Raw genomic sequence first — 287,704 nt, forward strand, 5'->3', positions numbered from 1 at the left:
TACACAAGTAGAGTTTAAGAGACTGAGGGAAATGTTTTTCACGGCACAAGAGCAACATTTTCTGCACACTAAAGCAAGAAAATGTGCTTTATTGACGATGCATCTTCTGCAGTAGTACGTAACTGTGAGCATATCAGCTTCAGTATCAGCACATGCCTTTGGATAGCAAGTAAATTAGTGCAATTTGACATGAAAACACAGTACTTTCTACTGCCTTAGTTAACCGAACAAGCTGGATGAGTTGATCAAAGTGTCATTATTAGATCTTGTGGGATGAAACTGGAAGTTTCAGACGTTCAATTAATGCTTAATCAGCCTGACCACATATGAATCATCTCAGTTTAATGGACTTTGAAGGATCGATGCTTGATTTGCTGCACAGTCGGCACAGCTGTACAGAGTGTCAATATCTAAACCGCTGTTATCTCCACGTGAGCGTCAGGGTTGATCAAGAATGCTGGCTAAGGTTTTTAAAGAGGTTAGTTCAAATAAACGATGCACAAAAGGACTCTCAGGATGCATCTTTTCTCCTCAATGCTGACCCAGAAAACTGACATTTATACACATGATCACAAGGTAAAACAAGGGCATAAATGCAAAAGTAATGTACAGGTATGGAACAGTTTGCGTGTAAATGTTTAGGTGTGGAAGAAAACAACAAAGGAGTGATGCAATTAAGAAGCCAGAACACTTAATTAAAGGTTCTGTGTTATGTAAAAAAAAAACAAAAAACAGCACAACCAGATCATCAGAATGCATTAGTTAGTTGTATAGTTTATGTCTCTGCATCATATCAAATCATAAAAACATCTAATCAGACAAACTAAAAGGTATAAATGATGAAAACGATTTAAAATTGTAAAAGAATTATTATTGCGTTTTACTTGAAATTGATCCTCTGTCCCATTTGCATTGAGTTAAATCAGGATTTTGATATTTATATTGAGTAAAATGAGTCTTAACTATCCCTTTTTTGCCTGAAGATGAAAGAATAAAGAGAGGTTTGCCACCTGTTTCATGCAAAGCTTCACAAGGAGCGGTTGTTTCTGTGCTGCACTACTACCTTAAGTCTTGTTGAAAAGCAGCCAGCAGAGACTCTAGGAAGCCGCTACACTGTGAATTTATGTTTGGTCAGATGTTCTTCTACCCCAAGAATTCACGAATAAAAATAAATATTCCCTGATTCCATTAAAAAAAAAAAATCCTCCCGGTGACTGTTGGACTCGGAGGTGATGCTGCAGGGATCTGCAGGGATCTGAAGGCATCCTCAGCGCCTCGGCCTTTGAAACTTGGGCATCGGCCAGAGATTATTTCTCTTTTTTTTCTTAGGACAAGGTAATATCAGGGGTCACTGAGGTCTGTGGGTTGTGAAACTCTTGTGAGCACAGTTCAGGGAAGCATGTGGTGTCACAACCTGCACACGGCGGCCGCTGTCTTTGATTATGTCATCTGCTTTTCCACACATTTCTCAGCTTGTGTGAATGTTTGGTCGTGTTACAGAATCACCAGCGTTACACTGATACTGTATATTACAGTGGATTCAGAGCATAATCACAGATAGCAGCAGTATAAACAGGTAAACAGGCTTCTTGTACATGGTACCAGTCAGGCATTTTGTGATCAGCATAACTGATGTTAAAAAGAAAGGATTTAAAACTGCACTTTTTAATTAATCTTGATTCTAAAACTTTGATTCAATACATATAATCATTAAAAGGTTCAATTATCCTCACTGTGCACAAGCAAATTCAATTGAATCCATTTAGCTTCTGGTACAGCAGTTTTTGTTGTTGTGATCAGCATAAGATAGTTTAATAAGACAGGATTGAAAATGCCTTTTTTAAACTTAATCCTGACTCTTAGCTGAATAAATACATGGAATCAATCAACAGTATCTCAGTTTTCCTGATTATGCTCAAGCAAATTCAGTTAAATTTGTCCCAAATACTATTGGTACCAATAGTAAGTTGTAAGAGCATTTTTTTCTTCTTGTGGTCAGCACAATAAATATTGATAAAACCGGATTAAAATTGCCACTAAATGGCTCATTTTCCATTTTGCACACAAGCAAATTCAGTTAAATTAATTCAACTTACTACTGGTACTAATGTTTTTTTTTTTTTGATGTGTCATCAGCACAATAATTATTATTAAGACAGGATTAAAAATTGCTGTTTTAAAAAAACTTAATCTTGATTCTAAATAGATGAATAAACAAATCAAAACACTAAATGGCCCAGTTTCCCTGATTGTGCACAAGCCAGTACTGTTAGATTCAGTTCAAACACATCTGCAATAAGGTCCTAAAACAATCATGAATATGTTTTCATGATTGTGCACAAGCAAGTTCAGTAAAATTCCTTTCAATTACTATGGTGCCAGTATTTTTACTTTTTTGTGATCAACGCGATAATTATTTACATAGGATTTTTTTAAAATGCCGTTTTTAATTTTTTGTATTTACTTTTTTGTGATCAGGAGAAAAAATTGCCTGAAATAATCGTGGTTCTAAATTGCTAGTTAAACTATTTAAAACACTAAATGACTCCGTTTTCCATACTATGCACAAGCAAGTTCAGGTTATTTAACGTACTAATAGTACCAGTATTTTCTACTTATTATTTTTTTGTGTGTGTGTGTGATCAACACGATAATAATTGTTAAGACAGGATTTTTTTAAAAAACGCCTTTTTAAAAAAAAAAAATCTGTCTTTTTTATTTAAAACTTAATCTTGACTCTAAATAGCTGATTAAATACATGGGAGATAAGTTAAATTCATCTAACTATTTGTAGCAGTAGGGGTTTTCTGTGTGATCAATATAATAACTATTAAGACATGATTAAAAATTGCTTTTTAAAAACTTAATCTTGATTCTAAACAGCTGACTAAACAAATCAAAACACGACCTGGCCCAGCTTCCCTGACTGTGCACAAGCCAGTGCCGTTATATTCCGTTATTCTGCAGAGTAAACACATCTGCAATACGGTTCCAAACTAAAATCTGTTCGCAAAAGTGAAAGTTGCTGTTTTGAAAGAAGACAAATCGTCATTTCAAACTGTGAATTTTCGAGTCTTCTCCTTGGAAACTTGTAACGCTACTAGCCCAGTTGATAAGAATTTGCTGGCGTCAGGGATTGTGTTTCAGAAACGCTTTTTCCTCAAGTCACGTTGCCCCACAACATGAAGGCGACCAATAGTCTCGGAGACACGTAGTCCGTCCGCTATAAAGTTGGCTCCGAGCTGAGGCGTCTTCATTCATGAGCACACTGAGTCTGTGGATCCTGCGAGGAGGCTTGATTCTCACTGACACTCACTATTAGAGCGGACAATGCTGCGGGTCAGATGTCTGAGAGGAGGTAGCAGAGGGGCCGAGGCTGCCCATCTGATCGGAGCCATGGTTGGTAATCTGGTGGTTTCATGTCTTATGCTTCTTCTTTCGCTCTCAAAAATTACAGGAAAAACAGTCTAATTTGTGTGTTTAAAAAAAAAAAGCACATGTCAGTCAATAAAGAATTTGTGTATCTTCACTATAGGCTACATCTGCTGAATCACTTTGCTTGGGATTGATTTTGCATGTTGGTTTGAGGAAAATCAACAAAAAACAAAAGCAAAAAAAAAAAAAAATCTTAATCAAAGAAAACTGGGTCCAAGAATGGATTTGATTTTTCTAGCTGCAGAGAGAGCGGTTTTTTTTTGTTTTTTGTTTTCGTTTGGTGCCTGAGTGACAGTGAACAGCTGTTTGGCACAGATGCTCTCTCACACTCAGTGACACCGGATCTGGTGCTGGGCCTGCAGAGGCCACGCTGCAGCGCTATCTGAGCAGATAAGGCTTCTTAATAACACGTGTACTTTGGCACCAAACCAACCTACCTCTGCTGAAGGCATTTCTCACTCAAATCTAACGTCTTATCACTTTACACTGCCTTTGCCAACTCATTTATTGGATTGTATCACCTCTAAATCACTCAAAATTAAACATACAGCTACTATGGTTTGGTTTTCTTCTCCTTACGTGTCTATTAAAGCTAAAGATTAGATATATTTTACACAAAAGCTGCAAGTTTAGGGCATTTTTCTGTTCCTCTAAAACTCACGCTGTGCTTTCTCCCCCCACCAGCTCGGCCGGTCTCTCACCGGGTGGGTGCAGAGGGCCTTCCAGAGCACTTCGAGTGCAGCAGCTGCACAGCCACAACATGCATTCGTGGAGGAACACGTTACTGAACCTGTTCACCAGGAATGCCCCGTCTGCAGCTACAATGAATGGGACCCCCTGGAGGAGGTGATCGTGGGTCGGGCCGAAAACGCCCATGTGCCTCCCTTCACCGTGGAAGTGAAAGTAAGTTTCATTATCTGGGTGATTTGTGTGAAACATGCAGATTAGGAAATGTAACCATGGGACAATGTGGACTCTCTCAACAGGCTAACACATACGAGAAGTACTGGCCCTTCTACCAGAAGCATGGGGGCCGGTCTTTTCCCGCGGACCACTTGAAAAAAGCAGTTGCTGAGATTGAAGAAATGTGCAATATTCTGAGCCACGAGGGCGTCACTGTGAGGAGGCCGGAGCCCATCGACTGGTCCCTGGAATACAAAACTCCAGACTTCACATCATCAGGTGAGAACACAAACAGAGCATGATTGACGCCTGTTTTCACATTTACACTGCAAACTAATCTGGTTCCCTTAAACCTGCTGCAGGAATGTACGCCGCCATGCCCAGAGACATCCTCATGGTTGTGGGAAATGAGATTATCGAGGCTCCTATGGCCTGGAGGGCTCGCTTCTTCGAGTACAGAGCCTACAGACCTTTGATCAAGGAGTACTTCAAAAAAGGTGCAAAATGGACCACTGCTCCCAAACCCACCATGGCCGATGAGCTGTACGATCAGGTGAGGCCTTATCTAGTGAGATTAGGTTGAGATATCACACAGCCAGCTGGAAAAACACTCAAGGCAGCACATGTAGAGGATTCACACCGTGGACTGTTTCTGAAGAGTTGGGATTGTGTGTTTAAGGTCTCCATTCAAAAACCTTGTTCTTCATATCACTGCCTGTGCTTTTTTTGCACCGCTGAATTGCTGTAAATCATTACTTTTCCGTGTCCTTCAGGACTACCCCATCCGAACCGTGGAGGACAGACACAAGCTGGCTGCAGAGGGGAAGTTTGTGACCACGGAGCACGAGCCCTGCTTTGATGCTGCTGATTTCATCCGAGCTGGAAGGGACCTTTTTGTCCAGAGGAGTCAGGTACGAAGCATGTCTGCTGCAGAATTACACATCAGACAAGGCTGTAGATAACACACATGATGAAGTTTATGTGCTACTGGATATTCAACATAGCCACTAACAAACAACTGCATTTGAATGCATTCTTTGCCTTTTTTTTTAGGTTACAAATTATATGGGAATTGAGTGGATGCGGCGCCATCTGGCCCCAGACTACAAGATCCACATAATCTCATTCAAGGACCCCAACCCCATGCACATCGATGCCACTTTCAACATCATCGGGCCGGGACTGGTGCTGTCAAACCCTGATCGTCCGTGTCGCCAGGTATCGTGAGACAGAACAGACAGTTTTTCATTCCTCAGAGCGTCCCCCGTTAACCTCCTGTATATTGATAAACCTTAAGCAGTACAACATTCTCACTTGTTTCCTTTTCCTCGCCCCAGATCGAAATGTTCAAGAAGGCTGGATGGACTATTGTGAAACCTCCGACACCTCTGATTCCTGATGGTGCGTCCTTAACACAATCCTTCTCTTATATTAAAAAGTGAAAAAAGTGACTGTTTTACTGAAAAAGGACACTCGCTCTTTCTGTGCAGACCACCCACTGTGGATGTCCTCCAAATGGCTGTCCATGAACGTCCTCATGTTGGATGAGAAGCGTGTCATGGTCGATGCCAACGAAGCCTCCATTCAGAAAATGTTTGAGAACCTCGGTGAGGAGTTACTCTTGGCTTTTACACCATTTAAATCTCATGTCTATTCATCTATGAGAAAAAATCCCTGAATTTCAAACACATTTTGCCGTTTGCTGATGCGTAAATGTCCTTTTTTTATGCAGGTATCAAGACCATAAAGGTGAACATTCGCCATGCCAACTCCCTGGGTGGTGGCTTCCACTGCTGGACAACTGATGTCCGCCGCCGTGGTACCCTGCAGTCCTACTTCCACTAGCTTTGCCAGAAACAGGCAGTTTTTATTGAGCTTTAAAAGTTAAAGCCTCAATCCGGAATCTTAATTCACCTATAATGACCCTTTTTTTGTTGTTATCCGTCAGTCTAGGAACAAAAAATAAAGGGTAGAGGTTTGTTTTACAAAAATTTACTGTTTGCAAATGTCAAACCGTGTCTTAAAACAAGTATAAACATTTTTAAAATGTGTATTTGGGCGTCACCTGCAGATTATTCTTAAAACGTGTGCATAAAGAGGAAGTCTTAACATGACTAGTGGCACCAAAGTTGTTTTCCGGATTGTGTCTTTATGTCCTGAATGAACATTTGTGAATTGTTTTGATTTGACATTGCTGTACATCACAGTGCCTTTGCAAACAGCTTTGTTCAGAGATAAATAGTACATACAGTATATGCTCAAAAGCAACAAATGAATATCACTTTACTTCAATCACTGATCTCAATATTAACTGCATTTCTGGCCTGGCTATTGTGAAGCATTTATGGCTCGTACATCTGGAAGCCGTAGCTCTGAGGACAAGGTACAATTTGGTATGTGAATGTCACCGAACTATAGGGCACAGGAGGAGAGAAACTTCCTCCTCACCAAAACTCAGAAACCACATATTTTTCCAAAATATTCTCTTTTTTTATTTAAACACATGATGTATAAAAGTATATGTAGGTCATTAAACAATTTTAACTTCTTATCAGTAGTTTAATTTTTTGTAAAGATTTCAACTGATCAAACAGAAAAAAATAAAATCTCTGTTTATATTTTTCATACTCGTTATTGGATTTCCCGACAATTTGTGTTGTTATGTATTTACTTAAAAAGTATGCGGTCCATATCAGATATTGTACACCTTTTGCCTCTGCTGTTTTCTCCTATTGCAAATCTGGGCCAGTTATATGCTACTAGACGTTCTCACTGAACTGCTTGGCTGCTTTTGTGCACAAAAAGAAAATGTCTTGAGTGGCTCATCAGAGGAATGCAAAGTGAAAAGTTTTGTATTATGCAGTGTTATGAAATGTAATAAAAGGTGTGTGTGTGTCATTGTTGTGATTGTCTCTCTTTTTATCATGTATTATATTTACCATATTACTCACTATTAATTGGCCATTATCGGGGAAAGATATTGCAATGTCCTTTTCCTTAATCCATGTAAGCAGTGCAGAGAAAAGCACTGAGATTTTATTTTCCTGAAGTAAAAGCATTAACACTTCATTACAAGTTTAAGTTCCACTTACTTAGTGAATTTATGACAGTATTCTCAGCAAAATGCACTTAAATATCAAAACATATATAGATACAGCTTAAGCAGACCCTTTCAAAGTCTTATATTTAACTAATTAAAATACTACTACTGAAGCATTATTGGGTTAGCAGCATTTTAATATCATTAAGGTGAGTTTTTTAAGCTGTGTTCCTTCTCAAGTATATGAAGGTATACTGAGCTCATGGTTCACAGCAGAGGATAGGCTGGCATGTAATCAAATGAGTTTCTTTAGGAATATCTATTAAACTGAAATAAATTACTGTTAAAATATAGCCAAATTCAAACTATAGTGCACCGTGTTTCCAAACCAGAAAATGTGATTTTTTTTTGAGCCAAAAACAGGAATGATCATCAACAGCAGGCTACTGAACTAAACAAATAAGTTTCCACACAATTAATCACTGTTTAGAGAAGAGACTTGATTTAGTCAACTAAGAAGATTATTATATTACATTAACATTGATGCCCTGAGATGGGCTATTTTTGATTTTTTTTTCTTTTTTATTTAAAAAAAAGTTTTTCCTGCATTTCTAGAGAATAAAAATGTAACTTGCATTATCCGTTATCGTTTTAGGTGTTCTAGTGCTATATGCATTGCTAAACGGAGTTGGTTGGTCTCAATTTTGAATAATTATATATAATAATATTATAAAGGCACACCGTTGTTTATGGTAACGTCTTAAATTCACAGTTTATGCATTTTAAAAGAAGAAAATGTTGTAATTTACAGGCAGCTACTGTCATTGCACAGAGTACTAAGACAATTAAATGCAGCGTAGCATCTAACTAGAAGCGCAAAAGAAGCAGTAAAAGTGCATTATGGACAGTATAAGCACAATGAAGAGTATAAACACTATATGAATGAATGCACTACATTACTGGAAACAGTAAACCTCCTGTTCTAATGTAGAGCTCTGCAAATTGTAATAACTACTGGCGACCACAGTTGCCTGTGTGAATTTAAAGGTGAATTTGTTCTAGTGTTGGACAACCAACTTGAAAAACTACAGAACACATTTTGATATGTTGTGTTCATGTATAGTTCTTTACTTGATCTGATCTTGCTCTTACTGAGACTTTTACATGCGTTATAGGTTTTGTTTCATAGCTTATATTTTATTCTGAGCGGACCTCAAGAAGAGTCACTGCAAACTTCGTGGCCCCTAATTCAGATCCAGGTAAAGAATAAATTATAAATTAGCATAAAATATAAAAAGCAGAACAGATTAAAAGTTCGTGGTTGAATAACTGTGGGTCATATGCAGCAGTAAACCTGGTATCTTCTCACCTGTTTTATAAATGTCACCACAGTTTGCTCCAAGTGTGGCACTGCATTTACTGTAACACCTTCATGTCTTTAAACATTAACCGGGCGGATGTGTAAGAGGGAGGAAGATTGCATCATATACAGTATTATTATGTAAACTGGACCACTGTGAATAAAAAAGGTGACGGTACCATAAAGATAAAACCTACACTGTAACAAATTGCTGTAAAAATACAGCATATTTTGTACAGTAATATACCGTTCTTTGTAAATACAGCTGAATACTGTAAATTCACGTGTTTTTCAAGAACAAAACATTAACAGCAAGCTACCGTACAATCTTACAGCAGATTACAGTATTTTTCTGGTGTGGGTTGATTTGAGTGTGACTGTTGCTGCAGTCCGACTGTTAATCGTCTCGGCAAATCTTCCTGCACATCACCACATTTAGCAAACAGCCAACACAAAGAAGTGACGAAATAGGTGTAAAATATTCTGTATCAGTGATTTTACTCATTACTGAGGGAAGATGTGGAGAAAAGGAAGAACCGAGGACGACGATTTTCGGGCCTCAGACCTGCAGGGACCATCTGTAGCTGATCCATCCTGCTCCGGTTCACTTAACAAGGTAACTGTAATTATTAAAAAGTCAGCCTTACTTTTAATTCTGTCAGTCTATTTTATTTATGTTTTATTCTTTGACAGTAACATAAATATAGCCAGGTTAGTTACTGCTTGGTGTTAGCCACGAGTCGCTAGCATGAATGCTAACGTTTCCCACACTGTTAGCTAGCTAGCTAGCATCCTCTCCTTTGGCTGCAGAGTGGACAAAACTTTGGGTCTTTCTTTTAAACCAGACCAGGAAAATGAATTTCTAAGCAACCAGATCTAGCTAGGTTAGGTTAGCTATCTCTGTCTTTCGTGTAATTTTCCATCAAATATCTAATGTGATGCTCCACTGATCTGTTAGCAAATCTCCACATGTACTTGTCTGCATCCGACCATTTGGGTAATTTCAAGTTTTAAAAAGGTTTGTAGGATGTGTCATGTTGCTTTTCTCTCCACTTAGGAAAGGTAAACTTGCTTGTTATGCAAACGGCTGCAAAAATTAGATTTAAATGTGTACTGAACTAAACAGCTGTTATAAGTGGAAGCCTCTGTTTTGCTTAATAATTTTAGTTTCCTGTTTTTTGTTTTTTTTGTTAGTTTGTTTTTTTTTTTGGTGAATGTGACAGAGTTCCATATTGAGTTTAAGGGATGTTTGCCTACCACACCTAATATACTCTTTCTTTGTCATTTCATGGTAGGCGCTTCCTTGGTATCAACCCTGAGAGGGGAACAAAGGCAGCCAGGAGAAGGTGATGTTCCAGAGGTCGGGGAGCTGCTCCAGAAAAAGGCATCTACTGTAAATCCACATGTAGTCACCTTTATAAAAAGACTGATGGACTCTGAGTGGGACTTCATGTAAACCCACAGCACCTCTCCACACAGGACCTCACTTTCACAAAGGAAAAGCCCTGTCTGCAACCAGATGTTCATGCTGTCATTCTAAGGTAACAAGTCTCAGTATTGTGTTTGGTTCAGTATAAAATACTTCAGTCCTGGTGTCTCAGTTTTGTAGTTCCAGGTTTGTTCCATGACTTGGTGTTTATTGAACATGATCAAGAGTTATGAAAGACTGATTCTGAAGGCAGAGTACCTGAAATGTGATGTGCAGTTTTTAAACAGATTGTTGACAACCTGTTAAACATCATTAGTTGTTTTTATAGATTGTATTTTACAAGACTTCAATTTCTTGAAATGTGTTAGCTGCTGAATGTGTTCAATGCAGTATTAAATAATTTAAGTGATATATAGGAATCTTTTGTTACAGTTCAGGAAAAATGGAAACCAAACTCAGTGTACCTGAACTAGAACATGCACAGTGAGAACCTGTTCAGCATGAGGAAATGACTGTATGTTACTAAAATTTAATGGGTTAAATAAGTCAGTTTTTGAACTATGTTTGATACAGTGTTGGCTTTAATAAAAGCTTAATGTTGAAAAGTCATCTCTTGTCTGAGCCATTTCTATGCTATGCTATTTCCCGGGGCTTTCATTTTGAAAGCCCCAGGAAATAGCTCTCTAAACAGCATAATACCGTAATATTTTTTACAGTATTAAACTGTTGTTGTAGAATACGGTAGGATTACTGTAAAATAACAGTGCGCTGCTGGCAACTTTAGCTGCCAGCTCTTTACTGTAAATTTACAGGGAAATTTCTTAGAGTGTATTAGTAACGATAACTGATTTATTTATCCACTATTTTTGATTAAAATGAGTGAAAAAACTTAGACTATGTGCAATTCTGTTAAATAAACAGCTAGTTTGGAGTCGGTGGCACTGTTATTATTTTAATATTATATAAACTTTAGAACTGATTAACTTATTTGTTTGTGATCTGGTTGAGGTGACCGGCAAATATTGGGAAATAACTTTTTAATTTCGAGTTGGTAGTTAAATAGCAACCCTAAGATTTACAATATCAAAATAATTTTATGCCAGTGATGCTGTTCTGTCCCTTAGAGTATCTCTCCTCTCTGTTACCTTTCATTTCGAGCTGACTTTTGCTCCTCCGACCAAATTTAATTTGTCTTTTGTACAATAAATGAAATTAGATTTTTTAAAAATATAAATATTAAAAGTCAATGATATGAGATCAAGATAATACTGTGTTTTCTGATATAAACTGAGTTCCAACATACTAACAAGATTATGCAGTAAAAGAAAAATGGCTTTGAAATAAAATGTAAAATAGAAGTGTTAGTGCAACAATCTGCTGCCACCTAGTGGTGAAAATACACAACTTAAAGTTTCTGAAGTCACTGTGTAATAAGAGCTGAATCATGTCAGTGAATTTAAATGTACGCAACTGAGAACAAGTCATGAATTGCATATTTAAAGCAATATTTCGGCACAATAAATGATTTTCTTCAGTACGTAGGTCATTAAATCCTATTTAAACAGAAGACAACATACTAAAGAACAGCACATGGAAGAAGGATTCTCAGTGGACTACTTTTTTCATTTACTTTTAAGTATTGAGTGTGTTTATAAAGCCTGGTCAAAACTGACTATAGTTTCATTCTTCCATGCTTTTATTTTTCTCACCTCTTGTCTGTTTTAGCGGTTTTAGTCAAACAGTTTTCATTATTTTTTTTTATCAATTTATTCACTTTATTCAGTTTGTGTATACTGTATTTGATCAGGTTTAGATTTTTACATTTGCCTGTAAAGCACTTTAAATAATCCCTGTGCACGATCAGTTGCTACATAAATAAACTTGCTTGCTTGTCACTGCTAACCTACTGCATGTTGACATCCGTGCACTGCTGGCTCTAAACGTTGCACCGGTGCGAGGTGCCCTGATGGCCAAATGGTGCCTCAGATTGATCCACTGCTGTCTGGACCATTTGCTGCATGTCAATCCTCTGCTTTCTTTCACCATAAATCTCATCTGTCTGCACTGTCTAATAAAAACACAAACGCAATGCAATGCAACAAAAGCTTTACCCTGGATCACTGCTAGATTTGTGGTGTTTAACCCTGTAAAACCTACTGTTGCAGAAATACATCAGTTTTATTTTTTAAATATTATTTTCTATTATATATATCTCATTTTTGCATTTTTTTCTATATTTGTTTTACACACACACACACACACACATTTTTTTTAATATATATATATAAAAAAAATTATTATCTATCTATCTATCTATCTATCTATCTATCTATCTATCTATCTATCATCTATCTATCTATCTATCTATCTATATATATATATATATATATATATATATATATTCTTTTTTATTTTCTTCTATATTTGGGTTTATATATATGCATACATAATTTTTTTGTTTATTTTTTTCTATATTTGGGTCTTACAGGGTTAAAACTCTCACATTAAAGCTAAATACCTTCTCTGCACTTGAATTTTAATATGCTTCCTTAGTTGGTTGTTTATTGATTTCTCTATGCCAGATGACAGCAACACGTTAAACTAAATCCACATGAATGAATTATGACCGGAGCTGGACACTGAATATCTTTAGAGGCCTTTGAATGAGCAGCTTTGATTTTTGACAAACTGTTTGATGGTTAATTTAATTGTGCCGTTAGTACATTTTAAGCAGCAGTTGGAATTCCTAAATCTAATTCTCCTTTTTTCAGAAACCACTGCAACACCATATGACTGGGACCAAAACAGCAGACGCCTCCTGAGTATGTGCGGCGGCTCTTTGACATTTGTCATTTGACAAGCATGCTGCCCACTTAACTGCTTCACCTTTGTCACACTGTGGCTCAGATCGAGCTGCAGAGCGGCTGCTATCAGGCTACAGTGGCCTGTGACGAGGCCTGCTGTCCCGCTAAATCACATGCTGGAACACACTCTGGATTCAAGGCCTGTATCAGCACAAGTCTGCCTTCTCTTTACAGCCGTTTAAGCTATTTTTTTTTCTGCCTCTCTGCAGCCTTGTGCAGATGGATTGCTTGTTTGTACAGCTGCCTAATTGTGCAACAGTGCAGCTGCCTTAACAACTGTCTTCAAACAGGGGAATTGATTGGGATCTGGTAATGATCAGGCCTCAAGGAACACAGGAACCTGGGGAACTTTGTAGCCTGAATTACGTCCGGAGCAGATCCAGTGTGTTCAAGAAATACGTACGCAGAAATGCATTTTCTTTGTCCATATCAGAGCAAATAATGCATAATGTGAGACATGTATGATCAAATTTAATGGCCACATAGAGAAAGTGTTGGTGCATCAAAAGTATAACAGAAGATTGTTAAAGTAAACATTTTAATAAATCCATTTAATAAAACACTGACAAAAAATGGGACAGAAAGTCTAATTTTTTTCATTTGTCCATTTTTTTTGCTGCTTGGTAACTTTTTTGTCAAATTTTTTGTCTCTTTTTTTGTTTTGTTTCCCGTCATTTGTCTCATTTTTTTGTCATTTTGTTTCTCATTTTTGGTGTTTTGTGTCTCATTTTTCTAATATTTTGTCTTGTTTTTGTTGTTTTTTGTCAGATTTTTGTCATTTTGTTCATAAAGTTAAAATACTATAACATTCAGTTCCAGATACCTGTGATTAAATTTATTGGTTATTATCCTCCGATTTTACTGGTGCGGCCAACTTGAGATTAAGTTGGACTGAATGTAGCCCCTGTTGTTATGGCAACACGTTATAATACAAGTTGTGAAGTTGAATTATGTGATCCATTTATTTAAAAAAAGTTTGATCTGTTGAGGAAAGTCTGACAACATGACACTCCACAAACAGAGGGAAAGTTTGCATAAGTTTCTGCCACAAGTGGACATTGACTTTATTAACTGATAGTCAGTCATGCCAGGAGACAATTTTACCTAATTCCAAGGTAGAAGTCCAGTAAAACTTGTAATGTATAGAACAATTTCAATGCCAGACAAAAGTATTTCATCATGGGGCATAATAAACCACATAAGGAGAGCAGAGGAGATGAAAAACAGTAGTTTTTGACACAGATCCTCTAAAGCAGTGTTTCTCAACTGGTGGGTCGCGACCCAAAAGTGGGTCGCGGGGCCGTTTTTGGTGGGTCGCGAGCCTTTTCCTAAAAAGAGAGAAAAATAAAGATAATCCAATTTTGTGGCGAGTCATTGTAGTTCCCCTCCGCACCCGCAGGGGGTCGTCGTGTCAGCAGCGACCGGTGAGGACACTCGTATTACTGTAGAAGAAACTGCATGTTTTCATAGCAACAGCAGCATGGCTAAACGCAAGTACGACAGCGAGTACATTAAATATGGATTTTCCTACATCGAAGACAAAGGAGTCCAAAAGCCTCAGTGTATTTTGTGTTGTGAGGTACTGGCAAGTGAAAGCATGAAGCATGAATAAACTTTTCGAGCGGTTTAGCGACTACTTTCCCGATAAACAACCCGAGGACGACTGGGTGCGCGACCCGTTTGGAATAAACATGGAAAGCATCACGTTGCCTAGCAGCGATGAATGTCAGCTGGTGGAGCTATCATGTGACCGCACTCTCAGAAAGAAATTCACAGAGGTAAGCCTTTCCCAGTTCTGGTGCAACGATGTGATGAGAGAGTATCCCTCCATTGCTAGTCGAGCTGTAAAAATCCTCCTACCATTCAGCACCACATACCTCTGTGAATGTGGCTTCTCAGCTCTTGTTCAGCTGAAAACAAAATACCGAAATAAACTGAACATTGAGCATGACCTCAGAGTTGCTTTATCATGCATACAGCCAGATTTTGAGACTCTTGTAAAGGCCAAAAAGCATCCTCAGCTAAGCCATTAGAACTTCATGTAGTTCTGCAGTACTTTTATTGTGACTTGTGACTTTTGTTTATTTGTAAGTGCTTAAAAACACACTTTTCTTTCAATATTGCACACTATTTTTCCCCAAATATTGGCTTTCAAATATAGTTAAGCCCTTTGAAAAATGTTTTATTGTGTTTACATTTTGAGATTGTTCAGAACATTAAGCATTTCTTCACTTTAATAATTTGTTGAATGCACTTCATCAGTTTTCATGTTTTGGACTCTTTTGCACATATTTCTATACATAGTTTCTCCAGCTACAACAGCAATGTTGCAGACTTGTGCAGTATTATGAGAAGCTACTGGTTTTGTTGAATTGCACTTTTTTTGTAGAAAAAAAAATGCACTTTTATATATCCTGAGAACTACTTGAGGCTATTGTTCTACTTGTTTCAAAGTCCTCAGTACTTGAATTAGTATTGCTGCTTGATTTTGAGTTGTTGTGAAGTACTTGAGTTCAGGTTTAAAAGTTTTGTCTTCGAACGCTCAATCAATAAATTGTTGATTTTTGGAGAAATATTGTTTGGGTCATGACTTGTCATTTCAGTTTTATGGTGGGTCCCAGGCCCAGACCAGTTGAGAACCACTGCTCTAAAGCAGTTAGTAAATTTGTCCTATGGCAGCAAGGACAGCTGTCGTCTCATAAGCTCTGAAAGGTCTTCCTAGCTGGAAAACTTTCTCTAAATGTCAGCACAATCAGCCAAGAAGAAACCTGGATATTCTCCCGTTTCACCTTCTTACTGTAACCGCTGGATTTACTTCTATAGCGTCAGTTGATGACATCATGTAATAAAATGTTACTGCCGGCAATTATAATGTGATTAGAAATTTAAATCACACACATATAAAAAGAAAAAAACAAACTCTGTTCAGTAACAGTCCTTGGTTTCCCAGTCTAAATATAGGCTCAAGGAGTCAAAACAATGTCTTAAAGTACTATCGCCACTCTGCAGACGCTAATTCACAGTATATTATATAAGCACTGTATTAAATGAGGCACTTTTTTTGTGAAAAAAGTTAATTTTCTGTGTCTGCACTGATGTTATGAGATATATATCTGTTTAAAAAGTCTTACTATAGGGCTGCCGCTGCCTTTCAGAAACAGGAGTTTTCTCACAGCATAAATAATTCAATGTTAAGGTGAAGATTTGTAAATATGCCAGTTTATATCTGTTTTTGTTGAGTTAATATTTGACATGCTGGAGTCCATTTAAACAATTATTATTTAGGACAATAAAACACAGCATTAATTCAGCAAAGTGTCACTGCAGAAAAAGATCAAGAAATCACAGTCAGGCTTTAACTGACTGCTGTGAACAAGGTGTCCTTTAAGTCGTCTACTGTAACCTGCATCACAGCCGGGAAAGGTGGATTTAACAGAGATACTGCAGGTACAGTGTGTGCAGACAATACATGATCCAGCAGCATGGCCACAGTTAGGTAAGAAAAACAGCTGAGGGTTTCACTATTGTGTCTGTCACAGCCTGAGAGTCACACACTCACTTCAACACACACTAGTGACATGAAATGCAGTAGCTGAGAGCTGCTACACTGATGATTCAGCACCTTTATCTGGTTAAATATCCACACTGTTCTGTAGAAACTTAGATTTGGCCAAACAGACCTACATTTGCAAACTGTGTGTCCATATCCATCTTCTTCCAAGGCAAAAATCTGAACTGAGGAACAATAATTTAACTTTTTATGTGTAATATTTATATGAAATTGGGCAAAATTGTACAATTTACTGACTGTAGGGGGGAAAAATTGTTTTAGAGCAGGGATGTCAAACTCATTTTAGTTCAGGGCCACATTCAACCCAATTTGGTCTCAAGTGGGCCGGACCAGTAAAATCACTGCATAATAACCTATAAATGATTCCAAATTTTTCCTTTGCTTTAGTGCAAAAAAGTACATTCTGAAAATGTTCACATTTAAGGAAATATTACAAAGCATTATGAACAACCTGAAAGCTCTTAAGAAAAATAAATTCAATTTCAACAACATTATGCCTCAGTTTATCATTTACACATTACAACTTCCAGATCACAGAGTGTCTACAAAGGAACACAACATTTAGTCATCTGGAACTGAACGATATAGTCTTTTACTATAAAAAAAGACAAAAAACAACAAAAACAAGACAAAATATTACATAATGACACAAAACAAAACAAAAAAATGACAAAAAATGTGTCAGAAAAGTTACAAAGCGACAAAAAAATGGACAAACGAGACAAAAATGACAAAAGCGTGAAACAAAATGACAAAAACGATACGCAAAACAATGAATAAAACAAAGCACAAAATGACAAAAAAGAGACAAAAAACACAAGCGAGACAAAAAGGAAAGACAAAATGACAAAAACGAGAAACAAAATGACAAAACGATAAGTCAGAAAAAAAGGGACAAAATACAAGACAAAATATTACAAAAATGAGACACAAAATGGCATAAGAACAATGAACAATCTAGTATTTCAGTTTATGGTCAAAACAAGTTTTCAAGATCTAGAAATTATTTTTAAATTTATAGTTTTATAAATTTACAATCTGCAGTTAATGTCTTCTCTGTAATTTTTACACTTTGAGTGCCGGATCGAACCCTCTGGAGGGCTGGTTTTGGCCCGCGGGCTGCATGTTTGACACCCCTGTTTTAGAGTATTATTTTGTAGTAGCTCACAGTAGAGAGCGACATAACACATAACAAATGTCTAAAATTACATTTCTGCAGTTTTGATAAGATCATATTTAAACCCCAAAAAATCTAGAAGAACTGATTTATTTTTCTCATTTCAGGTCCTGAGAAATTCAGTTATTTTGTAAAGAAAACATTATCAGTATTTGGCGCCTCCTAGTGAAAATATTAGACAAAACACAGCAATGCAAACAGTTCAAAATGTATTCTGGCTCTTACAAGAAGTTATGAACAGCACTAAAATCAGTTGCAATCAACCAATATGATAAAAGTGCAACTATTTTTACTGTTGTACATCCTTTGATCTAATATTTATCTGCTAAAAGCACTGAGTTTATCCATGACCTCCTCTGAGGCCACAATTTACCATAACTATTATGAATCTTGCACCATAATAACCTAATTCCTGCAGGAATGACTGTAAATTAGTTTATTTTGTAATAACAGCATTACAGCAGATCTACTGTAAGTCCAGCTGATAGGCAGCATGGGAAGCCTTATTAGCTGAAGGTGAAAAGATGAAGAATCTTTTGTTAGTTTTATAGAAGCTCTTAGTGTTGTTGCATGTTGTCATTATGAAAATGACAACATGCCACATAATGTTGCTTTGTTTCTCATTTTGGCATTTTGTTTTTCCTTGTGGTCTCGCTTGTGTCATTTGTCTATTTTTGTTGTCGGTTTGTTTCTTATGTCATTTTTTTGTCCTGTTTTTGTTGTTGTCTTTTTTTGTCTCGCTTATTGCATTTGTCCATTTTTTTGTCATTTAGTTTTCCACTTTTGTCGTTTTGTGTCTTGTTTTTAAAATATTTAGTTTTTGTTGTTTTTTGTCTTTTTTGTCGTTTTGATCATAACGTAAAATACTATATTGCTCATTGTTCTTTTGTCGTTTTGTGTCTTGTTTTTGAATTTTGTCATGTTTTTGTTGTTTTTTGTCACTTTTATTGTTTGTCTTATGCTTTTGTCGTTTTGCTTCTCGTTTTTGTCATTTAGTGTTTCCTGTTGGTCTCACTTGTGTTTTTTGTCTCATTTTTGTCATTTTGTGTTTTGCTTTATTCCTTGTTTTCTGTATCATTTTTGTCGTTTTGTTTCACATTTTTGTCATTTTTTGTCTCGTTTGTCCATTTTTTTGTCGCTTCGTAACTTTTTTGCCTAATTTTTTGTCTCATTTTTGTCATTTGTGCTTTGCTTTATTCCTTGTTTTCTGTATCATTTTTGTCGTTTTGTTTCACATTTTTGTCATTTTTTGTGTCGTTTGTCCATTTTTTTGTCGCTTTGTAATTTTTTTGCCTAATTTTTTGTCATTTTGTTTCTCTCTTTTGTCATTTTGTGTCTCATTTTTGTAACACTTTGTCTTGTTTTTTTGTCGTTTTTAAAAAGTAAAATACTATATGGTTCAGTTCCAGATAGATGTGACTAAATGTTGTGTTCCTTTGTAGACACTCTGTGATCTAGAAGTTGTAATGTGTAAATGATAAACTGAGGCTGAATGTTGTTGAAACTGAACTTATTTTTCTACAAATTTCAGGTTGTTCATGATGTTTTGTAAAAAGATAATTCCTTCAATGTGAACATTTTCAGAATGTAGTTTTTTGCACTAAAACAAAGGGAAATATTTGGAGTTGTGGTTATTTATAGGTTATTATGCTCTGATTTTCAAACTGGGATGTATGTGGCCCCTGAACTAAAATGAGTTTGACATTCCTGGCATAGAGAGAAAGCTGAAAATAACATAGAAACCATCTGTAGGTAAAACACAACACAAAGCGTTAGGATGACTGAATATATGACTCAGTGTGTTGCTTATGTCTGCTGATGTTCAAATGTTGAAAAGGAAATGCTGATGTACAAATCTATACTCATCATCTGGTTCTGTACTTCCTGCAAATGCTGATGAAATCTTCATCTTCAAGAAAACTCAGTAGCTAAATTTATTTGATTGCACTTTGTTGGCAAATTCTGATTAAAGTCACAGCTTTTTGGATATTTTAGACATTTATTAGTGGAAGGGGAAATTAAAAAAAGCCACTTTTTTGTATTATCGGAGGCTGATATAGTGCTATTTAGTGTTTATGCATGCAATTTGTGCACTGGAAACAAATTCATATATAAGCACAATTTTATCAGTTAAGAATTTTTTCTTCCAATTATGTATCATGTAGATAAAAGATGCTATTTGACAGCATGTTACATGAATAAATTACAGCTTTATTTTCCCGCAGTGCTGGAGCTAAAGAATGTGGCAGCACAAAGTACAGTGATAATAATTGATAGGCAAACACACATAAATGACAGACGTGCAAATAACAGTAAACATGTCGTCCCCTCATGAATAATGCAGTCAGCGTTAGTGACGGCGAATAAAGAAGCGAAGCATTATCTCTCAGTGGATTCATTTATGTGCTGTCATCTGTCAGATGTCTAACGTGGATTTATTCAGCTCGTAGAATGTTTGTTTAAAATTGGTGGATTTTTTGTGTTGTTTTATTGAAGCAATAAACCATCTGATGCCATGATTTACAGTCATTTTAAAGTTGTTGTTTTGAAGTTGGATTTTGTTTTCAGCCCCTGTCTAAATAAAATCAAGCAAACCTTCAAGTAAGTCTGCTATAGATATGTTGCCTAATGTTTCAATAAGCAATAATGCCAACACTGAATATATAGTAATCTGTAATGTCAAAGTTTGCAGGCAAACCACATCTGATTGGAAATTTTATGGTCACTTCTGCGGTGTTGCATAGCTTTTCATCAGCTGAAATTTAAAGATAAAACACACTTCTGTCATTTAGAGCATTAACCCTGTAAGACCAAAATATAGAAAAAATGAGCAAAAAAATAAAATTAAAAATATAAATAAAAATAATAATGATAATATATAAATCCAAATATAGATGAAAATGAGCAAAAAAAATAATACTAAAAAATATAAATAATAATATGATAATAATTATGATATATAAACCCAAATATAGAAGAAGAGAAAAAACAACAAAAAGAAAAAATAAATAAAATATAGGAAAAAAAGAGCAAACAATACAATAAAACTAAAATAATAATAATAATAATAATAATAATAATAATAATAATAATAATAATAATAATGATAATAATAATAATAATAATAATAATAATAATAATAATAATAATAATAATAATATATAAACTGAAATACCAAACAATAAATAAATTTAAAAAACAAATATGGAAAAAAATGAGCAAAAAATTAAATATTTAAAAATATTAACAATAATTAATAATAATAATAGAAATAATAATAATAGTAATAATAATCATAATAATATATAAACCCAAATATAAAAGGAAAATGAGCAAGAAAATACATATACAGAAAACAAATATAGAAAAAAATTGCATATACATACATGTAAAATAGAAAACAATATTAAAAAATAAATAAAACTGATGTTGTATTTCTGCAACAGTGGGTTTTACAGGGTTAACCCTTATATGCTCCAGTGATTGGACCCTGCACTCATCCATAAGTGGGTCAAAAATGACCCGCTTTAGAATCAGTGTGTTTTTATGCCATTTTTTTGTCATTTCGATTCAGAATAATAATTTGTATTCTCGTTTGTATTCTATTTTAGTCCACACATGAATGATTTCATGTTTGAAATATGCTTATTTTTCACTTTATAACAGATTTTGAAATGTATTTGATAATTGATAAAGATGAATATTACACAGAACAACAAGAGAAGAATGTCAACATGAATATTGTTGACTTTTTTCCACTCTTTTCCTTCAGCTGTTGCTGCTCTCCACCCCCACCTCACGTATGATATTATCAGTGATGAAGAGCTTGGGGTAGTAATACAAACATTACAATTTCTTTAAAAGCATAAAAGGTAACTTCAAAATTTAAATGGAATGACATCAAAAACAGATTTTTGGAGGAACATCTGGAATATCAAGTGATAAAAACTTTTCATTACAAAGATATTGCAAGAAAACAACCTCACCGACCCACTCATGCATCTACGGGTCAAAGGAGAACTCTGCTGATTCTAAAGGTGAGTTTACGTGTCACACTGAGGACTACTCTGTCTGTTGTTACGCCCGAGAAAACACCCCTGATTATTTGTCAAGTTTATCTTAGTTTGGTCTTGAAGACTACAGTTTTAAAACAGAAAGTCTGAGAGACGGGTATTTACCATAGCGGAGGGAGCGTCTAATAAAAAGATGGTCGTATTCCAGGAAATGCAGGATATATTGGCCTCTGCTTGGATCTTTTCTGTCTTTATCCCCTTAAACTTACCAATGTCTTGAATTTTCTGTGAAGTTCCACACATCAGCAGCGTCCTGTTTGCAAGTCAACCAAACAAAAACAAGGAGAATATTTTAAGTTAAAAAAGGTTGAAGAAATTAACAAAATAAAATCCAAATTGGATAAAGAAATCTCATTTATGTTGGGTTTTATAAAGAAAAAAATTTAAAATAGGTGGTAAGTTTTTGTCTCCCCCATTCCATTTCATAGTCTTTTCAAAAAATAAGAATTGAGGAGGAAAACAAGATCATCTTTGGAAGAAATAAAAGTTTTTTTCCTTTAATAGACTATCCACTTCAGTAGATGGAGATGCCGCAACCCAGTTATTCATGAAACTATTTTTCTGTTGAGCAACTTTTTTTGTTGTTATTTTTGTGTCCTTTTTATAAAAATAAAATAAAAAAAACATTTACCTATTTTTTTTCCTAAGAGGTGGTTACAAGTGAACTCACAAGTAGGGGAAGTGAAGCAGCAGGGCGGGGCTAAAGGAGGATTGTGGGTAATGTTAGCAGTTAAAATATTAAAACAAAACATCGTCTGCAGTTCATGCATGTCGGCGCATTAGAATACACGACTGCAGGACTTGTTAGGCATGACACGTAGCGCAGCACCATTAAAACTTTGCATACTTGGATTGGTGAGGCACATCTACAGTAACCTGATTATTATATTCAACGATTCCTTTCTGCATTGACATTGGCATGCATACATACAGGGGGGACATTTAATGGAGGAGCAACGCTAATCAATAACTCAGTCAACTTTGCTGATGCTGCTGAAGTCATGTTTGTAGACAGAAATGATCAAAATGTAGGCATCACTTGACAAACCCTTGTACTTGTGTGTCCTCATGTAGGTAAATTTTAATGCTGCAGCTCTGATTATAGAGTAGACTGCTGCAAATTAGTCTTTTTGAGTTCAGTCTTCCAACATCCTCAGCAACATGAGAGGCTCTAATATTGTTTTCGACACATAAACTAACTACTATATACATTTTCGTTCAAAAGTTTGGGGTCATTTAGAAATGTTTCAGTTTTTTTCAATGAAGATAACATTAAATGAATGATAAATCCAGTGTAGACATTGTTAATGTGGTAAATGACTATTCCAGCTGGAAACGGCTGATTTTTAGGAACATTTCCAGCAACCATCACTCCTGTGTTCTAATGCTACATTTTGTTAGCTAATGGTGATGAAAGGCTCATTGATGATTAGAAAACCTTTGTGCAATTATGTTAGCACATGAATAAAAGTGTGAGTTTTCATGGAAAACATGGAATTGCCTGGGTGACCCCAAATTGAACGGTAGTGTAGGTCAACTTTAACTCATTTAGACCAACGTTAATTAATATAGAGAAACCTTAACTAATACAGAGCAACTTTAACTAACATGGAGCAACTTTAACTCATTAAGAGCAACTTTAAATAATACAAAGCAACTGTAACTAATACAGATGAACTTTAATTCATGTACACTACTGTTCAAAAGTTTGGGGTCACTTAGAAATGTCTTTTGAACGGTAGTGTACGTCAAACTATTTGTTCAGTAGCAGTCCAATTTCAAAGTTGTAGATTAAACCAAACTTTAAGGCTTCTTAAAGGCCCTTCATACGTGCGGGTTGTGGACGTTCAGATCTACTATTCCCGTCACGACTGGAAATCTCATCACCCTTCAGGTTCATCGTGAACATAAACAAGCGACGTGTCCCTGATTTACTCAAAACTGTTCAAGCAAAGTTGATAAGCGACACAAGTAATCACAGTACTTAAAAAGAGGGAAGAAATACATGAAAAAAAATTGAAAACATGGACTAAGATCAAGAAAATGGGATTAGAAAAACAAAAAATAAATATGACAGTCATTTTTGCTTTAAAATTGATAGTAAAATTTATTACAATCCAGTTAAATTAATTTTTCTTGACAGTACTTTGGTGAAAAACTCAGATCTTCAAAAAATATTTAAAATAACATAGTGTTTGCAAAAGAGATTGTGTTTATTTTTTGTTTTGACTGGATGATATGATGAAACAGCAACAACATAAACTCTTGAATCATTTTTAGACTTTTTGAGCTTGAGAAGTACAAAATACAGTTTAGACAGGCAGATGCACACAACTATATCTACTGTACTGTAATGATTTTAAATAGAAAGGCTGCAGCAATTATAGAAACATTTGTTTATGCTCTAATATTAAAACAACACAGGGTCAGGGCTGCATGTAAAAGCATTTGCCACAGGTGTAAAGTAGAGGGCTATAACCCATGCTGCAGTCAAAGCTCAGGACAAAAGACAAGGGAAGCTACGGGACCGAATACTGTGCTGAATTATAATATAACCTGACACAGTTGTATTTTATTTCCTTAGGTAAAGTTTACTTGACAATGTAGTGCTACTGAATACAAAAGGTGACCATAAACAGCCTCATAATTTTCAAAGACTTTAGACACTGTCCCTCTCACAGTATAAAAATTGGTCTTTATCAGTTCAATGTCATTACTGTTGTCTGCACAGGTTTTATACTGCATTGCATTTCAATTGTATTAATCTGTTTATACTATTCAAGTTGTTTAAGAAACTTTAAAAAAGTGTCTGTTGGTAGAGGCTGTTGGTGAATATTAATGGTGTCAATCTGACATTAACCTTAAAAAATGTGTCAAAATGACAAAATCTAATAATAAATTAATAGTCATGCTACACTAGCTTGCTGTAGCTCTCATTGACTTTAGGTTAAGCTAATAATGGCATGCTACATTAGCTTGATGTAGCTCTAGCTGACTTTAGGTTAAGCTAATAATGTTATTCTACATTCGCTTACTGTAGCACAAGCTAACTAGCTGGGATTAGGTTAAGCTAATAATGATATGCTGCATTAGCTTGCTGCAGTACCAGCTAACTTGCTGACTTTAGGTTAAGCCAATAATGTTATGCCATGCTAATCTGCTGTAGCACTGGCTAACTTTATGTCGAGCTAATAATGTTATGCTATACTAGCTTGCTATATCATTAAATAACTAGATGACTTTAGGTTAAGCTAATCCTGTTATGCTACATTAGCTTGATGTAGCATAACACTGGTTAAACTAATAATGCCATGCTATATTAGCTTGGTGTCGCAGTAGCTGATTTTAGGTTATGCTAATAATGTTATGCTATATTAGCTTTCTGTATCCTTAGAGCACTACCTGACTTGCTAACTTAAAGTTATGCTAATAATGTTTTGCTACTTTAGCTTCATGTAGCTTTAGTTAGCTAGCTTAAAATATTTTCTACTGGTGATCTGATGTTATTTTTATGCCATAAACTTAGATATGAATGACAACAAAGATACAGCTTTTGCTCAAACTTAATCAAATCTTATAGAGAAATTCAAAAATATTTCTATATGTGTTATCTAACATTTATGTGGCAGCTAAAGACAGAGCAACGTGAAAATCTGACAACTGAACATACTTCTGGTGTTGGTATTACACTGATATTCAATATATTCTAAAAGAAAACAGACTGTTCTTAACGGGGATGTTTTTCTCCGGTTTACTCTGCTTGTTTTGCATCAGATAAAAGTGTAGAAACCGTCACACAAATGGCGTTTCGCGTGGTTTTTACGTGCAGAAATAAAGCAGAGACAGCGTGCCTGCATCCAGCTCCGTGTCCGTCCGCGGAGCCTCTTTTCCGGGTTTCAAAGTTCCCACGGAACGCGGAGGACCACCCAGCGGCGCCAAGCGCAGCTCCGATTAGCTGCTCGCTGCTCATTTGCATTAACGTCAGTAAAGGCTGTAGGTCAATCCTTGCGGGTGCTTTTATTGGATGTGCCGCTGTCAAGCAGTGCTGAAGAATTGGAAGGGCAAACGCCAGAAAAGGCAGAGAAAAGACAAACATTAAATCAGCATTATGTAGCTCGATCCTGCCTTAGCTCCGCTCTCGTCAACGTGAAATAATCCCGCCGTCCCCGATTCCAGATCCGAAACTTGTGGACAACGGAGCGGTCTTTTTTTTTCCTCTTTCTTTTTTTTTTTTTTTTTTTTTTTTTTTTTAGATTTTTTTTTCTCCTCTGTGTGTCTCTCTCAAGCGGTTGCATTCTCCAGAGGTGGTACCTCCATAATCTGACAGCCTCTACATCCTGATACATTTTTCTTTATTGTCATTAGTGGTATTATTTTCCTCCAGAATGACAGAAAATCGCGGAGCTTGGTAACACTGTAGCCAATTGCGCCCGGGTTTGGAGCTCTTATATCAGGCGGATCATCCTCAACCGGGCAGCGGATGCCTGAATGGAGATTGCGAGCCATCCACACAAGGTTTCTCCGCGTCCTAAATTGGCGAATCTGGGCTGATAAATGGAGCTTTCCGTCCGGCTACATGGCGTTACGCTTCACGAAGGGTGTCTGACATCGGAGCGACCGGCCAGAATAACACTCTGCAGTGTGAATATTTCAGCCTGTTGATGATGAACCGCTCAGGACTGGAGCAAAGTGTCGTGAGAACCGGTTTATGGCCCGTGTCTTGAGCTGAAGAAGTGGGCAAGAGAGAGGAACACATATATAAAAAAAGAAAAAAGGAATCATATTTAATTTTTGTTGTTGTTGTTGTTGTTGATGGATCCGGAGTGGAGGAGGACGACTACACATGAAACAACCCTGGACACTAAAAATGGATAAAACTATTGCATGAAAGCAGGCGGAGAGGGGGAACTGCATGGTGTGTTTCAGGGCCTACTTGATAACTGTGAAGTTGAAGTGAAGGAAAAAAATGAGAAAATGGTGATGTGGTACGAAGAAGGCGAGAAGAGGAGCCGGAGTGAAGGATAAAAAAAAAATATATTGAAAAAAAATCTAAATCCATGGGGATCTGAGCAGCTGAAAAATAACGGAATCCAAGTTTTTTTTGTTTTTTTTTAATCGTCTTCCGAGGACAAGACAGCTGCTTTGATTAAAAGATCTCCAATTAACTTCATGTGAAAAACACAGGGAGGAAATCAGCTTCCTGGTCTGGGGGGGTGGGTGGGTGGGGGTTAGGAAGATATATTATTCATGCCTTGTGTTGGAGAAATTGGAGAACTGGCTTTGCTGTGGCCTAGATGATACATACATATATATTTATTTATATATAGATATATATAGAGATATATATGTATATGTATAGTTTTCACACTAAAAAAATGAACCTTTAAGAGGAGTTGGACCTTAAAGACACACACACACACACAAAAAGAGAGGGCGAATGACACTCTTATAGCCTCAAAGTAAAGCACTTGCGTAAAGAAAGAAAGGAAAAAAAAGAAGAGAGGCTGAAGTGGGTTGAAGCATGGGCTGTGCTTCAAGTATTCATATCTCTGATAGGGTGGTCTACCACAGTGGAAAAGAGTCCGAGGATTCCCACTCACCCCAGCAGACTAATACCACTCAGCATCAAGGAAATCCTGCCTCTGGACTACCCCTAAAACCCCCTAGCTGCAAGGTGAGGGAATCTGCATGCATCACATTTTACACAAACTGTGTGTGTGTGTGAGAGAGAGTGAAAAGTGTGGGGTTTGTTTTTTGTAAAAATTGTAAAAATGCAAGCATAAATCTGTAATCTGCAGCTGACTACAAATTGTCACCATTCAATACAACATGCACGGCCACCATGTTGCTTTTTTTAATCATTATGTTGCTTTATTTCCATTTAAACTCATTTAAAACTAAATTTGCACGGTTGACTTTACGTTTCTGCTGCTCTTTCTGAACTCGGAGGAAACAGGCCACACTCAGTGGAAGGTCGCGGGGTCACGGGCCCTTCACACTGACCTGAGGTATTGCTGTCTTTGTAGTTTCAGGATGAAGCAGGAACTTTTGAGTCGCTTTTTGTGCTCGCTGTCTTTATAGAAGCGAAATCTGAGCATTAAACATCTTTCTGGCACTTTTCAGTAGCATCTCCTCTCTTGCAGGATCCTATCGAGGCCTAAACTTTGTGCTTCATACGTAAAACTGGTCAGTAAGAGCATTTAGGGAAAGCAGGAGTCAAGGATTTTGTTCCATAATAGCAAAAAAGTTGATCGTGAGTGTGTTGCAAAAAAATAACAATCCCATTTGTGTATTGGCCCGTGAATAATTACACTAAATATAACAACATGGGCTGTGCCTGCTCCTCCTGTGTGAGTGCTAAATAGGTGTTTCTAATCAAGGTGATGCTGTTATTATCTGGCTCTTATTGCACAAGAGGTTACACATGCACATAAATTCAGATTAAAGTGCAGACGTGTGTTTGACGGTGAGAAATGTAACTCCTCCCTGCAAAGCTAGAGCTAAAGATCCTGGTTTGAATGGTGGAAGGGGGCATCCTGTTGGTAGAAAGCTGAGTAATTAAGAGTTGAGAGCAGCTATTCTGTCTCTAATTGAAGAATAGTGATGCAGGAGAGTCACGGTGGTGATAAAAGTGGGAAGCAAGCGTGCACTGTAACGTTTGGATGCACAAGTGCACAAAACGGCCGTTAAAAGGAGGAGGAAAAAAAGTGTAATCTTGTGATTTTTTAGCATTGCGTGAGTGTGTGTTTATGTGCGTTCGTCTGACACACCGCACGCTATTCGAGGGCCTCTGTCAAGCTGAATTTTGTGGCCAAATGTCACCGCGGGATGCAGTGAGAAGTCAGTGTGACAGATGCCCCCACGTCAAGACGCCCACTGTGCCTTTGATTGAATTAGTGCCCTGATTGAGTTAGACTAATGGCAGGCCATACAAATCTTCTTCAACTGGAAATGGTTAATCCCCGCTCTGCGAGGTGTCATCTTTTTTACATCCTCTACGCTATTCCGTAGGGCGATTTAAATTTCACCGTGACTTATAGAAAAAGTACCATTTTATAAAAAAAAAATTCGCATGTACGTGATGCATTTGAGGCTCTGCAACACATGCCTCTGCTGCTTGTTGTAGCGCTTTTGATTATTTCTTCTTCTGAAAAGGGATCGATAACGGGCATTGATTGTTGGGGAATTGTGCACCTGCTAGATTTAACCCTCCTGTTGTCCTCATTTACGGGCACCAAAAAATACTGTTTCCTCGTCTGAAAAAAATCCAAAAATTCAGCAAAAAAAATTCCCCAAATTTCTGAAAATTTGCAAAATCGTCAGGAAGAAAATCCCAATAATTTCTTAAAAATTTAGTGTCAAAGTTTATTTTAAAAAATCCCCTAAATTTGGCAAGAAAATTCTTTCCAAAATGTAATAAAAAGTATTTTCAAAAGATGAGTAAAAATCTTCCAAAAAAATCCTAAAAATATCTAAAGTGATTACATATGTATCGGTAAAACTTCTAATATTTTCTTTAAGAACATTCACAAAAAATCAATGTGAATGTTCTTAAGAACCATTTTTAACATTTCTTTTTTCCCACCACGAAATCTTCAAAAATTTCCAAAAAATGTTGAAAATGTGGACATCAGAAGTTTCACTGTGAAAATATATATTTTTTTTCCACATTTTCAAATTTCAATTTTGACCCACAGGACGACACGAGGGTTAATAACGCTTTTTTTGCAAGACACTGTCATTGAAAAAGTATTCATTTCTTTGCATATCATTCAGAATATATCAAGAGTGGAGCCCCAACTCCATGGCAACAGCAGTGAGTGGATGTGACTTGATTAGTTGATTGAACCATCAGTTGAACGACAGAAAATTAATGAATTAAAACATATTTTTTCCGTTACAACATTCTTAAATGTGGCATTATCTTTATCCGATGGGATTGTAAAGTTTTGAAATAAACAAAAACAGGAAACAAAAGCTAATTGTGACAGTGAAACATTGTGTAATAGTTAATTTGCAGCTTAATCAATAATGAAGACATTAATTAATTGCACCCCCCCATAGAAAGCATATTAGATTGACAAAATCTCGAAATTAGTGCATCGTATTTTGTTTCTAGTGCACGTTTTGATTGAATCATTGTGATTCTGAAGCAATCATGTTAAAAACTGTACTGTATCTTGCCTACTTTTTAATTTTTTTTTACACTCGGAGACAGAGCGAACATGTGCAGGCGTCTGCAGTGTGAGAAAGATTCAATAGAAAGTTTGGGAGTGCGATGTGAGTCTTTGTCAAGGGTACGTTACCATCTGGGCTGCTCTGGCCATGATAAGGCTCAAGTACAAGGTCCTGTGATAGTGGGCTTTGTGTTTGTGTGTGTGGGGCCAAACAGACAGCGAAAAAAAAAAGACTTCAGCCAAACATAACACCATTTATCTGGCCTTGGCTTTTCCAGTCTGATTGCCCCCACTCAAGGAAATGAAGTAGCTTTAACCCCCCAACCACCTCGTCTGAACGGCGAACGTGGAATCAGCTTTACCGTTTCCCTCTCATGGAAACAGGCCGATAAAAGGTGCTAAGCTTACAAGTATCTGCAGAGTAATGCCATCTCGCTTTGCTGCCTGATTCCAGCCTCTGCATGCATTAACATAAGTGGTGGAATCACTCAGCTACACCCCTCCAGCCTCATTCCCAGAAGGCACACGGGGGTCTTTTTGCTTCTTCTATCAGCCGGCAAACTGTTGCACCTCATGTGATACGTCTTACTTTGAAAGACTGTGCTGAAAAAGATATGATACACTGCTGACTTGGGTCAGCCTCTGTGCATTTGTCAGTTTCCTCTCCCACTGTTTCTGTGTGTGCTCTCTGGCCGGCTGTGTGCGTGTGTGTGTGTGTGTGTGCGTGCGTGCGTGCGTGCGTGCGTGCGTGCGTGCGTGCGTGCGTGCGTGCGTGCGTGCGTGCGTGCGTGCGTGCGTGTGTGTGCGTGTGTTTAGTCTAAGTTGAGAGTCATTGGGTAATTTATTCCAGAGGAGGGCAAAGGCTTAGCATGGTGATGAATTAATCCACTGTGCTTTTTCTGCTGGCTGAGAGGACCGAGACTGATATTGGCTCTTTTTCCTTCTCTCTCTTTTTCATTCGGATATCAAACTTTTGCGCAACTTTGTCCCGCATGTGAAGCCGCACATTTATCTCCACAATCGTGATTTAATACACAATAGGAGCAGCCTCTCTCTGCATAGACGTGCGAGTTGATTTCTGTTGTCTTTACAGCTGCTGCAGGCCTCAACTGATGGACTGTGCTTATCTGCGCCTATCGAAGATGTCATGTGTATATGTACAGTGGTCTTTTATAGCTCCGAGCATGGCACCAACCCCCTGGCAGGCTGCCACAGTTAGCAGTCTGAGTCCCACTGGGGCAAAGTTCTGGTCCTATAAGGCATGGTTTAAACAAACAAAAAGAAATTGTTAATTTGTTAGCCATAGATGTGCAGACAGGTGTTGTTTTTTTTACATTTGGACCAAACCAGACTAGCAGTTTACCCCGTTTTTACACTAAGATGAGCTAACTAGCTGCATATCAGACAGACATGAGGCTGGTATTTTGGCAAGGAAGTGCACATGCATATTTCTAGTAATGGCAGGATCCGCCACAGTTTTAATTCTCTGACGTGAAAAGAAACTGCTTAAATGCAGATGTTAAATGTGACTTTCAAACAAAATGTCAGCTACAGTGTCCCTGTGTTTCCCTTCCTGTCTGTCTGGAGTGTCTGCAGGGGCAGTACGGAGTTTCTTGTTTTTTTGCCTTGTCATTTATCTCCACTGGCACATGAGCAGAAGGAGTTGAGAGGAAGCAAGATGGGGCCCAGGGAGTGACCACAGTCTGCTGATTGATGTCTAAGCAGCTTGAGAGCTTATCATCCTTGTTTGCATGTAGAATGAGATGTCCAGAAGTTCAGGGTCAGATGTTTTACAACAGTGTTTGTGCGTTTAATTTCCCAGAAATAGTCCAACATTAAATGGCTCCAATGCTTGATACAGTGGCTCAAAGGTCTGCTGTTAATGCTCAGTTGATATCAAATTAGGACGACATGATAAGTCCCTTTGTCACCTTGAGTGCAGACGCAGTGGGTCTCTTCATCTCCGAGAGCTCGCTCACTTGTGGGGTGTCAATCGGGTGCATGTACTTACGAAACAGAACCTCCCATTGTTTTTGAAATAGTCTTAACCAATAAGGCCGCATTCAAAGCTTGTCCTGCTCTCCCTCCAGGTTGAGAACTTAGTATCATAAGGCCAGCATGTGATAGTTTCATGAGATTACTGAAATGTGTTCTTCCAAAACAAGGCGCTACAAGTGTGTACTTTGCAGCAGTGCTCTCTGTTCTGTTTCAGAAGCTCACAGGAATGTAGACGTGAGTGGGCCAGATGCCCCCACGTCAAGACGCCCACTGTGCCTTTGATTGAATTAGTGCCCTGATTGAGTTAGACTAATGGCAGGCCATACAAATCTTCTTCAACTGGAAATGGTTAATCCCCGCTCTGCGAGGTGTCATCTTTTTTACATCCTCTACGCTATTCCGTAGGGCGATTTAAATTTCACCGTGACTTATAGAAAAAGTACCATTTTATAAAAAAAAAATTCGCATGTACGTGATGCATTTGAGGCTCTGCAACACATGCCTCTGCTGCTTGTTGTAGCGCTTTTGATTATTTCTTCTTCTGAAAAGGGATCGATAACGGGCATTGATTGTTGGGGAATTGTGCACCTGCTAGATTTAACCCTCCTGTTGTCCTCATTTACGGGCACCAAAAAATACTGTTTCCTCGTCTGAAAAAAATCCAAAAATTCAGCAAAAAAAATTCCCCAAATTTCTGAAAATTTGCAAAATCGTCAGGAAGAAAATCCCAATAATTTCTTAAAAATTTAGTGTCAAAGTTTATTTTAAAAAATCCCCTAAATTTGGCAAGAAAATTCTTTCCAAAATGTAATAAAAAGTATTTTCAAAAGATGAGTAAAAATCTTCCAAAAAAATCCTAAAAATATCTAAAGTGATTACATATGTATCGGTAAAACTTCTAATATTTTCTTTAAGAACATTCACAAAAAATCAATGTGAATGTTCTTAAGAACCATTTTTAACATTTCTTTTTTCCCACCACGAAATCTTCAAAAATTTCCAAAAAATGTTGAAAATGTGGACATCAGAAGTTTCACTGTGAAAATATATATTTTTTTTCCACATTTTCAAATTTCAATTTTGACCCACAGGACGACACGAGGGTTAATAACGCTTTTTTTGCAAGACACTGTCATTGAAAAAGTATTCATTTCTTTGCATATCATTCAGAATATATCAAGAGTGGAGCCCCAACTCCATGGCAACAGCAGTGAGTGGATGTGACTTGATTAGTTGATTGAACCATCAGTTGAACGACAGAAAATTAATGAATTAAAACATATTTTTTCCGTTACAACATTCTTAAATGTGGCATTATCTTTATCCGATGGGATTGTAAAGTTTTGAAATAAACAAAAACAGGAAACAAAAGCTAATTGTGACAGTGAAACATTGTGTAATAGTTAATTTGCAGCTTAATCAATAATGAAGACATTAATTAATTGCACCCCCCCATAGAAAGCATATTAGATTGACAAAATCTCGAAATTAGTGCATCGTATTTTGTTTCTAGTGCACGTTTTGATTGAATCATTGTGATTCTGAAGCAATCATGTTAAAAACTGTACTGTATCTTGCCTACTTTTTAATTTTTTTTTACACTCGGAGACAGAGCGAACATGTGCAGGCGTCTGCAGTGTGAGAAAGATTCAATAGAAAGTTTGGGAGTGCGATGTGAGTCTTTGTCAAGGGTACGTTACCATCTGGGCTGCTCTGGCCATGATAAGGCTCAAGTACAAGGTCCTGTGATAGTGGGCTTTGTGTTTGTGTGTGTGGGGCCAAACAGACAGCGAAAAAAAAAAGACTTCAGCCAAACATAACACCATTTATCTGGCCTTGGCTTTTCCAGTCTGATTGCCCCCACTCAAGGAAATGAAGTAGCTTTAACCCCCCAACCACCTCGTCTGAACGGCGAACGTGGAATCAGCTTTACCGTTTCCCTCTCATGGAAACAGGCCGATAAAAGGTGCTAAGCTTACAAGTATCTGCAGAGTAATGCCATCTCGCTTTGCTGCCTGATTCCAGCCTCTGCATGCATTAACATAAGTGGTGGAATCACTCAGCTACACCCCTCCAGCCTCATTCCCAGAAGGCACACGGGGGTCTTTTTGCTTCTTCTATCAGCCGGCAAACTGTTGCACCTCATGTGATACGTCTTACTTTGAAAGACTGTGCTGAAAAAGATATGATACACTGCTGACTTGGGTCAGCCTCTGTGCATTTGTCAGTTTCCTCTCCCACTGTTTCTGTGTGTGCTCTCTGGCCGGCTGTGTGCGTGTGTGTGTGTGTGTGTGCGTGCGTGCGTGCGTGCGTGCGTGCGTGCGTGCGTGCGTGCGTGCGTGCGTGCGTGCGTGCGTGCGTGCGTGCGTGCGTGCGTGTGTGTGCGTGTGTTTAGTCTAAGTTGAGAGTCATTGGGTAATTTATTCCAGAGGAGGGCAAAGGCTTAGCATGGTGATGAATTAATCCACTGTGCTTTTTCTGCTGGCTGAGAGGACCGAGACTGATATTGGCTCTTTTTCCTTCTCTCTCTTTTTCATTCGGATATCAAACTTTTGCGCAACTTTGTCCCGCATGTGAAGCCGCACATTTATCTCCACAATCGTGATTTAATACACAATAGGAGCAGCCTCTCTCTGCATAGACGTGCGAGTTGATTTCTGTTGTCTTTACAGCTGCTGCAGGCCTCAACTGATGGACTGTGCTTATCTGCGCCTATCGAAGATGTCATGTGTATATGTACAGTGGTCTTTTATAGCTCCGAGCATGGCACCAACCCCCTGGCAGGCTGCCACAGTTAGCAGTCTGAGTCCCACTGGGGCAAAGTTCTGGTCCTATAAGGCATGGTTTAAACAAACAAAAAGAAATTGTTAATTTGTTAGCCATAGATGTGCAGACAGGTGTTGTTTTTTTTACATTTGGACCAAACCAGACTAGCAGTTTACCCCGTTTTTACACTAAGATGAGCTAACTAGCTGCATATCAGACAGACATGAGGCTGGTATTTTGGCAAGGAAGTGCACATGCATATTTCTAGTAATGGCAGGATCCGCCACAGTTTTAATTCTCTGACGTGAAAAGAAACTGCTTAAATGCAGATGTTAAATGTGACTTTCAAACAAAATGTCAGCTACAGTGTCCCTGTGTTTCCCTTCCTGTCTGTCTGGAGTGTCTGCAGGGGCAGTACGGAGTTTCTTGTTTTTTTGCCTTGTCATTTATCTCCACTGGCACATGAGCAGAAGGAGTTGAGAGGAAGCAAGATGGGGCCCAGGGAGTGACCACAGTCTGCTGATTGATGTCTAAGCAGCTTGAGAGCTTATCATCCTTGTTTGCATGTAGAATGAGATGTCCAGAAGTTCAGGGTCAGATGTTTTACAACAGTGTTTGTGCGTTTAATTTCCCAGAAATAGTCCAACATTAAATGGCTCCAATGCTTGATACAGTGGCTCAAAGGTCTGCTGTTAATGCTCAGTTGATATCAAATTAGGACGACATGATAAGTCCCTTTGTCACCTTGAGTGCAGACGCAGTGGGTCTCTTCATCTCCGAGAGCTCGCTCACTTGTGGGGTGTCAATCGGGTGCATGTACTTACGAAACAGAACCTCCCATTGTTTTTGAAATAGTCTTAACCAATAAGGCCGCATTCAAAGCTTGTCCTGCTCTCCCTCCAGGTTGAGAACTTAGTATCATAAGGCCAGCATGTGATAGTTTCATGAGATTACTGAAATGTGTTCTTCCAAAACAAGGCGCTACAAGTGTGTACTTTGCAGCAGTGCTCTCTGTTCTGTTTCAGAAGCTCACAGGAATGTAGACGTGAGTGGGCCCAGGTCTATGAGGGGCCATCAGGGACATTATTCAGGATTACCATTCACACACACATATGAAACTAAACATATTCACACATTATAGTAAAAACCTCACACACTTACAACTGAAATGCTCTCACACACACTACTGAAATGTTGTGCTCTCATACACACTACTGAAACGCTCTCATACACACTACTGAAACGCTCTCATACACACTACTGAAACGCTCTCACATACACTACTGAAACGCTCTCATACACACTACTGAAATGTTGTGCTCTCATACACACTACTGAAATGCTCTCATACACACTACTGAAACGCTCTCACACACACTAGTGAAATGTTGTGCTCTCATACACACTACTGAAATGCTCTCACACACACTACTGAAACGCTCTCATACACACTACTGAAACGCTCTCATACACACTAGTGAAACGCTCTCACACACACTACTGAAATGCTCTCACATACACTACTGAAACGTTGTGCTCTCATACACACTACTGAAACGCTCTCATACACACTACTGAAACGCTCTCATATACACTACTGAAACGCTCTCATATACACTACTGAAACGCTCTCACATACACTACTGAAATGCTCTCACACACACTACTGAAACGCTCTCACACACACTACTGAAACGCTCTCATACACACTAGTGAAACGCTCTCATACACACTAGTGAAACGCTCTCACACACACTACTGAGATTTCAGTGTAACCGGAAGGCATTTCAGTGTAAACGGAAGGCATTTCAGTGTAAACGGAAGGCATTTCAGTGTAAACGGAAGGCATTTCAGTGTAAACGGAAGGCATTTCAGTGTAAAAGGAAGGCATTTCAGTGTAAACGGAAGGCATTTCAGTGTAAACGGAAGGCATTTCAGTGTAAACGGAAGGCATTTCAGTGTAACCGGAAGGTGGCCCGTAAGAGGAAGTGGAGCGTCGTTGGAGCGCAAATGTCACTTCAGGAGCACTCGGGTGGTCTAACAGAAGCTGCAGCGTTACTTAGCAACATTTTAGCAACGTCGGAGACAATTCGAACATTGTCTAATGCAACAACAGGCGGGCAACAGTCTCACGCTGCCTCAGGGACCAACACAGTGGAGAGTCAACTCACTACACTATTCCCATCTCGCGGCCGCAGCGGCGCGCCGCAGCCGTCTGTTGGCCCTTTACGGACCTCCGTGCCGCGTTATCAAGCTCAGCAGAGCTTCAGCACATGGACATCGAGCACACGGAGAAGAAGGTAAGATGGATGTTTACACTGCGTTACCATTCTAACTATTGATGCATATTCTGGTTTTTTTTATTATTATTATTTCTGATCGATGACGAAGCTCGTTAACTGAGTTTTAAACCGTTAACCTGCCGATCTGCTGCCATTGTCTCTGAATTGTTTCAGCTATGGCAGCGTGACCCTCACCGTCTGTTTACGCGCAGTCTGTTCTTTTGTTATTATTTCAGAGTCCGTGCACATCAGCATGACGATTTCAACAAAGATGTAATACTACTCCCAAATCCGTCATGGGGAATTGTGTGCCAACAAGACACAAAAGTTTGGCTGCACAAACATGGACATATCCTCAGTGCCTTTGAGTTCCAGAAGGTCTGGGACCACCAGACTGTCATACAACACATCAGGGGTGGATTTGGTGAGTGTATTCCAGAAGACGACAGGTAAACCCTTTCTCTCTTTGTATCAATAAAGAGAAAAAACACACAGAGTTTATATTGTAAGTAGAATGATAGCCCTATAGGGGAGACTGGGGTAAGTTGAGCCAAAGAGTAAGTTAAGCAACCCCCTGTTGTTAGGAAACGGTAATAAAAATTGATCATGTGACCAAATATTTAGGAGCTGGGCATCATTTCATAGAGTCTGTGAAGGTAAGAAGCACATGGGTAAAGGGGTTAGACATTTATTTAAAAAAAACATTTTTCACTCTTGAAAGTGAATTTAGTCTATCATATATTTCATTAGAATTGTGTTTAGACCAAAAAAATTCATTTTAAATTTGTTTTATACATCAATTGTGGTGTCTATGAGCTACATCATGAGGTCAGAAACCTAGCATAAAAGTCCACCATTTTAGCTAATAAAGTCATAATGGTAGCTCTGGGGTAAGTTGAGCCACCGGCTCAGTGTATTTTACACACATTGAGGCAAATTACTGAGCAATGTAGTTTTCATTTGAGTCATTATTTGCTGTGTATGTCTCTGTGATTATATTTTCTCTTATAGTTTACTTAACAAAAACCTTTGAAAGCTGTAATATGCTAACCTTGCAGTGCAGCTCGAGCTACCGCATACAAAGTATGTAACTGTAAGTAAATCAGGTTTTTAGTTTTTAAAATTGCAGATTAAGCTTAATTTTACAGTTACTGTTAGAAATACATTTTCATATTATGTAGGTGTAATCTAAAAATAACTACTTTGGGTCATTTCTATATATACCCTACAAAATACGCTTTTTAAACCTTGATTTAGTTGCAGATATTCCTGGAAAGGATCGAACTGGTGCCATTTACTGCCATAAAGTTTGTTCCTGTAACAAATTGACAATGTCAAAAATTCTGAATGAATTCAACAAATACAATTGTTTTTTGTTTGTTGTTTTTACAGATTCCGTGAAGGACTGAGAACTCTGGGGGTTCTGGAGAAAATCCAAAAACATCCAGACAGCTTTCGCCCCCTGTTCTGCTATGAGCCAAGCACGCTGACTGCTGACCAGCTGGATGATCTTGTCGCCATTCGTCTGTCACCAGAAGGGAGCAACAAGAGAGTTGTAGAGGACGTGGTGATTCCCTGCCTGCTGAATTCTTGCCAAATAAACATAATGCAGACAAAAAAGATGTAGTTCATTCAATGAGTCAAGAATACCTTGTTCTTCCATGAAGTTAAAAATGTTGAAGTGTCTGCAAACAACTCTATTGAGTTCTGCCCATAGTCTTTCAATTCTCTGATTATGAACTGAAACACCTGTAATAACACTGTTCAGTCCCCTTCTTTCCAACATAAAACGTGCAACAAGTATATTTTCCACTCCATAATCACATCTGACCCTTGCAGGCAAACCAAAGTTCTCAAGACCCTCTAAAAATAATGATAACACACTTGAGGCCCTGTTATTAGATGAGCACCGCAGGTATATAATAGTCCGACTGAAGCCATCAACACAGCCGTGCATGACCAGACGCCACCTCACAAGCTTGTGGTTTCCATCGAAATGCCTGTTGGGAGACCAGAATCATCATCATCATCATAATTATTATTATTATTTACCCTCATGGGTAAACAGGGATATTTTTGTCCTTTCAGTCAATTATTTGCTGAACTTTTGACCATAATTTTGTTTTTGTTTCTCAATATGGAATGATTTTTGTAGTAAGGTGTTTTTCATGACAAGTGTTAATATTCAAAATCAGATTTTTTTCAGAGGTCAAAGGTTAAATGGGGCCAAAGTTATAATAAATGTTGGAGGGCTGGGGATTTTTTTAAAGATCAGGCTTAAATATACATAAGACCTGTGACAAAATAGATTTTCATGCATTTTTTTTTTGCAGTGTCAGATTCATAATTGACGACCCTTTGAGGTCATCAGGACATAAATGTCCTCTCCCAAAAACTGCTATAAAAACATAACAGATTCATATTTTTTGTACTTTTTGTGCTCAGATCATTCAATCAACTTCAGACCTAATGAAAAATATCAAATATTTAATTATTTCTTTTATTTCAACTTTTTAAATGCCCATTTGATTACAGTTATGTCACTGTTGTATTAAAAAAATTATATTTTTTTATGGTTTTTTTTCATAGAAACTGACATCATGTAATCAAATTGGCATGTAAAGGGTTAAAATAAAAGACATGATTAAATATTTGATATTTTTGATTAGGACTGAAGTTGTTTGAATGATTTGAGCAAAAACATTCAAAAAAATATTGTATTTTTATAGCAGTTTTTGGGGTATGACTTTTATGTCCTCTGGTGACCACATAGGGTCGTACATTAAAGCGACCCACAAGAGTTAATGGTGTGGCATGGCACCTTTACTGATCTTGGCAAGTCTTTCATTGTGAGCTTACCATAATTGGTTGGGGGACTGAACATCATAGACCCTCCGCCTTATAGCATGACGACGTCGTAATGATCGCCCAATGGGATCCACTCGATAAAGGCTTTCTCTGACCCGCCAACACTGGATCCTTATGTGGCGTGATCTCAGGCTTCCAAGAACATAAGTTTCCCCTGCATTTGGGGTATTCTGTAATATTACAGTCACAAGGGTATCCAGTTCTTGATTTGACATAACTGCATATCTCCGAGGTTCAAATCCCAGTAGTTGTCTGTGTCTGTGCAGAGTTCTACTTATCCCAAAGCAGAATGCAATTCTCTGCCATGTCATGCCAATAGACACACAGTGAGAAATCTGTTGACTGGTTATGGTGTATCTGGGACGGCCAGGTTGACCAGTGAAGGTTGTTGGGGGTAACAAATTTGCATCAGCAGACCTCTGCCTGGCCTCGTGTTCTTGAAGCATATTGCAAAAACACCTGTGCAGCGATTCCAGTAGGTGACAGACGTCCCTATTTGAAGTATCATATCTGGACACCACTGCATGCAGAGCAGATAAAGTTCTTGTATGGTCATCAAGTACTCTATAGAGACGTTCCTGGTCAAAATTATTGGGCTCATTTCTCTGAAGCGATTCAATACACTGCAAAGTGCTTGAAAAAAAACGTATTACATTCTCTTCATTCCCTTTTACGTCATATAATAAAGTTTGCACTAAAAAACAAAGAAGACTAGATGAAAATTCATTGTTAGCACTGTCACTTAACACTCTTCCCTCCAGTGATTATCCACCATGAGTGTCCCCAGAATGATCAAAAGAAGAAAAATGGCCTAAACTTCCTCTTTTAAGACACCTTCCTGTTACACTGAAATCTCAGTAGTGTGTGTTAGAGCGTTTCAGTAGTGTGTGTGAGAGCATTTCAGTAGTGTATGTGAGAGCGTTTCACTAGTGTGTGTGAGAGTGTTTCAGTAGTGTGTGTGAGAGCATTTCAGTAGTGTATGTGAGAGCGTTTCAGTAGTGTGTATGAGAGCGTTTCAGTAGTGTGTGTGAGAGCATTTCAGTAGTGTGTATGAGAGCATTTCAGTAGTGTATGTGAGAGCATTTCAGTAGTGTATGTGAGAGCGTTTCACTAGTGTGTGTGAGAGCATTTCAGTAGTGTATGTGAGAGCGTTTCACTAGTGTGTATGAGAGCGTTTCAGTAGTGTGTATGAGAGCATTTCAGTAGTGTGTATGAGAGCACAACATTTCACTAGTGTGTGTGAGAGCGTTTCAGTAGTGTGTATGAGAGCATTTCAGTAGTGTGTATGAGAGCACAACATTTCAGTAGTGTGTATGAGAGCGTTTCAGTAGTGTATGTGAGAGCGTTTCACTAGTGTGTATGAGAGCGTTTCAGTAGTGTGTATGAGAGCACAACATTTCACTAGTGTGTGTGAGAGCGTTTCAGTAGTGTGTATGAGAGCATTTCAGTAGTGTGTATGAGAGCACAACATTTCAGTAGTGTGTATGAGAGCGTTTCAGTAGTGTATGTGAGAGCGTTTCAGTAGTGTGTATGAGAGCACAACATTTCAGTAGTGTGTGTGAGAGCGTTTCACTAGTGTGTATGAGAGCGTTTCAGTAGTGTGTATGAGAGCGTTTCAGTAGTGTGTATGAGAGCACAACATTTCAGTAGTGTGTGTGAGAGCATTTCAGTTGTAAGTGTGTGAGGTTTTTACTATAATGTGTGAATATGTTTAGTTTCATATGTGTGTGTGAATGGTAATCCTGAATAATGTCCCTGATGGCCCCTCATACAGGTCCACTGGTGGCCTGTAAAGCTCCTCCTCGAATGTGCCTCTCCTAATTTTTTGGGCTGTGAGCATCTGCAGGGGTCGTGGCGGACTGCCACTTATGTGTGTTTTCCAGTGTGGAGCCTCCTGCTCCGTGCATTCAGACTCTTAGGGCTGGAAAGTGCCACTGCGAGACGGAGTGTGGAAGCGAACACAGAAAACAGTCGTGTTTCAAAGGTCTGTTAGAAGTGCAGTTCTTTTGAAGTTTCTTTTGAGTGTTGGCTGCTGCGGTGTCAGACATCATTACTGTCACTAAGAAGGATTGATCCATCAGCAGGGATTTTTTTTTTTCTAATTTGTCTGCATTTATTCTCATTGTTTAACTCCACAAAAGGGGTGTCAGCCGGGATTTTTTTAGTTGCAAGAAAACAAAAACACAAAGCACATGTTAACAGAAATTAGTTAAGGATTTCTTGTTCTGTTTTTTTTTCAAAATATCTACAATTTGGGTGCTGATTAACCCTTTCCTTGCAGAATTCATTTGAAACATTATTTATTGATCAGGGACCACGCAATTAACACAGAAAACATCTGATGTCTTGCATATAGTGTATAGCATTAAGCTAATTTTTTAACTCCTGTCCCTGGTTGGGCTTTTCAGTAAAAGTAGACAGAGGACCAACACCGATTAAAAACAGCACAGACAACATTATAAACTACATTACACACACACATAATGACATAATCCACAGTTAGTTGGACCTTATAGATGTCATAGATGGGTACATTCTTGTTTTTCTTTCAGCCAATACTTAGCTTTTGCTGGAAAAAGTTTTTAAATCTTTTACACTGATAACTGAGCGCATGAAAGAATGTTTTTCTATTTTAGCTTTGGTTAGTTCCAGATATTTTCCTTTGACATTCTTGACAAGTATGGTAAATTGTCGTAGAGAAATTAGTCAAAAGGCACCTAAAGAAACACCTGCCAAAACACTTCAGGGTAAATTATTAACCCATTATATATTGTTGGCTTAATTTTTACAAAAAAACGGTGTAAATGTAATACTGCGGACAATGTCCTGGACTATTTCTTGGTCTGGCACAGTGAATTTGTTATCTTCGGAAAGGGCCAGAATAAATTTTCCCCATTCCAGCCTTAATGGAGTAGAGCTGTAACGATTAATCATTGTCATCTAATGAATTAATCAATGACTTTTGTTAATCGATAAATTGGTTTGAGTAATTCTGTAAGAAAAAAGTGAAAATTGTCTGATTCCAGCTTGTTAAATTTGAATGCTTTCTGGTTTCTTTGACAGTAAACTAAATGTCTTTGGGTTGTGGACAAAACTAGACATTTGAGGACGTCATCTTTTGCTTTGGGTAGCACTAATTGACCTTTTCCACCGTTCTGAGACATTTTGTAGACCAAAAAGTAATTGATAACTTGAGAAAAAAATTGTGAAATTAACTGTTAGCTAAAGAGTTGTTTGCTGTAACTTCAATCTGCCTGTGAGAAAACAAATAGGAACTTACTAAAATCTTAAAAATGGAGTCACAATGTTAGAAACATGTGATTGTGCTCAGATTTTTTTCTAAATATTCAAGTTATCGTGCATCCTTCCAGTTGTCCTTCTGACTTGCTGTAATCGATTCTCTTGTCTTCTCTTTAGCCGTTGGCTGTCTGAGTTTATCTGCTCACTTGGTAGCATCACAACTGTTCACTGTTTCAGACATATTTCTTTTTTTTAAATCATATAAATTGATTTATTCATCATTCAGATGCTCCAGTAATGTCATGTGCATACCCTCCGTACAAAGATCTCTCGAGGTCTTAAAGCTTCATTTAAGAGTGGTTTTGAAAAGTGCACCATGTACAGAACACGCTATCATTGTTCCTCCAAAGTAAGAGTTCATCTGAGAGTCATCAATCTTACATAGTGTCACAGTGTCGGTATCCACACGCGTGTTTTTAAATCTCCTTTGGAAGGGAGCCTTATGTGGTGATTGTGGACCGCTGTAACTGTGCACAGCACACCGTCTTAACAATGCTAACAGCCATGTTAACAGCATCTGGTTCCTGGAGTACTTTGGACATTTTCACGCTCCATCACACCACTGTCCTTGCAGCTAGAATAAACTGAGGGGAAGGTTGTATACGGCGCAGTAAGTTGAAAAACTCTTTCTGGGGTGAGATATTCAAAGCATTAAAAATTGGTGTTAAATTTATAAACCTGATGGGTATTCCACTGCAAAACTTGGCTGCTGATCTGAAACTATTTTCGAATCAAAATGCTCCCGAGGCTTTGACTTCATTTTACTGCCTTTTCTTCACCAAAGAAGTGCTGAGCAGACAAGAGCCTCAGTGGATTTAAGTGAACAGGCCTGCAGCTTATTGGCTGTAGTAAACACGCGATACACTCATTCACCTGCTGAATGCCGCATTAAGCCAGCAGAGCTCGTCTCCTCCTTTTGTTTTAATGGACATAGCTATGACGCAAAACTCTCTGGACTGTGTCCTGTCTTTTGCTCTGAAGATATACTGTACTCTCGCTTGATACATCCCTTGCAATTTTTATGGGGCAGAGCACAGATGGTGCACATTCTGTTTCAAGGTGTGTGGTTCTAAGGACACATTTCCAGTTATTTAGCGCAAAGCCCAGCTAAGTTTTGACTTTATACTTAACAGTAAGGAAGTTCAAACTAGTTCTCTCTCTTTTTCACCTTTTGTTTCTCTCTTTTTTTGACTTTTTCCCCTGTAATCATCTGACTTTACCATATGCAAAGCAAAAATATCACAGACTGTACCACAACTGTGCCAATCCGAATCATTTGACCATGACATGCAAATAAAATGTGCAGCCAAGTTGCAGAAACAGGGAGGTCTTCATTGCTTAGCTGCCATCCCTGCAGAACCTCAAGTCTAGATTGGCCTGTAACATTTGGTTCTTTTTATATATTAAATTTAAAACATTTTGATAAGGTGCTTTGATATTGTACATGTCAATCTAATCTCGTACGTCAAGGAAAGTGTCTTTGGCCCAACAGCTGAGGATGGTTTTCGTGCTCCAAATTTTTTGGCTTTGACTTAATGAAGTGGATTCAGGTTGAGATGGAACCAGACCAGTCAGTTTCCAGTTTGGAAACTTGGATTACAAAGTTTCAGAACAATTATTCACCTCTATCTAGCATTACAAGTCGGAAGCACTGTTGTCGACATGGGAAACAATGAAACACACTTCTGAGTATCTACTAGAAGTGAATCAATAGATTAAACATTCCTGCTCCTCTGTCAGAAGCACCTCTGTCATCTATTGTACCTGTTGCACCTGCTGGATTACATTCCTCTCAGGTCGTCTGTTTTTAACTGTGTGCATTGTAACCAGGTCAGCTGCTTGTGGCCATATGAAATATTATTCTGCAGTATACATAGCGCACAAATAATATATGAATTTCTTTTGCTTATTTCCTCACACAGCCAGCATAGTTGTAGATCAGCGGTCCCCCCTTTTTTCTTTTTTTTTTACCAGAAGCATTTGCACCCAATCATTTCTTGGTTTTATCTGAGGTTTTGGGTTTCTGTTTTCAGTGTTTGCTTATCGCAGCCACAGCATCTCATCATTCTTTACTTGCTGTCAGTCATCTGAGACTTACGGGAAAATTGGAAGCCTTTGCCAATAACGGAGTCCCTCAAAAACATGTCAGCCCACAATGTTTGTGTCGTCTGACTCTGTGTTTAATTAATAATCTGGTTAGAGATCATGCAGTGTGTATGTAAATTTGTCTGCAGTGTCGGGTTTTGATTTGACACAACGTATTGTAGAACGTTTAGGAAATGGATGCGATCATTGTTGGTGGAATTATTATTGATTAGCAATGAACATAAATATTTTAAAATCTGTCTTCCTTTGTTAATAACTTCTTTAAGGAAACTCAGTTTAAACATCAGAGTTGGTGCAGAAAGAGGCTGGAAGGATTGGAATGTTACAAGCAACTGAGTACCTCATTGTGAAATGTAATCGCTACTGAAATACGTCATGTTGAAACTCTAATGCTACTGAATTTACATTATGGCACTAAACATGCCAGTTTATGTGGTTTGAATCAGACGGTTGCAAATTTCCAGAAACCACCTGTTCAGTGATTCATAGAAGTAGGTTTTAGCCAGAGTCAGTTTCAGAATCCTTTAAATCATTTGGACCTTCTTCAGAAGTTTGAAAAGTCTTCAAATGACTCTCGCAATGATAAAGCGAAACATGATGTATTATGTAAATTAATGGCAAATTTAGACTTCAAACAGGAAAATCCTGTCAGCCTGCTTTAAGCTATACATACTGTATGTATATATTTACTACACTTTCTTTTTACTACTGTTTTCGCTTATATTTCTATGCATTAACAGTTATCTCGGTAAGCAGTAGGCAACTTTGCAGTAATCTGTGTGTTTGCAAACTTGCATTAATGTGTGCATTGGCATGCAGTCTTTCTCATTCAGTGTCTGTGTGTGTTTAAATCAAGTGTAGTTTGTGTGCCAAGCCCCAGCTTGTGTCACTCACTAATCCCTCATGCAACAGTGACATCAGTGCTCCTGTTTTAGCAGGTGAAGGAGAGGAGGGGGAGTCTGCTGATTATCTAATGCTCTCTCCCCCCCTCCAGCCATCTGAAGAGCCCTGAGAACCACTTCTGATATTTTCAAAAACATATAAGCCGCCGTGGAGAGGCGGAGTTTGCAGAAAGAGCAGAGGGTGGTGTGGCCGCAGTATTGCTAATTCTAATCCTCTCTTTAGGCCACCTGGCTGGTGAGGTAATTAAGATTGTACAGTTGGGTATGGCTCTGGCAACAAAGTTCCTGGCGACTAATGAACTCTCACTCTTACTGCTGTAGCTTGTTGTTTGTGCGCTGCTTGCCTTGTTGTTATGCATTTGGCCGGACTCAGAGGGAGGAGGGGCTGACTGCAATGGAAAGGTTCCTGGTAAGATTACAGTACGCTGTAGTGTCACTGGACCAGGCAGAGTCCAACTTAGACTTCCCAAGCTCCTTTAGCTTGTCCTGTTGCTTTATTGGCCTTTGACCTTACTTGGACTGAGCTCTGAGAGGAAGGAGAATGTCCACGACACATGGCTGATCAGGAGCTGCAGTGAAAATTAAGCAGATGTAGAAAAGCTTCAAAGGGTTTACGGTTGATGAATGCAAAGAAAAATATAGATAAAATCCTAAATCTTCTCTGGGGTGCGTATATACAGCAAAATGGATCAGTGGGTGTGAATAAAAAGGGAAAATGAAGCAGCCCAGTGTGTACACCAGCAGCACAGTAGCACTGGTGTTGAAGGTGGTATCTGGGGGCAGAAGAAGAAGGCGAGGTTTTAGTAAGGGGCTGCCACAGAGCCCTGGATAGCTTAGGATTGTCCAGGTCTTATGAGGATTTCAGGGTAATCTGGATAAGGACAGAAATACCTTGAAGGTGAACACTAGAGAAAGTGCTCTGCTTCGCGTGGATCCGTCTTCTGTTTTTAATTAATTTACACCCATTTGCAGTGAGCATCGTTTACGTATCATTCTCTTTGACGGGTCGCTCCATCAATTTTACACAGAAAGTTCAACTTCAAAGCATGTGAAAAAAAATTCTGTATGTTTTTTTCTGTAGTTTTTGAGGGAGTTTTATAAAGTTTCAGTTGACAGAAAGCCAGCGCTTAGAAGCTTGAGGTGTGCAGTTTGAAAGGAGTATTCATTTAGGTGGCTGGGAAGCTCTCATCAAAGATGTGATTGTGTAGGATGCAGTGCATTTGGAACTAGAAGTGCTGCTGCTATTTTTTTCAATACATCTTCACAAAAGTCCTGCATCTTCCCTTTAACTTTACACACTGCTGTATAGTTTGTAGATTCTACCTTTAATCAGCAAGATTTGAAAGTTGAACTTGGCTCATCCTTGAAACCAGATAATAAGCGGTCATACTGACTTGGAGACGCTCTTGTCTACAACGTTCACGAAAGCAATCGGAAAAGACGAAGAGGGAAGAGTGAGACAAATTTAGATAAATGCAGCCACAGGAGATGTGTAAAAGTCGAGGACATATGGCAGCGTAATCACATTTAAACCCTCATCTGTCTTTTGAATTGAAATCTGTAAGTCTCAGTTTAACAGTTTGGCAGTTGGCTTGATGCAGCAAACAGCCTCATGTACTGTATTTCTGTCCATGTTCAACAAATGCATCTCCTGCTCCTTCTCCTCGTCACTTGGCCTGATGAAGAGCAGCTCCTCTGCCAGGCCTCAGTTACTCTCCTTGGCACAGCGACACATAGATCACATACACTCTGGTGCCACGATGTACACAGTCTATGCAGTCATGAGCTGAGGGTTTAATCTTGGTCAAAATGTTCAACCACTTGGAGATTTGATTTTTTTTCCTGTAGAAGAACAAGCTGTGCAGCCGTCAGCTCTTTTGCACGTTCTTGTGTACAGAAATATTTGTCCGGACTCGCCGGTTTTAAATATCCACTTCTCATTTTTCTGTGCCAAACTGTGAAAGCCGGAGATTGCAGCGGACCGGCAGCGGCTCACATAATCTGATGGGTTCTGCGATAATGTGAGGTGATGCTCGCAGTGTGTGGAACACCGGCGAGAAACAGGGACAGGTCACCAAGGATGAAGTAACCTATCCATTTTCTGCAAACTCTGTATTTTTAAACCACGGACGTCATTCAAGGGCGTTTGGGACTGAATTCCAGGACAAGTTCAGTCTCCTGTGAGTTACTCGGTGTCTTCCCTCTGTGTGTGTATGTGCATTCCCGTATGCTTGAGTTTCCGCACTATCTGGTGAGGTAGGAGAGATGTCACTGCAGACAGAATAAAGGTCAGGGCGTACTCTGGAAGCACGGCTCGAAAAACAATGAATGTGTATGTGTGTGTGATTAGAAATGGCTGGATTTGGGACAGCGTGTATAAGGAGTAGTGCACAGTGCCGCAGTCCAAACAGCAAGTCGTGCGTCATTTTAGAATTCATTTAGATCTCAGAATTATGTTCGTTTCGTTGTGAATTGTGTCTACAGAGCTGTTTAAGTGGCTGCAGTGTACATGTAACGTGCCAACCTATGATTATATTACCTTCGCTTACTGGTACTTAGGATTAAGTCAGTGGCTTCTTGAAGTAACTCTACACACCACATACAAAATGGATTATCAGTCTGTCCATGTGCGTTATTTAAATTACCTGGATTTTAATAAGATGACAGACAATGAACAAGGCACAAAAGATTGAGTTTGTGGAGAAATGTGACATTTTTTTGGTCTTTCATACAGCAGGCCTTATCGCCACCTGTCGGTAGCTGCGCGACAAATGTGGTGTGAATGATGTTTTAGTTTATAAAGCTTTATGGTGATTGGTATCATGCTTGTGACATGATATGAAGAATGTAGCTATAATCTGTAGAGGCTTGGTGGAGATGTCTTGTAAATTTTAAATACTTCTGTTGTTAGCTTGACTGCGGGTTCCTGTTACTGGAAGGCGACGTAGAAAGACTTCCGTTTGTTCTCTTTTTAGAGGATTTACTGATTTTTGGTGTACATCTTTGAGTTTCGAACTGTTGGTCTGACAAAACAGGATATTTGATGTTGTCACCGTGAACTCTGGGGGAATTGTGATCATATTTTTTATTGCAGGATAACTGGTGGTTTAATCAATAAAAGAAGTAATCCATTGCACTGATATTTATCATTAATTTCCATGACAGATCTTCTATTTATCACCCAGTCTGTATTTTCCTCCAAATTATCAGGACCTGAATTTTTTTTATGTAAAGCTCTTGGTAATTTCAACTAAATGTATAGAAATGTGTACATTATTTGAGAAAACTGACATGACATAACAAAGTAAAAAAAAAAAATCGAATTACACCTTAAATAATTGCATCAATTGATTGGTTGAAGAGTTTTAAAGATTTAATGAAAATGTTATTTAAAAAGACCATTGTTGAACAGTTAGGTTTCTGCTTTCCTGCGTGGGAGGATTTGTTCCTTTAAGCTTGTTGTATATTGATTTTCTTTGGGGTTTGGACTAGAGGTCGACCGATATATCGGCCGGCCGATATATTGGGCCGATCTATGGAATTTATTCAATATTGGCCATCGGCCGATATTTACAAATAAAAAGCCGATTTGTGATCAGGCACCGGTACGGGCAGCTACCGCGACCACTTTTCCCTTAGAAGGACCCCCGGCACTCAGAGAGCAGAGCATGAGCGGAGTGAGTGAGCCAGGCAACAACAAGCCTCGCTCCACACACTTTTTGAGTTAAATTTATTGAAAAAAAGTTTTATTTAGTCACTGAAGACACTGAAGACAGATATTACCGTTGATGCCAATTTCATATTAAACTTTTGTGTTTTATTTTGTGGTTTATCTAAAGATTTGTAATGTTTAACTGCACTACGTTATTTAATTTAATTAGCATTTGTTACAGTTTTTATTTTGTGATCATGTTTATCTTTTATACTTGAACAAGCAATTGCACTTTCAGGTTACTTTTTAATTGTATTTTTTGTAAACTTTAAGTATTTTTTGTTATTGTACTTTTTCACTTTTTGTGTTCAATAAATATTAGAGTTCTACTACTGTATTTAATTTGTAATATATACATGTATATACTTTTAGTGTTTAAATTGCCTTTTGTAATCGATGTGCTTTAAAAAAAAAAAAAAGGATATCGGCCTTAAAAATCGGCTTCTACAATCGGCTTTAGATATCAGCCATCGGCTGAAAATTTTTTTAAAAATCGATATTGGCATCGGCCTTTGAAAATCCCATATTGGTCGACCTCTAGTTTGGACTACTTTGTCCTCAAAGGGAAATTGTCTGAAGATTCCAACAGGAGTCATTTCATCATTAATCATTAATAATTATTAATTGCAGTCTTGGCTCAAATTGCATTCCATATTAAAGTAAGAAAAGTGAGAAGTGGCATGAGTTTTGTAGCTAAGTGTAGCAACTATAGCAGAATGCATTGCAGGGCGGCCCACATAGGCAACGAATGGGAAGCATTGGAATGACAGATCCTGTGGATCATCAGATCCCAATCTTTGCCATTGCTAGCAGGCTAGAGGAGATGGTCCTAATGTTAGCTTTTCCCCAGCTCTGATGCACGAGGTGGCATTCTGTACTTGGTAGAGGCGCTTATTGTGGCGAATCCCGCTGCAGGTGGTATTTGTTCTGGTCTTCAGCACTTTGAAGTTCTCCAGGGTTCTTTCTTTTTAGGCACAGTTGGTTACTCCACCTTCCATCAGTAGAACAAGTTGGATGGGCTTGGTAGAAGGTCTTTGACAACATGGATTAGGAAAGTTATTCCACAAGACTTTGCTCTAGCATCTCGTTCAGGATCCCTGACACTACACCTGTGACATCCACTGCCATTGTTCTCCTCCTCTTCTGTCCTGTCGTGACCTTGAAACCAGCCTAAGAGCCCTTTGAGTTGTAGCATTCCTGGTACTGCAGCGCCTCCCTGGCAGAGGTCACCCTGAATTCCTCATTCATGCCCTCTGAAAGCCCTCGACTGGAGATTGGGACCTCATTAACCAAGAGGATGTCATGTTGGTAGTATGCAGGCTTGTGGATAGGAAAGGAGGAGAGTAAAAGAAGATAAACTATAGAAGAGTTCATTCACCGCAGGAGGTTATTCTGGTTTGCATAGCTGAACAGTTGTCATGGTTAATGGAGGAAGACACATTGTTCATCTCATGACAGTGTATCTGACACACACTGACAAACAAGAAAAAAAACTGACATGTAGTCTTACACATGAGATCTGTTACATTTCTTTTAGAACATGTTCTTTACAGGACGTTGTAGTTTTTATTCCAAGGGGTTGGTCTTTCCTCTGTAGTGCATACTGCCAAACAGACAGAGAATGAGAGAGAGAGCGAGAGGGAAACGGATAAAAACACAGAAGGCAAGGATGTTCTGGGACAAACCGATCCACAGTGGCCTAGTTTCTCTCAGCGATGCCAGTGACTCAACTAAAGTCTTCTGCCTGGCTGACTGTGGGCTTGGTCACCATGGATAAGACATGTGGAGGGAGCCAGAATACACATGGTTGCAGTTATTTTTCTAAACGGATGAACTGCAATTAGATTAACACTTTAGATGAACATTAGATTTTTTTTTTCGTTGGGGTGGGGGATGGTATGATTTTTTTCACTCATTGTATTGTTTTTTCTGCAGTATTAAGGCAACAGAGAATAGTGCTTAAAAGTATTGCAAATTTAGCACAGCACAGCACAGAGTTTTATCTCAAAGGGCTTTGCAGAAAGGCGTCAATCTGTGAGCCATACATTAGGAAATAAAAGAATATAAAGCGTGTACTTAATATAGTCCAGGTTACGTTGACATGGATGTGTGAGGCTCTGCTTGTAGGTGAGTGGACAGCAGTGTCCAGGAAAATAAAGGGAAGACATGGAGGGAAAGGAAGCGCTAGTAACGTGGGAAGTTATATTAGAGGGTTACTTCTGGAGTTTTATCTTAATTGAAAATGTGTGTGATTCCTTCAGCATCTACGTACAGAAGTAAGATAATCTTTGAAATATTTAAAAAGTAACATGAAATCTGTGTCGAGATGAAAACTGGCAAAACATCTGAGCTCTCAATTCCTGAAAAGAAAAAAAAAACAAAGACACAGCCACTACCTTAGAACACAAATTTACTTGAGATGGCCGCATGGTCCCAAAGAGACTCTAACAGGCAACTCCTGTTCCTCTCATAATCATCACTGTCACTTTATCATCATTTGTTTCACACTGAGCCCTGAACCAAAGGTGGATTGACGATCAAGAAATAATGGTGCATCTGATTAATTCAGTCTAAAGATCAACAGCTTAAATTTTGTAGTTTGCACGTCATGGGCTTGTCACCGCCAAGCTACACCAAAATTGCCCACTGTTTACTTTAATTTCTACTCTATTTGACGTTTGCAAAGTTGGTTGTGTGTACGTGTAGCTGAAGATAGGTGTTTACACTCTAAAAAAACAGACTTAAGTGTTTAAGTTGATTACTCATAAAGATCAAGTTGTTCCGAAATTAATTGGTTAGTGTTCTGTACCTAATTATCATAATTACAGTTCAAGTTTCATCTGAGATCCTGTCAGATGAGACGAGGAGCAGTTTGATCGACACCCACTGCCATGTTTATTTTAAAATACACAGTCAACTATATGAAAGTGGGTCTTGTTACAAGCAAAGTAACCTTTCTTTAAGTCAGTTTGGTATATTTTGTCTTTTTCCTAGTAGGTTTTGATGGAGTTGCTGTGAACTATCTTGTTTGACTTTGAGGTGTGTCCTCTGCCTTTTGTAGCTGCTAGTTTATTGTCTAATGTGGCAATAAATACACTAAATATCAACCTTTGACAAGTGCCTGTTCTGTTTAGCCCCAATTATTAGGATACATCACATTTGTTTCTGTCTTCTGAAATTAATGTATCTCCAAAACAATGACTTTTTTTTTCTTCTAAGGTGATTTTTTTTGTTCCAGATAATCCACTTGGCTTTTTAAATGATTTATTTATCCTACAAAGAAACCAATTAATGTCCAGTTAATCCTTCAGTTTATTTGTAAAAATGAAAATCGCCATGTTTGTAGATAAATATTTTTATTTTTTTATTGGACAGCAATATGGTAAGTGTGTTATATAATTTATATATAATTTTAATCTGAAATATACTTTTAAAATCAATTTTTTTCTTTGAAATTGTAATCCATAACATATGACCATAATTGAAATCAACAATCAGTGATTAATCCCCTAAAAACTAATCTCCATATAATATATTTAGACTTCTTTTTTCCATAAAAATGATCCTGTCATGTCTTAAAATGGCCCAGTTGTAACTCTGTACCATTTCCTCCTCTGGAATGTGCAGATGTATGAAATATTCGTCTTTTTCTCTCTCGCCCCGTTGTTACTTTCTGCAGCTCGAGCACACCGGCTCACCTACCACTCTGCTCAACTCTGATAAACTTAGTCTTGGTGAGGTGTTTTCCAGTAGGTTATAGTAGAGTTTTGATGGGGAAATAAACGAGTGGTTTAGATAATTCTCAGGATGGAGATATTCATTCTGACTTTTTAAGCTGAACCAGGCTGAACTGCAGGCTGTGTACAGAGAGCAAATAGGAGACATGTAAACTAATAAAAAAATTGAAGTATTAAAACTTCTATAGTATGTAGACACCTTTTTTTCCCATTTCTAGTAATACCTGTGGGTTCTTGGGGAAATTGTTTTGCATGATAATTCCAATGATTGAAAAAAATATGCGATGATTTATGGCGTTATAACTCACCCAGCAGTAGGTTATCAAGAGCTTTGCTTGGAAAATAAACAAGTGGTTTGAATGTACTAATCAAAATTAGAAAAGATTAGGACGAAATCATTCATTCTGACTTTAGCTGAACTGGATTGAACTGCAGGCTGTGTTTCGTTAATTAGGAAGCATATATCTACAGTATGCAGAGACACCTTTTCTTGTTATTAATACCTATCATTCATTCTGACTTTTTAGCTGAACTAGGCTGAACTGCAGGCGTTGTTTTCATGGAGGAGTTAGAAGACATGCATGGAAACTAATGAAAAAATGGAAGTAGTATAATATCTACAGTATGTAGAACCTTTTTTTCCCATTATTTTTATTGCCTCATTGTAACCGTTGACTGTAGTGCAGGTGTATGGGCCAGCGAATACAAGTGGCCGCACATGAAAGTGAATTATTCTCTTTGAGGTAATGTACGCAGCATGGGCAGCTAGCGCTACTATCTAAGCAGCTCAGCGTGCGGTGAGCTGGATGTGTCGCTCGGTGCCATTTAGCCCGTCACGTAGCTCAGTGTGAGAGTTTACTGTGTCTGTTTGTCTGTCTGTCTGTCTGTCTGGTACATAGTGTGCATCCACACCTGTGGCTGAGACTGCTGCCCTTAATCAGACCTAATCAAGAACATTGATTCATCGCCATTTGATTCACACTTTTGGACAGGAACACGCACGTACACAAACACATGCGAGACCAGTGGCAACTGCTGCTGAGAATGAAATGCTGATCCCCTCTAATGTCGCTGCGTTACCAGCTGCGCATTTATTACTTTCATGTGGAGAACTTTCAAGGAGGGACGAACTCCGATGTGCAGAAGTGCACGTTAGCCGGAGAGAGCTGGAGATTGTTAGAGAACGAGGCACGTTTTCCTAAGAAGCACGAGCAGGCATCCCAAGATTCCCTGCATCCTGGTCCCAGCTCTGGGGTGGAGGAAGCTGTTTACTCTTTCTATCTCTCACTGCTGACGTCGGCGCACCGAACAATGTCATCCAATTTCCTGTTTTTCACTTTAGTGGAAAGCCACTCTCCCAGTGTGTATGGTGTACTGTGTGTGTGTCTCTCAATGAGTATGAGACAGAAGAGCTGGGGGCTGGAGGAGGTGGAGCGGAGGAGGAGGAGATCTATAGGGCCGGATACACTGGGAGCAGGATATAGGGTCAGAGGCAACTCCACTATGTAAATACATTAGGTGTGTTGAATGAGAGCAGCAGCAGACTGGAGATGACTGGAGACACCCAGCAGCTCTGATGTGGTCAGACTTGCCCCAACCAGCAGGAAAGGTCACGACTCCTTTGAAGGTGAAAAATCTCACTTTGCATCACTTTATTGAATCATTAAAATGCGCTCAAGCTTGTGATTTCAGTTTTTCTGATACAATAAATGCTGGAACTGGTCAAAGCAGGAAACTGTCACTTAGAGGGCCCGAAGTTTCCATGTCTGCAAATTAGTGTGTTGTAATTAGATTTAGGTCACATCAGAATCTGTGGCCATGATGTTATTGATCTACAATAATTCAGAGTGTGTGTTTTGCTACATTTCTTTAGTCACTGTGTTTTGCTGACTCATGCTAGATGCATTTTTCCCGCATGTAAACGTGCCGCATCTGAAAATCGCCCGCTTGGTGGGCATGTACTTTAGGCCAGTGGCTGGTGTTCAACTTCTGCCTTCTTCTCCAACTATCCTGTGCCTGATAGGACAAACGCATCGACTCGGGAGCTGTCTGCTCCTGGATTTCAAGCCGGACCAACATGGTGGCTCGGTTACAAACTTTCTCTTTTATAATGAAAACAGTTCAGCGAAAAGTATCCCTGCAAGCAGATGAGGCGAGAAATAACCTGTGCAGTAGCTGAATCTGTCCTCGTTTTAGTTCACTGACAGCTAGTTTAGACGTTTAACGAAAGTTTTGCGATGCGTCAGAACTCTGCACGCCACTTTGAATTTGCATGAAATAGAAGTCAAGTCTGCTTTATGCAAACGAGCTGCCGTCCACTCCGAGGAGACGCACTGAAACGCACTGCAACCGGACCAGCATGCAATGTGGTGCGTTTCACATAGACAGTGAATGGGATGCTGGAAATTGCCGGATCTAGTGGACCTTTAGTGTTGAGTGCCTGAGACTGACAGTGATTCCAAAAAGTTCCTTACAGATTGGCACACGTAGTTAGAATTTAGGATTTCACTGGTATCGGCTTGGTATTCTGTATTGGAAGGGCAGATGTATTGGGTTTATGAGAGAAAAGCACCATTTGTTTAGTAATATTGTATACTCCACTTTTCACAGATAGGCTCACAGTTTTCACGTCTCACTTTTTTAATGTATTCATGGACACTTGAGTACTGATTTATATCTTGAGTATGCAGGAATATTGAAAAGGTAGCTAGGTTTTGGAGCCCTGACTGTACACAATAGTACTAATAGTGATTTTAAAAAAAATAAAAACAAATTCACAGTTAGATGAAATGTAAATAGAGCTGAGATGGGCCATGGACTGTTGTATGAAAACACCTACCTGTTCCTCAAAGCCCTTATTTATGCATAACTTAAAACCTTAATACAATTTCAACACATGACTCATAAAAATTCACTCCTATGCTGTTGTCACAAATGAGGAAATTAGCAATACAGACCAAATTTGTTTTTGTATCAGGCTGTAAAACATGTTTATTTCTGCTGTGAAGTCTAGCATTTTAACATGGGGGTCTAGGGAGGTTGACTTGTTTTTGGAGCCAGCCTCAAGTGGCCATCAGAAGAACTGCAGTTTCTGCAATCAAAAGTTGTAAAAACAGAAAAAACTGTCAGAAATTCAACTTTCCAATGGTCCATGAACTCATCATAAAGAAAATTAACCAAATGTCAGCTTGTTTTGTCCAAAATTTTGGCAGATTCCTCTTACCAGATTCTGTTAAAAACTAAAAACTGTCTGCTCCTCAGTACAACTGGGAAGCCAAAAGTGATTCAACTGCAGCCAACAGTCACGTGACAAAAATTCAGGGATTTTTTTAAGCAGAACTTAGCTGAACTGCAGGCCATGTTTAAACAGAGCAGATAGGAAAAAAATATTGAAACAGATTAAAAATTTAAGTTGTACAATATTTAGAGGCACCATTTTCCCCATTAACTAACCTGAGGGCACTTGGGAAAATTTTGTCCACGTTAGTTTGCTTTCTTATTTTCCATTTTTGTTTAAAAAAAAAAAATGGAAGGAATTGAACTTTTTTCACATTATAAGTTTCATACTGCACAGAAGACATTTCTTGAGTTCTCAGTACTTCTAGCTGTGGTTGTGCTGTTTGAAACTTTATATTGCATGAAAGAAAATGAACACACAGGAGCAAAAACATGCAAAACCTGGTTGGAGTTCAGATAGTTAAGGAAAGGAAACCTTGAACCTGTCCTTTAAGATGGTACCTGCATTGTTACCCAAGTTAGTGGATTTATTTTGTGTTTACTGTGTGATTATTAGATATGTTTTTTTCTTCAAATCACCACAAAGTAATTGGTAATAAAGATGCCCTGTCATTCAGTTTCATCCCATGGCTCTGATAGGGGTGTTTGGTCCTGGAAACAGTGACTTTTAGAAGCAGCACGGTTGGATCATAAGGATAAAATGAATTTAAAAAATGTTTTCCCGTGGGAAGCAAATCTTCACTGTAGTTTTTAATTAAATCTTGCTCTGAATCATTATTTTGACAGCAGAATTTTGCATCAAGAGCAAGAAAAAAACTGCATCATGATGCTTGTGCTAAAAAGTCTGAGTTAAGGCCTAATATTTAATTTCACTCACTTATTCATTCATTCATTCATCAAACACAACTGTGTCTGCACTATGCCCTGCTACTGAACAAACTTGTTGTCTTATTAACAAGTGTCACTGTGCACACAAACGCACAATGAGAGAGAGATTCCAGTGCGACTGGTACGACGCAGCAGCCTGCACGGAGAAGGCGGGACGTGAATTACGTAGATGTACACACCACGTCCCTGCTGCCTGGCCTACTTGCTCACTCACTTCCACTGCTTTGTTTGCCTCTGGTCGAGTGCCAGCGTGATGTTTGCGGGATGCAAATGCTTGGCTGAATGATTCATTGCCGTGTGTGCGTACTGTACAAGAGGAGCATGTTGCCCGAAGAGGCTGGCAGACTGGTTCAGCTCCGTGTGTGTTTGTGTGTGGCACGCCGGCTATTCGAGTTACACAACCGCAGCTGCAGTTGCATCGGTTGTGCCATTGTCAGTTCGAGAAGCGAGTCTGCCTGGATGGAGACGGAGCGCTGAGTCCTGCTGTGCTAGCTGGAGGCTCCGCGGCCGAAAAAACTCCATACATCTCAAGGCCCGACCTCGACGCGTTCGCCAACACATGGCATCAAAGTGGAAACATAGATTTCAATGCGTGGTGTATTTTTGTCTGACATTTACCCACCAGTAGGTTATAGAGGTGTTTTGTTTGGACAATAAATTAATGGTTTGAATCTACCAATCAAGAAGAATAAAGTTCAGGACTTTGTAGCTGAGCTAGGTTGAACTGCAGGCCGTGTTTACATAGAGCAGAGAGGAGACGTATGGAAACCAGTTAAAAATAAGTAGTAAAATACCTATACAGTGGTCCCTTGCCTTTTCACGGTCTCACTCTATTGCAAATTTTTAAATTTCATTTGGTATTGTGGATTTTTTGCTATATCGCAGGATTTTGCACTATATAGGTATTTTTAGACACCTATTATTGACAGAGTTAATTATTCTGACTTTTTAGCTGAACTCAGCTGAACTGCAGGCTGTGTCTACGTAGAGCAGATAAAGATGGAAGTAGTAAAATATCTATGGTATGTACAAACACCCTTTTTCCATTAGTAGTAATACCTGTGGAGACTTTTTTCTTTTTTTATAAAAAATGATGATTTATGGCATTGTAACTGTGTCATACTGCACAGAAGACATTTTTACGTTATCTCCACTTCTAGCCGTGGTGCTGCTATTTTGCCAACACACAGCAACGCAGTGGAAACATGGATTTCAATGCCTGGCATATTTATGTGTGACATTTATCAGTTTTGATGGGAAAATAAATGAGTGGTTTGAATGAAGCTCAGGATGGAGATATTCATTCTGATTTTTTAGCTGAACTAGACTGAACTGCAGGCGTTGTTTTCATAGAGGAGTTAGAAGACATGCATGGAAACTAATTAAAAATTGAAGTAGTAAAATATCCATTGTATGTAGACACACTTTTTTCCCCATTATTTCTAATGCCTATTATTCATTTAGACATACGTGGTCAAAATCAAATCCGACCACGAGGTCTTGTTTAGTCAAACCCTCTTTAAAATAGCATGGGTTTGTGGCATTTCCATATGTTCGTTCCCATTATACGACCACGCACACACTAACATGCATGCTGTCTCTGCAGCGCACATGAGGCTATCATGCGACCAGGTCCTCTTGTCTGTGAAAGATCAGATGATCACAGAGCATCAGCTTGTAGCTATCCTGATTCCATACTCCTTGTTTGTGGACAGCTACAACAAACGGCCTAGTGTCATGATGACGTCAATTTGGCTACAACCGAGGGCTAATCAGCTTTTTTTTTTCTTTTTTTCTCCCCTCCTTTGTTGTTTCATGGAGCTTTCAGAAGGCTTACAATTTAGCAAGAAGTGATTTACTGCAGCCTAGCACGCTCTAAAATTCCTCTCTGTATTCCTCCTCACATGTGTAGATTGTTTACGGAGAAGAGGAATTCTAGAGGGATGGCGGTCCGCAAGGGGCTTGGTTGCTATGGTTACTAACCCCTGAGCTGGGTTCCACTTAGCAGGAAGGAAGCTAAATTATTTGCAGACAGAAAAGAATAAGCTCATGTAATGAAAGTGTAATGAGTTGACAACCTGTCCGCGTGATTTGGAATTTTTAAAATAATTGTCACAACTCTCCTGTAGAGTGGAATCAGAAATTAGAAGACTAAATTTCAGATATTTGCTTTGTTAAGTTAGTGATGGAAGACGTGTACAGATGCACTGTAAAATTTTAATCATTTAAAATAGTTTTAAACAGTTTTTTTGAATTGCTTGCTTTACTGTTTTATTTTCCCTGTTTTGCTAAATTGCAGAAAACACATTTAAAATCTGCACTTTTCATTTATTCTTTCACATTGTTTGGCTGTCAAATTAAGCCATTTTCTTTCTGGTAAAGTCTGAAAAACAATTCTTAATTAACCTTTATTTGTTGATTATATTGCCAATTTAAAGTTAGCAAATATGGTGGCACTACAACGCTGGCCTCCAAGCACATTTTCCACAAAGCTTAGGTCCAGAACTTGAATAAATACAAATTACTTTCCACCACTGGAAATGATAAAAGGATTGGAAAAAAATGTTACCAGTAAAAGTATTAATCAGTGTTCTTACTGAAGTGAAAGTACTAAAGTATTTGCAGCAAAATCCATGGAAAGTATCATGTGTAATAGAAAAAGAGCCAGTTTCCTCATGTTATTATATATAAACTTGATTAATGAATTGCTTAATTGTTAATGTTTAAACTGGATTTTACTGTGGTTCTGTTGTTCAAATTGTTCTTCTGACTTAATGGACTTCACATGTTCTGGGTAACTAAGTGGTTAGGCCCTGGCTAGTGACTAAAATGACTTGAAAAGAGATTTTTGCAGAGGAAAAAATGTGTCATAATTTTGATGTTATGTATAAAGAAATCCCAATCAGGAAGGGAGCCATCAAAAATCCTAATCATAATGTTTGTTCATAAGAGGTCTCTGGGTTCTACCAAACCATAAATATATGGAACATCACTATGTTGGATAACTTATGGTGCATTTTTTTGTCAGTGTATCCATATAACGTAAGATAATCAATGTATAAATATGTGGTGTGGTATATTGCTTTATTGTAATTTCAGTATTTTGTCATCTTTATCAAATATGAAAGCTCAGTTTGTGGCAAAGACCACATTTCCTTTGTCAATACTGTTTTACAAATTGTGCTTCAATAACGTCAAAAATGTACTTTCGTTATTACTGTTTCACACACAGCACTGAGATCTTTGAAAAAATTGAAATAACTGAGCAAATATCCCGTGTTTTTCTAATTCTTGTGTTTTTCTTGTTTTCTTCCAGACCACATTAACAGAGGTGCAATTTGGACCAATGAAGTTACTTAAAGACCCACTTCAGGTATCGTAAAACAACGGCAACCATCTGAATGAGTGATGCTTGTGTGCTTGAATGCATTAAAGCTTTAAACGGAACAACCGAAGTGATCCAGGGAAATGTGGAGCTGAACTTGGTATGATTGTCAATATTTGGTTGCATTTGTCAGGGGTCAGTATTTCAAAATATCACCTACGTTTGTTTGCAGTTTTCGCTCATCTTGAATTTCTCAAAGATATCACAGTACTTCAAGAGCTTAAAGAAAAAATAAAGCGCCCATGCAAACATTCAGAGAAGTGGACTGTTAATGGACGTACTGTGTGCAGTGCAGCCTTGGGTTGTCAAGGCAACGAGGCCAAACATTTATGACCAAGAACATAACATAATGGACAATACGCGTTATGGAGGCACTGCACAGAGGAACCATGGACCGGTTTCGTCACTGCAGATCGGATATTCCCTGGCATTTAGTTGTTCATTATACAGTTCGTCCCTTTGGCATGTGCTGCTGCTGCTGTGTGAAAACTTGGAAGCTGGAACTATTTTGGGAAATTTTGAACCAGGCAGCTGAAAATAAAGTAAAACAAGAGAGAACATCTAAAATAAGCAGAACATGATATAGAATGAAACACTATAACTAACTAAAACTAAAAGTAATCCTTGTATAAAAGCAAACCTATAGAAGTGGGTTTTAAGAAGTGATACTTGTAAAACTGCCAGCTTAGGGATGATTTAAGATGATTTAAGAAGCTATTTTTGGTGAAACATTTGCAGAGAGAGCTCAAGACTGCACTATAAGTACCTGATAAGTAGTGTTATATAGCTCTCCTCCTCTGTTTACAGATGGCTGCTTAAGTTTAACATAGATGGCATCGGTGCATTCCAGTATCCACACTGCCCTGCTATATAACGTGCTACAAAAGGCTTTAGAGTGTTCCAGTGAGTAGTATGTCAAATGCAGTATGCCAAATACACCCGGATATCTATTACATCCAGTCAGATTTTATTGGTATGCAAGCTAGCATGCTTTTCTGGCCATTCTGACCCACAATCCCCTGCGCAGTTATGTCAAATATATCTCACATACGTATAAACAAGCTTGAACCGCATAGACACATGACAGCGCATTTTAGACAAAGCTTAAGGTGCATCATTACGACAAAGTAGTATCTCCTGCTTGTATGTATACTGCATGAAGCTGTATGTACTTGGTGAGGACAACTGTAGTATACACTAGAAAAAATCTGTGATTTGTCTTTAGTGTCCTTCACACAGGAAGGGGTCTACAACACCACTTATCAGATAGTTATAATGCAGTCTTGACTTCCCTGACAGTTTCACAGCCATTTATACTTCAAGACACGTGAGTCTTGGGTCACAATATCTATCTGGGACTCCCAATCAGTCAGTTAGAACTGAGGAAGCCTCTTGGATGAAGGTAAAACATCTTCAAGAACCAAAAACAGAAGTCTGGTTGCTTTCTTCTGAAGCTGTTGGAGTTGACCTGGATGTCTGAGAATCTACATAGACAAGTTAAATTTGCTAGTTGAGAAACATGAGAGTTGGCTTCCTTTCCCTTTTATATATTACCTGAACGCTTTGGGAAACGGACTGTTGGTCAGACAAAACAAGACATCTGACAATAGACTTAGAAATTCTCATGGTTTTTATTATTTTTCTGTCAGTTTTCGATTGCACATCTAGTGGACAGCAAGTACAGCGCAGCACTGCCAAAACTTGACAATGAGGATGTTGTATAAATGAATGAGAGTCAAATCAAACCGATATGTTTATTGTGGTGTGATTTAATGACGTGTTTAAGCGCACAGACTTGGGCTTCATTGTCTGATGCGCTCCAGTGCGACCACAGTAGGAAAACGAGGTAGAGAGATATCCCCTTCCTGTTTTTGTCACTCACAGCTGATCCCGTCATGCCCTCCTCCCGTCCACTCCTCCTCTTTTCTTGCCGTTCACAGGATCTGGCCGGGCCCTCGCTGTGTTTTCAGCAGCGATGTTTTCTAGACAGAGCGGTCAGGCCCTGCCAAAATGTTCACTACCCCTTTCAAACTATTTTTTCCCCTCTTCCCCTCCCTCTTTGTCTCCATGCCACATTCTCTGCCTCGTCCATGTGTTTCTCCGGAGCAGCGTATCCTCGCTTCTGAAACGTTTTTGCTCCAATCTGCTTTGAGGTTTTTGGACTTTTTGGCAGATCTGTTCAGTCCCAGCAAAGGCATCTAGAAAGACCTTATCTCAGCCTATATTCCCCTGTTTCTCCACCTCTGCGGGAATGTTGACTTTTCTACCAACATCTCAATGTGGAATTCTGATCTAATTCCCTGTGCGTACCGAACATAGCTGCAGGACTCGGAGGTGATGTATTTATGACCCAGACCCTTATTGCGACTTGTAGGGGGAAAATGTTCATATGTGGAATATGGTTAGCATTAGCTACACCTCTCTCGGGCGTAAAGGGCTCTCTGCTTCACGCTTCGGGTTTCCTTTTTGGTGCTTAAATAAAGGCCACGCCAATTGTCAGCATGAATCAAAAAGACAACTGGCAAAACAGCCAATCCTCTATCCCGTCATTGTGCAGCAGGACAGGACTTCTAGTTTCCTCCACAAAGTCAGGCCTTTGTGTCCTAACTCAACCTCACAGGTGTGATGCAAAAGCTTAAAACTGCAGAACAAGCTTTCTTTTCTTTACGTTCATTCTGCTGCCTGCCAACAGTTGGAGATGACGTCTGTTTGAGAGAGTGACTCATGAATCTGCTCTTAGTGCAGCACTGCTCTTGGAGGCGGGCCTAAATCTCTGGTCCAGTATTTACGCAAGTGAGGGGTTATATGAAAGTACAGTGGCAGGGAGAGAGTGTGCTCTCAATGGCTGGTTTGACGGTAGCAGCAGCACTTTTCGGCCACAGCCTTGGCAGACCGGTGGGAGGGACGGCAGCCAGTCAAGGCCACCTCGACTAATTGTGTCATAGATCATGGCAGCGGACAATAAAATCTCTGACGCACCCGAGTACAAGCTAAGTCTGATCAATCAGGGCCTGTCCACCAGAGGCCTAAGGTCAAACTGCAGGCTGATTAGGACGACAGGCGCAAATGAGTACAAATGCAACAATGATGACTTGACAACTCGCCGAGGCATCCAAACGGTGTTTTACTGCAGCTCTCTTTATCTTTTTTGCTGCACTAATCCTATAGCGCAGGGCGATGGGCACATCATTTGTGATTAATTCGGCCACTTTATGTAATCAGATCACAGCTAAATATCAATTAGCACAGGAGCTCTCTCGCTGTATGTTGTACACTAAATCTTTCCAGATCTTTTTTGCATAATGTGACTACTTTACAGTTGATACAAATCAAACAATGAGGGCTTGTAGTGTTATTATTAAAGCAATTTATCAATCAAGCAAAAAATGTGGAAAGTTCCATGTTTTTTTATTGTGTCGAATGTGAGCATTTGCTGGCTTCTCTGTGCATATCATTGTGAATTGCTTTTGGTTTGGGAATATATTGATTTTTTTGAGAGAAAGCGGGTTCTCTGTGCACTTTTCAGCAAAATGCAACTGAAACCGGCGTATCCAGCTCAGGACAGCAAATTATTAGAACAGGGGTGTCAAACATGTGGCCCATGGGCCAAAACCGGCCCTCCAGAGGGTCCGATCCGGCCCACAAGACAACTTTGTAAAGTGTAAAAATTACAGAGAAGACATTAATTGCAAATTGTCAATATAAATTTAAATTTAAAATAATTTCTAGACCATGACAAGTGGTTTTAATCATAAAGTAAAATACTGTATTGCTCATTGTTCTTTTGTCATTTTGTGTCTAATTTTTGTAATTTTTTGTCTTGGTTTTCTTGTTTTTTGTCGTGTTTTGTTTAACCTTTGATGTTTGTCTCATGTTTTTGTCGTTTTGTGTTTCCTTCTTGTCTCGGTTGTTTTTTTTTTTGTCATTTTTTTGTTGTTTTGTGTTTTGCTTTATTCATTGTTTTGTTTCTTGTTTTTGTCATTTTGTGTCTCATTTTTGTAATATTTTGTCTTGTTTTTGTTGTTTTTTTGTCTTTTTTGTCTGACTTTTATCACTTGTCTTATGTTGTAGTCGTTTTCTCATTTTTGTTGTTTCATGTTTTGCTTTATTCATTGTTTTGTGCATCGTTTTGTTACTATGTTATGATTTTACTGGTCTGCCCACTGGAGATCAGATTAGGTTGAATGTGGCCTTTGAACTAAAATGAGTTTGACACCCCTCTGTTAGAGTATGAAAATGAGAGCTTCAGCACACTTAATTTACAGGATGATTTTATCCATTTTGTCTCATCTTCTAAACCAAACAATACATCGATGCATTGTAGGTATGTATTGTTAGAATATGTGCTGTATATTGAGGATTTTAACAACCACTGCAAGTTTTTGTTTCATCTCGGTTTTAGCCAAATTTGCTCCTACAAATAGCCATAATGCCATTTGAAGAACTAGTTTCTGAATGTCTTAGTGTGTGGAGCTCACGCTGACAAATTCACTGTACTTTTAAATCATTTATTAACACCGAGGTAACATGTGATACGCTGTACATTTTTAATCCATTATTCACTCAAAAGTATAAATTACTCAGCTGGAAATCTGTGCTTGGTCATCTCTCTTTTTGCAGGTACTTTTAGTTTTTGCCAAAGAGGACAGTCAGAGCAATGGCTTCTGCTGGGCTTGTGAGAAGGCCAACTTCAGGTGCAGCATGGCGCGAACACCCGAGTCGGCTCTGGAGTGCTTCTTGGAGAAGCATCACGACCTCGTCATCATTGACCACAGACATTCCAGACACTTTGATGCTGAAGCACTATGCCGGTAAGCAAGTTTTTCATCATCTGTGCTCTTGTGCTTCACGCTGTATTTCAGGAATTATCTGGCACAGTGTTTTTTTGTTTGTTTGTTTTTTTGTCTGATGTAACCCCACAGCATTTTCAGACGATGAAGTTTGAACTGGATGTCATTCAAGATTAAATGTGAAAGCTGAAAAATGATACGGTTGAGCTGCTGGAGTTCAGCTGGTTGGTCGGTCAAATTTGCATTCATACAACTACCATGTGGAGAATCAGAACAGTGCAGCTATTCATTCATTTCTTTTAGCAAATTTCTTCAGGACTTGATCTATTACTTGCTATTTATATGCACTACTTCTAGCACACTTTTTTTCCATTTGTCCTTTACTTTTCTCCATTTTTCCAATTGTTGAACCGCTTCTCAATTAGTTTTTGCAAAACTGTTTAACCCTCGTGTCGTCCTGCGGCTCAAAACTGACCCGTTTTAAAGTTTGAAAATGTGGGAAAAAAAATATATTTTCACAGTGAAACTTCTGATGTCCACATTTGCAACATTTTTGGGAAATCTTTGAACATTTTTTGGTGGAAAGAAAGAAATGTTAAAAATGTTTCTTCAGAACATTCACAAAAAAATCTACCAAAATCCTGCGAAATTCACTGATTAATTTTTTTTGAATGTTCTCAAAGAAAATTTGAAAAGTTTTACTGATATATATGTAATCACTTTAGATATTTTAGGATTTTTTTTGGAAGATTTTTACTAATTTTTTGAAAATATTTACGAGAATTTTCTTGCCAAATATGGGTTTGTTTGTTTGTTTTTTTTTAAATAAAACTTTTAAGGAATTATTGGAATTTTCTTCCTGAAGGTTTTGCAAATTTTCAGAAATTTGGTGAATTTTTTTGCTGAATTTTTGGATTTTTTTTTCAGACAAGGAAACAACATTTTTTGGTGCCCGCAAATAAAGACAACAGGAGGGTTAAACTTGCATGGAAACAAGTTTACACACTAAGTCACAGGGCCTTGTGTGTGTGTGTGTGTGTGTGTGTGTGTGTGTGTGTGTGTGTGTGTGTGTATGTGTGTGTGTGCGTGTGTGTGTGTGTGTGTGTGTTTAGGCCTTACAGCTGTTGTTAAATTAGATTCAACTTTATTGTCACTGCACACTGCGACAGTGAAATAGAGTTTGATGTCTAACTGTGTGCAAAAATAGCAGTAAAGTGCATTATTCAGAGTATGGTATAGACAGTGTGTTATTTAACAGCAACAACAGGTAGACCCACTAATATATGAATCTAAAGATGTGGATACAATATTAAAATGGATCATCTAAATCTACAGGTAGAGATAAACAGCTGTATGGACAGTATAAAACTGTATGAACAATACAGACAATATGAACAGTGTAAACAGTATAAATGTTATGAGACATACAGTGGTGGAAAAAAGGTTTTCGGACACCCTTAAAATTTTACACAATCTCAAATATTATCATAAAATATTTGTGGAAAAATCTTATTTGTGTTTCAAATGTGGCTGCATTAGATGGACACGAACAAATACAAATTATATTTTTTTTTGTTAATTGTTAATTTTGAAAAACTAACAAAACTAAATTCTACCAAAATGACTCAATAGTCAAAATTTCCATATTTTTATGGAACCAATCAATTTTAAGTTTTTAATGGCTTTTTTTTTAGGATTTGCTTAGTATTATGACTTTGATTGTACTAAAAGAAATTCCACTTGAAGACCTAAGAGTGATTCTTAATACAATGTACATGCAAATGTGTGGGGTGTCTGAAAACTTTTTTCCACCACTGTATGCAGTAAATAAACTAACGGTATGAACATTATATATAGATATATGCATATAACATGATTTTAAAAAATATTTCTGTATCTCCAGGTGACTGTAGAAGCACCACAGGAGATAAAAGTCCTCCTGGATTTTAATCCTGGCTACATACAGTTGGACTGAATGCTTTTAGTGTCACGTTAAACCAGCGACCTAATTCAGACCAGATGATCCTAATAGGACCAAACAACTTTTCATTTGTTACAGCAAATTTGCTAACACTTGTGATTATGGCTGTGTGTGCGCGGGTCTAAATGTCCAGCTCACTGTGGGCTTCCATCGCATGCTACCTAGTGGAGTTCATGTCACTGAGAAATGAAGCGGTGCCTGCCCATACCACTCTCTATCTTTAGCCTCTGCCCAAACCAAAAACACATTTACAAACATTCATTTGCCCTGCCCAGCGTGTATGTTAACCCTATTCATTTTGGCCGATCCATATGTTCAGTGTACACGCACGGGCTGTGATGGGGGAACTAAAGCGCCTTTATGACCACTGGCTGGGGGAAACCACAGGCGGATGAGTGGCCCTGTACACTGCATTCTTTCAGAGGCCTCGGCCCGCTCACAGAGCTCCACCACTGGGCTCTGCCTGCCTGGGAGAATCGGAGCGTGAAAAAACTGAAAAATACATTGATTTGATGCCACGGGCTTTTCCACCAGTCTCGCTCACTCACTAAAAGGCTCCCTCTGTTTACATTCAGGTCAATTAGAGCAGTCAACTCTGCAGAAAACACTGTGATAGTCGCTGTTGTGAAAAGGTACGTACAACTTGGTGAACCCCCTCTTTGTTTTTCTTTTTATTCTTGAGTCAATATATAATTGAGGGACTTTTGAAGTGATACATCTTGCATACATTTTTATTAAAAGTTAAAAAAAAGTAATGTTTTTTATGTTCATTATGCTCATGTATTTACAAATTCCAGAATTATTTATTATGGAAACAATCACTTATTAATAAAAAAATGACTGGATATCACTAAAATGTCAACTAAATAACCATCCAAATTTAATAACAACCACCTTCTAATTAGCTAAACAATAATAAAATGAGCTGATCAAAAATAGTTTTGATTGTGTTCTTTTTATTAAGTTGAGATAATCACAACAGATATTTCTTTTTGGCAATATATCTAATTTTATATTTATATTCTTTTTGGTCATTTTCAGTTCGTTTTGTGGACATTTTATGTCTTTTTGTGGTCATTTTGTGCATTTTTGTGGTGATTTTGTGCCTTTTTGTGGCCGTTTTCAGTCTGTTTGTGATAATTTCAGGTGTTTTTGTGGTCATTTTTACATTTTTTTGTAGTTATTTTGTGTCTCTTGTCATTTTGTGTCTTTATATGACAATTATCTGTCTCACAGTCATTTTGTGTTTTTCTTTGGTCATTTTGTGTCTTTTTTGTCATTTTGTGCGTTTTTGTGGTCATGTGTCTTTTTGTGGTTGTTTTGTGTGTCTTTGTGCTCATTTTGTTTCTTTTTTGGTCATTTTCAGACTGTTTTGTGGGAATTTTAGTTCTTTTTTTGTTCATTTTGTGCATTTTTGTGGTGATTTTGTGCCTCTTTGTGGCCATTTTCAGTCTGTTTGTGGCAATTTTATGTGTTTTGTGGTCATTTTGTGTGTCTCTGTGGTCATTTTGTAACTTTTTGTAGTTATTTTGTGTGTGTCTCATCATTTTGTATCTTTATATGATAATTATGTGTCTCACTGAGTCATTTTGTGTCTTTTTGGGCCTTTTTTTGGTTGTTTTTGGTCATTATCAGTCTGTTTGTGATTGTTTTGTCTCTTTTTATGATAATTTTGTGTCTCACTGAGTCATTTGTGTTATTTTATAACACAAAATAATAAATTGCATCTGTGTCCCAGAAATCACTTTCAACTAAGTTACCCATTACAAAAACACCTCTCCAGGAAGTGTGTTAATTCCAGATCACATGACCTGCTCCACATGATGTCATTTCCTCCTGAAGAAAAGACTGGCCAGACTCCAAGGCTTTCTGAGTTATTTAATATAAAGTAGTCAACAGGTTTACTACAATTACAATTACAATTACAGTCAAATTGTCTCGAGACGCTTTACAGAACCCATATGCCTGACCCCCAGAGCAAGCCAAAAGGCGACAGTGGCAAGGAAAACACCCTTTTAACAGGGAAAAAAACCTGGAGCAGAACCCGGCTCTAATGTGGGGGGACCTATCTGCTGCTGGCTGGGCGGGTTGATAAAGTAGTGTGTGAGTCAAGTGTGGATTTATGGCATGTCAACAGATTTACTACAATATCTTTATAAATAACTTTCGATTTCAACTTTATAGAAATAACTTAGAAATAACTTTACATTTCAATTTTACTCAATTGTATATATAATATTTAGAACAATCTTTCTGTAAAAGTGCCATGTGGCGTTTGGTTATTTTAGACCTGAAAACAGCAAAAATGTCAACTATGATACAAAAAGTCCCACCATTATATATTGACCCTCCTGTTCTTTTTCTCACTGTCAGTTTCTGATGATTGAGAGCACTGTTGGAATTAAAACGTTGGGCTCAGTAGAGGTCTGTAGGCCTGTGTTTTATCACATGCAGCAGCCCTGTGACGTTCTCTAAACAAGCATTTGTCATGTTGTCGTTTCAATGCTAACATGTGTTCTCTCCTTAAGGCCAGACAGAGAAGAAGCCTCTGTGATGCCACTGATCAATGCCGGCTTTAATAGGGTGAGCGGCACTTTGTCTAAAATTTGTGTGTTTATTATATCATTCTCTTCATATCTCATCTGTCAGCACTCAATGAAATGCAGGCATTTCTGTTGTAAATGCATTTTTTATTTTGGAGACGAATGCCTTGAGTTTGTCACGCATGAATCACTGTGTTGCTCTGACCCTCAGAGATATGTGGAAAATGCCAATATGATGGCCTGCTACAATGAGCTGCTACAGTTGGAGCATGGAGAGGTGCGGGCACAGTTCAAACTGAGGTGAGTCGTGCAGTATCGCTGCAGCTAGATTGTAGAGTAGTTACACAATGCCTCTATTTAAACCTTTTGCACGGAGAGCAAGACGTTATTATAACAAGTCTGGTTTTTTTATGCCTGTTAACCCTCCTTGAAAATGAATAAACGTCCACTTAGAAACGAGACACTGTTGCATGTATTAACAATGACTGTGGTGTTGTTGTCTCTCCACAAAAGGGCTGGCAATGCTATTTTCACTGCTCTAGAACAAAGCCAAGAGGCCATAGAGATCACTTCTGAAGATCAAGTAATTCAGGTGGGTTTGAAGTAATGTCTTCCTTCTAATTTCATCGTCGTAGTTCATGTCCCTCTTTCTCTTTCCCTTCTGTTTGTGTCTAAAATATACATTTGACCTCCGTCAAATAAGTAGCAACTGTGTTGACTTGTCTGAAAGTGTTTTGTCAGTCAGTCGAGGTCACGATCTCAACTGTATCTGAACTCATTTGTGTATCTTTTAAAGCAGGGGTGTCAAACATCCGGCCTGCAGGCCAAAAGAGGCCCTCCAGAGGGTCCAATCCGGCCCGCAGGACAATTTTGTAAAGTGTAAAAGTTACAGAGAAGACGTTAACTGCAAATTGTAAATTAGTAAAACTGTAAATTTAAAATAATTTCTAGACCATGACAAGTTGTTTTGATCATAAAGTAAAATACTAGATTGTTCATTGTTCTTTTGTGTTTCATTTTTGTAATATTTTGTATTTTTTCAGTCTGACTTTTGTCGTTTGTCTCATGTTTTTGTCGTTTTGGTTCTCGTTTTTGTCGTTTTGTGTTTCCTTTTTGTCTCGCTTGTTTTTTTTGTTTTTTTTTGTCATTTTGTGTTTTGCTTTTTTGTTGTTTTGTGTCATTTTTGTCGTTCAGCGATTTTTTTTGTCTCGCTTCTGTAGGTTATTTTTTATTGTTTGTTTTGTTTTTTGTCATTTTTGTGTCATTTGTACAATTTTTTTGTCTTGTTTTTGTTCACTTTTTTGCTGCTTTGTAAGTTTTTAATTAAGTTTTTTGTCTCTTGTTTGTTTTGTGTCATTTGTTTCATTTTTTGTCATTTTATTTCTCGATTTTGTTGTTTTGTGCCTTATTTTTGTAATATCTTGTCTTGTTTTTGTTGGTTTTTGTCTTTTTTGTCTTTTTTTAGTTGTTTGTTTCATGTTTTTGTCATTTTGTTTCTTTTTTGTCATTTTTGCCTCGTTTGTGTCATTTGTGCGACTTTTTTGGACTTTTTTGCCCATTTTTTTCTCGCTTTTTTGTTTCTTTTCATGTCATTTGTCTCATTTTTTGTCATTTTGTTTCTCTATTGTGCTATGATTTTACTGGTCTGGCCCACTTGAGATCAAACTGGGCTGAATGTGGCCCCTTGAGCTAAAACGAGTTTGACACCCCTGTTATAAACTGTAGAGCTCCAATCTGATCCTCTTGTTGCTTCTCCTTCACAGTATGTGAATCCTGCCTACGAGTCCATTATGGGCTACCAACAAGGCGAGCTAATAGGGAAGGAAATAATAGAAGTGCCTAAAAGTGAGAAGAATAAGCCTGATCTCCTTGAAACAATAAACTCCTGCATACGGAAAGGAAAGGTAATATGCATTCATTAAATCACCTCATCATCCACACTCTACATTTTAGTCCAAACACAATATTTAATGTGGCTTACTTAGTTTGGATCTTAACCCTCTGAACTCCCGTCATTTTTTCACTTGCTGTGGGCTCATTTTACTTTGCAATATAAAATCCTGCACCTCTATAGAAACAGCATAAATGTGGTTAAATGCAGAAAGAACTCAGACATGTCTTCTGTGTACAATGGCTCAGTTGTAACGCCATCAATCATAGAAAAAAAAAAGGGTGAATTTTTTGGTTGTACATTTTACAAAATTGAAAAAAGTGGAATTATTATGTACTACATTTTTTCAAGTTAACACAGGTGTCATCAATACTGGGGAAAATGGTGACTCTGCATGCTATATATAATTAACTGTTTACATTTGTTTCTTCTATTTGCTATGTGTATACACAGCCTGCAGTTCAGCCTAGTTCAGCCAAAAAGTGCCTGAATTTTTATCACGACTCTTGGTTGCAGATGAGTCTGTATTAAATGGCTTTTTTTTGGTAATATTTCAACAGAAATATGTAGAATGAAGTGATTTTGGTGAGATTTCATGATTTAAAGCTAATATTTGACTGTTTTTCTTAGATTTTTGTTATTTAGAACTGCACATCACACATGGTTAGTTAAAGAATAATTGGAAGATTGCAAAAAGTAAGGATTGTTTCTGTTTTTTTACAATTTCTGACTCTGATAAATGTTGCAATTTTGGCATAGATGGCCTGATTTTCAAACCTGCCCGTGGGTTTTGGGGTTCAGAGAGTTAATGTCATCCAGAAATACTAACACAAACAATCCAGATTTTCAATTTATGGCTTGAATATGTAATACTACAACCAACCTTTCTTCTGGTTGTAGTATTACACACATAGTTTTGACGTAAAGTATAGCTGTCCCTGTAGCATATCTCTTAACAGTCAGATCTCTCTTGTAAGCACTGCAGATATCTGCTTCTGCCTTTGTGTCAGTGCATGCATGCCTGCACATGCGTCCACGTGTGCTGTAAGTCGGCACCACTGGTCATCCAGCAGCTCCGTTTCATGTGCACGAGAACAGCGGTTGATGTGTGCCGTAATCTTACTACATAGACAGCGAAGGTCAGCTCCAGACAGGCGAACAGCAGGAAGGGTCTTTTAAAGCTGCTAAAGCAGTCTGTAGGTGGGGGGAACATGAAACAAGCCCACCAGACTCCAGGAGCGCTCCCCCTACCCTTTAAAGCGAATCCAAGCTCTCTGAAATACTCCAACCAGCCACACGCAACCATCTAACCTGTCCACACCCACTCAGGATGATTTAAATGTTGTGTTTTAGCTGTTTTTTCAGGATGAATGTGTAAATAAATACGCTCCCATGTCTGTACGTTACATGTCTCTGTTTTTTTTTTTTGTGTTCCAGGAGTGGCAGGGGATTTATTATGCCAAAAAGAAGAATGGAGACAGCATTCAGCAAAATGTGAAGATCACACCTGTAATTGGACAGGGAGGGTGAGTGACAATATGATGTTTTAAAACCAGGGGTGTCAAACTCATTTAGTTCAGGGGCCACATTCAGCCCAATTTGTTCTCCAGCAATTTCCAGTAAAATCAGAGCATAATAACTGATAAATAGCAACAACTGCACATTTTTCCTTTGTTTTAGTGCAAAAATTTTCACATTTAAAAAATTATCTTTTTATAAAACATTATGAACAACCTGAAAGTTCAATTTCAACAACATTATGCCTCATTTTATCATTTACACATTACAGCTTACAGATCAGAGTATTTACAAAGGAACACAACATTTAGTCACAGATATCTGGAACCGAATAATATAGTATTTTACTTTCTGATCAAAATGACAAAAGTCAGACAAAAAATAAGACAAAATATTAGAAAAATGAGACACAAAATGGCAAAAAAAATGAGACAAACGACAGGAAACAAAATGACAAAAAATTGACAAAAAGTTACAAAGCAACAAAAAAATGGACAAACGAAAAAAATTAGACAAAAAATGACAAAAGCGAGAAACAAAACAACAAAAATGACACACAAAAACAATGAATATAGCAAAACACAAAATGATAAAAATAAGACAAAAACATAAGCGAGACAAAACAGAAACACGAAAAGACAAAAACTAGAAACAAAATGACAAAAATATGAGACAAACGGCAAAAGTCAGACAAAAAAAGACAAGAAATGACAAAAACAAGACAAAATATCAAAAAATGAGAAACAAAAAGACAAAAGAACAATGAGGAATCTCATATTTTACTTAAACATCAAAACAACTTGTCATGGTCTAGAAATTATTTAAAATTTATAGCTTTACAAATTTAGAAATTACAGTTAATGTCTTCTCTGTAATTTTTACATTTTACAAAGTCATCCCGCGGGCCGGATTGGACCCTCTGGAGGGCCGGTTTTGGCCCGCGGGCCGCAGGTTTGACACCCCTGATTTAAACCTACTGCAGCTCATTCAGTGTTGCTAAATGTAATTTACATTCCAAGCAACTAAATAATTAGACTTGATAATATATGATTGTATCCTTTCATTTTTTCTGATGTGCTACTCTGTGTTTGTCATCCACAGTAAAATCAGACACTATGTGTCTATCAACAGGCCTTTAAATGATAATAATAAGGTGAGTTGTGTTTCTAGTTTTGGTGATTATTAATATATGAGAGGAGCTGTCTGGCTTGTGTGTGTTAACTTTTCTTTTCTCTTCTGTCCATGCAGAGTGATAAATCCAGTGAACGTGTGCAGGCAGAGTCTCAGACAGGTGAGATTCATCCTGAAATTCTCTCAAATGCTCAAGACTTGTCTGTCTTTTCCACATGGAACTTATTTCTATGACGGTTCCTCTTGTGATTTGAGTATTTCGGTGCTCATCATGAGGAAGCACAACATCCAGTTCCAGTGTTACATATGTGAATGACACACTCTGCTAATATTAGTTAACTGTTTGCAGACACCAAATATTTGTTGGATAACAATACATTGTAGATTTCCCATTTGGGGAACCTGAGCTTTGTAAACACAGAAACTTTGGAAATATGTCAGCGAATGTGTTGCACCACGCCAGAAAATCATTGTTTCCTTTAATCATGACCCAGCTTTCAAACATTGACTAGCAGAGCGTTCAGTTCTGCTTTATCTAGCTGAGAAATATCTTGAAACAAATGAATCCTGTCTTTTGTTGACCTTGAAAAAGTTGCACACTTTTATTTACTTTAAACTCGACTATTGTTCCGCGCTGTATTGTCGTATCGACTGGAAAGACAATTCACAGCTGCAGCTGATTTCAAAACGCAGCAGCTCAACTTCTGACAGTCAAATAAAACAGGGATCATATCTCCATCTTTTCACCAACGCATGGAAAAGAGGTGATTTTGAAACGTTGCTATTTATTTATAAAGCTTTTCATTGTGTTGTAGGACCGTATATTTCACAGTAATTCTTATGAAACGCCCTTAACGTCCATAGGTTGTGATTAGAGGCTCTAAGCTTCTAGTATTCAATCATGTGTATCATCATAGTCATTTGCCTTATTAAAAAATGTTAAAAAAAAAAAAAAAAGTTGCTGTCTGACTTTTCCAAGTAAATGCTGTTTTTCATTTATTTTGTTTACTATTTTAATCAGAGTTTTTAGTCATTTTCAATGAAAATATACAGCTTGTCTACAATTCCACAATTTCATTCATTTAGCAGATGCTTTTATCCAAAGCATCTGACAGTAGAAACAACATGTCTACCCTCAGCTTGTCCAGGTCATACATGTCTGTCTACTGCAAAGAAACAAAGAAATGTTCCTGCCTACTTCCGTCAAAACACTGATTATCGTAAAAATCCTTTTAAACCAACTCACAGGTACAGAATTAGCTGCTCTGAGTCAATAGTTATCCATAGTCTGAAATGGAAGACAGGTGGATTAATTAAAAATGAACAAATATAATTGCTGATTTTTAACACTGTTCTTATTGTCAACAAATTCCATTGAAATTACACGGAAACGCAACAACAAAAAATAAGAAGATGCAATCCAGAAGTATTACCTGTGTAGCTAGAAGCTGTTTATGAATATTTTAGTCTCACATACACGGTCTTGTTGCTGCAAAATCCGATTTTATTCTGCAGCTGGAAATAGCTCCACTAAATGCACTATTTATTCCTGTGTGAGAAATGTTTGTGAAAAACCACAGTGACACTGTAAAACCACTGTTTTTGGTAATTACTGAGCCTTTTTTATCAACAAATTCCCTGTTTATTTTAGACCAGCTTTTAAAAATGTACATCCTCGTGTGAAAGTGTGAAAGTATTGTAAAATGGACTTAGTAAGTGTTAAGTGTTTAATAAGAAAAACACAGAATAACACCATCCGTTTCCTCTGAACCCCAAAAACCTGCCAGTAGGTTTGAAAAACATGTTCTATTTTTTAAAAATTACCAAATCACACCATTTGTCAGAGCCAGAAACTGTGAAAACTGAAAGGATAATCAGATTTTTTATCTTCCAGCGGTCTCTGTCGTGCCGTGATGTCAGAAAAATAACCAAATCTAGGCTCAAAATTGTGAAACTTCGTCAAATTTATTTCATTCTAGTGTAGTCTACTTTCGTTTAATTTAGTTTTAACTACCCAGATTCTGTAACAAACAAAAAACACAACACCATTCAGCGCAACAATGACTCACTTCTACCAACAGTGGTTTACAAAAATTCAGGACTGCTCGGCTGAACTGCAGACAGTGTTTACACAAACCAGAGAGGAGGACAAGTATGAAAACAGTATTAAAATGTAAGTAATAATAAATCTGTAGTATGTACAGTCACCTTTCCACACCTGTGGACACTTGGGAAAGTGTTGATTCCAAGTTTTTTCAATTTTTGTAAACTAAATAATAAGAAAAAATCTACTTTTGCTTTTTTCTTTTTTTATAACTCATGGCATTATAACTGTTTCAAGAGGCACAAAAGACATGTTTTAGTTTTCTCTATGTCTAATTATGGTTGTGCTGTTTCTATAGAGATGCATTACTTTATATTGTAGTAAAAAAAAACACCCAGAAACTGGGCATGACTGATCTGACAATAAAAACAACATAGACTATAATATCTACTATTTTCTAGCTAGCTGTGATCGAATTTTCCCAAACTTCTGGTGCTTTTCCAGTGTGCAGAATATTTAATGTCACAAGAAATGATCAGATTTGTTGGTCATTAATCTCAGTTTTGAAACTTTTATTGTCGACTTCCTCCAAACTTGTCACAGAAGTCATTAGAAACCACAGAATCAATAAGTAGAGTTACAGTGATTTGAACTGAGGAGGCCGCTGCATTGAGACGTTTCCTTGTCTAGCCAACAATATTGTGCTCAGAGGTCAAAATCGGCCTCCTCACTAAGCCTGACCGGTGTTTGTGTTTACGTGTGTTCATTTAAGGTGTTTTATTTCCTCCCTAGACATACAATCCAGTAAGCACAAAGACCGGAGGAAAGGCTCTCTGGACGTCAGATCCACAACATCTCGGGGGAGCGACGGTGAGAGTGAAGGGAGATAGATGACGGAAACTCTGGGCGTTTCTTATGAAACCTTCCCAGTTGTCTGTTTGCATTGAGTGTTGAGCAGATTCACACACAAACACGCTAATTAGATAATGGTTGGAAAATTGCAGCTTAGTTTGTTTTTGAACTCCACCTTCAAGCTTATCATACGAGGTGTCTCTTTTTTTCTTTCTTCCTGCCAGGGAGCTCACAGCGGAGACACTCGTCGATGGCCCGAATCCACTCCATGACCATCGAGGCTCCCATCACCAAGGTGGGTTCTTCACCATCACCATCCCTCCCAGCCTCACATCATATGATCAGCACTTTGTACTGATGTTTAGCATCTCATGACTGAACTGTTGCATTATAAAAACTGCCACAACTGCCATGAGCACTTCTTGTACAGATGCGAGCTCTGAGTGTAGAGGTCATGCACAACATTTCAAGAGGAGATGAGGCTAATAAAATGCCACATTTTATGCACAAGACGGCGAAAACATGCGGGACCTGAATGACCTGCTGTTTCAGTGGTTTGTGCTGCCTGTAGCCTGGATAGTCGGAAGCAGAGAAAGTCCCCGGGGATGGGTCATATGACACACTGCAGTTCCTCTGCTGTATCATTTGACTGTGCAGTCAGTCCCTCTGGGCGTCATCCTCTCCAGAATAGAGCGCTGATAGAACTACTGGTACTGTGTGTACACATGTGTGGAAGCCAATTAGCTCCAACTTGTGCTTGCTGACCTCGCCAGTAGGTGCCCATTGTTAGAAGCTCCACAGCCTTTGAGAAAAAAGCGGATCTCTTTACTGAGATTTTCCAATTATGTCTTTAGCACTACGTCTTAATAGATTTTAGTCTGTTTAGGTGAAGAAATGTTTGATATGACCCTGTTACGTCTGCTGAGAGATCAATATGTCATATCTGTCCAAGTGTGAATACTCACAACAGGAGAAACATCGTGCCTTGTTCAGTCTAGAGACTAAAATAAAATCTGAAAAAATGTACTTTAAAACCATCTGCCAGATATACCACAGTATGTTTTATTAATTAAAAAACACATAAAAAGTCTAAAAATGTGAAGAATCTGTTTCTGTTTATGCAGGGAATAAAGGAATTAGTAAATTATTGAACTTTAGAGGTACTGATAGGTGGATTAATTAATTAATTAATTTTTTTTAACTTTTGAAAAACACAAAGATAAAGATAGACCTTATTGGTCCCTCACCAGGGAAATTCAGACATTACAACAGCTAGATAACAGTGAAGCATGATAAAAACCAAGGTAAGAAATATAAAAATAGAATAAATATTGAAAGATAAAAAAAGATAATAAAGACTTTTCACACTTTATGCACCTTTCACGTGTTCAGATGTGAAAAGAGTGGATAGAATTGCACTTAAAAAGTTACATAAAGTGACTGTGTTATGGTGTTATGGTCACGTTGAATATTGTGACTGCTGAAGGAACAAAGGACCTGCATTAAATCTCTTCGGAGCTGCTATAAATTGCTTCCAAGCTGTTTCCTTTTTCCAGTTTTGTTGCTAAGCTAAGCTAAGCTAAGCTAACCATCTCCCTGCTGTAGTTTAATATTTATGCGAAGATATGTGTGACGTCAATCTGCTCTAATCTTTGCCAAGAAAGAGAAAGATTAAGAGGTGTGATCACATTGCAAATTGCAAATGTTCTCCTTACAATAGCTGCTAGTATGTTTCAGGATTGATTTTATTTTATTTTTTTTACATTAATGGTTTGACTCTTGTTACACAGTGTTGTTTGGAAGGTTTGAGCAAATTCCGATATTTTGTTGATATTTTTGATTGTAGTAAATACAACTTCTGTTCCAAACAAACATCAAAAATTAGCCATTTTTCAAACATTATTGCACCGTTAGTTTTTATTTTGCAGCCTTTAAAAAGTACAGAGTCAAAATGCAGCTTTTATGGTATTTGACATAATAATAAATAAAGTTTGGGCCCCGTAGTACGTCATTACTTGGATATCTTGGCTATCGCAGCTTACAGACGTTTTTTGTTGCCAGCTGAGAGCTTTTCTGTTTTTGAAAAAGAATATTTCATCCATTTTCCTTCCAGATCACTTCAAGTTCTGACACATTTTTGGGCTGTTTTGCACACACAGCATGTTTTCCCACAGAGTCACAGTGAAGTTAAAGTTAGAGGACTGTGAGGTCCGTTTTATTGTGAACAAAGCTCATGATGGACTTGAGGTTTGCTTTGGATCATTATCCCTTTTTGCCTCCAAACATACATTTGGTTATTTGAACTAAAGAACGGCATGTGGTTTCAAGTTTGCTTTTCTTCCCAGAAACATGCAGTATTATCTAAATGTTTTCTTTCTTTAGCGATTTGATATGTTTTTATGGCTCTTCCCTATTTTGTAGACATCAACTAGCTTCATCAGTCAGTTGCTTAGAGGAGGCCATTGTTGAATGGAAGGCTCAGAAAATTCATCAAGCTCAGAAATTATAATTAGCTGACAATTCCTCATGACAATTCTTCACCTGCCTCACCAGTCCTAACAAGTCAGATGTGACATGGCAAGTTATTCACATGCAACTGTTAAAAACAAACCAACAATTATGGTCATTTTTTGCCCTATTTTTTAGGTGTATGATTTTTTTTTTTTTTAAGAAGCGCATTCATATTTCAAATGAAACAGTTTTCAGTGTTTGTTTGCTGTATTTAATTCAGAAAAAGATCTCATTTTGCCAGGGGTGCCCAATTGTATTTGTGACCTTTTTGTCTCAGTGTGTTTGCCTAAAAACTGCTGGTGAGGGAGCCTTTGTAGTCTGAGCCCAGAGGCTTTGGAATGACCCAAATAAAGTGGGGCAGGCTAAATGTGAATATATTAGAGCGCAGATTTTACTTGAATTTTATCAGGAAATTCTTGATTTTTTGGAACTTCCATTTATTACCTATATGTCTCCAACAGCAACTAGTATAACAGTGATCATTTTCCTCATCCAGGTTATCAACATCATCAACGCAGCGCAGGAGAGCAGTCCTATGCCCGTGGCAGAGGCCTTGGATCGTGTACTGGAGATCCTGAGGACCACTGAGCTTTACTCCCCACAGCTGGGCACCAAGGATGAAGATCCCCACACGAACGACCTCGTAGGGGGGCTGATGACGGTAAGAAACAGACCCTCCAGAGCACCAAGGTCCTTCAAGAAGTCCGAAACACCCAAACAGCTTCCTTCCGCTGCGCATGAATCAGCTCCTATATGATAACAAATGAATATCCACCGAGCATGCACGATGAAAACACGAGATATGACGAATACGAGGCGCATTCGGGAGCTTGTGGATTGTTGTTTTTGAGAGGATTTCTGCTCATATTTGGGGGAGGGAGAGAGACGAGAGAGGGAGAGATTAACGGAGGGCAATGGTGAAGAACAGAAGTAGAAAGAGTGCCAAGTTGGCAGTCTTGGCAACAACCCCAGAGGAAGTGTTAGATTGTCCTTTGTGCTCCTGTAGGCTGGAGAGGAAAGCCCACCCCACCCTTTCTTTCTCCCCCTCTCTCCCCCCTCTCCCTCCCTCCCTGCACACATGCACACAGTCACACTCACATGAACCTTTTCCTCTCGACTCCACAGGCCTGGAAACATCCTGTTCTTTGGATCAGATGAATAAGCATGGCTTTACTTATACATGTTCGCTGTGGAAACACACAGGCACAGAGGTGTTAGTCCTCTGCCACAAAGATTTGTTCTGCATAAGTGATGAGGGCAGATGGAACCAGAAAACCATGAGGTGTTTGTCCCGGTTTGGATGATTATTTTATGTGCGATCAGATTTGGTTTATGAGGTGCCTGGTTGGGTTTGTATTTCCCAGTTCGCTGTGGCGAAGGGGCTTCTGGGTCTGAACTCAGGAGACCTGGGGAGCATTAAGAGAGGAGCTGTCATCTTTCTGGGAGAAAATCTTAAAATAGCCAGTGTGTACAGAGGCAGCGCCACCATGAGACAATGCTCAGGTCAAAGATGAGCCAGGCTCCTCTTCCTTTTTCACATGCAAAGTAAACATTTCACTCTGTGACACACACCCATGTACTACTGACAACCTATATATTTATATATAGATGCGTATGCACCAGATTGCCTGGGAGATATGAGCCATGAGTCATTTGCATAACAGACAAGTTGCAAAAATGCTCAGATTGTTTAATTAAATGGATTTCTTATCATTTTTGAATGTAAGTCAATGCCTCGAGGAGATGGTTCTATATTACATGGATATAAACTACCGTAAAGTTTGGGGTCACCCAGGCAAATTCGTCCCACTTTTATTTATGTGTTAACATAATTGCACAGGGGTTTTCTAATCATCAATGAGTCTTTCAACACCATTAGCTAACATATCATTAGAACACAGGGGTGATGGTTGCTGGAAATGTTCCTCTGTACCCCTATGGAGATATTCCATTAAAAATCAGCTGTTTCCAGCTAGAATAGTCATTTACCACATTAACAATGTCTACACTGGATTTATGACTGGGTCAATATATAATTGGGGGACTTTTTGTATCATAGTTGACATTTTTGCTATTTTCAGGACTAAAATCAACATGGCTGCCTATAACGAAACATCACATGGCATTTTTACAGAAAGATTCTTCTAAATATTATATATACAACTGAGTAAAGTTGAAATCGAAAGTTATTTATAAAGATATTGTAGTAAATCTGTTGACATGCCATAAATCCACACTTGACTCACACACTACTTTATCAACCCGCCCAGCCAGCAGCAGATGGGTCCCCCCACATTAGAGCCGGGTTCTGCTCCAGGTTTTTTTCCCTGTTAAAAGGGTGTTTTCCTTGCCACTGTCGCCTTTTGGCTTGCTCTGGGGGTCAGGCATATGGGTTCTGTAAAGCGTCTCGAGACAATTTGACTGTAATTGGCGCTATATAAATAAAATTGAATTGAATTGAATTGAATTGAATAAAATAACTCAGAAAGCCTTGGAGTCTGGCCAGGCTTTTCTTCAGGAGGAAATGACATCATGTGGAGCAGGTCATGTGATCTGGAATTAACACACTTCCTTGAGAGGTGTTTTTGTAATGAGTAACTTAGTTGAGGGGCTGCACAGTGGCGTAGTGGTTAGCACTTTCGCCTTGCAGCAAGAAGGTCCCTGGTTCGCGTCCCGGCTTTCCCGGGATCTTTCTGCATGGAGTTTGCATGTTCTCCCTGTGCATGCGTGGGTTCTCTCCGGGTACTCCGGCTTCCTCCCACAGTCCAAAAATATGCTGAGGTTAATTGATTATTCTAAATTGCCCGTAGGTGTGAATGTGAGAGTGATTGTTTGTCTCTGTATGTAGCCCTGCGACAGACTGGTGACCTGTCTAGGGTGTCCCCTGCCTTCACCTGAGTCAGCTGGGACAGACTCCAGCCCCCCCCCGCGACCCTAATGAGGATTAAGCGGTGTATAGATAATGGATGGATGGATGGATGGATGGGTAACTTAGTTGAAAGTGATTTCCTTTGAGCGATAGTGTTGCAATCAGATTTCATTTTTGCATCTTGTCAGATATTCTTTGAGATAAATGGAGACATGAAACAAGATTAAGATGCTGAGGACTCCGAGAGGTTGTGACCTGAGCTACACACTAGTGTCAGCATGCTTACAATGCTAATGCTAACATGCTAAAATTTAGCACGTCACCATGTTTACCATCTTGCTATAAATATATTCATTAAAAATACATTCTGGCCCAGGAAAAGTCAACCAATCACCATCGTTGTTCCTCCTCTGAGGGCTATGAATGTTAACATCCAGCCTGTAGTACTCAGCTGGTTCAGATCACAGGATGCTTATATTTCTTGCCGTGCGTTTGATTATTTTGGTGATGAAGTGTTTCCTCACTGATAAGCCCCATTTGCCATCACAGCATGCAGCGATCCCCAGAGGAAGGTAAATGTCATAATGAAATAATTCATCTGACATATGTGCATAAAGCAGTGTTTCTCAAATAGTGGGGCGCACCCCCCTGGGGGGGCGCAGAGGCATGTCAAGGGGGGCGCGGGAGACTGGGAGGAAAAGGTCCTTCAACACGGAACTAATTAGCTGAACTATTGTTTTAACGTCGGCATGTTTTTCGTGGCGTACAACAATACTGAAATTGTGCTGGCCCCATAGACTGTATATGCCATAGATATAAAAAAATATTAATAATAATGATCTTCTATATATATCTATGGTATATGCTCTGGCCGTTCAGACTCCTGAGAACGGGAGAACGCATCGTTAATGTACAGTCGGAACACCAGCGTACTCGATCAAGTCACATACTGGGCTCATCTCCTCCGATTATTTTTACCAGCAATGTCAAACATACGGCCTGTGGGCCAAAACCGGCCCACCAGACGGTCCATTTCGGCCAGTGGGACGACTTTACAAATGATAAAAATTATAACAACTTTAACTGTAAATTGTAAAATTGTAAATTTAAAATAATTTCTAGAACTTGACAAGTTGTTCTGATCATGAAGTAAAATACTAGATTGTTCAGTTCCAGATACCTGTGACTGAATGTTTTGTGTTTTTGTAGATAAACTGTGATCTGGCAGTTACAATGCATGTGTAAATGATGAACTGAGGCATAATAGGCTACTGTTGAAATTGAACTTGTTTTCCTTAAGAAATTTCAGGTTCATAATATTTTGTAAAAAGATACTTCATTAAATGTGAACATTTTCAGAATGTACTTTTTTTAAACTAGATCAAAGGGGAAAAGTTGGAGTTGTGGTTATTTATAGGTTATTATGCTGTGATTTTACTGGTGGGGCCCACTGGAGATCAGATTGGGTTTATGTGGTCCTTGGACTAAAATGAGTTTGACACCCCTGATCTTTACTGTGAAAAACAACAAAATGGAATCAGATAAAATAACACAGCCCTGCATATTCATGTTTTCACAGTTTATTTTTTTATTTATATATATATATATATATATATATATATATATATATATATATATATATATATATATATATATATATATATATATATACGCACAAAGTTATTGGGGGGCACGGAAGTTTTTTGTCCTCCAAAGGGGGGTCCGACAGAAAAAAAATTGAGAACCACTGGCATAAAGTACTGTGCCATCATTTCAGCACAACTATTACAGTTCAGAAATATGGTAATTATTTTTTCATCCAGTTTCATTAATAAGCTCAGTTTGTCCTCCTCGTCCCTGCACCCCTCCTGTATGCTTTCATATGCTCGTGAGGGAAACTATGAGGCGTTGGCATGATATCACCTCCAAAAGTTTGTGATAGCACAGATGGCAGAACATTCATTAAAATCTTCATATGGAAAATCTGGAAAATTCTGCATTTTCTTCCACAACTTTGGCAAAAAACAGTAAAAAGGCACAGATCTTTAATAAATCATACTGTCAAGTAATAAATAAAGGCATTGTCCATTTGAAAATGTGCTATTAAGGCTTTAATTATGACTTTCAAGTTGCCTTTAGCAAATGTTAAAACGAACTATAAATAAACTTAAACAATTTAGCTGGATGCAAAGATAGTCATGGTGCTCTGAGATATTCAAAATGTTTTCTTTCTATGATTTTGCTGGAAATTCCTCAACATGTGGCTAAATCTGTTCTGTTATTCAACCTGTTGTGAGTCAATGAAACATCTGGGATGTTTGATACAGATGTTATAGTTGGAGTGTCCTCAAGCTTTCTGATGTCTGTGTGCATTTTTAACACACTTTAATATTAAATGTCTCAGACAATTAAATCCAAAGCATTCAAACAATTTAGTTGTCCAAATTCTTCTGGATGCGTCACATCTGATGCTGGTGCTCCTAACTCTGAGCTGAACTCATTATCTGACTATTTAAAAAAGGAAGAATGATGGATTTATTCGTGTTGTGTATGTAGCCAGTTTTATTTTTTACACTTCTTCAGTCCCTGTAACTTTCTTTTGTTCTTATTCACAGGATGGTTTACGCAGATTGTCAGGAAACGAATACATCTTCTCCACGAAACGTGAGTTTACATTAAATCTGCAGCATGGTTCCTCATAAAGTGCTTTAGTTTTATCCCTGCTGGATTTGAAAACCCCAGATCATTTTATTTTTTCTGCCTGTGGTTCAGCCAAAGGTAGCCAACAACACATTTCTAAGCTCCCCTTCTTTATCTGAATCCCTCCTTTATGTCTCTTCAGAGCCTCACCATCTCCCCAGTCACCTGACAACCCCTCTGTCACTAAATGACATCCCCCCTCGCATCGCCCAGACCATGGAAAATGAGGACTCTTGGGACTTTGACATCTTCAACTTGGAAGCTGCAACCATGAAACGGTGAGGCAACAATGCACTGAAGAGCACTTAGAAGGATGTGTCTGTTTCTTTTATTTAGTCTGGGGAGCTTTAAGCTTGTGTTTAACTACCATTGCTGAATCCTCCTGCAGGCCTTTGACCTACTTGGGCCTGAAGATCTTCTCCCGCTTCGGGGTCTGCGAGTTCCTAAACTGCCCTGAAGCTACTCTGCGCTCCTGGCTACAAGTGATTGAAGCCAACTACCACTCCAGTAACTCCTACCACAACTCTTCCCATGCAGCCGATGTCTTGCATGCAACAGCATATTTTCTCTGCAAGGAGAGAGTCAAGGTGAATCAGCAAGCAGGAAAAATACCCATTTGAAAGTGCATGATTGCTAAAAGCGATGCTTCCACGGTGGCAGCACGGAGTGTTTATATCATGTTTCTTGGCTGGATTTGGTAGATTTTTGAGATTCTGGATGTTTTTACTGTCGAACTGCACAGTCTTGGGCGTCAAGTGCGCCATCTGAGCCTGCTCTGTCCTAGAAAGTCATGCCCAAGTGTGTCAGTGGCTCAGTAACCGGTCGAGGGCCTGTGCTGGTTAAGCTGATTACCAAACCGTCTATTTCTGATCTCAGTCGAGTGATCTTTCATTGGCTTAGCCAGTGAACTGTGAAGTTACATCACCCAAGGTTAATGAATTCCTGGAACTCTGCAGACAGGTTAGCTGCTCTGTTACGTTGCAAATTAATTGCAAAATGAGGAATTATTTTTAGGATATGTGTGCTCTTGTATACTATACTTTTTCCTTTTTCTGCATTTCTGTCGCACAAACTACCCAGCAAGCCAAAAATTACAACTTAATGTATGATCTCTTCAACTACAAGTAGTTGAGCAGCTTTTTGTTCTATGTGCTCACTTACTATTGTCAATATTGAAGTAAGCAGATTTTCAAAAGTTTAAAATATAGAATAAACCTGAAATAATTTTAAAAGATAAACCTTATTGGGCAACATTACAAACATGTACATATTTCTAGTGGTGAGTTATGTGTGTTTAGTACCTTGGAAAAGATAAACTAAGGTGAGCATTAAATATTATTGTCCTGTTAATAAATTATGACCTTCTCCTACATTGTAGAGCTACTTCTTGATTCAATTTAATTCACTCCAATTCAGGTTAGTCTGTATAGTGCCAATATTTCATTATTATGTGCAATATTTCAGTTTCATTTGCACTGTTTCTTTATCATGTATGGTATTTTAATTTCTTTTTTAATTATGCAATACTCCAATTTCATTATCATGTCTCATAAAACTTCAGAATCATTGCCAGTATTACTTCTTACTTTCCATTTTAGTGTGATTTCAGCATACTTATTTAACATTTCTGTAATGTGTCCTACTTATATCTCATTGCTTTTCTATTGCACTGCATTTTATGTTACATTTTTTTGTAATTTTTTCTGAGAAAAGTCTGACACACAAATTTCCTTTGAGATTAATACATTTTTATGTTATCTTGTAATTCACAACATATGCCATCTCAAGGCACTTTACATGAACAGGTGAAGACCTCATGAAATTATACAGAGAAACTCAACAGTTCCCTTTGAACAAGCACTCGGCAGCAGATTCAGCCTGCAGGCTAAACTGGATGCACATTCTCATGTGTAGTAAATGTAGTAAAAGGTTAAACTGCGGAACTTTTGACCTTTTTTATCATTCAAAGCTGCCAGACGTCACATCTGATAAGACTAAGGCTGTAGTTATAATATACCAGACTTTCACGTGTTCAGTTTCATATTTCTAATGCCTTTCATGCCATTTTCCACATCAGCAAAGTCTGGATCCCATTGACGAGGTTGCCGCTCTGATCGCCGCCACCGTGCACGATGTGGACCATCCGGGCCGAACCAACAGCTTTCTGTGCAACGCTGGGAGCGAGTTAGCCATCCTCTACAATGACACGGCTGTGTTAGAAAGTCATCACGCAGCGCTGGCCTTCCAGATCACCACCAGAGACGATAAGTGCAACATCTTCAAAAACATAGAGAGGTAGGAGATCGTGGAGAACATGATTAAAAAGCTAGCTGTCCTTTGTTGTGCCTTGGCTGATCATAACTGAGTTGAAGATCTCAGGATTAAAAAACACAAACATTGTGCTTGCAGTGAACCTTAACCGTTCTCCTAAACCAGGGGTGTTAATCTCATTTTAGTTCAGGGGCCACATTTAGCCCAATTTGATCTCCAGTGGGCCGGACCAGTAAAATCACAGCATAATAACAGATAAATAGCAACAACTCCACATTTTTCCTTTGTTTTAGTGCAAAAATGTTCACACTTATGGAATTATCTTTTTACAAAACATTATGAACAACCTGAAATTTCTAGAGAAGAATTAATTCAGTTTCAGCAACATTGTTCCTCAGTTTATCATTTACACATTACAACTTCCAGATCACAGAGTGTCTACAAAGGAACACAATATTTTACTTTATGATCAAAATGACAAAAGTCAGGAAAAAAATGCAATAAAAACAGACAAAATATTAGAAAAATGAGACAAACGACAAAAACGAGATACAAAATGACAAAAAAAATGAGACAAACGACAGGAAACAAAGCAAAAAAGAGAAAAAAATAGACAAAAACTTACAAAACAGCAAAAAATGGACAAATGACAAAAATTTGACCAAAAAAAGGACAAAAATGAGAAACAAAATGACAAAAAAAGAGACAAACGACAGGAAACAAAGCAAAAAAGAGAAAAAAATAGACAAAAACTTACAAAACAGCAAAAAATGGACAAATGACAAAAATTTGACCAAAAAAAGGACAAAAATGAGAAACAAAATGACAAAAAAAATAGACTAACACCACAAGCAAGACAAAAAAAAACACAAAATGACAAAAATAGGACAAAAAGGAAACAGAAAACGACAAAAATGAGAAAACAAAGGACAAAACATGAGACAAACGACAAAAGTCAGACAAAAAAAGAAGACAAAATATTACAAAAATGAGACAAAAAGACAAAAGAACAATGAACAATCTTGTATTTTACTTTAACATAAAAACAACTTGTCAAGGTCTAGACATTATTTAAAATTTATAGTGTTACAAATTTACAATTTGCAGTTAATGTCTTCTCTGTAATTTTTACATTTTAGAAAGTTGCCACATGTTTGACACCCCTGCCTTAGACTATTAATCGTATTGAGGATATAGTTGCAGAATAAAACTACATGGCTGAAAATGATTAAAAGAAAAGCCATAATTTCGACAAAGACAGGTGCATTTTGAGCTCGGAGGCACGACATTTACATCTGTTCCTCCAACCTAACAACCTTTAGTGACACAGTGTTGAGAAAATTATCACTATATTTTGAATTATTCCATTTATTTATTCCACAGAAATGAATTTGCTGACTTTTGTACGATTTGTGCAGTTAAACTCAATTGAAATAATGTTTTTTCTCGCTTTTTAGATTAAAAAATATTGTTTAATATAGACAATATTTGTGTATGTCAATCAGGAATATTAGATCAGTTAATCTTTAGTGTCTGGAGATACAGACAGGACCTGAAGTGTCATCAAGGATAAGCTAAGTGTGTGTCGATGAAAGGAATACTGTGTGTGTGTGTGTGTGTGTGTGTATGTATGTGTGTATGTGCGTGCGTGCGTGCGTGCGTGCGTGCGTGCGTGTGTGTGTGTTGACAGCAGCGGGGTAGTAATGTGATTTGAGTCCCAAAACAGAATAGCTCACATGTGCTGGTCCCCTCGGAGGGGGAAGGTGAACAAAGCATCCATTCATGGCCACTGTCACTGCAGTCAGAAGGGGAAAACTGTTCACACGGGTTTCCCTGCTATTTACCACCCTGTCATCTCCCTCTCTATGTTTTCTCTTGTTCTCATGTCCCTGCCTCTCTCCCTCCCCGCATCTGATTTCTCTCCCTCTAGGAATGAGTATCGAACGCTACGACAGGCCATCATCGACATGGTGCTCGCGACCGAGATGACCAAACACTTTGAACACGTCAACAAATTTGTCAACAGCATCAATAAGCCGCTGGCTGCTGTGGAGGAAAATGGGGTGAGATTAAAAAGGAAATCATGTTGAAACACCTTGAGTTTTTTTTTTTTTTTAAACATTTCATACCTGTGTAGAAATAGTAGCTCTAATTTTAGCTTTTTTCCCCCCTAAATGAATCAGAGTTGTGTGTCAGTGAAGGAAGGACATGTAATAAGATAAACGCAGCTATTGTAATCTCATTCTGTCACACACGGTTGCAGAATCATTCTCTAGCGGCATGAAAGCAACAATAGTTGAAGAGCTCTGAGAGATGAAGGTGCTGGTTCAGGGGACTCGTGGCCTGTTGTTGCCTCCGTACAGATATCTTTGTGGGGAGAGAATTTTACAACTCGGTACCATCTTTCTCGTCCCTATGTGGAATGCTCAACACAGACATTTAAAAGTCGTCTTGCCTTTTAAAGGCAGGAGCGATACGAAAAAATGATTTTAAACACATTGTTTGATTGAGTTTTTGGTATAAATTGTAATAAAGGCAACATTTATTTAATAAAAGAATGCTTTGAACAGCAGCCCTTGTATTGCACATGTGCTGTAATTTAAAGTTAAAGTTAACCTCAAGACTTAAAGACCTTTAATAAAACCTCTCTCATTTTGATAAAACAGACCCTCTGTAGTTCTGTTTAACATTATTCTCAGACTATTCAGTCTTAAAACATAAAGGTGCCTGCAAATGATCTGACAACATGAAGCCTGCTGTACTCATTTACATGTAAGTGTCACACTTCATGAAATGACTGAAAACTTCTTCTCCATAAAGAAAACTAAACTCTTTATCAGCTGCAAGAGGGGCATTTTTATCTCTCCAGTTTGAATTATAAGCAGACAGTTATTTCTTTAACCCTCCTGTTTTCTTCATTTATGGGCACCAAAAAATATTGTTTCCTTGTCTGAAAAAAATCCAAAAATACAGCAGAAAAATCCCCCAAATTTCTGAAAATTTGCAAAACCTTCAGGAAGAAAATTCCTTAAAAAATTCCCTTAAAGGTTTTATTTTAAAAAATCCCCCAACTTTGGCAAGAAACTTTTTGTAAATATTTTAAAAAATGAGTAAAAATCTTCCAAAAAAATCATTAAAATATCTAGTGATTCCATATATATCAGTAAAACTTCTGATATTTTCTTTAAGAACATTCACAAAAAAATATTTTTTTTTGTGAATGTTCTTAAGAAACATTTTTTGTAACATTTCTTTTTTTCCACCAAAAAATTTTCAAAAATTTCCCAAAAATCTTGAAAATGTGGCCATCAGAAGTTTCACTGTGAATTTTTTTTTTCACATTTTCAAACTTTAAAACGGGTCAGTTTGGACAGCACGAGGGTCAAAAAACAGATGTGTCATAAAAACCAGTTTATTGCAACTAATAAGGAGAACTTCAGTTGTCTTCGCACTAAAAGTCAGCTTCTGCTTTTCTTTTTCATTTTTTTCAGGGTAATGGTGACGAGGAATCTGTCAAAAGCATTTTGACGTCTCCTGAGAATCGCATCCTCGTCAAGCGGATGCTGATTAAGTGTGCAGACATCTCCAATCCATGCAGGCCTCTGGAGCTCTGCATAGAATGGGCCGGACGCATCTCAGAGGAGTATTTTGCACAGGTAATTAGAAAAAAATAACACAGTGTAGATGGTGTGTGGAGATGGATCCAACAGGCAGCAGCTGCACGACTTTTTTTTTTACCCAATTGACGTATTTAACGTGCTTTTGCTCTGGTGCAGACGGACGAGGAGAAGAGACAAGGTCTGCCAGTGGTCATGCCTGTGTTTGACAGAAACACATGTAGCATCCCAAAGTCCCAGATTTCTTTCATAGACTACTTCATTACGGACATGTTTGATGCATGGGATGGTAAGACTGCACACTGGAGATGCACACAAAGCTATAAGCTATATGTTTTTTAATTGCAAGTGGCATGTAGAATGTCAGAATGTAACATTTAGAAATTTCTGTAGATTGTATGTCATTTAATAAGTCTGTTAAATCATTATCATCATTGAATAATATATTTTTTACTAAAATATCTTAACGATGCACCAGTTTGATGAGCTTGATTATTATCTTTGCAAATACTGACCTTATCGAGGGGGTTCAAGCTACATTATCAAATCAAATTTATTTGTATAGCTCCTTTAAAACAACAGTTTTTCTTCGCTGAGGATGAAAAGTAACGCCTCCCTGACTCACTTCACAGTCAAAACTCAGCAGACTTTGAGAGTTATTTTCCATGAATTAAATCAAATGTAGTATATAGCCTGTTTAAGACAACTTGAGTTGACCAAAGTGCTGTACACGTCACAAGACAGGCAGCAATGAAACTACATTCAAAGCACCAAGACAGGGTGAAACAAGTAAAATCAGACTGTAAAATGTAAGGAAACTAATTAATTACTACAACAGCAAAAATGGAATAAATAACAAAAATTAAATGTGAATAATATATATGAAATATAAAGTTTTAAAACTCTTAAGGGCAGCCAAAAGCCAATTAAAAACATGTACTTCTTTTGGTTTTTCATATATATATATCAATGTAGGAGGAACATTCCTTTTTAGTGTCATTATAAAATTAAATCTTTTCATTAATTAGTAGATTGCTGGTATCATATTTGTTAGAAATCAGTTTTTGTATTTGCAGGTATCCTGTTAAGGTATCAGAACGTTGAGAAAAAAAAGCTATTTTGAAAAGCATGTATGAGGTAGATGGATAGATGGATAGATGGATAGATGGATAGATAGATAGATAGACAGATAGATAGATTGTTTGATTGTTTGATTGATTGATTGATTCAGCAGTTTACATACAACAACAAAAATAACAAAAAGACAAAACAGGCAGGTTAGTAACATTAACATTAAAGGTTAGTATATACTCTTTAAAAAGCTTGCTGTACAATACTAGAAACAAAACACTTGTAATTTTAAAATCTATAGAAATACTAATTGTATTAAAAGTCAATTAACAGTATTTACACCTTTCAAGGCACCGTGATTTAAAGTGATTTTGGCAGAAAACAGTTGTGGTAAGCTACACAAGGTGCATAGACAAATAGAGGTGTTCATTAAAAAAATTGGATGACATTGTCTTTAAAACCAAATGTGATGTTAATCCTCAACTTGTTTTCCCTTCTCTCCAGCTTTTGCAGACCTCCCCAATCTTATGCAGCACTTGGACAACAACTTCAAGTACTGGAAAGGCCTGGACGAGAGGAAGCTGCACAGCCTGCGACCACCTCCAGAGTAGCAGCGCTGCAGCGTTCGGCCCCAGGACCCTGCATGTCCGGGCGGACCTCCTCTCTCCCGCTGGGGCGTCTCTCTCCCTGCCAGCCCAGCCAGCCAAACGGGGCCTCCTCGCCTTCACTCTCCTGCTTCTGTAGCACGCCAAGCGTCCACATGTCCGTCCATTCAGAAACCACAGAAGGACTGAACTGACAGGCGGTTTGCGGCGGTAACTTTGCCGTTTTAGTTTTTTTTTTTTACAAGCCTGTCAGATGAGAACTGTGACAAAACAGACACACAGCTTCCCTTACGAACTTCTTGTGCCTCTCAGGCATTTTGCAGTGTGGCTGGTCAAGTGACATGACTGAGAAACGGGGGGAGGAGGGTCCTCACAGGTCTCCTGGCAGGTCGCCTGGCAAAGCATCCGTCCCCTGATCACTACGTGGGCGCTCCTGTCTGCCTGTGAAGTTGCTGTTTGAGTTAAAGAAATAAAAACTGCTTGTTTCCTGGAAGTGCGGTCTGCATATGAAGGTGTCCGATCCACGTCAGGACATGTGATCACTTTGACCTCCGTCCCTGTGCTCGCAGCAAGACAGGACTGCTCCTTCAACCCCCGGAGGCCACACCATGAAAGAACACTCCACTGCTTTTTGGTTTTTTTCTTTGTTTGTTTGTTTGTTTTTGGGCAATATTTTCACGTGTCCTTCAGAAACACATCGACACGTAGCTGTCATAACAGACATGTGAGAGGGGGGATGCTTTCTTTGTGGGTCAGAGAGTGGACCTTTACCGTAGGGCCGCCGCTGAGAGACAAACACCTCAACGTCATGATCATAGGTATCTAATTACAGATGATTTGGTATGTTAATTTTTCTTAGATGTTCCATATTTTCTATATTAAAATTAATAAATGAATTAGTTGATAAATATGAGCAAAAATGAATTTAAAAAGAGAGCAAGAGACAGAGAGAGTGAGAGAGAAAAAAAGCCAAAGCTAATACAAGACAAATACTACTATAACTCTCAAAAAAAATCAATTATTATTCATATGAAGCATTACCATATTAAACATTTTTATTTTCTTATCAAAAGTACAGTACCAGTTTGAATGAACACTTTTGTATTGCACTGTAAACAATATTAGAAATGTCTACGTCTCAGTGATTTGTCCAGGGATGGGATGTTGCATTGGAAAATAAGCTGTTATCGTCGATCATCAGGAGTGTGTGTCAGTGTGTGTGAGTGTGTGTGTTCTGGTTGTCGGTGTGAGTGCGTGGGTGTATTCATTGTTGCAACAATCCCGTACTCTTGGTTTAATGCTGTAAACCGCTTGACATTTGACAACAGCAGAAATATGTGAAAAAACATTTTGGACTTGAAAATTTTTTCTCCCAGAAATTTTTGTATCTGGTTTATCCTACTGAAAAGACTGCCTTATTTTATACAATATTTATACAGTACATCCCACTGTGCAACTGCAACAGACATCTGGAGTTTTTATTATAACATAGTCAGAAGGTTATGTTCAAGTAAATCTCAATATTTTTATAGACAATGAATTTTACACTGGATTTGCAGCAAATGAGATCAACCATTCTAGCGATCTGAATACCTGTGAATGGGACGGTCACGCAGAGCTCGTATACAGAGAACTAAATGGTTAAGAAAGGATGTGGATCGCAGAGTTGTCTATCACTGTCTTTAAGCAGTCTCCTAGAGGCCAGCTTGCATTGATTTTTGATCAAACGTCATTCTATTTTGGCCACTTGTCCAACATCCTTATGCACAGACCCAGGGAACAGCTTTTTGTTCAAGGTTGGATTCAGATTAGGATACTAATATATGTTAAAGATTGTTGCTTATTAAGAATATTTCCTCTTTAAACAGTATATAAATGCCATAACAGCTAAGCAAATGGTGGTTAATAAGATGTATTGACCATGATTATCTTTGTTTCTCTCTTATGACAGAATTGTACACTCAATCAGGGGATTTGTTTGTTCCTTCTGATTCACATTTTGGTCTGAAGGCACGGAAAAAAAATTAGAAACTATTCAATGAAAAATAAAATAATGTCAATTATGTCATTTGCAGTCTATTTCCTGCCATAATTCCCTGTCTGCTCTCCTTCCTGTTTTCTTTCTGTCTCCTCAGTCATTCTTTATTAGCCGACAGGAAGACTTACTGAATATTTGCACTCTGTTTGTCTGCCTGTCTCACTGCTGCCTATGGTTACGACTTAAACTTTGAATTATTTTAGTGTTTGGCAAAAGGCTGCACAGTGGCGTGGTGGTTAACACTTTCACCTTGCAGCTAGAAGATCCCCAGTTTGCGTCCCAGCCTTCCGGGATCTTTCTGCATGGAGTTTCCATGTTCTCTCTGTACATGTGTGGGTTTTCTCCAGGTTCTCCAGCTTCCTCCCACAGTTCAAAACATGCTGAGGTTAATTGGTGACTCTCAATTGTCCATAGGTGTGAATGTGAGTGTGATTGTTTGTCTCTATATGTAGCCCTGTAATAGACTGATGACCTGTCCAGGGTGTCCCCTGCCTTCACCCTAAGTCAGCTGGGATAGACTCCAGCCTCCCCACAACCCCAATGAGGATTAAACGTTATATAGGTGATGGATGGATGGAGAGTTTTTGGCAAGATAAAAAAATACTTACATTTTCTGATGGTTTTTTGAGCTGCATCTACTGTGAAAGGGCCAATAGAGCACGACATCAAATGTTGAGATTCTTCTTCTAGTCTTCTATACGGTTCAGTACTGAGTGTTTGGAAAAAATCTGATCTCAGATTTGGTGGGAACAAACAGTAGAAACAACCGTACTCGTCTCCTACAAATCACTCTGCTTTTTTTGTGTGAAATATTGAAAAATATTTCTTTAAAGAACACAGTAAAGCATAAACTGACTGCTGCTACCCCCATGTTGTCCAAAGTTTTTAACCCCCAACAGCAAAATAACATCATTTGTCATTTCCTTCTAAACTGCTAGAAATGACAGTTACATAAATGATCCACATTTTCACAGTTTTTTAATCTGTCACATTAGATTAAAGCACGAGCAGGAAGAATATGTAACTTTGGTTCAACAGGGGTGACTGCGGTGAGGCAAAATGCTAAAATAATGTTTAATAATTTATTTTTCTCCTTGGCCACAAACACAACTTAAGGTTCTAAAAAGATTATGATTTGGTTTGAGAAGACTTGAGGTTTAGAAACAATGTGGACATGGTTAAATGAAGACAATGCTGGCTGCTGGTGGGACCTAGAAGATGAACAATGGTCTCCCACGGATAAATTATTTTGTCAATCCTTATATCCACCACAACCTTCTCATTTCAAGGGTTTGCTTTGCTACAGACAATGTAGTTCAGATTCTAACTTCTTTTCAGGCAGACAAGAATCAATACATCACACTCCTACTGCCGGGAATCCATGTCAGTTAAACATACACATACCTCATTTTAAGCATTTAAACAAAAAAAAAGTCCTTGTAATACATATGAACAAATTCATACAAATGTTTCCTTTCTAGTCTGGCTCATGTACAATATTAAGTTATTTATGTGTTTGCTCATTCATTATGTACACTTAATGCCATACAGTCTGTGTGAACAAATAGTTTAACATTGCTCTCAAATCTAACACTGAACATACAACATTTCTGGAATAACAACTATTCACATAAGTACTAAAACGCACATAGGACTCAGAGCGAGGCAATGAAAGTAACTGTGATATGTGCTGAGCAAAATATACAATCTCTATCATAAAAAGTACAGTGTGCAAAATACCTTGCATATATATATATACACTACCGTTCTAAGGTTTGGGGTCACCCAGACAATTTCATATTTTCCATGAAAACTCACACTTTTATTTATGTGCTAAAATAATTGCACAAGGGTTTTCTGATCATCAATTAGCCTTTCAACACCATTAGCTAACGCAATGTAGCATTAGAACACAGGAGTGATGGTTGCTGGAAATGTTCCTCTGTACCCCTATGGAGATATTCCATTAAAAATCAGCTGTTTCCAGCTAGAATAGTAATTTACCACATTACCAATGTGTAGACTGTATTTCTGATTAATTTAATGTCATCTTCATTGAAAAAAAGTACTTTTCTTTAAAAAAAATAAGGACTTTTCTAAGTGACCCCAAACTTTTGAATGATAGTGTGTATAAATACCAGTATTTATTTAAAACTGAGAAGCTTAACGGACGCTCACTTTATAACTCAATTTCTATATTCTGTTTCATGTCATGAGTGGTGTAGTCTTCAGTGGAAGTCAGTAATTCAAGATTCAAGAACTTCATTGTCATACACTCAGCAGAAACACAGTGGTTACCCTGACTGACGAAATTCTTATTTAGCGAGTTCCCTTCACACAACTGACACAACAAATAAAATGAGATAAGATTAAAAAAAATGACATATAATAATAATAAGAAGAAGAAGATAAAAATGAAATAAAATAAGATAAAAAAAATAGTTCCAAATAAATTCTATGTGCAAATGTTGGTAATATTGCAATATTGCCATCTGTCAACAGGCAAGAGATGTGTGCAAAATATTGCTATTTATAAGATATTGCAGGTGAGTCAGTGATTTAGTTGCCTGATGGCCTGTGGATAATAACTATTTTTTTAGTCTGGTGATCCTTGCTTTCACACTGTAAGATAGATTTAAAAATAAATAAAAGAGTGAAAGGCCAGCAGCTCAATTTCACCTCCAGCAGCTTAACCCATGGTCCTCAACTAGTGAAAATACTGATTACTAATATATTTTAAAAACAAGTGATAGTAATATATTTTCCATATTTAATGTTCTTTAAACCAGGTGGTCCTGCATTTTATTTTATTTTGTTTTATTTTAAACAATATGCAGTCACTAGTTAAGATTCTTCCAGATAGTATTACATAACATGAAAACAGCTCAGCTTCCGCCCGGTCACACTTTGCGACAAGTCGTCAGAAGAAGTCGCCGGCGCCAGACAGAGCAGACCGATGGCTGCGGTCTTTCAGCGTCAACTCTACTAGAAACTGTTTTAATTCTACTGCAGATTGAGTGGAGTGGTGCTATGTCTTCGGGAATGACTGGGCAAACACCGTGAGTGTCCGTTTAGCGTCTTAGTTTTAAATAAACGTTGGTATTTTGAGCAGCGTTCTACGTTTTACCACACATCTTCACCGAGCAGCAGGCTAGCCAGCTAAGCTACCGCTAGCTACGTTGTTTGTTAAGCTAGCATACGTTATCCTGGCCTGCTATGAAAAGTTAGCTTGCGGGTTATTGTTTGTGCGGTAAGAAGTCCATACGAGTTGGCTTTTTGAGTTTGTGTTACCAGATTATTGGAATTTAATATGTATTTGAGTCCTAAATTGATATATTGGTAATGGGAACATCCAAAAACAGGACTGTAACTTGCTAAGTTAGCTACTTTAGCTTTAGCTGCAGTGTTGAGGCTAGCTTACTTTAGCTGTTGTTAGTTTACCTCAGAATAACGCCTGTTTGTTTGGTACTAAGTAGCTATTATTCAGCTTAATTTTTAACCCAAGGTTTATCAACAAAAGATCTTTAAAAAAAACTAAACTACATGTGTGTATAATATATCATTAGTAACAGTAACTGATTGGCTAAAAGACAGCTAGTTTTAACTTGCAGGAGTGTGTCTAAACAAACTGTTAGACCACAGACACTGACTGCATGGTCCCTTCTTTCGTTTTCCACGCCACAATTTGATCATAGGTTGCGCTAATGTGATTGTTGAACCACAATGAATCTCCATTCAGAGATATTGACGTTGCTTTTTTAGAGGTATTAAAATGTTTCTCTACTCATCTAATAATAAACAGACCATCTACAAGATTAAAATAGCAGTTACTATTTGCTCGGATGTTGCTCTTTTTGAGGTTACTCTTGTTGAAAATTGTTTAATCGATTTGATGGAAATGTGTTTATTTACTGTTCTGTTTTGTTGTTGCCTTTTCTTAGGTGCCTAACCAGCCGTTGGGATCAGCCAGCCCAGCCGAAACAGAGCGTAGATGTACGGCAGCAGAGGAGTAGTGAAAATGCAGCACACCCTGTCTCTTTATCAGGAGTTGTCAGCACTTCTGGATCAAACAGTACAGGTTCCCGGCCACAAGAAATGGGAGAAAAGTCAGCACCTCAGGGAGGAGGAGTTGAAATGGCTGCAGCGATGGCTGCTAAAATTAATGCCATGTTAATGGCAAAAGGAAAACTGTTGACTCCTCCACCGTTACTTGCTAAGGTGCACAATTACAAAAGCTTTAGCAAATAACTGTATAATATGACTGTTTGGGAATTAGTAGAGGACTTAGAGATTTCTTTGTTATTTCATGTCTTTTAGACTCCTCCAGTTGTGCCTGTGCCAGCGGCTACAGAAGAGATGGTGGTCACAGAGGTTGACATAAATGATGTACCACTAAATTGCAGGGATCTTCTTACCAAAGGCAAAACACAGGAGGAGGTAAGCATTAAGTGGCCATGTCAGTGTTACATTTCACATACCACCCAAATTAAGAAAAAATAAGTTTTTAACAGCTTTAAAGAGAGGTATTCTATTAAAACCTCTTCATCTCTTCTCAAATTACCCTTTTCAGATCCGACAAACTAGTGGTGCCATTGTCTCAACAAAAGGTCATTACATGACTGACGTTGAAAAGGGAAAAGGAGGAGGGTATGTATTAACACTCATGTCTTAATGTCTTGTTTAGAAAAAATAGTATTTCATTTAAAAAAGTTTCACATCACTCTTACGGTGGGTAACATGCTACAAGATAGATAACGAGGCACATTGCATCTGTTTAATCTTAGCAATTGTAGTGACAAAATGCCTGACTTGCCTTTCTGTTGTGTGTGTGTTTAAAATAATCAAACAGATCAGTTCAGAAGCGTGCAGAAGAACTGTGTTGCTCATGACATTTCTGATTTGCTTTCTTTCAGACAAAGACCTCTGTATTTGCATGTCCAAGGAAAGACTCAAGAGCAGGTCAATAGTAAGTATCACTTTTTTATCTGCTTGATATGCAGAGTCTAGCATTGTATTCATCTAATGTCATTCACAAATGTTGGAGGCACTCTGAGGGATTTGTTTGGGGTAGTATACATGATAATTGTCCAAACCTTGTTGACCTTTCTGCAACATTAGAGGCTGTGATGAGGATTAAGGAGATCATCTCTGAGGATGTGCTGAGGGCCTCAGCAGCATCAGGAGGACAACATGTGCCTGTAATGCCGCCGCTCACACTCTACCCCCAGCCTCCTCGACCCGTCATTCCCACTCCTGTGCCACGGATGCCCAATGCCAACCCAGTGCCAGGCCAGGGACATCGACCTGCAGCTCCTCATACAGGGGTAGGCAGACATGATGTCTGTGTTGAAAATCAAGCTTCTACAAACAGTCGTGGTACCAGTGTAAAGTTGTCTGACAGTTATATACCAACAGTTATCATATACAGTTTATATCAATGTTTCATAAACTGTCATATTAATCGGCCAGTCCCCACACAGTATATCATTATACTCTTCATTTCTCTTCTTGAAGGTTTCTTCTGTTGACTACAAGTTCTTTGTCATGTTTAATATGGGACCAAAAAAATAAACTTTACACTATTTATTAATAAATAGTTGCAGATATTCTCATAGTGGTCTATGAGGAAATATTTCTACTCACACAACATACCAAGGGATACTAGGTAACAGCACCGATAAAACATCCAAAAAATAATTTGGAATATGCTGTATTAGGTTAATTTATGCAGACAGGGTGACTTGTGTTCGGTATTTATTGTACTTGGTTCCTCAGTGTGCCAGAGTAATGATTTTAAAATGGAGGTCAAGAAAGTGAGGCAAAGGAAGACCATGTTGCCTTCACTGATACCCACCTCCAAAATTAAGTAGCAGTGAGAACATCCCTGGTCTACAGAGAAGCGCCAAGGATTACTGCATCTGCTTACAAAACTATTTTACCTCCAGTCAAACTTATTGATTTCAAAGAACAGCTTAAATTTTCAAGGTGTATTAATAATATTAATAAATATATTTTTTTTAATCTGTCCTCAGAGTTTTGTGCACACAAAGATTTTTGTGGGTCTGGACCAGGCGCTGCCTTCATTCAATGTAAATGAAAAAGTCGAGGGTCCAGGAGGTTCGTACCTGAGCCACATCCAGACAGAGACGGGGGCTCGAGTGTTCCTCAGGGGAAAAGGTTCTGGCTACATAGAACAAGCGTCAAAACGAGAGTCTTTTGAACCTCTCTATGTCTACATCAGGTATGTTCATTCTGAGAAATAAGACGTGACTTTTCTTTCTGTGTGCAAAAAGTTATTTGTATCAGTGAGGGAATTATACATAAATTTAAATCTATATTTTGTGCATTCACTGTAACAACCATCTAAGAGCGCGTCATGTATGTAAATGTTAAAATCTCAGTCTATTTCATTCTCTGTTAGTTTCCTATGTAACAGTGGTCCATTGTGTGTTTCAGCCACCCAAACGCAGCTGGACTGGAGTCGGCGAAGAAACTCACTGAGAGTCTGCTGGAAACTGTAAGTCTATAACCTTGTCACCACAAATACATGAAGTTATGAAGTTGATCTGACTGAAATGAGAATCTAGTGGGAGGTATAAGAAGGTGAAACTATTAAGATATATAGTTTTCACTGATACCCACCTCCAAAAGTACAGCGGTAGTGTGAACCACCTGATCTCCAGAGATAGGTTTTGAGTGCTCTGCACCTACCCACAATCTCCCTACTGAAAATACATCAACACAACGTTTGCAGAATTTTGCCTGCCTTGTTACTTAATGATTGCTTTCTCCTGTTTTCCAGGCGAGAGCTGAACATGCCCGACTGGTGTCGACGTACACAGCCACAGGCTCAACACAACGTGAGTATTCTTTTATGCCTTGTAACTAAACAGGCAAATTCCAACAGGGTGACCAAGTATCAGGTACTGGCTGACTGCATTCTTCTTGTGGTAATTAATCCTCCCGTGACGTCTTTGGTAGCTCAACAATATGTTGAAGTTGTAGGTCACAGTTTTCAAAGCACCCTGTTATTGATCCATGTGAGATATGCTATTAACTCAGCGTTCTATACTTTCATTTCAGCATACGCAGCGCATGGATTTCCACCTAATAGCAATTACTCTAACCAGGGGTCCTGGTATAACTACCCAGCAAATGGGTATGCTGGCGGCTATTCAGCGTACCCAGGAGCCGGTGGTTATTGGAGTAATGCAAATGGTCCCCCAAGTCATTCTAACATGTCGACAAACCCTCCATCTTCTCAGGCAATGGTTCAGTATCCGGTGTGTCCTAGGAAACCGCATCCCTATCTTGTCCAGGTAATTACCAATGATTAAAGCTGCTCATATATTAGTTTGTCTACTTATGGGTTTATCTCAATCTGATGAGCCACCAAGTACTCATTTGATAAAATGAAGGAAGAACGTAAAAATATATTTTGTGCATGGTAGCCATCAAAGTTTTGACAACATTAAGTCAATCACAATCAGTAGCTAGTCTCAGCACTAGTTTACACCACAAGCCTATTAAAATGTGAAACCTGTCGAGGACTTTGAGGAGATTTAGGTTTTTTTTTTTGTTAATCCTGTGGCAGCATCAGTGTGTATGTGTTGGTGTTTCTCTACTTAAGGATCCAGGCAGCAGTGCGAGTGTGGAGCCTGATGGATCTTTAAACAGCCCCTCTGACTCAGGAAGTCCCAAACGTCATTTCCATGAGGGGGCTAAGGACGAACAGGTCAGCTGAACAGCAATGACTGTGCATATCACTGAACGATATTTGTGGCCTCTTTAATGCAAACGTGCATATTACTCAACGATTGACCTATTTGGATTACTGTAGTGTCACTGTTTGGTCTTCACCATTCAGCGAAAACAGAGAGACTTCATGCACCACTGACAAACCACACAAATTACACATAATTAGATTCAATGAAATTATTGTATGAAAACTCTTACAGCCATTTTCAGTTTGTCCTGAATGCATGCAGTTACATAAATGGTGTTTAAATGTGAAAATAGACAAAGCCAAGTAGTGTTTTTTGATTATGAACAGCTGCGTCAGTGCTGACCGTTTGGAAAATCCCTCCATTAACCGTCACTCTGGCCTCTGTCAGATTCTTATCTTTGTCCGTTTTGAGGCACATGTTTAAAGGTTTTTAATTGAAATAATCCTCATGAGGATGTTTAGAATAGTTTTACTGTCGCCATGCTTGTTAGTTGCTGACTTCCAGCTGTTCAGATTTGACTACGTCAGACGGATACCAGATAATAATAGCTCGGTATTAAATATTTGCAAGGAACATGATCACTCATGACTGCATTACATTAACACAATCTTTTAAATAGGTTTATTGTTATCCTTTTTCACATTTCAAGTTGTTTACTTTACAGTGTAACATTCTAAGGCAGTTCATTTGCACATTCTTGCACAACAATCAAGGGGTTCTTGCACAGTCCCTAAGTGTTTACTGTTTGAGTCAAATTCCTTGTATGTGAAAACCTACTTGGCAATAAAACGATTTCTGATTGTGATTTTAATATTGATGAGGTTCCCCATGCATGCCAGAGGACACTGTTAGCTAACAACTAAACACAGACTTCTTGTTGCAAGCCTAGCTGAAAATAAAAATAACACGCCTTAAGCATTATGTAAGATTTTCTCATGCTAAAAGTAGTTTCCTTTGGGGCAAACCTTTGCTTTACATGTTGATGTTTTAAAATGTCCACAATGCTCTTGTCTTTCTCTGTTCAGCCGACCAGCAGCTCGCCAGAGGGTCCTGCTCATCAGGAGTCCACTCCTCCTCCATCCAGCGTCGGAGAGGAGAAAGTAGTAGAAAGGTCTGATGGTGGATCTTATTTCCCTTTCATGTTATTCCTCATGAATCCTGTGTAGTGTAGATATTAATGTTTTTATCTCCACAGGATTCTGATGCCTCCACCGCCGCCTCCCTTCGTGGCTCCTGCCCTTGTTGCACGCAAAAGGCCGAGGGATGCAGTGACAGACGATCCCGCTCCTCTGTCCAGCAGCGTCGCATCAATGGGTATGCGTTCCTTTATTTCCTGGTATTCTGAGAGCCTGAGTACTCAGACATTTCTTCTGTGGAGTTGTCTGTTGCATGTGATGGCATCTCCCCCCATGGAGCAATGGGGGAGGAGTGGAGACCTGTGTGAATCCCTCCACTGGTAGAACTCACTAACATGCTTTTCTTGTATATGTTTTTTGTCTTTCCCTTGTTTTCTCTCTCAACATGTGTCCCCGGACCTGCCTGTTATGGATGTGTGCTCTGCTGCCGTTTCATTTGATATCTTCCCTCCCCTGGCTGCGGATCAAACGAACTGAAAAACCATCGCTAATATGGGGCTCCTCAATGGGTTTCCTTTTTTTGTTTTTTTCTTGCTTTGTCTCTCCCTTTCTCTCTTTGCCTTCTGTCTCCCCCTTCTCTTTCTTTCTACTTTTCTCTGTCTCTCCATTTTTCTTCTGCCCTTACAGATGTTCAAGAGGAGGTGTGGGAGAAGAAGGCTAAAGTGGATGAAGATTCATCAGGACTAGTGCCGTATGGAGGAGATTCCTCCGATGATGAAGAGGAGGAGAGGACACACAGCAGTAAGACCGATAACTCATAACCTCTGCCCTGCCCCATCCCCACTGTCCAGGATACTCACAGACCCAAAGTCTATGTTCAGTGTATCAACACAGTTCTCAAACTTACACCACGTAGAGGGAAAAGTCCACCCTCGTATTACCATACACTGTTTTGGCATGTTTTACGCTATTTACTACAAAAAAACAAATATATTTTGACTGACATGCTTTCAAATGAAATATTCAGTGTTTTGACTCTTTGTTTTTTTTTTTTTCTTCCAAGCTGATATGATTTTTTTTATCCATCTCTATGTGGCTGTTAGGGTCACTTCTTTGAAATCTCTGGTAACACTTCAAGTGTTGACATCTATTTAAACACTTTAAAGACAGCAAAGATACAAAAAATGCAGGTTGACGGTCTTAAAGTACATGTTTAATAAGCAGTCTGACCATGCAAAAAATAAAAAATACTCGTATGGTTGTTGAATTGTGACCAGTTTTTGTAGCTTCATTGGAAAAATATGTTTTTATTTTCTTGTCCCTTTTGTAGTTTTTTCTCTATATGACTATGTTTTAGTTCGTTTTTTTAATGCATCTTGCAGAAAACCTTTCTTTAACCCCCGACACAAGGTGTGTGTTGGTTTTAGTCGAGGGTGAGCACATTTAAATTTATTCCCACCCATTTAATAAATGTAAATATAGAAATATAGATGCCAACTGGTTCAATGCTGTTGTGCTTTTTTGTTTGTAGTCACATGACTTAAAATGCAACACTTGTTGGGGCCATGTGTCATTTGGAAATTCTAAAAAAATTCTCATCTATTCCACAATGTTGATCTCCCTGATATTATTTCTGTCTTGAGAAAAACCTGTCTCTTTTTCTTTTCTTTTTATTTACTTTGACTCTAAATTGTGCACTTCCCAATATCAGAAAAAAATCTGTTAACAATAACCATTCAACAAAACAGATCCAGAAAAGTACAGCACATCAGTAGCCACTTTGAACAGTGTGGAAGTATTCAGGGTGGACTTTTCCTTTTTAAACATCTGAATACAATTGTATAATAACTACAAATTAATTTTGTTTTTCTTGAGATACTTTTTTTTTTCAATGCAGTTTTTGTTAATCAAAATCGCGCCCCTTATTTCCCCTTTTGAACTCCAACAACTGGACTGATGCAGTTTAAATACATATTGTACAATTCAGTGAAACCTTTTCTTATCTTGGAAAATGGTGTATGCCTGTTCCCATGGAATACTATAATAAAAACAACTGAAACTAACTTATTTTTTCGGTGAAGGTGCTGCATTTTTTTTTTTTGGGATAAATATGGGTGCTCACAATGCTCAGGTTTTTAATATCTGGGATGTCATCCAGCATTTTGGTAAGTATTAAAACATCCATTTAATGTCCTACTTGCTGTAGGTTTTATTTTATGTAAATACTGCAATAGAGGTGAGTTGTGGTGTCACATGAACGCGTACTCAGGAGCTTCTATGCCGTTGTGCACAGTAAGAGCTCCTGGGTTGTCCAGACTAAAGCAGGGTTGGATGTGATTTTGGAAGTTACAGTGGAAGGTGTGCAGGTGTTGCTCCAGGTTCACATTAAAGAAGGACAGAGTACCCCTGTCGTAGTCGAGTGCCACTCCGATCCGCAACGGGTTCACTGTAATCCTCAAGTCAGGACTCCAACCGTTGTGCAGGAACTCATATTTATGCCTAATAAAAAAAAAAAAAACAGGAGGATAACATTCTGGTTTGTGTAGCTGAGAGGTTCTAAATATACAGCTTTATCTCTCATCCTGTTGGGATCATTTTCCCACTCTGTCAGCCATTAGGAAAGCAGATGCTGAATAATGAGCCAACAGCAGGATTTCAAATGGCTGCGGATTAAAGAAAATGAAAAATGTGATTGTTAGATTGCGCGTAGTCAGAATAAGATGCCCCACAATGGGAACCACACTCAGTGCTTGTGCGATACGCTGCTCTGAATGATTTTTGCTAAATGTGATAATTCATCTGTCCTGCTTTGTTCCAATAAGGGTTGCCATGGAAACACTTAGAAAGTAACAGATATTCAACTGTAGGCTTTTTTCTGCCTTCAATGGGCTCAGTTTTCCAAAGAGCGGATGCACAATTTCTTTTTTCTTTTTGCTTAGGAAAGGAAAATTTCTAAATGCCAAAAATACAATCCTGGCCCAGTTTCCATGAACTGCAATAGTGGTCCCTCAGTGGATCAGCGTGGTATTTCTGGTATCAGATGGGCTGAAAAGTCCGCTTTGTCTGTGTAGATCTGCAAAAGTAAAAGCCATTTGCTTTTCCCTGCTTGTGTAACATATGGGAATGAATATATCTGAACAAATGACTGCAAACTGAGGACTTTAACCCTTGTGTTTTGTTGAAATCCCTCCACCACAAGTAGACTTGGACGATTACAAAGTGCAGATATAACTGTAAAACACGGTTAAAATGACTGTAAATATTTTAAGGTTAGAAGTCACATTGGCTTTGCATGTCATATTTGCAGAATAGTCATTTGCTGACAAATGGACAATGTTTTATTTTATTTATTTTTCTGGGGTGCAGCATTATTTCATGTTGTCCACTCCAGTGTTTTGTAAAAAGAATTCTGTCAACACTAGTCACAAATACTGAATTCTGTATTTAACCCCAAACAGAAATAGTGTGTCCTCTGCAGGCGACATCTCAGGAATGTGTCTACTCACGTATAGGAGCAATTCTCAAGACTCATGGGTCAATATATAGTTGAGGGGCTTTTTGAAGTCCATGGGATATATCTTGCATGCATTTTTATTAAAAATAAACTAATGTTTTTTATGTTCATTATGATCATGTCTTTATAAAATCCATAATTATTTATTATGGAAACAATCACTTATTAATAAAAAATTACTGGATATCACTAAAATGTCAACTAAATAACAATCTGAATTTAATAACAACCACCTTCTAATTAGCTAAACAATAATAAAATGAGTTTATTCAAAAATAGTTTTGATTGTGTTCTTTTTATTAAGTTGAGATAATCATGACAGATACTTCTTTTTTGGCAATATATCAAATTTTATATGGAAAATAACAAATTGTATCTGTGTCCCAGGAATCACTTTCAACTAAGTTCCCCATTACAAAAGCACCTGTCAAGGAAGTGTGTTAATTCCAGATCACATGACCTGCTCCACATGATGTCATTTCCTCCTGAAGAAAAGACTGGCCAGACTCCAAGGCTTTCTGAGTTATTTAATATAAAGTAGTCAACAGGTTTACTACAATATCTTTAGAAATAACTTTACATTTTACTCAATTGTATATATAATATTTAGAAGAATCTTTCTGTAAAAATGCCATGTGGTGTTTGGTTATAGGCCTGAAAACAGCAAAAAAGTCAACTATGTTACAAAAAGTCCCGCAATTATATATTGGCCCTCATGCTAGTAAAACTGTTGAATATGTTTTTAAACTACACAGAGGGTTTCCAGGACTCCAAACCTAACATTGGGGTTAATAATGTGACGCTGTTTGATGCAGTCACCTGGTTGGACTGAGGATGTGTCTCATACACCAGGAGCTGCTGTTGGCCCCGAGGTAGGTGTTCCTCTCCATGTCCTCGTATGCAACGCCGATGCGAAACTCCGTCCCATCGTCCACCTCGACCTCCCAGTAGTGCCTTCCTCGTACTGGTATCAGATCCCCCAGAACAGCTACACATCTGTACACACACATATACACTTGTGTCACATACCTGCATTCATAATGGTTGATATTTATTCCTGTATACTCGACCTAGTAAAGAAAGTGTTGTCATCTAAGGCCATAGCACTTATAGGCAGTTCTTCATCTCCATAGAAGATGGTGAAGCCGTCCTCGGAGATCGACAGGCAGGGATGAGCGGTGTCCTCCAGGAGGTGGAAGAATGTACCTGCACAGGTAAAGAAACATCACTAGACAACTTAGAAATGTGCCCAAAGTACTAGCAGACTTAATTTTACACCACTGCAGTAACTTAATAGCTATAATTTGTTACTTCTCATATTAAGACTTTGAAAAAAAGCTCTACATAGACTATGATGTGTCACAGATCCAACAACCCAGTCGGTCGTAACTAAGCTGAACATACATCTTTGATACAATGTAAGATGGCACAAATCATCAAATCCAAAATAAAGAGCCTATAAGAGATGAGCTCAAAAGAAATGTTAAAATGATAAACTTACAGAGGAAAAATATATACAACTGTACAGATACATATTCTTAATTTCAAATCTGATAAAAGAGTTTTAACAGATCAAAATATTACAAAACAAATACAAAAAATATCACACAGGACCGAGTTGGTTAATAGACCCAAAAATGTTAGAACCAACATAACTAGCAATTAATACAACAAAGCAGGGCTATTTAAAAGAACATACTTGAGGAAACACTGCTAATAAGTGAAAAAATTAATGTAAAAAAAGTTTACACAGTATACAATGTACAGGCTAATAGAAAAAAAACAGGAGGAGAATAATAATGTGCAATGCTCCTACAGTTGTCTAGAAGTGTTTTGTTTAATTTATTAAAATATAAAAGCTCAGAGGAGATCCAGGTAATCCTTGGATTTGTACTGTAGGGTCTTATTTTTATTACTACAATAATTTTATTATTCTCTATAATTAGTAACGCTGTCGTGTCTCAGCCTTAATATGCATTTTAGTTTAGTAGTGTTTTAGATCATTTCTGTCAGGTTTTATTGCCCAATAAATAACACAATATCATATGAACCCCATATTTATCTGTTTTCTTAAATCTGCTGTGTGAAAAAAACTTGACTTAACTACTTTTTCTTTGTTTGATTGCATCTAAATTATTTGTTTGAATTTGTTGTTTCTGAAAGGTGCTAAACATAAAACTTATTAGTAGTAGTGCTATATAAAGACATCAAAACCATCACAGATCCTGTAAAATAACTCTGATAGAAGCTCTTTTGTGCAAACATATGTTGTAACTAATATATTAATAACTTTACTGGTAATAAAAAAACTTTATAAACTGCTTTTATTAAATATATGATCTGAAAACTTGATCTACTGGCCAAAAGCACCGTCAACAGGCTGATCCGAGGTGTTTCTCACCTGTTGTGGAGACAGTAATGACTTCACTCCTGTCGCTGGGCCCGCCAATGTTTACCGCTCTCACAGAGATGAGGTAACGTCGTCCTGCCTGCAGCTGGATCAGACACTGACAGGTGGGGACAGCTACGATAGACCTGGGGGGGATTGGCCAATAAGACAGCAGGATGATACAACTTTCAATGTGGCTTTTATTTGTATACCTCCACCAAAGCGTAAAGTCTTGAAATGACATCTTGTCTCCCAACTTCTGCAATTGTCACATTAAGCCAAATTTGATCTCCAGTGGGCTGGACCAGTAAAATCACAGCATAATAACCTATAAATAACAACAACTCCACATTTTTCCTTTGTTTTAGTGCAAAATGTTCACATTTAATGAACCATCTTTTCAGAAAACATCATGAATGTGAAATTTCTTAAGAAAAACAAGTGAAATTTCAACAACATTATGCCTCAGTTGATCATTTACACATTACAATTTACAGATGACAGTGTTTCTACAAAGGCATAAAACATTTAGTCACAGGTATCTGGAACTAAACGGTATAGTATTTTACTTTATGATCAAAACGACAAAAGTCAGACAAAAAACAAGACAAAATATTAGAAAAATGAGACACAAAAATGAGAAAATGACAAAAAAAGAAACGACAGGAATCAAAGTAAAAAAGAGACAAAAAAATTGACAAAAAAGTTACAAAGCAACAAAAAAATTGACAAATGAGACCAAAAATGACAAAAGCGAGAAACAAAACAACAAAAAAATAGACTAACAACACAAGGGAGACAAAAAAAACCAAAATGACAAAAACGATGCATAAAAACAATGATTAAAACAAAATGCAAAATGACAAAAATAAGACAAAAAACATGAGAGACAAAAAAGAAACACAAAACAACAAAAACATGAGACAAATGACAAAAGTCAGACAAAAAAAGACAAAAAAACAAGACAAAATATAAAAATGAGACACAAAAAGACAAAATAACAATGAGCAATCTAGTATTTTACTTAAACATCAAAACCACTTGTCATGGTCTGGAAATTTTAAAAAATTTATAGTTTTACAAATTTACAATCTGCAGTTAATGTCTTCTCTGTAATTTTTACACTTTACAAAGTTGTCCTGCGGGCTGGATTGGACCCTCTGGAGGGCCGGTTTGGGCCCGCGGGCCGCATGTTTGACACCCCTGCTATAGAGACTTTTCCAATAAATGGTTTGGCTGTTCTCTGAAGTGACCAGATAAAAAATGAAAATGACCCCAAATGTGAGGATAGCATCCAGTCTGAGGCTAACAGTGCTGCAGGAGCTGAAGCTAAGAATAGATTTTCTAGGACAGAGTGTGTCTTGATTCAGCAACTCTATAACCATGGGACCTCAAAAAATCCCAGGCAAGCACTAACACGGACTTGTTTATGGAAGTACTTAAGTCTTATTAGAAGGAAAGGCCAGTAAAGACAAATATCACGGGGTGCTGCATCTTTGAAGCCGTGCGTATCCAGTTGAGCTTTTTTCTATTTTTACTCAGCTATTTTACCTTTATCTCTGTGACTGCATTCTTTAACAGAGAGGTAAAACATTTCAAGGAAAGAACAGTGAAATCTTGCTGCTGTGTGTAAATAACATTCCTTACTCGGTGATGCTGCTCTCTGTGCCATTGGTCCCCGTCTCACTGAGCTCCACGGTGTACGAGTCCACAGGGTTGGTGTTTCCTGAGTCCCAGCGGATCAGAGCGGCCTCTGGGCAGCTCGTACACTCCCTCTGCTTGATCACCGGAGGAGACGGCACTGGGGAGAGAGCACTGACACTTTAATCCAGGGGTGTCAAAGATGCGTCCCGTGGGCCAAAACTGGCCCTCCAGAGGGTCCCTCAAAGTGTGAAAATTACAGAGAAGACATTAACTGCAAAATGTCAATTTGTAAAACTATAAATTTAAAATAATTTCTAGACCATGACAAATTGTTTTGATCATAAAGTAAAATACTAGATTGTTCATTGTTCTTTTGTCATTTTGTGTATCATTTTTGTAATATTTTGTCTTGTTTCTGTTGTTATATATGTCTTTGTCTGACTTGTCGTTCTGTTTCTCGCTTTTGTCGTCTTGTGTTTCTTCTTTCTCTCGCTTGTATTTTTGTCATTTTCTGTTTTGCTTTATTCGTTGTTTTGTGTATCGTTTTTGTCGTTTTGTGTTTTTTCTCGCTTGTGTCGTTTGTCCAATGTTTTTGTCGCTTTGTAACTTTTTCGTCTATTTTTTGTATCTTTTGTTTTGTATCGTTTGCCTCATTTCTTGTCGTTTTGTGTCTCATTTTTGTAATATTTTGTCTTGTTTTTGTAGTTTTTTGTCTTTTTTGGGGGCTTAATGTGGTCCCTGAACTAAACTGAGTTTGACACCCCTGTTTTAATCTCTCCAGTGTCAACCCTGCAAGTCAATTACAAAACAGAGCGAGCTACATCTAAAAGTGATTTCTGCAGATGTTGTGGGACAACAAAACAATTATTTCAGCTGTCACAAGTTGAATTATGTAGCTGTAGGAGTGAGGCAGCTGTTACCTGTCATGTATAAGGCCTTCTCGCTGGCCGGGCTGATGCCGGTGGTGTTGGTCGCCGTCACCCAGAGCTCATACTGAGCGTTGGGCAGCAGATCTGCCACAGTGCAGTGGGTCTCCTTCACTTTTACCTTGCTTTCTGAACAAGCGAGCACAGATTTCATTATGGCTGCTCTGATGAAAACATGTTAAAGAAACCTGGGATTGTGGCAGGAGATGGTGTTATCATGCGAAGTGAATCGTACCGTGTGGTGCACAGGTGCTGTCTGCCGGCGTGTCCTCCAGCACCGGTCTGTAGTAAAGCTCATAGTACTCAACCGTGTCATCAGAGAACAAGCTCCAGCAAACACGCAGGGACGTCTGGGTGGCAGAGTTGGGCATCTGGGGGTTGATTACTGGGGCAGATGGAGCTGTTTTTACATCAAAGAGACACTTAGTGGAGTTCAATTAAAGTTCAACCCTGATATGTTTGTGCTTTTGTTGATTTTGATTCTCATCAGCCCATCAAATTTTTATTTACTATATTCTAATTATTCCTTCCTTTGTTTCCCTTTTTCTTCCTTTTGTATAAGTGACTTTATGCTACTTCCTTGTGCTCTAATTATCTGTGTCACTTCTGCTGACTAAGTCCCTAAATTCACAAGTAGGATTTTACATTTTGTGACAGATTATTTTTTTTGTCAATGTTTTTCAGGCCAGTTCAGATTAAGGTCCTCATAAGACTGTTCTTCAAGGCAAAACTTTTTTTTTTTTTTTTTTTTAATGTACGAGTCAATTTTGACATTTTGAGATATTTTGCTTCCATAACATGTCTTCCTGACTTCAACAAAACCTCCTTAATGCACATTTTGGTGTTCATTTTTCTCAATCTAAAAAACCTCAATCATAAACACAAATCTTTAAAGATTTTTTCTTAAAGTGAGTATTTTTTCATACTCTGAACCAGAAATTCCCACCTCAGTAGCACTTATATACACCAAACTCCAAAGTTGTTTTTGCAGAAGGGTTTGTTCATAAAAAATTAATTGCTAGATTTATGGAACTTTTTATGAATGAAAAACATTGTGTGTTAATGGGGAACATGGTAAAGCACTTTGAGTACCACTGAGGTAGAAAAGCACTACATTAGCCTATTAACCATGTCTTTGAATATGTCTCTGTCATAATATATCCACACATATAGAATCTACATATAGATAATATATGTCATTGTAATGTCCGTAATTTCATCTTTCAGACCTATCATTGTGTAACCAACCTCTTTCCCATCACCAGGGCGTTCAGGCAGGATCATGGGAGTTTTTTGTGTTTTTTTACCTGATGGCTTTAATTCATCACCACCAGCATCTAGATAGATTTCCACTCCAATCTCCTATCATATATCTGCATACATTTTTATTAAAAGTAAAAAAAAAATAATGTTTTTTATGTTCATTATGATCACGTCTTTACAAATTTCATAATTATTTATTATGGAAACAATCACATTAATAAAAAAATGACTGGATATCACTAAAATGTCAACTAAATAACCGTCTGAATTTAATAACAACCACCTTCTAATGAGCTAAATAAAGTAGTGTGTGAGTCAAGTGTGTATTTATCACATGTCAACAGGTTTACTACAATATCTTTATAAATAACTTTCAATTTCAATCTTACTCAATTGTATGTATAATATTTTGAAGAATCTTTCTCTAAAAATCCCATGTGGTGTTTGGTTATCCATGTTGATTTTAGGCCTGAAAACAGCAAAAATGTCACCTATGTTACAAAAAGTCACACTATTATATATTGAACCATATACGCTTAAAGAAGATGCTTCACACTGATGGAGTCTAATCTGGGAATCTGGGAAAAAAAAATAATATTTTCACAGTGAAACTTCTGATGTCCACATTTTCAACATTTTTGGGAAATCTTTGAACATTTTTAGGTGGAAAAAAAGAAATGATTTTTACTCATATTTTGAAAATATTTACGAGAATTTTCTTGCCAAATTTCGGGGATTTTTTAAAAATAAAACTTTCAAGGGAAACTTTTAAGGAATTATTGGAATTTTCTTCCCGGTTTTGCAAATTTTCAGAAATTTGGGGAATTTTTTTGCTGAATTTTTGGATTTTTTTCAGACAATGAAACAATATTTTTTGGTGCCCATAAATGAGGACAACAGGAGGGTTAAACAGGGTGTAGCAGTGCTGTGTGCCTTTTCTCTCACTGTATAAAACCATTAATAAATCGCTGTTTAGTGGGTTCAGGGCAAGCGCCAAACCACAGATGTCGTCAAAATGTCCAAAAGCACAACGTGTCAAAGGCAACTGTGCAAAGTTGACAAGAAAATTGTGTAGTGACACCATCATCTGTCAGTGGGTGTTGGCTGAACTGGGTGAGAGGTTTATGAATCAGACCTGGAACGACATTGATGGAGTCCATCATGGTTTTGACATCTGACAGGTCGGCGAGTGGCGTGTTAAATTCAAGATGCGTTGCCAACGTGAGGTCAACGTCCTCTATGGCGTACTCCTCGATCCTAGCGTAGTAGCAAAGAGAACAGGGAAACCAGCACTGAATTCTAGGAAATCACACAAAGGGGAAACAACTTGTGTCATGCCATTAGGATCACTCAAAAATGTAATGAGTCAGGCGCAAAAAAATCTGCACATCCAAACTTAGACACTTTTTTTGGTCTTTTGGAGGACGGAAACTAAACTATCTGTGGACTTCAAGTAAGAATCTTCATGAGAAAGTACGTTTTCAAGTCCCAATAAATGCTCAGAATGTGTCTGCTCGAATATCTTTAGTGTGAAACTGCAGGAAAAAACACCTGTGAGCACAATATTAGCCATGAACCATGCAAAATCACACCATGCATACTCTCTGAGCAGCATCATATTTACCTCTTAATAGTGGGCATAACTGTCTGTAAATAAAAAACAAACAATTGAACCGCAAAGTAAATAAGTGTCGACATAATCAATATTTCATACCCACCATAAGATTATCAATGTTTTTGTTTTCCTGCATTGGAGTTGTAGTGGCAATAATTACCCTCAGTAGTCATTTATCACAGCTGCAACATTTTCACGACGGGCTAAAGAAAAGCACCTTGAGGAAAAGCCTCTTGTCCTGGCTGCGGTAGACCTCCTGAGCCGACTCAATGAGCTCCTTGGAGGAATCCAGCGCCCGACCACAAGCCAGCAGCTGGTTGTACAGAGCCTCCAACTTGCTCTTCTTCTCCTCCTCCAGTGCCGCTGTCCTCTCGTCATATCTCTGAGAGAGCGTCTGCAAAACGTCGTTGTAGTGCTGCTCCAAGTGCTGCTCCTGACGGCCAAAATTCTCCTGTACAGACAGTTTTATGGAACGGTTGCACATTTTTTTTTCAAAAAGTGTGAAGAGTTCTAGGTGCTGGGCAAAAGTATATGTGCGTCATCCTTTGGAAAAACACACCACTCCCAAGAACATTTATTAAATAACTACCTCAAAATTTGATAAATTGTGTGCAGAAGATATTTTTCCAGATGATGACACAGCTAGAGGTTTACACATGAGACATGTGGATACAAGGAAAAAACGACAAGATGACGACATCAAGAGAAGTAATGAATGAAATGGATGCGTTTGATTGACACACATTATTCAAGTTGCACAAAACGGCCTTGAAGTTTGAAAAAAGTATTCCCAGAGCTAACATAACCCTAAAATAACTTCCATCTGTTTCCCCAAACCAGACTTTCGAGCTTTACCTCCACAGTGAGAAAGATTTCCTCCAGATGACCCGCAAAGTTCTCCATCTCCACAACCTTCCCCTGCAGCCGATTCCTGATCGAGTTGATGTCACTCTGAAAGTAATTGAAAGCCATATTTCAAGCATTTCTGTCTGTAATCCAACACAAATAACATAATCTATTGCTCAGCCTTTGTTGTCAGGACTTCGTGCACATGTCTGTGGTTTGGTTAAAAAAAAGTTCATGTGGACAGCTCCATCTTCTGGGACTTGACTATAAAAACTATGATATTACACGAAGTTGGCCAATAGAGCTCAATGGAAATAAGTGTGTGAATGTTTTCATGTATAGTATAGTGTTTTGGACGGATTTGTTCTGTATTATTCTGTCATTTCCACCGAGATTTCTCATTAAAAAACTGATTTAAATGCAATAAGGGTCAAAATAAGTCAAACTTAACAGGAAAACATTAAATGTTTCATTCATACATGATGTGCTGAAGCTGTGTTAGTGCCCCCACCTCAGTGTCTTCCTCCTTAAACACATCATCATCATCACCACATCCATCTTCTGCTCCGGTGGGAGATGGAGTGCTGTCCTCACAGGGCTCAAAGCGAAGGGATTCATTGGTGCCGACGGAGAACCTTTGGAAGGTGGAAACATCTCGGGCGGTCCTCCCTCCACTGCCTGCCACCACGTTATACGTCTCCATGGTGGTCGACTCTCTGCTCGGCTCACCTTCCTCTGCAATCACATCCAGTCTGCCTCCTCTGATCTCATACAGGTCCATGAGGACAGTGACTGTAGAGGGTCACAACTCATTTATGATTCCAATTTTTGAGATAAGATCAGTTCACTGCAGCCCTCTCTGTGCTTAATTATATTAGTATATAGAGCAATCACCATTTAGAGTAATATTCTTTAAAATAAACTACATCAATATAACAGAAATAACACAACAGCATGTCAAAACTCCACTTTTCATGCTTCAACTTGCCTGTGCAGAACAATCTGTTTATCAAATAAGCAGCTAATAACAAGTTTACCTGAATAATCCAGCAAGCCAGTCTGTTCTATACAACCATGTCAAAACCAGAAGTAGTGTCTGACAAAGAGTCCAACCCTCAAGCAGAAGCTGTGACAAAAATAGATGGGACTCAAATGCTCAAATGTCACAGGCATGCCAAACATCCAGGAGGCAAACTCGCTTTTTTTATTGAATAAAACATACAATTTAGACTAGTCAGAATAATAACTGCTGTTGACACTATAAGGAAAAAACAGCAACTTCTAATTAGTGCCAGTCTCGGTTCTACTTATTAATTCTTTGATATTAGAAGGTGGAAATCCCCGAGCATGTGATTTAAAGGTCAAAGTTAAACGGAATAGCATGGACACTGTGATGCCTTCAAGAATACACGTAAACTTGAACATTTAGTAATATGAACTTTTTTTTTTTTTTTTATGTAGACATATCTAAACGATGACCAATCTGCGAGTAGAAAACAACACTAGAAGCTACATTTTCCGTGGCGATTACTTTGATGTAAAAATCAACCAATACTGAGCTTGTGTGCACTGAAAGGACGATTATTGAGGAGGAATTGCGTATTAGCAAAAATATAGGGGGTGTAATACTAAATAATGTCACAAAATTACAAGAGTTTTGTTTTTTGCGCCTTCGTCTTAATATTGATTTTCAGTAAATGTGATAACTGTAGATTTATTATTCTGTGAAATAACGGTTAGCTTGTTGTGCTATAGTTCTGACTATTTTTGCGGTCCTTGAAGGCACCTGACGTCACACAAATGGCGGACGTTGTAAACAGAGCCAACAGTTCGTCGCAGGCCGCAGACAAACGGCTCTTTTTAAGATGAACAGCGTGGAATATGAGCGGCTGGACAGTCTGGAGGGCTGGGTGGCGGTCAAGAGCAACATATTCGAAGAGAACGAGACGTTTAAGCTGGGTTTCATCGTCCAGTGGAATGTCATAGAGTGCAAGTTCGCCGTCACCTGCCACAACCGGACGTTACAGCGGCAGAAGCGCAAAGCAGAAGTCCCAGTCGGCGGCGACCCTCAGATGAGCTGGGCTGGACTCTTCTCTGTCAGCGACCTCAAACACGTCCACCAGCAGTTCACATGCGTGGCAGACGTCCTGGGAGCCTGTTTCCCGGATTTGTCAGAGTTTGAGGAGGGTAACATTTGGGACTTGCTCTTCCTGAATCGAAGAACCGGCGGCGGTGGCGAAGATGACGACGAGAGAGATTTTGACACTCCGTGTAGGAAGCTGGAGAAATATTTCAGCACAGCCATCGACATCTGCGGGAGAAAGATTGTTCTGGATACCTTGTTCGCCCAGGATGAGAGGGATGTGGAGGAGTACTTTGAAAATCTGCAGGAGTTCAAAAGGAAGACCATGCAGGAGGAGATGTCAAGGGCCAAAGGTCTCCTGAGACAGGTGAGAAAGACGTCACATCAGGACCCAGCAGATGACAGTTTGTTATTTACACTTACAGCAAAACTTTAATGCAACAGTCCTGCAAAACTGCATCATACCGAAAGCTGTTTTGTCAGCCTCATTTCTATCAGTTTCACTTTCTCATTGCATAAACTTGCATTGTTTGGTTCATCTGTGCATTTGAAAAACAGCAAAAGATAATAGAGGTGTTTAGTTTCATTCATTTAAAAATGAAAAATCTGAGTCCTGCACATGTTATCAGTCAGGCAGCAGCAAAAGCATGTGCTGAAAGCAAGACAGGGTAAGGACTTATTGATTTAATTAGTTAATTTGACAGGGACCATGTACAGAAGAACATTATACTCAAGGCAGAGATGCTCTGGACCAGATTATAGTGTGCTCACTAGTTTCTGTCTGCAGTCCTTGGAGCAGGCAAGAGAGAAACAAGTAAAGATAGAAAAGCAATGAATCACATTTTTAAAGAAGGATCTCGCATTCTCACATTTACACGGTTAAAGATAAGTAATTTCAAGGACTGTCAGTGCTGACAGGTTTGGTTCCTCCGGATCCATTTCTTAGTTTCTTTAGAAAAGTCTTTAAAAATCAGTTATTGTCTTTAAGTGGGGAGCTGATTCCATTCCGCTACTGCTTTGTAGGAGAAGCCCGATAGACAATTTTACATAGAGACATGCAACACTGCCACTTATAGAATCAATTTGTAAAGCTAAACTCATTTAATCCTGGAGGAAATTCTTGTGCCAGATAAAATGACATGTCATAAGAATTGCAGTTCTTAGTGGAAAAGCAATAAGACCAAAATATGATACAATACTGAAATTTGTTAAGTACGGTAAGCTTAAATATGGCTAGAATAATACAGTAAAAAGTAATGGTGGCAATGATATTGAGGTAATAAGTAACATCATACATAATAATGAAATATTGCACATGAAAAAGAAATTAAATATTGCTCATTACATTGATGTATAATATAAGTAACATATACAAATGACTAAAATAGGATCATCAAGAACAACCTAAACCCACTGAAAACAAAATTTTCAAAAAGGAGGAAAGTTTAATTGAAAGAGAAAGGCTATATTCAAAGCTTGTTTTAATGTTGAACAGCACTTTAAAAATCTTAGAAATGTTTCCTTTTTCCCTCTCCTCTTCTACACTTGTTGCTGTTGTGCGTCACAGAAGAAGTATTATTTTCTGAAGTTTACATCTGTGATGTGCAGGACTAGCACCATGCAGTGGTGGTGTAGGTCTAAAAGCAGGCCTACCATGACACAGCAAACCTCGTCTGTTTATTACAATCACAGCTTTGGATGTTGCAACGTTATCAGCAGACCAGCCAGGGAGTTTCGCCTTTTCCTATGCAAGTGATTTCAACACAGACCTGTAACTTGACCCTGTAGTTGTTTGTTAACCAGTGAATAATGAGGTGAGAGATAACTGACAGCCAGTACAACAGCTTCACCTTTGAAGCTCTGAGATTTGAGACATAATGCAGTTAGTGTACACAGTCAGCAACAATTCAAACTGCAATCAGATACAGCAGGCCTTGAGTTCATGACAGCTATATGAAAATCCTATTATGTTTTGCTGACAGTGTTAGAGAGCAGGGCATAGTTTGTGGTGTTGTTGCATTGAAATTGCTTTATATCTTAAGGGAAAGCAGCCATTGTTCTTTTTGTGCAGAAAGGTGGCAGGTTATTATAGACTACAGACTGATCCCATGCACCCGCCATTTACATGAGATGAAGTCGCATTTCTTTTTGTTAACTAGTCTCTTTCAAACGCTACATCAACTTAGCACAATTTCTTCTGTACCTAACAGCATTCCAAATATTGATCAAGCACGCCTAGACGCAAACAAACTCTGTGGTCTAAAGGTGTCATCTCTTGAAACCGTTTCATATGAAATGTTTTGTTAATACCCAAATTTGAGGAGCCAAATTTGTTTGACCTCAGCGGTCAGTGTCAGAGAGCTGGCTCCAGGAATCCCTAACCGCTAACCTCATCTTGAAGTGGCTTCAGGAGGCTACCTTCAGCCCTCCCAAGCAGTATTCTGAAAGGACTAATGTTAGATTTCTTTTTTTTCAGTTCGTCCGAGGTATAAAAAGTCACACAGAGCAAAGACTGGGCTGTGGGCTCAGAATAAACCCAGGTGATGGTGTTTATGTCTTCCATGTTTGCAGCTGCTACAAAGTCACAGTACTGCTGACCGAATGGTTGCGCTGCACAGCATTTATGAAGAAGAAGACGAGGCCTACCAAGACCTGGTCACTGTTGCCACCACTTTCTTCCAGTACCTGCTGCAGCCGTTCAGAGACATGAGAGAGCTGGCCTGCCTTTACAAACTAGAGATCCTGGTAAATACAGACAGCTTGTTCTTTTTAAGGTTGTGGTAAATGATTGCATGTCGTCTATACAGTTTGCAGTTTGTTTTGATGTCTAAATATAGAGTATATGCTCATTAGGAGTTAGAGTTTGTGGAATTTTCTTAATGGAAAAGTCTGCATAAAGTTTTGCCAAATTTAATGCAAATACTTATTTAGAGCCCCAGAACTTAGCCTGCACAAACTTACAGCTTTCTTTGTTTGTGAAAATACAATATTGCTATGTGCACTATATGATAATCAGTGATAATGATAATCATTTTTAGCTCTTGAGTAAGAAGTAAGCATTAAATCGCCCAGTATAAACGTGTCCACTGTTTTGCTTACCTCGCTTGTCTGCAGAAGTCTTTGGAGTTTGAGGACTTGGGTCCTCGGAGGATTGCAGCTCTGGAGAAGGAGGCAGAAGAGTGGAGAATGAAAGCAGAAGACGCAGTCGCCTCAATTCAGGACATCACTGTCACCTACTTTACACAGACTTCAAAGGCTCTGGCTGGTATAAGTTGCTGTGTTTTTTCCTTTTATGTGTGTCTGGATGGTGTAATGAATGTGTTTTTGTGTGTCACACTGGAGTAAAATGTGTAGCAGAGTCACAAATGTAACTGCAGCTGCAGACAAACAACATAATAATGATGTTATTTAATATTCAAATAATCAACAAGTCCAAATAGTATATACATTGTTACTGTCATGGGAAGTAGAGTGTTGAGACACTTTAAATGAGTTTGGAGTTTGCATAAATTGGAGGGGAAATTTATGCAAACTCCAAACTCTCTCTCTCTCTCTCTCTCTCTCTCTCTCTCTCTCTCTCTCTCTCTCTCTCTCTCTCTCTCTCTCTCTCTCTCTCTAAAGGATTAATTAATTCATTTTAATGCCTTTTTTCGTATACATCAGGTCAAAATTTCTACTTTGTTGGTAGCCATCTGTCTTTTCTGCATTTTGAGAATTTATACCTTCGTTGAAAGAAAATAATGTTAAGAAGCAAATATTTTATATAGATATAAATACAAATCTATCTATCTATCTATCTATCTATCTATCTATCTATCTATCTATCTATCTATCTATCTATCTATCTATCTATCTATCTATCTATCTATCTATCTATCTATCTATCTATCTATCTATCTAGCTTGTGTGGTGAATATTATCAGGTAGCAACACATTGTTTACGAAGTGGAAGCAGTACCATCAAAAATGCACTACAACACTCATATAAGCTCCTCCAAAACGTAATGAGGTTTTTCTCTCATGATAACATAGACTATATGTGCTTCTGTGTGATGCAAACAGACTAAGCAGATCTTTGTGTATATGTCCAGGTATGTTAAAACAGATGGAGGAGGATAAGTGTCGGTTTGGACCTGCTGCCTGGGCATCTGCGGCTCCCAGACTGGAAAAGCTGCGTTTCCTATTGGCCAAAGAAACCCTGCAGCACATGAGAGCTGCAGAGATGTGCCTCAGCCGCAAGAAAGACAGCATCAGAGAAAGGGTGTGTGTGTGTCTGTGTTTTTTCATTAACATTTAACAGCTTTTGTAGTGGTTCTGTAATTAGTCATTACAGCATATTGGAGTCTGACACAGTAGTAAGGCTTTAGTTTTCATTCATGGCTTTATTTCAGTGCCAAGGCCAGTGCAGCTTTTGTAGTGGTTGTGACTCTGTAGAGATGTGACCCAGGGTCTGCTTGCTCTCGTGTATCTTTCACTTGGTATTCCAGTCTGATGTGAATCTCTGGCTGCTATCGTCCTTTGATCTATTTATAAAGCCTCTCTAAAAACACAGAGAATCCCCTCGATACACCCCCAAAAACCTGCATGCATGAATAAGTGAGTCTGTCTGTGTGTGTGTGTGTGTGTGTGTGTGTGTGTGTGTATGCACGTACTTAAAATGTGAACGCTATATGCATATCCGTGGCTCCATGGGGGTTTATTTCTAATGTTGGGATCACAGTATTTTGGTAAAACTGCTGCAAACTACTAGCTGCTGTAGGGTTTCACGCTGTGCATTTTGAGATTTTGGAAGAGAAAAGAGAACACTTTGAGCACATTCATTTTCATGTGGCTGCATTATTCATCCGATTAGGCTTTTTAAAAATGAGGGTTGAAGATCCTGGCAGTATCCAGCGCTGTGAAATCAACGTGAGCCTTTGCATTGACAGCTGTGTGAGTGCATTCTTAATGAGATCAGTGATCCGCTCCTACGCAAACTCTTGCACTGGTGTCAACGTAACTCGGTGACTGTTGGGTGCACAGCGTGACACCTTTGCATTTAGTGTGTGTTGTTTGTATCACCTCAATCTCTGCACCTCTTATGTCACATCTACAGTGTGTGTGTTTCTGTTTCACACAATTCAGAGCATTTAAGGACATGCATTTTCCTTCAGTGTGGCAGCTCATTAACTATCTATATCAAGCATACTTACATTGCAGGTAGCTGCTGGTTTCAGCTCATGTCATCACAGTGTGAAAGTGTACAGAGATTAAAACTCCCTTGAAATGGGGTATCCATCACAAACCCTTTATTTATTTTTTTATCAGATTCTGTTTCAGTTTTTTCACCTGGTAATGTCGTTGAGTGCAAAACCTATTTTGATTACCATGCTCAAGGACAGTCTTTCATCCAGAATTTGTCTCGGCTGTCAGAAAGCGTTGCGTTCAGTAGCAACCGTGTCAAGAAGTATTCACAGTATGTACATAACGAGCAGGTTTTTTTTTTTTTTTTTTTGCAATGCCACCAGTTTTATCCTTTAATGGAGCTGACTTTACGTTGTTCTGTGTTTTGCGGGGCAGCTGGGGAGCCTGTCAGGCAGCAACCAGAGCCAGAGAACTGATTCCAGGTCTGTGTTTGAGGACAGCCAGAAGCAGCCGGACACAGTGGACCAGCTGGAACTGCAGTTCTATGAAATCCAACTAGAACTATATGATGCCAAGTTTGAGATTCTGAAGAATGAGGAGCAGCTGCTGGTGGCTCAGATAGACACCTTACGACGGCAGATTAAAGGTACACCGAGAATACATTTAAATAGAATTACTGAACAGTAAATGCGGAGGCTGCATCTAGTTAGAGGGAGTTTTCAACTTTTGAACAGAATCAAATTACTGTGAGAGATGGTAATTTACTTGTACATTCCACTTGAAAACACTTAAGCAACATTAACGTAAAGATATACAAAACGCATCCGTTTAAATATCATTGACGTGCCAGAAGCTTTAACAACTGAACATCCAAGCAGAGAGAAAAAGCCTTTGACTGTGTCACCTTGGGAAACTGTAATTAAAGTGTAAAGGTCCTCACATGTATGACTATCTTAGCCATTGTTTTTTAATTAATGGAGTGAATGAAAATATAAAAATTGAAACCCTTGAACAGTTTAATGTTTTCCTGTATAAAAGCCCTGCAACTAATACTAGCTTACTAAAGGCTCTGGCCACCACTTGAGCATCAATTTATTTATTTATTTGTTTTGCCTGTCCACATTTCGACAAATTGTCACTATTAAAAGATACCAAGTTAGCTATGAGCATTTCTTATTTGCAGCGTATTCGCTAGTGTACAGATGGCTATCACTGGATTGCTGTAATACCAAAGAAAATGTAAAAAAAATTGATTATTCTCAGCTAAGTGTTGGAGGTACAAGGAGCTTCATTTTTCTCTATGAAATACAGATGTTTTTTTAAGTTACACTGATACAAAAAATGTGTCTGTCGTGACTGTGTTCAAATTTAACTTAGGTGAGAGCCTTAGAAGAACAATTCTTGCAGGGATTAAGGATTTTAGAGCTCGTTAACCCTGTAAAACCCACTGTTGCAAAAATACATCAGTTTATTTTTTTATTCTTATATTCTATTTTTTATATATATATATATATATATATATATATATATATATATATATATATATATATATATATATATATATATATATATCGAGATAGCGAGAGAGAGAGAGAGATTTAGAAAAAAGTAGGACATAAGCAAAAAATATATTTTTATCTAAATTTTTTATATTTGGGTTTATATAAATATATTTTTTCAGTTATTTTTCTTTTGCTTTTTTATGTTCTATATTTGTGTATGTGTATATATATATAATATTATATCTACATTATATATATATATATATATATATATATATATATATATATATATATATATATATATATATATATATATATATATATATATATATATATATATATATATATATATATATATATATATGTAGCCAAAAAAATGAGCAAAAAATTATGATTTTTATGTTTTTAGTTAGATTTTTTTTCTATATTTAGGTTTTAAGTCTCAGCCACTGATGCTGCTTCAATTGTTACGTCTGTTACCAAGCAGGCCAAAACAGTGGAGCTCGCTACAATAACTTCCATTTTCAGCTCATGTACTATCTTTGCTTCTACAAACCACTCTACAACCTCCTGCAGAGTCACACTCCATAGTTTGATCACCCCTGGCAGATTTTCCCATTTTTAATTTGGGTAACGGAACTTTTAAAATGCTTACCTGTGTTTTTTTTTTTGTGGTGACTCAGCAAATTGCAACATATGGCAGTGTTTTATTGACTTTGTAACCTTAAAATGTGTCTGTAATATTTTATCCTCCTCCTATGAGCCAAAATTTTAAACCCACCTCACAGAGTAGTGCAACACTTCACTACGCTAACCACAGAGCCGTTTCAACGCCCTTCTAACATGCTGTAGGTTATGATTAAAATCACACAGCGTTACACCCCTCTACATGCAGGGGTTTCTGTTCTTCTGGTCACTCAGTGTTTTGTGTGAAGGGTTTACTTTGGGGAAATACTGTATTTGGTTCATGTGAATGTTTCCTTAATTGCTCCTCATGGGACACGGGATGTTTGTTTCCAAGGTGTGTGTATTTATATGCCGGTCATCTGGCTGTCTGTGTCTGTGGCGACTTTGGTTGTGTGTTTCTTTAAACTCTTATTTTCCCACGTAAAAAGCAGGAATGTGTCTTCTAAGAGTAACTGTTCAGCAAAGACAGTGGGAGGACAGTGAAAAATATGAGATCTTGCAAATTAAAGGAGGCTCCCGAGTTTATGGAGCCTGTCAAAAGAGTTGGAAGTCTATAATGGAAATAAAATATGCAGCGAGCAAATCAACACAGGACTTTTCTACTGCCAAAGTCAGAACATGTGAATTATTTCATTAGAAATGAACTTCTGGTTGTTGCAGAGACTCAGGATGATATGCGGACCACTTTGTTTCTTGTAAACATATAAAAATACTTCATATGCATAAAAGTGTTATTAATTTAGTAAAACATTAGGAAGAGAAATATATAACACAAGATAAAACTTTATTAATCCTAAAGGAAATTTTTGTTCCAGATATTGCTCAGACATAACAAAAGAAATAAGCAAGTACAATATATTACTGAAATAAAATAAGCTAAAATAACACTCAAATAGAAAAGTAAAAAGCAATGCTGGCAATAATGCTGAGGAACACTTGATAATATAATATTACATTTCCTAAATCTGCACTAGTTGTATTACTCCAAAAGCTCCAGATAATATACAGTTGGTCAGTAATGACATTTTTACAGCTGCAACAGTAGTTTTCTACCGTGTGTCTTGGTCATGCAGAGTGCATTTAAAACCTGCGTAAGTGGCCCAGGAATTGGTTTTTATTGCAGTAATTTACTTTTGTTAATGAGATTTCTCTTAACCTAATAGAGGAAACTAGATTTCTTGTTGACATGTTGTTTCAGAATGACAGTATGTTTGCGAGTAAAACAGGAAATAATCAGATTTCATGTAATTTGCACGACTGAGGTCGACGTCAAAGAGAGACCCGGGTCATGCTGTGAGCTGCTTTGTGTGAACTTTGGCTTTAAATAGGTTACATATAGTATACAGTTCAGGTTTACACTGTTCAGAATCTGAGGTGACAACAGAGGAGTTGGTCTGAAGAGTGACTGGACTGCATTTGTGTTTCAGAACTGAAGGAGGAGGTGGTGTACTATGATGTGTGCGAGGATCCAGAGGAGCTGCAGAGCATGGTCCACACAGGTATTCAGCAAGCAAACTCTCCAGCCGTCACTCAGCTCAAGAGACGCCTACAGACCCTGGAGACCAAGCGAGGCAACATCTGTGCCCGGCGAGCATATCTACGCAACAAAAAGGTGCGGGTGCGAACGCCGCAGGCATTCAGTTCTCTGACATTCTTTAAAAATGATTCATTTGTGTGGTTCTTTCTGTTAAAGAAGATTGGAAATAATTTGAAATGATACTCAAAGATAGTCAATCTCATGTCCCAATTGCTCTGGTTTGATTTTTTTTTTTTCAAATTATGCTGTTATTTTTTAATGTGATACAGTAATTTAAGCAGTTGGCATGGTCTCCTCCTGCTGCCTTTATGCTCTTTTGTCTGATTAAAAAAACACTTGACAGCAAAGTGGGATGAAAACCCCACTTAGAAGCTCCCACAGGTTGCCTACAGTAATCCACAGGGAGCAAGAGTCACATGCACGAATATTTAACAATAAAGTTAACAAAGGGAACAACAGGATATTTGAAGAATGCTCCCTCACTTAATTATTTGTTTCAGTGGCAATTTCACAAAAGCCCGATTTGCTTCAGCACTCACTGATTTCTGACTGCAAATGCGTTTTTTATTGTATTTTTCAGTCTATAAGTGATATATTTTGTGTGTCATTAGGATCAGTGCATGGAGGCCCATGAGCAGAAGCAGCTGGCAGCCAAGCAGAGCTCCATAGTGTTCAGTCAGCATCATCAGGTCCACCTGGTACGTCACCACAGCAACAGCACAACCCACAGAGATGCTCCCGCACCGGCAAATGAAACCGGATCCAATTCCTTTCCCTCTAATAGCACTCACTGTCTCCCTCTGTTGTCTGCAGAAACGAGAGAAGAGGAAAGAGGAGGAGCGGAGGAGGAAAGAGTGGGTGGACCAGGAGCGAGAGAAGACTCTGAGCAGATTACGATCCTTCAGAGAGGTCAGTGTCTCCACTCAGCCTCCACATCAGTAAATAAAACCCCAGAGGCTCCTGCGTCTTAGCCGCTTAATTTCACAGTTTCCCTCAAAATTAATACTCGGTTATTAACTACTCGACCCTCACGTCAGGAGAAGTTCTGATGATCAAAGGTTTTTTAGTAGTGAGCTGTCTTCTTGGTGCATACAGGACTTGAGCTGTACAAGAGAAGAAAAAAGCTCAGTTTTACGCATTGGTTTGGCAGCAGAACTGTCGTGGTGAATCAGTGAACAGGCTGTTTGCAGTAGAGATTCAACTGATGCTAAACACTCAGCATTTTTTAGCAGCAAGTGATGTTAAAAGCTTGTGACGTCAGTGTTCTGGTGTCCCCTGAGGATGAACTGTGATAACTCTCCTCGTATTTTTCCGTCAGTGCCTTAATGAGAGCACAATTTCAATATGCCCATAGAACTAATGATATTTTCATGTGTTTATTGATAATTAGCAGATATGAATGCACTAAACTGCAGTTGTGATCTTGGGAAATATTACACCTGCTTGACGTCAGCATGTTAGCGTTGTCATTATGAAGATGTAATGCTGACGTATGTATGTAGCTCAGCTCAGAGATCTGCTTGAACAGCTGTAGGATATGACTGAGTGGATTTATATGACTAATGGCTATTAAAATTAGCATTTTATTTAAAGAATGCATGGCAGCTCAGGAATAAATAACTTTAATCATTGATATATCTATTTTTCTGGATTTTTTGGACTAAGTACGTGACTAGGATGCTTGGAATTGTTTCCTCGTGGGAAGAAACATTTGAATTGTTACTATTTTATGTAATGAAATGGCATAACGCTTTCAGTATTGTGTCTATATTGTCAATAGTGAGCAGTAATTCTAACATTTCCTTCATCCCTGACAGCTGTTTAGTTCCACATCTGTAATTTTCGTTTTGAATTTGGTCATTTTAATTAAATTGGGGACAGTGAATGCAGAGAGTCATACTGTATCATAAATAGGGAATGTTTTGTTCTCACTCTTGCTGTTTATATATTTCATTGCTTTTGTCTGGACAACACTGCGAATGTTTCCTAGCAACCAGTATTACACATTAACTGAGTCATGGATCTTTATCTGAGACCTCGCTTGAGTGGTAACGCTGCAATCAGATTTAAGAAATCGATAGTTGGAAACAAGCTAGAAGCCGCTAAGAACTTAAAAATGGCTTTAGAAATAAATTTACTGATGGATTTAGAGCAGCTGGTGCATTCTAGCTCAGAACAGCTACTGAGCTGCCTTTTGTGTTGAGGTTGTTTTATCAGCTAATCAATTTTATGAACTGTTTCTGTTTTCTTTGGAGTTTGTATAAGATCATCCGACTGGAGCAGAAGACTGGGAGGATTTACCTCCTGTCTGCATCATTAGCTGTGTTTTTGTTGTGTGTGTGTGTGTGTGTGTGTGTGTGTGTATTTGTTCCTTCCTTCTGCTACTTTATTGTAATCTCAATGTAAGACCTATTTAAAACAGAATAACATCAGACAGCCGTGAAGGCGTCTTGTGTTTCTCGCGGTCAGTGTTAAAACATCAGACTAGATAATGTCCCTGCTTCTGAAGCCAATTCTTCTCCCTCTACTGCTTTGTTTTTCAAGAAGCGACAGGGCCAGTACATCCTGAAGACCCCTCAGTCCAGAGCGTCCTCTTCAGAAGTGTCTTGTCCCTCCCAGCCGCTGTCCATCATCAGCCTCAGCCCGTCTCCTGCCCCCGTAGGACCTTCCTCCATCCGTCCTGCACCTAGAAGCAAGAAAACACTCAAAAAGCAGCAGCCTAAAGACATCCCTGTCCAGATCTATTCTGCACCGCCACCTCCAGCAACCGCCTGCCCTCCTCCTCCTCCTCCTCCTCCTCCTCCTCCTCCTCCTCCACCACCACCACCACCTCCTCCACCTCCCCCACCGCTGCCTCCCGCCATACATCCTCCTCCTCCTCTTGTCCAGGCTTCCTTTGAGGACACACCGATGCCTCTCAGTGAAAAAGAAGACCCTCCTTTCCCTACCAAGAACATGCTGAAGCAAAATATAGGTGAGACTGAAACACACTAATTCAGCTTCATGTGTCCACATATGAGGAGAAATACGAATGGAGCAGGATGTGCGCATTTGTTCGACTGCAGGGGAAGTTGTGTTTGTTTGTTCCAGAGAGAAGTGTGTTTAGAGACAGTGTGTGTGTGTGTGTGTGTTTGTGTGCCTGCACATGGTGTTCTGTCCTAAATTCCCAGCTTCTCCCACGAGGCCAGAGGAGGCATTTTACCTCAGTTGTGGTCCTGCTGATGTACACACTGGGATCCAGGGAGACAGCAACGTCCAACACGGCTTCCGTTTTATGGGCTTATACGAAATGGAGGTCATTCAAAGGAAGCTGTTTTTAGCAATGTCTGGTGCACCATTAAAAAGTTTGGAAAGCTCTGTGCACTTGGTGGAATTTTTAGACCTTTTATCAGCAGTGAAAGTAAAGCTGTAAAAACAGACAAGGTGTTTTTTTATTTTTTACATTCAGTGCAGCTTCTTCAATCATGTAAATGTGTTATTGCTTTATTGTGTTATTGCTGTAGGAACAATGGATGAAGTTTTGGCGTCACTGCAGCGTGGACAGATAAAGCTTCGAAAGGTTCCCGCTGCCAAAACTGCAAGCCCTGCTGAGGATCCAAGGAGCAGCCTGATGTCGGCCATCCGACAGGGAGTCACCCTGAAGAAGGTGAGCTGGAAATATACCGACCAGTAGTGGCTTATTGCAGCAAGAAGTTGCAGGGTAATTTTGAAGCTGTGGAGCCATTACTTGGTTTGTCCACCCGAGAGCACTGAGAAGTTGATTTCTCAGCTATAAAAAATCCTTGGCAGTGTCTCTCTTGGCCAAATCTCTGTTAAAAATAAGAACATCAGTGTTTGGCTCCACTAAAGTACTAATTCACATCTCAACATTGACCTCAACAAATGCGCTATTTCCTCCTTTGATTGAGCCTTTTTTAAAATATGAAAGTATGAATTTGTGACCTGTTTTTGAAGGTTTTCGTCTTCGCCAGACAGCTGCGGCCTTGGGCTTCTTTTCAGCCACACACTGTCGAGAAGCCTGAAAGTATTTAGAGACAGGTCGATGCTTTGTATGTTTTGGTCTTTTCATCAGATTTCTTGACGGCAACAGAACTATAAACTATGACTTGCCTTTTGCTTTTCATACAAGACAAGATTGATTTTACTGTTTGTGGTTTATGTGATTTATGGGATTTCATAATGTGGAACGAGGCCAAATTTAGTTTAAAAGACAAATGAGGCAAATGTTCAGTGGCTCAGTCTAAGTTCACTGGCAAAACTGAGTAACAACATTTATTTTTCTAGTTTAATCAGCTGTAGTTCATCTCTGTGCGACACTGTATATGGTTGTAATATGAATGACAAATGAAAGGAAGCATTTGCCACTCATCTGCATTTGTTTTAATAGGTTGTGTTAAATAGTCTTACCTGAAAACATCTGAAAGCATGGCATCCTTAGGGAGTTATTTGTACTTGACAACATTTATGGCAAATTAGAAACATTATCTGCCAAAAAAGCATCTTCTACAGACCAATTTATCATCATTTGTTGCCAATCAGTGCTCGTACAACAATCAAAGAAAGAAAGAAAGAATCAGGTATGCCTTTTTTAACAGCAGACATTTTGGCTCATCAGTAGAGAAAAGCACAAGCGTTATTAATAACAGTAGCAGTGACTCTGTGCCCCAGTAAACCATGACAACATGACAGAGCAAACACGCACAAAACCAGGAAAAAATGCAGTTCAGCCAGCATTTATTTGTTACTTAAACCTGTGCCTTTGTTGTATTCACATAATAATGGAGTAATTGTTAGTTTCCTACCTGTAAATTGCTTTATTGTCAACATCCAGGTAGTAATTAGAAACGGGTTAGCTGGGTTTTAACGAAAGCTTTGCGTATCTGAGCAGAAGTGTTGGCAAACATGGACTTCCCATGTTCTCTGTCAAAATATTCTGTTAATTAAACACTGACAGGTTTAGTGCGACGTTGAAGAGTGGCATTTAATCCATCACACAATCAACTCTGCAGTTAAACAGCTGTCACTCAGTTCTGCTACATTTTCTTTAAATTACTCTCCTGGACATTGTTGGTGTTTTTAGCAGTTTGCTTTATGGGGTTCTTTGAGGAAATGTACTCTTTCCCTCTCTATTTTGTTTTGTTGGTGTCCTCCATCCAGTGAAAATGATTTTTTTTTAGTTTGTCTGTATATGTTTTCAGATGTTAAAAGAGCAAAATAAACAGTCAACAGCAAAAATGAGCATCGCCATCCTGAAATGACAGCATACAAATGACAGACTTTTGGAGATTCATACACTGAAAAACAAAATCTTGTACTTCCAGGGTGGTGCTTTGTATCATTATCCTTCAAAAATGGTTTCCAGTGTGAACATGTATGGCTGAATTACTCCAGTGTTACAACTTGCCATACTGTACAGTAGCTTTACAGTTTTTAAGCAGAGTTTTAGGTGAGCTGGTGTGTTCGAGCTACACTGAATGGTTTGGAATGAGTGGAGATAGAAGCAAGAAGTTCACAGATCTGCACAATCTAGAAGACACAACCCTGTAGTTACATCTAAGCCATTTTAAGGCTGAAAATTATTCATGTCATAGCAAAAAAAAATCGAAATGTTACTCTGATACACACAGATGAGTCCTTTGATGAGCAGCCAGGGATTTAAAAACAGCTGGAATCAGCAATGATGAGTTAAAGGCAGCCACACGAGAAGACTGACAGCTGCCATCACAAGTTAGAATCATAGTTTGCCTCCTGCATGATGTGAACGCAGCATTTTCCCACAGTGACGTGAACATCCAAAGCTTTTAATTTTATTACAGTTGGTCACAGATCAGAGTTTGAGGCGTCTCTGTGGATAGCGGCACATAACTGTACTAAAAAGAGTTGCCCTGACAGACAGCTACATATAAATAATAACATTAGTAATGACTGGAATCCATTTAGTTGTTCCAGTGGCAGGGTGCTGTATGAGACACACCGGCTCAGTGGCGTGGCTTAATGGAACACCTACATGGATCAGAGCTGCTGCTAATGTTGTTAGTTACACTGCTGCCTCAAAGTGTCTCCTGAAAAAAACACAACAATGACGTGTTGATTTTTCCACTGAATACACATTTGAAACAGCAGGAGGTGACGGAGGAGACTGGTTGATGTTAAATTGACTCGTGTCGTTCTGTAGGTGGTTCCTGCTCGAGCTGAAGTCCAGAGCAACGACAACGAGCTGGAGCGAAGCATCAAAGCTGCCATGATGAGGATGAAGAAGGTGTCGGCTGACTCAGACGACGAGGACAGAGGTGATGAAGAGACTCACAGCGTAGACTGGGACAGCTGAGAGCAAACAACGTCCATCAAGCCGTTCTCTTATTACCCCCCACTCTGTTTCCTTCACGGTTGTGATCTACAGCTTACGCCGCTGCCAAATTTTCACCGAAAAGCCGCTTCTTTGACGGGATTACGCCTCTTCTGACTTAAACAGTGCCGTTTTCTGAAGTTGTCGCGCAGTAATCCTATTGGTGTTTGCAAAGTAGCCCTGAGATGCTGTAATGCATCCAGAACCGCTCCATGCCAACTAACCAGTGAGTGGAGGAATCAGGATTTAGGCTCCTCTGAAGCACTTTTTGGTTTGCAGAAATCCCAAAACGGAGTGAATGAGGCGCTGCGTTTTAAAAAGCAAAGCCAAGCAGTAGTACTGTAGTACAGTGTGCAAATGATTGAAATCCTCCCAACTCTGTGTCTGGAGGCCTTTTGTGAGACCGTCACACAGCAGGGGAAGCCAATGCTGCGAGCAGAAGCGACTACACTACACAGATTCTCATTTTGCTCACATTGCTGAGTCTCAGCTCATTCTGAATGTCATTTCAGCTGAACACTTGTTTAATTTAGCCCAGCAAGAGCTACAGCAAACTCACTTTTGTATTTTCCTTGCATTTTATTACTTAACAAAGGAGGAGTTATGCTGTGAAGAGCAGAAGTGTTAATTATTTACAGTCTTGTCTGTATTAGAGGCTGTTTGATGCTTTGCCGTGTGTTCGTTTTGTCTTTTTGTGTGTGTGAATGTGTTGCGCTTAATTAGGGTGCAGTTTATAAAATGATCCGTTATTCCTTCCTGTATGATGCCATAACAAAAGACGTGACAAATTACGTATGTCAGATTAATTTTTTAGTAAATAAATGCTTCCATTTAGTGATGGAATTACTCCATAATTACAGCACTCTGTTTCTGTTCATTGGTAGATCCTATAATAAGCCTGGTGACAGTTTATTGTTGATGTTTAGAGCAAATGTTCAACGTTTGACCGCTAAACCTGTGACACCTGAAAAAGATAAGGCTGGAATGTATTATGCACAAAAAACAGCATTAAATGGTTTGCACAATGTTAGGGAATTCTGCGATGTCAAGGAGGCAGATTCAGACACTCTGGAGACTCAGATGGCTTCAGTTGAGAATGAGATTTACTGATATCAGGACGACAACGAGCAACACAGTGATGTGAGCACTGGCAGCATCGATTCTGAGCATTCTCTGAAACACTGGGTATATAAGGAGTTGGGAGGAATGTCATATTTAGATTCCGGCCCAATATGGAGACAACTTGTCTGCTCATGAATGTTAACTAGACCATATCTAATCATAACCAAGTCACGTTTTTCCTGTTTTTTTTGTATCTTCTTTTGCAGCATCTGCCTTTCTCAGGGTCATATTAGAGACAGAGAGGCCTGAATGCTCCCAGCCTCAGTTTAGGAGAAGCAAATAGGAACAGGAGTCAAAGGTAGGATCATTTGAGGTGATCTAAAGATTCTACAACTTGATTTAATGTGTCTGTAGTTGACAGATGCAACCTGCATGATATTCTGTGATGTCTTCAGCTCCAAGGAAATACCTCAATTAGGGGAAAGAGTCATTTTTCCTTCACACACAATTCATTAATCCCCAGTGTGTTGAAGACAAGCTGTGAGGTGCTGAAGGCTGAACCACTCATGCTGTGTTTTAATAATAAATGAACACACATCAGGTCATCAACATGAAACGCTGGCAATTTCATCCCCTTTAATTCAAAATGTATCACCCTGAGATCTCAACTGTTTGCTGCTCCCTGATGCCCACAGGTCCGTTCTTTAAACAAGTCATCCTCCGCAGAGGTGTTTTACCAAACCTGGTGAACCCCGGTGAGTGTGCTTGGGCGGATTTGTAGCCCACGATGATGAGTCATCTTGTAATATCCATGCTGGCAGCCGTCGCTCTCGCGTCTCTTCTCCTGCGGTGACAGCGCAGACGTCCCCCAGCCAGCTGATTGACTTTATTCAGGCTCTGTGTGCTTTAGAGAGGGGCCGCTAGCAGAGGTGATAACGAGCGTCTTTGCTGTGTAATTTGCCGGCGACGTCCAGGTGATTCAGGTGGAAGGCGGGTCGTGGACCTTTGTTGGGGGCAGGGGAGGGAGTAGGGGAAGACACGTATGATGGGTGTTTAGATGCAAACCCGTCAGTCGAGCATCAACACGAAATTCCGCAGCCTGTTACTATGGCAACAGGAAGTCTCGGTGGTAGTGGCCCGCAGTGCCATCTCTCTCTCTCTCGTACAGAGCAGCATAGTCTCCTAATGATGTTTCACCAACTCGCCCACTCACCACCAGTCACACAGTGAGCCTCGCTGAGAGTCAGAGACAGCAGAGAGGGGACAGAGAGACAGAAATGCTGCTTTCGCTGTATCCTAACTGGGTGGGTTGGAGTGTGATTGATCATACGAGGATTCTTTTACCTAAGGCTTCATGTTTAAAGTCAGAATAAAGTATATTAATGTCTAAAAAGTGACAATATCTTGATTCTGACATTATTTGTTGCTTTGTCAAAAATCTCCAAAGTATCCCCAAGGTATCCAGGGCTGATTCTTCTGTAATCAAACAATCTTGATGGTTTGCGCCATAAAATGTCATAAAATGTTGATAACATTATGGATTGGAGTGTGACTGATAATTGGTGTGATGCAAAGATGGTTATTTAACTATTATTTTATTTAAAAAGTGAGAAAATTCAGAGTCTGGTATCTTTTGTCAAAAATCCCTAAAAGGTATCCAATAGGGCAGATTCTTTCTGTGATCTAACAGTCTGGATGGTTTGGTCAATAAAATGTTCTAAAATAGTAAAAATGTCAACCCCAGTATGGATTGGAATGTGATTGCTAATTGACATGATGCAAGTGAGGATTATTTCAGCGAATGTTTTCTCTGTTTGTTTAATTTTTAAAGTCAGAATGGAGTATATTAATGTCTAAAAAGTGACAGTATATTGACTCTGACATTATCTTTTGCTTCGTCAAAAATCCCCAAATGTATCCAATCGGGCTGATTCTTCTGTAATTAATTCATCTTGATCGTTTGGTCAATAAAATGTCATAAAATAGTGAAAATGTTGACAGCATTATGGATTAGTGTGACTTTTAATTGGTGTTATGCAAGGAAGGATTATTTTACCTAAGGCTTCATGTTTAACATGTCAGAATTAATTATATTAGTGTCTAAAAAGTGCCAAGATCTGAACTGACATTTTTTCTTTTGTCAAAAGTCCCCAAAAGGTTTCCAATATGGCTGATTCTTTCTGTGATCAAACAATATAGATGGTTTGGTAAATAAAATGGTAAAAATGTTGAGCAGAATATGGATTGAAATGTGATTGCTAATTGATGTAATACAAGTAAGCATTATTTTAGCTAATGTTTTAATTTTTTAAGTCAGAATGAAGTATATTAATGTCTAAAAAGTGAGTCATTTTTTGTTTTGTCAAAAATCCCTAAAAGGTTTCCAAATAGGGCTGATTCTTTTTGTCATCAATTAATCTTGAATTGGATTGGTCAATAAAATGTTATAAAATAGTAAAAATGTTGGCCACAGTATGGATTGAAGTGTGATTGTTGATTGATTCGATGTAAGTGAGGATTATCTTAGCTCATGTTTTACCTGTTTGTTTCATTTTTTAAGTCAGAATTAAGTATGTTAGTTTCTGAAAGTGCCTAGATCTAGACTGATATTTTTTTCTTTTGTCAAAACTGTCAAAAATTCCTAGAAGGTATTCAGTAGAGCTTGGATACCTACATGGTTTGGTCTATAAAATGTTCTAGAATAGTAAAAATGTTGACCACAATATTGACTGGAGCATTATTGATAATTGGTGTGATGCGAGTAAGGATTATTGTACCTATAGATTAATGTTTCACCCAATGTTCCCTCTAATTTTTCCTGAGTGTGAGCAAACACACAAACTCCCTGAGCGTCCCTTGGACCACTGTGAGCAACATCAGACGTGTGCACTGTGGTCACACCAGCATCACATCCATTCAAGTTACATGGTTCATTAAAAGAATCAAATTACAGCATTTACATTTCTGTTAAAACACTTTGTCAACAGGAGCCAGTTGAAGGCTGCAGTGATTTTAGTGACACTACAATGTATAAGAGTGAAGTTATTGAATATTTGTCTCTTTACTGTTGCAGTGGTTTTGCAAATTGCAGACGGACCCTGTTCACTCCATAGACACCAATGTTATTCCTGTAGCTTGAAAGACAGCTACTTTTGATAAAACTGGGCTTGTAGCACATTGTCTGCCTTGCAACAATGGGAAAGAGGCACCGTTTATGTTTTGACAACCTATATCTAATGAGTTATTGATGCTGGAAGCCCCAATCTGTGAATATCTTTCCAACTTTACTGAACTTGGGGCCACTACCACCTAAGGAGTGATATATTTAATTTAGAAAAGCATTTAGCCATACTTAAAGCTTTAAGTGCTTTATTAACACGGAACTAAAAATTTTGTATTGTTTTATTATCACAGGTTCTGTCTGAAAAGAGGTGGCATCATTTTAAACAGTGAAATCAAACTAACAAAATGTAATGACCAACCAGTGAGCAATACTGGATTCTGCAAAAACATAAACAACTTTTTTTAAAAATCTAAATCTTATCTTAACACAGTTAATGTATTAACTTATTTTTGTGTGTATGCATGTATTTATTGATTTATTTAGTACTGTTAACATATCAGAGTTCTGAGTGAATTTTTCTTAAGATAGGCAAAGGCCATTTATTGATTACATATAGGCTGTTAAATGTTTATTAAAAACTAAAAAGCATTTAAAGAAAACAACTTAGGCATTTATTGAGTCACTAAAATACTGTAGAGTACAGACCACATCAGCATGATTATAAGCATCCTCTGGTAAATTAACAACCAGATACTGATGTCTCTCACCATATGGACTTCAGGAGATGACTGGGGGATGATAAACTGTGACCTACTGGTTGGGTTCTCTCTGTTCTCATGTTTCTTACATGTTTGTCCCCTGACAGCCGGGTCCTAATGTTTTTTGGCAACACACCATACTATGATGTTTTTACAATGATGGTTCTACTATGGAACCAGTTTGACATGTTCAGGTGTTCTTTGTGTGAAAACTCAGAGATTTCAGGGATCAGAAGGTGGTTTTCAACTTTCTTTGTTAACTTTCTGCTTCAACTTTAAACTAAATTTCCTTGACTAAGCCAGCCCTCTGGACTTCCAGGAAGCTGTGTTCCTATTGGCTGTCCAGGTGGCTGCTTGGTGTTATCAGGAACACCTGAGCAGCTTGGTGTTATCAGGAACACCTGAGCAGCTCAGTGTCTTCCTGCTTTATTTAGCTGCATTCAAACATTTCCTCTGCTTCTGTTCACCACTGAACCGGGTTTGGCTCCATTGCTTTAGTCTGTTCTTTAGGCGTTGGCTTGCAGCTTCCAGCAGTAAAATTGTCTTTAATGTGTTTCTTGGTGTGTTTTAGGGCTTTGTACTGGATAGCTGTCTTGGTAAATGAGGCTCTTTAGCCACAGTTAGCACATGGTGCTAATGTGTGCAGTGATTAGTGGATTTGGTGCAGCTGAGTTGTGTCTTTATCTTGGCTGTAGTGAGTCTTCAGAGGTTTTTGGTCAGACACAGTCTGTATTCTTGTTTGTGAACCAGCGTTGGTTGTCCAGAAGGTAAGAGTTCCTGTCCTGATTCTCTGTTCTCAGAGGTTCTCTGGTAGGCTGCAGGAGACTTTAGTGTTTAGGTTGTACTAGTTTGGTTTTTGTATGGTTTCATTTGGATGATTATCTTGAGGCTCCTCCATGTGGTTTAGTGAGGTTTTCTAGAACAGTTCTACAAAGCAACCTGCAGCAGAAGAGACTTTGAGAGTTTTTAGGAAGTTCTGGAGACCAGACTTTAGAGCAGCAGAAACATTTGTCAGCAGTTTGAGCAGGAGAAGGTGATCTTCAGAGTAGAAATGAGACGGAAACCTTCTTGACCCGTGTGGTGAGGTCCTGTACCAAGAGTTTGAGCAGGTTGTGAAGAGTCTGTAGTTCCTTGGTCTGAAAGCACAAGAGTCGACTCATTAAAGGAGAAAACAGGAGATATTGTTGGTTCTTCTGTCGCTCTGCAGTTTCCTTAGACTGAATATCAAGTTTATATTTTAAATGATTTCCCATGTGAGCCCAAGAAGACTTCAATAAACTCCCTCCATCCCCTGGACACAACATATTTTATTACCATGTTAATTCTTTTTTTTTAAAACATGTTTTTGAGTTTTAAATCATAGTTTTAGCCTAGTTTTTTTCTCTTTGCTTGTTTAGTTTTGTCATCTGTGTAAAAGGTGCTAAACAAATAAAGTTGAATTGATAAACTGAATAATTGACTAACTCATGATTGTGACAACAGAAGTATTTTCATTGTGATTTAAGGGTTTATTTCATTTTTAAGGTTGGGGTTAAAATCTTGACAGAAAAAGAAGATTAAAGAAATAAACTACATAACAAAAAGCAATTAAAAGGAAAAAAATGAATACAATAAAACTTTAAAAAGTTTTATTATTAAAAAGATTTAAGAAATTTAGGATGTAATTTTCTAATTAAACATTTGATTTTTTAATTAAATATTTTGTCTTTTTAAAGGTTTAATAATCTAATTAAATGTTTTGCATTTTTAAAAATGTTTAATATTCTTCTGTTTAATAGAGTTAAACATTAAATACAATTAAATGATATAAAACAGACAAAATATTGAATTAGATAATTCAACAAGATACATGTCATTATGAAATTAAACAAAATTTTAAAAATACAAATATTAAAAATTACAGATAAAATATTTTCGACAAACATTTAAAAAGTACAATTAAAGAAGAAGAATATTAAACATTTTAAAAAATGCAAAACATTTAATTAGATTATTAAACCTCTAAAAAGACAAAACATTTAATTAAAAAAATCAAATGTTTAATTAGAAAATTACATCTTAAAGACAATATAACTTCAAATAGGAATTAAACAGAAAATACAATGAAGCATTTAGAAAGAAAATTAAACATTAAAAGGTGGTAAAATATTTAAAAAGAAAAACCTTAAAGATTTATTCGAAACATTAAATATTGGGAAAGAAAAAAAACTCAAACAAGCCAATAAAACATTTGAAAAAACAATTAAACATTAAAAAGACAAAACATTTGGAAATCAAATCAGACATAAGAAAAGAATAAAAGGTGAGAAGAGAGCAAAAGTAAACATTTAAGAAGAATCAAACTAAAGACAAAACATTTGAAAAGACACCAGTTAGACTTTAGAAGATCAAATTAAACAGAAGAGAGAATAAAACGATCATAAAGAGCAAAAACAGATAAAGGTCTTCAAGCGTTTTCTAGTCTGAAACGAAAACATCAAGTTGTTTCTTCAAACATTTCCTCTTTCTATGTTCTTGGTTTAATTGTGGACAGATTTACTAAGAACTCATTTCAGAAAACTGCTTTCCAGATAAAGTCTACTAGTAGTTGAAGGCATTTATCAAACTAATGTTACCTTCTGATCTCCACAAACTTTACTGTTCAGTGAAGAGAATCAAAGTTTGTTGAGGATTCCTAAAAAACCCACAGGTGAAGGTCTGAGAAGAGCTCAGATGGATGGTCTAAATGTGAAATCAAGAATCATGGTCACAAGTTTTAAGGCAACTGTTAACCACAAAGTTCAAACTAACAGAGAAGTACTGAGAAACTTTTAAAATTTCAGTCCTCAGACTGTCTGAAGGTTCAAACTAACAGAGAACTACTCAGGAACTTAGAAGATATCAGTCCTTGGACTGTCTGAAAGTTCAATCTAACAGAGAACTACTGTGGGATTGAGAAAATTTCAGCCCTCAGATTGTGTGAAGGTTCAAACTAACAGAGAACTACTGTGGGACTTAGAAAATTTCAGCCCTCAGACTGTCTGAAAGCTCAGGTCCTGAGGACTCGGGAGGTCTGGAGGCTTTGGAAAGTCTTGGAGCTGAGGGTTCCACCCTCCAGCACAAAGGCTGAAGCCCAACCTCCTGAGAAAAACGGTCGAGTCGAGACTCGAGTTAAAAAAAAACTCGAAAATGACAAAAAATAGATGATAAATGCGCAAAAACCAGAAGAATTTGTATCTGAGCGAGTAGCTCAGGGGGATAAGAAGAGAGTCTGCGGACTGGAAGGTCGCAGGTTCAAGACCCGCCACTGGCACTTTTCTTTGTTTGTCTTTGTCAGGATTTTGAGAAAATTTAAGAAGTGTCTGGTCTTGAACCAGCGACCTGCAGCTCCATAGGCAAATCCTTAACTCACTGAGCTACAGATCAGATGAAAAGAAATAAATTCGTCGTCCCTTTGGCATCGTAGTTTCTGAAGTCACCACATGGGTGGAGCCAAGGCGGAGTCTGGGTGGAGTCAGGGCGGAGAGTAGGTGGGGAGGTGGGTGGCGGCCTCCCCCCTCTACTCCCCCACCTTCCCCCACCGCCCACCACACCTTCCCCCGCCCGACGAGTTCTTCGAGTCTCCACGAGTTCTTCGAGTCTCGACGGGTTTTCCCGAGTTTCTTGAGTTTCCACCAGGTCGGAGGCAGAACAAGTTGTCATGAAGAGGTGTTGAAGTCGGCCAGGATGGACTGACTTTTTACAGCGACTAGAAGGAAGACCACTAGAAGAGCAGGTCTTTAACCACCATCCATAAAATCCATGGAGTCGCTCCAGAGAAATGAAGGGAGGTCAACTTTTATCAACCTCCATCCAGATGTTCAACTTGATATCTTTACTTGGAGATTTTTAGCACCACAAACCTTTAGTATCACACTTTGTTATCATTTATTAGGACTTTAATGGAATCCACCAGCAGATTTAGTTTTTGTTGACAAACTTTATTCTTGTCATCGTGGGACTGCAGTATTTAAAACTGTTCCTTCTATTTGACCTCATGTTTATTAGTTTTAGTGGAGAAAGTTATTTTAGTTGTCGATTAGTCTCTTAAAAACCAAATAATAAATTGGATTAGTCAAGAGGTTTAAATTTCTTACGTTGTCATATTTTAAATTAGACAAAAAATATAAAAATTAAGCGTCTCAAGACAATTTGACCTGCATTTGGCGTTATATAAATAAAATTGAATTAAAATTGTATGTATCTTGTAATGTGGAGTAATTCAGCCATATATGTTGGAAAACACATTTTCTTTGTCCATTAATCTGTTGATTGTTTTCTCCAGTAATTCATTGCTTGTTTTGGTTTATAAAATGTCAAACCCAAATATATTTAGTTTATTGTCATAAAAACCAAAAAGATTTACATTCATGATGCAGGAATCAGGCAGTTTTTCACTTTTTATCTTAGTTTAGTCAGAAAGATAGTTGATAATGTATGAATTGTTGCAGCTTGTGAGCCGTAGAAGGTTTTAATCTTTGGGGCCGAGTGTCAAAAAACATTTAGAAACCAACATCAACAAAACATTCAACAAAGATTTGAACATCATTAAAGGGAAATCCAAATTTTGCATAACAATGTCTAATTAAAGGACATTTATTTCCAACGTAAATGTGTGATATTCATCCTCTGGAGCTTTCTCTTCACGTCGTCTTCCACCTGAACTGGTTTGGTCAGGAGAATGTGCAACAAACATTTGAAAAACTGCACTTTAACATCAATGAATGACACTGAAGTTTAATCGCTACATAAATGAGACTGAGTCTGGATGTGCTGCTCTGTCATTAACTCCTAAGTTTAGGGAAAGTTCAAACAAAAGAGGACAGTTTAGATAAGACTTGAGAATGAGCTTATTTTGAACAAACATCTCAGACTTTCTGAGCTTCAGCACCTCCAGCAAGACATTTTAACAACAAGCAACTGAAGAGATCCAGAAGTTGGAGAGAGTTAGCTTTAGCTGAGCCAAAGTACATGTGGGATGCTAACCTAGCAAACATTTCAGACTTTTCTCTGTGAATTCAGAGAAATAATTTACTATTTAATGACAGAGCTACACATCTTAACTCAATCTCATTAAAACAGACTCTAATTCAGTGTCATCCATCCATATTAAAGTGCAGTTACCCAAAATGTTTGTTGCATGAGCTCCAACAAAACCTGTCCAGGTAGAAGGCCACTTTGACAAACAGGAAGTGGAAGATTCCAAGCAGATTTATAGAAGGGGGAACCGGACTGTACTAAGTGTGGTCCAGTATAGAGGGGTGTTTTGTGGGTTTTTAAGGCTGATAATGATTATTAGTGAGACATTTGGAGTAGATATTCATTTGCAGTAAATGAAAGTATTTAAAATCTTGGAGTTAAACTTTGAAGAACACAAACTCTAACAGAAAACTTTGTTGATACGTTTTTGTTTTGTTTACAGATGTTAAGTTAAAGGAGTTTTATTCGTTACGTATGACCAATCAAATCACTCCAGAAGACAGAGCGACCACAGGTAGATAAAGGTTCAGAGCCAAAGTAGCACCATTTTTAAATGTATTTATTACCGTAAATCAGCAAAAAATAAAATACTGATAATCAGCAAATCAGTCAGCCCACAATTACTACAATTCTACAATGTATGTCTCTTTCCTTTGACTTGTTATTTGTACAATATACGATGTATATGATGGTGTTTTTTCATAGCAAAGGCTATACTATGATGTTTTCTAAGAGACATACGATGCTACTCTGGTTGTTCTGGCCCTGCACTCCTCCTCTGTTGTTTTCTGGATTGTACTCAGCTGCATGCCTTCGTCCACCAGGCCTCCGTTGACTCGTCCTGCCTGCCGTCTCTGGAGCTGAAGCTGGATTGGAACAGACCAAAGTACAGTCCAATCACGATGTCAGCTGCCTCTCAAAAGGCTCCTTCATCTGGCAGGTGGCAGCACTTCTTCTGAGGGGAAGCTGAGCTGGCCCAGCAGAACTTTGGAGATGTGTTCCAGTGGTTGGTGGATGTGTGGGGAGATAGAGAGGGACCTTTGAATTGTTCAGAAAGGAAAACAGGGAACCCATTGGTAGTTTTAGTTTAGGCTGCTACTGCGGTGTGTTTTTGGGTTTTAAGAGGTGAACAGGAAGAGTTTTTTTTCGTATTGATTATCTTTTACTTTGTTCCTGGTTGGAATGCCCATCAATGTCAACGTGAAGTTCACTTTTAGTTCTGTTGATTTATTTTTATTTTACTAACACCCATTTGTTTTTAACCCCCTCACATGTTGTGTTGTTGTAAACTTACTCTTTCAAATAAATACTCATCTAACCCTCTGGAAACCAGCAATTGGACTGTTTTTGTGTTGCTCCTCACCTACTGACAGCTGTGGACTAAAGGCTATACTGTGACATTTTTAGAGCGACATGCTACACTATGATGTTTGTTGGGCGACACGCTATACTATAGGCTTTTTTAATTGACATATTACTGACGTTTTTTTGTTTTAGTTTTTTTTGTTTTTTTTTAGCAACATATAAGAATTCGAATAGTTTTAAAAGTTACTATACTTTTACTTGTGCAATGAAATTATTATTCTATGGCATTTTTTAGATGAAATATTATACTCTGATGTTTTCTTGAATTACATACTATTTTGACAATATACTGCACTATGACATTTTTGAACCACATATCATACATGACAATTTTAGGCAACATCCTATCATTTTGCGCTTTTTGAACCACATAATAATCAATGTTTTGTTTTTTTTTCTTGCCAACATGCTGTACTATGAACTACAGGCCATACTATGTTATTCTTGAGTAAAGTATACTATACTTTGACATTTTCTGAACTACATCCTATACTATGGCGTTATACACAGAGTGCTTTGGTTACATGTTGATTTATAATCTAGATTTTTTTCTGTTTTGTTTTTTGACGGGATTACCACAGACCTGACTGTGAACACCGTTGACACCCACCTCAGGGAGACGCTGCCTAAGATCTCAAGGCTGATTGGTTGTGGTCTTTCTGGCACGTACTCTTCCAAGATGAGCCGGGAAGTTTAACACTGATGGAATGACACCAGGTCTAAGCCGACAAACTTCCAATTCCTCCTCAACCCCATAGTCTCTGGGAAACCTACATGGAGTAAGAAAAGTAGACAGACAAGTAAATAAGTCTGTACACAACATATTAAAAAGGAATCATGCTAATAAATTAAGTACAAAGAACTGAATTCGCCAATATACTGGAGACCAGAGCTATTTAATTTGATAAGTATAACCTTGTTTAATAACGTTTCAATTATTTGAGAGCAGTCCTAAAGAACTGCCTGTAATCCCAATCATAAAATGGGTTTGGAGGAAGAACATAGATGGTAATCTGGATATATCTGAGTTAGGCTTTATAACTACTATTGGTAGTATTGGTGGTAGTAATAGTAATGTGACTACTAATAGTAGTACACACTACTGCTGCTGATACTGGCACTGCTACTACAACTTGTAATATTATTACAAATGCTGATACTACTTCTACGACTCTAACAGCTGTTTATACTACTACTGCTGCTTGTACTTTTAGTATTACTACTACTGCTTGTACAACTATACTACAGCTACTATTAATCGTCTAGTATTTGGTTGTCAAGCTGCTAGCTCGCCTTAGCGTTTTGCTAGTGGCTAACTAGTTAGCTCTCATAGACTGGAAGCTCTCAACAAGATTTCATAATGAAAAAAGGGCCAAAAACTATTCTTACCTATGAAAAGTCATTCCAAGTTTCCTTGTCTCAATCGTACAACGTAGTGTGTAATTGTATGCAGCACAGTGAGCCGGCATACTTCTTGTTTCCGTTTTCACGCCGTCTACATCAACGGAATGCACTGAAACTTTTTCCCCACTAGCTTAGCCTCGCTGTAGCACGCAGCTCAAAGGGGCGTGTCCTATCTACTCATTCATATCTATGACAACAACGGTAGCTGCACATAAGGACGTCTGACGTAGATTAGCTGCGTAAATACCATTATATACAGTCTATGGTAAATACGTATGTGAATCGCATCATTGGCTGCAGCAGCCAGTCACCGGTCACTCACTGACTCACATTGAAAAATAGCACAGAATGAATTGTTACGTGTTTATTTTATTTACAATTTAGGTTGGATTTTTTTTGTTTGTTTTTTTTGTGCGCAGCGCAGATTTTCTGTGCGCGGAGAAAGTGTCAGCAGTGCGCAATTGCGCACGCGCGCAGTTTAGAGGGAAAAGTGGTTTCACCTATTTGTTTATTTTTTTCAGTCAAAATTAACTATATTTAGGTCTGAAAAGTGACAAGATTAGGAGTCTAAGATTCAAACAAGACATTCTGTCTGTACACGATCTAATGAAGACAAAAACTGAAAAAAAACTTAGATACTCAAGAAAAACAGCTCTGAGAGGCTGTACTTTAGCTGATGGAAATGTTTTTGCTTTTGCATCCCATAAAACAAAGTATAGTGAACAAACTAGGAAAGTCCAACCAGCTCAAGGCACAAAAAAAAAAAAAAAAAAAATCAGAGGGAGACCAAAGTGAGGCGGATTCATCCTGGGGTTTGATCAGAAATGTCAAAGTAATCCATCTAACAGGTATTTTCCTCTGGCTAACAGCACCGTCCATCCACTCCTGCTGCTAGCATGACTAAAGTCCTGAAAGTGACACTCTGGCATTATGTCTTAGTCAGAACAACAGTCAAAAATCCCCAAAAGGTTTCCAATAGGGCTGATCCTTTCTGTCATCAATTAGTCTAGATGGTTTGGTCAATAAAATGTCTTAAAATAGTTGTCCACAATATGGATTGGAGTGTGACTGTTAACTGATATGATGCAGTGTAAGGATTATTTTAACTACGGATTAATGTTTCACCTATTATTTAATTTTTAAAGTCAGAATTAAGTATATTAACGTCTAAAAAGTGACGAGATTGAGAGTCTAAGGTTCAAACGAGACATTCTGTCTGCATCTAATAAAGCCAAAAAATTAAAGAAATCTATTTAGATACTAAAAGTCTACATTCACCAACAGTTCTATGTGGATGTATGTTACAAGTTCAGCAGTTTTAAGCTAAATGATTAAAGCCAGCATGATAATATAAAATAGTGAAAATGTTGACCACAGTGTCCCAAAGCCAGAGTGACATTTTCACATTTCAAATAAAAGAAACCATTTCAAACTATGACAGATGCTGAACCTTTCCATGAATATATGTAGTGAAAATAATAGCTCTGTAGTCTGACAACAGTTAATTTCCCATCAGCTGACTTAATTGGTCAGTTAAATGATCATTTGAGCACTAAATTGATGCTTAAACTGCATATTGATTGGATTTTCCACCCAGATGTGCTGCTCATCCCTGAAAAAGACAATTAACGGCTCGAATTTCTGAGAGTCTCATTGGTTGAAAAAGATCACAGACTCTTTTGTGGAATTAGTAAAATAATCGTTGGAAGGTAGTGATGGACTTCTCATCGTCCATCATTCACACTGTTGTTTACAAAAAAAAAGGAGTGAGTGGGATTAAGTTGCCAAGGCAACATGTCCTCTGATCCACTGCAGTTCTTTCCTCAGCGCCGTGAGGACGTTTGACTTTAAGGTGGTTTTTCCACCTTATCAGCCCTCAAACGAGCTCATATGTTCATTTGCTTTATACTTTTTGATCTCAGAAATTGATACAAGTCAGTGACTGCGATTAAATCCCACCTCATTTGCTTTTCTTGTGCGTGTCTGTGGTAGGATTACAGCTATATTTAGTGCTATGTAAATCAACATCAGAGCAAAAGACGTGCGGTGGCGGAGCTTCTGTACTTGAGCCTCGACGGGACTCAGCTCAGGCGCTGTAGGTTCATTCCACCTCCTTCTCTGAGCTTCTCATCCAGGAGAAAAAAAAATAAAATTGCCTCAAGACTTTCATAATGTCAGGCAGCATATTTGTAAGCTTTAACTAGTTTTCCACACAGAACCCACAATGCTGATATGTGACTAAGCGGGGATTAGGGAACCTCATGTCTGCTCTCTGAGGAGCTACTGCCAAAATGTGGCCCACTTCTTAAAGTCATGAAAAAGAAAACACAGTAAATCAGCGTTGTAATTAAACTAAATTTTACCAATTGTCAGTTCTATTGTACAATATTGAACAGGAATCACAGAAGTGCACAAGAGGTATTGGTTCAAAAGGAAGGATCAAACGTTCTGTTACCCAGATTCAGGTGAGTTACAAACAATAGGGCAAAACATAGAAGAACAAGAAGCAAAAAAATCCCTTCATTAGATATCTCAATCTCATGACAAGATCAAAACAGTGATGAAAAATGTAGACTTATAACGTCATAGTACTACAGAGTAAATATGTCACTACAACATGTGCCTTTGATTTCAAATGTACCAAGTTTCAACCCGGGATTCCCAAAAGCAGCTGCGACACCATCCTGTTATAAAACCTCTCAATCCTGACAGTTTGGTATTATTTTTTATATATTATTGTACATCTGTGGAGACATTAGGTTAAGGTTGAGTTACTTGGTACGTCCTACAATCACTAGTTGTAGAGAGGCACCAAAAATAAATACGTGTGTAAAACAAAAACCAAGAATCTGACAGGGTTTCAGTGAAAAGGCCCGTGCCACCTAAATGTTGTCAGTGAAGTACACTTTCACATTATTCACCCATAGAGCAGCACCAAGTCCCCTCACCCAAAAATAACCACCACCATAACAAAAACGAGTGTGTAGGAAGCACATCAACAGCCTTGGAGACACACATCTTTGTTGTACGGATGAACAACAATACTATTGCACACACACGGTCCTTTAAACATGACACTACGCTCATGGCAACGTGGGGTTCTTATTATTGTTTTGGATGTTTGTGAAGGAAAACTCCTGAGACACCAAGAGGTTTTCTTCTTGATGAAAATCTAATCAAAAGGACTGTTTACTGAAACCACCCACAAGGGAGTTGACAAAATTCCTGCTGCGGTCCCTTCTAAGAGCCATTTCTATGCAAACACCTGTTTAGTCCTTTGAGTTTCTCACCACATTAACATCTTCAGAGGGACACGTCTGTCCATGTTTTCATTTCATCTTATTTTATTAGCGAGGACGTTTGTTTATCCACAGGTTTTCTCACAAAAATCAAGTTGTTATTATGGTGATGGTCATCACTTGGCCAGATCTCCTTGCCAGGCAGATTTAGACTCACCTGGAGGCACTTTGTGTCACGGCCATTTGTCATTTACGTGCATATAATCTATTGAGTACAAACTGTCTCCTAACACACCTGAGATAGACGAGAGGCAACAGCGACGACAGTCTGTAGAAAGATTTCGAATTCTCTGAGGGGGCCACAAGGATTAACACCAATTATTACTTGAATGATGCTCGACAGCATTGTCTTTGTGTGTTGTTCATTTTAGCCCTTTTAAGTCCCCTCCACCACTCTAAGCTCAGACTGCCTGTGTAGAAGTGCTGCAGCCTTCAGAAAAAAAGACAGATGGACAGAATCTAAGAACCCACCACCAGCTTTTTAAAGCCGTTTTCCCCCACAGAAACGGTTAAGTAAGCTCAAAGTGTGACTCTTGATTTAGTTTCACAATGCCAGCACACAAAACAGAGCCATTTGGTGGAGACCGCTGGCCTTCCTCCTCTTTGTCTGCCAGTCTCTCTCTCCCTCTCCCTCTCCAAAACATCTCTTTCTCACAAGGTAGTGTTTATTAGAAGCCAAAGCTGATAGTTTCTGAACGGACGTCACCTTGGGGGAGTAGGTGCCACATAGTTCCTGCCCTGAAGACATACTGTAGTGAATCCTTCGTACCTGACCTCTGACCCTTTCAGCTCAGTGCTACTTTTCTCAGTTATCAACACCTAGCTTGGAGAGCCCCTGCCTGAACTCATGCAGCTCGTCTATCTTTCCATCCAGAATATCCATGAACTTCTTCAGCTCGCCCTTCATGTTTCCCTGCTTTTGTCGGCTGTCGTCTATGTCCAGCTGAAGACCCTCTATCCTCCCCTCCAGTTCCTTGTTCTTCGTCTCTGCGGCCTATCGACAAATAGAAAACAAGATTTAAAATAAGTCATATGTTGGCTGTACAGAGAAATCAGATTAATGTCTTGCGAGGGACATATCAGAGCAGGTGTGCTTTTTGTCTTAGCAGGGTTAATGAATCAAACAAAGAGCTTCTTTCACTTGCTGAAAAAAGACTAAAGCGGTTCAAGGTGCCTTCCAGTGATCAATTCTATAGTCATGGAAAAAATTATTAGACCACCCTTGTTTTGTTGTTTATTTTGTTCATTTTAATGCCTGGTATAACTAAAGGTACATTTGTTTGGACAAATATAATGATAACAACAAAAAATAGCTGGTAAGAGTTTAATTTAACAGTTGATATCAGACATTTTCCATGATTTTCTTGATAATAACCAAAATCACTTAAGTGCTTCCATCAATCGCTGTGAAAAACAGTGTTTTCAGGTATTCCATGTTTGTATGTGTCATGTCACATGATACACACAGGAGTTAGTACTTGATTGCATAACCATTGTTTTTGATGACATGGGTGGTCTAATCATTTTTTCCATGACTGTGTATTTGTAGGTACAAATAAAAAAAAAGAGAAACATGCATTTGTACCGAGATCTGAGAAATATCTGCCAAAATACAGTCAGAAATACAAGTTTTACATTTAGGAAAGACATTTTTTTTGTTTCTGTGGGAACGGCAGGATAAAGTGAGCCTTTCAGACTTGCAGGCGACACGAGTGACACATTAATGCCGAAGATACCATTGAAGGGAGGGGTTTAAAATAGGAGTGCTAAATGGGTGTTGCGCCTGCATGACTGTATCCCCCAGCTGACTCCTGAAACCTGAGCTCCACACGGGGTGTCCTCTTTAAATAGAAGGGAACCATGACCACAAACAGAGGTGGAGTAAGCACTTATTAATTAAAACAAAAATGTGGTAAAACTGGCTCCGTTTTAGTTTTATATCTCATGGCTTTAAAAAGGAATTTGAAAAATCCCATTGTCTGTGGTTCTACCAGGTTTGGATAGACCGTTAGATAAACTGCTTCATCCATTCCTGTTGTCTCTGACATTCATCCAGCTGGCTGTAGCAGAAACAAACCAGGCAGTGGAGCTTTGTGAAGCACGAGAACTTCAGGCATGCCACTGTTGGTTTTATTCTCTTCCATGGCCAGGCTGAAAGGCAGCACATGCATGACAGCTTCGATGAAAAAATCCTGCTCTGAGTCAGTCGGTACAGGCTGAAACGAGCGTCAATATCAAATCAGCTCATGTCAGACTTGGCGCTAACAGGACACAGTCAGTCACAGAGCCTGGCACTTCTGGTTTTACAGAAAGTCTGACATTACTCAATGAGTAACCAGCTTTGAAGAACAGGTGCTCTTTGTTAATAAGAAGATGTGAGGGGAATCTAAACGGTTCCTGGGTTTCTCACAGCCAACTTAATCTCACAGGAACAACCCACACACCTACAGAACTGTTATAAGACCTGGTCATTAAAGCTCTGAAACAATCGCAGCTGCTTTGTTGTGCAGAACGGATCATATCTACGCCACCAGGAAACTAATAAGCTGTGACAGAGATGTATCTTTGTTTCACAGATGAAGAAGAGAAAACCTTTTCAAAGAGGCTGTAGTCCACTCAGCGTTGCACTGGGGACGGACCTTTATTATTAGCTACAGTAACTACAATGTGTGTTAGTGAGACACGTGATAGGAATGTTGTGTCACCAGCCCTCTGGCAGGATGATGAATAGAGACTCTTATTCTCTACCTCTGTCTAAAAGCACTGCTTACGCCTCAGAGCCTTTGTGTGAGCTCGCTGTGTGACAGCCGTCGGGTCCTCACGTGTGTTCAAGGTCTATAAAGCTGTGCATTAATACTCGGCTGTAAATCACATCTGACACAAATGTGGGCTTTGTGGAGTTTCTGCGTGCTTCAAACATACCTGTAGTTTTGTGGTGATGCTCTCACACTCCGCCATGAGCTGAGGGATGATCTCCGCCTGCTTCCTCAGGTTCTCCAGCTCCTGAAAACAAAGAGAAGTTTAGAAACCAACAAATCAAATGTCGAGAAATGACATTGGGATGATTCTTTCTATATTATTTTCCTAGGAACATGAACAAACATTTAACAAAATACCTTAGAGAACTTGAGAGTGAGATGAGAGGATTGAGTTTGCATAAATAAAACACAAAATTGAAAAAAAAAATTTATTTATAATCAGTAATTGACAGTTTTTGGTACTCGACATATAGTCACTGTTAATTAATGAATAAGGAAACTACGATGGAAGCACTACAAAGTAGGAAAAGGAAGGAAAAAAGGAACAGAAAAGTCTGTAATGATTCATTGTTTCTGCCTTGTGCTTACATGTTTGTTTTCTTCTCACTTAAAGATGTATTATTGCCCTCAGAATCGCATCCCTCCACTGTCTGAAGCTCAACGCATCACTTACAGTTTCAAATCATCCGATATTGCTTCGAGCACTTCCACTTCCACCTAATAATTGGTTGAGTATTTGTAGTCACCTGCAGCAGCTTTGTTCTGTTAGTTCACGGCTGGTCGACGCTGGGGTCAGCACCACAGCGAGTGCTTAATAATTCATAGGCACGTTTTTAATTGGAGGAGGTGAGGATGTGCATTTCTAGAAGGAGGTGAGTCACTCGGTAGATGAGCCCCTGTGGGCCGTCTGCTGCATCACTGCTCTGCAAACAATCAGACTTCTTCTGCAGGCTCCTCGGTCAGCGTTCGGAGCGCCGGAATTCTCAAAGGACAAGATTCTTTGCTTGCAATCTTTCAAAATCAGCTCCAGCTCTTTGAACTACTTTCTTCTTGTGTGAGACATACCGCTGTCCAGGAAAGATGTATCTGTTCTATTAATACTCAGGATGCCAGGTGGCTGAACTAGAATATCCCAGACAGTGTTTACCGCAGGCAATCTGAATGGCCTCAAAAGTCACTATTTACAACACTGTACTAATATTAAGCACCATTAAACTCAACCCAAATGACTCAGTGATTTGATAGAATCAACAAAAAAGTTTTCATAAATCAAAAATATTAAATACTTCCCTGCTCCTGAAATGTTCTGCAAGATGGCAACTATTATTGAGAATCAGACAAAAAACATAACTTTTCATACAAAATGCTGTGTGCATAAATATGTGCCGTACATATGATGATTTCAGGTTCTTAAATGAGAGAATTTGTGGCTTTTCTTTATCTTGCATCATAGTAAACTTGTATTAACAGGACTGTGATTTTCACTCTTTTATATACAAAATGAATCAGGAAAATCTAGTATTGATAGACAAATAATCAAAAAATATTGCTTAGTTGAAACACGGGTGAACAAATAGTGATACTGTTTTCTTTTTTAGTTGATAGACTCAAAAATTCAGTCAGATTAGTTGCAACCATGACAAAGCTTAAAGCTTAACATGATGCAGTGTCCTGCTCCACAACCTTACATGATGGAGCTTTCCTGGTCAGTTAGAAGTATTGGTCTCTTTCCTATTGAATATCTAAAAAAAAACATCCAAAAAGACTTGGTCAGATATCCACTCCAGATTGTCAAACCATAGTGAACAGAAAAATACAGAAATACATACAGATTTACTCTTTTATGCTCGTGGAAACTGAATGTGTTTTGGCACACTGGCTGATTGTGTCTCCCTTTCATGATGTTGACAAGGAAACCACAGTCTCTGTAGAAAAGGATGTGAGGCTCTGCAGGAAGTCAGTCCTAATCATTTATCTGCTGTCAGAATTAGCATTTAACCAGCAATGAGCGAAGGTCAGAAGACTACGTGGTCGCACAGGATTTATCCTCATTAGAAACAGCAGCATCATTAGGCTGCACTGAGCTGACAGACAGCTAGTTTGCATTATGGGTGATTGATGTAATAGACATAAGGTGATGCAGATGATGGGGCTAATATTTTCTGCTGCATGACTAGAAACAAGTTGGGGGATGAACAATATCACAACAGTACAAAAACGGGACAAATATCAGGAAAGTTACTGGAAGAATGAGCAGCACGGATAGTTATATAAGAGCAAATTGAGACAAAGGGGCAGAACAAAGGTCTGGGTTTAACTGGGGAGGCAAAAATAACAACACCAGTCTATCCAAAACCCAAGATCCCACAACTGAAGCGATCATTCCTACTAATCACCTCCTGGGGGAAAGAAGTGCTACAGGAACTTGAGGGGTCATGAGGCGGAGAACTAACCTGCAAACTGTAATTTCTTTTGATGAAGTGGAGCCGGTGAATCACAAGAGTTCGAGGTAACATACAACTTCCATTTCCAAAATTGCTTTTACAAACTCTTCCGTGCTCTGCAGACGGACCCTGTTGTTTGGAGACAAATGTGAATCGAGTCTCACCTGCTCTTTGTCCTGCAGCTCAGCCTCCAACTCCTTCACTCGAACTGTCAGCTGGGCGTTTTTCTGCTTCTCCTGATTGGCTTCATTGCACTGGGCTTCTAGTTCTGCAATCTGAAGGAAAAAGGATGCTGCTGTTTCAGAAATGTCAGGTTGTTACTGTGAAAAGCAGTCAGCGGTGAGCGCGACGACGGATTTTACAACATAGTCTCATTTGGTTTGACGCCTGGTAATGTGTGTTTGTGGAATCCTGGGTGCACTTTCTGTTGTAAGTGGTGTCATCTTGAAAATGGAAACTAGCAATAATAATAATAATAATAATAATATAAAAAAAAGGAAAAGCAGCAGCATGTTACAAAATAAAGAGTATCGCTACAACACCAGCCCAGCTGCAGAAACAGCCCACATTGATTATGAAACTAAAACGATTCTATTTATAGTGGACCGAGACTCTGGTGCAGGAACACAGAAGATAATGAAAAGTACAGATCTCTGCTCAAAATCTGGTGAGGGATTCACTCATCCTACTGTACAGATTTTAAGTAACAGATTCACCTAACAGAGAATCTAATCCTTTTGTAACCGTTTGTAAGACAGTTTTCTCTTCCTTTTCTAAAAGTGCAGCAGTGTTTGTAACCTGTCACATTTTTTTCTGCCGACAGGATCGATGGGTTTGTGCACATTATTTAACTTCCCCCTAGGAGTGCATGACTGTATTACCTTTTCCCTGAGTGTGTCACTCTCTTCCTTGCAGGCACTAAGCTGTTTCTTCCAGCTCTCCACATTAGCTGAAGACTCCTGCAGTGCGTCCACCAGCCTGGCATTATTTTCTCTTAAAGTCTGAAGCTCTGTTTCCCACTTCTTGGCGTTGGTGTTACTGCAAGACAAGTGAGACAGAGAGAGATCCAGGAGGAGAGTTACTAATGGAAGCAGAATCTAGGCAGGTCAGTGGTGAAACGTATGGGGATTGTGTCCTCTGACATGACACATAATGCTACAAAATCCTTCCAGTCATGACTATTTAATTAGCCGTGATGTACATCGCACTGTCAAGATATATTTAGACTGGAAAAAAGCAAGAAGTGGGAAAAGTCTCAAAGGTCTAATGAGCTGTAGCCGTGATGCATACCAGCACAGTTTGTTATCCTTCCATGCTACAGTGTGTGTGTGTTTCTGTCTTATCAATAAGGTTGGAGAGGTTGTGATGTATATTTAGTATGCATCACTGTTCCCTTCCTTATGCATGGCTGGGTTGAAGTGTTCTGCTCTCCATCAAATGTGGACAGACTTGCACTGCAGCATTCTGCAGTCCTCGGCTGTTTCACTGCTGTGACACTTTTCCACAAAAACAAAATCCAAAAGCCTCGTGGACACATGAGAAAGGATCAGTGAAGACAGCAAACAATGACGGACCAAACTGTGTTTTACAACCAGGAGCTGAAGAAGTCTGGCTACACATGATATGAAGAAAATGTCAACGACTGGTTTAGAATCAGTGTTTTATTAAACACACTCTTGTATAATAGAGGTCTGGAATTTCCTAATAATTTCCTACAATATTTTATTTAGAAAATAAGTTTCCAATTTGGTCCGAACATTAACACAGGTGGTTGCTTCAGTTCAATTCTTTTAATTCTTTTAAGAGAGGAATTTTAGAATGTGGACTGGTCAGTAGAACGCACGTAAATATTTGGTGGAGCACTTTAAAGCGACATTTGTTGTAGTGTAGATTTTTTTCCACAGCTGACAGCTCAGAAATGCTGTTTCTTCTTCAGAGCTTAACAAGAAAATAATTTACAATGTTATATTTAATTTTATAAAACTCTGCATATATTTATTATTCCATATTTTCACTTGATAGATCACACTAAAGTATATCTAAATAATAGTAATAAATGTGTTTTTAGTGTAACAGACACAGGAAAAGATTAAAAAGGATCTTAAACAATAAAGAATAGAAGTTAATCAATTCATTAAACTCTATAAAGTTTAAAGGTAAATTTATATGTGAATAAAATAGCCTTTTATTAGCCACTGATTGTTGTTTTCATATTTACGTGATTTACGTGATTCATGCTTGGTCATGACTGACACTAACTGTGTTCCATATGATTAGCATCACCATTCACTGACCTGTTGAGGAACCTTCTTAAGAACATACAATTGTACAGTACATCAGTTCCTCTCTGCAAACAGGATTAAAAATTATTGAAAGCACTACCACTCTACTCATGCAGATGTTCATTTAATGCTCATTTTCTTGTGTGTATGTTGGGTGTTAAGTATTTCTAAGGAAGTTTTTTTCTCCCATCTGGACCAAATATACCACTGATTTTCTTGTAGCTACTGAGGAATAATCCTGGATAAATTTACACACTGCAGATTTAATTGACTCTGATGCCCTGTGGTCATTTTAATCCCATCTGGAGCCACATCTGGTGTTTCATACAATTACCGATTCATACAGTCCACATCTGGATTATAAAGGCCAGAAAACCAAATGGTGGAGTAGAGCAGCATCACTCTTTAGACTAGATCAGATGATTTCTGAGTCCTTTGGGGACATGATTATTATTCCAGCAGCAATAAAATGAAGACAGAGAACATTTGAGCACAGTTTGGTGTCAAGACAAACAGAATCATGAAGAGAAAGTGTGAAAGTGATGGAGTTATAATGATAATGATGCCTCTTGAAATCCTTTTTTTTTCCTCAACAGATTAGGAGGCATGTTTGGGATTAACACCCTCCACAGCAACATTCATTACTCTGTAAAATTAATGACATGCATGAGTCACTAGCAATTGTCTACATGGTTTAGTAAAACCTATGTGTTAAGGCGACACTTTGCTCCGAGTATTTTACATTTTGTGTATATTTTATGGTTGCTGATCCAGAAATCATTTATACTGCTGGCACACCATTACCAGCTGCAGACTAATTAGTGTGTGAATTTTTATTGTTTTCATTTACTCGGTCGTGATGAGACAGTTGCATACGAAGAAAATCTAAGTGCAGAAGATAACCAAGAAATCTGGTTTTAAAGTATGTGAGTCATTTTAACTGTGGGGTTTCTTCTGCTACACAGAACAAAGGCGAGGTGGTTTAAACCTTATGTTGACCTGGAGGCTGAAATAAAGCAAATCATTTTTTAACCCTGTAAGCCCCAAATATCGAAAAAAATGTGCAAAAAAATAAAATATACAAAAAAATATATGAACTCAAATTGCAAAAAAAAGAGAAAAAAATATATAAAACAAATGAAGGAAAAAATTAGCAAAAAATAAAAAATGATATACCCAAATATAGAAGAAAATGAGCAAAGAAACCAAAAAAGACTATATATATGTATATAAATAAAACTGATGTTGTATTTCTGCAACAGTGGGTTTTACAGGGTTAAGTACTTTTTAAGATAATAAAAGTAATTTTATTTAGGTAAGGAGAAAGTTGGAGAACTGTGTTAATCTCAGTGTTGTGATGCTGCTAAGACATGAGGCTTCAAGCTAATATTGAATGGATATAAAACAGGTTTCATCTAAAATGGGGACTAACGTACATTAAAGGAGTCCTTTCGATGTTTCAATAAAATGAAACCTCACCTCTGTTCTACCGCGCTCTTGAGACGTTCGTTCTCGGTCTGCAGCAGAGCAGCCTCAGGACCAACGTGAGAGATTTTCTCATCATCGGTCCCATTGATGCTGGACGCCTGGTTGGTCGTCGGTGTCTCACGTCCAGACTCCTGATTGGGGGACAGAAGGAGACTTGTGCTTCAGGGCAGATTTTGAGAATGCTTGCAGTTCACCTGAGGCTTTCTAAAGGTCTGATGGGTTAAAATTCAGAAATGTGTCTGATAAATCTTCCTCTCACTGTGAAAAAAAAGACCCTGGGCTTATTTTCAGTGGAAAACTGTAAACACCCCGGACACGTCAGCTATGACAGTGAAGAGGTGAAGAAAAACTGTTGCCAGTATTTATCATGTCATATGGCCCAGCAGCTTTGTGAGTCTCAGGGCTGAGTCTGATTCCTTCCATCTGGAATCAGTGCAAGCAGAGGGCAGACCTGGCAGCAGGTGACCGAGCAGCGACTGCTGGATGTGCTCCCAATCAATACTACTGACACAATTAGAGACATGAAATCATTTCTGTAGACCTGTAGAACTTTATTATTGTTGTTTTACTTTCACTGGATTCCTTATCCTCTTAATTACTGTGGTTCCTGCCAAATAATAAGCAGCTTGAGATGAACTTCCACCTCCCATTCATGATGATTCACACCATTACATCAGTGAGCTCTGTTGACATGTAATATTCAACACATGATTCATCAATATTTATCATTTATTTGAATACTTAATCAAGCCAGAAGCAAATTCTAAAAACAGAATATCAGCACTTCGGTGTTTGTGAAATAAAGTGGGCTAAACTAAATACTTTAATTCTTCATTTTCTCTGTAGCGCTGCTAGTTTTCTTTCAGTGGACGCCAACAGAGGAAGCAGATGGACAGCAGTGGTGTTGCAGTGAATCAGAATTTCAGACAGCACAAAGATATAATTTACCTGGGAGTGATTACTCAGCGTCTCCACCTTCTCTTGAGATTTGTCCCTTGCTAGCTTGGCTGCTTCTTTTACCTCCTGGAACTTCTCAGCAAACTAAAAATATGAGACAGATGCAACAGAGCTGTGTTTATTAGTGGTGAAACAAACTGAAATGTGAGATGCAGGGTGGTTCATCTTGGAGCTATTTTTCCACTGACAGTGAGAATTTGATCAGGTATATCCTTAAATTCGCTGATGATGCCCATAAATACCAAACTGAGCAACATTTTACAAATTTACAAGCACAAATCGGCTGTCTCTGATGTATATGAAGGCTTTCAGGACATGTGTTGCCACAGAAATGTTTCCTCTTACCTTTGTCAGTTGCTGCTCTGAAGCGAAGCCCAGTCCAAACACAGTGTTGGCTCTGCTGTCCGCCCACTGGCCGAACTTCTGGGATGTTTTGGTGAACGTCATATTTGGTGTGATTGTGCTGTTGATGATCACCTGTTGGAGGAAAAAAAAACAACTCATCATTCACTTCCAAGACCTATTGAGATTACACTAGTAATTCATATAAAGTACAGATACTATCATGTATAGACTTCCAGCATAGTTCTCAGGGTCATCTGAGTTCCCCTCTCTTTGCCTAAGTTTTGAAAACTGTGTGTCATGTTCAGCCAAGACATATTACAGAAGGAGTCCCAGCATAATGAATAGTCCCACCAATTTACTGAAGGACAATGCTCTATTGTGGCTCCATTCGTTCCAGAGTAAATCTGTAATATGCTGCCCATGCCTTTGCCCACGCTGACAAGTTTGATTACAATTGGCATATTTATTATTTCTTCTTTGGATGTTCTCTTCACAAAAACAGTCAGAGTCATATGCCTACTGGAGAGCCTCTCTACAATACAAAGCCTCTGAATCCCCCACAATGTCATACATCACAACTGTTTCCACAAAAACGACTTGCTCAAAGAGTGCTTATCTTCTCTTCATAAAAGAGGACGCTGGATGATAACAAGTACGCCACGCGAAGGCATGTTCTGCAGTGAGATTTTCTCACAATGTAATGGAAAGCCAATAGTCTATCTTGGATATAAAATCACTAATACGGTCTGATGACCCAAACCAGCAGCTTCTACTATGGTCACCATGTTTTAAATGGAACAGGTACAGCCAGAATTGTAATAAATTTTAATAAATAGATAAAACTTCGGTTTGAGGTAAAGTCCCACCACACAAGAAGAAACTATTTGGAACAATGATCACAAAGGGGGCAATTTAGGATATATATTAGGCAGCACATCTGATCTAGTGTGTTTTCCTTGTGTGCCAGTCACTCTTTGGTGATTTCTCATGTGGCATTTCCCATCATATTTTAATTTTAAACTAAAATAAACACCAAGGAACAAGGAGGCTGCACAGTGGAGTGGTGGTTAGTACTTTTGCCTTACAGCTAAAAGATCCCCAGTTCATGTCCCCGCCTTCCCGGGGTCTTTCTGCATGAAGTTTGCGTGTTCTCCCTGTGCATGAGTGGGTTTTCTCCGACTTCCTCCCACAGTCCAAAACTATCTGAGGTTAACTGCTAACTCTAAATTGTCCATAAGTGTGAATGTGAGAGTGAATGTTTGTCTCTACGTGTAGTTCTGCAATAGACTGGTGACCTGTCCAGGGTGTCCCCTGCCTTCACCTTCAGTCAGCTGGGATCAACTACAGTCCCACCACGACCCAAAGGAGGATTAAGTGGTGTATAGATAATGGATGGATGGACCAAGGAACAGAACACTATTAAACAATGAATATTAAAGTGAAACTTGACTTTAAGAATACATGTATATCCAAAATTTCAATCAGAATGTCTGCCAGAAAAATAACAACTAGATATTTTAAGGTGGCCCAATCTTACCACCAGAAAACTGCAGATATATTTTCAAGTTATTGTATTTCTTGGGCTGTCCACTGCCTAAATTAACACATACAACATCCCGCAGTGAAAATAACATCTAAGATTTATGGGTCATTAATAGAGCAGCACCAGACGTTACACCTCACTATGGTCAAGTTATCCACAGGAGATCCAGGAGGTGGTTGGTGAGTTTTATTCAGAGGGATGTCGTCATGGAGTGAGAGGAGATGGGTATCTGCATTTAAAACATTTGAATCATTCATGCCAGTCATTTTGTTCCACATAAAAATACACAAAAAAGACTAATTTAAAAAAGACAGAAATGGAAAATAGTATGCGGTACAGACTGCTGACCCACTAACCTCTAAGCAGTCAAATTACAGTCTCTATATTTGCCACGCTGCGCATTCACCTGTTGGAGCTATGCAGCAAATCAGATGCCAGAAAACATCTGCTGCAGTCTAAAATTGTAACTAGTGCACGAGGCAGTGACAGCAGAAACCAGTAGAGGCTTAAAACACTATTTCAGTCCGAGCAGTCTTCACTGGTTTGTAGCGCATCGCTGTCAATATTGACGTGTCACATCCTATATGAATAGATGTCATATAAACACAAGCAGCTTTCATTTACATACAGACCTAATCTCACTACCAAGATATAACAGAACTTAAAAACAGTACATGCAAACTACCCCAACAATTAAGAAACAATAGAAGACAGTTTAATCACAGTGCAGGCCTTGTTTCATAGCAACATGGCTCTGAGCACAGGATTTGAGAATTCAAATTGCTGACAGACTCGTGTCGTTTTTTTAACGCCCCCACTGTCTCCCTCTCCATCTTTTCAGTGGCTGAGGTGTTAAAACACTTTACACAGCATCATTACTGGACACAGACACCCAAAAAGAAGAGACAGCGCCAACAAAACAAGGAGCTTTAGCACGCAATCGATACCCTCTTAGACGTTTGTGTCCGATTCAGAAGAACTCTAATGTTCATCACTGCAATCACTGCACACACTTCATTCCCTTCATACATTGTCCACACTGCACAACTGCAACTTCTGATTCAGGCAGCGTTCCCACATCAAGTGTTTACAGGGAGAGTGGAGATGCTAATCTGATTTTAAAATCATCACACTTTCACAGTCTTCATCAAAACAAAGGTGACCTAATTTCCCCTGAAGAGAAACCTGGGCGAAGCTTGAACAACACTCGCACGTCTCATCTCAAGCAGCGGAGTGAATATTTAACAGAGCTCATCGAGCTGGCTCAAAGAGAAGTGTTAAGATAAGATTAAACTTTAATGATCATTGTGGAAAAACCGGGTCATCGTTTCGGGATAAAGTGAAAAAAAAAAAAAACAATTCAGTAAACAGACAGTAAATGTATGTAACCAGTCACTGTACTAGAAGATGACATGTTAAGAAGAAATGGACAAAACAAAATGCATTGTTTCCATTTGAAAAGCTCACCATGACCCAGATTACCTGAAAAGTATCAGTCATCAGATGCTGTCATTTAGCCAAATTTCTGCTCTTTTTATAGATCCTACTTGTGTATCACGTTCAGACTTTCCATTTGGACTTTGACCTCTTAAAAATTAGTCAAACAGGTAAAATACATCTAAACAAATCTGTTTTTAAGAACCTATAGGTGGAAAGGTACAAAGTACAGCTATGTAATGGCACACATCTCCTCTATCCTGGGTTTGTAATAGAATAACACCTAGCATGATCAACTTTACACCACTGAAACCACACAATAGAGTGAATAACTGAAGCTCATTCAACTCTAGAACATCATCACTCACAATGGGACTGGATGATAACCCAGTGGGTTACCATTAAAAAAACAAATCTTGAATGAAAAATGAAGAGTCAAATTTAGTCAAATTTATTTATAAAGCACATTTAAAACAATAGGAGCAAAACCAAAGTGCTGTAGGATTTTAAATAGCAACTCATAAGACATAAACACATACTGACATACTGTGTTTTTGGTTTTACATGTGAAGAGTTTAGACTCTGAATGTATTACTTGATAGACCACAGTTCAGATTATTTAAACTCAGACTCAGATTATTTAAAATGAATTTTTCAAATAAAAAAACTCCAAAACATTCTTCAGTTGTAGCTTCTTAAATGAGCTTCAAGGTGTTGGTTTGATAAAACAAGCAAGTTCAGGAAGCATCTGAGGGTTAGGAAATGATGATATAGATATTATTTTTTGCCAAGCAAGAGAGGAATGTCCTCCAATTTGCCTATATTGTGTTTGCTATAATCACAATTAATGTTGGTATATATTGACAAAGAAATCTGTGACCTGAATATAATTACTCCTACGCAGGACAAATCTACGAACAAGTTGTTGGTCCTGCATTATGCTTAAACACCTACGCAAACATGAGCGTCAACAGATAAACATACAGACTTCACTGGAGCGATGTGGAATCCCAGGCAATAATCTGTGAGTTACCATATGGGACTCCCAGGTTAGCCCCATCTCCGTGGGCAATGTGACTGTATGTTGGCGTGTATGAGTGTACGGCCGAGTGAGCAGGCGAATGACCGAGTGGGAGGGTGTGACGGAGGGAGGGGGAGTGGAGTGACGCTGGCAGCTGTGCTGATGGTGAGCTGGGCTGCAGATCAAGTGGCACAGGAGGCGCACAGCGAAGCCCGGCAAGTTAACGGCTCAAGGGTCAGCTAGAAATTCAGAGACAGCCAGGAGGTTATAGGAGAAAGCTTCCACGGCCGATTATGTGTCTGCAGAGCGCACAGAATCTGCAGAGTCAGTAAGTAAGATAGGAGATGTAGAACATGGGAGAGGAGTGTATGGGAGGGGAAAGAGCTGTGATCACTTGTCACGCTCCAAATACCAGAAGATTCTGTCATAGTTGGAAAAAAAAAAAGAATGACACCGACTGATCAGAGCTTCTTTAAGATAATAAAAAATGAAATGTTTTAGTTATCTTGATAGCTAATACCCCAGGGAAAGTCCACAATGTCTAGTTTCTGAAGGGTATATGCTGAAATAATGGTGACAAATGGGCAGCGATGATGGTCATAAATGCGCAGGAGGAACTGGCAGCGGTGTTCTAACTGAAACACAGCCAGAGAAAGACGAGATCATGGTCACTGTGTCCTCTCATCAAACCACACAGCAAAATGGAAAATTGCTCATCAGGCAGAGGTGTGATGTAAAAGAAGAAATGCTAAATATTTTTGTATGCCTGCCAACTGCTTTAATGACCTGATGCCTTTTATGTCACCCTATATTAAGGACTGCAAATAAACCACTGTTGTTCCCAGGTGGCGATGACGCAGGTTTGGTTTCCAGGTTTGGTTGTGTAATTGGCGTTATATAAATAAAACTGAATTAAAACTGTATGTATCTTGTAATGTTGGAGTAATTCAGCCATATATGTTGGAAAACACATTTTCTTTGTCCATTAATCTGTTGATTGTTTTCTCCACTAATTCATTTCTTGTTTTGGATTATTAAATGTCAAACCCAAATATATTCAGTTTACTGTCATAAAAACCAAAAAGATTTACATTCATGATGTAGGAATCAGTTTTTCACTTTTTATCTTCGTTGAGTCAGAAAGGTAGTTGATAATGTGTGAATTGTTGCAGCTTGTGAGCCGTAGGTAGTTGAAAAAAAAATCATCATGAATTTTGGTGCAAAAAAATACCATAGTATACTATGTCGAAAAAAAAATGAGATTTTTCAACATGTTGTAAAAACGTGCCATATGATGAAATACTATAAAGGAGGCTGTGAAAAACACTCCAGAAAGGTTTTCTTTGAAAAAAAAAATCATCATGAATTTTGGTGCAAACAACACATCAAAATCTGACAGAAAGTTGGACCAACTAATTAAGCCTGTTTGACACACAGGCCGCCACAATGAGACTTTAAATGTGTGTACATCGTCAAAGATCTGCAGAGACCTTTATCTTCACAGAACTTCCAGTTTTAGACAGAACTGAGACAATGGACACAGCATTACAATGTATAAGAAATTCAGCTTCAACGGCAGGAATTATGCTTCTGCCTTCCAGGCTCAAATCCACACTTTTCTGATTACATTTTTTATTATTATTTGCTTTCCTAGTTTGTTTTTCTGACAAAATAATCACTGATAAGCAACACTGTTTACAATGCAGAATTTGCAGTTGTTGGAGCTTCACACCAGCTCGTATCAGGTTTGGTGTGATTGCACCATAATCCTAATGGGTAATTGTTTTGGGACTTATAACAGCACAGCGTAGTCTCTCTCATGACAGCTGGGCATATGACAAAATACTCAGTGTAGCTTGATTTAATGATTCACCCAAACACACCAGATACTGAAGAGCAAAGTGTACACGGGCTCTTCATTCACAGTGGAAATAAAGCTATTATTGGGTAAACAATACTTCATGGCATACAACTACAACAACTGTATGCAGTAATCACAATTTTAAAGGTAAGCAACGTGGCAAAACACAAATGAATTGGCTGTAGGCTGGATTGGGTTGAGGAAGTTAAGGTAAGTATATGAGAATTTTAAATGATACAAGAAGCAGAAATGATATTTCCCTCTGTAACAAGTTATTTAAAGATTGCTTTTTTGCACCAAACGTCCCCACTGAACCATAGGCATTGCAGTCTTTAAACCAGATGCTCCATCAGTGCATTGTTAGATGCAATGAATACCAGAGAGTTAGATGTTTAACGAAAAAATGCTGCTGCTTATGCTGTTGCTAACAACGTCAGGTATGCACATGAAGACGAACAGGTCCACTTGGAGGAACTCGTCTTTTAGATCATCAGCTCAGAGCACACGAGCCAAGATCCTCATTTTAGATACTGGCGGTGACAGAAGCAGTACACTGTAAAAAATGTTTGCACATTTTATGGTGAAAAACTGTCAAACCATGATGATAAAAATCTGTAAACTCTAAAACAGTCTGATGCAGTTTATATAACACTGAATCACTGTAAACAGGTTAGTCAGGAGAAACGTGTGCTTTCAGATTTTGTTTCTCTTGAAAAAATACATTTCTCGACTCCTGCACAGTTTTTAATGGAAAAATGCTGTAATATGTATAACAATACTGTAACTTTTGCATTTAACTCTCAAAAAGAACGCAATTTTTCCCAGTTAAATGTACATATTGTTGTACTGGAAACATGCTGCAATATTCGTAACAAGTATTATGGCAATTTCTGCATTTATTACATGTAGAAAATACCGTTCGTTACCGGTCAAATTGATGTATTTTTGTGTTAATAATGGAGATATGCTTTAATATTTATGACAGCTTTAACTGCAATTTTTGCTAAATATACATATATTTAATGTTAAATACACTAACTGTTGTGCTGATAATGGAATAATGCTGCAATATTTATAATAAGTTACACAAACTTTATTTTATATAGTACTTTTACAGAAACTTTCAAATTTTTAAAGGTTAAAATAATTTTTTTACAGTAAAATATGGAATGAAGCACATTTTTTTAACCCTAAAATCAACTATATCAATACATTTCTTTACTGTAAATGTAGAAAATATTTTACCATAATTTTATGGTAGTATTCTGGTGACCACAGCTGCTGGAATTTTACCATAAAAACAACTAAAAAAGTTTTACAGTGTAGGGAAAAAGTACTCAAATGGAGAAAAATATAACACAAAGAAAGCATAACAAAAAATCTAAACTAGAAAAGAGCTAAAAGTGTTTTACACAGAAGCTCACAAAGTTATCACAGGCACTTGCAATAATTAATAAAGTACTAGAAAACTCAGCACTGAGTTGTCATTGTGCTGCTTCTATCATTATATGAGAAGCACGATTCAGAATAAGTGAGAGTCAGAAGTGCTGATATGCTCCTCTACTTGCCATATCATCATCAGTGAGTTTTCCAGCCATCACGGACGGACCAATATAAGCTGACGTTCTGTCATAGTTAGTGTCTGCAGCGGCACAGAATATTCCTCTAGACAGACCTGTCTCCCTCGCAGCTAGTGTACAAACTAGAAACTATATTTAACATTTATTTGATATGACTCAACACTTTCTCACTCTTGGTTACTTTGCTCATACCAAAACCATTCTGACTTGCGTAAATTAACCAGAAACGAGGATCAAATTAAAATCAGTAGGGTTCTAGTTAAAATAATGTCAGTTTGGTGGACTGTTTTCCTCATATGTCACTTCTAGTGGTCGTCTGCAGTGATTTTATGCCACACACTGTTCTGTTAAGGTTACAGGAGAGTGGGGAGGCAGGAGGACAGAGGGGATGACAGGAGTGGGAGAGCAGAGAGAGCACTCCTGGCCTTCAGGATAAAGACGACATACAAAAACATAGATGCCTTTAGCCAGAAATAAAAAAAGATTCCCATTAACTCCCTTACAAAGCAAACATATCTGTAAAAGTGACTTGAGGTAGTAGATTTAGTTTATCTTCTGTAATCTATTGTCTGTTAATGTCATTCTTGTGGCTTCATAAGTGCTGCTTGATGACATAACAGATTAGAGACTTGCCTCTCTAGCTGTGGGGAGAGCTCTCTATTGAAGCTAACAGAGGCTGACTCAACAATGCGTGGCTGGAAAAGAGGAATAAAGCACTAATTCTCTCTTTAAAGGGAGAATTTTACTTAAAATTGTACTTAACCTGCACCGGGCGATGAATTTATCTTCAGAAGCTCTTTACATTTAAGCCAGATGGCCAAAGAGACAAACTTATTCATACCTACTAGGTGAATACACACACACAAACCGTTGTATGCATTTATTCATCACTGTTCAGTGGACAGCAGAAATGCTTGCTGTGCAGATCCTCTATAATCAGATATATCTACGCTGAGTTCCTGTGAGACCCACCCATCAGCTGCTGGGTTTGTAATCCTGACTCCACAGCGAAATGCATCTGCGAGGACATAAAGACATCCAGACAACTGTCAACCCGTTCAGCCTCTCAAGTGCCTCTGCAGGTAAACTGTGTGATTTAAGATTGTGCAAAAGGTAATTTCCTGACAGTGTCAACAGAGGGATATTGCCGTCATAACGCTCCTCTAGTCTCCACACAGACAGAAGACGCTGATCGCCATGGAAACACATAATCTACTCTTTCAGTTAGCAGAGAAAGAGGGTGTAAATATGGGATACAGGCAGACTTGTGTCGTGTCTCATATTACTTGTATGATTTAATCTCAGCATTATGCGACACAAGCTACTGTGACTGTTAACATGCATATTTACCATGTAAGGCGTGTTCTATGACCAAGCGGTTCCTTCACGGTGGGGGCTTTGACTTGACAATAAAGGCTACTCCAGCGAGGCCAGTTCTTAATAGCTCTATAGCGGACTTTTGTAATGACAGTAAAAGGCACAGATAATGAAGTTAGTCTTTTTTTTATTCTGCTATACCTCCACAGTAGCTAACCTTCTCCAGAGGGGTTTTTGTTCTGAGTTTGGGATTTAAATCCGCTGAAAAAAGCACCACTCTCTCAGCAATTCTTTTCCTGGCAAGATTCTTTACGAGCGATGTAGATTCTCAACTGAGGAAACACGCCATATCTGCAAACCTGTTGAGCCATATGTTGGTGCTGCCACTGAACAAAGCTGTGCAGTTACATTAGTGCAAACTGTACAAGTCGCGTTGCCAGGGAACCTACATGCATACAGCTGATGATGCAGAAAATGTATAAATATGATTGTATACTTGATTCTGATTTGTTGCCAAGTCTACTTTAGTATACCGACATTTATCACAGAGAATATCCAATCCATTCCAATTCTGATACATACATTTTAATAATATTAGAACTCAGGCTAGGTGATAATTTTCATCACTTAGGAAAGTTCAGCCTGACATGATTATGATAATACTGTATATCATCAATTATTATCTGTAGAAGTTTCTGCTGAAGTCAGTGCTAAAATGATTCACTGGTTCAATCAGCTAAAAATTAATCTGATAAATCATTTGACTCCTTTTGAGAGGCAAAAATGCTGAGCTGACACTATTTTTGGATCCTCAGTTGTGGTCTCTGGTCTGTATACTTTGGATTGTTGGTCAGATGTAAGCATTTTGAAGATGGCACCTTGTATTCTGAAAAATATGACGGTATTTTTCACTATCTTCCGGCATTCTGTTGACATTGCTGCTAGTGTGAAATAATGGCTATGAGTAAGCTTTACTTAAAATAAAAATCGGTTTCTGTTTTACACAGATGAATTTGATCTTGTATGACAGAGGAACAACAGTTTGTCCCCCATGCAGTGTTTAGAACACACTATAATGTAGCTGAAAGCTGCTATATGGATGTAAAGTGATCATCAACAAACAGTTTTGTGAGCCAGTATAACTCTAAAAAGACACATTTTTAATTAATACGTCGGTGTTTCATTAGACTCTCTTTTATTAGTGTATTATCGTGTACTATCCTGCTGGGCCTCCACGCTGCTCATCAACGGCAGCAGCAAATGTAACAATAATATGATTTTCAATTGCTCATTTCTACCTTTGAGTGCTTTTTCTCTTCTATGTCTCCTGAGAGCACTTAAACATTTCCCATCATCTCTCCCTGATGTTGTTAGACATGGAATATGCCCGACACACACACATACCTTGGATCCATCCACGCTGATAATGCGGTAGCTGTTGCGTGTGCTGTCGTAAAAATAAGAGACGGTGACGGCCTGCTTGCTGGCAGGGACCCAGTTCTTCTTGGTGGTTGGGTCGATTTGGAAGACATGGGCCCTGGTGGTGTAGATCGGCTGCTCCCTGAGGTGGACAGAGCCGAGGGACAACATTAGAGAGGGATTCCAGAGAAGACACAACTACAGATCAAGATAACATCCAGCGATAAACGAGCCACACGAATATACACACAGTTACAGTGTGAATAGCTCTTATTACGTCTGCAGAGACAGTGTCCTCTGTCTCCGGAGATACCGAGTCCCCACAGTCTCAGCACACACAGGCAGGTGATAATGTAACACAAACCCTAAATCCTCATGGCAACCCATAGCCATTAGCACATCAACACCCCCTTTCCCTCTCATGGGTGCTAGTAAGATACAACGAGATGTCTACGTGACACAGTGCACTTGGTGTGTATGGATGCATTCACATCTACTGTCTAATGTATGAGGTCTCCATTGCATCAAACACACTCCAGACAGTTTGTGGTAACACAGCCAAACAATAGAGGAGTCTACCTGTAAAAACATGTGACTACTTTTTCTGACTTTTGCTGACAACTATTGTAGAATAAGCAATGAGTAGCATGTGGACGTTGAAATGCAGTCACAGAGTAACATGGAGAAATTTTACACCATCCCTGCACTATACTAGCCAGCATGTGATTCTCATCATTACATTTAATATTTGTTCATTAACTCATTACATTTGTACTTCAACACAAACAAATCCATTTTTCTTCATTGTCTTATATGTTGCACTGCATATGTTAATGCTAATTAGCCACATGCTGCAGTCACTGACAGTTCAAGTAAATAACACTGATTATCTTGTGTGACGACCCTCCACCTGAACACCAGGTGAGCCTGTTCAGGAGCTGAGGCTCGTCAGCTGATTGAGCCACACCTGGGATCAAGTGGCTCAAACTGCATAAAATCTCCCTCACTTCCAGCATCTGGCTCACTCTCTGACAGGAGCTGCTTCCTTCTGGAGCTCCAGCAGCCTGGTTTTGGTTTGGTTTGGTTTGTAGTCTTTAGTGCACCTTGTTGGCTTGGTTTGCATTACAGTAAAAGCTTTCTTTTAGTCACCACCCTGTTGTTGTCTCCCTGTTTTGCTGCAGCTTCAGAGCCCAGTTGTAACACTTGATACAACAGCACCTGTCAGAATGAGCTACATTTGGCAGCAAGTGAACAGTCAGTTCTGGAAGTTTACCTGTAGAAAGCACGAAAAAGGAGCAACCGAAAGCATTTGAGCAACTTTGACCTAAACTTGGCTTGATGACTGGGTGAGAGCATCTGCTAAACAGCAAGTCATGTAGATTGCTCCAGTGGTTAGCGTGTCCAACCAGTTAACCAACAGCAGGCCCATGCTGACTAGCAAAGGTTGGCCCATTTGGTTCATTCTCACAGAGGAACTATTGTCACACTTTGTGACTCTTCAAAAATTGTTCAGGAGTGGTTTTGAAGCATGACAAAAAGTTTGAGATGTTGATCCCTAAATTCCCCAGTTCTCAATCTGATTGATCAGCTGGAAAAAAAAATCCAACCCATGGAGACTAAACCTCACTCTGCAAGATTTAGAGGAACTGCTGCAAATTTCTTGGTGCCTGATGCCGGAGGGCATCAGGATTTCAGAGGTCTTCGGGAGTCAACGCCTCAGTGGGTCAAAGCCATTTGGTGGCACAAGAGGAACTTAATATTAATTCTGTGCTTTTAATGTTGTGGCTAACTGGTGGATTGGTTTTTGTTGTTATCACGTTATTAATTTTAACCATGTCAATCAGCATTACTGGAAAAAATTACGTCACACCGCTTCTCTGCTAAGAGCGACTGACTGTAATGGTATTTGGTACATTGTGTTAACATGATTTCCACCCATCATGGGAATTATGAGTAGATAAAAGATCTGCAGAGCGTCACTCTGACTCATCCCAGGTACCAATTTTAGACAATATTCATAAGCTGACTCAAGTTGAGCTTTTGTCCTCCAGAGTTATTCTATGCCACGCCTGGTCGTTACGTCTTTTCTCATTTCATTACGTAATCTTCTGCTTCTATTCACATTTGACTTAATATTTTTGAAATGAAAAGCTGCAAAGCCACAAATGTAATTAGCTATCAAAACCCAACTCAGTCACAACAGCGATGGGGAAAGATTTCAAATCAGATCATTTAACTCTGAGAGGGCGAGGTAACCTGCTCCTCAGCAACGAGCAGCTCACTGGCCTGGTGATTCAGAAGAGCATCAGCATGAAGGACCAGGATCAGACTGCTCTGAAACTTAACCCTCCTGTTGTCCTCATTTACGGGCATTAAAAAACACTGTTTACTTGTCTGAAAAAAATATCAAAAAATTCAGCAAAAAAATTCCCCATATTTATAAAAAATTTGCAAAATCTTCAGGAAGAAAATTCCAAAAATTCTTTAAAAGCTTCCCTTATAAGTTTTTTTTAATCCCCAAATTTGGAAAGAAATAAAAATTAAAAAAAAAAAAAAATTGTAAATATTTTCAAAAATTACTAAAAATCTTCCCCAAAAAATCCTAAAAATATCTAAAGTAATTACATACATATCTATACAAGTTCTAATATTTTCTTCAAGAACATTCAGAAAAAAAATCAACCAAAATCCAGTGAATTTTGCTGGATTTTGGTTGATTTTTTCTGAATGTTCTTAAAGAAACATTTTTTTAACATTTCTTTTTTTCCACCAAAAAAATTTTCAAAAATTTCCCAAAAATGTTGAAAATGTTGAAGTTTTCACTGTGAAAATATATATTTTTTCCCACATTTTCAAACTTCAAAATGGATCTATGTGACCCGCAGAACGACACGAGCGTTAAATGACATCAGACTGAAAACACAGCACAAGTGCCACTCCTCTTTAGAACATCCACAATTAATCTCTCTCTGTCTCAACACTGATTATCCTCCCTCTCTGTCACTTGTACACACACCCATATACAGAAATACCACGGCCTGACTCAGATGTCGACAGTCAAAAGCTGAAAATCGTCTTCTCATGTTTCTGTTTAAAGCATCACAACACACCTTGTTGCTTGCATCAAATACACCTTAATCAGCTGGTTTGGTATAGAATACAAATACACATAAGAATACTTAAAATTTTGAACTTTTTGAACTAGGAAGCCTATATACTAGAGCCAATAATGAAGGAGACCAACTATTGTGTTAGTTTTTATTAATTTAAAAAAAATACAGAAAAATGTATACTTTCATCTCTCTACCAGATTTACCATCAATATCTAGGACACAACCACGTCTGCAGACAGTGCAGTCATGATAAAACTATACAGGTACTTTACACTGAAAGAACAGCACTGCTGGGAGTGAAAAACCAGCAGGAATTCGCTTTAATGGTAGTATTTTACACAGACTAGACTCAGCAGGTTCAAATTAACCAAAAGAAGTTCTCATTTCAAAAGGTCAGTGCAGTGGGTTGAAATACTCTTCTAGAAAGTTTCCAAGAGTAGAGAATAATTAAGTGGAGTGGCTGTATGAGAGGGATCAGAGGACACCTGAAGAACTTAATGGATGCAGACAGAGAATATGGAGGAGACAGGTGGGAGGTACTTGTCTTTATCAAGATCAGAACGTAAAGAGAACATGTCTTCAGGCAGAGCACAGTTAACTTGTTCACTTTTCTAGTTTTTCTTAAAGCATATTTTGTGTCTCTTGGTGCTTATTGATTGTCCAAAAGCTATGACCGATTTTTTTTCTTGAAAATACGTTTTAGATGTTCTTCCTCGTCTTCCAAACACATCTAATGGCGCAAGTGGCTACAGACGTCCCAAACAGGGACACTCAAAGGCAAGGTGAAAAGGCTGCTGTCACAGAGGAGTGAGGAGCAAGAAATGGTGCAAATGGAGGTCACACACACACACACACACACACACACACACACACACACACACACACACACACAGACGGAGACACACACAGATCCACACACCATTCTGAACAATCCTTCCTCAAAGGCATTCATAGCTTTGCACTTGTTTGTACATACAAAAAGTGACAAGTGGCAAAAGTAATAGTGTCATGAATGAAAGCGGGAAAAAAAGTGCTTCAGATAAAAGTTCAAATCTACAACCAATCATCCATCACATGAAGTGGGTGTGCTTGTGAGATTTGTTGTGTTAGGAAGGTAAAAAAAAAAAATAATAATAATAATTAGTCGTTGGATTCGGAGTCGTGGGGGAAGGGGGATTTCACAGGCTGTTCACTCATTTGAAGAACACTTCACTGAAAGCATATTGATGCCTTGAGTATCAATTCATACATGAAAAAATTGCAATTCACAGTGCAATTCGTTGGCATGTCCTTGTGAATAGGTGGAACAGGAAGCTTGGTGGCATATTAATCACATGTACTCTCTGCTCTCCATAGCTGCTGCACACACTTTTTAAAAACTGATTAATAAACCTGCTTTTTGGACAATGACATTCCAAGTCCTGTGGTTTGAACTCCCCACCACAAATATGTGTATTGAAATGCACCAAAGCTGAACACTATGGAAAAGCCCTAAGTAATGACCTTATCTCTCTAACTTATTTCAAAGATTCTATAAAATTAATAACTGTTTTGGGGTCAGAAACTTGGCCACTAAAAACACTGATGATATGAAAAACACTTATGCTGTTTGGTGTCTTGTACAGTTTTGCTACGCTGCATTTTGTTTCCATGTCGTTTCTATGAATCACTTTGTCCTCTTACACCCATTAAGTAAGTAAAATCCCAGATGCTTTAAAGGCCACTGAACCATTTGCCAAAAAGTCATGCAACTTGGTTACAAACATGCTCACAGGAGAGAGCTTTTCTATCCAATTTTATACAAACATCAGTTTGTTGAAAACATTGTGACAGCTTCTAGTATTCTTTCATTTTGCTTTCACCTCTTGGTCTAGCATGAAAAATTTCAAAAAAAGTGTGTGCAGTGTGTACAAGGGTGCCGAGCTGAACACAGTGCTACAGCCGCACTTCGCTTTCCATTCATGCACAACAAAAACCATTACAAATATTGCTTTTTTTGAGCACAGGGATGTGCTTAGGAAAATAAACCTAAATCCCAATCATCTGAGAGCATATCTTTAAAATGTCACTGAAAAAGATCCAAACAAATGGCTTTTAAGGCAAGCAGAAGTGTGACATCTTCTCCTGTATAGCTACATGTTTCATTACAAGGATGTAAATGGTGCCTTTGTTGGCAAAATGAGTTGTGTGGAGAACGGTCAGTTCAGTGTTACTTTAATGCACTGCTGTGAGGTGCCGCAGAAAATAATGTCAGACAGGCAGGCTGGCAGGCAGGAAAATATTCATGAGCTAATAAAGCTTTTACTTCCACTGGGATTATGGTTCTCACAGAAATGAAAGCCTAATAAATTCACTGTCCCCTTTAAGCCTAATCTCAGTCTTCATCTGCTTTGGGAACAACAAAACCCATTATACAGATCACTGTTGTCGCTTTACGTACACACGGCAAACGCACACACGCTGACCTTTGCCGTGGCAGTGTCTGCAGCCAGCTCACACTGGCAGGGGAAGACAAGTGAAAGGCCACCGCTGAACACATGGATGCACTCACACGACTGTTGGTGGAATCCAGTGATCTGCTTTTCTCAGATAAAAAGCATTAGGGTTGCTTGATTTTACTGGATAAAATAAAAAAGACGACGACAACGTTTGGGACTTCGTGACTGCTGAATTCTTTGTCCTGCTGACTGTCGGGTGCTCTCTGTCCCCATCTGGTGCTTTGAATAATTTACAGGTGTGTGTGTTTCTGTGTGGGGGGAGCAGGTCTGCGTTAGTCCACACTGTCTGCCTACGTACACCTACACACCCACCTCAGGCTCGTACACACTGATGATGCAGCAGTCGCGTAGCAGCAAAAGATTCATCTAAAAATGAAGAAATGTGCTGACAGCCAGTTAAAGTTGGGAAAGCTCTGGGTTTTGCCTAGAAATTAAAAACTAAAATCTTACACTTAATGAAACTATACAACAAGAACTTAAGCTAGCACACAAAAAGACATCCAAGATCTCTGCTCGTCTCTTTTTCTCATAAATACTGTAACATTTAAGATTAACGTTTGATTTACCTAAGCTCCAGAGTTTAGGTGAAGTTTGCTAAGAGAGGGATTATCGTGCAGCTTGAAGAAGACATTTTAAGATGATGCGGGATGACACCACATGCTGAGAGGAAGTGTGACCAACAGCAGGCAGCTTCTTTCTTTGACTAAGACTTTGGATGATAATTTTAACACAAGGGGTTGCAGTCACGTTGCGTTTGTGCTCTGCTACATCTGTACAATCATGGTATGTTTTGGGGTTTTTTTTCTGTTTTTTGGGTAAGGGAGACAAACAGCCCTGTCCAGATTCCTAAGGTAAAGAATCCACTCTGGGCTCATTCCACAAGCAAACTCTGCTCATCAGTCACTTCCTTTATCTCTCGGTCTGATAAGTGATTTGGGAATCTGAGGTCAAACACTGAGCAAATTAACGTCAAAACTCAAACAGGCTTTGGTGCTTGTTTAACAGAAATCGACAGGCTCGACAGCTTTAGATATGTGAACCGCATTCTTCACGTTCCTACAGAGAGTGAACATCATGTTACCGACTGCTAAAGTCAAAGACAAACGAGCTAGTGCATAGATTACACTTTAGGTGTCTGTACAGGTTGAAGTTGAAAATCAAAATGAAAAATAAACTGGCCAGTATATGTGTATGTATGCAGGATATTTGGTTAGTTTTGATACTTTTACATAAAGTAAAATAAGTTGATGACTTGCTGCTGTGTAGTGAATCTGTAGAGTGTTTTTTTCTGAACTGGCTTTTAGCGTTCAAAAGGTATCAAGTCTCTCATTAAATGGGTCAGAGAGAGTATCAACATTAAACAAAAAAAATCTGGGTTTCAACCATGTTTGGAGTGTAAAATGGATACGAATCAATAAACTAGTCTACTGTACATTAAACTTTTATTGGATACAGACCCACGGGCACAATGGTGTGAAAGAGCTGTTAAGCTATTGTAGGATATCTTCATTAGTCTTTATGCCAGTGGGACTTCATAAGATCACCGGCCTGTTACCAAGCATGTTTTCCCCTTTTGAATCTTCCAGATGCAAAACACAAACCTGAACAGACATTTTCAGTAACATGCACCACATTACTATCAGTGACGAAAACCCAGTCTCATTAAAGCAAAAATTCATTCATATTCTTTAAGTGTATTTTCAGTTTAAGGAGGCCCTAGACTTCTGTATGTCCTTTTGGCTCAGTTTTTAGGCTTTAGACAGGAGACTTGAGCCAGGCTTTTCACAGAGATCAGGTGAGAGAGTATAAACAGCAGCAAAGTCCACGGGGAGCTCAGGATGTGGTGGTACAATCGGGAAAAACAGGACTTTCTCTCATGAGAGCACAAATCCCTTGTGAAGCTGCAAGTACATTTTACGAGCCACAAGTTGAATTTTAGCTCGACTTTAATGCGTTACAAGTATGTGCTTATGTCTGGTGAAAGGGGCTTTGGAACAAGACTTTAGAGGTAAGAGCTGTGCAAGGAAGGCTGTGTTTTCAGAGTTTGTCATTTTACCTTTTCTAGATTTCCGCCTACTGCAGCTTTAACAAAAGACCCAACTTTAGGAACAACAGAAGTCTTTCTAGCATGCATAATGCACTGGCAGTGGGCACATTGTACTATCTGACCACTTCAAGTGCTTCTGGGTAATTTGCACAAGTTTTCTCAACAAGACAAGCACTAAAGCAGAACAATCAGCAAGCTACATCAGTCACTTAACATCATTATATCACTAGCAGAGTGTGCATAAAACACTGTCCTTGGACCTACGTGGTCTGAAAAATACAAGGAATTTGCATTTCTCTCTGCTCAAAGAACTTTAGTGACAAAAGCTACATTATTCACTTGTCAAATATCCGCGGTGCAGTCGGAGGAGAACAACTGAGTTAGAGCACTTATCCCTCCTCACTTTCTCTGCCGGCGCCGACAGCAACACGCCAAGTCACAACTGGCTTTTCAGCGGGACGGAGCAACAAAAGAACATCGTCTCCCAAATCTGTCCGAGAGGAAATGAGAAGCTCCTATCTAGGTCACAAGGTGCATAGATCAGGTGAAGCTGGCAATACAAAAATGGCAAATTAGAATCAAATGTGTTGTGAATACCGAGCAGAATTCATTTGTAAACATAAAATAGCAGGATTTAATAACTTGAATTCTAATATGTCAGATGAACAAGGTCTCCATCTTTTTTACCTGCAAGGCCTGCCGCAGAGGCAAGCTGTCTTATTAGTGTGAGCGACGTTTTGTCTGTGTGAATGAGCAAAGTAGGCAGCAGAGGAGAGATCTGTGACTTCATTACTACACCACCTGGACTTTCACTGCAGTAAAGTTGCTGCTCTGCTAATGATGCCAGAAGGTCAAAGGAGGTCATGCAATAACCTGGAATCCAACGTGCAGCTGAGTGGGGCAAAAATCAATGGATTTAACAGCTCATAGAGAATGACTACAAGGACAGCTCCACATTATGCTTTTATCTTCTTCCTCCTGACATTTAAAAAAAATGAGCATATCGTCTCAGCTTAACAGTGACTTAATGGAGACGCTATTATGGGCATTATTTACCCTTTAAAGGTCAGTTTAAGGCATTTATTCTTATTTCTTTATGGAGTGCAGAGAGAAATATAATTGACAAGGACAAAATGAGCAAGAATTCAATTCTCCAGTATTTTTCTTACATTTGTTAGTGAATGTATTCTCTTTAATTTAACTGATTAGCATTCTAGAAAAGGTTTTAATTTGCAAAAATCTCCATTGTTACCAGAATTGCTGGGCTTTTTAAAAGTTAGAGTTTTATTGACACAAAAGTCTGTCAATAAAAGTAAAAAGAAAGCATCAGATGAGGTCAACTGAAGTAAAATGTAATGGTATTTACTGCAAGAAAGAGTTTTTTCCTCAGACAGTCCATTTAGAGGATCGTCACAGCACCAAAGAGATAGTATGTGTAGCATTTTACAAGAGAACATAAGCAAAGAAAATAAACTAACTTTTGAGTTGAGTTTACTTTTTAAAACCTTTGTGTCCCTTTAATGTTCTTTATTTACGGGCACCTAAAAATATTGTTGCCTTGTCTGAAAAAAACACAAAAATTCAGCAAAAAAATTCACAAAATTTCTGAAAATTTGCAAAACCTTCAGGAAGAAAATTCCAATAATTCCTTAAAAGTTTCCCTTAAAAGTTTTATTTAAAAAAAATAAAAATAATTTGGCAAGAAATTTCTTGTAAATATTTTCAAAAATGAGTAAAAATCTTCCAAAAAAATCCTAAAAATATCTAAAGTGATTGCATATATCTCAGTAAAACTTCTGTTTTTTTTAAGAACATTCACATAAAAATGAACCAAAATCCAGCAAATTTCGCTGAATTTTGGTTCATTTTTTTGTAAATGTTCTTAATAAAAATGTTTAACATTTCTTTTTTCCACCAAAAAATGTTCAAAGATTTCCCAAAAATGTTGAAAATGTGGACATCAGAAGTTTCACTGTGAATTTATTTTTTTTCCCACATTTTCAAACTTTAAAACAGGTCAATTTTGACCCGCAGGACGACACAAGGGTTAAGCAGTATTAAAATCAGCATTAGCTGTCGGCTAACTTCATTTATATTCCAGATATGTACCATGCTGATGTCACACTACATGCTTTAGCATGGCGTATTTAATCTTATGCTTGCATGTAGGGCAAACTGTATTTTGTCACCAGGCATTTATTAAAGGTGACCTTCATAACTAAAGCCAATTTGCTGGCATCATTCAGTGTCCCATGCAACAAAGGCAGTTGGCCAAATTCAAACCAGCAACCGCAGCAGGTCCTCCTCCGCCGTACTGAGGTGGTATGATGCTGAATCCAACTTAATCTGAGAGCTCAAAGGAAGAGGAAGTGAGGAAGTATCCACAGAAGCACAGCATGGCAGCAGATGGCCTCCTAGGCTTCAACCATCTGGTGAGGAGACGTCCAATCCGCCGGCTGTCTGTCCCCTTTCATTTACACATGATTCCTTAACAGTAAGACCTGCTCCGGATCCCCTTATACACCTCTACAGCCTTCCCCTCCAATCTTCAGACGCAGACAGGGAACACACTCACTCCGATTAGGCTTACGGTCCACTCTCCTGTTTGGGCAGCCAAGAGACCCGCTGCCACGTCACATGTCACAAAGCCTAATCAATGAGTGTTAAGCCTTTAGATGTCATTCTCTCGCCAGCCTGGAGATTACCATCTATCCCTGTGTCAGGGCTGCTCCCAGCATGGCTTACTTTAAATAGCAATATGCTGATTGCATTGCTGTCTGTACGACCGCTTATTCAGTAAGAAAGGGCTTTCAGGCAATCTGAGATTTATTGCAGCTCTTAAGCTGCAAAACTGTGCTTAAAAATACAATTACCATCACTTTCTTTCCCACTGTTAACAGCTTCTATCCCCCTGACTTTCCTCACCCTCTTCAAATTCAGCAACCTTGAATTACATGGACTTGATTTATTAAGCATGCTTCCTACATGTAATGCTGTAACTGGACCACAGCATGTGATTAATAAATCCTATGGAAATTACATAATCAATAACAACTGTGTCAAGGTCAAGAGGGTACCGATAGATCATGAGCAAAGACCTCTGGTAATAAAGGGACACAGAGAGATGTGAGGTGTTAATGTGTGTGTGCTGTGGGACTTATAGTCAATCTAAAACTCCATTTAGGAGCCAAGAGCTTCAGGGACAAAGGAACCAAAATCCTGCAAAAAACAAAACAAAACAAGACATGCCAAATAATCTACAGTTGTCCCTGCCAAACACATACACAGAGTGATTCTTATCTATGATGGCAGGTCACGTAGAGCAGCACATATTGCATCACTACCAGGTGTAATAAGGATGTAATATATTACACAGTTTAGCACACCTGTGTATGAGCGCTGCAACTAGCAATTACTTTCATCATCAGTGGTTCTGTTGATTATTTTCTTGCTTAACTGGTTAGTTTTTCTGTCCATCAAATGTCAGGAAATCCTAAAAACTGTCAATCAGTGTTTCCCAAAGTCCAAGGTGACATCCTGTAATGTCATAACCAATCCAAGAATCCAGGATCAGATTATTTAGACTTTTACAAAAACATCTGGTCTGTTTGATTTTAGTTGTTTAAAAAAATGTAAATATTTAATAATTAAAGACAGTTTAATTAGTGGGTAGACTGAAAACTAATCTGCATCCATTCTAAGTAATTGTCAAGAAAAAACGACAACAGCTTCTCGATTATGAGGATTTCTTACTTTTCTTTTTTTTACGATGTGTAAGAAACTGTATATTTTTTGGATTTTAGATGCTGTTTGAGGAAAATAAGCTAATTAATAACATCAATTTGGGGTTTAGGACACTAGGGAGGACATTATTATTTATTTTAGATTATTTATTTACTCGTTTCTGAATTTAAAGATGCTTAATCAACCAAGAAAAACAATTAACTTCAGATTAATTCCATAAAGACAATATCTGTTAATTGCAGCCCTAGAAATGATTAGTTGATTAACAGAGAACTGAGTGCCAACACTTTATTAATCATCCTTAAGCAAAAATGTCAACATTTGCTGGTTCCACAATAGATTTTTTGCTGATATACTTCTGTGAGAGTAAATTTATTTCTTTGGGCTTTGGATGGCAGCTTGCACAAGATAACACATTTGTAACCTGCTGATTCTATCAAAGCTGTGACAACTGTGGACTAACAAAAGTTTAAGCTGAGTCTGAGGCATCTCCTAAGGGAAAAAATAAAATATTTGCAGATTCCAGATGGTCAGATGTGTATTTTGTTGGTTTTATCACATTTTATCAGCTAACAAATTACACTGTTTAACCGCTCCGTGATCAGGAAAGCCACCCTGATCCCAGAGGACCCCTCTCACCTCCTTCATTACTCCTTCCAGTTACTGCCATCAGGAAGGCGTTACAAAGTCCCACTGGCCCGCAAAAACGTCTACAAAAAATCCTTTATTCCCACTGCAATAACCACCCTGAACAAAATAAAATAAGACACAGAGCACTATATATTTATTTATTTATGTATTCTGATCAGCTGTTGCTTCTTTTTAACATTTCTTTTAGACATCTACTTTGCAAACTTGTGTTTTTAGTGTGTTTTTATGTGTTGTTTTTTTATTGTGAAGCCTGTCAAAGAAGAATTTCTGTCACCGTTTGGGACAGATAAAGTTTATCTATCTATCTATCTATCTATCTATCTATCTATCTATCTATCTATCTCTCTCTATCTCTCTATCTCTCTATCTCTCTATCTATCATATCTTTGGGTTTTGAAAGGCTGGTCAGCCAAAACGATCCCTTTTGAGATGTTAATGTGACCTTTTCTACATTATGACTGCATATTTAAACATCTTAACACAACAAGCAATTCATTAATTACTAAGAGAAATTATCAGAGGATTAGTAAAAGCAACTATTAGCTGCCACCCTTAACAAATCCCAGCAGTTTGTGGGCTTAGAGAACAGCTGGCCGGATGAAATTTCTTCGGAGTTGTTTGTTTCCACCCTCCAAAAAGTATTCGTCTGTAAAGCGATACTACTGGTTGGCACCAAGTGAAACCGGGGAGCTGGAAAAAGGAAACTTGTTGCTGCCAGTAGGTGTGACCTCCTGCCTGGGCCTGGCTGCCATGCCGCTGCAGGTCCACTGGGCCAGTTTCATGACACAACCGAGTCCTTTCAAACCGGCTCGGTGAGTCCGCCAAACTCATGAGAAGGAGTCTGGACTGTTCGACTGGTTCCTTGCATAATAAAAAAACGAACATGTACCCAGGAAATAAAAGACTTTGGGCAAGAAGGGGCACTTTTTTTTTTTTACTTAATTAGTGAACATTAATGCTGATATTTTATCACGTCTTGCCTCATATTTTTACATAAATCAATTTTTAATGTCACAAATGGAGCTATTCCTAAAGTTTGACTTTGAGAGCACTAAATTTCACCAAGGTCCTTTTTGTTGAAGTAAAAATAAAAAGAAAGGAGTTGGCAGTCCAGCATGAAAACTCAGTAATATATGTAGATGTGAGGAGAGCTGCTGATTGCATAACTATGGCACTGAGCCACAGAGTCAACATTCACACCACAGGAGACTATGGAGGCAAAATAATGTACTGTAAACTACTGTGGGAGTACACAGCAGCACTACCTGCAGCCCTGTGGACAACACACAAAAACACACACTCACACAAGTACCATCTCTCCTGATTAGTGGGCAGTGTTGACTCTGACACCTCCATATCATAACCCTCTCAAATAAACCACATTCGCACAGATAAAAAAGAAAAAAAAGGAGTGGACCATTCAAAAGAGGAATTACACGGATCCATGGGAAATCATAAATAATACATAAATCTCAATTTAGAAATGTGGCATCAAGCAATTTCACACATTAAATCGGCACAGTCCAACAAGAGTCACCTCATGATTTTTTTTCTCATTGCCAGATTATTCTGGCAATAAAATAATAGTACATTTGTGTCTCCCTTACGCACGGGCGCAGCGACAAATTTATTCAGAGGCTTGACGGGTCACCTGGACAGCCGTTGAGGATTTTTTTGCCGTATTTTCACCGCACAAAACACACAACATTTGAGATCAGTGCAGGTGTCATGAGAGGCGCTCTTTTCTAGATTACTCACCCCATTGCCGCGGACTTGAGGAACAACTCCTTATTTATCTCTGGCTCGAGCGGGGAAAAATAATGTCTCAAAGCGCAGTCAAAGTCCACAGATGATTAGCGGTCCAAAGAGTTCATAAGCCCGTGTGCCAGCTTCGAACAAGTCCCTCTCTTTGCTCGCAGAGAGACAACTGAAATATGAGAGCACTTCTTCGGAAAACTCGCTTCGCCGGGTCGTGTGGCGCACAGAAGCCCGTTCAAGTCAGGAAGTTTTTTCGCTCCGCTCGCTTGTTTTACTTGTAATAAATAAATCCCGACTCGGAATGGCTTCTTCCTCGGTGTCTCGAAACAATCGGCGCCGATGAATTAAGTTAATATGCCCCTTGCCTTGCTCTCTTAGCGGAGTTTCTTCTCACCCCCCCAACGGGATTGTGTTTCATGTGAAGGGCAGCAGCAGCGACACGGAGCGGCTTCCACCTGCTTCTTCCAGAGCCACCCACTCTCCTGGTTTGGCTGTTTTTTTCCTTTCCCTGTAAACCTGTGGTATCTGCGGTGGTGTCTGCGGTTCCAGTGGCTCGTTTAAGCCCAAGCTGTGGGCTAAAAACCACGAAATAATTCACCCGAAATACAATTGACGAAGACACAAAACGACAAACAGCGTTTTCTAAATTCAGGTGAACTTACATGTTTTCAGCAGCTGACACTTTCTCCCAAATTTAAGCGAAATAACTGTTGGAGGTAAATGCGACACAATTTTGTTCAAAATTATGCCTCATAAAATTGCTTTAAAGTCGACTGTTGGTATCTTTTAATAGCTTTTACACGGTTTTATATTGACCGTTGACTGCCAGGTAACAGCAATTAATCAGTGGCAGGTGCTCGCGTCCCCGGAACCTTTAATCTGCGTTCATTTGTTCCGAACAGGAAGCATATCAGCGACGTACCGACACTGGAACTTAAGACTAAGCTATCAGCGGTTAGCCTGTGCGAAAAGCATTCTCGTCTTTTTAAAGGTGCGTTTTCGAATTTCACCTTGTTAATTCAGTTTTGTGTTACTTATATCATTAGCTAATGCATGTCGCATCCAAATGTCGTCAGTTTTTATTAGCCCGCATGGGAAACTTATTAGCAAGCAAACCAAACTGTGCTAGCTAGCTGGTGCTTCAGTGACTCCTCTCCTCTTCTGTCCACAGGATGACTGAGACCTCGGAGAAAACTCAGAGCTACGAGGAGCTGTTCGCCTACAGATTTTCATCGGATGATCGTGAATATCAGCAGTATGTGAGCCGTCCAGCCGACCTCCCACCCATAGTGGAGGACTGGAGGGGTCGATCAGGAGGGAACCAGAGAGGCAGGGACAACAGGTCAGTGGTCTGATAATGTTGACCGTCTTCGGTTTTTTGAGATAGAAGACAAACTACTTTTCTCCAATTAAGCTGTTTATTTTTCTAATATCAGTGTCTCAAAACAATCTTGTATAAGGACCTTTTTCTGTTTGCAACTCAACTAAACTTCACCTTTATTGTCATTCAGCAGTAGTACACAGTTAAACGAAATGACGTTTCTCTCATTCATTCGAAGTAACACTATAAAAATTAAGAATAAATATAAAGTAAAATAAAGGTGTGTTCAACAGTCTGACAGCCTGTGGGAAGAAGCTGCTGCAGAACCTTGATGTGCAGGTTCTGATGCTGTACAGTCTCTTTCCTGATGGAAGGGTAACAAACAGTCCATGTGAGGGGTGGGAGGGGTCCTTCATGATGGAGGTGGCCCTGTGTATGCTGCGTTCCTTGTAGATGGCCTGGAGAGCCAGGAGGGAGGCACAGATGATCTTCTCCGCTGTCTTGACCACATGTTGCAGAGATCTGTGATCCACTTCTGTGCAGTTTCCAAACACCATGTGGTTTCCAAACCACGTGGTGAAACAGACAGTCAGGATGCTTTCCACAGTGGCTCTGTAGAAGGTGGTCAGGATGGGAGTTGGAAGGCTGGCTCCCTTCAGTCTCCTCAGGAAGTGAAGCTGTTGTTGTGCTTTCTTCACTGTGGAGTTGGTGTGGAAGGACCAGCTGAGGTCATCTGTGATGTGCACCCCCAGGAATTTATGGCGCTTTCCATTAGCACCTACTCGGCTCAACTCGGCTTGACTGCTCAGTTTAGGTCATTTTCCATTACAATTGAGTACCACCTCATCGTGGGTGGAGTCGTCATAGCATGGTGGCCCGGCCACAGAGTTAGCGTTGATGGCCGAAAGTTGCCGAACAAGTGTAGATATTGGGGTAAAGATCTCACTGTGCCATTCATGGTGTGATGTTTGTCTCAGTAATTTATACATCAGGGATTAAAACCATATAAAGCCTATATAAGAGGCTACTTCACATTATTATGATACATGTTAAGGCTGAGATTTGCACATGTAGCAAATCCAAGGTTTTGTAAAGGGAATGGAAATATTTACAGTGTGCTGGAATGTGCAAATTTTTCATCTGAGAATGTGCAAGATTACACAGTATGTAACATAAACAATGTGAAAAGTGCAAAAGATAAGAATCTCTTTTAAAAAGCTGTGGCTTAATTTAATATGTTGTACTAATGTCTACACTGGGAGTTGGGGAGAGAGGCAACATTTCACCAGTAAGTTGTAGGACCTGTGACAGTATACTGTTCAGCTCCTTTGCTTCTGCAGGTTGTGAATGTTTCTGGTCAAAAAGGGATGCTTAATGACAGACAGATTAGGTTGTAACTTTACCATTAGTCTTCGTTTTCCATTCCAGTTCCATCTGACTAACCTTGGATTTTATTAACAACCTGTATGATTATCTCACTGCTGGTACCGTCACTGTAAGATTTCAGCAGTTACTTTACAAATGCTCGAGCTACAAAAATACAACCGAAGCTGTAATGGACCTGAATTTTCTCCCTCAGAGTGAAATGAACCACTTCAACTGTTCATCAGGTTGAGTACTACTCACTGTGAGCAGACTTTCATTGGTAAAATAGGTGGTGAGCCACTTTAAGCAGACAGATTATCAGTTTTAAGTTCATGTATTATAGGTAAATATTTTGAGTATTTTATTATTTTGTTAGTTGGCACTATGATATCCATTTCTTTATCTTCATCCGTCCAAGGTTACAGTCACACTTTTTCCTCCAGTTCTTACCTCTTTTCGCTCCAATTTTACAATTTGACCAGAAATCATCTTTGTTAATATTTTAGAGATGAAATCGCAGTATACTGTGCTGCTAAAATCCTCATCTTGTTCCCTTTATGGGTGAAAAGGTGTATTGTTTTTGACTTCTTTCGGTTGCAAACTAAAGTTTTATTAATATTCCATCTCTCTATGGCCAACCTTCCAAAGAGTTTCACACTGAAAGAAAACAAGATTAAGAGTCATAACATGTGAATATAATTTTAAAATGGAACAATAAGAGTAGTTTTTACTCTCTCAGCTGTTTTTACAAACACAAAACTTGACAACCAGGTTTGGTCACTCAACTGATACCATTATGTAAAGGAGGAATGTGGTTTTCTCAGCTGAGATTAGAGACTAGAGGAATCCAGGAAACACGGCTAGATTTTTTGGGCCGTTTATCACCTCAACTTGAGTTTTTGAAAGTTTTTTATATGTTTCATGTGATGTATGCATTATTGTCTATTGAAGATTGGTTGTTAGTTAATATCCGTCTTAATCTAGATACCAGGACCGCCGTGGTCATGGATGGGGAGGAGGCAGAGGGTGGGGAGGAGGAGGCCAGCGTGGGCAGCAGCAGTGGCATGACAGAGACAGACACTGGGGTCATGGAAGTGGGCACCAATCTGGACCTCCAGGCTCCAACCAGGGATACAACTCCTACCATCAGAGACCACATTATGACCGCTACTGATCTCCTCTTTACTCTCTCAGGTGTTGTCGGTATTTATAGTATTCACAGTCGCATAGCAGTAGTGGCAATGTGCAACAGTTTTTTTTTTTTTTTTTTGCCACGATGTCATAAGCAAGGACTGAGCAATTTCTAAATGTTACTAGTATATCGTCTGTCATTATGATGCACAGTTTTACCCTCTGAATTAAACATATCCAGCAAACAAACCTCACAGAGGAAAATAGCTGTTCCCATTTGGTGTCCACTTACCTTTATTATACCTAAACAAACTTTTTACCGTATTTTTTTCATATTGCTCAGCAATTTCTTTTTACATTTTCTGGAATCAATTATGATTATAACATTTTGACAGAAACACCACAGTGCTGTTGTTTTGTATGTTTAGATATTGTTTCCACTGCATTTTTATATGCTTTGATATCAGGTTGTTTTGAATTATACAGTATAGTGTTGTAAAAATACAACTCATCTGAATTTCCAGACAAAATCTACTCATAATGCAGCTTTATTTTTCTGCATAAAATGTTATGTAAGAACATGTACTTAGGCATTAAACTGCTGTCAATAAATGTATTTTCTTAATCAGAAGTTTCTGTTTTGTAAAGGTATGCTTTTTAACAACGTTTAACAACAAGTCACAGACAGAAGCATATCAATTAGTATTGTAGGGATACATCAGTTTAAAATACTAAATCACTATTTGTGCCAAAACTGACTTGATCAAAAGCACACAAACATTTCAGGTTTTTTCTTCAACATGTCAACCATCTGTTTGTCTCTGATAAAACAAATTAGGTGTTTTGATACATTCTTCTTTAGACCACGAAACTCTTTAAGTTGGTGTGGAGGGAAAACTGTCTCCTTACAACCAATATTTATAGAAAGGCTTAATCTGTGACAGGGGCGATGTTGAATTGTTTGACGAGATTGTAAACCAAGAGGGTTTTCTATAGTGTTTTATTTCGGGGGAAACTGGTCTCTGTATCTCACATTTAATATGTAGTGAACTGTGTTTAACTGCAGAAGTCATGAACAAGTGAGAGAGCAACTTGTTCCTTTCGTCAAAGCATTTATGAGCTTAAAGTCCCATTTTAATTAAATAAAAGTGGGTTTTCCTTTCTTAGAAGAGGTTATTTATTCGCCCATCAGAGAGAATAACCTGACCATTAGGCCTGAGGAAATTCAAGATTGGGACCATCGGGAAACAATGATACCTCTGTTGAGATGGTATAGCAAAGTTCTGACCAAGATTTAAGTGAACCCACCTTATTTATGACGCACATATTGATGAGCAGGGACAAATATTGAATCTGGTCTGTGCCATCGCCTAAACTTTATTATGAAATGTGCAGTTAGGTCCATAAATATCTGGAAGGAGACAAAGTTTTTCTAGTTTTGGTTCTGTACAGTACCACAGTGAATTTTAAATGAAACAATTTGGATGCGGTTGAAGTGCAGACTTTCTGCTTTAGTTCAGTGGTTTGAACAAAAATCCGATCCAGCCTTTCTATTCTTGAGGCTAATGAGTGTCTTCAGGTTAAAAAAAAAAAAAGATTTGTGTCAGTGTCCAAATATATATGGACCTAACTGTAGATGAACAAGTTCTTTCCTAGAAGATGTGATTATTATTGTGTCTCTCTGCTGAAGTCACGTTTCTGTTTTAGCCTCTGCTGCCACTCTGGTGGATGACACAGTAAACCAGATGGCCTGAACAACTGCACTGTATGAGGAGGGAAGGCAGCATTCGCAGCAAATGGCTCAGAAGAAGCCCAACACCAATTATGAAAAGCAGCTAAAATATTTACGAGCATCATTAATACATTACTGCTACATGCATCATTGGCTATGGCACATGTAGCTCATTCCCAACGATGTCAGCGCCCGTGTTTCTCAGTCCGTCTCCAGCAGATCTCCATTAACTAAAAGCCAGCAACTTCAGGCACATTGTCCCTCTCTAGTGTTGAACAAGACAAGCAGAAAATCTCTGCATTGTTTCACCCCCGCCTGGATGCCACTCTGGTTTCTATTTATGGCCGTGGTGAACGCGGGGTTAACAGTTCATTTGGACTTCAGCAGTGCAGTCAGCTGTGATGAGGAGGGAGGAAGGAGTCCAGGGTGAAAGTGTGGGTGAACTGAAACTGAGACGCTGTGGAGAACGCTGCCATCATTACCGTCATCTAGTTAGATTAGAGAATGTTCACCTGAGACTGCTGTGTCTGCACATGGCAGCAATGTGATGGACAGATATAAAAATATACCTAAAATGTAGTATTTAGTGGTGTGACACACATAGGCACACAACACAAAGGTTGAGTCAACTTTTACATGTTCTAACTGGCTTCAGGTGTGATTTCTATATTGCCAGCACCTGTTACTTGCCACAGGTGAGTTTAAACGAGCATCACATGCTTGAAATAAAATGATTCGCCCACAGTTTTAAAAGGGTGCCAACAATTTTGTCCAGCTCATTTTTTGAGTTTTGTGTAAAATTATGTAAATTTTGTCTTTTTTCTTCTTCTTCTTGTGTTTTTTTCAATGCACATCGAGGAAATAAACGTGTATACCAAAAACATTTGTAAATGCAACAATTTCTGGGAGAAATGTTGTATTTGCTGGAAAAATTCCAGGGGTGCCAATACTTTCGTCCATGACTGTATTATGTCTGTCCTTTAGGTTGACCACTAACTGCTTGAAAGACTGCCTCTACCTTTCTGTCAGTGTTGGATTATGCTGACATTTTATATATGCATGCATCAGAAACAACTCTTCAGCCATTGGACACTAATTATCACTCTGCATTAGGATTTTTTACTGGTGACAGTTATAATTCTCATCACTGTGAGCTATACGTTAAGGCTGGATGACCCTTCTTCTCTATGTAGCGTGATAGCTACTGGGTTTTAATTATTTATAAGACTGTTGCTGCTTTTTGCTCTCTTACATTACTTCATTAGTGCCTTTTAACATTTGGATTACACTGCAGCTGCTGAGTGTTTTTACTGAGCTTGGAAAATCTAGTTTTGCACCTACAAGCTAGACTAATTTGCAAAAAAATCTAAAGCTAAACTAATTTTTATCCTTTGGGCAATCCAGCATTTTAAATATTTAATCTTTTTCCTCATTTTCCTCAATCCTGCTGCTCCTGTTCTAGTTAATTATTCTTCTTTTTTAAATGTAAATGTTCTAATATTACTTAACTAACTTCTTTCTATTGTTCCTCGAGTTTCTTATTTGTGTGGCTACATCCTTTATTTTTTACTTAGGCTTCCATACCTTGTATCTCATACCTCAATAGTCTGAGTTTAAATAAAGTCACCTTTAGCTCATTAATCAACATTTTAAATCTGTTTAACACTGGAGTGAATAAATATATTTCCCAACATGTCAAGTTATTCTTATAAAAGTCAGCTAAAGCCATGTTAGCAGCAAGGAGGATGAAGCCTGCAGATTTTGTTAATTTCTCTCAGAATTTTTCTCTTGTACCAATAGAGTGATATTTATTGAGTGCATTGCCATAAAATGTGACACTTTATTTACCCCCACAGGACAAACTGTAATCACTTTTGTTTTCCTCTCCTGCAGCTCTGCCACAAGGCAGATGTTTGTGGGTTGACACAAGTGTTAGATTGTCAATATATAACTGCAGGACTTTTTGTAACATAGTTGACAGCTATCATAGTTGACATTTTTGCTGTTTTCAGGCTTAAAATCAACATGATAAGATATTGTAGTACGACTGTCCACACTTGACTCACACACTACTTTATATTAAATAACTCAGAAAGCCTTGGAGTCTGGCCAGTCTTTTCTTCAGGAGGAAATGACATCATGTGGAGCAGGTCATGTGATCTGGAATTAACACACTTCCTTGAGAGGTGTTTTTGTAATGGGGAACTTAGTTGAAAGTGATTTCTTGGACACAGATACAATTTGTTATTTTCCATATAAAATTTGATATATTGCCAAAAAAGAATTATCTGCCATGATTATCTCAACTGAATAAAAAGAACACAATCAAAATAATTTCTGAATCAGCTCATTTTATTATTGTTTAGCTAATTAGAAGGTGGTTGTTATTAAATTGGGACCGTTATTTAGTAGACATTTTAGTGATATCCAGCCATTTTTTATTAAAAACCGAGACACAGAACAACACATCGACACAAAATGACAAAACCGAGACACAAAATGACAAAACTGAGACACAAAATGACAAAAACGAGACACGAAACGACAAAATCGAGATGTGGAGCAGGTCATGTGATTTGGAATTAACACTTCCTTGAGAGGTGTTCATAATGAACATATTAAAAAAAAAACAGTTTTTTTTTACTTTTAAAAAAATGTATGCAAGACATACCCCATTGACTTCAAAAGTCCCTCAAGTATATATTGACCCATTATGAAAACTAAGATAGTGAACAACAGCACATTGATTTAAGCATTTACCTTTAAACACTGCTCCTCACAGAGCTGCTAGATTGGCTTTAAACTGTCTCTGAAATTGTATGTGGTAAGGAATATGAAACGGCTGATATTAACATTTCATGGCTGAATGAGATGCACCCACATCCTTGTGAAACCCTCGGAGGAGACTAGACTCGGTGTAAAATTCACACAGACTAATCAGATTACCACGTTAGTCTGCTTCTTTAAACCACTGACTATCCCTTACTTATTCACTGCATTTGGACTTTTTATTTTTACTACGCTACGAACAAAAAAAAAATCTGCTTTAGCTGAGAATCCAGTGAACCACTTTCTGCAGAGGAGTTCATGAACCTTTCCAGTGACCCCTTTAATCAAACCCATCGCCTGTTTCATTGCGATTAATGCGCTGGTGATGCTTCGTGAGGCTTGGGAGGGTATAAGAGAAGGAAAACAAAAGAGGGAGCCACAGCGACGGGGACCTATGAGAATATTCCCTCAGTCTGGTCTGCCGGCCTGTCAGGCTTCATGTGGCCCGTTTGTGACGATGCAATGTGACAGCAATGGAGACAGTGTGCTGGGGGCCATGTCCTTGATGATGAACTCATCCACTACAATCATCGCTCTGCCCTCTCCCCTTCTAAGTGCACACACACACACACACACACACACACACACATGCATACATACACGTGGGCGCACAATACACCGCAGCCTCGCCAACACACACACACAAACACGCAGACAAACACATCCCCCAGCCCCTGCAGCACTCGCCGACCTACATCTGGTGTTGGAGAGTGCAGGGGCTAAGGTTGGCCCGGGCCAGCCAGCCCCCAGCAGACAGTGCAGAGTGTTCATGTAGCGTGTGACGTGTGTGAATGGCAAAGTATTCATGCTCTGCTCTTTTTTTTGTTGTTGTTGTCGTGTTGAAATAAATGTCCCCAGCTTTTGTTAGGTGCAAACAAAATCTGATTGTCACATGAGCGCCCACGTGCAGATAGTAACCGAGCACTCGTGTAATTAGGAATTAAGAAGAGGCAACTAAAAATTGCTTCTGCGGATCAGTTTTGATAACATCTTGCAACCCTGCTCATCCAACTGTACAGCTCTTTAAGTTAATCATGCAGCTGCTCAGGTCATCCATGTAAAGACGCTGGATTGTGCTGCTGAAGGGAGCTTGTTAGTCTGATTATATCTGGTGGCGTCTCCGCTGGGAAATGGAGGAATGGCTGCAGGAATACTGGGTAATTGGAGAAGTATTCAGATAAAGATAAAGGTTCTGAATACTTCTCCAATTTGAATAAAAGTACCAATACAAAACTGTGAAAATATAGAAGTGTCTTGTTAATAAGCAAATTAAAATGTTGCCAGCAAAATCTGCTCATTATCAAAAGTAAAAGTTAACTTTGGACTGCGGAAAATTGTCCTTCCGTCACCTACATCCAATGCATGAAATTTTTATTCTCTATAAATCCCATCCATCAAATTGTTACTGTTGTATCTGGTCAAAGTAGAGCTAGTTTTTAAGTATTTTATGTGCATTACAGTGGTCAAAGTGCCACTACGAGTACATAAACCTGAGTTTTCACGAGATGATTAATGAGATAGAAGAGGATGGAAGAAGTACTCAGGCCTTGTACTTGAGGAAAAGTACCAATACCAAACTGTAAAAACACTCTCTTACATGTAAAAGTCTTGCATTTTAATTCACTTTAAAACAAACAAAAAAAAAAGGTGCTACTATATTACATCAGAATTAGGGATGTCTGATAATATCAGACCCCCAATATTATCAGTCCGATATTTCTATAAAAATTTAATATCAGTCAATATTGTTATCATTTTTTTGTCTATCATGAAAATCAATAAAATAATGTCTAGATTTTGCCGACATTTTTTCCATAACTTAAGTTGAAGTAGTTTTCTTATTTTGCACAGACAATGTTTACATTCAGAAAGTCTTGTTGCATCTGAGAATGCATCCAATGGGGCATCACGATAAAATGAGGCATGATGTGTTAATTCCACGACAGGAGATATGAGATGTTACCTATAATTAGCTAAATAGCCCACATATGTCGGTGTCGGATGATATCGGAAATTGAGAGTCATGCAGAATGGCATATTTCAAAATAATGTATGTTACTGAATTATGATCATTGATGCATTATTGTGTTCATTACTTTAATGTTGGATCTGGTAAAGGTTTTGTTAGCCTGAGAATTTCAAATTAAGGATCAATAAAAAATGATGCTGGTCTATGTTACTACATCATAATTTATTAGTTGATTTTATTTTGTATTTTAAAACTAAATTTTGCAAAGTAACAAGCATTGTCAATTAAATGTAGTAGAGTAAAAAGAACATCTGCCTTGCCTCTAAATTACAGTGGAGTTGGAAATAATTACAAGTAACTCTAGACTGCTCTTGAGTAAATGTATCATAACTGAGTAGATGTATGTAGTTACTTTCCACCGCTATGAAGTATTTTAAGATTTCTACTGTACCTCAGTTGACCTTTCTGTTGTTGTGATTTTTGTGAGACCACATATGAAAAGTTTAGCAGATTTTTTTTATTTTTTATTTTTATTTGGACAGGACAGCGCATATTAATGAGCATTCAATCTCATAATAGTTTACACAAGGTTGCAGTAAATAAGCCGGATTTAGCACGAGGCTAATTTCCATCCGTTGTCCCAAATGTCTCCTTGGTGGAACTGAAACAAACAGATGTGAAACTGACAAGAGGACCAACTATGCATCACTATCAGGAGCCAAACAGATTAAACTAGTTTTAAAAGTTGACCATATCACCGTTTTTATTTTAATAGAAGGTAATCAGGAACATAAAGTACAGTGTTCTGAAATGTTTACTTCGTTGCAGCATTTCAACCACTGGTAAAACTGTCAGAAGCCTTTCATTTGTTATTAAACTGTCCTGGTTGAACTCCAGAACTAAGACCTTTTCCAAGACCAAGATCCAGTCATTTTCCAAAATATTGCCTCCACTGTTGAGTCCATCTCTATCAGTCAAACCAATTCTTTTTCAGAAGGACAGTATGACATGTCACCTCAATATTCTGAATTAGATTAAGAATCTTCTCTGCAGAAATGATGCTGGGTTGTCAAAAATGCAACATATCATCAGCCACCTTTTCTTTCAGGGAGGAATATTCTTATTTTTTCCGATTCTTCTGCACGTTCGGAAGCTGTAATTAGACTGCAGGAAGTATGAACACCCTGCAGAGCACCTCATCGATCCACTGCTGAAAATTTACATTTTTGAATATTAATGAAGGTCATACTCAAAGGGCACAGACACAATTTGTCTCTGAGTGCAGCAGATGTTCCTTTATTTGAAACCAGTTGCTTAAAGATGTAACATTTTAGTCCTTGCTGGTGGAAAACAACCAGTTAAAAGGAGATACAAATGAGCTTTTTTCAAAAAAGACATTTTAAGAGCACATATATAAATAATACATTTAATAATAGATTTATTTCATTTAGCTACTTTAGATCAGGGTCCTAGTATTGTCCTGCGTTTGTGTCGTTTGTAATTATTTTGTCTCCTTTGTCCATTTTTATATTGCTTTACAACTTCTCTGTCAAAGTTTTTGTCTCTTTTTTGTTTTGTTTCATGTCATTTGTCTCATTTTTTGTCATTTTGTTTCTCGCTTTTGTTGTTTTGAGTCTCATTTTTGTAATATTTTGTCTTATTTTTGTTGGGGTTTTTTTTGTCTTTTTTAAAGTAAATTGCTATATCATTCAGTTCCAGATACCTGTGACTAAACGTTGTGTTCCTTTGTAGACACTCTGTGATCTGGAAGTTGTAATGTGTAAATGATAAACTGAGGCATAATGTTGTTGAAACTGAATTTATTTTCTTAACAAATTTCAGATTCTTCATAATATTTGGTAAAAAGATCGTTCCTTAAATGTGAATATTTTCAGAATGTACTTTTTTGCATTAAAACCAATGAACTATTTGGAGTTGTGGTTATGTATAGGTTAGTATGCTCTGATTTTACTGGTCCACTGGAGATCAAATTGGGCTGAATGTGGAACCTGAACTAAGATGAATTTGACACCCCTGAGTTAAAGTGTTCAAATTGAGGAGGTGGGGGAAAGGAATCTGACATCAACCAGTCTCATATGCAAAACAAAAATAATTTCCTACAGATCATAGGAATATATGCAATTTATTTTTTTTATACAAGAACAAAGCAATCTATCACTATCAGGGAACATGATGTAAATGGTCTAATATTATACAAGATGTTGGTTTGTTGGGCATTTCCTTTCATTTTCATACTGTTTACTTGACTTTATATATCACTAACTGTACTTAGTTTATTATCACATTCTCATATATCCTGTACAAACTCCACAAACCCAGACTCTTGTAAAACTTGGATTTCATACAGTCAGACAAGAAAACTTGTGGCCTTTTTCTTCTTCTTCTCTTCTCGTTTGAACGATGAGAGTGAGAGAACTCACAAGTTAGCGGTTTCAGCTGACATGGACAAAGCTCAACCCCCAGTGATTCAGAGCCTCCAGGCGGGTGGTGATGCTCACCACACGGCCCCATGTACGTATGTGGTAATTAATTAGCCAACTGTCTTACATCATTGGAATACAGATTGCATAACTCCCACTAGCTGGACGAGAAGGGACACACACACACACACACACACACACACACACACACACACACACACACACACACACACACACACACACACACACACACACACACACACACACACACACACTCCCCCATGGCTGCAGGTTAGTGTTGCTGTGAGGTGGTCTGAACACACACCCAGAGCTGCATCTCACATCAGAGCTTCCTGTAGAAGTGTTTTTAAATGGATCGCTGCCACCGAAGATGCGTCATGCTAACTAGCTGTACAGGATATTTAAATAAATGTAAGTGCTGAGATAAATCTGCCCTCACCGAAGCTGGATTTGAGGATGACTGACAGAGTGCAGACTTGGCACAATTCAGCTTTTAGGAACAACTTCATCAGTGGCCTCATGTGGTTTGAATGAATCAAAGAACATTCAAGACAGAACTGAATGCAGCTTTGAATTGAATTATCTTTGAGGGAAACTCCACAAATTTTAACAGCACTTTATATACATGTCTCAGAGAGGAATTCTGCATCTGTGAATTACAGTTGGTTGATGTTTCTCGAGGAAACTGCATGAGTTTGGAAAAAAAAACATCACAGACTGATTTAAATGTTGGCTCTCGACTTGCTCCTTGGGTAAAGTAGGTAACTGCAACATCTCAGGTTTAGAGGATCAAAAAGCAGGCAGTAACAATGCTTCTTATTCATCCACCCCATCTAATAATGTCCACATTAAAGTGATTCATACTGTATGTGAGGGAGCTCCAAGAATACAGATACTTACAGACACATGCTACATTTATAATACATCACTTGGGAGTGAAAAAATCAACCCAAGGTAACAAAAATGAAAGTTATAATACAAAGCAAAAATTAACCTCAGTGTAAACAAGAAAGGTTATTGTGTAAAGCTGATGCCACAGTCAGTAATCCAGTGTTAGGAGTTTAGGCGTTGTGAATTTTTTGGCTGCAGGATTTTCACGGGTGGTGGTTTCTATATATACCACTTTTTTAGGTGTCATAAGACTTACAACTAACCACAGCTGCTGTTGTGATACTGATGGTGCTAAATTCATGTTGTCGTTTAATAGCAGCACTTGAGGTGGGAACGGTATCAGGACATTCCCATATTATATTAGGTTCTTCATAATGTTTTGTAAAAAGATAATTCCTGAAATGTGAACATTTTCAGAACGTACTTTTTTGCACTAGAACAAAGGAAACATTAGGAGTTGTGGTTATTTATTGGCTATTTTGCTGTGATTTTACTGGTCCACTGGAGGTCAAATTGGACTGAATGTGGTCCCTGAACTAAAATGGGTCTGACACCCCTGAGCTACAGAGTAAAAACGAGGATTAAAACTCTTTTTCTGCTTTGCTTCTGATAATAGAAGTCTGCTTCAGAGCCACATGAACACTTCAGTCCTGCACAGTCATATGTCATATGTTGTCAACAACAGCAGAGGCATAAATCCTGTCCCCTGCTGTCAGTGTTGGAGTAGGTAGGCTCAAACCGAGAAAGATGGCCCACTCTGCTATCTGCCCACCTACACACTCACGCAGACAAACAAACAAGACAGCGACACAATCACACATATCAAAAAAATCACAAATCCCCGTCACGCATTTATAATCTAATAATTGTAAGAAACCGTCCACACGATTGAGTTACTCCCCATGAGCTCTGTATTTGCCTATTTGTGAGAAAAACATTCTCCTCCATCCTCCTCTAAGGCGCTTTCATGGAGCTTGAATTTGAATAGTTCCAGTAAAGGCCTTGAAACATTTTTTTTAAAACTGCACAGGTGAGAGCAGAGAGGAGTGATAATATTGAAGACTATTTGTCCTTGTGGTTTTTTGAGCGTTTTGTGTGGTGGGTGGGAGAGAAAAAAAAAGCAGATTTTCTTGGTTCTTTCTCTTTTAAGGGCTGTCTAAGTGGGCAGTCAGCAGGAGAAGCTCTCAGGTCCCAGTGACTCACCTGACAGCCTTCGTGGATCACTCTCCTCATCAAAGCCCACTCACAGCTGTCTAAAGTGGCCTTGTTTCCACCACCTGTCACATATGAATGCGTGGATTATGCAATTTGAGGGCACTTCTTTGTTGAGCTGCAGCTTTCAGTAGACAGCATTTTGCTTTTTCACTGGCGTAATAAGAACAAAAGCAAATCCAACGAGAAATAATCCGGCATTACTGAGATTTGCGTCAGGATTTAGGAGGCTAAAGTGACAATGCTGATTATTTTTCTTGTTTTTAATAATGGTTATGGTCTTATTTCATGGATGAAATACATTGTTAGACTTGATCTTGATCTTCAACTGCAACCTTCCAATACATGCTCCCAGATACAAGAATATTCAAGACTATTTTGAGATATACAATAAGAAAGACCATTTTCATCAGAACCACTGCTTTTATTTTTGATACTTTCAGTAGTTTGCTGGCGATTTTTGTAACAGAATGTTTGTATATTGTTGCTTAATCATTTTGCTTTTGCGTCTGAAGGAAGGCTTCTTCCATTTTTGTGTGACAGAAATATTTTTTCAACCTTATCCTGTCACAACCTCATTCTCTCTGCAGTTGATGGTTCATATCTGGATGTATGGAGTATCTGGCATCACCTAGTGCCAGAAAGAGGAATGGTATAGGCAGTGCATAAATGATCTACCTCCAACTTCATGTGGAGTTTATCAAAGGAAACAATCTAACTTTGGTCTTACTGCATTTTATTGCCAAAAAGCTAAAAATAAACTATCTCTTTTCCATTTATGTCACCATGAAAGTCCTGGAACATTCTTTTTTTTGTGTCCTTGTTTGTTTTTTTACATTTTAATGAAGTGCTAAGCAAAACATGAAGTCATAAATTACAGCATGTACCACTAGCAGGGTTACACAACACACATGGATGCTTAATACAATGCAAAAAAACAATGTACTCAAAGACACCTGATGAATAAATGGTACAGTGCACAATAAAAAAATGCAAATATATTTTTGATAAATGCATCAGCAAAAACTGACAAAGAAAAAGTGAATTGGCATTGATGGACAGATGGAAGCTGTCTCTGTAGTTTCACATGTGCAGAACAAACTCCTACACTGGCAGGCAGCTCACTGATAACAACACAGACAGACAGTATTTAGATCATTTACAAGTGATGATACAATTTATGCTCAAAAAGCTTCTTTTTTTTTTTGGACTACGGAGCTGTGATTTTTACCACAACTCCGGCTGTTTCCACATTCCAGATCATGTCTCCACACCACTATTGTATAGACAGATACTCACATACAGCATACACACACACACACACACACACACTCAGTCAAACACACACATTCATTATTCCAAGGGATCATGAGGCACTACGTAAACCTCTAACACTCCAGTCTTCCCAGCAGTCTGAGGTCTCCCTGGTTCAGTGTACCTGTGTGACACTGAGTTCAGTTTAGTTGTAGTAGATGATCTCTGGTATCTGACCGTCCTCCACTGATGTACCGTTGTTATTTCCAGGTGAGCTAAAAAAGAAAAACGTGGTCTTGCTGCCTGTTGCGGATTCCTGGGTCACTTTCTTCAACCCTTTTGTGCCATAATGTGAGTCTGGGCCCTGAGTTGTGAAAGTAAAAACAGGCTATGTGTTAATCCAAAACCTACAAGTTTCAATTTAGAAGATTTATCACGCGCAGTAAGTTGAGACAGACCTTTAAGGTGGCACATGCAGTGTAGCTGACATTAGGTAGGATCTCCACAGGCTCTTTAAACATCACTCGGAAGGTGTTTGCTGTGCCGTCGCAGCTGAAACCTGTGTCATTCTGCCCCAGAGTAATGCGTTTGTCGCTCTCTATGATCTGCAGAACAGGAAAAAGTCTTCACTGAAAGGTGCAAAGCAAAAATCCATTTCATAATTATAACGATGTCAAACACAACGAGCAGTTTAAGAGTTCATCTGTTTGGTGGTGAGTTTCGTGGTTGGCAGCTGGAAGTGTTGATTGCCTCTGAAATCCTTGAGCTGAGCAGCACTTGAAATTATTTTCTCAATTAAGCATTTCTATGAGCATTTTTGCAAGTGCATTACAACATTTGGTAACATGGAGAAGGGAAATGAAGGGCAAAGGCTGGAGGGATTCAACGCAACAAAAAGCTGCCTCTAGAGCCAGTCAGGTCTTTCTTTCTCTTGATTCCCAAAAGAATAAAACCGGCCATCCATTCAGAATTCCAGTTAGAAAAATCGGGGTATCATGCTTGCTTTGTGACAAAGAATGAGGAGACGTGAGGGATGATATGTTAAAAAGGTCCCTGAAAAAGGTCCGTCCATATTGGAACTGTGGGGACGATCCCTACACCAGAAGCTGCTATTTATCATTGTGAGAACTTAAAGTGCTCAAGTGGGAAATGCACGACACCTTCAACTAAAAAATGACACTGTGTGTTTACCATTTAGTAAGTCCAGTTGTCAAACCTTTTTTTTCTCCTATCTTAACAAAATTTATCAAAACCTGTATCAGCACTGTTTTTTGCTTCTTTTTTTTTTGTTTTTACTACGGAGTATTTTTAAATCAGACTGTTTAAAATATAGTCTTGCAGTTTTGTACCTTTTTAGGCATAAATTGCTGTTTGTACTAATAATTGTACCATTGTTCAAATGTGAACAATTTTGGTTACTGAGAAAAAATATTCACATTTCATTTTTTTTTTTTAAAAAGATGATCTCATGTCTGACCAAAAAGCCTAAATATCAACTGCTGATGATATTAGCAGATGATGTGAGCAGTTACCTGTATGTTGACCTGATAGTCAGTGGGTCCGTGTATTGACCCATATAAGCCAAACCCCACTATGGATATTCTTCTATTAACATTGAATCTACAGGGGAACAAACAGAGAAAAAGAAAATGAGGAAAATGAAACTGTAAGTCAGTTTGTTGTATTTAACGCTAAACCTCCGTCATCTCACCTGATTCTGTCGCTGGTACCACTGTACCCCCATCGACTCTCAACCTGCTGGAATCTATTAATGCTGCACTCCTCCCCCCTGAGGCAGCAGCGAGGCCTGTCAATGTAGTCGACCCGTGGTTTGGGGTTTACTGTAAAGTGTAAAAACAGATTTACCACCTCCCGATCGAACAATATTCCAGACTGGGCAGGCCCTGTTGCACAAGAAAGAATATCAAACTGGTTTCTGTGGTTTGAGTTGTATGGACATCAGGAACATGATGAATATGCGTTGTAATGTCTGAACTAGACAGAACAGTGTAGAAAAGAAAAATGCACCACAGCAGCATGACAGACAATTTGTATTTCTGTGATACACTTACCAGCAGCAAACTCTTCAACAGTCATGAGTGGGAAGCGGATGAGCGGCAGGGCTTTTCCCAGAACCTTCTGTTTGTTCTCGGATGTTGGGGGAAGCTGTTGTCTGTAACACTCGGCTTCTGCCCAGCGTACCACCGCTCCAAACAGACGGTTCTCCCTGATGCTGAGAGTGTCTCTTTCTAACACGGCACATAAGGTGTCTACACATACAGATACACAACATATCAACCATTACACACACAAACAACCTGTACAGAATTAAATATACGGTGAAGAAGACTCACGTACCGAGGTCAATATCAGTAAAGCCCTCTGCGTTTATTGCGTCTGCAGTGCTTTTGTCTATGGTGTCTAAGCAGAGACTGGCAAGTTGAGGCTCATCAAATAACCTTGCCTGTAGTGAAAGCACAAAAGAAATCATTCAAGCATCTACTAGTAAATTTTGATCTTGCATGTGTTGAAGGAGGGTTGCTGCATTTAAAAACATCAAGCAACAACAAGCAAAACATGTTGGGTGAAACAAAATGATTACTGCAAACATTGTCAATACGACCTGAACTGTGAAATCCCAAACTTAAATCTGACAAATCAGGGTTTTGGTGAAAACACTGGAGAAAACATTAGAATTATAATTAGGCAAGTAATGGCATTAACCAATAGGAAAACACTGCTGGAAATATGGGTTGGTTTAGGTGGGTTATGGACATCTATTCTTTGTGTCACAGTGATGGACAAGAAGAAAGGCATTTTTATGGAGAGTGGCCTGAAGGCATGGCAACCAGCAGCAGAAAAAAATGCTGAACCCAAAGAAATGGCAACATAAACCAAAAATAGAACAGCTAATGTAATAAAAATCCACCCGTCGATGGCTGGAAGATGGTCTGGTGTGGACACAAAGAGAGAAAAACAGCTTCATCCTCCAATAAAAGTGCTGCAATCAGACAGGTGGAAAGAGCAACGCTGAATTTCTATATATTTTTTCACATATTGTTCCCCGGAGGATGTGATTAAAAATCCAAAACAATCTGATACTGAAACCTTGTATTTCTGCCCTGCAGTAAAGAAATCTGTGTTTTCATAAGGTTTTCTTATTGGTCTGTGAATGATCTGACATTTAACCAGCATTTCTAAAAAGACATGTTGCTGTCAAATGTTAAGGACTTGAGCTTTACATTAAATATGTTAAATTAAATGAAATTAGTAACTTAAACCACTGTACATACTGCACACTTTACATTTCAGATGCTATTCATCACATCTGTAAACTTATCTGCACCTATTTATGTCATTTGCACATCTAAGCACACTTTCATTTGCACATTTCTGTATCACTTTTGTATATTCTGTAAACTTTTTCTTTCTATATTATATTTTCCATATTCTTATTTTATTCTATTTTATTTTATTGTATGTTACCTTCACTCTATACCTGACCCTAATATTCTGTGTTGTCTTGTTGTTTATCCCCTTGTTGAAAATCCAGCTGCTCTAACGACAGAATTTCCCTCTATGGATTAAAAAAGTCTAAGTCTAACTTGCATAAAGTAACATTTAAGGCAACAAACCAAATGTACAATTCACACTGTTCACTGCTATTTAGTTTTAATGTCCAGCATGCACTACATACAGTCGAGGCGGCTGAAAATAACCTGAGTGAGAAGCATGAATGCGTTGTCGGCTCTGAGGTGCTTAGTGAGGAACTCGACACAGTGACCCTCCAGCGCGGGGACAGCATATTTCTTAGCTGTGTACAAAGTCGTCATCACAGTCTCTGGACCAATGTGGACCTCGTCAGAATACAGGAACCTGTAGAGAGGAAAACAGGCAAATGAACAATGTGTACAGTTAGATTCCAGGTTGTTATGCAGTATAAATTCTGAACAAGTAAGCCACTGCTTTTTAGGATGACAAATCTTAAAACGTGACATGAATCTGCAGCATGTAGGTGGTGTTAAACCTTGATCTGTCAGTTAGCTTGACTTACTACCAACAGAGATGTTTTACTTCTATTGTTAAATGACAAAACATGTTTCTTTGTATATATTCTATAATGAGGCATCTGTTTAAAATAGTTTTCTGGATTTGAATAATTAAAAGGCTATGCAGCTTTAAAAACTTGTGTAAATGGGATTTTGAGCTTTCAATACTGATCAATCTCTTCATTCTTTTCAAAATTAATCAGTTAATCGTTTGGCCTATACATTTTTTATTGTTCTATATGACAAACAGTCAAAATATCCATCTAAATATCATACTATACCAAGAACAGCAACAAATCCTTACTAAACAAGCTGGAATATTTGCCTAAAAATAACTTCAAAGATGTCCTGACTATAATAAACGTTGCTGCTTGTTTTTTTTTTCTGTTGCTACTGAAAAGGCCCACAACACATTGCACTTTTGACCTGGGAGTGTGTACCGATATGTACTGTTAAATGTATTCACTGATGCTGGAGGTTCACATAACCTCCCGGAAATTAGGTTGGCGTGGGGACAACCGGTCATACCTGAGCAGGGCCAGGAAGGCAGCCGGCTCCACATCAGGCAGCTCTATCTCGGCCGACGTCGTGGCCATTCCTCCGTTAAACATCGCATCAAAGACAGCACTGCCGGCGGCCAGGACGAATTTGTGGGCCGGTATCCTCTGGGCCTGCCTGCCTTTTCCTACTATGAACCTGACGTCGCTGAGCAGCTCGTTGTTGAACAAGAAGGCGAAACGCTCCTTCAGGGAGCTCTTCGTCGCCTGCCAGTTGTACATGGGCTCCCGGTGGAGACCGAGGACGGGCGGGGAGGCGGACGGCGGAGGACCGGAGGCTGGCACGTTGGAGAGCGCCGCTGCGGCTCCACACTGAGCCGAGTTGGAAGCTGCCTCCTGACCGTCATGGTTTGACGCCAACCCGCCGCCGCCGCCGCCGCTGCTCCCGGTCGCCATAACGACACAATTTAGTGTTTAATTGTTCTATTCCTACACAAAAAACCGACCCGTTAACGACACACGAACGAGCACCGACTGTAACGTCTGTGTTGTTGTTCATTTACGTTGTATCCATCGCTGCGGACGCCATCACTCAGGTTTAGCTACCTGCTAGCTGCTGTCGCTGCAGAAATGACGCAGGCGCACTTCCCCCAAAACACTTTTTCCCCCTTTAAACTTTATTGTTCAATTCAAGCGCAACAAACAAACAAGACGATAGATAGATAGATAGATAGATAGATAGATAGATAGATAGATAGATAGATAGATAGATAGATAGATAGATAGATAGATAGATAGATAGATAGATAGATAGATAGATAGATAGATAGATAGATAGATAGATAGATAGATTATTCAGCAGCTTACATATAACAACAGAAATAACAAACAGACCAGACAGGCAGGTTAGTACCATTAACATTAAAGGTTAGTATATACTCTGAAAAACTTGCTGCACAATACTATAAAAACATTTCAAATTTTAAAATCTAAAAATCTAATCAAAGGTCAATTTGCAGTGTTTACACATTTCAAAGCACCACGATTTAAAGTGATTTAAAGTGACTTTGACAGGTAGTAAGACAACAATTGTGTAAAACCACATAAGATGCATGACATTTTACAATCACATCGGTCCTAATGTGATCCTGACAGAGAACCCCTCTTGACCAAGTGCTGTAAATTGGCAATGACTAGGAAAAAGGCTTCATTATTATTATTTTTACTTTATTTTATTGATACCATTTTTAACATTCGAAGGCTCTGGATAAAATACAGAAATCTTCAAAAGTTTTATTAGAAATAAAAAACATTTGCTATCTACCACATTACAAAAATACGCTTTTAAAATAAAATGCATTAAAAAAAAATTTGAATGTTCAAGATAAAATACACCAATAAAAAATATCATCTTGATAGTTATGAAAACAAAACTTTGTTTCATCCCACAGCATGCCTACTTCATTCATTTATCTTTTACATTTTTACATTTTTTTAAATAATATTTAAAAAAATATTTTAAGGTATTTTAAGACACGAAAACAAACCTTTGCTGCCTACCACATTACCCTTAAATATTTCTAACTGCCAGTTTGCTTTTCTGTTGTTTAATAAGATGCACTGTAACTGTATAGCCATAGTAATCCAGTGAGCTGTTAAAAAAAAACCAAAAATAACCATTAAATAGTTAATTTATTACTATTATTGTTGTGAATGTGGGTAGGGAAAATACACAATTTAAACTTTTATCATGAAGCAGCACAGTCTTCATTAGGTTTCTTTAAAATAAAAAATAAAAATCAGTTGCTACATAAATAATTCCATTGTCTGAATGAAAAAGATATGAGTATTTAGATGTTTGATAACATTCATATAAATCCTGTTTTTTCAGTGATGTATTTATAAATCACAGAATAAGATATGCACATATACAATACAGTAATTATAAATGTACTAAAATGCAATATGAATTAATAATTTATTAAGTACTAGTATATCTTTTTAATATCACCTGTATTGCCTTTGGTAGTGCCCATTTAATCATTATTATTTGTAGTAGTAGTAGTACTAGTAGTATGTACTGTATGTATTTTTAAAAGCCTTTACACCCTGCTTGAAGTTTTCCAATCGACCACTGGATGTCAGTGTGTGTGCAGTTTCACCAAAATAACGACAAACCACCTGCATGTTCTATTTATAGTTGATAATAATGAAAAACAAATAAATCCTAATTATGCTGAGCTCCACAGTGCGCTGGTCTGTTAAATAACGCTGCGGTATCAGATCTCCATGGTGATAATGAACAGCTGTGCGTGTGCGTGTGTGTGTGTGTGTGTGTGTGTGTGTGTGTGTGTGTGTGTGTGTGTGTGTGTGTGTGTGTGTAGGTAGGATGTAGAGAAAGAGGGAGTGGAAGCGAGAAAGACCAGAAGGACAAGACAGAGCATGCAGGAGCTGAATTCCAAGTTTGTGTCTTGTTTACTTTTGTCACTTTCCATTTCTTCAGCTATGACTCGCAGACTGAACATGAGGATATTTTGCAGCTGATTTACTATAAATTATCAGTCATCGAACAAGTTAAATCGCTCGGATCTGGTCCACAATGAGCGCGTCTGCAGGTACAGGGGTGTTTGTGCTCTCCCTCATGTCCATCCCCATCTGCTATTTATTCAACTCCCTCGTTTACAACAACAGGTGAGTCACAAGTCTTTTTTTTTTTTATTCTGGATGTCTAAATCTTTTTTCCACAAGCAGAGGAGCTTCATTTAAAAAAATATTTGTCTTTTTTTTGTTGAAAGACATGCATTCATTCAACCTTTACTTAAAGCTGGACGAGTCATTCATATGCATTTTTACATTTAGTGCTGAAGCTTTCTTCTTCGCTGGGTGCTCAACAGTCCTCATCTTGGTCATTTCTGCTCGTTTTATGCTCAAGAAGAAGACTCCAGGAGATCCTCTTTTCTATGGTATGCATTTTGAAAAAAAAATATACATCCAATAATGAGCTAGGAATAATATTACAACAGAAATACGTATATTCACAATCTTTTGCAGATGTATGCATGTGTTTGTGTGATGATTTGTTGATAAAACCTTGTAGAGATAGTATATTAAAAAGTGACACACCATATTCTGTTTGCATAATTAGTTTTTCTCATAATAATAATCTGCATATCTAAAGTCTTTTCTTTGTTTAAATACTAAATTGAAATACATCGTGCATCTGTGCAGTGTACGCTCTGTATGCATTCCTCAGTGTGGTGAATCTGATCATTGGCCTGGAGCAGGACAACATCATTGATGGATTTGTGACGTTTTATCTCAAAGAGGCAAGTTCTGTGTACACTTTTTGAATGGCCTATATGTTGTTTTCCTCATATATTTTTTAAATTTTTTTTACTGATAAATCTGCCATGTGTTTCAGGCAGATCCACATATTAATACAGCACATGGGCACATGATCTCCTACTGGGATGGCTGTGTGCACTATCTCATGTATCTGCTGATGATCGCTGCAATCACATGGGGGTGAGAGCTGAACCATATGCACCAGTAAATATGGAAAGATATGTCTCCCTTACACTATTTTATTCAAATGTGATATTCATGACAAGTCTGAAACTATCTAATAATATACACAAGTTCACAGAATTACGCATCTATCTGTATATGTCTCGAGTCTTTGGAAGTATAATGTGTTCATCTGGCTTTGACAATGGCAGTGTTACGTGATTTGCACAGGGACAGTTACCGAGCAATCGGACTCTACTGGGTGGGATCCTTTCTCATGCGTGCCATAGTCTACATTCTTGGGAATGCTGTGGGTAAGTACACTAAAAATAATGGGATGCTTTTAGATGGCTTGTATAGGGGAGCCCATGTCACCCTACAGCACTTCCCCTGAGAGTACAATAATAATCCAGGCCTTTGTTTTGTTTGTTTATGAGGATTGACGACATTGTAAATACATCTAGTTTCAGCATTTTGGTGTGTAGTTTCCCACAGCAACATACATGTTATCTCATTCTGTTTTTTCCCAGGAAAATATGGGACCCAAGTCAGCCCCCTCTTCATCCTCCACATGCTGTATATCTCAGTGTCTGTGTGGGCATGCTTCCGCATCTTTAGTCAACCCTCTGCAAGGGACGTTCAGATAACAGTAAGAGTCTTCACTGTCAAAGCATATCATTGAAAATACCTGCATGCAGCTTTAAACACCTGCATGAATAGAACCCCATCACTGATTCCTCATCAGGTGTCCCTGAGATGATTTCTGCTCAATATTTAGCAGATATACCAACATTACAGCAGCTGTAGAGCCAATGAGTGGCCCAGGGTGACCACCTCAGTCTAAAGCCTGGCCATCCCTCTGGCCTCCTCCTTTAGTAGTGAAGCCTGTTGGAGGGCCACACATAGAATGGAAGTTATATCATAACCCTAATGAAAGTTAGATTGTATTATCAATAATATAAAAAACATAACTTCGAAGAAATATTCCATTTTTTTTAATTAATTGAGAGCTGCATAAAAGAGCCTGTTATGTATTAGTCCTATTGCCTGCACAAGCAAATGACCAGAGTAAATGACTAAAAAAATTAGCCTCCAGTGATTTGCTATGCAGAAACAAAAAACAGTTTCTGTACCACCTCATTTTATTGTAATTATAATGTAATTGTAATATTCTCTGCCTTGCTCCCAATATAAAATTCTCTAGTTACAAGAAATACAAAATATAGAGAATATTTTACAAGCGCCTTATTCTGTTCATGCATTTGGCTGTATATTTATAAGGAGTACAGAATCTATGTCTAATTATTTTTGTTCCTGTCATCACGTTAATAAATGTTCAAACAGTGAGCCTTTCCTACTAAGATATACTCTGATTATGTTTTGCTGAGCTGCAATTATGTCAAAACATCCCCAACAGCTACAGTACAGTTAGCTATAAAATCGGCAGATACGTCTGTAACAGTATCTGCTTCAGTTTGATTTTAGTCGTGTACAAACAGTATGTCAAACAAATATTGGTGTTGTGGTTTTCTGCAATATGCAGATAATTCATCCACATATAAAACTTGTCTTGCTGTGTAGAATAACATAGCTGAGTGGAGATACTTGAGGTTATACTGTATATACCTGGCAGATTTAAGTGATAAGGATCCATTTTGATCATATGACAAATATATTGATGAAAATGATGCATAGTTTGCAGCTCAGCATGTAATTGTTGTTGTTAGAACATTCAGGAGACTCCGAGGGCAGGTTTGCTCCACAGACCTCTGGACTTACTCTTCATCATCTACCTCATCCCAGCGCTGGCTTTCTGCATCTTCAGAGGCCTGGTAAGAAACTCTACTGTTCAATCACCTGCTCAGCGCACACACTGATTTTATAATGCAGAGTGCCTCTTTATTTCAAACTGTTTGTGTTTGAGGTTGTTCTGGACTGTTCCAGCAAATGGTGTCAGGACTACACACAGCAGTATGAGCCTTATTTGAAAGACCCCTCAGCATATCCTAAAGTACAGGTAACTAAGTGATGCCAAAACTTTATCCTAATGCTGTTGTCAGGCAGATATCTGAAGCAGTAAACTGTGTCTGTTTGCCAGATGCTGGTGAGCATGCTGTATTCGGGCCCGTACTACATCATTACTCTGTATGGGCTGTTGGTTCCAGGATGTGAGTGGATGCCGGACCTGACTCTTGTCCACTCTGGAGCGTTGGCACAGGTACGTACTGCAGGTCATTGCTGACTCTCAGCTTGTGACCAGGCGTTTGTAGGGAAAGAACCTGCACACCTGCACAGGGAAATAAATGCAAATACAAATTTAAAGCCCACAGATGTTGGAACACCTTGCTAATGTTGACATTTCTCACTTGTTCAAACTTGTTAAGCAGAAAAGGTCTGTAGTTTTACCATTCCCTCATTGCAGTTTTAAGTTTTTATCTTCTTGGTTCTCAACTTGCATTTGCAAATGCTTTTACATTTAATGTTTGCTGTGTGTGATTATATCTTTGACTAAAACTAGGAGTCAAAAAACCTATTTAGATTTCAGAAATAGAATTTTTCATGTATATAACTGTTCTAAAGGGCAACATTTTATCTAGTAAACCCAACCTATAAATCATATCCTAAATTTTGACACAACCATTAATATCTAACCCTCTTAATAAATACAGTTATTGCTGAGTTCAGTTAACCAGACCTTGTAGTGGTTTTACATTACTTACAGTCACACAGATTTCTTTCATATGGAAGAGGTCTGTGTGAAATCATTTGTTTTCCTGCATGACATGATCATTCCAGGTGCATTAGGCAACGCTAGACTGAGAGCGATCATCTGGACATGTCAAGGCTGCTCACCAACTTTCTCTCTCTGTTCAATTAAATATTCGTCACTGTCAAACATCAGCGGCTCTGCATTAGTCCAGCAAACAGTACATCTATTTAAGTCTAAAAGTGGAAACTGCAGAGTGGTGGGAGCAGCTAGTGCACCGGTCACATCTCCTCCCAACAAAGAAGCTATTGTGTTTGAGCTGCAAGCTGGTGCGTCACTCATCAGCGGGATAAGGGCAGAAGCTGACTTCAGACTAAGAGGAATGGTGGTATTGGTGGTATTCACTTAAATGTCAGCTGTTCTGCCAGGCTATAAATAGGAGGGCTGATGCTCTGGCAGCCTTGGTTGCTATGAAACATGTCGTGTGTCTTTTTTTCAGCAACTTTCTCTGAAAAGGTAATTGGCAGGAGTCTGTTAGACTGAAACTTATTTGAGGATGAGTGGTGATGCCAGAATTTGTCCAGGTTTTATGTGTCATCAGTCCATTGAAGAGATAATTAAATCTCAAACAACTGTTATCTGACATCAATTTGTTGGTTTCCTGTAGTTATTCTTCCATTTGAGCTGTAGATCAGATTTCCCTTTAGATTCGTAGTTTTACATGGACGTTTAACACAATAATACAGAGAGAAATCTGTTTATATAAAATTATCTTGTTACACCAGAAGGATGCGCATCTCTATGACATAATTCATTTTTAGTTAGAGAAACAATCATTGTGGCAAACTACCAAATGTTTTACTGAAAAATACAACACTTCAAGACAAACAAAAAAAATTCTACTAAACATCATGCATTGACATCTGAGGATTTATCTTTCCTTCATGAATAAGGATCCTTGTAGGAAACTTCACTAAGACACTGAAACTAAAAACAGATCAAATAAATCTCTTGCACATAATAAAAGATAAATTTGATGTATTTATTTCAAATACTAGTAAGACAGCATCATCATGCAGGTGTTACATCAGGAGCACAAAATAGCTTAAAATATGTGTAATCTTTCTGAGCAAGTGCTATACGAAGATAATGTTCCTGCCAGTGTGAATGCTAACTGCGAAGCTTTTAGTCATCACTGTCATTTTCCATTTTTTCCCCGATTTGCTTCACTTCACAGGCTCAGTTCTCTCATATCGGTGCATCTCTTCACACACGTACGCCGTTCTCGTACAGAGTTCCTGCTGGCATCCAGCCGGTGTTCTTGCTGGTCAATGTGCTGTACACTCTGGTGCCTCAGGCTCTGTGTTACCGCTGCTGCACCAGGCCTGCCTTCTTCCTCAGGCCGCCGTTGGAGAAGAAGAAAGAATAGCACAGAGTGTTAGGGAGAGAAAAAGAATGCCACAGATGTCGAGGATGCCTACATAAAAGGCTGAAGCACTTGCTAAGTCCTGCTCTGTGTTTGCAGTTATTAGCAGTTGCTATTTTGAGAGATGGAGCTGCCACCTATAACCTTAATGAGAGCTAAGTGGAGGTGTTGGAAGCACGACAAAGCAAACAGAGCTTGTGTCTTCTGGCATTTATCGTCTGTTGCTTCTTTACAAATGTGAACATAAATTTATAAAATAAATAAAGCGTGTTTGTGTGAGTGTAAAGCAACAGTAAGCACAGGAAAGCACCCAGTGTTTATAATAGTGCTCTAGATACTTGTCTATGAAAATGAAACTACTTGACAATACTTGTTCTTATATTTTTGCTAAGCTTTTTGGTTACAAAAACAGCTTCCTTGTTGGCACTGAGGTTTCTCTGTGGATTGACAAATAAAAAAACAATTCCAGTGTCTGTGTATATAGGCAGTATTTTTACATAATAGCAAATATTAAACCATTTAATGGCCTTTAGTAAACAAAAATTGTATGAACTTTTCACATTCATAATAAGTTCCGAATAAAAATTGAAAGGTACGAGCCACACTGAAAAAATACAGATTATTTTTCATATAATTTCTGTTGTTTTATTTTTGGCAATCTCAAACAAATTTTAATTTCACTGTCACTATTATCGTTGGCTTTACCGTAAAAATAATTAGAAAGTGTACAGTCCTAGCACAAAATTAAAAACAGGAAGAAAAACATTTTTGATGGTCTATATTTCATAATATATATTGGAAATATTTTTTCTGGTATTTCACTGCGGATTATAAAGAAGAAATTCCTTTTGTAAGTATCTACACTGAATTTGTAATAAACTTAGAACTTTTATGTTGAATGTATCCTATAATGGTACTTTTGGAAATATTTAGAAGCTATGCTTGTGATTGTAGTAACCTGATATCAGAATAAGACTTTTTCGATCATTTTCTCAGTCTACACTGTGTTGTATTTCATCACTAAAAAAATTATACACAAATGTGGAAATGTATATTTGATGTAAGATTGTAAAGATGTAAATGAAAATAAATGGATTAAATTGAATAGAAAATGGGCGTAAGATGCAGCTACCCTTGTTGGCCCTTGTAATGCAGTTTTATTTTTTTAAAAAAGCTACAAAAACATATGTAAATGTGGTAGACGAATATTATTCACTACAAGAGAAAAAAACATCTAAATGTGGAAGACGAATATTATTTGGCGGTTTGAACCGGAAGTAGTCCACTCCACCTCTTCCGTTTCGTGAGCAAAACAATCCCGCATGAGGCTAACTAACATTTACAACAAACAGAGACTATTTTGTTATATTTGTACCCTGACGAACCAAATACGCCTCGGAAACAGCTAATCCATTCAGAGAAGATTACATGTAATGTTTTTAGCTGAACGGCAGCCAGAAAAAACCGGGGCTAAAATACAGTGGCGTGCTAACGAATAAGCTAACTAGCTTACCACAGTAATGGCAGCATCAACTCCTCCACCGATTTCTGCTCCCGTTTTAAGGTCTGTGTCTTTCTTTAGATGCTACTTAAAGTACTTCTAAGTAATAATTTCTAAGGAGGTGGGACATGTTAACAAATGAATGTCATTACAGTGTTAATATCAATGCAGTAATCTTGCAAATCCCCAAACGTTACCGACACTACGTTTTCACCATTGGCTAGCTACCGTTACTGTTTGCATTTCTCCATTTATTTTTAGACCATTTCGCTTCTTATACGTATCTTGCATTATTTCAGATACTTTACCAAAAAGACTGTCCGTTGGAGCAATTAATCTCATACAATTTTATCTTCTGTCTGCACTAGATAATAAGCAAACCAGGTGTTTTTACAGGTAGAAATGGCTTTAGAGGCCCAGTTCAACTCATATAATGCAGATCTCCACCTGCCATGAAGAGACTGCAGCCCCTTCATTGTGATTAAAATGCATAAAAATGACTTGATTTCATTCATGAGGTTACAGTTTTCAGATTAAAGGCCCTATGATAATTGCAACACAGATAATGACTTCGTTTTACACATAAAACACATTCATAAGGTATGTATATTGCAGGCTAAGCAAGTATATTAGACATACCAAAGACAAAAATAGCCTCAAAACTGCAAATGGTACTGTAGTATTACCGGTAGCATTAATGTCGGGCTTGATTACACTACAAACTACATTGCAAGCAACATTATAGTTTCACAAAGGTACACTTTTGCTATGATCACAGATGCAATGCTTTGTGTATTTGCACATTATGACTTTTCGATTCAGATAGAAGTGACTGTACACGTTCAATACCGTTTTAACATGTGCACAGTGAATTTCGAGCAGATGATCAGTTTAGCAGCTAATTTTAATGTTGGGGCTTTTTCACAGCATATATTGTGATTCGTCATTAACAGGCAACGCACAGGTGGAACTAATAACATCATGATGGCTCCACTGCAGCAGTGATTGCAAGTAGGGCTGCATGATATTGGAAGAAACTGACATAGTGATGGAATTTTCACCAAATAACTTGAATAATAATTTGTATTGACTTTATAGTGCTGATTTAGATGGTTAAAGAGAAATTAGTTATGTTACCACATGGAGTGGCAATGACTGGAAGACACCACCAAAAGAGCATCTTTTTGACCAACAGCATCCTTTCTGTAGCAATAACTGACATTCTGTTTCTTTTTGCAACTAAGTTCTCCTTTTCAACTGTCTTTCCTGTTTCTTGCTCATCTTCTGTGCAAATGTGGAGCCTGCATGTCAACAAACTCTGTGTCTTGTGAATGAAGTTAAAGAATTCATTCACTACATTTCACAAAAATTCACTACAAAAGTTCCACCCTGCTGATGTCTGCCTCTACTGCAGTGGGGCTTAGCCAAGCATTTCTACTCTTATGCTGTGATTATTGTCTCCCATCTTTTTCACTACAGTCAGAAGCAACGCAGGGCAGCTCAAAGGAAAGAGAGAAGGAAACGGAAACGCCAAGCTCTTGCCCAAGCCAGAGAATGTGGTATGAACACAGCTGTCGTGTTGCTGTTGTTGTCAAATATGATAACTTATTTCTACAGAATCCTCACAACATTCACTCTGATATAGATTTAAATAATGGAGAAGGCTATGCCCCTGAAGAAGAAGAAGATATAAATGATGGAGATGATGAGGATGATGCTGCTGAGGAGGAAAGGTAGGTCAACGTTACCGTCACCGTTGCCCTGAAGCTGCACATTCAGTGATGAGACAGCACACAAATCTTGACTGCACAGCTCTTGATTGTGTTTGATTTGTTTTGTCAGACTGCGGCTCCATGAAGAGTGGCTGGAAAGAGAGAGGGTTGCCCAGGAGGAATTTAGGCTGCAGTCGGAGAGGGAAGAAGCTGCAAGGAAAAGAAAAGAGGAGGAGGAGGTAATTCATTATCTGTTTTTATCAGAGGGAGTTTGCACAGTTTAGCTAATTCAATTTTCTGTCATCAAGCAGATTGAAACTGTGTTTTTTTTAAAAAAAAATAGTACACCTCGTACATTTTGCAGTGAGTCTGACAGTAGAGTTTAAACTGTGGTGTCATTGGCTTTACAAACCCATCCCATCCTGCTTGAGTGATAGAACACTTTTGATGAAGTCTCATGTGGTAAAGCTCCATCTTAAGATTTTAATTCTACTGGAATGTAAATATTAAACTAAAGCTAGTTTCTGAGAACGTTGTATTGCAAATTCAGTTGTAATATTTGTCACAAAAACTGCAATTAGGTATTTTCCTCTTATTATCCAGCTTCAAAACCGAGCTTTTTAACCCTGTAAAACCCACTGTTGCAGAAATACATCAGTTTTATTTTTTAAAAATATTATTTTCTATATAAACAAAAAAATGCATGTATAAATAAATTTTTATATATATATATATATATATATATATATATATATATATATATATATATATATATATATATATATATAAAAAAAATAAAATTTATTATTATTATTATTTATTTATACATGTAATTGTTTATTTTTTTGCTAATTTTTTTTCTATATTTGGGTCTTTAAGGGTTAAGAAGTATTTTCTGTGTAGCGACTGAGTCCCACATCCACCATCCTGCTTCTGTAAATTCAGACTAGAGCACTCGTTATGTGTTAATCTGCAGCTGACAATAATCCCTGACAAATGCATTGTTTCATCCTGTTTGTTTTCTAAAAACTGCAGTGCAGGTTGCTATGGTGATTAATTGACTAATTTCTGAGGGCACCTGAGTTTGTTCAGCAAGTGATGGATGTGCAACAAAATATCATTAACTGTCATGTTGTCTTTGTGTCGACAGCGGATGATAAAGGAGGAATGGGAGGCCCAGCGGAGGAAAGAACAAGAAGAAAAAGAGCAAAAGCAGCAGGAGAAGCGAGACAGAGAGGTGAAACAGGCTCCAGGAGGATAAAAACAAAAAGAAATATATCCTCTTCTACTTCTTCATGAGTATACGCTCCATTCACAAGTGAAGATTAAGACAAATCAAAAAGTTAAAATATCTCACCAACTGATTTTTTTCTTTGGTAAAGTGTGTTTTTGCTTCATACATGATTCATTTAAAACTTTTCCTTGACTGAGTGGCACAAGCAACCGTCCTTCTCCTTAACTAAGATACACTCAAAGAGAAAAACCCTTCATCTATCACAGCAAGGATGTATCTTTTACTTTGTGTGGCAACTGTCTGTGAAATCGCTCCAGGAGTCCATTACATGTGATCCTATTAAATGCGAATTGTTTGTTTTGTGCCTATCAGTCCCTGTGAACGTGGTCTTAACCCACAGTAACAGATATGCTGCAGTATGTTGACGTCTACACATTTTCATCAGCCGTGTTTTTACACCATTTGTAGGAGGCTGTTCAGAAAATGTTGGATGAAGCTGAAAATCAGGTATTAACATGCACATGAATGTCATTTAAACTGAAAAATAGATCAGGAAACATTTATATTTGCTGCATCTTAATGGGATGGAACTCTGGACTGATAAATTGGGTGTGAGTTGCTCATTACAGATATATTGTGTTAGTGTATATGTCTGTTGATAAATTAATCAGAAATGGAAAACATAGGTTTGCTGTATTATCTGTTACATAGTGTATCCACCAGAAAGCACTGACCCGTTTGTTTTTTCAGAAATGCTTAGTTATGTGATTAAAGCTAATATATCGTCGAGATTCTTATTTTTGTTAAATCTGTCCAATAATTAGTCCAGGTTTTGGCCTCATATTTGCGTGCCTGTGCATTAATGATATATAACTGGTGAGTTTTACCAATTTAATTGACTCTTCTGAAGAATGATTTAATGTGATCACTGCATTAGAATATTAAATAAACTTGCAAATGAGTCAACAGCTTTAGCACCGTAGGTCTAAGACGAGCCCTTGGATTTGTTGGAAAACTAAAAGCGTAGGGGTACATGAATTTGCACAACATATCACTGTAGTTTAATGTGACATTATGCAGGATATATACTCTTTTGTTCTCATTTCCAGCTAGAAAATGGAGGACCGTGGATGAATCCTGAGGCTCCTGTGACGGTGAACTCGGAGAACTTTGGAACAGAACGTGACATAGCAAACTGCCCTTTCTTCCTTAAAACCGGAGCATGTCGATTTGGAAACAGGTAATGTTTGATTTGCTTCCCTAAATTCATAAACCAACTATTTGTCCAGTGACTGAACTGAAGTGGTTCTTGTATGTTCTCCTTTCTTTTTTGTTCGTCCAGATGTTCTCGGAAGCACATTTATCCCACAACTAGTACAACTCTGATGGTCGTTGGTATGTTTCGAACGTTCGGCATGGAGGAGTCACGCCGTGATGATTACGACATGGACGCTTGTTTGGAGCACAGCGAGGAGGATCTGCACGAGTCTTTCCTCGAGTTCTACCATGATGTTCTACCGGAGTTCAGAAGTATCGGCAAGGTGGTGCAGTTTAAGGTGAGATGAAATCAGGTAGCTTTCTCAAGTAGTTTGATTGTTATCTGTCAGCGTGTCTTCATGTTTATGAGAAGCATAGTGTCTGTAGTTTGAATGTCAGACAGGAAAAACTGACTTCCCCAGCCGGATTTCTAATTTTCTCATCCACTTTACACCTGCTCAGGTGCATGAGAAAGGAATTCTGTGGCAGAATGAGGTGAAATGAAAAAGATCATTGCACAAACAAATGCATCTTTTTTTAAAGAATAACATAATTTAAAGTCTGACTAAACTGAAACTGTTACAAATCCAACAGCGGACTATTTGACTGAGGTCACAGTAGGACAGACATCCGATTGCAGATTTACTGCAGAGTAACAGTTGTTCATAGTAACCATTTTGTTACTGGAAGTATAAATTATTTGTCTAGTTTCTTCTGAAATCTGATTTGTCTATGTAATCTGATGTATTCAATATTAAATGTGTGTTAAAATCTCAAATTAAAGGCAACTATCTTCCTGTTTATATCTTTCAGACTTTGCACCACTCATTTCAGATTCATTGACGTCACAATAAAATCCAGTGTTTTTCTTTTTCTCTGTAAATTATTGTGAAAAATAGACATGAACATCCCACATGACCACCTTAGTGCATGTGCAATATACTGAATGCATCACTCAGTGTCGAAGATGTTAATTCCAATGAATTATTCCCAACTATTAGCTATTTAATAAACAGCTGGGTTCACAATAACTTTCACTTAGTAGATGATCGAATCAGAATCAGCTTTAATGGCCAAATATGTACACAACATACAATGGAGTTCGACTGTTGGTGTCACCTTAAGAATAAGGAAAGAGAATAATAAAGTAATTATAGAAAGAAGAAGAGGAAAAAAAGGTTAAAAAAAAATGTAATGAAGTATTGCTTTAAGTACATGTTTGGTTTGATTGATACCTTTCCTCTTTTAGGTCAGCTGCAATTACGAGCCTCACCTGAGAGGAAATGTTTACGTTCAGTTTGACACGTAAGTCGTCACACAGCTACCCCGTGAGTTTATCCAAATAAACAGGTTAAAATTTTGGATAAATCTCTTCATTGTTTGCCCTCCTGTCTGTCTGTTCCAGGGAGGACGAGTGCAAAGAGGCCTTCATCAGGTTCAATGGGAGGTGGTATGCAGGCCGACAGCTTCACTGTGAGTTATGTCCTGTGACACGGTGGAAGAATGCAATATGTGGTGAGTAATTTTCTTATGCTGAGGAAATATGAGGAGCATTTTGGTGACCTCATTGCAGAGGGACCAGATTGAGCAGTGCACTTACTGTCTCACTTCTGTTTTCCCAGGATTGTTTGACAGACAGAAGTGCCCCAAAGGGAAGCACTGTAACTTCCTGCACGTATTTCGAAATCCTGGCAATGAATTCTGGGAGGCCGACAGGGACCTGCACTTGTCCCCGAACTGCAGCATCAGAGGGAGTCGCAGGGACGGATGGCAGTCAGAGCGACACGGAGATCGATCGTGGAGGCAACGACGCTACAGCAGGAGCCCAGTAAGGTCGGAGAGATCGCACAGCAGACGAGAGGACGACCGGCGCAGGAGCAGAGAGAGGAGAGACGACAAATGGTCCTCCAGATCCCGACACAGTGACAGGAGGACAAATGTGAGCAAAAGTAGAGATAGGTCGAGGAGCAGGAATAGAGACAGAGAGCGAGACAGGAGGAGAAACCGGAGTAGAGATAAAGACAGGGAGCATATGAACAGAAGTGAAGACCGAAACAGTAGAGACAGAGATGAAGACACTTGCCGAGACGCAAGAGAAAAGTCAAGAAGCACTAGCAGAGAGAGGGAAAGAAGGAAGCGAAGTAGAGAAACAAGCCCAAAGAATCCAGATAAAGACAAAAGGAAGTCCAAGAACGATTCCGATGCTCAGCGCATCCACAAACGCTCCAAAAAGAGCAAGAAGAAGAGCAAGAAGAAGCATAAAAAGAAAAGCCATTTGCCTGAAGAGTGGACTTCTTCTGGAGAGTCGGACAAGGAGAAAGAATCAGAGGAAGAGACGGCAGAGAACCATTCTGCAACAACTCCCAGTGGAGACGTAAATGAAACAGAACTAACTCAGAAAAACAAGGACTTAGATGAAAGTGTTGACAATCAAAATGACATAAATTCAGAGGTGAAAAGTGAACAGTCCAACAGTGAAATCTCAAAACAGCTGAGTGGAAATGGTGACATCACTTCTTCTTAGTGGATCCTGCATTTAAAAATCTGTAAGTTTGTTCTGACTTTTCTCCTTATAAATATAGGAATCCATTGGAAGGAAGAGATAATTATTTTTGTATGCAGCGATAAATTTAACTTGGGTGTGAAACTACATTGTTAGTTAAAAGTTGTAAGTGAGCAGTAAAATTGGGATTTCAGACACATTTTGCAACATCACAGAAATGATGGTTTTAACAAATCTTTAAGATGAGATGCATTCAATTGTGGAATGTTTACATTTCTATGTAGTGGATAATTTTCCACACTAAAAACCCAGAGTAAATGCAACTAAGTGCACTATATATTAAATAGGAAGCCATTTCATACACAGCCTACATTAGCACCTACCACCACACTTACACATACATTACCGTTCAGAAGTTTGAGGTCACCCAGACAATTAAACTCACACTTTTATTCATGTGATAAAATAATAACACAAGGGTTTTCTAATCATCAGTTAGAATACAACAGGATTAGCGAACATAATGTAGCATTAGAACACAGGAGTGATGGTTGCTGGAAATGTTCCTCTGTATCCCTATGGAGATATTCCATTAAAAATTTCCAGCTAGAATAGTCATTTAGCACATTAACAATGTTTAGACTGGATATATCGTTCATTTAATGTTATCTTCATTGGAAAAAAAAAAACTTTTCTTTCAAAAATAAGGACATTTCTTAGTGACCCCAAACTTTTAAACTGTTGAGTGGGAGTATTTGGTCTTTGAAAATGCTCATTGTTGCTTTAATTGAACGTTCAATCACTGTTACATGGTTATTAATGCTCAGTAAAAACAACCTAAAAAAAACATTGACACGCATTTTCTTTATGAATACATTTATTGTTAATACCTTTCAAATATAAAGAAAACGTGTTGGTAGATGTGCTGGCAGTGTTTAATACAAAAAGTGATGTCTCTGTCACAAATCAAACATGAACCTGTTTAGTGATCATCAGCGCACAACCAAAAACTATTGTGATCATGAGAATGCGGATAAAAAAAACTGACTGCCATACAGTTTGGGATGAGCATCTATTCATAGGTTGTTTGCTTGTTTTCCTGCATGTCGATGGCAATTGAACAAGCTGACAGAGATGAATATTAATGATGTACCCTGATATGTGCAGTTCGTCTTCTTACGTTCCTAATCCATAAAGAAACTCATGATAGACCTGTCTTTTACTGGATTGGAATAATTTGTTAATACTGGTATATTCTAGCCAAATCACTCCCACATACGTTTTGTTCAACAACCTGCTGTTAAAATCCCTTTTCTGCCATGTTAGCCTTCTATAGACACCATTGAGAAGGTAAAACACAGTGTTCTTTGGTCATATGTTAGTCTTTAAGAATAAGCCAAAGTTTTATATATACACATAAAATAGTATTTTTTTTGGGTCACTGTCCTATCCTGACTAAGGACTAGGGGAGGGACTGACCTCAGATTTATCTCCAGAGGTCAAATTTAATGTTAAATGTTTTTTTTTTTTGTGAGGAAAATAAATCATCTATCAAAAGAAAGGAAAAATTAAGACGACAAAATGACAGTTTAGAAAACATGACGCCAATTACACAGAAACCACCAACGTTTCACAACGGTAAACAGTTTAAACAGCTGGTTCATTTCTGGGGAGGAATCACCAAACACAAACATGTACAAACTACTTAACATACACTGATGATGATTATGGGTTCATTGTTTAATATTACTGAACTGGTGGGTTGAATTGACCCATATTTGTGATTGTAGCGGCGCCAGTGATTCCCTCTCATGCGTTATCATTACATTTGAGTCACGGAGTTGAAAAAACAAGGTCATTTAGCAACACTCACTGCTGTTCTGAAGGCATTTCTAGAGTTCTTGAAGACCAAAACCATCTGGATGCACAATAAAAAAAGATTTAGTCTATTTCTCTTGTTTGGATTTCAAACTAAATATATCTTTACTCAATTTGTAAATTATTCAAACCTAAACTCCTATTATTATTAACACTGCTAAACAGGTAATTCCTTCTAGTATAGATTTAAAAAGTCATGCATTAACATTTTACTGTTTAAAACGAGTGCAGAATTCAGAAAATACCTCCAGTGGAGCTGTAAGTTATTTTAGCCGCCATCTGGCTTTTTCTAAGATCAATGAGTTTTTCTCTTTCTATAATTGGATTCTTAGCTGTGTGATGGTAACACATGAGAAGCACCAACTGTGGCTACAGCAGCACCTTAAAAAGTACTTCAAGCCAAACAGCACAAACAACAACTCTGCAATCGGTGACGAATGATGATCCCAATATGATGGTGGAGTTTTCATGTCAGTGCTACATTGTTCTCCGTGGAGATCTAAGGAGTTAGGGGGGTGACGTACGGTAAATACTGCAGAACACAGCGAAGGAACTTATACATAGGAGACACATTAAAACCACAGTTGGCACCACATTGAAATGACATTACAGGACACAGTACAGAATAACAAAGTACATAGATGGTGATTATATACATACAACACTGGCACAGTGAACAGAAGACAAGATAGAGACATAGAGGTTGCCAGATCTGCATCTGGGAGAAACAAGGCAGCAGTGCGATGATTTATGTCAGCCCAATTTCTTCTAATACACTCCGTGGTGCTTCGGCCTCCTGCAGATAAATAAAATAAAGATAAGCGTTCCTTGCCGTCATACTGTCAGATTGTTCATCTGTGAAACCTTTTGGAGTGCAAACTACCTCTTCAAATTATAATTAATAGTACATGAGTCAGTTGGAAGCTGCTAAATGTGCAATGGGAATAGAAAGGTCTTTACAGTCAGCACAGTCAGCCGCGCCGTTACAACAATAGTACTGCATGCTTCACTAAAAATAAATCAATGAGCGCTGAATCTGTCGACTGCAAATGATGACACCTAGACAGCAATGCAAACACACAGCACTGCGCTTGCTTTGGTGCACAGAGAGAGGGGTATTAATCAAGTGCTGCAGGCTTAAAATAAACAGGTGACAGCAGGTGCAGATGGTCGCAAGGTGGAAAAAGCAATGCATCAACATCTCACTTCGACCCTTCTGATTCAACAACGCATTCCTGAGCTAAACGTATTCTACATTTGCTTTACAGAAAGTAAATCTGCAGCAGTTTTGTAATGTATGAATAATTTACATGATTTTTCAAGCAAATATGTAAAAAAAATACATCCAATTAACCTCTTTGGGGTTTGAACCATTGGTTGAGCAAAATAATGTATATGAAGGCAAAGCTTTTGGCTCTGAGAACTTGGCCCAATTTTCTGACATTTTGAAGACTAATCACTTCAAGAACTGAGCGTACCTCCTGCAGCAGGTCAGCCTGCTCAATAGCCTTCAGCACATTCTTCTTGGATGTTTCCTGGGCCTCTCCGCCCAGCAGGAACTCATCCAGGATGAAGTAAGCCTTCTCAAAGTTGAAGATAATATCCAGCTCACACACCTGTACGAAGACAATGCAGCAAAGAACAGGAGATCAGAGGAGATACTGATCTGACAGAAAAATGTGAGTTTTTGGAGTAACTTTTCCACAGTTTTCCCTCCACACCCTCAATCACCATGTAGAATATATGATGTTTATGAGACTCACACTGCCGAAATATTTGTCCAGCAGCTCCACATATCTATGGATGATCTCCAGGGTGATGAGCTCGTTATCTTGATCTTCTACCGCACAGCAGAAGTACAGGCTTGCATATCTAACACATAAAGAAAGCAGAAGTGCAACAGACCAACACTGGCGACATGGAATGTAATAACAAATCTATTATCAATGTTCACACACAGATCTGCAAATGTTATTGAAAATGTAAACAATCATTAACCTTGTAAAACCCACTGTTGCAAAAAACACAATATCTGTTTTATTTTTTAAATTGTTTTCTATTATTTATATATAAATTTATATACATTATTTTTGCTTTTTTTTCTATATTTGGGCTTATATATACACAGATATTTTTTTGAAAATTTTTCTTTATTTTTGTAGTTTTTTTGCTATTTTTTCTCTTTTATTATATTACTTTATATATATATATTTAAAGTAATATTTTAAAAAAAATTATTTATATATATATATATATATATATATATATATATATATATATATATATATATAGTTTTATTAAAATTTTATTTTTCTGCTTATTTTTTTCTATATTTATATATATGTATAAATAATTAGTTATTTTTGGTTTGTTTTATTTATTTTTTTTACTAATTTTTTTCCCACATTTGGGTCTTACAGGGTTATCTGGACTCTAAAGATCCTCCACGCAGGTATTGCTATTGTGCATACAAAAAGGCAACTTTACAACCTTTGCACAAGTAGGATTTACTGCAGAGATAACGAAGGGGATGTCACTAAATTGTATGTCCAAAATAAACAGGTAACTCTGTGCTTATGATCATGTGAGGAAACACCTGTTCCAGTACCACAGCACTGCATCACTGTCTCCTGGCGGTAATGCGGTTTGTTTTCATTGAATATAATGAACACAATAATCTGTGTCTTTTGTATTTTTATGACTCAGTAGTCGTGTGTATAGATGACAAATCTGGCATTCTTTACATATTTGTATTATTGTCGTTCATTGTTCAGCCTTAATTATTTGAGAGGTTGTGTTGCTGGCTTTCATAATGCACCAGAGGGTGAGCTCTAAATGCCAGAAATCTCAGTGCTTTACAAAATAATCACTGAATCACAGGCTCTTCAAAACAACCCCAACAAACCACCACAGATGCAGAAGTGATGTAACAAACCAAACATTCACACATCCTATTACCAAGACCAGGCTCTGGCAGAAGAAATTTTACAATAACAGAGTACAGCTTGCTTAGACCATTATGAAATATATTAAGTTTTATCACAGCAGTCTAAGGGTCTCAAGGTCCTCTTGCTATCTTTTTCCTGGGCTTTTATCAAAGAAACTCAATCTGCAGCATCTCTCCCGCAGTTTCATACTTGGGTCATATTACAACTAAACCTCCTCCATGACAACTGACCCACCTCCATCTGCGGATGAAATGCAGATTTAAGACCTGAAAAAGCTGGTAACAACATCTAGACTTCAGGTGAAACTCCTATTTTCATCGTGAGGAATTAAAATGCCACAACATCTGATGATAAGTAACCAGTTGGCAGCTTTTGAAGGGGTGGTTTGGTTTTAATATTAATGATTTAAGCTGTGAAGTCTGTTGCTATTAAGAAGTAATTTTCACAAGTCATGACATAACACCGAAAACAAGCAGAGATTCAAGCTTACTGCACCTCTGCTGCAGGTTTGCACGTGTTTAAGGAATGCATGTGCGTGTGCACTGAAGTTTGAGTGAGTAAACAGTGAAGCATGCTGTAAATGGCACCTTTTATACACAATCTTCAGATCCCTCCACTCCAGGAAGCTGCACATCTTGGGCTTCCTGGCCAGGATGGTCTGCACCAGGTCTCTGGAGATCTTCTTCCTCTCTTTGTCAGACAGAGGAACATACCATTTCTGTAACCGCAGCTTTCCCTGCCGGCTGAACAACAGCATGAACTGCATCTGAGGGAGGAAGTTAAGTCAAGTTATCCATGGCTGTAAGGAGATAAACATCAACTTAAATGTTTAAGACAAGAATATATTACATGATGAGGAAAAATGATGGGTGGTGAGGGGACAGAGGTGTTGCTGCTAAATTATCTGCAAGCATTTGACATTTAATGAATAACACTAACAATGAGTAGAAACGCCCCAACAGTAAATAGATGCGTTTATTTACGAGGGCACACGACCTGTCCATCTGATCCGATTCACTCTGCATTTGGTGAATTCTCCATCCAGGAAGCTTTAGCACAAAGTTTCATTAGCACACGTTAGCTAACATTGCTTAATGGCCACATATTAACATCAACAACATGATACGTGTCATTTGCGCCCCCTCCTGCGACGTTTATCCAGCTACAGCAGTTTCGAGAAGTAAATACGACTCCTTACCTTCGACCAGGCCTTCAGGTTAGTCACTTGGACGTCTGGTAACTTCGGTAAATTCAAGCGGAATTCATAACCAGGTAGCGTGAACGGATACTTCTGTGTTTCTGGATGTTAGCTTTTTATCCACCTTGATGCTAAAGTAGCTAGCGGATGGTGGTTGCTGGTGAGACAACGATGGAGGAAAGCTGCGCTGCGATTGGCCGACAGAGACTCAGCTGTGGGATTTGATTGGCTAAAAGATTCCGTTATTCGGTACGTAGTTGCAAACTGTCAGCTATGGCTTCCTGTAGCAGAAACTTTACCACGGAGTCAATTTCATTTCTGTTTTTTGTAATAGGTTGGTATCAATTGTAAAAGCAGTGTTTCAACCCAAATCGCCCTTTTATATTGCCAGCCTATTCTGTACAACATAATAATAGTAATAATAATAATAATAATAATAATAATAATAATAATAATAATAATAATAATAATAATAATAATAATAATAATAATAATGAGAAGAATTAAAATAGTAAACGTGCAACAAAAATAAACATATAGTCTATATGTAGAGGTGAAAAAAGAAATCTAAATTAAAATCAGTGTAAATATGCAAGGCAAACTGTAACTGTAATAAGCTGATGAACAGCAGTGGTAAAAGGCTTCTTATATTGTATTTAACAGGTAGAAACTGTCTCCCTCCTGTTTTCCCTTCTGCTGGGAGCAAGAATAAGAGACCAAATGTCTGTATATTCTCAGTCATCCACGTCATGGTAATTGTAAGAGCTTCAGTAGAAATCAACTGGGCCTACCAGAGAAGTCCATCTGATGTCTAGTGAAACTCCTACGATTAATAGAGACAAACTTCCCTGTAAGAATGAGTGTTGCCTAACATCTTTTGTTCTTGTCTTTGGGAGACATGCATACATATGATTCATTGCATTAGATAGCTCTGATGGACACTTCCTGTTTGTGAATTTGCTTTTTGTAGAATTTCCACAACAGGGTATCTTTACTGTACTTTATTTACTTGGGAAATTGAAAATTTTGTTCTCCGACAGTTTCATTAACAAATCGATAAATTAATTAAGAAACTAATTGCTTCATGAATTGATTCTTGAAAATGGTGAAACGTCATATGAGCCACTCTACAGATTTCTATAATAACTGAAAATCATGGATGTTTTTGTTTGGTTCTTGAATAAGCTCCTTTTATTATTGTTTAGCTCATTAGAAGATGGTTGTTATTAAATTCAGACAGTTATTTAGTTGACATTTTAGTGATATCCAGTCATTTTTTATTATTAAGTGATTGTTTCCATAATAAAAAATATGTAATTTGCAAAAACACGTTAATAATGAACATAAAAAACTTTTTTTTTTAACTTTTAATAAAAATCTATGCAAGATATATCCCACGGACTTTAAAAGTCCCTCAATTACATATTGACCCACCTGTGAAAGTAAATGTATATATACAGTATTATTTGCAGTTTAATTCTCTTTTTACATCTGCAACACTGCATTTCAGTGGTAGCTTTGACTCAAATTCATTTAAATTCACTGCTTGATACTTTGCATTTAGGAACAACCCAACAGTGAGGCAGGATTAGTTTGTCCACAGACAGCTCCTGCATTTAGATGCTGCTCACATGTGCTTACATAATAACCCTAAACTTCTACTCTTCTTATTTATTATGTTTACAGTCAGTTATTTGCTCTTCTTATTATTTTCTTCTCATTTTTCTTATTACTCCTTAAAGGCTAAATTTCCAAGAAAGAAGCGGATATAAATAAACTTGAACTTGTTTCCTGTTTACATTGTGGTTAGAAGGGAGGAAAAGAGGTCATCTGGCTCCCCCTGTTGTCCAATAATGAGATCAGAGGAACATAATGTGTTTTTTTGTACAGGATGGAGGTACAGTTGCTCACATACGTCCCTTCCGTACTGTGAAACCTCACAGATTGTCGTCTGTGATAAGTGACACTTCATATCCAGTACTGCTGCACACATCTGGATCTGTGTGTGAAAACAGGCTGCGAGCTTGAAGCTACATGGAATCAGTAAACAGCTGGATGCTACTCGGCTAACGAGCTTTAGCTGAGATCAGGAACTGCAAGGATGATTTGCAACCTGGTGAGTCAAGCAGCTAAATGTAGATTTGTGTATGTAGATTTTCTGCATGGAGGTAAATAAACAGACTCGGTGAGGTCTAACTTGTCGGTTTCAGTGATCGGAGAGGATGAGGAGCCGCAGTAACTCAGGAGTGAGGCTGGACGGTTATGCCAGGCTGGTCCAAGAGACGATCCTGTGTCACCAGGTGAGTCCAGATATACAGAGCAGAGACTGGTGCAAAAAATGGGTTATTTTCCCTAAAAGAAAGTAAAGATCCTGCTTTTAAAATGCACACATACAGAGCAGAGACTAGTGCAAAAACTAAGATCCTGATTTTAAAATTAATCGAATTTGCATCAAACTGCACCCAAAATTCCACAGATTAAAGCACATATTATGCTCCATAAGTCATATCAGAATAATAAGTAAAGTAGACTCGGATTATAATTATTCATACATTACAGTGTCAATGCAGTTTTGCATGTTTCAGCTGGAAATATCTGAACTACTTTACATACTAACTGCTATCTTAATGAATTTTGTTTAATATATTTTGCATTAACAATCATTACAGAAGAAAAATATACGTTGTTGTAGCTGAGCTACTGCTGTTTTGAAACATGTTGGTGAATGTATTATTCATGTAAATGGTAAAGAAACGACCCACAACTGTTGCTTTTGCAGCCCAGGAGTCTATTTTCTTTGAAATACTTTCTTCAAGAATGTGGACCAACGCCTTTTTTTGTTTGTTTTTTGCTCTAGCCGGGGCTGACCTTTGTTAAGCTTTTAGTGGAGTACAGTAACTTCCTCCAAAATGTAGTGGAGCTAAAATAGAAAGTAACAGAAAGTGCAAGTACACAATAGGCTCAAAGTGTGGTGCAGTTTGCTTGTGTAACTGTGCTTTGCATTTTTATATTTGCATGCAGGGACACTTTAAGCTTCATCTTGTTTTGTATTTTTGTAATCAGATCCTTTTTTGTCCTGCAGAAATGTTGTAGATCGGCGGATGTTTTCTAGCTCCTACGGGTTAAGGTTCAACTTGGCTGATCTGTATAGAAATAAACAAAGTGTGAGCAAAGTTCAGGCCCTGGAACGGGCTGAGGACCAGTAAACTATGCACCTTTATCTATCAGTTCTTGAGTGGACAGAGCCACAGTCAACTGCTGTCTAATTTGAAAGTGTGACCGAGAGGGAACACAGCTGATGGAAATGTGCCAACTTTCCATGCACAGAACATATGTCAGAGTGTAGGTTTAATATCAGGGGAGGGGAGGCACAATGAAAGCTCCTCCACAACAGCTGAGACTGAAACTATGGCAACTGCTGTGTTATAAATACTTAACTTATAACTTAAAATGACATTTACTTTCATAGGTATAGACAGCAACTTCTAAAATATTTAACTTGCATCACAACCAATAAGAGCTGCCCTTTCCTGTCTTATCTTTAATCATTTTCAATCATGTTCTTTCTAGGAAATAACAATAATAATAATAATAATACACTGTTCACAGTAAATCATAATCAAGGTCAAATGATTTAGAGTTGGTATTAGTAGGTTCATTAGAAAATTAATTGGTCACTATTGTGAAAATTTTGGATCATTTTGCCAACAAAAATGCCAAACCAATGCAATGCTCAGCTTCTTAAATGCTGCTTTTCATTGTCTTATACATCTTTACGATAGCGGCGCACAGCAGTTGATGAAGTGGAAACTACTGTAAGTCCCAAATCAAGGGCTGGGGTCTAAGATTTGACTGTGTTAAAACATTAAGGATCTTCAAAAAATCACCAAGAGAAGTCAGCATTCGAGGGCAGCAGGATTTATTGTCGAAACAAACCCAGCAGTAGTTCTTAGCAGTGATTAACAAAAGCCCACCTTTAGTGATTTAGGGGCCAATTCTAGGGCCAATTTATTGATAAATTACTAATTTCAGGCCATCTCATGTGAATATGTGTGCTGATATGACAATAAAGAACCTTGAACCCTTCACACTGAATATCTTTAGGTTTTGGTTTGTTAGACTGAATGTGAAGATGTCAATTTCAACTCTGGGAATTTTGTGATTCGACATTGAAAACTATGTTCTCCAGCAGTTTCACAAACAAATCAATAATGAAATTAATGAAGAAACTAATGGCCTCGTAAATCGATTCTTAGAAAATGGTGAAAAGTCATACGAGTCACTTGAAAGTCATGGAAGTTTTCATTTAGTGTCACATTTTTTCTGAATAATGGCAACTGGTCAGTAAAAAGTCAGTTTACGATGATTTTTGCATCAAACAAACTGTAGAAGTGTGATTTTAAATGTGAGGTGATCATGTCCTCCTTGCCTTTGCAGTAGATTTAACTCTTGTGTATGTCTTTGTCTCAGAACCCAGTGACAGGACTTCTCCCTGCCAGCACCCAGAAGAAGGATGCCTGGGTCAGGGATAATGTTTACAGCGTCCTGGCTGTGTGGGGGCTCGGCATGGCCTACCGCAAGAACGCAGACCGCGATGAAGACAAGGCCAAAGCCTACGAACTGGAGCAGGTGTGTTTGGGACAGGGTTAATGTGTACAGCAGCGCCTGTTTGTTCTGTCAGATTCAACAGAATAACAAAGCTGGAAAAGCTTTCAGTGTCTCATTCTCATTTGTTTAGTTTACACAAATGTAGGCTGTATTATTGCATAATCTAAAACAAATCATCTCATCCACAAATTCATATTAAAACCCACGAACTGCAGGGAAATATGTAGTTTGATCAAATTCAGCAATTACTAGGCTTGCTTAACTGCCACAACTGTGAATAATTATGTCAGTTTTTGTTTTTTTTTGTCTTCTTTTCATTTTCTGACAATATTTGTTATTTTTTATGTTTATTGTTTGTATGCTTAAAAAAGTTAATTAGCTGGCTTACTGAAATCATTAATATATAATCAATTTCTTTTGTAAAATAAAAAACAAAGGAATGCAATTGGGTAAAAATGTATTTTCTAAAATTGCTGGTAACAGCTTCACACAGTTGGAAGTTTGCACTTTATTCATGTGTATTACAAATGACATAACTGACATTTTTGTCAAAGTAAGAAAGCAAAATAAAAACACTAATTTTAGCTCTTGTAACTTTGAGGTATTTATAGGTTTAATAACTAAAAGTAATTTGATACATTTAATAAATTTCATGTTTATTCAGTAATAAAATGTTAAATTGCAGTTATTGTTTCAGGCATGTTTGCTCTTGTCATGAAGTTATTCAGTTGTTTTTACTCTAATTGTATTAAGTAACACCACTTGATGAAACTAAAGTATTATTAAGACACAAACAGAGCTAAAACCACTGGAAGAATCAGAAGAAATGTTGAACCGTCTGGTCCTTTAAACGGTCCAGCTGTGTTGAGGAGCTCAGAACCTTCAGACTCTATAGAACCTGGTAGAAGCAAACCGTTTATTTGTTGCTCGTCTATAAATGAGACACAGAATAAAATGAATTTGTTTTATTTTACTTATGAAACAGATAAAAAGTTAAAAATCACACAAATCCTTCTGTAATTTGGTGAGTTCTTTTTTAAACCCAGCAGCAGGTTTTTGGGGTTCAGAGTTAAAAAACAATCAAATGTGACTTTAACAGACTCTGACAGCTAGCATGACAGTTAACATAATAGTTAGCATGACAGTTAGCCTGTAGTGATGGCGAGATGAAGCTTCATGAAGCATTGAGGTTTTCCATCCAACTGGTTCACTCATGGTTTGAAGCTTCATGGTGCTTCATTTGCTCTACTGCGCCATCAACTGGACAAATAAAAGTAAAACAGGCAAAGTGCCTATAATGACACACTAGCTTTGCTATGTGAAGCTGTGAATTGTGTTTAAATGATAATGCCAATAAACAAGTAATATAGTTAATATAGTGTCTGCTTTTCCTGATAGCAGGAACAGAGGGGGAAATGGAAACAAACTGGAGGGAGATTTGAGATTTGTAGCTTGACTGCTTGATTGATGTCAGGTTCTGGCTTTCTGTAAAGTGCTTAGATACTTTTAAATGTAATAAGGGATATAAATGAAATTTATTGTGCTTTTGCTACTTCTTGTTTTGTGACTGCGTGTGGTACCAGTGACAACCTGCAAAACAAAAGTAGGGACAACATTTTATTTGTTTTTATTCAAAAATATCAATTTTTCCACAGTGCTGGGATTCAGGTGGCTTCTTTTTTTGGACAATATTTTTCTAGCGCCTTAGAACACAACAGACACTTCACCTTTTAAAATACCAGAAAAAAAAGAAATTAGAACAAGCGGTGTGTGGTGTTGTCACAGTTATTCATATTACACTTCATTTGTTATGTGCCTACTTTATTAGGAGAAATCAGGTCAAAGTGTTTCCAGACAGGGGAGAATCTTCTCTTTCTGGCTGGTTCTATAAAAAAAGAATCTCAAACCGATTGAATGCAAAGATACAGCAGGTAAAAAGCCAACAAATGTGAACCGGGAATCCATTGCGTTTCGCTGCACCTTATATTTTGAATTGCACGTCACCTGCGAACCACTTCCTGAACCAGTCACGCGGTACGACCGGCTTGCGAGGCTTCGAACGTCATCATTTTTGGCTCCTCCCCTAAATGAAGCAAGCCTCGATACGAGCTTCGTGGACACGCCCCCTCCATAGCTCGGCACACGCTTCGAAGCCTCGGCACATCTCGTAACATCACTATTAGCCTGACAATCGGACAGTTAGCAGGACAGCTAGCCTGACAATCTGACAGTTAGCCTGATAGTTAGCCTGACATTCTGACAGCTAGCTTCACAGTTAGCATGACAGTTAGCTTGATAGTTAGCCCGACAATCTGGCAGCTAGCCTGACAATTAGCCCGACAGTCTGGCAGCTAGCCTGACAATTAGCCCGACAATCTGACAGTTAGCCTGATCGTTAGGCTGACATTCTGACAGCTAGCTTCACAGTTAGCATGACAGTTAGACTGATAGTTAGCCCGACAATCTGGCAGTTAGCCTGACAATCTGTTTTTAACTGTTGTAAAGCACTTTTTGTTGCATTTTACTTGTATGAGAAGTGCTATAAATAAAGTTTGATTGATTGACAGTGTTCATGGAAAATGTGTAATTAAATACAGCCACATGAGAGATAGTCATAGTCTTTCCTGTCTGTCTTCACACATTCACCAAATAACAGCCTGCTGGACTAAACATAGAAAGTAAATTGGATTATAGTGATGGTTTGTTAGATTTTTTTAATGTTTACTCTCCTTGTTTGTTGGCAGAGTGTGGTGAAGCTGATGCAGGGACTTCTGCAGTGCATGATGAGACAGGTAAGACATGGTGTTGTCACTTTGAATATTTACATGTTCACGTGTTTGCACATGTGAACATGTAGAAGCTCTGATCAGTCTGTGTTCTGCTTCCGAGAAGTCACAGTGTGTTATCAAGAGTATTGTGGTATTTAAACAGGCTGTTTCTCTGCCTCAGAATTGGCCTTTAGGGTGATTACACAGGACAGGAAGCATGATAGAAGCTTATACAATACAGGAAATTAGTATGTGTTCATTTATTTGATAGAAATCTGTGTAGTTTCCTGTTATTTTTGATGTTATTCGAGCAACACAATGTCTATTACACATAAGTAAATGAAACTTTAATTAACAAAGTTGGGTTGTTTTTATTCAGGGGCCCCAAAAATTTTTCCATGCACAGAAAACCCTGATTTCAGCTACTAGACGTACAAGACAAGATACATGATGAGGTCACTTTGGGCACTGGGAAATATTTGACCTTTTATAGATTTGATAGAGCAGCTAATTGAGTCAATAATTTTCAAATTAACTGAAAATAAAGAGTAGCCAAAGTTCATGGCTTCTGGCTTTTCATCTATTGTCAGCTCTCTATCGTTGTCCTGCTCAGTATGTTTTTGGAAGTTTTCAACCACTGAGTATTTGGTCTTGTGTCTTCAGGTGGCCAAGGTGGAGAAATTCAAACACACCCAGAGTACAAAGGATTGCCTGCATGCCAAATACGATACTCCCACCTGTGCCACGGTGGTCAGAGATGACCAGTGGGGTCACCTCCAGGTGGACGCCACCTCCATTTACCTGCTGATGCTGGCTCAGATGACAGCCTCAGGTACAGCAGAGTGCAGAATGATGCTTATATGTACTGTTTTCCTCTCTGCCTTTGTGTTCTACCTGAACATATCCCTTAAACAAGAGTTGGTTGCTGAGTTTGTCGTGTTGTTACACAGGTCTTCGTATCATCTCCAACATGGATGAGGTGGCCTTTATCCAAAACTTGGTCTTCTACATCGAGGCAGCCTATAAAGTAGCGGTGAGCAACAGTCTCAGAGATTTGTTTGGAATGCTGGTTTTCAGAGAGGAAGAGGTAGAAATCTGTGCATTTGCTGCTAATAGCATAACACACCACAATCTGCTACTCAACTGCGTGAGTTGGACTGAATTCTGGGTAATGTATGCGATATGAATGAAGACTGTGTGGATTAAAAAAGTGAACACAAGCTGGTTTTGTTGCCTTGATTTTGATTGTAATTTATTTTCAAATCTTACAGTGTGACAATATCCAAGTGGTGCAATAAAGAAAAATTATGTCATGACCTTTTTGCCCCTGTAGGATTATGGGATGTGGGAGCGTGGTGACAAGACCAACCAGGGAATCCCTGAACTCAATGGCAGCTCTGTAGGAATGGCAAAGGTACAGAAGACACATATTCCTTTTATTATTTACCCCATTTACAATATATTGCACTATAGAGTACAGACCAAAAGAAGAAGATGTTGTATAAACGTGTATTGGTGCACGGATATATGAACTGATCTCTGCGTGTTTGTATGATCTTGCAGGCAGCTCTGGAGGCCATAGATGAGCTGGATCTGTTTGGAGCTCATGGAGGACCGAAGTCAGTCATCCATGTTTTGCCAGATGAAGTAGAACACTGTCAGGTAAAGCTGATTTGTCCTCCAGTTATCTCCACTCATCTTCCTTCTGCTCAGCACGTCTGTGTGTTTCCCTCCAGTCCATCTTGTGCTCTATGTTGCCGAGAGCCTCGACGTCAAAGGAGATAGATGCCGGTCTGCTTTCTGTCATTTCCTTCCCTGCTTTTGCTGTGGAGGACGCTGACCTGGTGGCCATCACTAAGTCGGAAATTATAAGCAAACTGCAGGTACGGTTTAAGTAGCCTGGACAATTTTACACAGAAAAACTTTGCAACTCGGTATTTTATACCATACTTTCTAACTGTACTAAGTTGATCAGCATACTAAACTTTCCAGTCTTTGGGTTTATTTCAGGGTCGCTATGGCTGCTGTCGCTTCATCAGGGATGGATATCGTTGTCCTAAAGAGGTGATATATTCTGCGTGTTGAAAATCTGATTCTGTTGGATACAATGTTGGATATAAACAAACAAATGAGGAATGATGTGAGAGAGGAAGTGCACTTTTTGAATAGATGTAATTCAGTAGAAGTTTTTTAAATTGTACAATAGTAATGTACTGAATAATTTGAGTTCCTGGTTTGTCTCACCAGGATCCATCTCGGCTGCACTACGATCCTGCAGAGCTGAAGCTGTTTGAGAACATCGAATGTGAGTGGCCTGTGTTCTGGACTTACCTCATCTTGGACGGCATCTTTGCTGGAGATCTTGTGCAGGTAATAAAAGCAAACACACTCGTCCACTTGCAGCTCGAGCAGCATTCTCACAGACATCACACACTCACTTTGAATGATTTCTGATGCAGTTATATTAATAAAGTGGTTGTGTGCTTCTCCAGGTGCAAGAATACCGTGAGGCTCTGGAGGGCATTTTGATCAGAGGGAAGAACGGCATCAAACTGGTGCCGGAACTTTATTCTGTACCACGTGAAAAGGTACCCCACTTCCACACATTTTTTATTTATTTATTTTTTTAAAAGGGATCGACCGATGTGTTTCTGAGGGCTAAAACTGATTATTAGTAATCAAAGACACCGATATTTGACATACATGTGCATCAAAAATGAACATCTTGTCAAAATTTAGAGTAACTCAAACTCCAACACAGAACTTCATTCGAGTGCCTTTGTTTTCTTGTGTTTTACATACTTGTAATTACAATGGAACATTTAAAGTTTATCCTGCAGTTTTGTTAGACTGCTATTAGTGGTATGTAACCAATCAGATAGAGCTGCTTTAGAGCCAAAGTAGTGTGTTTTTAAATTCATCAGTTTTATCAGTCAAAATATGTAAGTATGCTAAATATCGGATCTTATAATTAGCCAGGCTGATAATCATTTAACTGTCTGACACTATAGTCTCTTTTTCTTAGGTTTAAAAACACTTAACAATAATTAAACTGTTGTATTGACTTGAAATGATAAAAATGGTGGGATAAACAATATCTGCCATGAATTATTTGATTATTTCTTTAATTATTTTATTCTTTTTGACTTAAGTTTTTTTTTTTAAAAATTTACAAAGTCTTTATTGTTAATTTTCTGTTTTTATCCAAGCTAAAAATAAGCAAGCAACAACATCATGGTAAAATTTTAATTTGCCTATTAAGTCCTAACCAGCTTGGATTAAGGTGTAGTGTTAATTAGAGACTGTTAGCACTTTTTCCACTTCAGTATGAGAACATATTTTGTGTTTTACAGGTGGAGGAGGAGTACAGTAATCCTCACACTGTGGACAGGGTGGCCATGGGGCAGCTGCCACACATGTGGGGACAATCGCTCTACATCCTGGGCTGCCTTCTGGCTGAGGTACCAGCAGGACTCTTATACAGAAGCTTGCAACACTTGAAAACAGTTTATGACTGTTTCTGTCACAGCAATAGATAATGCAGGTTTTGTATTGTAGCTGAGGACTAAGGGCACTGAAAGATGTTTCTAGTAAACAATGATTGTGTTCCAGATTATATATTTTTTATTTTTGCTTTAAGTATGTACTGCAGCTGCAGCCACAAAGTACGGACTGTTTCGTGCAGTATATGCACTGTTGGGATTTGTAATAATAATGCACTTAAACTTCAAAAGTCACAGTTTGTAGTGCAGAATGAGCAGCTCTATGTCTTGGTTCAAGCTTGTTTATTCTTCTACAAGAGACATATATGTGACGTAGCTGCACAGAGGATAGTGTTTCCAAAGGGCCAGGAAAGCATGCTGGCTTCCAAACTGCAAAATCCAACCAGCTGTTACATCCAGGATGTCCTGGTGTTTTTGGCATACTACATTTGATGATGTATTAGGACATACTACATCTTTTTCTGGCATTTTATATATTATGAAAGTATAGATATTCGAACATACCCAATGGAACCATACAGGTTTCATTTCTTTTATAAATGTATGTTAAATATACAGAAAAATCACTGACCCTTAATAATTCTCACTGTCTGTCTTCCTTTTTTTTTCTGTGTTAAGGGCTTTTTAGCACCGGGAGAGATAGATCCTCTCAACAGGAGATTCTCTACAAACTTCAAGCCAGATGTTGTGGTACAAGGTTGGTGATTTAAAGAAGACCAACCATTTTATCTTGTTCATTAATTTGAATGCACTATTTGTCTAATTTGACACTTTTTTAATTGTAAAACAGTGAAGTTTGTTTTCAAAAGGGGCTATACAAATAGAATTATTATTATTAGCTGTAGTAGTAGTAGTAGTGTTTAGAGACTGGAATATAATGGGTTAAATTCCTTCAGCCTCAGCTGTACTTTGGCTCAGCTGTGCCGTTTTATTTTGCTTGGAGGACATAAACTACTCAGAGCTTTACAAGTATCATGACAGTCAATGTCAGCATCAGCGGCCAAGATTTCTGATGTTGTTTTGATGTCAGGATTGGTTTATATCCAGTATTTCTTCAAGTTGACAGGATATGACACATTTCCCTCTGTGTCTGTCAGTTTGTGTTCTAGCAGAGTCGGAGGAGATCCAGGAGATGTTGGGGGATCTGGGGATCACGGTGCAGACGATGTCAGAAGTTCTGCCTATCAGGGTTCTGCCTGCTCGCATCCTGAGCCACGTCTATGTCAGACTGGGTAAACCAGCGCTGATTTTTCTTGATGTACAGCCGTGCTCGTGTGGATAATAATAAGAGTAACATCTAATGTCACCACCACAGGCAACTGCAAGAAGCTGAATCTGAGTGGGAGGCCGTACAGACACATCGGAGTCCTGGGAACATCCAAATTCTATGAGATCAGAGATCGCTTTTACATATTCACCCCTCAGGTACAACTGTTTTGAGATGTTGTCGTGTTCATAACCTCAACAACGAACGCTACCTACAAGAAGGTAGTGATGTGCAGTGCTTCATATCTTTGTTTCTTTCTCTCTGTCTGTTTCTCGTCTGGTTCAGTTCCTGGATCAACATCATTTCTATCTGGCACTGGACAACCAGATGATTGTGGAGATGTTACGAACAGAGCTGGCCTATTTATCTTCCTGCTGGAGGATGACAGGACGACCAACTCTCACTTTCCCCATCACACGCAGCATGCTGGGTACTGAAGCTCTACACCTAGAACACATCAGTCCCCTACAGAATATAATAGAGTACACTGTTTCTATTTAGTTTCTGTTAAATACAGAACAAATTTGAATGTTTATACACTGCCTGTCCAAAAAAAAACGTTGCGCACTCTAATATTTCATTGGACCGCCTTTAGCTCTGAGAAAGACACACAGTCGCTGTGGCATTGTTTTGATAATCTTCTGCAATGTCACAGCATTTATTTCTGTCCAGAGATGCATTAATTTTCTACCAAGATCTTATATTGATTTTGGGAGAGTCGGACCGATGCACAAAGTCTTCTCCAGAACATCCCAAAGATTCTCAATGAGGCTGAGGTCTGAACTCTGTGGAGGACAATCCATCTCATACTCCCTGATCCACTCATTCTCAATGTGAGCCCCATGAATCCTGGCATCATCATCTTGAAATATGCTCATCCCATCAGGGGAGAAAACCTCCACTGATCATAACCCTAACCCCCACAGGCTGGTAGACACTAGCCATGGTGAGTTCATCACTTCATCCATCTCTCTTCTTACCCTGATGCCCCCATCACTTTGGAACAGGGTAAATCTGGACTCATCAGACCACATGACCTTCTTCCATTGCTCCAGAGTCCAGTCTTTATGTTCCCTAGCAAACTGAAGCCTTTTTTTTCTGATTAGATTCAATGATCAGCGGTTTTCTTAGAGCTACAGCTGTTTAGTCCCAATCCTTTGACTTCCCTTTGCACTGTGCATGTGGAAATGCTCTTACTTTCACTGTTAAACATAGCCCTGAGTTCTGCTGTTGATTTCCTATGATCATCTAAGAGTTTGTTCCTGCAAGATGATGGTTCTCCACTATCCTTCAGGTTTTAATAATTGCGTTGGATGGTTCTTAACCTGATTTTAGTAGTTTCAGAAATCTCCTTAGATGTTTTCTTTGCTTGATGCAGGCCAGTAATTTGACCCATCTGAGACAGATTAACATCCTTTCCATGACCACAGGATGTGTCTTCCAACATGGTTGTTTAAGAAATGAGAAGCTTCTCACTGCATCAGCTAGGGTTAAATTAGTTGCTGCAGCTGAAACATATTCATCGCTGCAGTAATTATCAATGGAAGGCTTTACCTATTTGCTTAGTTAAATCCAAGTAGCGTCCTTTTTTTTGGACAGGCAATGTATTAACTTGAAGTATATGTATATGATTATTTTCTGTTTGTCTGACTGGCTTGACTAAACTTTGTTGTGTTCAGTGTTTATAAAAGTTTAGATGTGTGAAATCCTCTGACATTTATTGTAGAGCAGCTTGCAGAAATTTCATGCAGATTATGCTTTCAGTATAACTAAGACATGATAAAGGTGGATTAAAGAACAATCTAGCCAAAAAAGGTGTCTGAAAATGAGAAGTCACACTGCTGAATCCTGAGAAATACAATTAACAGTGTATTTATTATGTGTTGTTTTGCATGTAGCTGTGATCTTGATGGGAATACTGTAAATGGCATTTATTTTCTTTTTTTGTCCAGTTGAAGAAGGCGATGCGATCGATCCGTGTATCCTAGCAACCCTCAGGAAACTACAGGATGGTTATTTTGCTGGAGCCAGGTTTGTTTCCATCAGTTCACTTCTGTTTGTTTTTTAATTTAGCTTGCTTTATTGGTATGACATCATGTGGACACTATTTCAAAAACATCAAGGAGAATATGACAATTATATTTAAGAACAATCAAAACATATATATCAATCATCAGGGGAAAATGCTAAATGTTTAGAAATGAAAACAGTAAATCTGCATTCAAATATGTGCTATATGGAGTATTAGTTTCATTTTGGTTTGATCTAAGAGTGAGTCAAGATCTTGTATTTTTTGGATAAGAATGCTCATATTTTCATAAGCACTACAGTGCTTTCATAAATTCCATTCATATTCATGTATAATCCATCTGAGAAGTAGATTTTCATCCAACATAGAGTAAATCTTTGAAATATCTGCTGTATACGTTACTTCTCTTGCATGTCTGGGTGCTTTTCCTGAATGTTGCGACAGGGTGCAGATGTCCGACCTCTCCAGCTTCCAGACCACTTCATTCCACACTCGTCTCAGCTTCCTGGAGAACGACGACAGCTTACTGGAGGACGAGTATGATGAAGACGATGACGAATATGGAGAGGAATATAACACATGTGGGCATTCAGGTAGTAAACAATGTGTGTGTAAATTTCCGTAATGCTTGATTAAGTACCCTGATCAGTAACTAAATGTGTACGTGTTTAACTCCAGGAGGCTCAAAGGACATGTTTGACCGTTACCTCACCCAGCTCCTCCACAGCACCACCACCAAGTGCCATCTTCCTCCCATCCAGAGGGGGCAGCACCACGTCTTCAGTGCCGAACACACCACAAGAGACATCCTGTCCCTGATGGCACAAGTCCAGGGCCTGAACATGCCCAGTGAGTTATTAAGAATGCAATCACTCACCCTCATCTACAAGTAGGGGTGTGTAGTTTGCTTTAACATTTTAGATTTTTGTACAGATAAAATACCTGAGATGTACGTACAGGGAGTGAACCTAAATAAAACTGTTTAACTGCAAAGTCACTTACCGTCTCAGCAAAAGAAAAAAGAAAAGCAAAGACAACAAGATCTTTAAAAGTACTGATTGGTTTGATACTTATTCTGATTAGAAAGTGGTTGTTGTAAATAATTTCAAACTGTGTCTTTGCAGCTGATTTAAATCTCTTCAGCTGCTGGTTACATGTAGATTGCACAAGAAATTAAACCTCTTAAGACATTAACGTAGGGCGACCATATCTTGACTACTGAAAATCAGGACACTCAGCCGGCAGTGAGATGCTCAAATGATAGTCAAAGTTTACTCAAAGATGCCTTATAATTTCAATACATTTACAGTATGCCTCCTCTGTATGGATAGGAAATTATTATATTACCAAATACTATCTATAACCAAAGACACAAATTCAGTTATGCTTCTCAGAGATTACTCAACATGCTTTATTATGACAAATTTAAAAAATAATGAATGAAATAATGTCTCTTCTGTATTAGAAAAAAAGCAACTAAAAATACATCTGCTATATTAGCAATCCAACTTTAACAAAAATCAGGGAAATCAGGACATTTGTTCACCCAACATTAACGTACAAATGTATCTGTTCGCGAAGGCCCCAATAGTCTATAATGCAATGCAGCTGCAAGCCATGCTCTTTTAGAGGGAGGTTTACAGGCATAAATGAATTCATTAATTAGTGTGTATGTTTCAGAGTCTTCCATGTATCTTCCGGTGACTCCGGCCATGAACAAACTCCGCAGATCCCTCAACCTTCTTGAAGTTCCTCATCTTCAGCACGGCCCACATGCAAAGCAGCAAAAAGTAGGTGCATCAGATCTTTCCTCTAGCATCCATGTGTCTCTTGTGACTTCAGCATTAGTGATGGTCCTCCGACACCCGGGGCTGCGACACATGTACAGTAGCTCATTAAGCAAATGTATCGAACCACTGTGGTACATTTGGACGTTTTGACACACTTGAGTAGCGATTAAGTGCATCAAATGTCAATGAATCACCTGAACCCTAAAGCATACTGTGCCAAAAGCCATAATATAACCTGTATTTACACCAGCCTCATGTGAAAATTACATCAGTCTGTATTTGTAGGGCACCTCATGAATGTAGCAGCAATGTTTAAATGTTTCAGAACTAAAAAATATAGGTCAAGAGTATATAGTGTTACAGACAGACATGCCAAATAAGAGCCATGGCCTTCAGTAATTATTGTCATTATTATTACTATTATTATTATTACTGTATCCGCTAGAAACCATACAATCAACTAGTGTAGCTGAACAGGAATGTGCATGACGAATCAAATCCAAAACAATCCATCTCGATTTCATTTCATTTCATTGACCACTAGATGTCCTGCTCGATCACTGTGTCATTGAAGACTCCAGTAATGAAGCATGTTTTGAATGAAGTGTCGAAGCTTCAGCAAAGCCTCGATCAACCATCACTATTCAACGTTGCTCTAAAGTGTGTTTGTGTAACACTGATGTCCCTCACAAGCTCCACAGTGCTGCTGACCTGCACCTACCTCGGGACTCTCAGGGCAACACCGACTTTGCAACTCTGGTGAAGCAGCTGAAGGAGTGTCCCACTCTGCAGGACCAGGCCGACATCCTCTACATCCTCTACATTATGAAGTACGAAACAAAACTACAACACGCTAATAAGTAAACTATGTTGCTTTTTGTAATGGGTTGCGTTTTGATTCTTGTGACCAGAGGAGCTGATTGGCCGGTGGAGCTGTCGGGTCCTGGACAGGGTGGAGTCAGTGTTCGCTGTCTGCTGGAGGAGCTTTATGTACAAGCTGGAGCCTGCAAAGAGTGGGGGCTCATCAGATACATATCTGGGATACTACACAAGAGAGTGGAGGTCCTCGCAGAGGTCAGTGAGAAAACATGCTTTTATAACAGCAAACAGCAGAGTAGCTTAGCAGCTAGTTAGAGGCTGCTTTTACACTAATGGGGTTAGTACGAGTGGCTGTAGATAACCATTATTACCAGGTGTCTTAAAATTGTAACCTGATACAAAACTGAAAAAAACTTGGATATATTTGCAAAAACAGACACCTGAGAATATTTAGTCTGATCTAGAGAAACACCATCACTGACAGCAGTACGACACCAATTAACATGTAACTGTATTAGAAAAGTGTAGCAATACATTTTCCTCTGTGTATTAGACAGATTACCTCTGAGATCAGAAATTTTCTGGCATCACAACCGACTGACAGAGTGGGACTAATATAATTTGGACCTGACCCAACTCAGGTTGCGGGTCAGATCTTGTTAACTAGGATTTAAGCAGATTCATGATAAGCCATACTTGATACTCTTCTTTGATCAGGATGAAAAGGATGTTTTGCAGCTTGGGATTGGCTTAATGTTTACCACAATGTAGGGATGAGATGTTGGACTAGATTTGGTCAGAAAATCCAAATTTGTGCAAATGCCTGGTGCCCTTTTTGGTCCAGTAGTGATCCCTGAGTGTCCTGCTCAGGCAAAAGTATCATCCAGCATGTCACCATGTCATCTAACTTCTCTTTAGGACAGCATTTTAAAATTCTAGTAAAACACTTCATTCTTCTGGATGTATTTTAGAGACATAATCTACTAGTAGATTCTTTGATTATACATGTCAAGAAATCTGCAGTACATTTGTTTTCAAAGTTATTCACACTTTCTGACAGCTACTAGTTTTAATGACGGTGATGGTAATGACAATTTAACTCATTCAAAGGTGGTGCAACATTAAATAGAAAAAATAGCCAATTTTTCCATTGTAGCACAATGAATAGCTCAACTACAAATGACATTTATATGTTCAGTTTATATTTTATTTGAAAATGAAGGATTTCACTAGAAAATCTTCTCTTATTTTGTTTGTCATTTTCCTCCAGCTAAAGTGCTTTCCTTCTCAGCCAGAACACTTTCAGTCAAAACACACACATACTCATATTTTATTCACCTGTATAGTATCCATCTTGATCTAAACAGGGTCTCAAATATGAAATAGTAAACATATTAACTTTATTCTATATTTAACAGTGTTCTTGATATATCATCTGGATCAGTCACCAGCAAAGCTTCATGTATGACAGTAAATAAAATCTGTTTTTAATTGTCTGAAATCTGTCTAAAACTATCAGTACATACGAGATCATTTTAATCATTTTATTCCACCTGTAATGTCTTTTCTTCAGGCCTGCACAGACCTGATTTCCCATCACAAGCAGCTGACTGTAGGTTTACCTCCTGAACCCAGGGAGAGAGTGATCACAGTGTAAGCTGATTTTATAGTAATTTAAAAAACTCTGTTGCAGTTGAAGAGATTTTGTGCTGTATTAGTGAACTCATGATAAACCGTCTCTTCTTCCTCACTGTTTCTTCTCAGCCCACTTCCTCCTGAAGAGCTGAACACTCTGATCTATGAAGCCAGTGGTCAGGACATCAGTATAGCTGTTCTCACTCAGGTAAACATGCGACCTCTCTGACTGATACAAACCCTTGTGTTACACTTTTCTTACAGCTGTGAACTGTGTGTGTTTCTCTTGTAGGAAATCATGGTCTATCTGGCCATGTACGTGCGCTCCCAGCCCGCTCTGTTTGGCGACATGCTCCGACTCAGGATTGGACTCATCATGCAGGTGATGGCCACTGAGCTGGCTCGCAGTCTCCACTGTTCAGGTAGGAAAAACAGACAGCGATGAATAAACACAAGCTACTCGTGTCTCCACAGTGAAACTGAAACCCGTGTGATATGTTTGCAGGGGAGGAGGCGTCTGAGAGTTTGATGAGTCTGAGTCCGTTCAGCATGAAGAGCCTCCTGCATCACATCCTCAGTGGAAAAGAGTTTGGGGTGGAGAGAAGTAGTGAGTTTTTTTTTTTATTTTGCCTTGTTTTTAGGTGCCAGTCTGTCGCTTCAGGCTGAAATATCTTAATATCTTGTTCATGGATTCTCTCTGCTAACTGTCAAATATCTGGATAATAATCAGGATCCTGTTTATATTGGTCTAACCCAGAAAGATGACATTAACTTTTAAAAGTCCTAATCTCTTCTACACCTTATCATTAACTGTTACATTGATGCTGACACCAGACAAAATAAAAATCATAGATGTTGGCAACAACCCTTTATAATAGATATAAGGAGGCATAGCTATGCAACACTTACACTCAAAAGGCTTTTATCCACTTTTCATATGAATTTTAAATACAGGCTTAGGACCTATCTGATGAACCGAAAGTAACTTTTACAGATTTTTCCTCTCTCTGTCTCTTTCATAATGGGCTCTTTTTTTAGTCTCCTAGATCATCATGGTAGCCTATGTTGCACAGCTAACCTGCTTCAGAGGAGGTTAGCTTTGAAGAGCTGGGGATTTATGTTCCTTTCCTGACAATACTCTTTATAAGCCATGAATGGCTCAGTAGAAAATGCATAAATATGGTTTTATGTTATGACTTTCTGTTTACACTGCTGGTATTGCAGCTAATGCAACTCAGATGAGAAAATTAGTTTATTTATACTTATCACAGAAAATATACAATCATTAGCATTAACTTCACCTTGATTTGGCCAAAAACTAAAATTATATTTTAATATTGGACAGTGTCACATTGCAAATACATTAAAATAAACATGCATATACATTCATATATGTATAAAATACAAATGATTAACAGTTTTCTCAGCATTCCTTTCTTGTAGCGTGCTTTTTGCCATAATACATTTTTTCATTCAATCTCAATTACAACAACCTGTTCCTCTTATATAAAGTAGGCAGCACATGATCAGTCCATTATGTGTGAAAGAACAATGAAAACACTCCTTTTATAGAATTGTGGACAGAACCTGGTGAAGAAAACTTTAACTGGAAAGTAAATGTGACAGCTACCATTGTGATGCCCATTATCTCTGACTGACGTTTTAGGTTTAGAATCTAAAATAACATTTTCACTGGTGTTTTTGTTTGTTTCTTTTCTTCAGTGCGTCCAGTCCAGTCCACAGCCACGAGTCCTGCCATCTCCATCCATGAGCTGGGCCACACAGGAGCCACCAAGACTGAACGCACAGGAATACACAAGCTGAAGAGTGAAATAAAACAGGTGGGAAGCATCTATCTATCTATCTATCTATCTATCTATCTATCTATCTATCTATCTATCTATCTATCTATCTATCTATCTATCTATCTATCTATCTATCTATCTATCTATCTATCTATCTATCTATCTATCTATCTATCTATCTATCATCTATCTATCTATCTATCTATCTATCGTTCTATCGTTCTATCATTCTATTATCTATCATTCTGTCATTCTATCTATCTATCTATCTATTATCTATCTATCTATCTATCTATCTATCTATCTATCTATCTATCTATCTATCTATCTATCTATCTATCTATCTATCTATCTATCTATCTATCTATCTATCGTTCTATCGTTCTATCATTCTATTATCTATCATTCTGTCATTCTATCTATCTATCTATCTATTATCTATCTATCTATCTATCTATCTATTATCTATCTATCTATCTATCGTTCTATCGTTCTATTGTTCTATCGTTCTATTGTTCTATCTATCGTTCTATCCATCGTTCTGTCGTTCTATCTAATATAATAATAATAACATTCTTGCTTTTGCTTACAGCTGGATGACTCTCATCCTGTCAGTGTGGGTTGATTTTGATAATATCTAGCATGTGACTGTTTCTAACTCGATCTAAACAACCGAACCGTCGGCTAATAACTCCCTCACGCTTTGTGAGCCATGTTACCCTCCATAGCTGGGACGACTCTCACATCATGCCATATCAGTAGGAGAACGTTCTTTGCTACTCCTCAGTGTTTCACACATTAGCTCTCTCTTTCTTTGTAGTAGGAAAGTATCATGGAACATAACTTCTCTACAAACCATTCCATATAAATCAATGATTAAGCTGCTTTTAAGTAGCCCACTTTCTTTCCAGCTCATAGCTTGTGGTTGCATTTTGGACTGGCATGGTTTGCTTATAAAATGCTCTTTCTGGTGATCAGTGATGTACAACAATGATTTTGTTGGATTTTTATGCTCTGTGTGGCTGCAGTAGGAGAACCATGTGAACCATATCAAACTGTCCTCTCCCACCTGTCATCCATTTCCACCTGTAGATCTTCAGTGGGGGTCTTTCCTTGAATAGCAATGTCACCTCTCCTCGCTCCACGGTAAACCATTTCACCTCAGCTGCTGCTTTGTGCTTCCTAGGTTGTGTGTGAATGCATCCAGCAAGGTCATGCTAAAAACATTTTTTTCTTACTTTTCTTACTAGACTTTCCTTATTTAATGATAAGAATGTCATTATTTTGTCTCCTCATTGTTAACTATTGTTCTAAAAAGACCAAAATCACACAAGTAATCCCACTGACAAGTAGTGTTGAAGTCACCTGCATCTGTAGCTCCATTTTCATTAAAAACTTTAAAAATTAACAAGTAGACCAGAGTGTACAGAAGCACAGGAGACATAAGAATTTAGTTGCAATAAATATAGGTAATTTTGAATTAAATCTCCTGCACAATCTGAAGAAGGATCCCTCTTCTGTTACTCTGTTTTGGATTCACCATTTTTCTTGTTAAAGAACATTTTCCTCATGCAAATTTAGACACAGTTGTGATTTTTTTGGCTGCATAAAAAAGTCATGTTAAGTCAACATACAGTGTTATTTATTATGTGAATTTACTTTAATCATTTAAATATAAATATTAAAATTATATGAAATACAGTATAACCTCACTGTATTAAATGTTGAGGCTAAGAAACTACAGTATGATTAATTATGGAAATTAGTCTGACTTATAAAGAAGTAAAAATTTGACCCTACTAATTTAATTTAATTTATAAAACTAAGCATGTTCTGAGAAACAGTTCCATATTTCTAATGTTCAGTGAATTTATGATAATAAAGCTAATAGCACAATATAGTTCTTTAATGTTTTAGACAATAATTTGTTGAGGCAGAGGCTTTATCAAGCAGTTGCTGCTCTTCTTAGTAAGCTAAATTCAGTGCTGTGTTTGTGCATTTACACTACTTTTTAATAATAAATGACACTAAAGTATACAATAATGCCAGCCTTGTCCTTAAGTATGTTTGCATCAGTGTGCATGAATAACTGCACGGACTTTGTAACTGTAGATAAGTGTTGTAACTCTCATTTAGAGCACTTCTACAATAAATATTTCAGACTTATTTACATGTATTTATTATACTAGTACTCTTGTCAGGACACTGTATCTGCCACCGCCAATCATAAATCAAGGTAAACAAGGTACAGTTGTTTTCAGCCTTGAACTGGATGTGTGGTGGCAAAAACTGCAATTGATTGTGATGTAGAGACAGATACGACTGAGAAGAGTAATAGTATACATACATAATTTAAACATGTAAAGTACATGGAAATAAGGCTGAAAATCACTTAATTAAAAATGTTATAACAGCATCTTCTTCACCACAGCGCTGCAGCAGCCCCTCCACTCCCAGTGGAATGCTGTCTCCAGTGGGTCCTGGTCCAGCAGACGGACAGCTGCACTGGGAGGAGAGACAAGGCCAGTGGTTGAGGAGACGCAGGCTGGACGGAGCCATCAATAGAGTGCCGATGGGTTTCTACCAGAAGGTGTGGAAGATCCTGCAGAAGTGCCACGGCCTGTCCATCGATGGATACGTGTTGCCCTCTTCTACCACCAGAGAGGTGGCATCTCGCACACTTGCTGCTGAGGCTGGACTCGGGACTTTCTTTATATATGCGTGTGTTTAATTGTGTGTTTTCTGTGTAGATGACCGCTGGGGAGATCAAGTTTGCAGTGCAGGTGGAGTCGGTCCTGAACCACGTCCCTCAACCAGAGTACCGGCAGCTGCTAGTGGAGACCGTGATGGTTCTGGGTCTGGTGGCCGACGTGGACGTGGACAGCATCGGTGGCATCATCCACGTGGATCGCATCCTGCATTTGGCCAATGACCTTTTCCTTACTGACCAGGTACGACTAGAAAGATAGATAGATGCTTTATTGATCCTTTGCAGGAGATCACTGTTAGAGAAGCTTCAATAACAGTCAAGAGCCAACATACACGGACATGGAACGTTTGTGGCACAACTATTCACAAAAATACTAAAATGTACTTAATGTTGAAGAATTCTGCGATGTGGAGAGACGAATTAGGAGACAGATTCAGAGACACTCTGGAGACTCAGATGGCTTAAGTTGAGAATAAGGTTTGCTGATATCAGGAGAAGTGATACAACGAGCAACACAGTGATGTGGGCACTGGCAGCATAAATTCTGAGGATTTTCTTCACCTTGGGTATATACTGAGTTGGGAGGAATGCCATATTTACATTAGAGCCCCACATGGAGACAACTTGTCTACTCCGTAACGTCAGACTGAACAATATCTAATCTTAATCAAGCCATATTTTTCCTACAGCAGTTGTCTCTCTCTTTTGTGTATCTTCCTTTGCAGCATCTGCCTTTCTCAGGGTCATATTAGGGACAGAGAGGCCTGAATGCTCCCAGCCTCAGTTTGGGAGAAGCAAATAGGAACAGGAGTCAAAGGTGATAACCTGTAGGATCGTTTTAGGTGAATCTACAACTTGATTTAAGGCGACTGTAGTTGACAGATGCAGCCTGCATGATATTCTGGGATGTCTTCAGCTAATAGCTGCAAGGAAATACCTCGATACTGGGAAAGAGTCATTTTTCCTCCACACTTAAGACTTTGTGTGAGGTAATACAAATATTAGTAATATGTAATGTGCAAAATATATAGTAGAGAAAATATGCACTGTGCAAAAATGTAGAAAATCTCTAAGGTGAATATTGTACAGTGTGCAGAATGTTTGTGAACTCATGCAGAAAGCTCTAAGTTTCAGAGGATGCTGTCAGATTATGTTCTACAACAACAAAGGAAGCACATTCGATGTAACAGTCAGAAAATGTTTCCCAAAGGTTTCTGACAACAGAACTTTCCCTATAAAATGTTCCATTAATGCTACATGACAACAAATCAACATCTGGAAAAAGTTCTGAAAACATTATGGCTTACCAGTCCAACAATGTTGCCACCAAACATTTTCAGAACGTTAACTTCCTGTACATGGAGTACAGCAGGGTTAGTATTTATTGCTGCCCATTAAACCGTCTGATGGCGGCGAATAGAAACGACGCCCTGTAGCGTTAATCGTGCACCTTGGAGGAATCAGCCTGTGATTGAAACTGCTCTTCTGGATCATCTTCATGGTGTGACACAGGTTTGCAGCTTTTCTCATAAGTGACTTGAGAGCATCTTCACCTCCATCGTTAGCTGGATCGGACCGATTTCAGTCCAAATAATGGAGCTGCTCTTTCTGATCAGTTTAATAGTCGTGTTCTTGTCTGACAAGATAATGGCAAGACAGTGTCAGGAAAATTCTTCAGTGGAGTCCTGACTTCTTCAAATAAACAGAGTCGTCTCTCAAGTCAAAGCAAAGTTTTACTTGCACAAGGAATCAACGTTCAGAACACAGTCTGAACAAGTGACTGGCAAAAGTGAGAAACAGTGCAGGTTTTCTACAGGCACATAAGCACAAGTCAAACATGTGTTATCTTTGATTCGCTGCAGGCACGGAGGTTAGACCTTGGTTCCTCAGCACTTCATGGAAAATCACTGAGCACACATGAATCCACACATCACACAGTTATATAGTATTACAATGAATAAGAACATTTACTCAACAAATACAATCATTTTCATAGCAGAGATACATCGAATGTTCCTATATGTGTGTATGTGTTGACTCTGTTGCATCTCTGCATCCCCAGAAATTAAACAGTGCCAGTGAATATTTCCTTGAGAAGGATCCAGCAACCGGAATCTGCAACTTTTTCTACGACAGCGCCCCCAGTGGAAGCTACGGCACCATGACTTACCTCTCTAAAGCGACTGTCACCTACGTCCAGGACTTCCTGCCAAGTTCCAGCTGCTTGATGCAGTGAAGAAGAAGCAGACTAGTGTGTCTGGAAGCTCCCAACAGACCCTGAAGAGACTTTTTCTGACTAAAGAACCAGTTGGCCAAAGGCAAGCTTCTCATAGCAGCTCATACAATCCATCTTATATAGTGACAGAACATCAGAGCCTTGGTAGCTGATGCAAACTACTGTAGAACTGATTTAGTCTTTCTGAGTCTGGACTGTGAACTTATTTATTAACATGCTGCTCAAACGCATGTTTAAAAAACTTACTTGCATTTTATGCAAATTAAAGACATAAGACATAATTAAGACATAAGCTCATCTCTGTGCTTTTAAAGAATATTATATTAGCAGTTATCTGTGCCATATGTTGTCACTTTACTGAGCCCAGCAGTTATCAGAGTAAACATTTTAATAATTTATGCAGAAAAGTGAAGAATTGTTTTCATCAGTCCCTAACGTTTTTAAATTAATATTTAATTTGTTTATTTAGTAATATATTTCAGTGTTCTACTGTAATGACTGACCTAAATATGTGGGGAAATTAAAAAAGCACGATTACCCCACAAATGACTGTGTGCATAAAAATTAACAACAGTTTTACCTCTGATAGCTTCCAGACTCTATAATTTCTTATGAATGATACTGAAACTTACTTGTTGTCATCTTCTATTAATATTAAACTGTATAAGAACCAGAATCACTGCTGTCTTTAAATGCCAAGAGGCGTTTGTCTTTGTGTACTTGTTGTGTGTTTTTGTACAGTAAATGAATATGAATCTGTCCGCTACTGAATGTCATCCCAGGATTATGCTACTGTAACGTCCAGTCGACATTACCTCAACATACTAACAGCTTGCTTGTTTGTGTGCAGTGAAAATGTTTTTATTTGTGGTATATTAGAGTAATAAAACTCCTCTAATACAACAGGCATATACAGTGGCCTCCAAAAATATATTAACATCAGAGTGAAACTACATTTTTGCTCTTAAGGTGTTCAGTGTGAAATAAAAGCAGCAATTATCAACTTTCGTGTAATTGGTCTTTACCTGCACATACATTCTCCTGTGTTGTGTTGATTACCTGCAGCTTCAGGTATGCAAAAGTTAAACCTCATTCAACTAAGTTAAGGACCAACAGGTGGAACTCATTGCCCAGGTGGTTCCTTTTTTTACACAGACTGTCAGTGAGTGTTTCGCCTTTGTATAAATCCATCTTATTGAGACTGCAATAGGAGGTTTTTTCTGACATTTCCCAGTAGGAGAAGCACAGGTGGAATTAATAATGGCTCAGTAACTGGTAGGTGCACCTGTAAATTGACAGTGACTCAATATTCAGCCGTTATTTTTACACCTGAGCTTCTCCTGCCTTGGCTTGTCACAGTATCTGCTGTGAAAAGGTCTGTTTTAGCCAGAGCACATGCACCAACATAAAAAATAGAGAAATGACACAGCTCATCTATAAGAAGAGATAACAAAAAGAACTGAGAACCACAACAAAAGAAATGGAAATAAGATGTACATCTGTGTTGAGAGTACTGAAAGAAAAGCCCACAGGAGAGGCCACCTGGGGAAACAGTAGCTGATGACAAAAATTCGTACAGCTGTGAAACATGGAGGAGGTGGATTGTTAAAATGTGAATCTGAGGAGAGTGTTTAGGCATTAAATGAAGACAGACACATGATTCTACAGCATGGACAGCCAGTGACTGTTAGAGACTCCACACCACAAGGTAGAATTGAGGGTCAGACAGGTCAGGTACCCAACACATGTCACCATTAGACTGATGCCAGAATAAAAGTGGAGAGATGAGCACATTTCTTTAAATCTGAGGTCAAGAATTTCTCCACCTCTGCCTCAGGTAACACATTTCAGAATGAAAACTTCGTCTGTCAGCCTCTTGCATGAAATCGCAGAAAGTTTTCCCCTCATCATTTAAAAGCTTGTTTTTGTACCAGAGTGAGTTAGACTCTTAAAGCAGAGCTGGAACAGAGAACATTAGACTAAATAGTCAGAATGTTTCTCTGGTTGGAGAAGGAAATAGTTCCTGATAATAGCTCATGATTTTAATGGAGAGGCTCAAAAGACTTACACCTTCTTGAAGTGTTATATATTTATTTGGACAAGGGAAAGAGAATAAATACACTGCACAAATTATTAAATTATTCTTTTTATACATGATGAAGCTTCTGATTAATTATATTAATGACTAAGAACAGATTATAATTCATAAAGAATATGGAAACACAATGGAATCCAGTCAGACATCTGTCTGTTCTGACTGCTGCTGTTTTCCAGCTCAGCCAGCAGTGTTCGCTATTGTCCTCGGTACACATTTCTTCCAGCTGTAGGGCGACAGGCGGTGGGAGGCCAGGCAGGCACATTTATATCCACCTCGCTGGTTCACACACACATGGGAACAGCCTCCATTCTTGTGGTTGCACTCATTAATGTCTGGAGGAAAGGGATTTAAAAAATATATATATATGGGAAATGGCTAAGATGTGTCCGTAGGTGCAGGAGCATACAACATGTTGAAAAATGGCTTTTTTTTTTCGACATAGTACACTATGGTGTTTTTTTGTGCCAAAATTCATGATGATTATTTTTCAAAGAAAACCTTTCTGGAGTGTTTTTCCACAGCCTGCTTTACATTATTTCATCATTTGGCATGTTTTCACAACATGATGAAAAATGACATTTTTCGACATAGTATACTATTGCGTTTTTTTTTAACCAAAATTCATGATGATTTTTTTTTTTCAAAGAAAACCTTTCTGGAGTGTTTTTCACGGCCTCCTTTACATTATTTCATCATATGGCATGTTTTCACAACATGATGAAAAATGACATTTTTCGACAGTAAACTATGGCGTTTTTTTGTGCCAAAATTCATGATGATTTTTTTTTTCAAAGAAAAACTTTCTTCAATGTTTTTCACGGCCTCCTTTACATTATTTCATCATATGGCATGTTTTTACAACATGTTGAAAAATCGCATTTTTTTCGACATAGTATACTATGGTGTTTTTTTGTGCCAAAATTCATGATGATTATTTTTCAAAGAAAACCTTTCTCGAGTGTTTTTCCACAGCCTGCTTTACATTATTTCATCATTTGGCATGTTTTCACAACATGATGAAAAATGAAATTTTTCGACATAGTATACTATTGCGTTTTTTTTTAACCAAAATTCATGCTGATTTTTTTTTTCAAAGAAAACCTTTCTGGAGTGTTTTTCATGGCCTCCTTTACATGATTTCATCATATGGCATGTTTTTACAACATGCTGAAAAATCGCATTTTTTTCTCGACATAGTATACTATGGCGTTTTTTTTGCGCCAAAATTCATGTTGACCAATGTTCCCTCTAATTTTTCCTGAGTGTGAGCAAACACACAAACTCCCTGAGCGTCCCTTGGACCACTGTGAGCAACATCAGACATGTACACTGTGGTCACACCAGCATCACATCCATTCAAGTTACATGGTTCATTAAAAGAATCAGATTACAGAATTTACATTTCTGTTAAAACACTTTGTCAACAGGAGCCAGTTGAAGGCTGCAGTGATTTTAGTGACACTACAATGTATGAGTGAAGTTATTGAATATTTGTCTCTCTTTACTGTTGCAGTGGTTTTGCAAATTGCAGACGGACCCTGTTCACTCCATAGACACCAATGTTATTCCTGTAGCTTGAAAGACAGCTACTTTTGATAAAACTGGGCTTGTAGCACATTGTCTGCCTTGCAACAATGGGAAAGAGGCACCGTTTATGTTTTGACAACCTATATCTAATGAGTTATTGATGCTGGAAGTCTGAATCTGTGAATATCTTTCCAACTTTACTGAACTTGGGGCCACTACCACCTAAGGAGTGATATATTTAATTTTGAAAAAAGCATTTAGCCATACTTAAAGCTTTAAGTGCTTTATTAACACGGAACTAAAAATTTTGTATTGTTTTATTATCACAGGTTCTGTCTGAAAAGAGGTGGCATCATTTTAAACAGTGAAATCAAACTAACAAAATGTAATGACCAACCAGTGAGCAATACTGGATTCTGCAAAAACATAAACAACTTTTTTAAAAATCTAAATCTTATCTAAACACAGTTAATGTATTAACTTATTTTTGTGTGTATGCATGTATTTATTGATTTATTTAGTACTGTTAACATATCAGAGTTCTGAGTGAATTTTTCTTAAGATAGGCAAAGGCCATTTATTGATTACATATAGGCTGTTAAATGTTTATTAAAAACTAAAAAGCATTTTAAAAAAACAACTTAGGCATTTATTGAGTCACTAAAATATTGTAGAGTACAGATCACATCAGCATGATTATAAGCATCCTCTGGTAAATTAACAACCAGATACTGATGTCTCTCACCATATGGACTTCAGGAGATGACTGGGGGATGATAAACTGTGACCTACTGGTTGGGTTCTCTCTGCTCTCATGTTTCTTACATGTTTGTCCCCTGACAGCCGGGTCCTAATGTTTTTTGAGCAACACACCATACTATGACGTTTTTACAATGATGGTTCTACTATGGAACCAGTTTGACATGTTCAGGTGTTCTTTGTGTGAAAACTCAGAGATTTCAGGGATCAGAAGGTGGTTTTCAACTTTCTTTGTTAACTTGCTGCTTCAACTTTAAACTAAATTTCCTTCACTAACCCCGCCCTCTGGACTTCCAGTAAGCTGTGTTCCTATTGGCTGTCCAGGTGGCTGCTTGGTGTTATCAGGAACACCTGAGCAGCTTGGTGTTATCAGGAACACCGGAGCAGCTCAGTGTCTTCCTGCTTTATTTAGCTGCAGACAAACATTTCCTCTGCTTCTCTTCACCACTGAACCGGGTTTGGCTCCTTTGCTTTAGTTTGTTCTTTAGGCGTTGGCTTGCAGCTTCCAGCAGTAAAATAGGCTTTAATGTGTTTCTTGGTGTGTTTTAGGGCTTTGTACTGGATAGTTGTCTTGGTAAATGTGGTTCTTTAGCCACAGTTAGCACATGGTGCTAATGTGTGCAGTGATTAGTGGATTTGTTGCAGCTGAGTTGTGTCTTTATCTTGGCTGTAGTGAGTCGTTAGAGGTTTTCGGTCAGACACATTCTGTATTCTTGTTTGTGAACCAGCATTGGTTGTCCAGAAGGTAAGAGTTCCTGTCCTGATTCTCTGTTCTCAGAGGTTCTCTGGTAGGCTGCAGGAGACTTTAGCATTTAGGTTGTACTAGTTTGGTTTTTGTATGGTTTCATTTGGATGATTATCTTGAGGCCCCTTCATGTGGTTTAGTGAGGTTTTCTGGAACAGTTCTACAAAGCAACCTGCAGCAGAAGAGACTGAGAGTTTTTAGGAAGTTCTGGAGACCAGACTTTAGAGCAGCAGAAACATTTATCAGCAGTTTGAGCAGGAGAAGGTGAGCTTCAGAGTAGAAAGACAGAAACCTTCTTGATCCGTGTGGTGAGGTCCTGTACCAAGAGTTTGAGCAGGTTGTGAAGAGTCTGTAGTTCTTTGGTCTGAAAGCACAAGAAGAGTCGACTCATTAAAGGAGAAAACGGGAGATATTGTTGGTTCTTCTGTTGCTCTGCAGTTTCCTTAGACTGAATATCAAGTTTATATTTTAAATGATTTCCCATGTGAGCCCAAGAAGACTTCAATAAGCTCCCTCCATCCCCTGGACACAACACATTTTATTATCACGTTAGATTATTTTTTTAAACATGTTTTTGAGTTTTAATCATAGTTTTTTTTCTCTTTGCTTGTTTAGTTTTGTCATCTTTGTAAAAGGTGCTAAACAAATAAAGTTGAATTGATAAACTGAATAATTGACTAACTCATGATTGTGACAACAGAAGTATTTTCATTGTGATTTAAGGGTTTATTTCATTTTTAAGGTTGGGGTTAAAATCTTGACAGAAAAAGAAGATTAAAGAAATAAACTACATAACAAAAAGCAATTAAAAGGAAAAAAATTAATACAATAAAACTTTAAAAAGTTTTATTAAAAAGATTTAAGAAATTTAAGATGTAATTTTCTAATCAAACATTTGATTTTTTAATTAAATGTTTTGTCTTTTTAAAGGTTTAATAATCTAATTAAATGTTTTGCATTTTTTAAAATGTTTAATATTCTTCTGTTTAAGAGTTAAACATTAAATACAATTAAATGATATTAAACAGACAAAATATTGAATTAGATAATTCAACAAGATACATGTCATTATGAAATTAAACAAAATTTTTAAAATACAAATATTAAAAATTACAGATAAAATATTTTCGACAATTAAACATTTAAAAAATACTATTAAACAAGAAGAATATTAAACATTTTTAAAAAATGCAAAACATTTAATTAGATTATTAAACCTTTAAAAAGACAAAACATTTAATTAAAAAATTCAAATGTTTAATTAGAAAATTACATCTTAAAGACAATAAAACTTCAAATAGGAATTAAACAGAAAATAGAATGAAGCATTTAAAAAGAAAATTAAACATTAAAAGGTGGTAAAACATTTAAAAAGAAAAAACTTAAAGATTTAATCGAAACATTAAATATTGGGAAAGAAAAAAACCTCAAACAAGCCAATAAAACATTTGAAAAAAACAATTAAACATTAAAAAGACAAAACATTTGGAAATCAAATCAGACATTAGAAAAGAATAAAAGGTGAGAAGAGCAAAACTAAACATTTAAGAAGAATCAAACTAAAGACAAAACATTTGAAAAGACACCAGTTAGACTTTAGAAGATCAAATTAAACAGAAGAGAGAATAAAACAATCAAAAAGAGCAAAAACAGATCCAGGTCTTAAAGCGTTTTCTAGTCTGAAACGAAAACATCAAGTTGTTTCTTCAAACATTTCCTTTTTCGATGTTCTTGGTTTGATTGTGGACAGATTTACTAAGAACTCATTTCAGAAAACTGCTTTCCAGATAAAGTCTACTAGTAGTTGAAGGCATTTATCAAACTAATGTTACCTTCTGATCTCCACAAACTTTACTGTTCAGTGAAGAGAATCAAAGTTTGTTGAGGATTCCTAAAAAACCCACAGGTGAAGGTCTGAGAAGAGCTCAGATGGATGGTCTAAATGTGAAATCAAGACTCATGGTCACAAGTTTTAAGGCTTCTGTTAACCACAAAGTTCAAACTAACAGAGAAGTACTGATAAACTTTTAAAATTTCAGTCCTCAGACTGTCTGAAGGTTCAAACTAACAGAGAACTACTCAAGAACTTTTAAGATTTCAGTCCTCAGACTGTGGAAAGCTTCAAACTAACAGAGAACTACTCAGGAACTTAGAAGATATCAGTCCTTGGACTGTCTGAAAGTTAAATCTAACAGAGAACTACTGTGGGACTGAGAAAATTTCAGCCCTCAGATTGTGTGAAGGTTCAAACTAACAGAGAACTACTGTGGGACTTAGAAAATTTCAGCCCTCAGACTGTCTCAAAGCTCAGGTCCTGAGGACTCGGGAGGTCTGGAGGCTTGGAAAGTCTTGGAACTGAGGGTTCCACCCTCCAGCACAAAGGCTGAAGTCCAACCTCCTGAGATAAACAGTCGAGTCGAGACTCGAGTTAAAAAAAAACTCGAAACTGACAAAAATTAGATGATAAATGCGCAAAAAAAAGAATTAGTATCTGAGCGAGTAGCTCAGGGGGATAAGAAGAGAGCCTACAGACTGGAAGGTCGCAGGTTCAAGACCCGCCACTGGCACTTTTCTTTGTTCGTCTTTGTCAGGATTTTGAGAAAATTTAAGAAGTGTCTGGTCTTGAACCAGCGACCTGCAGCTCCATAGGCAAATCCTTAACTCACTGAGCTACAGATCAGATGAAAAGAAATAAATTCGTCGTCCCTTTGGCATCGTAGTTTCTGAAGTCACCACATGGGTGGAGCCAAGGCGGAGTCTGGGTGGAGTCAGGGCGGAGAGTAGGCGGGGAGGTGGGTGGCGGCCTCCCCCCTCTACTCCCCCACCACCCACCACACCTTCCCCCGCCCGACGAGTTCTTCGAGTCTCCATGAATTCTTCGAGTCTCCACGGGTTTTCCCGAGTTTCTGGAGTTTCCACGAAGTCGGAGGCAGAACAAGTTGTCATGAAGAGGTGCTGAAGTCGGCCAGGATGGACTGACTTTTTACAGCGACTAGAAGGAAGACCACTAGAAGAGCAGGTCTTTAACCACCATCCATAAAATCCATGGAGTCGGCTCCAGAGAAATGAAGGGAGGTCAACTTTTATCAACCTCCATCCAGATGTTCAACTTCATATCTTTACTTGGAGATTTTTAGCACCACAAACCTTTAGTATCACACTTTATTATCATTTATTAGGACTTTAATGGAATCCACCAGCAGATTTAGTTTTTGTTGACAAACTTTATTCTTGTCATCGTGGGACTGCAGTATTTAAAACTGTTCCTTCTATTTGACCTCATGTTTATTAGTTTTAGTGGAGAAAGTTATTTTAGTTGTCGATTAGTCTCTTAAAAACCAAGTAATAAATTGGATTAGTCAAGAGGTTTAAATTTCTTACTTTGTCATAGTTTAAATATGACAAAAAATATAAAAATTAAGCGTCTTGAGACAATTTGACCTGTATTTGGCGTTATATAAATAAAATTGAATTCAAATTGTATCTTGTAATGTTGGAGTAATTCAGCCATATATGTTGGAAAACACATTTTCTTTGTCCATTAATCTGTTCATTGTTTTCTCCGGTAATTCATTGCTTGTTTTGGTTTATAAAATGTCAAACCCAAATATATTCAGTTTACTGTCATAAAAACCAAAAAGATTTACATTCATGATGCAGGAATCAGGCAGTTTTTCACTTTTTATCTTAGTTTAGTCAGAAAGATAGTTGATAATGTGTGAATTGTTGCAGCTTGTGAGCCGGAAAAGGTTTTAATCTTTGGGGCCGAGTGTCAGAAAACATTTAGAAACCAACATCAACAAAACATTCAACAAAGATTTGAACATCATTAAAGGGAAATCCAAATTTTGCATAACAATGTCTAATTAAAAGGACATTTATTTCCAACGTAAATGTGTGATATTCATCCTCTGGAGCTTTCTCTTCACGTTGTCTTCCACCTGGACTGGTTTGGTCGGGAGCATGTGCAACAAACATTTGAAAAACTGCACTTTAACATCAATGAATGACACTGAAGTTTAATCTCTACATAAATGAGACTGAGTCTGGATGTGCTGCTCTGTCATTAACTCCTAAGTTTAGGGAAAGTTCAAACAAAAGAGGACAGTTTAGATAAGACTTGAGAATGAGCTTATTTTGAACAAACATCTCAGACTTTCTGAGCTTCAGCACCTCTAGCAAGATATTTTAACAACAAGCAACTCAAGAGATCCAGAAGTTGGAGAGAGTTAGCTTTAGCTGAGCCAAAGTACATGTGGGACGCTAACCTAGCAAACATTTCAGACTTTTCTCTGTGAATTCAGAGAAATAATTTACTACTTAATGACAGAGCTACACATCTTAACTCAGTCTCATTAAAACAGACTCTAATTCAGTGTCATCCATCCATATTAAAGTGCAGTTACCCAAAATGTTTGCTGCATGAGCTCCAACAAAACCTGTCCAGGTAGAAGGCCACTTTGACAAACAGGAAGTGGAAGATTCCAAGCAGATTTATAGAAGGGGGAACCGGACTGTACTAAGTGTGACTGAGTATAGAGGGGTGTTTTGTGGGTTTTTAAGGCTGATAATGATTATTAGTGAGACATTTGGAGTAGATATTCATTTGCAGTAAATGAAAGTATTTAAAATCTTGGAGTTAAAATTAGAAGAACACAAACTCTAACAGAAAACTTTGTTGATACATTTTTGTTTTGTTTACAGATGTTAAGTTTAAGGAGTTTTATTCGTGATGTATAACCAATCAAATCACTCCAGAAGACAGAGCGACCACAGGTAGATAAAGGTTCAGAGCCAAAGTAGCACCATTTTTAAATGTATTTATTACCGTAAATCAGTAAAAAATAAAATACTGATAATCAGTAAATCAGTCAGCCCACAATTACTACAATTCTACAATGTATGTCTCTTTCCTTTGACTTGTTATTTGTACAATATACGATGTATATGATGGCGCTTTTTTCATCCCAAAGGCTATACTATGATGTTTTCTAAGAGACATACGATGCTACTCTGGTTGTTCTGGCCCTGCACTCCTCCTCTGTTGTTTTCTGGATTGTACTCAGCTGCATGCCTTCGTCCACCAGGCCTCCGTTGACTCGTCCCGCCTGCCGTCTCTGGAGCTGAAGCTGGATTGGAACAGACCAAAGTACAGTCCAATCATGATGCCAGCTGCCTCTCAAAAGGCTCCTTCATCTGGAAGGTGGCGGCACTTCTTCTGAGGGGAAGCTGAGCTGGTCCAGCAGAACTTTGGAGATGTGTTCCAGTGGTTGGTGGATGTGTGGGGAGATAGAGAGGGACCTTTAATAATAATGATAATAATAATAATAATAATAATAATAATAATAATAAATTTTATTTATAAAGCGCTTTTCCAAAAACTCAAAGACGCTGAATTGTTCAGAAAGGAAAACAGGGAACCCATTGGTCGTTTTAGTTTAGGGTGCTACTGCAGTGTGTTTTGGGGTTTTAAGAGGTGAACAGAAAGAGTTTTTTTTCGTATTGATTATCTTTTACTTTGTTCCTGGTTGGAATGCCCATCAATGTCAACATGAAGTTCAATTTTAGTTCTGTTGATTTATTTTTATTTTACTAACACCCATTTGTTTTTAACCCCCTCACATGTGTTGTTGTAAACTTACTCTTTCAAATAAATACTCGTCTAACCCTCTGGAAACCAGCGTTTGGACTGTTTTTGTGTTGCTCCTCACCTACTGACAGCTGTGGACTAAAGGCTATACTGTGACATTTTTAGAGCGACATGCTACACTATGATGTTTGTTGGGCGACATGCTATACTATAGGCTTTTTTAATTGACATATTACTGTGACGTTTTTTTTGTTTTAGTTTTTTTGTTTTTTTTTTAGCAACATATAAGAATTCGAACAGTTTTAGAAGTTACTATACTTTTACTTGTGCAATGAAATTATTATTCTATGGCATTTTTTAGATGACATATTATACTCTGATGTTTTCTTGAATTACATACTATTTTGACAATATACTGCACTATGACATTTTTTGAACCACATATCATACATGACAATTTTAGGCAACATCCTATCATTTTGCGCTTTTTGAACCACATAATAATCTATGTTTTGTGTTTTTTTTCTTGCCAACATGCTGTACTATGAACTACAGGCCATACTATGTTATTCTTGAGTAAAGTATACTATATACTATATACTAGACATTTTCTGAACTACATCCTATACTATGGCGTTATACACAGAGTGCTTTGGTTACATGTTGATTTATAATCTAGACTTTTTCCTGTTTTGTTTTTTGACAGGATTACCACAGACCTGACTGTGAACACCGTCGACACCCACCTCAGGGAGACGCTGCCTAAGATCTCAAGGCTGATTGGTCGTGGTCTTTCTGGCACGTACTCTTCCAAGATGATCCGGGAAGTTTAACACTGATGGAATGACACCAGGTCTAAGCCGACAAACTTCCAATTCCTCCTCAACCCATAGTCTCTGGGAAACCTACATGGAGTAAGAAAAGTAGACAGACAAGTAAATAAGTCTGTACACAACATATTAAAAAGAAATCATGCTAATAAATTAAGTACAAAGAACCGAATTCGCCAATATACTGGAGACCAGAGCTATTTAATTTGATAAGTATAACCTTGTTTAGTAACATTTCAATTATTTGAGAGCAGTCCTAAAGAATTGCCTGTAATCCCAATCATAAAATGGGTTTGGAGGAAGAACATAGATGGTAATCTGGATATACATGAGTTAGGCTTTATAACTACTATTGGTAGTATTGGTGGTAGTAATAGTAATGTGACTACTACTAGTAGTAGTGGTAGTACTCACTACTGCTGCTGATACTGGCACTGCTACTACAACTTGTAATACTATTACAAATGCTGATACTACTTCCACGACTCTAACAGCTGTTTATACTACTACTGCTGCTTGTACTTTTAGTATTACTACTACTGCTTGTACAACTATACTACAGCTACTATTAATCGTCTGGTATTTGGTTGTCAAGCTGCTAGCTCGCCTTAGCGTTTTGCTAGTGGCTAACTAGTTAGCTGTCATAGACTGGAAACTCTCAACAAGATTTCATAATGAAAAAAGGGCCAAAAACTATTCTTACCTATGAAAAGTCATTCCAAGTTTCCTTGTCTCAATCGTACAACGTAGTGTGTAATTGTATGCAGCACAGTGAGCCAGCATACTTGTTGTTTCCGTTTTCACGCCGTCTACATCAACGGAATGCACTGAAACTTTTCCCCCACTAGCTTAGCCTCGCAGTAGCACACAGCTCAAAGGGGCGTGTCCTATCTACTCATTCATATCTATGACAACAACGGTGGTTGCACGTAAGGACGCCTGACGTAGATTAGCTGCGTAAATACCATTATATACAGTCTATGGTAAATACGTATGTGAATCGCATCATTGGCTGCAGCAGCCAGTCACCGGTCACTCACTGACTCACATTGAAAAATAGCACAGAATGAATTGTTAAGTGTTTATTTTATTTACAATTTAGGTTGGATTTTTTTTTTGTGCGCAGCTAGATTTTCTGTGCGCGGAGACCGTGTCAGCAGTGTGCAATTGCGCACGCGCGCAGTTTAGAGGGAACAGTGGTGCTAAGCTACATTAGCTGGCTCCTGGTGTAGGTGTCAGTGTTGTCATTCAGCCCCTGTGAAGATGTCATGAGTGTAAACTGTTTAAATTTGTAACAGCAAAAGTCTCCCTGTCTCATCATTCAGATTATTTTTTTTGTAAATTACTCCAGAAATAGACTTGTCTTGCTCTTAACTACAGTTGTTTTTTTTCCCCCTCTTTTCTTTTTGTTAGAGTCCAACATGATGCGTTCGATTTCAGGCGTCAATCTGCAAAAATCACACCACAACTTCCAGGTTTCTGCAGCTCTGAAGAGCCAACAGCATTCCCACTACCTCACTAATGCTCCCTCCAAAGAAGCAGATCTCAAATTTGGCCTGTTGTCTCGAACGCCATCCCAGATTAACATGACTAATCCAAAAACACACCTGCGGAAACACATCCAGCTTCCCGATCTGAAAGCCAAAGATGGTGGCCAGACATCTCATCGTGAGACTCAGGCAGCAAATGAAGCTCAAAAAGCAGAAGGAACAGTTAGGACTGGCTCAGAAGCAGGACGGGTGGACGAAGTTAGACAAATGTTTGCCTCTGAATCACGTTTGTTTACTAGTCTCATCTGCCATATCATCAGTGTCAGGAACACAGAAATCAACATCTTCACCAACAGCTGCCACTGCTTTCACAGATACTGCTGTTGAGGAAACCACTCTGCCTCTGTTTAGATTTAGAATCTCATCCCAGGATGAAGTGACTCCATCTGAAGAAACAACAACTACAGATAAATACCAGCAGATTAAGTCTGGCTCCCAGTATCATTTTTTGTCTCAGTCTTGGCCTGTAGATAAAGAGGAACCCACAGAGACATCACCAAACACCTCATTTACTTCTGTTTATTCCACCTCTGCCAGTTTTTCCTCCCCTCCATCATCTGCTACTTCCACTTCCTCAGTCCCTTCCACCACCCGGTCCGATATGAAAACACATCCACCTAATGTCACCCTTCCTCCAGACATCTCCGCCGCTGATCCGAACACTTCACTGGACTGAATACTACAACCTCACAATGAACACAACCTCCAGACCTCTTCTGATCCTCAGCATCCTGACGACCTGTGTGTCCGTATCCACCGGTACCAGCTCACGGGACCTTCTACTTCCGTAGCGTTGAAAATCCAGGTCCCAGAGAGTACAGACATTACATCCAGTGCGCCTGCTATCCCGGTTATACTCTGGCTTATGGAGATGTTCACAGCTACTGCCAGCAGGGAGGCAGGTGGAGTGGAGTCACACCTGTTTGTCTGGGTAGGTGCTGATGTTGCTTTATAGATACTTCTATTAACTAAGAAGCGTAGCATGTGCTGATGGAAAAAGAGGATGAAGGGTCCAAGATATTAATCTAACTATTCCTTTTTGATCAGTTAAAGTGTTTTATATATGTAAAGGAGTTTTCTACTGGAAGTTATTTTGAGCTACCACTCACAACACTTTCCTCCAGTTTTACTTCTTATGTTGTCTTAAAAGCTCGTTTTAGGATTTTCCAATGTGCTGGGAATAAAATTATGCTTTTCCATGCTCAGAATGATCAACCATACTGTACCCAACTCATTTTTACAAACATGCAAATATATGTGAGAAGAAGTTTAGTTTTTTACTTTAAAAAAAAAAAAAAAAAAGTTACTCTTGGGTTATTCAGTCCCAAATCATCAGTGACCTTCTACTCAACTATCTCTGATTTGCTTTAAATGTTTGTTTTTTTGTGTTTTTTTTCTATCATAAACTATCGATATTTAAAATTGTATCTGTGAAATTGTAGACTGATACTACTGGTACAAATACTTTCCAAGATCATTTATAAACAATTTGAAAGTAGAGAATTATCTAGCAGTATTTTGTTTTTGTAGTAGAACTTGTCATACCTGGTCAACCAAGTAGTTCATATTTAAAACTATGTTTATTTGTTTTGTTTTGCAGTATTGTGATATGCAACTAAATACAGTTCAGAAAATATCACTTATTGATGTCTGCATTATAACTTTTTTGTTAAAATGTACCTAAAGATGGGACATCTCATGATGTCTTCAGTTTTTTTCAGATTTCAACTCGCCTATAATCAGAAATAATTTGATCTTATTGTCTGATTTACAATGTCTAACTTCATTGCATGATGAGAAACAACAATGAAAAGTTTATCTTTAGTATCTCTGGAGATATTGTCATTCACACATAGCATTAAATTTAATGTGCGAAAACAGGTGCTGAAAGTATTCGATATGTCAAGCTAAAAATTCACAAATATCTTTATAAATATCTATATTCATGCTTTAAACTTTTCAGGTAAATCAGAGATGGTCAGAACTGAAATTTTTCTAAAGATTTGATGATCTGAGATGGAACAGCTGCATTGTATAGCCCTGGTCCTGCATTTTGTGTTAAATCTGAAGCTTCAATTAATGAATATTTCCAATATCATTACACTTTGTGACTAATCAGTAAAGATCTTTGGTGAAAAAAATGTAGAAAATTGTGAAATATACCAATAGCATGTCACAATAAATGTCTCATTTTGTTCAACCAACAGTCCTAAACCCAGATATATTTACCTTAGTATGACATAAGACAAAGAAAGAAAAGCCTGACAGGTATTCATGATTCTAAAAAATGTTCATTAATAGCAAAACATCTATAGTTTCAGTCTGTGTTTCATTCATGCAGCTCAGTTTTTTGTTCTGCAGAGTCGACACCATGTTCAGTGAACAATGGAGGCTGTTCCCAGCTCTGCTCTCACTCCCAGCTCTACAACCAGACCTCCAACCAGAATCAAACCAGAACTCAGTGTCTCTGCAGACCGGGATTCACTCTGCTGGATGACAGGCGAACATGTCGAGGTGAACATTTAACGTTTCTTTCTATCTGCAGAGCTGTGACTGACATTCCTCCTGGATCCCCTGCAGATGCCTCAGGCTCTTTCTAGTAACAACACAGCGAGCACCGAGGCATGTTACAGCACAACAGGGAATCTCCTTCACATGTGAACAAACGAGCAAGGCCTTCACATGGTGTGTTTGAAGTTTTACAGCTCACAGATGAGCGTAAGTGAGCTGTGAAATTTACGGCAGAACTGCAGCACTTAGAGGGACATTATTTACTGCATATATTGTGGAGCTTCACACGTTTGCACCCTAACAACCCATCATTTGTGAGCGCCGCCAGTGGATGGTGTTGATATTAGGTTTGAAAAGTCTGTTTGACAGATAGTCCTGTCCAGACATCGTGGTTTGGCTGATTCTACTGCAATGCAATAAGACCTGAAAACATTCTTGTGTGACAATTTATAGAGGGAAAAAATAGCATTAATTTGGATCCTCGTTGCAAAAGATGTGATTTTCTAGATTTCATGCAGCTTCTATGCAGAGATGTGTCCGAAAATGGAGATTATAGAAAAGTCAGGCTGGAGAAATGATGCTTCCCTACATGGCAGAGCTGATATACAAGCTATCTGAGTCCTTCCTGCACATCCTTGTTTCCTGTCTGAAGAACAGGAAGCGAGAAAACATCTGTGTTATGGTTTGCTCATTACAGGCCAGAAGAGCAAGAAAAAACATGGAGACACATCAGTGAGGTTTCAGATTCCAGCTTGATTCAGAGCAGCAGGGGAGATGAGCACCTTTCATCTTCTGCTCGTCTCTTTTATCTCAGTGCAGCCTGTGTTTTAGTCAGACTGACTGTGCACAAGTGTGTGTGTGTGTTTTTATTAACTATGCATCCAAGCCGCCCTGTAAACTGGAGGAACTGTTTATGTTGTGTAATTTAAGTAAAATTGCTTGAACTCTCTTCAAGTTTTTTGCATCTAAATGTAGATGTAGATGAGTGTGTGGAGGAGCAGCATCGGTGTCAGCAGGGATGCATCAACATGTTTGGTTCCTTTAAATGCAGCTGTGATGACGGATGTCATCCAGCTCATGATCAAACCTCCTGCACAGGTGAGAGAGTGGCTGTATGTGTGGATTTTTTAATATTTGTGTCTGTTTATGTCACTTATGGCAGCAAACAAATTCATTTTCTGCATCGCTCTCCATCTTTCCAGATGTGGATGAGTGCCTGCTGCCTGCAGCTGTCACAGGTTGTGTGTTCGGCTGTGTGAACACTCCTGGGAGCTTCCACTGCCAGTGTCCTGCTGGCTACAGCCTCCAGACTGCAGACGGACACTGCCAAGGTTAGGGAACAGAAGCTGAATGTTCCTTTGAATTACTGCATGCATTGTTTTTTTTTTTTTAAACAACCATTCTGGCAGCATTATTGTAGAGAACTAACCTTTCATCTAGTCCCAATGTCTGCACAAACCAACCATATTCACATTGCTCTATGTGTGCTTTGTGCTTGAATTTTACTTTACACAAAGCATATAACACTGTGACATGGTAAACAATGAACATTTCACTTTCGTGCACATGTCCTTGTAATTAAGGAATCACAGGAGTGCCATTAAAAAGATAAATCTGTTTAAAAATGAAGAAATAAATGTGTAAATATAAAGAGGAATAAATTTAATATATAGAAGTATAAATAAAATAAAACATGATAATAAAAAATAATCTGTTAAAAAATAAAGAAAAAAATGTGTGAATATAAAGAGGAATAAATAAAAGAGTAAATAAAAAATAAATCTGCTAAAAAAATTAGGAAATAAATGCGTAAATATAAAGAGGAATAAATAAAAGAATAAATTAAAAAAATTATCTATTAAAAAAGTAAGGAAATAAATGTGTAAATATAAAGAAAATAAATAAAAGAATAAATTAAAAAAATCTGTTAAAAAATAAGGAAATAAATGTGTAAATATGAAGAGGAATAAATAAAAGAGTAAATAAAAAATAAATCTGTTAAAAAATAAGGAAATAAATGTGTAACTATAAAGAGGAATAACTAAAATAATAAATAAATAAATCTGTTAAAAATAAGGAAATAAATGCATAAATATAAAGAGGAATAAATAAAAGAATAAATGAAAAAATTATCTATTAAAAAAGTAAGGAAATAAATGTGTAAATATAAAGACAATAAAGAAAAGAATAAATAAAAAAAATCTGTTAAAAAATAAGGAAATAAATGTGTAAATATGAAGAGAAATAAATAAAAGAGTAAATAAAAAATAAATCTGTTAAAAAATAAGGAAATAAATGTGTAACTATAAAGAGGAATAACTAAAATAATAAATAAATAAATCTGTTAAAAATAAGGAAATAAATGTGTGAATGTAAAGAGGAATAAATAAAAGAATAAATAAAAAAGTAAATTTGTTTAAAAAAGGAAATAAATGTGTAAATATGAAGAGGAATAAATAAAACAATAAATAAATTAATTAATTACAAATATGGAATTATTAAGGTCAATTTTGTCTTTGCTTTTCCCTTTTCCCTTTGTTTTTTCCTTTTGTTTTTCCATTTTGTCGTGGCTTTTACTTGATGGACTGAGGTCAAAGTGACTGTTCTCAAGGTTGTGCATGAACAATAAGACAATTTGAAACGATCAATTCCTTCAAAACAATAGAATATTAGAAAAAAATCACAATGTCGTAACTAATAAGGACGTAGAGATGTCAATGCTAAGGTTTCATTATCATGTGTGATTTTAAATATTACCTCACTATCTTTGCCAGTATTACTTTTTATGTTTGTATCTTATTTAAGTTACTCATTTTATTTTCAGTAATGTATCATACTAATGTCTTACTGCTTTTCTACTGGGCACTGCACTTGTCATGTCACTTTTTCCTGAGCAGTTTCTGGCAAAATAGTTTCCTTTGCGATTAATGAAGTTTTATCTTATCTTATCTAAATGTATGACCTGTTAGATAGTATTTAGCATTCATCTCAGTGCACTGGTGGGCCTAAGCCTTACAAAGCTGCTGTCATGTCTGAAAACTCTTAATATTGTTTTATAGCCTCCACAACTCAAAATTTAAACTCCAGTTTCTTACCTGTAATACACTAACTGGATTCTATAAAGTTGATGTGGATCAGAATATAAAGTGATACCATTCAAATTCCCTTTTAAAAACAAATTATTTAACACACATGACAAAATTAAGGAAATAATGTAAAGTAGGCGGTGAAAAACACTCCAGAAAGGTTTTCTTTGAAAAAAAATCATCATGAATTTTGGTGCAAAAAAACGCCATAGTATACAATGTCGAAAAAAAAATGCCATTTTTGACCTGCTCTTCTTATTTAGCTGTTATTCTGCCAGAGTCTCACCCTTGTGGCTGATTCTGGGATCTCATACCTCCATGTTTCTCAACATCTTCTAAAGTCTAACTGGTGTCTTTTCAAATGTTTTGTCTTTAGTTTGATTCTTCTTAAATGTTTAATTTTGCTCTTTTCTCACCTTTTATTCTTTTCTAATGTCTGATTTGATTTCCAAATTTTTGGTCTTTTTAATGTTTAATTGTTTTTTCAAATATTTTATCGGCTTGTTTGAGTTTTTTTTTCTTTCCCAATATTTAATGTTTCGATGAAATCTTTAAGGTTTTTCTTTTTAAATGTTTCACCACCTTTTGATGTTTAATTTTCTTTTTAAATGCTTCATTGTATTTTCTGTTTTATTCCTATTTGAAGTTTTATTGTCTTTAAGATTTAATTTTCTAATTAAACATTTGGTTTTTTAATTAAATGTTTTGTGTTTTTAAAGGTTTAATAATCTAATTAAATGTTTTGCATTTTTTTAAATGTTTAATATTCTTCTTGTTTAATTGTATTTTTTTTAAATGTTTGTCGAAAATATTTTATCTGTAATTTTTAATATTTGTATTTTTAAAATTTTGTTTAATTTCATCACGTATTGTATCTTGTTGAATTATCTCATTCAATATTTTGTCTGTTTAATAGAGTTAAACATTAAATACAATTAAATGATATTAAACAGACAAAATATTGAATGAGTAATTGAATGAATAATTCAACAAGATACATGTCATTATGAAATTAAACAAAATTTTTAAAATACAAATATTAAAAATTACAGATAAAATATTTTCGACAATTAAACATTTAAAAAATACAATTAAACAAGAAGAATATTAAACATTTTTAAAAAAGCAATTAATAAGGTTATTAAACCTTTAAAAAGACAAAACATTTAATTAAAAAATCAAATGTTTAATTAGAAAATTGCATCTTAAATTTCTTAAATCTTTTTAATAATAAAACTTTTAAAAAATTTTATTGTATTAATTTTTTCCCTTTAATTGCTTTTTGTTATGTAGTTTATTTCTTTAATCTACTTTTTCTGTCAAGATTTTAACCCCAACCTTAAAAATGAAATAAACCCTTAAATCACAATGAAAATACTTCTGTTGTCACAATCATGAGTTAGTCAATTATTCAGTTTATCAATTCAACTTTATTTGTTTAGCACCTTTTACACAGATGACAAAACTAAACAAGCAAAGAGAAAAAAACTAGGCTAAAACTATGATTAAAACTCAAAAACATGTTTAAAAAAAAGAATTAACATGGTAATAAAATGTGTTGTGTCCAGGGGATGGAGGGAGTTTATTGAAGTCTTCTTGGGCTCAGATGGGAAATCATTTAAAATATAAACTTGATATTCAGTCTAAGGAAACTGCAGAGCGACAGAAGAACCAACAATATCTCCTGTTTTCTCCTTTAATGAGTCGATTCTTCTTGTGCTTTCAGACCAAAGAACTACAGACTCTTCACAACCTGCTCAAACTCTTGGTACAGGACCTCACCACACGGATCAAGAAGGTTTCCGTCTCATTTCTACTCTGAAGCTCACCTTCTCCTGCTCAAACTGCTGACAAATGTTTCTGCTGCTCTAAAGTCTGGTCTCCAGAACTTCCTAAAAACTCTCAAAGTCTCTTCTGCTGCAGGTTGCTTTGTAGAACTGTTGCAGAAAACCTCACTAAACCACATGGAGGGGCCTCAAGATAATCGTCCAAATGAAACCATACAAAAACCAAACTAGTACAACCTAAACGCTAAAGTCTCCTGCAGCCTACCAGAGAACCTCTGAGAACAGAGAATCAGGACAGGAACTCTTACCTTCTGGACAACCAATGCTGGTTCACAAACAAGAATACAGAATGTGTCTGACCAAAAACCTCTAAAGACTCACTACAGCCAAGATAAAGACACAACTCAGCTGCACCAAATCCACTAATCACTGCACACATTAGCACCATGTGCTAACTGTGGCTAAAGAACCTCATTTACCAAGACAACTATCCAGTACAAAGCCCTAAAACACACCAAGAAACACATTAAAGACGATTTTACTGCTGGAAGCTGCAAGCCAACGCCTAAAGAACAAACTAAAGCAATGGAACCAAACCCGGTTCAGTGGTGAACAGAAGCAGAGGAAATGTTTGTCTGCAGCTAAATAAAGCAGGAAGACACTGAGCTGCTCAGGTGTTCCTGATAACACCAAGCTGCTCAGGTGTTCCTGATAACACCAAGCAGCCACCTGGACAGCCAATAGGAACACAGCTTGCTGGAAGTCCAGAGGGCGGGCTTAGTGAAGGAAATTTAATTTAAAGTTGAAGCAGAAAGTTAACAAAGAAAGTTGAAAACCACCTTCTGATACCTGAAATCTCTGAGTTTTCACACAAAGAACACCTGAACATGTTAAACTGGTTCCATAGTAGAACCATCATTGTAAAAACGTCATAGTATGGTGTGTTGCCAAAAAACATTAGGACCCGGCTGTCAGGGGACAAACATGTAAGAAACATGAGAACAGAGAGAACCCAACCAGTAGGTCACAGTTTATCATCATCTAATCATCTCCTGAAGTCCATATGGTGAGAGACATCAGTATCTGGTTGTTAATTTACCAGAGGATGCTTATAATCATGCTGATGTGGTCTGTACTCTACTGTATTTTAGTGACTCAATAAATGCCTAAGTTGTTTTTTTTAAATGCTTTTTAGTTTTTAATAAACATTTAACAGCTTATATGTAATCAATAAATGGTCTTTGCCTATCTTAAGAAAAATTCACTCAGAACTCTGATATGTTAATAGTACTAAATAAATCAATAAATACATGCATACACACATAAATAAGTTAATACATTAACTGTGTTAAGATAAGATTTAGATTTTCAAAAAAGTTTATGTTTTTGCAGAATCCAGTATTGCTCACTGGTTGGTCATTACATTTTGTTAGTTTGATTTCACTGTTTAAAATGATGCCACCTCTTTTCAGACAGAACCTGTGATAATAAAACAATACAAAATTTTTAGCTGCATGTTAATAAAGCACTTAAAGCTTTAAGTATGGCTAAATGCTTTTTTCAAAATTAAATATATCACTCCTTAGGTGGTAGTGGCCCCAAGTTCAGTAAAGTTGGAAAGATATTCACAGATTCAGACTTCCAGCATCAATAACTCATTAGATATAGGTTGTCAAAACATAAACGGTGCCTCTTTCCCATTGTTGCAAGGCAGACAATGTGCTACAAGCCCAGTTTTATCAAAAGTAGCTGTCTTTCAAGCTACAGGAATAACATTGGTGTCTATGGAGTGAACAGGGTCCGTCTGCAATTTGCAAAACCACTGCAACAGTAAAGAGAGACAAATATTCAATAACTTCACTCTTATACATTGTAGTGTCACTAAAATCACTGCAGCCTTCAACTGGCTCCTGTTGACAAAGTGTTTTAACAGAAATGTAAATGCTGTAATTTGATTCTTTTAATGAACCATGTAACTTGAATGGATGTGATGCTGGTGTGACCACAGTGCACACATCTGATGTTGCTCACAGTGGTCCAAGGGACGCTCAGGGAGTTTGTGTGTTTGCTCACACTCAGGAAATATTACAGGGAACATTGCTTAGCACACAGATGTAGAAACAGCTAACCTGGATCTGTCCACAAGGGTATCTAAATGTACCATTGAAGAGCACAACTGTTATTTCTAAACTGTATTTTATTTTGTGTATCTTAATCCCATTGTTGTTTTAATGCATTTTACTTTTGTCCAGATTACTTGTGTCATGTTTGATTTTATATTATCTGTAACTTTATAAGGATCTTGGCCAAATCTCCCTCAAAAAAGAGTTTAAATCTCAAAGGACTTCCAGGTTAAATAAAGGTTAAATTAATAAAATAAAATACAACAGAACAAAGCCAGTTCCACACACCTGTGACTGAATGTTGTGTTCCTTTGTAGACACACTGTGATCTGGAAGTTGTAATGCTTAAATGATAAACTGAGGCATAATGTTGAAAACCATACGAAAGCACAGTTTAAAGAGCATTTTGCTGCCAGGTAGCCTTTGGAGACTTAATAATATCACTACTACTGTCCAAGACATAGTGCAGCACAATAATATACTTTACTCTTCAGTTTGAACGTGTTTCTTTAGACAGATTTACCTCCTGCCTTTGGACAAATGCATCTACATGCTGTCCACTGACTTAACCCTCCTGTTGTCCTCATTTATGGACACCAAAAAATATTGTTTCCTTGTCTAAAAAATCCAAAAATTCAGCAAAAAAATTCCCAACATTTCAGAAAAACCTTCAGGAAGAAAATTCCAAGAATTCCTTAAAAGTTTCCCTGAATAGTTTTTTGTTTGTTTGTTTGTTTATAAATCCCCCAAATTTGGCAAGAAAATTCTTGTAAATATTTTTTTAAAAATTAGTAAAAATCTTCCAAAAAAATCCTTAAAATATCTAAAGTGATTACATATATATCAGTAAAACTTCTAATATGTTTTAAGAACATTCAAAAAAAAAAAACAAGCAAAATCCAGCGAATTTCGCTGGATTTTGGTTGATTTCTTTTGTGAATGTTCTTAAAGAAAAAAAATTTTTTAGCATTTCTTTTTTCCACCAAAAAATGTTCAAAAAATTCTCAAAAATGTTGCACATGTGGAAATCAGAAGTTTCACTGGGAAAAATCTATTTTTCTCTCACATTTTCAAAATTTAAAACGGGTCAATTTTGACCCGCAGGACGACATGAGGGTTAAATCACTTTCAGCTCTGACTACAAATCTACAGTACAGATGTGTAATTACTTTAATAGCTGAGAGTTATTCACACTCACCTTTGCAAACAGGCTTTGTGCTGTTCCAGGTGTGGCCCTCACAGTATAGCATTGAAGGCCCATGTAACCTGAAGCCACCATTACAGCTGAACACAGCCCAGGAGACGTCTTCATTCATGCTGCTGGTCCCATGAGTTAGAGGCCCCGGATTGGAGCAGCCAGAACCTGACAAAAAGCAGAATATCATGGGATCTTTGTTATTTTCTTACCCGATAACCTCCATTAAATTTAGTATTTAAAATAAACTGGAAACCTTTTTACTTCAGGACATCAGTTTCTGTCTTTGTCATTAGATGTAATTGGACATTTAATGGCAAAACAGAAATATTTACAGTCTATTGAGGGAAACAGAAACTGATACTGGTTGACAATGCCGAAAGCTCCTCACCGACACACACTGCAGGTTCCCGGGTCCAGTGTCCAGACCCACAGCTGTTGGTTTTGTATCCGTGCAGCTTGAAACCAGGATGACAGCGGAAAATCACCAGCAGTCCACCGTAACGGAAGAACATCTGCCCATTTTCCAGCTGTCTAAACCCACCGCATCACTCAGCTCCATACACTGTGGACAGTTCCAACTATGAATACCTGAAAACGGCTCTTAACAACAAACCTTAACTTGAGGAAGTACCTGGAGCGAAGATGCAAACCAGAGTGAGCGCTGCTGAAAGGAGCCCCATGTGAAAGTGTGTTGATGTGTAGAGTTTGGAAGATGACGGGATGGGAGGAGAAGTTGGAGAGCAAAAGTGGGAAGATTAGGGGAAGCTGAGAAACGAGGGGAGGAGAGATGTGGTCTGGGATTACTAGAGGGGAGGAAGGAAGGGAGGAGGAGATGCTAAACACTCTGACAGATGGATGGAAAGGTATCAGGAGAGATGCTCTTTGTACCTGCTTTATTGGAAATAGCTACAATTCTGCTTGTTTTAATCTATCAAGTGACATCATGGACTCAGATGTAGAAGCTTTGGCACTAAAACAGCTGGTTTACATCCTGTTAGTCTCCCAGAATGCTCTTCTGTGGCCTCTCTCCACTGTAGTGTATGTTTGTGTGCACTTCATGTGTAAAATGTGTGTGCACTGGAAAAAATGCCCCTCTCAAAACAAGAAAAAAAAAACTTATTTCAAGGAACTTTTACCTTGAAATAAGTGATAAAATCTGCCAATAGAACAAGTGAAAAATGGCTTGGTAAGATTTCTTGAAATAAGATACGATATTTAGAATATTGAGATCTTATAATTTGCTGGGAAAACTTATTTTAAGCTCTATTTTACCAGGATTGTCAAGCTTAGGTGTCTTAAAATAAGCCAGATATGCTAAAAAAAAAAAAAAAATAGCAGTTTTTCACTCAAAAATAGATTTTTGCTCTCATGTAACCTCCTAATCTGAGATGTATTAAACTTATTTTGAGTTTTCTTTAAAATACAACTCAAAACAAGATAATTTCAAGATTGTTTGACTTAACAAGATATTTAAGATGCACTGTCTTAAAACAAGTCCCTTCATCTTGCTGAAATGTGTCTTGTTAAGTGAATTTATCTTAAATCAAGTGTGATGAGACATTTTGACTAAAAATAAGACAAATAGACTTGGTTATATTTTGAGTCTTTGCAGTGTGCGCTGCTGACGCCTTCAGTAAAATTGGAACCCATTATTTCCTCGGGCTGACAGGATGCCTGGGCCTGTTTAACTGCTCTCACCGTTAATTATAGTGGGCAGGATGCCAGAGTGAAGCAGCGTATAAACACACATCCTCGCACTGTGACACACACTCAAAATACGCACAGAATTTGTTGCAAAAAAGGGCATTTTATTTCTTTTTGGGGAGCAGTTGAGCACATCGCAGCAGTGCATTTCTAGTTTTGGTTATCAGTACAACAGTAATACTACATACAATCACTTTATTAGGTGCATCTGTCCAATCTAGTGCAATCAAATAAGCCAGGTTTGTCATATATTCTACATTTATGGTGGTAATGTTTAGTTTTTGTTGCTGTTGTGAGAAATGTGTAAAATAAATGATGTGTTTATTACTGAGGTCGTAGTTAAAGGTGTAAAAATCACTGTAAAAAAGGGAGGATGGTAAATACAGCCCATCCATTTCAATTTCAATTTTACTGATGTGCATTCTTCAGCAAATCCATAATAATTTGCCAATTCTGCTTACATTTTCTATTTGTTAACATTAACAACGGCAACATTTTTTTTAAAAAATCATAAAATATACCCTAAAATATTGAAATTTTAGATTTTTTTTTTAACTTACTCTTTGCCAGCTCCATGTGCTTTTGATATAGATTGTGTGTTGTTTTGTACCAGCTTTTTGATGAAAGTTCACCTTTTTGTTTTCTTTCTTCTTAAAATGACCTCCATTTTAATCCTTTATTCATCAGTCTATGACAATTCCTCCATTTCTCCACTGTACCTGTCTAATAAAAGGTGGAAAATGCCCAAAAATACTCACAAAAAAGAAAAAAATCTAATACTAGGTAAATTTGTATCAGGGACTAGTCCTCTGCTGCTCTGAGAAGCCACATCTGCACTAAATCAAGTTGTACCTAGTCTCAAGACCTGCTTCAGATTATAGTGGACATTTTCTAGCACTTTTTAAGGATACATTTCCTACACTGTGTGGGTCTGTGACATCCTACGCACCTCTACTTTCAGCACATCTATCTTGTGCCAACACAGTTCTTGGAAATGCTACCAGTTTCAATGATAATCCAATAAGGATGTTTTCAAAGACCCCAAAACCAGCTGATAGTGCTACATCAAAAGACATTCATTTCACTTTGAAACCAACCTACTGATTATTTACCGATTTAGCGTGGCTAAAAACACAATTGACAAAATGCACCAATAAACATAAGCTACAAGGTGCTTCAAATCATCTGTAATTTTATAGTCATCAAGTGTTTACAGGTGTAATTTTCCTTTAACGATTAAAAAACACAAAGGTATTTAATCTTATCCATGCTTTCTTACTTTCCATCTTCCATTAGTTACTTGCACAGTTTAATCCTCAGACTGTTTCCTTCATGAATACTTCTTTCGACTCATCTTTTCGCTCAGATGCGGATCCTTGCTGTCCAGTTTGTGCACCACTCTGAAGGCCTCCAGGAACTCGGTGAAGTCTATGCTGCCGTCCTTGTTGAAGTCGATGCTTCGGGCCAAGTCGTCGATGGCGCTGTCGTCGATGGCAACCCCCAGGTGAGCACTGAAAAGGCGCCAGGTGTGACGAAACTCCTCGATGGAGATGAGACCTTAACGTAATACATCGCCTGTGCATTTAATTTTGAGAACATTTTCAGTTGTTTAATCATTGTCATCAATTGTGTTTTCATTTACCTGAGTGATCTTTGTCTATGATGTTGAATATTATCTCAATGTCTGTCCGGTATCTGAACAGAGTTTCAGCCAAGTTCGAAGTCACCTAAAAGGAGAAGAAGTGCAAAAAGAGGCGACTAAGAAACAATCACTAGTTGTGACAGCAGAGGATGAAGGAGTACTGCAGTCTTACAAGTACCAATATCAACAGGGGAGAATTCCTAGAAGATCTAGACTATTAGCCACATCATTGCCAAAATCTAATCAGGTGGTCCTTGTGTCATTTCTGATCTTCCTTGAAAATTTCATCCAAATCCGTTTGTCCGTTTTTGAGTAATGTTGCTAACAGACAGACAGACAGACAGACCAACAGCGATGGTCACATTACTCCACCTCCTTGGTGGAGGAATAAATCAGCAAAACACAAATTAAATGCAACACTAGAGAATGTGCTTTGTGTGTTGGATTTTAAACTACTAACGACAGCAATCATCATGTTTCTCTTCTCCCTTGAGGACAGTACTTGACTAACTGTACTTGGTTTGCCTCTGACCTGAGGTAGAGGAATTCCTGGTCCCATGTCTTCGAAGCAGGACTGATACTCCACGCTGCCATCCGGTGCCAGTCGGGCTAAATGTGGACGAAGCGTCCTCCAGGGCAGGTCCAGTCTCAGTACAGCCTCCAACACCAGAGCCCACTCACTGACCGACACTCTGCCTAGTATACAATTACAAATACATGTAACAACAGTATATGTTGACTTGGGTAAATACCTGTTTATAAGTCAGGGAAACAGAGAGAAAAATGGTCACCGGTGTAATTCTGGTCGTACTCCTGGAAGCCACACATCAGCTCAGAGCGATGAGCGAACAGCTTCTCCTTTAAAGCCCTGAGAGCAGAACCTTCAGCAGCTCGTACTCTGCAGACACAAAAAGAAACAGAAGTCATACACCAAGACTAAGCTTTCTTACATAATTTACAGATATTTACTTCTATTAATCTGCTAATTATTTATTCACCTCTATTAAGACAACAACAGTTTACATACACATGTGAAGAAGATATATATCATGACTGTTTTCAGTTTTCAATGCCTCTTTTAACTCTTAATTTACTATGACTGAATGATTAAAACACATGCACATGCTTTGTTAGAGAAAAAAACAAAAATCATGCATTTAGATATTTTTTCACAGATCTACTACAGGTCATCTGGAACTTCTGCAACTTGAATAATTCGGTATTTTTTGGTTATCATGTATAAAGTTGTGCTAATCAAATCTTCTCAGTTTCATGGCCTCTTAACTTCTTGTGATTACAATTGACTACAGCTGCTGACTCCTCTGAGGCAACTTAATTCGGAGCCATCCCAGCAAAAAAAAAATAAAGTGGGAAGGTCTGCAGATCTTCACACAGAACTGAAAAGAGTAAATCATTGACTTGAACAAGTCAAGAGAGTCACTTCATTTCAAAGATGCTTCAGAAGGAGCTGAAGGCTCTGGAGCCCATGGTGGTCATACGGGCAGGAGGGATGGTGAGGTTGAGGGAGGAAGATGATCTGAGGGTCCAGCTGGGCGTGTTTATGTGGAGGAGATCAGTGAGGTTATGGAGGGCCTTGAAGGTCAGGAGAATGGCTTTATAGACGATGCGGTGTGTGATTGGGAGCCTGTGACGCTGTTGGAGAACTGGGGTGATGTGGTGGTCATGGTCTCTACAAGCGTATGTAAACTTTTCTCTATTTACCATTTAACCTGCCTTCTTTCACTCAAACACAGCATCATACACCAGCCGTACCTCTGCGTCAGGGTGAGTTTGCGAGTCGTGCGGCTGACTTGGTACTGGTAGAAGCGGGGAACCAGTTCTCTGCCCACTTTGATGTAAGCGCCACGGTTGCTTCCCTCCTCATAATAGTTTGATGCTGAAAAGATGGTGATCACCTACAACACACACACATTTATCTCTCCAGACTCAAACGTGTCAGACAACAATGATGCATTCACTGCCACTTGTCTACCTGTCCACCATGACAGAGCTCATATCCCTCCTGTTTGCACTCATGAGAGCGGATCAGCAGCTGGAGTCCGTGTTGGAGCAGCAGCCTTTGCGTGACGTCAGGGCCGAAGTAACATCCTCCGCCTCTGAATGTGTTGGGGCTGCAGCCTTCTTGGATCTTAGGATCGCTCCACAAAACATCCACGATCTGCTCGAGATGAAAGCACTCAATAAGATGTACCACAATCAAGCACAGCTAAACAACAATCCTCTCTTTTCCACTGACCTGTTTCCACTCCTGTTCATTTTGTGGCGGCGACGGAAGGGGAACAGAGGTGAGAGAGTCCAGGAAAGGCACTTGTAGGACGTTGATGGAATAAGGAATGCTGGGAGAAGACGGACAAGGACGAGGTGAGATGCAGGACGGAGTTCGAGGAGAGCAGAGCGAAGAGGAAGAGGAGGATGATGATAAGGAGGAAGAAGTGGAGGCAACGCTGTCTTGTCGGCTGAGTCCGCATCGCCTCTTCCTACAGAAAGAGGCAGAGAAGACGGTCTGTTACTTTAAACACAATGTGTAATTGGATGTGGGAAATGTGAGTGTTTGGCTGCTCTCAGACCTCTGGTTCTGGGTTCTTTGGTTCTTGCTGTGGCTTCGACTGCTGCTGGGACGAGATCCGTCTGTCAATCTCAGTCTTTTTGTGAGTCTGCATGACTGACCGATGTCCAGCTGCTCCAAACTGCGTTTGGGAAATCTCAGGGCAGATTTCACCTGTGAAACAAGAGATGTGAAGACAAAAATTCAGTGAGAACAAAAGTATTTCAAGGGTAAAATACAATACATTAAACAGACTGTAAAAAATCAGTACACACACAATGTTGGTGCAGTGATTAACAAGTACTACCTTTGTTTTTTTGTTACTATATTCTTAACATTTTTTTAAAAACTAACCTTCTGAACCAAAGGATTTGAAAGCATGTTGTGTTTACCAAAAAAAAAGAAGAAATTGACTGTGCCCCTGTAGTTCAACAGGTTGAGCGGACGACCCATAAATAGAGGCTATAGTCCCTATTTATGGCCATAGGTTTGAATCCAGCCCACGGCCATGTACTGCATGTCATTCCCTCACTCTTCTTCCCACGTTTCCTGTCTCTCTCTCCACTGTGCACTATGATTAAGACCAAAAAATAACTTCAAAAAACTAAAGGATTGCCAAGTTTTGGATAGTCCTTGAACTGTCATCTGTCATGATTTTTACTCACTAATAACTTTAATATACGTGTTTCAATTTTGTTTGACAAAAAATGCCAAAAATAAACCATTTGATCTAAAAAAAGTCTGGAAAAAACCTAAAACTGATGCACTCCTCATTCCAACCAGGAAACCTTTAGTGATTCAGCTGCAACCAAAAACCATGTGACAAAAATTCAGGAACTTTTTGGCTGAACTGCAGGCAGTGTTTACACAGAGCAGAGAGGAGGACAAGTGTGGAAACAAATTGAAAATCTAAAACATGAAATGTGTATAATATGCTGAGTCACCATTTTCCTCCAGAATTGGTATCATCTGGGGGGCAATTCTTGTAAAATAATAGAAGGAATTCTACTGTCATTTTTTTTTCCTTTTTCAAGATTTATGGCATCATAACTTGCCGCACAAGAGACATTTCTGAGTTCTCTCTATTCTAGCCATGGTTGTACTGTTTTAACAGAGCTGCAGGACTTTATGTTGCAGTGAAAAGCAAGTCTACAGTGAGTAAAAATGTGACAGGACCAAGAAAACACACATAAACTATTTGGGATTTATTAGGTGAAACAAACATGTACAGTGGATATAAAGTGCCCAGTACCATCCCACATAACAGAAAGACATAGGATTCCTATCCAGAACACTCATGTTCAGTCCAAAATCACCACAACTGGAAACTTACCTGGGGCTAAAGAGCACAAAACAAAGAAAAATTACAAAAATAAATAAAGAAACTAAACAAAAAAAGAAGAGAAAAACATGAGTGGTGGCCACAATATTAGTTTGTAAGAGGATAAGGCAGAGTTTACACAAAGCAAAGCAAAACTTCTAAGTTCTAGTTATATAGTCAGGTCTTACCAATGCTATTGTTGCACCAAGTCTGCTGGATATGATGGTGACAAACTGTTTTTATGTTCCCAGAGCAACTATATTTATGTGTAATGGCTGTAAATCTATCAGTATTTTAAGAAATACTTTTTTTTCTGACTCCTAGTGGCCAAAATTGATTATTGCAGTAAACCTAGTAGTTTCAGTAAAAGGCAGCAGGATCTTTCTTTCCCTCTTTTAACAAAGAGAGAAGTCCTGTTGCTCCTAAGTTCCTTTTAATGACCTAGAATCTACTCAGACTTATTGCAGAGAAACAGCATTAGTGCAGGATGAAGGTCGCCTGGTTGTTGCCACTGACCTTGTGTCTCTCTATGGAGCTGAGGAAATCCAGGTTAGTCTGGTCTGAAATCCCTCCGTGAACAATCAGGATCTTTCCATCGATGACCGTCGCAACCGGCAAAAGGCTGAAAACGTCCTGAAACAGCTGGAGGATCTCCTGGCCATGAGTCTGCACACAGACAATAAGAAAAAACAGGAATTTATTTTGCTCAACCTGCAGAATGTACATCTAAAAACAGAAAGATGACATGAATCTGGACTGTACTCTACCTTGTATTTCTGCATGACCTCCTTTGTGAAGCCATATCTGAAAAAAAAAAATGTAAAATTACCACACTGAGACAATAACCATAAGGGGAAACATTAAAAAGATTGTATTCAACATTAAAAAAGTAACTTTGTGCAAAAAATTCAAAGTAAAATGCATCTTAAAAGACCATTTCCTATTTCAGTGACAGAAATATTGCACAAATATTGACCAAACTGTCAAAAAGGAATACTGTTTAAGGAGGTTAACCCTCACATTGTGATTTCATCGGCACTCCAGATTCTTCCTTATCTGACCCACAGAAAACCTATGCAGGAATTAGTCTGATCTTAGACCCTGTGAGCATCTACAACCCCATCTTCATTCCAGATCTGGACCAAGCACATTCAGTAACATTCAATTATACTGCCCTCATGTCTGTGGTAAACTTGGACGGATAAATGCTTCCTCTTTTTTCTACTCACCTGAGGTTCATTATGTAGTCTTCGTGGTTTCCTCGGTTCAGGTGCATGTTGTCTGGGTAAAGTAGCAGGTAGGCGAACAGGAGGATGACCACTTCTACCGACTTCTTCCCACGATCCACGAAATCCCCATTAAACACGTAAGGCGTCTCTGCAGAGGGAAGGCCATTCTGCAGCAGCAACATACAGCAACACCATATCAGGTGTGTCCTAAATGATGCTAAAGTCCATTATAAAGATGAGAATCCAGCTTTACCTTATAAAATATGAGTAGCAAGTCATCAAGCCGGCCATGCAGATCACCTGCACCAAGAGAAACAGCGGATTTAACCCGGTTTACAGAGGAAGGCTAAAATTCTTTAATGGCATGAAAACAGGGCAGTGAATTGCTCCACGTCGACCTCAACGGTGTGTGTTATTTGTTTTTGTCACGAGTATTCTTGAGTTTAATGAGATGCAGCTCTGTAGGAGCCGGAAGCTGTGCAAGAGGCTTCGAGTGCCTGATCAGTGTGCAAATAAACCTTTTTTTTTTCTTGGAACGCTGCCATTAAGATTCGGTCAAATGTATTCTAAAACACATTCAGAAAAACCTGTGATGATTTTAATACGCATTAATAAGCAGGTTTATTGGGTTGTTCAGGAGCCGACTGCACTGTGTTACGATGAGGATTTTTAATATTTTTGTTCTCCTGTGCTGAAAAATGACAATTTTTGAATCTCAGATTAAGAAGTGAAATGTGATGATGGTATTCATCATTGCTAGCATTATTTTTCAGTTTTCTGTCCTAGTCTTATTTTAGCTCACTTATTTTTTTCAGCAATGTATCACACTTACATCTTTATTGCTTCTCTACTAGGCATGCAGTTTATTCTAATGTTCTGTCATTTTGTTTTTTAGCATCTTAGCATTATATCTGGCACAAGAATTTCCTTCAGGTTCCATAAAGTTTTATTCTATCTTATCTGAACCTGAGGCCACGGTCACCCACCACATATAGTGATCTCTTTGGTGTAGGATGTTGACAGGTGGATGATGTTTGGCATCTGTTTGAGAAGCTTTTTGGTCTCGTACAGCAGCTGCAGGACGTATCTGGCATGAAGAGTCTGTGTAGAAGAAAAGATACGACTCCGTAAAAGCAACCCAAATCTAAACTGGACGATCAAAAGTAAGAGTTAGGAGCACCAAAGGCTCATATTTGGTACCTGCTGTTCCTTGAAAGCAGCGAGGAGAGCGTTCGTGTCAGACACAGAGAGGGGAAACGACAGTCGGGGTCCAGAATAAGACTCTGGGACGAGGATCAGGCTGTAGCAGATCTCTCTGTCTAACCAGGGGTCGACCACTGGGTCCAGCAGCTGGGAGATCAGGTCTGGGGGAAACGTGAACATGCTGAAGTCAACACAGAAGTTCACTAAGGTTTTTTTGAAATTAATCTTCTCAAATCCCCCAAAACCTGACAGTAGGTTTAAAAGGCATGTTGTATTTCAAAAATCACCAAAATCACATCATCTACCAGAACCAGAAACTGTAAAAATAAAAATAATTTTTGGATTCTCAATTTTCCAGTGGTCCTTGAACTAATGAAATGTGACGCGTCGTGATAATAAAATCAAGATATTTCATGAAAGTCACTATATTCTGTGTCTAGTTTGAAAAATTGCCAATAATAAAGTGTTAGCTCTACTAAATTTTTAAAAAATAAAAAAAATCTGTACTTTTGCTGTTCTATGCTCTCATATTTTCAAATTCTGCAAAGGTTTGATCTGTCATGGTTTGTTGTCGGCCCTGATGGAAACCTATGACTGGTTCAAACTTTAAATGGGAGCTCCTGGTCTTTGGGAGAGGTAGTACACAAGAAATAAAAGATACTTGTGTGTTTGCAATCAAATAACATCCTGAACTACAACATACCTACACAGAGATTTCAAATTTATTAGACAGCTTGACACAGCATCGCATCCTGCTGTGTGTGACCTCACCGAGTTGTACTAAAAAAAACACTTCACAGTAATAAAAACTGATGGCCTCTAATTTATGCAAATAAACAAGGCAGGAACAGACACCTTCCTACAGTCCCATTTCTCTTTTTTAAGCCTGTTCTGCCCTTAAATGTCCTTTATTCCATCTCACACATACAAAAAAACACAGATGCTATATATAACAAACACAGACGGCAGCGTCTGGCCTCTTTGCATCTCTTCTGTCGACTCGACGTGAAGCCCGTGGAGAGGATGTTCAGCGGATGATAAGCAGCGAGGGCCGACCTAAGGATTAGCTTGTCAATGAAGTATTACGCTTTTAGCTGGATGAGTGGGTCAAAACACACTTAAAGCACAGCTGTCTCGAAGCGACACCAACGTGCCGGCCTCCACTCCATTCACAGTAGTTGCTAAGCAACAGGGGATACGCAGTGGGTTCTCTAATCCAGACCAAAATACAGCGGTGTGACTAACAAAACTGGTGTTAATTTGGTCTAAGTAAAAAAATACATCTTTATGTATAATTTTACTGTGTTAGCACATATTCAAAACAACAACCGTTTAACACCATCTGATGACTAATGAGCTAAAAACAGAATAACATCTCCAACTATCTGTATTTACGGTAAAATAAGGGAATTTCGCCTTATAGCAGCAACAAATGAAGGCCCCCAAAAAGAAAAAAAAAATAAGCAAAATGGTTCAGAGTGTCTAAAAAATAGCTTGCAATGCTTCAAGAGCACAAATGAACTGGATGATGGTATGAAGCAGGAAAGATTTACACAGAAAGACCAAAAATAATAAAATAAGTCGAATGAATTTTGTACTTCCTGCTTTCAAACACAAAAAAATGTGTTACCCAACATCCATATAGCAGCACTATGAGAAAACATGCTTTTATTTTGAAACAAAACTAACAATACTTCAATGTTTCCAAGGATGAAACCAGAATACACACAATAAGTGATCTTAATATAATATAGAGTATTTGGCCTCCTAACCTGGTCCGTTTCCATTCAGCTGGGTGAAGTTGTCCAGCATGAAACTGAAGAAACTCGAAAGCTGAAGAAGGAAAGAAAAAACACATTAAAGGTTTATAATGATGAGGTTTTGCACGTGTTTTAATATTGTTTCAAGGAAATGCCCATGCCCACCTGTAGCTGGTCTTGTTCGCCGGCGTATTCAATCGACTGAAAGATGTTCCAGGTGTATCTGCGTCTCATCTCCAGTCGGGCCATGTAGCGCCGGTACCATCGCTGGATCAGAACAGCTGCCTTCATCGCTGCAGCAAAACACCAGCTGTTATCTACAGCCGACACTCGATACGACACATACAGTCACATACGTACATGAAGGTGGATGTATATCATGTTTAAGCTGGTATTTATTAGTAGTTTTCTAAGCTGTCAATTCAACATTACCCAAAATGAAACGGTAATCTTTCTTAACATATGCTGCAGCCTTTGTAAAATGTAAAAACGCACAAATACACACACATTTGCATCGACATATATCACAGATAGATTTTTTTAAGATGAGCAGGGTCTTACTCAGAGCAGGACCGGGAGTCTGAACT

The 287,704-nt window shown here is 38.2% G+C and overlaps 13 protein-coding genes and 1 long non-coding RNA gene across 24 annotated transcripts in view; 9 read left to right on the plus strand and 5 right to left on the minus strand.

Moving 5' to 3' along the window:
- The first annotated feature begins 3,237 nt into the window (after window positions 1-3,237).
- On the plus strand, window positions 3,238-7,236 carry gatm (glycine amidinotransferase (L-arginine:glycine amidinotransferase)). Its single transcript, XM_023263157.3, has 9 exons — window positions 3,238-3,399; window positions 4,120-4,338; window positions 4,422-4,617; window positions 4,701-4,891; window positions 5,112-5,249; window positions 5,392-5,556; window positions 5,676-5,739; window positions 5,829-5,945; window positions 6,071-7,236. Exons 1-9 carry the CDS (start codon window positions 3,331-3,333, stop codon window positions 6,181-6,183), a joined length of 1,272 nt encoding a protein of 423 aa, XP_023118925.2. The 5' UTR covers window positions 3,238-3,330; the 3' UTR covers window positions 6,184-7,236.
- A 1,706-nt stretch (window positions 7,237-8,942) lies between these two features.
- On the plus strand, window positions 8,943-10,776 carry LOC129349407 (uncharacterized). Its single transcript, XR_008602400.1, has 2 exons — window positions 8,943-9,354; window positions 10,034-10,776. It is a non-coding gene; the product is annotated as an uncharacterized LOC129349407 (long non-coding RNA).
- Window positions 10,777-25,858: 15,082 nt separating this feature from the next.
- pde8a (phosphodiesterase 8A) lies at window positions 25,859-95,672 on the plus strand. The gene is made up of 22 exons (XM_023263012.3): window positions 25,859-27,526; window positions 61,142-61,198; window positions 65,831-66,021; window positions 68,557-68,613; window positions 70,510-70,564; window positions 70,736-70,824; window positions 71,038-71,116; window positions 72,288-72,428; window positions 73,853-73,941; window positions 75,035-75,086; window positions 75,182-75,224; window positions 77,901-77,978; window positions 78,185-78,255; window positions 80,968-81,132; window positions 85,956-86,004; window positions 86,183-86,318; window positions 86,429-86,627; window positions 88,118-88,335; window positions 90,242-90,374; window positions 91,803-91,967; window positions 92,088-92,217; window positions 93,504-95,672. The coding sequence occupies exons 1-22, from the start codon at window positions 27,374-27,376 to the stop codon at window positions 93,608-93,610; spliced, it is 2,457 nt and encodes an 818-aa protein (XP_023118780.1). The 5' UTR covers window positions 25,859-27,373; the 3' UTR covers window positions 93,611-95,672.
- A 2,872-nt stretch (window positions 95,673-98,544) lies between these two features.
- LOC111563916 (KH homology domain-containing protein 4-like) lies at window positions 98,545-106,508 on the plus strand. 2 transcript variants are annotated; one of them, XM_023263193.3, is made up of 14 exons: window positions 98,545-98,701; window positions 99,584-99,860; window positions 99,960-100,079; window positions 100,213-100,289; window positions 100,556-100,608; window positions 100,761-100,966; window positions 101,675-101,883; window positions 102,099-102,159; window positions 102,445-102,502; window positions 102,726-102,961; window positions 103,273-103,377; window positions 104,395-104,480; window positions 104,565-104,683; window positions 105,133-106,508. In XM_023263193.3, exons 1-14 carry the CDS (start codon window positions 98,673-98,675, stop codon window positions 105,264-105,266), a joined length of 1,770 nt encoding a protein of 589 aa, XP_023118961.1. In that variant the 5' UTR covers window positions 98,545-98,672; the 3' UTR covers window positions 105,267-106,508. The 2 variants fall into 2 exon arrangements, with proteins under 2 accessions (XP_023118961.1, XP_035800806.1); XM_035944913.2 differs by lacking the exon at window positions 105,133-106,508 and having other exon boundaries at window positions 104,565-104,830.
- LOC111563902 (fibronectin type III and SPRY domain-containing protein 2) lies at window positions 103,963-117,859 on the minus strand. Its single transcript, XM_023263186.3, has 13 exons — window positions 117,680-117,859; window positions 117,154-117,434; window positions 116,652-116,747; window positions 116,014-116,247; window positions 115,806-115,828; window positions 115,317-115,438; window positions 113,154-113,318; window positions 112,913-113,047; window positions 111,996-112,149; window positions 110,361-110,494; window positions 109,030-109,165; window positions 108,779-108,955; window positions 103,963-106,944 (listed from the first exon to the last, which is right to left on the minus strand). Exons 2-13 carry the CDS (start codon window positions 117,421-117,423, stop codon window positions 106,695-106,697), a joined length of 1,896 nt encoding a protein of 631 aa, XP_023118954.2. The 5' UTR covers window positions 117,424-117,434; window positions 117,680-117,859; the 3' UTR covers window positions 103,963-106,694.
- Window positions 117,860-118,432: 573 nt separating this feature from the next.
- Window positions 118,433-140,257, plus strand: LOC111563893 (WASP homolog associated with actin, golgi membranes and microtubules). The gene is made up of 11 exons (XM_023263174.3): window positions 118,433-119,092; window positions 121,297-121,470; window positions 121,840-121,990; window positions 122,817-122,986; window positions 124,285-124,495; window positions 127,466-127,650; window positions 128,187-128,273; window positions 128,389-128,484; window positions 130,120-130,549; window positions 131,079-131,221; window positions 133,751-140,257. The coding sequence occupies exons 1-11, from the start codon at window positions 118,508-118,510 to the stop codon at window positions 133,901-133,903; spliced, it is 2,385 nt and encodes a 794-aa protein (XP_023118942.2). The 5' UTR covers window positions 118,433-118,507; the 3' UTR covers window positions 133,904-140,257.
- An 8,656-nt stretch (window positions 140,258-148,913) lies between these two features.
- homer2 (homer scaffold protein 2) lies at window positions 148,914-184,952 on the minus strand. 2 transcript variants are annotated; one of them, XM_023268380.3, is made up of 9 exons: window positions 184,798-184,952; window positions 170,310-170,466; window positions 160,147-160,278; window positions 159,793-159,885; window positions 158,836-158,975; window positions 155,956-156,112; window positions 155,239-155,349; window positions 152,794-152,874; window positions 148,914-150,865 (listed from the first exon to the last, which is right to left on the minus strand). In XM_023268380.3, coding segments are annotated over exons 1-9 (1,062 nt in total). In that variant the 5' UTR covers window positions 184,800-184,952; the 3' UTR covers window positions 148,914-150,676. The 2 variants fall into 2 exon arrangements, with proteins under 2 accessions (XP_023124148.2, XP_023124147.2); XM_023268379.3 differs by lacking the exon at window positions 184,798-184,952 and adding an exon at window positions 184,136-184,527.
- On the plus strand, window positions 184,649-188,583 carry ramac (RNA guanine-7 methyltransferase activating subunit). Of its 3 annotated transcripts, none has more exons than XM_023268382.3 (4): window positions 184,649-184,787; window positions 185,038-185,126; window positions 185,307-185,477; window positions 187,806-188,583. In XM_023268382.3, the coding sequence occupies exons 3-4, from the start codon at window positions 185,308-185,310 to the stop codon at window positions 187,993-187,995; spliced, it is 360 nt and encodes a 119-aa protein (XP_023124150.1). In that variant the 5' UTR covers window positions 184,649-184,787; window positions 185,038-185,126; window position 185,307; the 3' UTR covers window positions 187,996-188,583. The 3 variants fall into 3 exon arrangements, with proteins under 3 accessions (XP_023124150.1, XP_054866808.1, XP_023124149.1); XM_023268381.3 differs by having other exon boundaries at window positions 184,711-184,851; XM_055010833.1 differs by lacking the exon at window positions 185,038-185,126 and having other exon boundaries at window positions 184,650-184,787.
- An 11,183-nt stretch (window positions 188,584-199,766) lies between these two features.
- LOC111567331 (BTB/POZ domain-containing protein 1) lies at window positions 199,767-205,483 on the minus strand. Of its 2 annotated transcripts, none has more exons than XM_023268372.3 (8): window positions 204,879-205,483; window positions 204,021-204,177; window positions 202,660-202,765; window positions 202,374-202,571; window positions 202,013-202,142; window positions 201,834-201,921; window positions 200,760-200,906; window positions 199,767-200,665 (listed from the first exon to the last, which is right to left on the minus strand). In XM_023268372.3, the coding sequence occupies exons 1-8, from the start codon at window positions 205,301-205,303 to the stop codon at window positions 200,507-200,509; spliced, it is 1,410 nt and encodes a 469-aa protein (XP_023124140.2). In that variant the 5' UTR covers window positions 205,304-205,483; the 3' UTR covers window positions 199,767-200,506. The 2 variants fall into 2 exon arrangements, with proteins under 2 accessions (XP_023124140.2, XP_023124139.2); XM_023268371.3 differs by having other exon boundaries at window positions 202,013-202,205.
- Window positions 205,484-207,245: 1,762 nt separating this feature from the next.
- Window positions 207,246-213,614, plus strand: LOC111567348 (transmembrane 6 superfamily member 1). Of its 2 annotated transcripts, XM_055010787.1 has the most exons (10): window positions 207,246-207,538; window positions 207,707-207,810; window positions 208,076-208,177; window positions 208,273-208,372; window positions 208,586-208,668; window positions 208,885-209,003; window positions 210,082-210,186; window positions 210,279-210,371; window positions 210,453-210,572; window positions 212,299-213,614. In XM_055010787.1, the coding sequence occupies exons 1-10, from the start codon at window positions 207,447-207,449 to the stop codon at window positions 212,488-212,490; spliced, it is 1,110 nt and encodes a 369-aa protein (XP_054866762.1). In that variant the 5' UTR covers window positions 207,246-207,446; the 3' UTR covers window positions 212,491-213,614. The 2 variants fall into 2 exon arrangements, with proteins under 2 accessions (XP_054866762.1, XP_054866769.1); XM_055010794.1 differs by lacking the exon at window positions 207,246-207,538 and having other exon boundaries at window positions 208,101-208,177.
- A 147-nt stretch (window positions 213,615-213,761) lies between these two features.
- zrsr2 (zinc finger (CCCH type), RNA-binding motif and serine/arginine rich 2) lies at window positions 213,762-221,543 on the plus strand. The gene is made up of 11 exons (XM_023268368.3): window positions 213,762-214,051; window positions 215,468-215,547; window positions 215,634-215,721; window positions 215,831-215,939; window positions 216,851-216,937; window positions 217,403-217,441; window positions 218,044-218,174; window positions 218,277-218,490; window positions 219,441-219,496; window positions 219,597-219,706; window positions 219,814-221,543. The coding sequence occupies exons 1-11, from the start codon at window positions 214,008-214,010 to the stop codon at window positions 220,713-220,715; spliced, it is 1,860 nt and encodes a 619-aa protein (XP_023124136.2). The 5' UTR covers window positions 213,762-214,007; the 3' UTR covers window positions 220,716-221,543.
- A 10-nt stretch (window positions 221,544-221,553) lies between these two features.
- On the minus strand, window positions 221,554-226,897 carry LOC111567330 (AP-1 complex subunit sigma-2-like). The gene is made up of 5 exons (XM_023268369.3): window positions 226,719-226,897; window positions 226,108-226,286; window positions 224,336-224,444; window positions 224,051-224,188; window positions 221,554-223,368 (listed from the first exon to the last, which is right to left on the minus strand). Exons 2-5 carry the CDS (start codon window positions 226,284-226,286, stop codon window positions 223,321-223,323), a joined length of 474 nt encoding a protein of 157 aa, XP_023124137.1. The 5' UTR covers window positions 226,719-226,897; the 3' UTR covers window positions 221,554-223,320.
- A 1,681-nt stretch (window positions 226,898-228,578) lies between these two features.
- Window positions 228,579-252,891, plus strand: phka2 (phosphorylase kinase, alpha 2 (liver)). 4 transcript variants are annotated; one of them, XM_023268373.3, is made up of 33 exons: window positions 228,579-228,834; window positions 228,929-229,018; window positions 231,189-231,347; window positions 234,071-234,118; window positions 234,758-234,926; window positions 235,045-235,127; window positions 235,428-235,508; window positions 235,658-235,756; window positions 235,831-235,977; window positions 236,105-236,158; window positions 236,342-236,464; window positions 236,587-236,682; window positions 237,448-237,555; window positions 238,216-238,294; window positions 238,695-238,829; window positions 238,913-239,022; window positions 239,150-239,294; window positions 240,817-240,895; window positions 241,338-241,486; window positions 241,572-241,742; window positions 242,574-242,683; window positions 243,377-243,513; window positions 243,595-243,757; window positions 245,076-245,155; window positions 245,267-245,345; window positions 245,430-245,559; window positions 245,643-245,744; window positions 246,860-246,978; window positions 247,535-247,558; window positions 248,035-248,088; window positions 249,374-249,607; window positions 249,693-249,893; window positions 251,715-252,891. In XM_023268373.3, the coding sequence occupies exons 2-33, from the start codon at window positions 228,941-228,943 to the stop codon at window positions 251,886-251,888; spliced, it is 3,720 nt and encodes a 1,239-aa protein (XP_023124141.2). In that variant the 5' UTR covers window positions 228,579-228,834; window positions 228,929-228,940; the 3' UTR covers window positions 251,889-252,891. The 4 variants fall into 4 exon arrangements, with proteins under 4 accessions (XP_023124141.2, XP_023124144.2, XP_023124145.2 ...); XM_023268376.3 differs by lacking the exon at window positions 248,035-248,088; XM_023268374.3 differs by lacking the exon at window positions 247,535-247,558 and having other exon boundaries at window positions 228,580-228,834.
- Window positions 252,892-261,821: 8,930 nt separating this feature from the next.
- ppef1 (protein phosphatase, EF-hand calcium binding domain 1) overlaps window positions 261,822-287,704 on the minus strand; it is a 31,521-nt gene continuing 5,638 nt past the window's right edge. Inside the window, exons 3-22 of one of the 2 annotated variants that reach the window (XM_055017300.1) lie at window positions 287,679-287,704; window positions 287,283-287,410; window positions 287,130-287,190; window positions 285,355-285,518; window positions 285,141-285,255; window positions 284,408-284,454; window positions 284,155-284,321; window positions 283,693-283,729; window positions 283,442-283,591; window positions 281,627-281,778; window positions 281,296-281,536; window positions 281,032-281,217; window positions 280,812-280,954; window positions 279,830-279,936; window positions 279,571-279,734; window positions 279,039-279,123; window positions 276,081-278,953; window positions 275,693-275,857; window positions 263,354-263,512; window positions 261,822-262,265 (exon numbers count right to left, since the gene is read on the minus strand). The exon at window positions 287,679-287,704 is cut by the window's right edge and continues 7 nt beyond it. In XM_055017300.1, coding sequence (XP_054873275.1) covers window positions 278,727-278,953; window positions 279,039-279,123; window positions 279,571-279,734; window positions 279,830-279,936; window positions 280,812-280,954; window positions 281,032-281,217; window positions 281,296-281,536; window positions 281,627-281,778; window positions 283,442-283,591; window positions 283,693-283,729; window positions 284,155-284,321; window positions 284,408-284,454; window positions 285,141-285,255; window positions 285,355-285,518; window positions 287,130-287,190; window positions 287,283-287,410; window positions 287,679-287,704 — 2,200 coding nt within the window. In that variant the 3' untranslated portion in view covers window positions 261,822-262,265; window positions 263,354-263,512; window positions 275,693-275,857; window positions 276,081-278,726. Of the gene's footprint in view, window positions 262,319-263,353; window positions 263,513-275,692; window positions 275,858-276,080; window positions 278,954-279,038; window positions 279,124-279,570; window positions 279,735-279,829; window positions 279,937-280,811; window positions 280,955-281,031; window positions 281,218-281,295; window positions 281,537-281,626; window positions 281,779-283,441; window positions 283,592-283,692; window positions 283,730-284,154; window positions 284,322-284,407; window positions 284,455-285,140; window positions 285,256-285,354; window positions 285,519-287,129; window positions 287,191-287,282; window positions 287,411-287,678 lie in introns of both variants that reach the window. The other variant, XM_055017037.1, reaches the window with a different exon arrangement.

The sequence above is a fragment of the Amphiprion ocellaris genome, chromosome 1 (assembly GCF_022539595.1).
Source record: "Amphiprion ocellaris isolate individual 3 ecotype Okinawa chromosome 1, ASM2253959v1, whole genome shotgun sequence".
NCBI lineage: Eukaryota > Metazoa > Chordata > Actinopteri > Pomacentridae > Amphiprion > Amphiprion ocellaris.

What these genes read in the sequence shown, in the direction of transcription:
- gatm (XM_023263157.3), top strand. Translation starts at nt 3,331, where the DNA reads ATGCTGCGGGTCAGATGTCTGAGAGGAGGTAGCAGAGGGGCCGAGGCT. An exon ending in GACACCTCTGATTCCTGATG is followed by an intron (nt 5,740 to 5,828) that starts GTGCGTCCTTAA and finishes CTTTCTGTGCAG; the next exon opens with ACCACCCACTGTGGATGTCC. An exon ending in GAAAATGTTTGAGAACCTCG is followed by an intron (nt 5,946 to 6,070) that starts GTGAGGAGTTAC and finishes TTTTTTATGCAG; the next exon opens with GTATCAAGACCATAAAGGTG.
- pde8a (XM_023263012.3), top strand. Translation starts at nt 27,374, where the DNA reads ATGGGCTGTGCTTCAAGTATTCATATCTCTGATAGGGTGGTCTACCAC. An exon ending in TACTTAAAGACCCACTTCAG is followed by an intron (nt 61,199 to 65,830) that starts GTATCGTAAAAC and finishes CTCTTTTTGCAG; the next exon opens with GTACTTTTAGTTTTTGCCAA. An exon ending in TCGTAGGGGGGCTGATGACG is followed by an intron (nt 81,133 to 85,955) that starts GTAAGAAACAGA and finishes TCTTATTCACAG; the next exon opens with GATGGTTTACGCAGATTGTC.
- LOC111563916 (XM_035944913.2), top strand. Translation starts at nt 98,673, where the DNA reads ATGTCTTCGGGAATGACTGGGCAAACACC. An exon ending in GAAAAGGGAAAAGGAGGAGG is followed by an intron (nt 100,290 to 100,555) that starts GTATGTATTAAC and finishes GCTTTCTTTCAG; the next exon opens with ACAAAGACCTCTGTATTTGC. An exon ending in CTGAGAGTCTGCTGGAAACT is followed by an intron (nt 102,160 to 102,444) that starts GTAAGTCTATAA and finishes CCTGTTTTCCAG; the next exon opens with GCGAGAGCTGAACATGCCCG.
- LOC111563902 (XM_023263186.3), bottom strand. Translation starts at nt 117,423, where the DNA reads ATGGACCTGTATGAGATCAGAGGAGGCAGACTGGATGTGATTGCAGAG. An exon ending in ACAGAGAGCAGCATCACCGA is followed by an intron (nt 110,495 to 111,995) that starts GTAAGGAATGTT and finishes AATCCCCCCCAG; the next exon opens with GTCTATCGTAGCTGTCCCCA. An exon ending in GACAACACTTTCTTTACTAG is followed by an intron (nt 108,956 to 109,029) that starts GTCGAGTATACA and finishes GTGTGTGTACAG; the next exon opens with ATGTGTAGCTGTTCTGGGGG.
- LOC111563893 (XM_023263174.3), top strand. Translation starts at nt 118,508, where the DNA reads ATGAACAGCGTGGAATATGAGCGGCTGGACAGTCTGGAGGGCTGGGTG. An exon ending in AAGACAGCATCAGAGAAAGG is followed by an intron (nt 122,987 to 124,284) that starts GTGTGTGTGTGT and finishes TTTGCGGGGCAG; the next exon opens with CTGGGGAGCCTGTCAGGCAG. An exon ending in CATGCTGAAGCAAAATATAG is followed by an intron (nt 130,550 to 131,078) that starts GTGAGACTGAAA and finishes TTATTGCTGTAG; the next exon opens with GAACAATGGATGAAGTTTTG.
- homer2 (XM_023268379.3), bottom strand. An exon ending in TCAGCGTGGATGGATCCAAG is followed by an intron (nt 160,279 to 170,309) that starts GTATGTGTGTGT and finishes TTCCTCCAACAG; the next exon opens with GTGATCATCAACAGCACAAT. An exon ending in CAGAGCAGCAACTGACAAAG is followed by an intron (nt 159,886 to 160,146) that starts GTAAGAGGAAAC and finishes TCATATTTTTAG; the next exon opens with TTTGCTGAGAAGTTCCAGGA.
- ramac (XM_023268382.3), top strand. Translation starts at nt 185,308, where the DNA reads ATGACTGAGACCTCGGAGAAAACTCAGAGCTACGAGGAGCTGTTCGCC. An exon ending in CAGAGAGGCAGGGACAACAG is followed by an intron (nt 185,478 to 187,805) that starts GTCAGTGGTCTG and finishes GTCTTAATCTAG; the next exon opens with ATACCAGGACCGCCGTGGTC.
- LOC111567331 (XM_023268371.3), bottom strand. Translation starts at nt 205,303, where the DNA reads ATGGCGACCGGGAGCAGCGGCGGCGGCGGCGGCGGGTTGGCGTCAAAC. An exon ending in GCCTTCCTGGCCCTGCTCAG is followed by an intron (nt 204,178 to 204,878) that starts GTATGACCGGTT and finishes TCCTCTCTACAG; the next exon opens with GTTCCTGTATTCTGACGAGG. An exon ending in ACTATCAGGTCAACATACAG is followed by an intron (nt 200,907 to 201,833) that starts GTAACTGCTCAC and finishes CCTGTTCTGCAG; the next exon opens with ATCATAGAGAGCGACAAACG.
- LOC111567348 (XM_055010787.1), top strand. Translation starts at nt 207,447, where the DNA reads ATGAGCGCGTCTGCAGGTACAGGGGTGTTTGTGCTCTCCCTCATGTCC. An exon ending in GTTTTATCTCAAAGAGGCAA is followed by an intron (nt 208,178 to 208,272) that starts GTTCTGTGTACA and finishes TGTTTCAGGCAG; the next exon opens with ATCCACATATTAATACAGCA. An exon ending in TCTGCATCTTCAGAGGCCTG is followed by an intron (nt 210,187 to 210,278) that starts GTAAGAAACTCT and finishes TTTGTGTTTGAG; the next exon opens with GTTGTTCTGGACTGTTCCAG.
- zrsr2 (XM_023268368.3), top strand. Translation starts at nt 214,008, where the DNA reads ATGGCAGCATCAACTCCTCCACCGATTTCTGCTCCCGTTTTAAG. An exon ending in ATTTCTGCTCCCGTTTTAAG is followed by an intron (nt 214,052 to 215,467) that starts GTCTGTGTCTTT and finishes TTTTCACTACAG; the next exon opens with TCAGAAGCAACGCAGGGCAG. An exon ending in AGGAGAAGCGAGACAGAGAG is followed by an intron (nt 216,938 to 217,402) that starts GTGAAACAGGCT and finishes CACCATTTGTAG; the next exon opens with GAGGCTGTTCAGAAAATGTT.
- LOC111567330 (XM_023268369.3), bottom strand. Translation starts at nt 226,286, where the DNA reads ATGCAGTTCATGCTGTTGTTCAGCCGGCAGGGAAAGCTGCGGTTACAG. An exon ending in CTGAAGATTGTGTATAAAAG is followed by an intron (nt 224,445 to 226,107) that starts GTGCCATTTACA and finishes TTTATGTGTTAG; the next exon opens with ATATGCAAGCCTGTACTTCT. An exon ending in TGGACAAATATTTCGGCAGT is followed by an intron (nt 224,189 to 224,335) that starts GTGAGTCTCATA and finishes GTCTTCGTACAG; the next exon opens with GTGTGTGAGCTGGATATTAT.
- phka2 (XM_023268373.3), top strand. Translation starts at nt 228,941, where the DNA reads ATGAGGAGCCGCAGTAACTCAGGAGTGAGGCTGGACGGTTATGCCAGG. An exon ending in GTTTGGGGTGGAGAGAAGTA is followed by an intron (nt 245,745 to 246,859) that starts GTGAGTTTTTTT and finishes TCTTTTCTTCAG; the next exon opens with TGCGTCCAGTCCAGTCCACA. An exon ending in ACCTTTTCCTTACTGACCAG is followed by an intron (nt 249,894 to 251,714) that starts GTACGACTAGAA and finishes CTGCATCCCCAG; the next exon opens with AAATTAAACAGTGCCAGTGA.